We start from the raw sequence: 243,793 nt of genomic DNA on the forward strand, positions 1-243,793 counted from the left end.
TATGACCTGCCACCAGATGCATTCTGATTCTCTCTATTGGCCACAGGAACAGAATTACAAAGCAGTGTCAGCAAGAGGGATTGTGGGTATTTTCTCCCTCTCCTACTGAAGGATTACGAGCTGCTAAGTGCTTTTGTATGAAAGAAAAACATTAGCGCGCAAACAGCAGTGGCTTCCCGGATGCCTGGGTGTGCTTTGATGCTGGTGAGAGGCTCGAGGCCACACAGGGAAGCGCGAAACACAATCAGGCATCTGTTGGAAAAAGACAAGAAGGCCTAACGCCACGCCAGACACAGAAGTCAATTGAGGATTTTAATGCTATTTCAAATACAAGAACAGGATAGTAGTCGAAGTTAGAAACGGGCATTTTGCGCCGCTGTGGGTGTGAACACTTTGCAGACCAATGGAAGCATTTGTTCCATTTGAATTCAGTGTGCAAGAGGTGCATGAGCTTTGATATGGAGCGAGACTTGAAAGTGACTTGCTGGAGCACAAAAGTGAAACTGCACATAAGCTAAAGTTAGCTAGGCTGATCACAGATCACCACATATAGGGCCAGCAAGGGCTGAGCATCTTGCTGCACTGACAAATGTCAGCTGCTTGATCTGAGCATCCAATTTTACGACAATGAAAAGGTGAAACAATGATTACAACAATAGCATGATTGTAAATTCCCATTTCACAGCATTCCAGTAATTGTTTTGTTAGTCTGTAAGTAATATCAGTCAATATAATCAGTGTTCTGTGGCTCTTTTGTCTCATTGTTTCTGCCAGCGCTTCGTATGTGAGCATGCATATTTAAGCAAGGCAGCCAGCTGTGAAAACAGCTTAATTGCCAGTAATCACTTCTGATGGAACATGTTTCCACTATTTGCCTCCATTAAGGATGCCTTCTTTCTCCTTCTCCATCAGCCAACTGCTGCTGCCGCTTGGTGCCAGGTGGAGCTGGTGGGATGATGTGCCGTTGATCAGAATTTTGGTGATGAATACATTTTGTTTGCACTTTACTTTTACACTCGGGCCAGATACTGAAGATAAAAGAGGGCATGGTCATAGGAGCGCCTGGTCTTGACAACTGAGTACAGCAAATTTTTTGGTCTATGTGCATGTAATCCATATACAGTAATGATTTATCTCATGAGGCCACAGCACCAGAATCATTTTCATATTTGATTAATTGTCATGCAAGACACTGAATCCCTAATTGCTTCTGATGAGCTGCTTGGCACCTTTCATGAGAGCTGCCATCAGTGTATTAACACCACTGATTGCTCAGCAATATTGTAAAGCACTTTAGACACACAATGATAAATGAAGTATGCTAAACATGCAATGCATACACTATTTAAATCACTCAAGAACACCATATATGATTTTATGATATTTTGGGGGGAAAGAATTTGTAGCCTCCAACACACAAACATAATTAAATACATGTTTCCACCGAGTTATGTCCGTGCCATATATCGAGGGCGAGACCTCAAGAAGACAACCACTTACAGTCACATACTGGCCTTTTTTTAGACTTTAAGGCAAAGACATTTAAGTCATCGATCCTGAGACACAGAGAGACAGAAAGTTTTAACTGAATTATAAGGGCTGCCTTTAAATCTTTTCTCACAAGTGAAAAGCCTGGGTGCTAGTTTAGACTCTGAGCTCACTTTTATTACACTCATTAAAAACACAACAAAAGGAAGCTTCATTCACTTAAAGATCTTAGAGTCAAACTACTTGCATGCTTTTATGACCAATTAGTGTGATTGTTGCAATATTCTGCTTTCTAGTCTTCTCAAAAACAATATTTCAGGTTTACATTTATTAGAGAATTCAGAGAGCATATGAAATGTCCTTACAAAAACCAAAAGGCCAATTTTAAAAATCAATGCATTGGCTCCCCGTGTATTCAAAACAATTTTTTTATATATTTATATATCATTTATTTAAATTTTCATTTTATTTTCATTGTTTTATTGTTAATGTTATGCTGATGATTATATAGTTTTAGGTCTGTGATGTTTTAAATGAATTTTGTTCAACCTTTTTTAGGTGTTATTTTACTACTTTAAGTCATGTTCCTAACTTGGTTCCTCTGGATGCCAAACACCATCGGTAATTATGTTGTTATTTCTAACCTGTGTGTATGTGTTTGTGTCTGTGCCTTGATTCTAACTCTAAAAAAGCACTTTGAGTTTTGTATGGAAAGTGCATTATAAATAATGTTTGACTAATTAATATTCTTGCTTTAAAAAAACAGTAAAAGAAAATATAACACTCCATATTACTGTATTAGTATGTTTACTGTAAATATCTACTTTAGTTCTCACAGTGGTGCCTGGCGACCTGTAAATATATTCACTATGAAGGCATTTAATTCTCCCTGTTAGTCCACAGTGCGGCCAGAGGTGAGCTTTAATAGGGATCAATGGCACTTTATCTGCGACAGGACCCGAGCCCATGCATGCACATCACAAACAAAACAGCAGTGGATTTAATTAGAAAGAGAACTTCCAGTGACTGGCAGTGGGAATTAAATTAAAGGATTAATGCAAAGGTTCACTGGCCCTTTTTTTGTGTTGCAGTCTCTGTCTGTGTAATGTGCTTTTCATATAAGGAATCAATATTTAATCTGGAGTGAGGGCATGGAGAGGGTGGCTGTAGGATATTGCTGTTATACATTTGGGGTTCCCAAAGCAGGGTCGAATTTCTGCTCATTAGGCACATAGTGTCTTCTTACACTTCTTAAATTATATCCACGCATTAGGTGTATAGCAAGTATTCCCTGCAAAATTCTGCACAGCGGAGTGATCCTCCGTAAAACCACTTACAGGACTCCCCCATCAGCCTGGCAAAAAAAGCTAAAAGGCTGGGAGCCCCTGGTGGAGTCCCAGTGTGCACCCTGAGGGGTGTGTTTTAGCCTAATGAAATGGGATCTCAATAGACAATAATCCTTGTAACAAGATTGAACGGGGACACCCATGTCAATATTAGCAAAAAGGATTTCTGGCTTTGGCTGGCACGCATGCACACGCACGCACGTACGCAAACACACACGCACATGCTGTCTGCATGATCTCATACCTGCATGTCTCCACCCAAGCTTTAAGTGTCTTGGCTTCACCTCAAGGCTCTGGGTGGGGACCCTTAACTTTGTCCCACACCTCATCAAGTAGACATTTAAGCCCCCCTCAATGTTGCTCCCAAGTTTATTTGGGATGAATCCATCACAGATGCGCCAAGAAGGGTCGTTTGAAGACAGAGGTGTAAAAAGGGAAGTTGCTGTGTCAGCAAAATCTATGCATAAACTAAAAAGCCTTTCGAATGACCTCGAAGCATTAGATGCCACAATGCTGCATGTCCACAGTAGTTGTCTAACATACAAGTTAATAAAAATCACTGACCCGCAAACTGCCTTGACTGAGGAATTAAAAGGCCACGACTACTAGCAGATTGCTTAACACGCACACACCCACTAAAAACAAGAATGTTAGCAATATTACACAGGCAAAGAGCCCCAGCAGAGAGAATTAAGAGTGCGATTTTTGAAGTCTCATTTTAAACACTTGACAATTTTCTTAATCAACTAACATCTCTGTAAGGTGTTTGGAAGACTTACTAATTTGGAAGACTTACTGTCCCTTGATGGTGGTAAAGTTAAGTCAGGAGGTGGCAAATCCATATCTAGAGTAAAAACCCTGCAGGTGCTTCTAGATCACTTACCTGCCAATTAAGGAAAATCACAAGTGGCTATAGCCAAACAGTGGTGAGGTTTTCAGTTTCTGGACAGTCAGAGGTTTTAGTTCACCTTCAGTATCCACAGCACACATTTCTGAATTTGAATGAAGCCTAACTCACATGATTACATTTTGACCCTGTCATAGTCCCAGTCACGGATAAACACATAAACTTGTGTTAATTGAGTGGGCCAACGGACTTGGCAGAACTTTGCAAGCGTCGCTGCTGCTGTCCTGCTAACAGCAGTCAGCTTGTGCATACTCCCTCACCTTTCCCTCTCCCCTAATCACCAATTAGGACTCTATTAGTTTGCCCTGGCAGCTCATTTGCTCTGGAGGCAGCTGAGGAAGGTGTGGGACCCCAGCTCATTGTGCTTGCTTCCAGGGAAAGTACCATGACCATGTGTCCCAAACATATTTATTTTTCTGCAACTAGGAAGAAAAAGGGGGTGTTCTACTGTTGAGCAGTCAACACAATTCTGTCAAGATCCTGCTTGCCACTTCATTAAAGCCAGCCCCTTGGTGAAAAGATGATTTGGGATTCCTGCTAGCCAAGCTCAGAGGAATTATTCAAGCTGCCTCTTGTTGTAAGAGTTGCCATGCGCTAAACAGTCCCACAGTAAGGCTGTGAAATGACTCCACCGGCATCCGAGCTGAGAACCAAAGCTCTCAGGAACTTGTTAAAGCCAACAGCTCCCCATGCCCCATTTTCAGGCTAACGTCACACTAGAGAACCTTGGTTAAAAGTTCAGCATGCGAATATGCAACAAAAAAAAAGGGGGGGGAAGTGGAGTGGACACGAGGAGAGCAGGAGAAACATTTATTATTTTATTGTATTAATTCTAATCTGTATTTTTAATCAGTATTAGAATTAGATTTGGAAAACTACTTTTTGAGATATAAATCGCCGTTCTGGGATTTTTATTTTTTATCTGACGTAAAAGCAAAATCTTGAGATACTCTATATAGGAAGCGAACTCAACTAACTTCTTAACAACTAAATGGTTGGAACCATTGTTTTCCAGATTATAAGGTAGACTGCGGTGTTGGTGTCACGGGTTATTGGCTCGTGAACGGTATCAGGGTGTTGCGTTTTATTCCTGCGAGACGTGGGAATCAAAAACCACTTGGGACATCGCAGTGTCCAAAGTCTGCACACTTTCACAAAACCGCCAGAGACCACACACTTTGGGGTAATTTGATAGCGTGACGGCGACAATCGCTTTCAACACAAAGGGGCCAATCAAATATAGCTAATGTATATTTTGGCTTTGTCTTTAGTTTTATTTTGTAATCCCATTTCCAATATGCTGGCATCTGCAGTCTCGGCAATCTCCATGGATCCCAAGAGCATGTACAAGCAATTAAAACAATAGCATCTTTACGCCCCTGCAACCAATAAACAAGCTAATGTCACCGCTCTATAAAGACACTGAGCGTCTGGGGCAATACCCCAGCTGGATTAGAACACAGCTCTGTGCTTTTAATACCCAGCCATAAAGAAGGTTTAAAGAAATGCATGCACTTTATTAAAGAGACTCTAAGGAAATAATATCAAATACATAACCAAGACAACAAACTGAAGTTGGGTGTGAAAGCAGACAGTATTATTTATCAACAACCATTCTACATTGCAAGTGTCTTGGGGAGGAAAAACAATGTTTTTTGTTTTTTTAACCGAATTTTAAATGTAGTGACGCATATTGCTTAATTAGCCATGCATATTTAGGAAGAAGCACAACCTCTTGAGATTCCGTGCGTACACAAAGCCAGCCAGCAGTTTTGGCCCCCTGTGAGAGTAGACGCTGATCTTCATTCGTAACATCCAAGCGCCTAATTTTGACACAACTCAGACTCACTACCAGAAATTATGGAGTCGACGCCGGCACAAAGGGAATCTCCTGTCCAGTCCTCCCAAAGTGAATCAAAAACAGCTGCAGGTACCATCTGGGACACAACCCGAGAATTCTGCTTTGCTAAAGTGCACCACAAAACAAAAAGCAAGGTTTGTGGTGAACTTTAGTCCTTTCTATGAGGGTACACATTTTTCATCCTAAAAATAAGGTACAGGGAGATTTGCGCAAGTGGCGAGGAATTGAGACATTTTGGACCTTTTTGTCTCTGCTTCCAATCAGTACCCATCCAGTACACCTTTTCCTTTTACTCACACTATGCAGAATTTAGTCCTTGTTTTAATTCTGTGTTTTACAAAAAGTCTAACGGGACTTTCGTTTAAATGAGCCATGCAGCTGGGCAAACAGAACCCCAAACCTGCGCCAGGGTCAGTAGAAAATATGGTAAGAGTAGAGCAAAAGATGGTGGGAGGAGGGAAACTAAGTATGTGGGAGAATGTCGGCTGGAGCCCAATATTACTGAAGGTTATTTCATGTCGGTATATGTCGGTAAGGTCAACGTGAGTACAAAACAAATCCCAATTGAAACGCCACAAAAAAGATATTTGGATTAATGTATTTTGATCCAAATGCTTATCCATATACCTCAAATGAAACAAATTGAAATAATGCTCAAGTTTTGTTCATTCCTGCACTACAAACAAGGCCCGTGGAAGACACAAATACTCAAAGGAATCTGTGGCAGTGCCAGAAGGACTGGTTGAGAGCATTAGCATTGCACTGAGATGTTTACTTAGCACATTATGCTTGAGTTCACATCAAACACGCCACACGTTGACTGTTGTCTCCCGACAAACGTTTGACCGTATCCTTTGGTAGGAACGCTCTAACCACACACTCATTGTGCACTTGGCAAACAGATGACAACAACCTCCCTGATGATGTTCACAGAAATTTTCTGAAGGCAAACTACACATTGTTTGTACAGTTATCTATTGACTGCATTCATACACGGTAATTGTATTGGTCTCTCAAGTTGAAGCAAGAAATAATTTATTTTTTGCTCATGTGTATGAACAAACTCACTGGACTAATTACTTCACGATAGAAATAAACATTGTCTACAGTGTGTCAAAAGATTGATAGCGAAGTGAGCGAAGACCAGGCTGGTCCAGGCTGACAGGAAAAATGAAAATCATATTAGTTTGCATGAAGCTATTTATCTGAATACAACCATACATTTTGCCATACTTAGGTTATCAACCTGACGACAAGAACCGTCAAAGGTACAATCGGAGATCTGTGGTTACTTTTGTACAGCGCAAATTGTCAAGCCTCGTCTTTTGCGCCATACATTAGAGAAACAGTAAGTACATTCTGAGCAAAAGCGCCTGCAGCTCAAGAGTTACAGCATGTTCAATCCCTCAATGAAGTCCTTTCCATTCGGATCCAATTAATCTTTATTCCGTCTTACTGCCAAAATCAATCGCACTCTACTCATGATGCCTGGTTAAAATGTCGGCTGGGGATGAGAAAAAAAAAAGGTCAGGCAGGGGACCCAGTTATATGTGAGAGTAACGGTTTGTGTAGAACCAATCCTATGCCACTTATCTATTTTTAATAAACAAGGATCACAATAAAAACATGTGGTTTTTTTGGAGCAAAGCAAAGACATGGCTAAATATAGTCATTGTTAAAATCATCCAGGATTCAGACTGATCCTTTGAACGCTGCTTTTTGCATTTCCTATAGATAAAATTGTCCTTTCCCCTTTCCAAATAAGGTCATCATTAAAATGCTCAATCATCGCAGGCGTAGATGTCACAGAGATCAGTTGGCTCCTCATTTGTAAACGACCTAACTGCACCCCTTGTCATTAAAGAGAATATTGTCTTCTGGTCATCCATCACCTTCAAATGCTCACTCTTGCAATCTATTGTTTAATAGGTCGAGCAGGGGCTCACTACAGTTTTTGAAGTGAATTAAACATGAAACTAATTTAGATTTTGAAGGAAAGAAGTGCTTTTATATAAAGTGATGGAAAGGAAGAGGAAACTATTAGAAGCAGGTTAATAATTGCGATTGCATTAGGCTACTTTGCAGCAACCATTTTGTAAGGCAGATAGAAAATGTGGTCGGCCCAAAGCCAACACAAACATTGCCTTGAATCTATAACGCAGAGTTCTCTGGCAAAACACTTGGTCCCCGGAAAGCAAAAGAAGAGGGTAAGACCGGAAGAAGAGGCTCCCTCAACTTCAAAGACTTTGCTGACACTACAATTATCAAGCGTAAGAGTCATGTAAATCATTCAAGATCTTTAAAAAAAAAAAAATACTATGAGACGCCAAGTGCCCCATACACCAAACTATTTACAGCGAAGGCATACTGATGTTGAACTTTGATTTTCCTTTTCATGAGTCGAAGCTCACACGCTTTGCCTAATCTTTATGCATCGGGGCATTGCAGGTTCACTGACAGCCAGGAATGATGAAAGCAATTGTATAGCTCATGTTGTAAAATTAAATACCTTTCCTGAAATGATAGTTTTCACATCCAGGTTCAGAGGCTCTAATTTGACATTTGCATCAGGACCTGGTAACTAAGAGTCAGAATCTTTTGCCTATGAGCTACAATTGTGTTTGTACAATTGATTTTAAGCTAGGGTCTTGGTTTTACGTTGACTTCCAAGTCCTTTGGCCTTGATGGCATAAATCTTTAAAAGCCAGTTCCTACCCATCCATTACCCAATTAGAGACACTTACTTGAGCAGTGGTGCTAAAAGACCAGAGGAAATGGTTTGGATGTGAAAGAATGGCAGAAAACATCCAGTGACGCCGAGTTCAGCAAAGATAACTGCTGCAATTCTTCGAAACAATCACAGACCTTGGAAAATGTTGACCTTGTGATGACAAAATAATCACTGGTTAACAAATATTATGAAGGAATAATAATTCTGGGTAGACCACAGAGTTCTTTGGATTTGGCCCATCATGTCTTCTAATGTGCACCCCTGTCATAAGAAACCAACAGTTTCCATTGGGTTGAAACAGAGTGTTTATGAGTTTTGAACGTTGTGTCAAAATCAAACACGCAGCCTTTGGCAACAAACTCCTTCTGAGGCCTAACCTGGCTCTCTTTGTGTCCTCACTGGACTGTCTCTTCTCCAGCAGGAAAGACTTAACAAATGGCTTTAATAGGCAGATCTCCGTTAACCAAAAGTCTAGCGGGACACCTCACAACTTTGACCACAGAGCAAATATGAGTAATTTGTATACACATCTGCTGGGAGCCATAACAGCCACAATGGGAGAAATTACTTTATGTAATTACTTGAGAAAATATCCTGGTAAAACACATGAGGATACATCGTACAATGAAAGGGCAAACAGAGGGAAGAGATGATGTGATCTGTTCCTACAGTAGCGCTTCAGGCATTTTGCGGGGAGCTTTTGAGGCAACCCCAAAGACTTCAAAATCATCTATTAGATTTACTCGCACGGAAAATGAAGCCAGCATTCAGTCCCCCTAAAGACTTTAAGATATATGGCTGCTTTTGTAATTATCGCGGGTCACTAGCTAAATTGAGATCTTCATAAACCACCGATTTCAGCCTAAACCTGCCACTGGAAAACTCGCAGTTGCTTGTATGTCTGGCATTTTGTTTAGCATATTCCGATACCTCTATGCGCACATTATGCGTGCACATGTACGCGGTGAAAAATGAGTTTCAGGTGGGATCGAGAGAGCCTCGTCGCCAGCTGCTGGCTGCCATTCACACCTGAGAGGAGCCATGTCCTGATGAGAATTAATGTACTCTGACGTCCTGCGGGACGCTGGCAGCCTCCAGAGGGCCTAATGAAGAAGTACAACCTTGCCAAGAGAGAGGGGGGGCACATCACAAGACGCCCTTTGGCCCCAGGGGAGGGCAGCTAGAGAGGGCATTCATTGGCGAAGGAGGCTTGGAGCAAGGATACCCAGGGGTTAAAACAGAAGGGTCAGGACTCTGTTGCTGTTTATGTAATTTTGAGCATTTAGTCTCAGTTATGACAAGTATTAATGTTGACTGTTCTTAGACACTGATTTATTTATTTATTTATTTACATTTATGGTCATCACAGTCTTCGTTATGTGGTGGTTGACATCACACGTGGCAATGGCAACACATGCAGTGGTATTTTTTCCCAGAGCATTTTTGGTCCGGCTCAACTACATTTTAGAAGCATTCGACTTTAGAGGGTCTACGGTCAGTTCATTACTGCTAAATCATCAAAGCGTGCAGAAATTGTTACTTGCTCGTTAAATCCAAATAATCCATCATACTTTACAGGGCTCTAGAGAATTAATCAAATTACCAGCAGGTTACGTTTTTTGACCTAAAGTAGAGCTTTTGATGAGCGGGTCGTAAAGGTCTTCAAGGTTAGAGGATCAACTTGTTTGTATCATATCTGTCCTGCAAGAGGTCACAGTTATAAAGAACTGGATTCATTCAAGCTATTATGCAAAATCAATTTTGGTCCCAGCTGATCCATCATGCAACCAGAAGAAATGTTTCTCTTTGAGTGTTGGTTGACTAAACCGGCAGCACATACTTTATATACTGCTGCTGATTTGTTGACAAGCCAACTGAAGTGTAATTCAGAATGCTCAAGATCATGTTTCCAGATGCTCAAGAAACCTTTGGTGCTCCCTAACTGGAAAACAAGGCAGACAAACTCAAGGTCAAAACATGAGTCAGGTGGTTTTATCCAGTAATTAGAATCTTTGGACTAGAACCTTCAAGGTGTTCTTGTTGGCTCCGTAACAGAGCCAGACTGAGCCAGCAGCCTCTGGATCTCCTCACAGTGTCGACTAGCCAGCAAAAAACCACCAGGAAGTGGCGGCAAGAGCAGAAACAGATGGAATTCTAAACGTGTGGCCGTGTGACGTCAGAGAAACCAACATGTATCATTAGCGCAACCACAAGCTTTACCCGCAAGTTCGTCTATTCATTTAACAACTTCAGCCGGGGAATGTGACAATGACCAGATTGTCCAAAAGAGTTCATTAGAAGTTCTCTCATCATATTTGGTCAGATGCACTCACTGCCAGAGTATCTGAATTTACTGCAATTACTAATCCTGAATCTTGGAGTGGCGATTTATTGATGAAGAGTCATGCAGACAACTCGGATTGTGTTGGGATGAAAGGCCTAAATGAGATTATAGTGGCTGAATTGATGGCAAAAAATGATGTATGTTTTTTGTTTTGGTGGGGTCATGTGACTGTTTTTTCTGTTGGTTCAATAAAAAATGAAAAAACAATGCAGTTTTCTGCTGCATTACTCCAATATTCCACATAATTTATCAGTAATTTTTAGTCTCATTACGTTTTCTTTCTTTGCATCTTATACTCCATCAAAATGTGTTTTATCCTCTCGTTCATTTCTCAAAGGCTAAACGTGTGAAGGGACAAGGCAGAATACTGTGGAGAAGAAAGTGTGAAGTTAAGTCTTTCTTCTCCAGTTCTGGTGTTTGTATAGAAATTGCTCCCTTCATCCTCCATTAAAATGTCGCACACAGTTGTGTCAAAACAGTCCCTTCAAAGTGGCTGTCAAAGACATATGCAGATGAGAGCCACTCTTCGCCGGCCGTCCTGTGGGCAAACATTACTTCCAGCTGAGCAAACATGCTTCAAGCGAACAAGCTATGTATGACAGACGGCTCGAGTTTCTGGTCAAACATCATCGAGCATAAACACACATACTGTAATAGCAGCCCGCTTCTGAGGATACAGAGCCTCTATAGATGAGAAGAGGTGGACTAATATGTAATGTAGCTTAAAGACACAAAACATCTAAATTATAGTGGGAAAGAGCATATTAGGTACTTAATGAGAGTTAATTAACACGGGCGATAAGTTACTGCTTATGATTTATGTAGTCTTCCCTGTATGGATGTTAATGAAGGAGCATAAAGTTAAGGAGAAAAGAAAAAAATGTCTGCGTCGTTAAAAGAGACACAACAAATCTTAATCAAGGTTGTGTTTTAATTGGCGTGAGTGCAGGTTTATGGAAGACTCAATTGGCCTCTCGACACCAGTTTGATGCGCTCATTTTGCAGCTGCAGCTCAGCTCCACTTTGACCCTTCATCCCGACGTGATCATCATGAGGGCAGACCCTTGGCCTCTCATTATTAAACTCTTTATACAGCTCACATTGGACATCTGATAATATTGTCTGTTGTTCGAGAGAACGTGTCAATATTGTAATTTGAGTTTGGAGGTTTTGGGGCGAAAGAAATCACTCTGTCGTATTTACTGAAATACTCAATATGGCCGAACACTGGTACCGTGGGGCAACTTTTGTTGTAACACATTCATTTTATTAGACAGAAGGCAAGCAAACTTATTGTTTCTCATCCCATTTTTCCAGTTTTTTTTCCCCAAAGAAATGTATCAATCCTCCAGGTTTGTTCAGTCTAAAGGACACAGGTAGTGTGGCGTAGCTCTTGGCAGCATTGAGCGGGTGACAAATAGACTTTCCTAGGCTGAAACAGCCCAGAAGGCTCACTCAGACGTCTTGATGAATGGAGAAGTGAGCCACATCAGCCATGTTTTCTTCTTTTTTCTTTTTAATATTATGGCTGTCACGGCACCTTTGCAATGTCCACTGAGCAAGTATGCAAATGATCTGTTGGCTGACTAATCCTTTTTTCACAATAAATGTCCCCGATTATTTTTAAGAATTCCATTTTCCTTTATTAAAGTCCAAATTATTTACAAGATATTCTGCCTTATAACGTAGACAATTTTGGAGATGTAATAAGCACACAAATTTGACATGCTTTGTCAAAATCCGCTTTACACTCTCAATTTTTACTATGGCACCAATGCCGCAGACGACTCTCGCTACCATGACGACCAGGGCCAGCTCTATTAGTTGGATTGCATTTTTCACTCATGGAGTTGGCACTTCATTAACAAGCTGCCGAATTACACTTGTCAATTAGTGTGTGGATTTGTCTGTATGGAACGTCCAATCCAGTCCTGCTTCAATGGAACAAATGCCATGTGTATAAATACTGGACCTTAAGCACAGCACTGCAGTCTAATGACCCTTTGCATCTCCTGTACATGTCCCCGAGACTAACCAATAAGAGTTTTTGCTGCTTGTGCTCAAAATTGTTTATTTTGTGTCATTTAGCTTTGACTTGGCCATTGATGGTTTAACGCGAGGTTCACGTGGAGTTCAAATGTTGCATCAGGCATTTTTTGAGCCGTCCACGGCAGTGAGGTGTCTGTAAGGAGAGGCCAGGGAGGAATACTTTCAATTAGAGTGATTTATGGGAGACTTTATGGAGCTTATTACATGTGGGTTAAGATTGCGACTTTTCTGCTCTGTTACGGTGGTCATTTGCGTGTTGATTACATGAAGAAGAATTGGACGTGTGGCAAATATCCCCAATGACATCAGATCTCATCGTGGCTGCCATCAATCTGAAGTGACGTGCACCTCATTAGTCTTAATGAACCTCATCTACAAGACTATTTTCTCTTCAGTTGTTCGCAAACAGAAAGTCAAACGACACAAATATTCTACTACCATGCCCCAAGGGATTTGATCTTTGATTTTGAAAATTAGAAGATAAAAACAAGAACAGAACTGTAAGGTTTTTGCATCTATTGTTTCTGTGGTGATCTCAATAATGAAGATATGTCATTAATTAAACCAAAAGTGAAGCACTTCTGTAACATTAAAACAAATTGTCGTTCAAAATGTGTCACATTTGGGCTACACCTGGAGAGAAAAGATGATTTTATTTAAGAAAAAAAAACATTGCTGGCACCTCACTGATGACAAAGAAATTGTGTGTGAAGCTGATATATGATGGAGTTGTGTTCCTTCAGTGGTGATGCAAGACAGAATGTGCCATAGTCTATCACAGGAGTAAAGATATAATTAATTCTGTTTTTAAAGAACTTCTGGACTGCCATAAAAACAGCCATATGCACAGTGTGAATGGAGCTTCTTGTGCCAAACTAGTTCATCACACTCTGACCTCAAAATGTTGTACGTTGTTACTTTCAAACATAATAGAAATAATTGCAAATCAGAATTGAGCTTCTACCTGAGATCATAACCCGAAACGATGTTGCTGAGAGTCAACTTTGCATTGGATAGAACCAGCTAAGTGGGCACGGGATTTAAAAGAAAGCAATCAAATCAGACACTTTTCATTGAGGTTGTCATTCACCGATAGTCTTTCCCCCCTCCCCACAATAGAAACATTGTTTCATTTCCCGTCTACATGGCTGAGCTGCCTAATTTTACGCCAGGCTTTGAAGGCAATTTCACATCGCCTGCGTCCTCAGTGATTTCAACTTGGTATGCATTATTTACACAGACGCGACTGCGTGGGGGGGTGTCGTTGGCCGGGGTCTAGGTCTATCAGAACACTCCTTGCCCCAGGTAATTATCCAGACGTCTTAGTGCGGGCCGTTGATGAAATGTGCGCATGTTTATGCACATGAAGGGGGATTACACGTTCAAACAGTCCAACCACTATTTCACTTCCTCGCTGTGTAATTATAAACGGATTAGGCTGCGTTCAAAATGCAAAGACGCCCCTTCTTTGGAGTCATATCCTGTTCCGAATAATATCATCTATATGAATACACGCCCTTGTCTTATCTTTTATTTGAAAAGTGGGAAAACAAACCAACAAGGTGCTTATGACTTTTGAAAGGGAACGAAATAACAATATCTATTACAAATTCATGGAGCGCCGCAATGTTAAAGTCATAATGGGCTGCAGGCAATGAGAAGGGAAGACACAGTGAATTAATTATGCTGGCAAAGAAAAAAGGGGCATTGCATTGGCCCTTCAGTGGCTTTCTCCTTCTACTAGTCTGCCAACCACATAATCAGCAGGATCACTAATTGAGATATACTAGCTCAAAAATGGGAGTTTGGAGTTTCTGAAATATTTGTCTATTTTTAAGGCTATTTTTTTTTACATCCACACAAGCACACATTCATATTTTTTTTCACACCGTAAAAAAATATCCATTTACTGCTGACACATCCATATACAGTTCAAGGGACACAAAAAGCTTGAGCTAAAAATATGTTTCATGGAAAATTTTATTGTGCATACTCTACATTTTTCCTGTATGATGAATACTCCTATTTGCTTTGTTTGGGGAAAATTATTTCAAAAACCATCGAGGATACATTGTTCTAAGTCCATCAGTTACGCATTTATAGAAACATTCCTGTCTCTCATTTGCCAACAACCCGACTACCAAATGGAAGCAAATCAACGAAGCGACAAAAGAAGCAACTGCTTAAAATGAGGGATAAGTAATTACACAAGCAACTCTTTATTTGCCTTTTCTGTGAGTCAACCACAAAAGATAACATTTATTAAAAAACTAAAAAAACAACATGTAAATTTGAAACCAGACTACAGAGCTTCCACTATAATCTCGAAGTTAGTTCCATTGTCGCCAAGTTTCTTTGTCGGTGCTGCACGTGTGTTCCAGTGCTCCTTTGGCTTTAATCAGGGTGAGCGTTTTTGCTGCACAACGTCTTAATGCCTTCAGAAGGGCAATATTACAGCTGAGGGAGCCTTCTGGCATATTAGCGATGTGGAGGTTGAGAGTGCAGGCCCCAGTCATTCCCACAATAAGGAAGAGTTACACCAGAGACAGAAACAATAACTGCACTTCCTCCACAATGGTGCCCCGTGCGCCTAAATGCAGAAAAATGACAGGAGGCGTTGTTCCCAGCTGCATTACTTTTGAGTTACTGAGAGGATTTGCAATTCAAAGAGCTCGAGGAGTGCTGACCACAACACTAACACATTTGCCCACAGAGGCAAATAAGACCTGGGGCAATTTGCAGCACCTTTTGCAAGGAAACACACTTTTGGACCGAGTCATGTAAAATACAAGTATGATAAATACCAAAGCTAATGAGGCCGAATTTAATTTTCACAAGGAAAGATAAAGGTGTTAACTTTCTGTCAAGGACTTCTTTATTGTTGAAGCAACTTTGATGGAATTGGCCTTGATTATTTTGCAAAGTAGCTTAAACGCTCCACTTGTAAATGAATGTTTAGCATATTTGCTTAACCGATAAAAAAAAGTCTGTCCAATTTATTAGCATTTGTCTGAAGCATTAAAAAACATGAACTTGCGATGAAGCATTCCTGTGACTTAAAAGACATCAGTTACGTAATCTGATACATTTTACTTGTATAATTAATTAATCACAGGAAGCTTCCATATGGTTGAGCAACATATGAAGAGAGCCGGACTTGCTGATTCTTTGTAAGTGCACCCAATTAATCAGCCTCATCAGGTCTGGACTTGCTGTGCTGCTCTCCGGCCTCTGAGAAATACAACTTGACCGTTCCTCTGGACAGTCGTGTCCACTCTTAACACATCTGTGATTAATGATTAAACTTTCAACTACCATAAGGGACTTTGGGGGGGGGGGGGGATTTTTAACCAGTACATTTGTGAGTTTGTGTCTCAAGTCATGACAGGATAATTTTTTTTCTCCATATCACTTTTTTTTTTACTGTATCATAAAGTGTACCAAGCAACTCACTTAAACACTGAAATAAAAATGTGCTTATAATTTGCTGTTGATCAATAAATAGGTGGTGAAGGGTCAAGAAAATTCATACGATAACTATAAAGGATCTTACGCTTTTTCTCTTAATCTAGTATATTCTTGACATTGTGACATTGAATTCACATTTCAAGGCAGGTACATGAACAACAACAAAAATCTCCCCAACTGTAAATATGCAACATTTATTCAAGCACGGTAACTACTGTGAAATCAAGTTATGAGGGGAGAGGCCTATAAACCCAATTGATTGATTGACTGACTGACCTATGTGAGAAGGCAAAAGCCACTTTCTCATGCAAAAACAATCAATTAGTGCTTCAGGTGGGATCCATGGCCGCTAATCAGCGAGCACTGCGCTCAAGGTGAAGAGACGTGAGTGCAGAAACACTTTTTGCCCCAGTGGTAGTATGGAAATATTTGTTACCACAATGACATTGGGGTAGAAAATCGCATCCTGCTTGTTTGCTAATTATTATTTGTATGCATTCCACCAAATGTTGTACATGTCTATAGCATCAAGAATCAATTCAATTGTATTGTATATCTCTAAAGATAAGGAAAATGGCAGGCAAAGCGAGAAAAAAGGCCACTTGACGATGTCTGACAGCCTCCAACAAGCCAGTGAGCCACATAAGTGGAGATAATTATCACACCCTCTATGCCCAACTCAACACTTCATTACAGTCCAGCTTGGATTTAGTTGAAAGTCACTCTGATTGTGTTTGACTTGAGCAATAAGCAAGCCTTTTGGACCGAAGTCGATCTGCATTTGTGTGTAAGTCAAACCAACGGCATCTGGCTTTCACATTACATTTCAGGCTGACTTTTGAGGGAAAGTGCTGGAAGTGAATGAAAACCCTGCCCTCTGCCTGCGCAAATTGGACATTTTCCAAGAATGCATTTCACACACCATGAAGCCTAAAGAATTTTTTTTTTTAAATCTGGGCTTTAAGATGCGATGCCAGGGCTTTGGCATTTTTCCGAGACTGTGAACTTAAACATTTCCAAGAAATAACAAGCTCCTTTGCATTTAAAAGATAGCAGGATGTATTAAAATATGGCTAATTTAAAAATGTTCTTTAACTTGGATTTCACCGCAAAATGCACTCTGTAGCATGAAGATACTTTTAATTCTATACTTATCCATCACGAAATGTATTACCTACAAGTTGCATTGGACAGTTTAGTAAGACGAAATTAGCGGAAATTGACTGTTAAAATTGAGAGGAGTCAGAGGAGGACTGAGAGTGGAAACCCAAAAGTGGGAAATTTTCAATAGAAAAATGTAATGGAGATGATAAACTGTGAAAAAAAAAGAATAAAATAACATTTTTTAAAAATATACAGAAAAATAGTTCACTTGTTTTTTTAAATCAAAATTTTGACTTTATGGCTTTTCCTAGTTGAAGATCGAAAAAATTCAAAGTTCACAATTATTATTATTGCAATTATTATGAAATCTAGCTGTAATATTAATATGTAATGTCATATTGTTCGTAGTTTCCATTCTGTTTATTACTCAATTCATATGATCCCATGACAGGCAAAAGCTTAAATTACAACAGAAACAATGTAAATAAAACCTTAGTAGTACTATGTTCTCAAAGGACACTTTGTCAATGCTGGACCTAAACTTTTGACTACCCCGATTGTATCACAGCATAGTTTAACATGTTACCTCCAACAGGCAGCTGCATATATGTAGTGTGACCTTTCCCAAAATCCTCAAAGCAAACCCTCACTAAGCCCCCAAATCGACATCACACAAGCAGCGTCTGCACAAGAGTTGATTTACTGTCAAACCAATGTCTTGTTAGCAGCTCAAACATAGCGAGGGCACGGAATGGAAATAGATATGATTGTCCAACATTATACAATAACAAATCTTCTTTAAACTAACAGGGGGCACAGAGACTCTATTCAGGATCTCCAACTTTTCTTCTTCTACCCCCCCATATCTAATCCTGTCACACAATAAACAATATGAATTCTTCTAATAACATCACCGCCAGTCAAAATACCTGTTAGAACTGAGTCATGGGGGTAGAGACCGACTCACAAGAAAGGGAAACCTGTGAAGGTCTGTGATGTTTCCTTAACTGTGGATCAGCGCTAATCTCTCTTGGCTCATGTCTGAGTGCTGGGCTGTGGAATCAAACTTGAGGGAGTTTATTCACTTAGTCTGTAGAACATTCCAAGTTTTGGGCTAGGCCAAACAAACTGTCTTGAAAACAAATGACCTCCATCTTTGGTTTTCAATTGGATCATCGATTAGGTATCCAACATGATGCAATTAATGAACGAAATGTGAACTTTTTTCATACTCAAGGCGCAAATACTTCACAAACAAATACGAGGGAAAAAGATGTTCTCGGCTCATATCTTGAGAAGCTCGTAAATCGTGTCATATTTCAACTGTAATCTCATTCGTGCAGGTCATTGTCTTCTTGGGGCCTTTAGTTACTGTAAGAACTGGTCTCACTTCATGTTGGATGGAAAATAAAATCTCCCTGGCTTCTTTCAAGGCTCATTTAGGGGTCTTGATACTTTCACACACACTAATGACGGGGTGGCCATTATATTTGTAAAAGCCAGCGCAAGGAGTGAAAGAATCCTTTCAGAGGTGTAAGTAAACAAGAGCAAGAAAAAAAATCAACTGTAATTTTGTCATTTTGAATTAGAAATTAAAGTACTCCAACAAGGGTCGCACATTACCTTTGAGGCGATTCCCACGAATCAACTTCTGCGTTGTGATAAACGGTCCCATGCCTTGCCGGGACCACCTACCCGGCAGGAAAATCCAGTCATGCACCTGGAAGCAGGTCCGAGCCACAAACTAACAAATGGCGTGAGAGTAAGGGGAGTTATTACACAGGACCTTGGCACACACTGAAGCCAGCAATTTATATTCTATTCTTTGCCGTCTCTTAAAAACAAGCAAAAATCCAACCAAGAGAATTCCCGCTAGACATCTTGAATCTTGCAAACAAAGGCTATTAAAGACTCAGCTTCACCTGCTTCATTGTAAGTCCTCTATTGGAGGAACATTGGTACATGAGTCCCCTTTTCATGTCATGTTATTCTACGAGACGTACATTATGAGGTTTCGACCTGTTCTCATAAGCTTTCTTCCTTGTTTCTACCAATCAGCTCCATCAAGGCCCTCGTGTCTTGCCCAGGTGTGCCTTCTCTCGTCGGTTTGCTTGTATTTAAGTTCCTGGTTTCTTTCAGTCTTTGGCGGTTGATTATTGCTGTCATGTGTTTTTGTTAGGCATGTTAACGATGTTATGTTATGTTTCCTGCAAGTTTGAGTTAATTGCTTGAGTAGCTTTGAAGTTTGCTTTTTGGAGGGGGACTTTTTTGCTATTTTAGCGTTTCAATAATTTCAGGTCCCTTCTTTTTATTTTGAATAAATGCCTTTTTTGTAATGCAGTACTTCTGCTCTGCATTTGGATCCACCTTCCAGATCATGTTTATTTGTCTTATTTTCTATTCTAATTGATATAATTTTGAAAATACCGTAATTTTCGGACTATAAGTCGCGTTTTTTTTCATAGTTTGGGTGGGGGGGCGACTTATACTCAGGAGCGACTTATATACATATATATGGTTTTTTTCACTTTTTTGGGCATTTTATGGCTGGTGCGACTTATACTCCGGTGCGACTTATAGTCCGAAAATTACGGTAGTTATTTTCTTATGTTAATCTTTGTGCAAAAACGTTTTTGAAAAGCATGTCACTTAGACCTTTATTTTTTTTAATGATTTGTTCTGAAAACAAATGTGTAAGATAATGTTGTTGTGATCCACGTATGCTATTTTGGTAGGGGGCTTAATTGGACCTAGAGGGAAAAAAAACATCCTTTCAATTTGGGTGAAATGATCTTCGCTGTGATATGCACTATAAATCAAAAACACAACGTCCTTCTAGAAACCTGTCGTCCACTAACACCTCCCACTGTGACACATTAATTCTAACTTCCCGGATGCAGCCCATCCCAGGCCATGAATACGTAATGCCCCAAAATATGTCATATTCACACTGCATGATGTCCCGTTGTGAATAAATACAACATATCCATCAAAACATTGGCCAGTGAAACGGTAATCCGTTTCTATGGAGGCAGGTTGGAGACTGTTGGCTAACAAAAACATGTGGAAAATATGGAATTTAGAATAGAGTGCAGACAAAGGTTCACCTACGAGCAAACCACATTGTGGAAACAGCTGTTTCTGTAATTAGCAGCATGTGCTTTGCAGATAGGGATCTAAAAGCCTGTTAACTCCTGGTGCTAGATGATAATCAACACACACTACAAGTCAAACTCAAGCATACAAATCACATCGTGCTTGGAGTAAAAGGTGAAATGACAGGAGTGCACTATTTTTCTTTTCGTCAGAATGGGGGAAGTTTGCATCATGAATCAAATGATGATAAGAGTAAATAAATGCGACAAAATGCCAGAGCATAGCATTTGTTAGTAAGTCAGTCCATTTATTAGCATGCCTGTTTCTACATTGATGGATGACAAATGATGTAAAATGGATTACAGGGGACAAGACTCAATCATTATATCAGTATGTGCAAAGGTTCACGATTTAATCTGGATTTGCAGCAAAATGGGTTTTTGCTCTGTATGTGTGTCAAGCCTCAACTAGACACGCTGTGATCATTTGTCTCTTTTTGGCTCCTATTGAGCTCTGATGGCTTCAGGTTGACGAACGGTGCTGGTGACTGATGACAAGCTAATAACCGCTGCTAACATGACGATAAAGTCAACAAATGTGCCCAGTGTTTTGCAGTCATGACAAATGTTGATAACTCTTTGAGGGAAGACTGTCACAAATGAATAAAGGCTACAGGTAGGCCTTTGCACAAAGAGCTTTAGTTGGTCATGGATGCCAAATGCGCTGCTGACCCTACTATTGGAATATGACACTTTATGATGTAATTATAATCCTAAACAATCGAAAGACACCCAATTTCATCCACATATTGGGGTCATCTACAGTCAGAATTTGTAGAGTAATCAAAGTTTTTATTTCTTATTTCTATAACTTTTAAGTGAAAATGCACTATACCTTTTTAAATATAACATAATTTGGGAAAACCCTTTTTTTTTTAAATTCCGTTATATTTTGATAAGTGCCTCAAAGGCTAACATTTGGCAAAGATATACTATTAGATTCCATAAGAGTTCTTGCAAATAGTCTGCAACATGTTTTACCGCAACTACTAAAATGCCCCGGAGAAACCATTGCTGCTCACATCCATCTGTTTGTATCTCTAAAGTGAAGGTGCGTGGAAAGAAATGGGCGACTATCAGACAAAACAGAAGGACTAACAAAAGCTCGAGTCTAAACATTGCCTACCCATCCCTCCTTATTCACGACACACCCTCAGCCCCTCCTTCCACCTGCCCCACCTCCCATTTTGTTATTGCTCCTTCTGCTCCTCATGTCTGTTAAGTCAGCATGACATTTTATGATGCCTGGATATTAAAAAGCAGTTTCTATTATGTGTGAGAGGGAAGTGGAAAGAGCCACGCTCATGCTAGGTAATTAGGGGAAGCAGGCAGGGGGATATTTATGAATGCATGGGGGGGAGACCAGGGGAATTGGTGTGTAATGTCCTGCTGTCAGTAACACTTTCTCTTTAACTCTGTACTGAACAGTATGGCTTCCTAAATGCTTTGGTTCATTTGTCTTTAGCGACGCTGCAGCAAATTGTTGCAGTGATCAAGTTTAGAAAATAAAGCAATGATGGATTTGATTTCACAAATGAACTAGAGATGTATAAGATACTACAGATATAATTACTCTGAACTTCTGTGCAGAATAATGCTGCCTGGAGAAGTTGCTATATCCAGTATAAAGTCTACACATCCCTGGTGCAAATGCCTTTTTTGTGGTTGAAATAAAAAACATGACATAATTAAAAATCATGCCAAAATCTGTTCCACCATTAATATGCCCTTTAACTTGCTTTGAGACACAATTAATAAACAAAAAACAAATAAAAAATAATTAACTTTTTACGAAAATAATTTTATTAACAAAATTGTGGCAAGATTAAATAAAGACCCTCTTGTACTGGTGAAGTCTGCCTACAAGCTGTATGAGGTCAAAGTTGTATAAACAATTTAACCAAACCTTTTTCCCCAACGCAAGAAATGGGAACGCTTGTTTAATTTTTCAATTTGCCCAATGTATTCACATCCATTTGTCATTTGCATATTTGACCTTGTACAATCAGGGATGTGGTTTTTGGCTCAATGCAGCGATATTGCATCTTGCATTTAACATTCAACAATATTTCCAGCTGAGCCTCGCAGGCCCACAAGCTCAATAACACTTTGAGGGTTTGACAGAAGTGAGTGCAGTTGGTTCTGACACCTCTGGGACTTTGGGGCTTGCCTGGATCCGCACACCGGCGCAGGTCACTCTCAAATTTGTTGCTTTTCCTTCTTTCGTCAGCTCAGGGACAGAATGAAGCTTTAACCTCATCGCCTATCCAATGTGTCCCCTGGTAGCACTTCTGGATTTAGAACTGGGAAATTGCACTCGGAACATGAGCGGTGAGAAGGGACAGATGGGATTGTTTCACTTTAGCTATACTGTACGGTTTCATGTTTCATTTAGTTATAATTTATAGTGAGGCTATGTCGGTAAAGATGATGTTCCTTGTGCCAAAAGCAATATACATTTTGACGTTGCTCCGGTTTTCTTCAACAAAGCACAATCTTTTCACTACAAATGGAGTTTTAAATTGTGGGAGGAAATAAAATCAAGTATTTTTCTCCACTCTCAAGCGGCATCAGTCATAATACTACAAGGTGAAAAGGTGAATTGTATTTTGTTGACAAACTAAATGTTTGAGTCACGAAAACGTATTAGCGTAAAGTTCCCGGTGGCTGCAATATATCCCAGTCACGTGAGGCTTTTTTTTACATTGCACGAGGCACTCTAAAAATTCTACCTAAGTCCAAAGCCAAGTCTGACTTATACTGGCTAGCCTGAGTTTCTCCAAGTGCGTGCACTCATGACTGACAATGAGGCGATCTAAAGCAACCAAACCAGTCAACTATATGACGGAAGTATACATTTTTTTGTTTTGTTTATTTGACAGGGACAACGTACATCAATGAACATTTCTGTAGATGCACCAGAATTAGCCAAGAGCTAGCCAAGGTGTGTGAAGTGTCTTGCCCAAAGACACGACAACACATGGCTCGGCCAGAGCTGGCTTTGAACCGCTGATACTCCGGTTTCTCAACGACCCACTCTACTGCCTGAGCAACGGCCAACACCATTTTCAGATGTAGGTATAACTAACTAGCTAAAGACATATCACAGCTGCTCTAGAAAAACTGCTGATGGGAACTTTTATCGTATAATATTATTTTGAAATCATTAAGACATATCTCAGAAATCACTTAACAGGGTCTTTAAATGTATTGGTTTTTTTTGAGTGGCTTGCATTGAAGCGCAAAAGTCTCCAACATGACAGGAGTCTCTCTGCCACCTGTCACGCTGTGGCTCAAAGGCAAATACTCAACGGAGCAGACCCCAGGCCATCTAGTCCTCTGTGTCTACTTCACAATCGGTCCTCTGTTCGCAACTTCGGGTGGGTCCAGCTCCTTCCATCCACATCGCTGTGAAAACAACCAAATCTCAACACACTCTCGCACTGGCTTAGCCATGTGTAAATAGTCCCGTACACATTCTCGGACCTACTTCTAAACCCATCACACACCGCGGCACAGCAGGATCTTTGGGGAACCTAACCCCATTCCTGCCACTTACCATTATGGTACTGCCTGTCTGCTCCATTGGAAACACGTGTGTGCTCCCATGCTCAATGCATTCATGCATGAACATGTGCGGCTGCCAAGGTATTCCCACTGTACCGCTGGGTGTGACTGTGCACACAAAGTCAACAATGTCACCGCGATAAACTGTCATCCCCTCAATCCCTGCCTTGATCTTTGCCAGCCACTCAAATATTAGATTACATCAGCATACATACTAAACTGGAAATTCTTTTGAGGTTAAAAACAAATCTACATTGAGCCGTGGTTTACGAAAATCTCGATCCACATAAAACCTGAGTTTGTGGGCTGTCACTGTTACATGTCAAAATAGCAGATGGTGTTACACTCTGACTGTTTAACCAATAAAATGTTTATAAAACATAATTCCGGAAAAGGCACAATGGCGACTAAAATAGGATTCGGTAGAGTGCAGACATCTTGAACCTTGAGCATGCCTGTCTTACATTTGAAAAAGTTTGACGTGCAGGTTCTGTTCCACTCCAATCAAGTAGGAGGCAGTAATCCACATTAAAATGAAATGAAAAATGTGACTCAAAAACAGATGGTGGAACTACTCCTGAAAATTAAGTTGCCGAAAAAAAAACTGAAATAAATTTTGTCATGCCTGGCATTAAACACCAATGCTAGTGTAACTTGCCTCGGTATTCACACGATAAACAAAGCTGGAGCCAGAGGACAAAATGACTTCAATACATCACTGTTCTTTTAAGTCAAGACCCTTCATCCTACCACCCAACTTAACACTTCAGCCATGATAAATGGCAACAGCTTGTGTGGACCCCACCGCCCCACCCTTTACTCCCATTGTATGCTATGATGCACAGGGAGTCTCCTAATGTGCAATGATGAAAATGTTCTGCCACCGTGACGAGGCAAAGTCTTCAGTTTAAGAGACCCGAGAGCCGACATATGGTTGAGCGTATCGCAGGCGACATTGACGCATGGCTTACCTCAAGAGGAGGTTGGTCCACACCACTCGCAAAGGCTTTCACATCCCGGGAAAAAGGCCCATTCATTCTGAAAGGAAACCAGCGTAAAACATGTTTTGGGTACGAGAGCATTACAGCGTGTGGTACTGAAAATCATACAAACACGCAAGAGTGAGTGTGAGCACGTAGCAGTTGGACCACACACGTGCACATAAAAATTATCATGCGTCACAATCTTAATCTACACTAACATTCACACATGCATAAACACACATTTGCCCACTTAAACATTCAAATAACGCAAAATGACTACCTCAGGCCAAGAAATACAGGCCCACTCTGTTGTTGGATGGACCCTCCAGTGACAGAGCCTCAGTGTTTCCATGACTGGATGGGCTCCTCAGAATTTATGTCTCTTTGATGATCTGTGGTAAGTGATATAATAATCATGCTGCTTCATGGTTGCCAGAACACTTGCCCATATTGGCGTGCCAGCTCTGTGCCCGCGGGGGGAACCTCTGCCAAATAAAAGCTATCCGATTTCTGAAGGCAGGCATCGGTAATGAGGAGCAATGCCCTGCCAGGCACAACCACTAACACTCTCTCTACCACTCATTTAGGGGTTGCTCTAGAGCTATTTGGTACTTAACATCATGTTAAATAATCTATTTTACTTCAACTTAAATTTACATTTTGTCAGGAACCTATCATTTACAAGCAGGCTACATATGCATGGTTGTGTACTTTGTGCATGGATTATTTACAATTTCATGGAAAAGACAGAAAGTGTTCTGAAATGACCCATATCAGCTTCCTGGATATTTGGACCCATTCAAATTATGTACTACAGTACAAACCATCTTTTTAAAAGAGTAATCACTGTGGGCACGATGAGGGCCAAAATCACTGGCTTTGGATGACGGCAAAGTTGACAGTGTTTTGTTACATAGAAGACTACATTATGGAGAGCAAACAGTAGTTCACAGTTGTATGCACTTTATAATGGAGAGCCACTTGTTTTTTACATTATAGAGAGCAAACAGCAGTTCACAGTTGTAAGCACTTTATAATGGAGAGACACCTTTTTTACTCCACGGATCGATAAACCACATCGGAGTCTTTCTGTCTGTTGAGAATGAGAATATCTTGTCAGTCTTGAAGGAAAAGCTCATAGCTGGTTACATGGCACACACTGAATGGCTGTATGTCCCTTGAGCTTTTTAGGTTAAGACAAATGATGAAAAAGGCTGAGGGCTGAGCTAACACTTAATAGCAAACACACAAGACAATACAAGAATTGATCATTTGTGCCATCAGAGATTAAAAGGCTTGGAAATCACCAGAGACCATGATACATCGGCTTCATTTTGAGACAATAAAGTAGATGTCAATTTAGAAAAAAAAAACTACAACCTGTGTTTTTTCATTAGTTTTGTTCCATACCTACTATTTTATAGCTAGACATAACGACTGAAAACAATATCTGACACACACACACGCACACATATACACATGACTTTTTTTTTTAAGTCGCATTTCTCAGATTACGTTATTCCATTTATCATCAAGCTGACAGAAATTCTCAGAAGAAATTAAAACAATGATATTAATGAAGTTAGAAGTCTGTGCTGTGACTGTATAAGGTCGAAAACAAATAAATATGATTTGGCCTATCAGTCTCACAGCTACGACTGTTCCGTCATTCTTATTTCCTGCCTGGTAATAAGCACCTGAATGCATAAGAGATGTTGCTCAAGTTCTTCCTGTCTATATTAATGTTTTATTTAGTGTTTTATATTATCATAATCAAAGTCCCAATAAAAATAGCAAAGCAGAATAAAATATACATATCAAGTGACAGCCTAGTTCCGTAACCTGTCCCACACAGAATCTTGATGTTATGTTAACAAATAAATTAGCATTTAAATAAGTCCTGCATTTTATCCTTCAAGGTTATGTTGTTATAGATATTAAATTAGAGTGGGCCTGCGTGTTTGGATGCTTGTGTTTGTTGGAGCTTGTAGGTGTGAGTCTGTGTGTATTTGTGTGTGCGTGTCTGTGTGTGGTCCGTACGCTGCCAACCGACAAGTCCCCCAGAGAGGTGTTAAAGCAGGTTTATTTTGGGCGGGTTTGGAAGAGAGCCCGATGGATATGTGCATGTTTCAATGTGTGTGGGTTACTGTGACTTCAAGCAAAGCTGACCGGACCTTACTACGGGGTTATAGTTTCTAGAGTTAAGTTGCCTTGTGTTTTCAAAAAGGCAGGTCCGGTGGCTTAGCTTGCTTTGGAAGATTAAGTTGGCTCATCTCCTAAAACGGCTGTCATAACAATTAAAATATGAGCTCTGATTGCACCAGTGCTGCAGTCATTGTTGGAAGAGCAAACAATGACTCAACGCAAACAGCATCCCAAAGGGAACTCAGGTACCTCAGTGGGAAAAATCCAAATAGGGTTTTTGAAATTAAAACAAAGCTTCAGTGCTACCCCAAATGCAGTTGGTGAATATTTTTAAACTAGCACTTGAAATATATGGTCATTACAACAGTAAGATAGTTTGCCAGAATACATTTTACATTTGTGAGGGTCCTCAAGAACTCTATACTGTACGATACTATACTATACTCTTCATTAAAAAAGTACTGAAATTTGGTACAATTGATATGTTATGAACACAACATAAGTTGCAAAAGGTCGGTGATTATCATGTGATTTATTTGGGTAAAAAAAAATCACACAAAGTATTGGTATTGGAATTGGCAAGCATTATTATTGAATCAAATCGATTTTTTTAGGTATCGCCCATCTCTACGATTTGATTCCACTGGGTTGCATTAAAATCTACAAATGTTTTTTTGTTTTTGGCCACAGTTCATTGTAACATTGAGCCCTGGTTCATCGCATTCGTTGTCGTCTTTTCATCAACAAAAGGCCACAAAATAGTTGTATTAAAACTGTAACAGAAGGTCCAACCAACTGATGGCAGGAAATTGGCATAACTTTGTTGTCACACAATGACGTGGCATTTATGTCAGCAGTACACATATTAGATCTATATGTTGCAAACAAACACTTGTTCAGGGCTCACCAAGTTTTAAATGCTAAGGTTCTAGGATTACCTTTAAAACAAGTGTAAACAAACATCCAGACTTTGATTCCAACAATGAGTTTGCTCAGTGCAGGAGGGATTAATGATTGAAGGAATAGATTTGTTCATACACTGATTGCATTTTTTGCATGCAAGGACATAAAGTGACAGCAATAAACCGTGGACCAGATTACTGCTGTCTACATGTATGATATTGTTTTCATCAAAAAAATACATGATATGTGAGCGACCGGGACGCAATGTGCCCCTCCCTACACCCCCAGCCTCATCCTACATGTGTTTGAATCAGCATAAGATAGTCCACAATTAATCTCAGAGGCAAACTAATCTCTCCTTTAATATAATTGATTCATGAACCTGCTCAAACCATGTTGTTTTTAATCTACCCCTCACCGGCTGAGCAGTCATAATAAAATGTGGATTAACTTGTAAACTGGATGTTTTCTCTCTTTCTCTTTCTCTCTCTCTCTCTCTCTCTCTCTCTCTCTCTCTCTCTCTCTCTCTCTCTCTCTCTCTCGAATCTTAAGGCAGATCATGGCTCACGGTCGACAACAATAAATATGTATGCTAATTCACATCCTCATGAAGTATTAAAAAAAACACCCATGATATTACACATGCAAAAAAGCAAACAAACTCATATAAATGCATCCAGAGACATTCACATATAGTGCATACCTCAGGCAGTTTACAAATTTATGTCATGTATAATAGATCCAGACTGGTTTTCAAATTGGAAATTTGCACAAGGCATTTGGTCTGTTTCAATTTATCCCCAATCAAAAGTAATTCCCTTTTGTGAATTAATTGCATTCATTCAAGCTTAAATATCATTTTATGCTAAGAGACTATACAAAGTGCAGCACAGATAACTGAAGAAAAAACCAAACCTTAAAACACAATTTAGAAAACAATTTTCCAAAGAAAAGGAAAAAACATATTTTTAATTCAGTATTGTGCAAGTGTCAAACATAAGGCAGAGGGGGCAGATCTGGCCTAACTAAAAACTAAAAAGGCCAAACTAAAAATAATTTTACCACTAAGTACATTTCGCCATTTTACCAGAAGGCCGAAATGTTATGGAATGGTGATCTTGTTTGATTGAGTATGTTTAGCAAAAATAAAATTCAGTGTCAGTAGTTTGTTTTTATATACAGCCGCTCCTTCTCTCTTCAGTCAGTATATGCTTTGATTTTCTGCATTGTGTTCCATATCACAAGATACAGAATAATTTCATAAGACATAAATAAAATAATCTGGCATCCTTGGTTGAGAAGGACAAGAACAGCATTATATTCACGTGTCTACTACGCGTCATCGCTCCCTCTAGAAAAGACGCTACCTTTGAGATTCTACGAAAAAGTGTAAGTTGAAAAGGTGGATAACATCAACCATGTTATGGTGAACCTCCAACCTTTAAAGTATGGGTGGGGTTGGGTGAACTGATATACTGTAGATTGTGTGGAGCTGCCATGATTGAAGCCATGTGAATGTGGTGGTCTGGCCCATTAATCCATCAGAAATCAGACCACACTTCACATCACCATTTGCACATTCCAACGCTCACTGATCCATCACAGGCAAAGACAACCTGGAAGCACTCAGACCCCAAAGTAAACCATTTCCTGAAGCCCTATACCTCCACCCACGGCCCGAGCCAGACATTTATTTGTTTTGCATCGCTATCCTGCGTAGTTTGGGTCATTGCAAAAACTAACTAGGGAATTTACAGGGCCAGGTTTCAAAGTCTGGGTGCATAGCGGGGCCGTCTGATATGTTCTCGTGGGTTTGGGACAGGAAGTAAAGATTTACAAATGGACTGGAGTTTTCTTGAAGACTTGCCAATGTTAGGTGGGCTGCTGTTATTCCAAAGGAAGAAAAAACCCTTCCCCACCCGACAGACGCATATCCTGTACGTCCATATTCACGACACGTTATGACGGGAAACACTCTGTACAAAAAGTCAGCCTTAAGATCTTTACATCCTCCTGGTACAAAAAAAGGGTGGGCATATATCAAACCATCTCAGCCACATATTTTATTCAGCTACATTGTTGTAGAAGGGAATGGGAGTTGTCTAATCAAATAGAATATCTCTAGTTGGGTTTTTTTGTTTGTTTCCTAACTGAAAAGAATAAATAAATAAAAAAGGAATTTAGGAATTTAGCAAATTCAAAATCTGATTTTAGGGAGCGTAGACAGGCAACAAATGACGATTTTTATTTTCTCAATGTGGAGGACACTTTGCATGATTAGATTAAAAAACATGTATATTTTACATTTCATATTATTGTGACTTTAGACATGTTATTTCCTAGGGATGCAAACGGCAGTGATTTCAAAGAATGGCCCAGAACGTATTTTTGATTCACCATTACTGACACTTCCTTTTGTTGCATTTCAGCGACAAGATATCTTTGCAACAAATGAATATGATACACATATCAAAATGACTCAGCCATGTTTTGGGCATTCAGAATGGGTTACTGTGATATTGTGGCTTTTTTAAGGGTACATTTTTTTAACTTTTTTTACTGCAAAATTACAGAAGAAAATAATTGTAATAATGTTATTCTATAAGTACTGTTTTTAATGCTAATGTAATTGAGGTGAGGAAAAGGGCTGGCCACACTGCTTCCCTTTTGTATTTATATTCACCTCTCTACCGGAATGTTTCCCACTCACTTGAGTCACCCCCCCCTTCGATCCCTCAAGTTCACTCTTACACATACACGTGCACACACACGCACAAAAAGTAAAAGAGGACTTGAAAGACCTGTTTCAGGTGTTTGAACTCTTCATTACCAACTCCAGCCTGGGGATCTGCTCTACTTGACAGTCTTGTTGATAGATTGTAATTGTGCAGTGGCAATTGATTGACTGGCCCTCACTTGGCGTAATATGCATTTATTGGAGGTTACAGGTAAAGGGAACAGCAGTAATGACTTTCCTCCGTGTCCTTTGGCAAATGACCCTGGCGAAACAGCCTTCTTTACAAGCTCTGATGGACACTTTGCAATATTCAACGAGGGGCAGGATATTTTTGCATTTCACTCTGAGATGTAACTGCTGACAAAGCAAGAAAATCTTCAGTTTCCCTTTTAATCAAATTTCAATTATTCCTACGGCAAAGAGGTAACACTCGTTTTGGTTGTCTATGTGTTCGTTATTTTCCTCCAGTAGCTGCAGGTAATTAATCATCCATACGTTTTTAAACATCTCCTCAGTCAGTACTTTGTCACCTGGGTGTGTGAGTGATTACCAGCGAAATAAATAAATTACATATTCCAAAGTGCGGAAAATACACATATGGCGTCTTGTTTGAAAACGTGGCGCATTTGAAGCGGAAGCGGAAAAGAAAAAAGGGATATCATGAATGGAAGTGGAAAAGAAAAAAGGGATATCATGAATGGCGAGTGACTTGGAATGTTTAGGTGCAGCTAACGAAGTTGTAGAAAAAGAAATGTGCGGTAGTGGGTCAACTGTTTATTTTCTTTCTTTGTTTTTTATACCTTTTTTTTTTTAACAAGCCAGGAACATAAAGAGGGGAAAAGACACTTCCTAAGCCAAATTAGTTTGGAACAATTATGAAATAGTGCCTGCGTTGGCATTTTTTTGCGTCGGATATGTGTCTAAGAATATTCGAAGACAAATATAAGTAAAGAGTGAAGGTTTAAAAAATTGTAATCTAAACGAGCGCTAGCCAGCCTGAGTTGGAGGATGTTGAGAGGGCATTAAGGTCACTAGATGAAAAGATCAAACCACAAGTCACATTAAATATCTGGAACACTTGTGGATTATGTTAATACCATATACAAAAAAAACATATCGTGCATATTGTGTGGCGAGGACATTTTCATCATCATTCTTTTGTTACAAGGAGCAAGGGTGCTTAGAGTGAATCTAAATCCAGAAACCAAAAACCTGTGAGTCTGAGATGTTTGTCATACTCTGTATGACACTAAAATGGTTATATTTTATCTTTATGATGAGTTTGAGCAGGATTGACCATGATCCCTGATTAATATTATACTACCACAGGCGTATAAATGGTGTCTGGTTATTGTATTAAGCCTCGGCCTCCTGCTCTCTTTACTGGTCCCAGAGGAGGATGGGCATTGAGTACTAATTGGTTCCACAGTGAACCATAACACGCACCCCACCTAAGAATGCTCGCCTTGATTTTATTTATTTTTTTACAGGACTCTAACGAGTGTTTTGCAAACAAAATAAAGGGGTTGATAAGAGGTCGAGTAGGCAATTGATGCGGTTACTAAGTGGTTAATTTGCATTCTTTGAGAATATTCAACAAGGGGAGATGGTGGGTAAATTGGCCAGTGTTTGGGGGATTATGGTCATAAATGAAAACATAAACTCAGATACACATTTAATGAGGGATAGGCTTAATTTGGCGACTGTTACAGTTGTATAGGCTTTCACTTTAGTCAATTTTCATATATGTCACAATATAGCAAAAAAAAAACCTTCACCATGTTTGTACTTTACATTAGGGTTGCTGGGATACCAAATATTACATAGCAATTTCTAAAAAAGGATATAAATCCCTACCAAAGGAGAGATTTCATAATATTTTTTCACAAGATGAAAAAAATGAAATGAAATGGGGCTCTTTAGATAAAATGAAGATGAAGGTGCTCAATCCCATGAAAACCAAGACCATATCATTCAAGGTTATGAAACTGCTGCCCCTGTTTCATCTGCTTCTCACTACTGTGGTTGTTCTTTGCTCCGTTGTCATTTGAGGAGCCAACTGCTAAAATCCCTGTCAGGAGAGAAATAGTGCTTCCTATTCCAGTCCCCTGTGGCAAATTTCCTAAAACATACATATAAATTGTGAGATCATTTTCATCCGATGTCTCCTTGGGGGGGAATCTGTTATTATAGCTTTCGTCACAAGCATGCAAGTGTGATGAGTCTGGTTTTTAAAACTGTACAGTAAATATGCACAATAAGACAGATTGATACTGGCGTGTGCACCCGTCTTTTTCACTGTCTGACATCAAATATAAAATAAGTCAGTTAAAATTTTCAGCGTGTAAATCTTTGTGAAGGCACACAGGCTTTAACCAGAAATGTAACGTAGCATTGACGAACTTGCCAATAATGCTCGGTTCAGAGTTGCGTGCTTGAACAATCCACCAATTAAAATTAAACTTCCCAACTCGAGGAGGAGCCTGGAGCAAAAAAAAAAAAAAAAAGTTATCCCTTACTGCTACTTTATAAAGAGAACATGGGGACAAGTTACAGCGTAATGGGACATTCCAAGCAAAAGACAAAACAGTCACATTACGATGTACAGTCGAGCCTCCATTCAGCCTCTGAGATTTGGTAATTTTGTAGCCACTTGTGTATTGTTTAATCAGCAGCGTTATCATCACCACTAGTCCTCCTCCCCTTCACAGCAAAAGTGCTGAAGCAGGTGAATTACTAGGCAGAACTTCACAGTCCTCTGGTGCATCTGTCAATTGTGCTGCTCGGCTGAATCCACAACCCCTCGGTAACCTTTTATGACCACCTTGCTCGCAATATTGCCCCTAAAAATACATGTACCTTGCAAACGCAGCTCTACCATCGGTATTTATTTTGGATGCCTCATATATTGAGCCCTAATTCTGAAATTAATTATGTTTATTGCTTTTGCACGGTGATGATGCGAGACCATGTTGGTGGTTGGCGAATCATTCAGGGCAATAGCCTTATCTAATGGGGCTATAATGCCGGCTTGATTGGCTCGATCTGTTGGGGGGAAATGATGGCCCCCTCCACGGCCCCTCCGGCCACAGCGCCTCAGGTTTATATCTGAGAATGTGTTGCATAATTTCCACTTGTTTTACATGGCTGACCTACAGGATGATGTCTTTATTGCAGTTAGATAATCATGAGGCTTCTGATCCTTAAAATCATCCCCTGATTCTAGTAATGGGAAAAAAAATTGACTTGTCATTCTATGCTTGTCACATGTGTATTAGAAAACTACTTGGGCAGACATGATCGGGGAATACGGCAGGAAAATTTCCACTGTGTAAAGTGATGTTCCATCGACAGTGCACTTAACCCTCGAGCAGTGTAGATAAACATGAAATGGCTCCTTTATTCCATTTTGTTTTATTCCTTTATTCGTGCACGCCGCTCTCAGAGGAGCACTGGCATCGATTGCTGATTTAATGAAAGCGGTCCTTCCTCTCCACCATTCCTCACTCTTCCTCCTCCTCCTCCTCCTCCAGGTCTGCTTAAAATGCCTCTGTTAATCAGATTTCTGTTAAAAGCTGTAAATAGAACCAGAGTTGTGGTGGTGAGAGAAACTCTCGCTCACTCCTCTTGACAAAGTCTTCTTTCTGTGATTTGGGTTTATTTTTCCTCTTTGACACTAACAAAAATAAATGGATAGACACTTACAGTATCCTTAAGGGATCATCTCTCAATGTTGTGCATTAGTTTGGTGAATTTTGATTGACACTGTCAAAGAAGTAGAATATTTATGGTAGTGGTATGGATAAATAATTATTTTAATCAAGACATACATTTGCAAAATAATGTCATTTTAATTTATAGATAAGAACATGTTTTCTTACATAAGCAGCTATTCCATTTTTCTTTTTTATAGGACTAATCATCACATCGTTTCTGATGAATAGCCAGGCAAAATGATCACGCACTACATTACAAAAACTCTTAATGAGCAGGCGCTTCCTCAATCAAGCATCTAAATTACATTTGTACAGTCCAGTGATTACTGACCAAGGCGGATTCTTAAGCTGCGTAGAATAGGCGAGGCCAATAAATGGCCCCATCCAATGAGTGACCACTCAGTGAATGAATCATGTCCCAATAATTAAATTGTATGGCATGGTAGAGTGTTAAGTTTAGTGGATGCGCATTGAGCTGCTCTGACTTCTCAATTGGCTTTTAAAGAAATTAAGGGATGGATTTGGACAATAATTACTCTTTTCCGGATCATTTATTCCATCTAACACCACCACTCTTCTTCTTTTGCCTCTCCCAGTTCCTCTACAGACTTTAATCACTTGGAAACACTTACAATGTGTGTCAACCAGTCATTCACTCAATAACTGAAACTTGATAACGTCAGCAACAGCAAATGTCACAAACAAACGTGTGTTTGTTTGTTTGTTTATTGTGTACATATCATCATACTTAAAATATAAAAATAACCTCAAGCAAGGAGTGTATGTTTTCATTGTTTGTTGTTGGCAGGATTGAGCAAAAGCTACTTAATTGATCTCCACAAAACTCTGTACAGGGGTGCGGTGCATGAGCCAAGGAAAGAACATTACATTTTGGTGAGGATCCAAGAGAGTTCTTTGTGACTCATACATTCATCTTAATTATAAAAATTCCAGCATGTGCAGGAGATTTTATATCTGGGAATGTGTAGAATTTGTTGGTGATCAGTCCTTGGCGAAGTCAGTGCTCTACTCAGAGTCAAATAATGTAGTTTTTTTGTTTTGCTGTTCTAACAATAACTGCTTTTTTGTTTTGTATAATTTAAACGGGTTTTCCTGACCAATCAGTAGGATATAAGCCATAAGAATCAGTCAACTCCGAAGAAGAATACAGTCGCAATTTTGTGGTAGAGTTCTCAACACTCTGCAGAAATTACCCATAAAGACATCCTGGAAGGGAAAAAAGAAACAGTTATTTCCACTCCGCAATACAGTAGATATAAAAAAAATCGGCTTCTTGAAGTCAAGTAGCCTTATGATAGACGAGCACTTCTTTGCACGAGGCCGCTGTATTGTGCATGCTGTGAAGTTTATTTTATAGTGTCCATGATAGATGTTGTTTAGAGCGATTTAAGCGGCCCTTATGCTGGTGTCAGCATCTGACCCCTCCGCAGTGATAAAGCTATCAGTAAGAGAGAGCCCAACCAAAAGTGAAATATGGAGGGAGGGACAAGTGTGCCAGATAAACTCCTGCATATTGGGCACCCGCCAATTGCGGGACGGGAAAGCGTTCACTCTTATCTACATAAAACTTGGGAAGTCGGCTAGTCGGGGGATTGGGTGGAGGGAGCAGTTAAATATCTCCCAGAGATGAGTTAAAATGAGGTTTTACAGGTTGTCAAAAAGAAGACTAAGCTTAAACCAAATCTTCATCATAGCTGAAATAAAGTGGTTAATTAAATAATAGCATGTGTCCCATTATAGTATTGTATCAGTCAAAATAAATATATATGTGTGTGTGTGGGGGGGGGTTACCCAGAAAAGACTGTCCATACATGCATCCAACATGGAGCATAATATAGAATGTAACCATTGAGATAATATTACCAACAAAATTGACATTGACACCCAATTAAAACATTTTTTCCAACTGGAAAGCAACATGTGACATCGTCAAATATTAGAAACAAGTCAACTCCTTTAATATTGCAGCATAAAAGTAATTCTGCAGATGCATTTTAAATGGATACCTAACAATCGAGAGTAATCTTGTTGTGACATAATGACTTCTCAAGTGAACATCAAGTTTAACAACTCAGTTTTGCCCAACTAGAGTTGTATTTTTCTCCCAAAATGTGCTGTTATATTTACAGTAGATACAATTTGAGCAAAGGATGTAAACTGTAAAGGCTATAGAGTTCTTACAAACCCAGTGGGACGCAAAGGCTACCGACTCAATCTCTCCTGCAAGCTCTCTAATACAGACACTGCCCCAAATGAGTAGTTGGTGTTGTTGTGTGAAATTGAGACTTATTGGTTGTAATCAGGAAATGCGACAGGCCGGCTTCTCCTCGGGGGGGGGCAGGTCACCTCTAATCCCCAACCCTCTTCCTGTTCTCATACTCTGTTTTATTTCACATTTCTGTCCACACCCTCAAGACTCGTCATCTGTCGACCAAGTGACTCACTGGATACACCGGTCGACTAAATTTCCTGCTACGTGACTTTATTGTGTGTCTTTGTCCCAACCGCCAATACTGCTGGGAAAAATACTGTATCAATACAGTTTACACTTTGTCCACACATCTAGAACACATAATGTCACTGTGGTGGAAGAATGGCAGTTTTGAATACTCATGAGAATACATTGTATGTGTAGCAAAAATATTTTAATTCAATGTGTTTTTAAGCAAGAGTTGCTCGTCCATCTACTATGACTGGTTAAGATTTCCAGAATTTAAAAAAAAATCAACTGACTTTGAACACTAAAATAATCTCAAGTGACTTGAACAATTCAGCAAGTGTGTGTGTTGCTTCCAAAGACCAATTTTAACATGATGGAGGTGTCGGTCTCACCACAGGCCTCCTCAATGTCAGAGGATCACTGCACTGGAGGAAGTCACTGTTGACACACTAATTATAGCTGAATTATTCATTTGGACTTACTTGCACCTTTAAAATGAGCTCAATATGGCAAGTTACTCTTTCCTTTTTTTTTTCTTTTAGTGGACAATAATCACTTATGGCTATTCGGGTCACATTTTCAAAGACAAAGTTGCTGCAATGAGACTGTCAATGTAACAGAATACTGATTAATAACGATAACAATTTGAATTCAACTAAATGGGAAGTGATCAGCATAGAAAGCTCTATTAATTTGCTCTCAAAATGTAGTGTAGTGTTTTTGAGGTTTGGGGGATTTTCATAATATACAGTACTTGTATGCCCTCTACTGGACAGGAACTGACCGATGCACTTGTCGCTTGCTATTTGTAGTGTTTCTCTAGTCTTGATGACTGACTTTGAGTCGCAACCAAATGAAAATGTGGATCTGTCGGAGGGGCCATGCAATCATTTATTTTCTATATGCACCACTGCACCCTGGATGAGGCTAAACAACATAAACATTTTGGATTTCCATTGAACAAGTCTCTGCTGGATATCTCCTTGTTGGTGTACGTGTATTGTGCATGTCAAGTAATAATGATAAGACAACAGTTGTCCCCATTTTATTTTGTCAATACTGGACCATCTTTGAACCGAAACCAGCAGGGCAGGGCAGCTGTGACTCCAGTATTTCATAAGACAATATTGCCATCTAGTGAAACTAACTGTAAATTCCTCTATCATGAGAAAAGACACCGTGAAGAATTTGTGGACAGAATGGCGACTCCAACTGGACAGAAAAAAAAACGCCTGCATGGCACATTCAGTATAGGCCAGGGTTCGGCAACCCAAATTGTTCAGAGCCATATTGGCCCCCCAAAAAAAAAAAAAAAATACCTGTCTAGAGCCGCAAAAATCTAAAAGCCTTTTATAATGCAACATAGACTGTCAATACATAAGTTGTATGCCTACTATTAAAATAATTTAAAGAAAAGAAAAATAGTATCAATTTGATCATTTCTTCTTGCAGCCCATTAGAGTTCACGTACCTGCATAGCAGAGCTGTCCGATGTCTGTCACGTCACACGACTCATCCATCACAGGCAATTGAGAAAGCTGGAGCTGAATCGATGTCCTTGGTCTGCTGATCGGTGACATTGTTTGTGCGGAGAGGCATGTCTTTAATTTTCTGAATGATCCCGGTTTTGTTTTTGAAGTCCGAAAATAGGCACTCTGATATTTTAATGAATGAATCCTTCATGAACTCGCCATCAGTGAATGGTTTTCCGCGCTTTATTATCTCCCGATCTGCAACAAAACTTGCAGCAGTAGTAGAGTTTGGAGATGCAATCCACTTCTTGAAACTGTTTTTCGGTCCTCAAATGTCTCCACCAGCACTGCGATTGCACCTTTCCTCTCAGTTGCAACTGGGTGATCGGCAGCAAATCTAGCATGCTTTAGCTGAAAATGTCGCTCCCAATTCATCTTCTGGTGATTTCACAACTTCTCATTGATAATCAAACATGCAGGCAATGCTTCAGCTTTGGCAATGAAAGCAAAGAGTTCCGTCCATTCTTTCTTAAAGCCTCTGTTCTCATCAGCAATCTTTCTCTTTTTGCCCTTTGAATCAATGGCCCATCACTCACACGCTTGTTTGTTTACAACTCACCGGTGCTGTGTCGCAGGCTATGACGAAATTCTGCTATTTGGCGTCATTCTTAAATTCAGTATTTTTAATATATTTACAACTACATACATTTTAAAGCATAAGAATTATTGTGTCATGATAACCATCTAAAACCATATTTAAAAAACCAACAACAAAAAACTTTTTTTTCCATTTTCACGCATTTTTGCAAAAAACTCCAGGGAGCCGCTAGGGCCCTGCTTAAGAGCCGCATCAGGCTCTGGAGCCGCAGGTTGCCGACCCCTGGCTACAGGCCGATCAGCCTATACAATTTATTAAATATAAATAAAGGTTAACAACTGTGGTCTGGAACACCAACAATTTAAATGAGGAATTACTGTACAGGCAAATGTTTAATGAACTAAAAAAAATGTCGAATGGCATGGTGTTTACAGTTTTCTTGTATTTTCACAAAATTACAACTTCATGTTTGGAAATTTGTCCCACATTACTTATTCTGATTTTTATTGATAATACTGGCCCTGTAATTACTTCATATGGGATCCATGTTTTGTAGTTTGGCCCATGACTAATGTTTAATATCATCAAGGAATTGTACTGCATTTATTTTGTCAGGGGGAATTGTATAGAATGACTTCATTGACATTGTACAATAGGTATACAACGAAGTATTGACTTTGTATCTTTTAGCTCGGAATCACATCAAGTCAGTTTGTTGATTGGTCATATCCCCCAAACTGGCTAGCCTAATTTTTATATACTATATTGGTTATGTCTATTGAGAATATTTGATAAAATAGTACAAACAGTTTTTGATGATTAAAATAGAAATGTATATATGTTTGCATTTTATATCTCAAACAGATATGATTTTGAGTGTTTTATCACAACTGTGTGTAATTTATAGCTGAAAATCACATCAAACATTATTTTGCCAGGCAGAATATATTGTAGTCTTTCTGTATCAATGTTATATTTTATTTAAATATTATATTTTGGCAATGATGACCCCACACACTTCTCGGCGTGCTTTGGAGTGATCGTTCTTTGTAAATAGCTAAAGAGAATCAAGGTAAACGATACTCTTTGTGTGTGTCGTTTCCCATGAGTGTGACTGTCATGTCTTTAAAAATTACACAACTAAAGAAATATCCCATGTGACAGACCAAGAAGGATATAAGCTTAAAGCCTGACTTATGTGAGGCAGTCCATGTGTGAGGTGGTTGGGTGTGAGCTGTGGCCGATAGCAGCTCTTGAATGAATATTTCCCGTGAAGAACCTCAGGTAGTTGGGTCATTCTTACAGGGGTCCGTCCCTCCATCCATTGCTCAGTGCTGCGTAAGTTTGGAATCAGGGATGACTATTAGCTTTTGTGAGTCCATTAATTCTACTTCATTTCTCCACATCAGATGGGATCTTGACTATTTATATGGTCAACAAACAATTTGTATATTTGCTATAACGAGACACAACCTTTCTTATCTGTGTAGAAGAATTTAATCACAAAACCCACAGGATCAAACCGCATAGAGGCAAATTAACCATAAATTGCATTGAAGCGCACCAAAACAGACAAAATGGAAGTCAGGTCGTCTGTGTTTGCCTCATGGATTTTAATTTTTCAAGTTTTGGGAGCTGTCCTCTTCCTAAGGGGGTTTTTCCCAGAACATGTCAACTCTTCACCATTCAAGAGCAACCTCACAGACCTACCCGCAGAGCCACTGCCAGGTAAGTTTACCCGGATTGCTGCCATCGAAAAGCTGCCGAAACTCATGAAATGTGTCACTTGCAATACAGGGGGCTGTCTCAATTCATCTTACATCCCGCAGCCATTGTTCAAAAAGGTGATCATTATGTTAATCGATGCCATGCGGGCGGACTTTGTGTTCGGAGCCAGTGGTCAATTGAACATGCCATACACCACACACCTGATGGAGAGAGGCTCAACACTTAGCTTTGTGGCTAAAGCTAGAACTCCAACTGTCACCGCGCCCAGGCTCAAGGCAAGTAATAGCAGGGTTTCTCAACTGCCGTCAACCCGGGACCAGCATCTTTCTATTGGTGCAAAATCGAAATGCATTTTATAGAATTTGGATACACAAAATGTTGTATTAATATTTGGGTGAAAGGCAATCTCCAAGTTTCCACTTCTGACTGACGCTGGACTGTCAACCACAGAAAACAGTCATGTTTTTTTACCTTGTTTTTCATTGATTGATTGATTGATTGATTGATTGAAACCCTCCCACCTCACCCTAATGATGAGTCCCATTTAGTTTTGTGGTGCAACGTCTGTAAACACTACTATTTATAGAAAATGACAAAAAAATAACATATCCCTCCCCAGGCTCTCACCACTGGCAATATCCCGGTTTACATCGATGTGCTGATGAATCTAAATTCCCCAGCCGTACTTGATGACAATCTTATTTGGCAAGCCAACACAGCAGGGAAAAAAATTATCTTTTATGGAGATTGCACATGGTTGCACCTCTTCCCCGATCAATTCATGGAGTATGATGGTATAGCTGGCCCTGTGTCTGACTTCAGAGAGGTAAGTTTGTCTCTAAAAATATGCAAATGGTTATTTGTCTATGTGTACCCTGTGACTGGCTAGCGACCAGTTCAGGGTGTCCCTCGCCTGCTGCCCAAAGTCTGCTAGGATGAGCTTTTGTTTTTTGTTGTTTTTCAGTTTTTGGTTTTGTTTGTTGGTTTGTTGTATTTTCTTCTTGGAACATGCAGGTTGACAACAATGTCACCCGCCATTTGGATAGCACGCTCAAGAGAGATGACTGGGATATTCTGATCCTCCATTACCTTGGCATTGACCACATTGGTCATAGCTTCGGACCTCACAGTTCTTTCCTTCAAACCAAACTGTCGGAGATGGATGATGTTCTGAAGAAGATCCACAGTGCCCTCAATTCAAAGGTAAATGGGATCAATTTTGATAAAGAATGTAATCAGTGACAAACAAAATTCCGTGGCATGCTCCCCCCTTTCATAAAGCATTCGGAGTTCTCAAGTGCTCTTTTGGATGAATTGATAAAAATGACCAAAGACACCATCCACAATTCTGTTGTCAGAAAAATGGAAGGGAAGACTGACTGATTCACACATTTTCCCATTACTTATTTAATGGTAGAATAGTACCAATAAGGGCGGCTCGGTGGCGCACTGGGTAGCACGTCCGCCTCACAGTTTGGAGGGTGCGGGTTCGATTCCACCTCCGGCCCTCCCTGTGTGGAGTTTGCATGTTCTCCCCGGGCCCGCGTGGGTTTTCTCCGGGCACTCCGGTTTCCTCCCACATCCCAAAAACATGCTTGGTAGGCCGATTGAAGACTCCAAATTGTCCGTAGGTGTGAGTGCGAGTGCAACTGGTTGTTTGTCTCTGTGTGCCCTGCGATCGGCTGGCAACCGGTTCAGGGTGTCCCCCACCTACTGCCCGTTGACGGCTGGGATGGGCTCCAGCACTCCCGCGACCCCCGTGGGGACTAAGCGGTTCAGAAAATGGATGGATGGATAGTACCAATAAGACACGATATGATATATGATATGCCGGACAATGCAATGGATTCGATTAACGTCGTAAGCGTTGCCTCATACATATCAATGAGGCAACACTTAACAGCTTCAAAGATGTTTTCAGGTGAAGAACCATAGTTTGTGTTTTCACTTGGGAATTTGATGAATCCATGAAATTTAGAATTTTTCATCATTTTAGGAGGCAGGAAAATCTTTGCCCTATCTGTTAGTTCTGTGTGGGGACCATGGAATGTCAAACACCGGTAGCCACGGAGGATCCTCGGAAGGTGAAATCAATACGCCCCTGTTGCTCATAAGCCCTGTCTTTAAGAGGAAAGGTAAACAAGTTGGTCTTGGTTTTCATTTAAAGCGCTGATGGGTCCTATTGCTGGATCATGTGCAGCTGTTTTATTTCCCCAAAAAATCAAACAAGAGCGATTATTTGAATGTTTGTCCACTTTTGCTTGTTTTTTTTTAGTGGCGATGAAGAAGCCTGATGAAATTGACCAGGTTGACCTGACTCCCACCTTGGCCTTGTCTCTGGGCCTACCCATCTCTCAAAGCAGCGTAGGTTGTGTCATTCCAGGTGTTTTTGAAGGAGCCTCACTTCGAGACCAGCTGCGTTATCTACAGCTCAATGGTCATCAGCTAAGTTGCCTGCTCAAAGAAAAGTTTCCAGAGTATAGGAAAGGTAAATTAGACATTTCATTTAATATTTAACTAGAACGGGTGATATTGTTGATAAGTCGTTTTTTCATTATTTATATCTTAATTGTGAGCACAAAATCGAGAGTGTATTCAGAACAGAAAGTTTTTGTTATATGATCTGTACCTCTGAGTTGGACAAATATCAATTGGACTTTGATTGAACCAGACTTCAACTAATTCTGTTTGCATACAACTTTAGCCAACAGCATGAATTTCATCTTAAAGCCAATAATTCAGTTTTTCCTCTTAATATGCCAAATTCATAAACAATTTAAAAAATATATATATACTGCCTTTTTTCTAATCCAGATACAAAACTTGAAGAATATCATCTGGCAGAGAAAGCACATGGCAGATGGATGAAACTCTACCTGGAGAGAAACACATCAGAAGCTTTAGCCTACATGGGCAAGAAGGTCATGAAACAATATTTGGAGGCCCTGTCCACCATGAGCTCAGCCCTCAGAATACAGCTGAACAAAGATGACCTGTACTCCATGATTCTTGGATTGGTTTTGGTACTTCAGGTGAGTACCAAGGACATTCTTTCAAACATTCATTCCATGCACAAGCAATTTGTCGTTGATTTTAGCTGTTTCAAGAATGTGAAAAAAAAAACATTTACAACTTTGATGATTAAAAGTAAAAACAACACTTCTGTGGCAGTAAAGTGAATTTTACTCTGTTCTTTCCAAGCCCCTGTTGGCCTTGATATTGGCCATTCCTGAAGCCATGAGTGGCTCAGTAGCTGTGGACCTCGTCACCTCAGCCCTGTTCTCGTTACCTTTTTACCTCCTTTGCCTGCTCCTTGCGTCCACGCATGTGCTGATATGCACATCTGCTGATGTCTCCTGCTATTTTTGCAGTGTCTCCTGGAGTTTCGTGTTTGGTATTATTGCCTTTATTTCAGCATCGACTTGTTTTCTGCTCTCTCTGATGACCAGAAAATTGCCTTTGGGACCAAAGTTGAATGGCACGGTGAGTTGAGTCTTATGAATATCAAGTCAAAGTCAGGTTGAGTATCTTATGAGCAATGGATTTCTTTCTTTTCACAGTCACTGTTGAAGCAGATCAGTAGCAGAAAATGGTCAAAGTTGGACATATTGCTACTGGCAGGCACAGCCAGTCACATACTTAGTTTGGGGTCTGTTAGCTTTATAGAGGAGGAGCATCAAATCTGGTACTTCTTGCTCACCACCCTCTACTTCATAGTCTTCCAGGATGTGTGCGCTAAGTATTTCAGAAAAGAGAATGGCCCAGTTGAAGAAGACGAATATGAACTCCCTTATGAAGAACACCCTAAAGAAGAGATTTACTCTGAGAAGTGGCCAGCTTTGGCCACACCTCTCTTTCTTTTGGTCTGCTGTCGACTGCTGCGCTCCCTCAATCAGACGGGCGTGCAATGGGCTCATCTTCCTGATCTGGCCAAATGGCTTAACAGGTGGGATTGGCCAATATTGAAAAATTAAGTCAAAGGCGACGATGTAACCTCACTACTGTCTCAATTATTCTAATAACAAAACATTCATGTTTTTATCTGTGCATCTTTTTTTATTCCTAGCACTGAACACAAAGTGGTCCTCTCCTTGCTGTCCACTTTCTGTTTGGTTCTCATCTACTTCCTGGTTCAAAGATGGTGCTCGTTGGTGTCCAAGGTTGCTCTTGCACTTGGACTTTTGAGCATCTACTGCTATCGGGCAGCTGTCGGCAGTCTCTTGTTTCCCTGGCAACACTGTGGTCTGAATAAGTCCAAGTAAGTTTTATCACACTGGTTTAGAATGTAAATAGGAGTGGAATAAATTGGATATGCACCCTTAAGAATGACCCCCATCTGTCACTCTTTCTTTCAGGGGCATTTTGGAAGCACGCTTTGTATATGTGTTGGTTTTGAGTATCCTCTTTATGGGCACAAAGAACATGATACAATCCCAAATCAATATAGCTAATGCCAAATCGAAGAACAGGGGGCTATGGGAAATTTACAGTGGCCTGGTCTTATTGTTTTCACTGCTGTTTCGTGCCCACAACTTGCTAGTGTTGTGCTGCTGTCTGCTCATCCAAGCACTTATGGCTCAGTTCATCTGGAAGAAGCTCCACTATGATGCGGTCCAAATTACCATCATTCATTACTGGTTGGGACAGGGCTTCCATTACTTTCAGGTAGGAAAATATACAGTTCTTTCAAGGCCATCAGTGTGGGAGGACTGTGTCATGAGTGGAGGTTGTTGTCCTGGGAAGAACTCAGAGCTTGTTCTTCCTATTTGGTATATTGTGCCTTTTTTATTTTATATCTGTGATCTTGCAGGGTAATTCCAACAGCATTTCAACTATCGACATCTCAATCTGGTCTATTGGTTTTGACACCTATGCAGAAGTTCCAGCCATCATTTTAACAGCCCTTAATACATATGCAGGGCCACTGCTTTGGGCTTGCCACCTTGTCTGTTTCCTCAGCTCGGAGAAAAACAGGTGAGTGTTGAAATTGTGTCATGTAGCATTTTAAAAAAAATTATCTCATAGTGCTTTCGGTTACTTTACGTTCATAACACAATACAATGCAATAATCTTCTCCTCCACAGGAGTCCGGTTGCGGTCGGCCACGGTTGTTACTTTTGGGCTCTGCTCAGGTCGATGACGGCTGTAGCCTATATTGTTGTGGCGACTGGCATGCGCCACCATCCCTGGACATGGTCCGTCTTCTATCCAAAATTACTCTACGAGGCCATGCACCTACTTCTCATCACCGGCGCTAGTCTCATATTCAACGTTGTGTAGTAAAGCCACAAGTCTGCCACATCTTAGGGCAGTTTTTTGGAAAGAAAGAGGGTTTGCACTGATTTCTGAAAAGAAAGTCAAGTTATGAAAATGTTTTTGGAAATCTCTTAAGGGACAAAAACAAGTTTTGCTCCATCAAACTAAGTTGGGCCAGACTCGCCAAATTAAATCCAGGTTCGTACTAGAGCAGAAGTAGATTGGAATCGACTCCCTATTGTTTTTAAGTTTTTAAGTGATGGTGCATCATAATGGATCTTTTTCTTCTCGCCCTCGATTATCATTGTCATTAAAAGGATTGAATGGATTTTGGCAGTTAGCAAAATATTTGTTTTAAATCCCTTAATACATCTGTGTGTGTGTTTTTTTAGTTTCTTGTGCTGTTTTCTTTTGTTCTGAGTAATAATGCTCAGCTGTGACTAAAAAATGTTCATTTACTCCACAGGATCCTCGCAACACCCTGGCTAACAGCAGAACCCAGGGTGTTTCTGATTTGTGACATACTAGCTGAATAATAACCTGTGAGAGTTCATTTATCAAGTTCAAGTTTGCAAACACCCTTTGTTTATTGCTGTAAGTATAACAGCACAACAGAGAAGTAAAAACAGACTGAGATGGAGATAGGCTTCGTTGCCCATTCTGTTTAAAACTGTATTAATTATCACTCTTTAAGGACTTGCGCAAAGAAGTTGAGTGCAAGTTTTCATCATATCCAGGTTGTCTTTGGAAAACCAACGCATTCTGCCAGAAATGCTGCGGAGGTTGAAGAGGTGGGGGAGTCAGCCTGTCAATGCTCAGACCATATGCCGCACATTGCATTAAATTGGTGTGCATGGCAAGAAGGAAGTTGTGAGAAATGAGACGTACAAAATATTTTTCCACCAAAACTAAATATCTTTAATTACAGTTGCCTTTTTATAAGCACAATACATGCTGCATTGTACATCATTATCTTACTGGGTTTTTATCTATACAGACGAGAGTAAAAGAGGAAAGAAAGCTGAGACCATGACAGAAATTCACATTTACAGTATTTAATGATTAGTCTTGCAAGTCATGCAAAAGTTGCACACAGGTCTGTGGACACACCTAAGAATGACCCACCCGAATTGTGTGCATATTAGATGTGATTTCTTTCACTACCAAGAGAAGGAATGCATGCAACATAACCACAGGAATTCAATCTTGTGTCCTGCAGAGAAGTCAGAACATGTGGGAGAAATACCACTGCCCAAGTGTGAAGTCCAGTGACAAGGGGCAAGAAGAGTGTGGGGGAGTGTTAAAACCAGAGAGGGATGGTATTGATGTAAAGTAGGCCAACACACAATCCCAAATTATACTAAATATAGTATATACTAGTGTAACTGGATTTGAAATCCGAACCACAAGTTTTTCCCTTCGCAGTATTCCCCCTGGAGTCTAAAGGACTGCGGGGGAAATTAAAAACCGTCAGGTCAGGTGAGTTGTCAGGTTTTTCCAGCAGGGCAATGTTCTTCCCGGCCAGGAACTGTAGGATGCTCAGGGCAGTGTGAGCAAGCGCATAGTCATGGTGAACCAGTCACAGCTCTTGACTCTACTGGCCAGCAAAAGCAAGTGCCACAGGATCTCTATGCAAACGTGTAGGAACCAAGCACTGCTGCAAATAGCGCCCTGAAATAGTAGCCTACAAAAAACTAAGAAGTTCGTGTATCAATAGTTGAAATCATAAATATGCCAAAAACTGCAATCCCACATACAAGTGCAATTTAAATAGCATAGTAACTTGCGTGTTAAAGTTAAAACAATGTCTATCTCTAACAGTTTTGTTCTAATGCATTCTTTTTTTGATCGTGTAAGTGTATTCAATTAGATTTTATGATCACACACAAAAACATTTGCAGAAGATCATATATGACGATTTCACTTGATCGTAAAGAGCCGTCATTTGGAACGTGTGCTCTTAAATCAGGTCTTGTGAACAGGTGGAGCGGACCTCGACACGGCTCAGCGTCGTCACAAGACACCTCTCTGTCCCTTCGCTGAGGCGAGGAGGAGGTGCACGTTCTTCGCCATCGGCGCCTATTATAAACTCATTTTCGGTGTCGGTTGTTGCGCCGCCCGGTGCTTGTTTGTTTCAAGCGCTTGAGCGATCCATCGCAACGCGCCGGGCTCGATTGACACTGTCTGCTGATCTGCGTGCTGACTGCCCATCGCTCGCAATAACAAGGCTGCTCGCTAATTCCCCCTTCCAAAGAGCCTCCAAAAAAAGCCCACAGGGCAGGCAAGAATAAGGCGTCACGGTGCCAGCAGCCCGCTATGGCTTCGGGAGACCTTTACGAGGTGGGTTAAAGCCACGTCCACTCTATATTCTGTCATTTTGTCGATTATTGGAATTAGGAAGTAAAGGGGAAGGCGCCGCGTACTGTGCCTGTGTGAGGAGAAAAAAGAAAAGAAAAGCGGCGTTCTTTTAAGAAACGAAACTCGACAGTTAGTCGACTTTATGTCGCTCATGACACTGTTTGGGCTGTTTTCTGGTGGTTGTTGCGAGCATGTGAGGTGTATTGAACGGGCCGAAGTGCTTGGGGTGTCGCCGAGTTGGTAAAGTGACAGCGGACATGCTGTGCACGGCTGCTGACTGGAGGGATGGTCGCGGAGGTGCGCGCACATGCCGCGGGTATGAGCTCCTCATCACCGCAGTGACACACAGGCCCTTCGCCGGCTGGTGGTCACACAGCTCCGCATGAGTTTATATTTATCGGGTTGAGGTAGCAAAATACCTCCGGTTGATGATCATACACTTTAATGGGAAAATGCATGATTGTACCATTGGGCGCTTAATTGTCACTAGGGGTGCTGAAATGAAGGATATCGCTATTCTGTTTTTGTTCTCTTCAAACTTGACTTTTTACAACTTGAGAAAACACCTCTACCTATTGGCGAGTGTTTTATATATTATGTAAAAAGTACCGTGGTGCATTGAGATTGGAGTGACCCGACTGAGATATGTGCCATTGTTTTTAGGGTTGGGAAAACTCCACAAACTCGGACAGATGTGTCAACCATAAAATGTAGTTGACACAAAAATGTGTGCTTCAAAACTATAATAATGTTTCACATTATGGGGACTAAGCAAGATGCACTTCTCGTAATGCTCGATTACTTGTGCATGTTTTATTAAATGGCAGTGGTTAAACACACCACAGATGTCAGAAGCAAACTTCTAGAACCAGTTTGCATGCTCAAGTAGATAACGTTTATCTGGCTGCAGCAGTGTCATGCATCAAGTATTGATGAGTCAGAGCCATTTGTTTCACATTTGTTTTTGCAACAGCAGTTGAATTTTTGTATGAGCATGAATGTTATATAGGATGTAAACATTATCAATATCAAAAAGAGCATCAGTCACACATAGGATACTGCCTACCTCCTCTTGACAGTGACGGAATAATTACTTATAAAATGGAAATAGTATCATCCATGGCAAACTGTTAAGATCATATTTTAAGATTTACTCTGGTTTTCCAAGTGTAAAAACAAGTTAAGTACTTTTAACAGTACTATGTTATTGATGAGTTGCTTCATAGATGCATCTCTTAAAAATGGAAAAATAAAACATCTGAAGTGTCTTAAAGTGTGTATGATCATGATGTCATACATGACGGTAGTTAAAACTATGACAGTTTATTTTTTGGGAGGGCAAACCTTTTACGTTTTTCCTTAGAAGTTGATCGAATGCAACATGGAACCAGTCAACCATCTTGTACATCTAGAGAACTTGCACTAAACGTAATTGCTGCTGCTTGATGGTTAACAGTTGCAGTTAATACTGTTAAATTTAAAATGAAGTGGTCCCTGGCTTTCATAAAACATGCCATGACCAGTGATCAATATCTATTGATGTTCAGACAAGATCTTGATTCTTAAAAGATGTTAAAAATAGAAGCTGACACTCCAAGGCAAGTTTCAACAGCAGAGTTTAACTTGTACTGGTTCTGCAGGTTTTTTTATGTCCCAAATTGAGGCAAAGGTACTATCATTCTGACCGTCCATCCATCCATTTTCTGTACCGCTTTGTCCCCACGGGGGTCGCGGGCGTGCTGGAGCTTATCCCAGCGGTCATCAGGCAGTAGGCGGGGGACACCCTGAACCGGTTGCCAGCCAATCACAGGGCACACAGAGACAAACAACCATCCGCACTCACACTCACACCTAGGGGCAATTTGGAGTGCTCAATCGAGTGTTTTTTTTTTTTTTTTTTTTGCAAAATGTGTTTTACTAAAATACACAATGAAAATCCGGATCAATATTTTTAATATTTACTTTTTTAAACCCCCATTTTCTACCATTCTTTTGGGGCTAAATGCATATTCGAGATTTATCAACATTTCCTGAAGAATTGTTTGAGTTAATAACATGTCTTTTTCCTCCAATGCAATTCAGTTATATGCAGATTTTCACTGTTCGTGGGATGGCCTGGTCCCTATCCTCCGCAGATAGCGGGGGTGCATTGTCTTACAATTTTGAATGCAGCTCTACACGTCTGCAGTCTGGACAGGCTTCGTGAACCTTTGGAGCTGCATGGTGCAGGGAGACATGCACAACGCATTTAGCTTTAGAGGTGTAACGCTGAATCGAATAATCGACAACTAATCGATTATCAAATTAATTGATTATTTTTAATAATCAAGGCAAACAGTTGTCTTCTGTGTCCTCAGTGACATTCAAAATATCAAGTGTTGACTTTAATACAATACGCAGAAACATATTGTTTCGCCCAAAAAATGTCCACTCGCTCCTATCTAACAATTTAAAGGGACCGTTGATTGGACTGAACATTGGCAATTAATGTATGATAATATGATATAATGACTTTTATCTTCAGTATTTTGTAAGGGTCCGGTTTCATTGCTTATGAAATTATTTAATGGTATTATAAATTAATCAAATGTTCAAGTTCAACAGGTTTTGATTTTGGTCAAGAATTTAAGATATGTTGATGTGTACGCATGTGTGCGTGCGTGTGTTTCTATTTTTGCATCTGTTTGGTGATAAATTCTGAATACCTGTCACATTTATTGTATCTCAGATGGTGAGAGAACATCCATCCATCCATTTTCTGAACCGCTTAGTCCCCACGGGGGTCGCGGGAGTGCTGGAGCCTATCCCAGCCGTCAACGGGCAGTAGGCGAGGGACACCCTGAACCGGTTGCCAGCCGATCGCAGGGCACACAGAGACAAACAGCCATTTGCACTCGCACTCACACCTAGGGACAATTTGGAGTCTTCAATCGGCCTACCAAGCATGTTTTTGGGATGAGGGAGGAAACCGGAGTGCCCGGAGAAAACCCACGCGGGCCCGGGGAGAACATGCAAACTCCACACAGGGAGGGCCGGAGGTGGAATCGAACCCGCACCCTCCTAACTGTGAGGCGGACGTGCTACCCAGTGCGCCACCGAGCCGCCCGGTGAGAGAACAATGAGCCTCAAAAGAAAGGAAAGACAATTCCAGAAAAAACATATCTTTTCATCATTTATTCTCCTCACAAAGAAGGCAGTGATTTATTACGTTGCCTGAAACGAATCTCGATCACAGTTGGGGTTTGACAGGAACAGCAATTAAAGGAGCTTTGAACTGGGAGCATCAAGGAGTGACAAATAGCAGACCACAGAGTTCGAGTAACCACACTGTGCGTCAACAGGCCGCTTTTATTTTAGAACCCACCGACACAGACTGTGTTTCCTGAACTTCCTGCTTGTCATTCTCATGCTACGAAAGGCTACGGCCATTTCTCAATATGAAGAACACAAGTACAATGCATCTTTGGTTTAGGATGGCTGACAAGAGCAACATCGAGGTATTCCGTTCATTTCAGGAGATCGTAAGGGCGTAAGATCGGACAAGCGTGCTTATTGTGAAATGGCTCCAGACAGCTTTTGTGTCAGTATCTCCCCCTTGGTGGCAACAGAGGTCTTTAATAAAGTAAACCCAAAACAGGATTTTGCCAATATGTCTCATGAGAGTCAATATTGCAAGTGTGTGATTACAAATACATTGAGTCAATGTTCTGGTTAAGGCCCAAATTCTGATTTCAGAAACATTCGTAATATCAAAATATTTAGATGTACGCGAGCCATCAGAGTTACCCCCTGCATTTGAATAACCCAATTAAGGGATGTCATGATGCAAATTGTCATCTTCTGTCTCTTGTTTTCAGGTGGAGCATATTGTAGACAAGAGGCGGAATAAGAAGGGAAAATGGGAGTACCTGATTAGGTGGAAGGGCTATGGAAGTAAAGAAGACACTTGGGAGCCAGAGCACCACCTGCTGCATTGCGAGGAGTTCATTGATCGCTTCAATAGCATGCAGCTACATCAGCACAAACAGCCCAAAATTTCCAAAAGTGCTAACAATGGCCTCCCGGCAGCCACAGACAACCCCAGAGCTCGGTCTGAAGCACAAAAGAAGAAAAAAAACTGTGAGATGGCTGTCGGGGTTCGAGGAGGAACTCTTCTAGGGAGCGGGAGTAGAGGCTCAGGTTATGTTCATAAGCCGGGAAATGGAGGCATTGGGTCCGGCAAGCATCCGGTGCAGGTGAAAATTGGCAAAACCATGACATTCAAAACTCCTCCAATAGGAGCCTCTCGCTTTGTGGCCCAAGCGAGGGAACCTCATAGCGGACTCTTGAATGGCTATGCGGAGCCACACGTTTACAGGAGCACTTCAAGGTCACACAGAGCATCCTCCAACAAAGCTGATGGAGGTCTGGATGAAATAGTAACTACTGAATTGGGTAAGATTTGAAGAAATTCAACAGCATGGATTTTTTTTTTCTAATCCATTGAAAAAACAAAAATCAATAGGTAGCATTGTGTATATGCCAGTGGTAAGTTTGTGTGCCTGCTTGCGTATCTGCGTGGTCAATATGTTGGTCAAATCATATTTGCATGGCAACACCGAAGCTGTAGTCTCATTGGATGAGAAGATAAACAAATAAACTCAACGACAGCTAAGCCATGCTATAAAACGAATAATTTCTTACCATTTCATGTCATTTGTAAAATGTAAGTCTGTGCTTCTAGTATTGTTTGGATAATCAGAGAGGGCTTTAAAAACCCTTGTGTTCTTTTTTTTTTTTTTTGCATCACATAATTGGCATTGGAACAGGCAGTGTGGAGACTTATTAAATCCACTGCATGAAGTTCCTACCATGATTCTTTGCTGCAGTAGCTGATAACACTTTTGCATGTGGTCACAGTCCAGAACCCACACCATCTTGGTTAATCATTGATATACATTTCATAATGTCATCTCCGCTTGACAATTCAAATGCTTAAAATAGATTGCAAACCATTAAATGACGATTCATTCATTTGCACCAGCTAAAGCTGCTTGCTATCTCTGTTATCTCTAATGAGAAGTATCTTTGCTGTTCACCACAGCAGAGGGCTTTACCTTACAACAACATTTATATTCATTATATTAAAATAAGAACATATAAAATATAAATAGTATAAAATAGTGTCCTTGTGTCAATTGATTGCCGTGTGGTGTCCACATGCAACAAGCACCCCAAATAGATGACAATTTTTTTTCAATCCAGTCAACAACATCTTTGATTTTGTTGGTTTAGCGGGCCTCATGTCACCATTCAGGGACATAAGAATACCTTTAGAAATGTAAAATCTAAGGACTGCATCTGCACTGAGCAATTCTGAAATCACATCAGAAATCCACCCGATTAGAAATCTCCAGCTCCAAATTTAAGCTAGTGGCTAGCACACAGGCAGCTATTATTGATGCTAATCTCCTAATCCTTGAAAGACTCCTCTGCTCACCTCACTTAGTTCTCTCAGCGCCATCCATTAGCCCGCTACTCGTGACTGTGCAGGCCAATAAGACGGTCTCGGATTGTGCACACACACTTCCACAATGTCAATCGTGTGAATGCTCAAGTCCGATTGCCTGTGCTTAATATTTTAATTATTTAGTGCAAGCATTTATACTGGCTCTTCAAATTTAATTGAAATATAATTGTATGTTTTCTAGACTAAGTCAGTCTGTTTTGCCCCCCCATCAGACTCACCTCTGGCCAATGGCAAGATGCATTTGCACAGCTCAGTAAAACGCAAACTGGCAGAGGAGAAGTGCTACGTGTTTGACAAGCGGCTCAGGTACAACGTGCGACAGAACGAGAGCAACTGTCGATTTCGGGACATCGTAGTCCGGAAGGAGGACGGGTTCACACATGTTCTCCTCTCCAGCCAAACAACGGATAACAACGCTCTGACGCCAGAGGTAGAAACGACAATGTCTTCCCACACAAGAAATGAGGACCTACATGTTTTTTTTAACTTGTCACTTGTTACATTCAATATGAATGCAGACTTTTGTAAAATAGATCAATATTGTATTGTATTTAGCTCCATAACTCACCTTCCTTCCCTTTGTAGCATTTGCGCTCACTGTTGAGCCAATGCTTATTCTATTTTTTTCTCTTTTATGTGTTTGACAGTGTATTTACCTGTTACAATTTTAAAACAAAATATTGCTCACTGTATATTTTTGTACATCTCCACAAATTACTGATATTTGAAGTAACCATGATTTTCCATTTGATTAAGAGCAGTGCAGTATAAAACTCACTAAACCCTGGGAATACGTTTGCTCTAATTTTGGAAAGTATAGAGGGAGCTGATAAACTTGGCTCAGGCTTAGAAACTCTTTATCCACACACCAATTTTCCGAACTGCTTAAAATATCCTTTTATTAAAAACTCCTCATTTGACAAAGTTGTGAATTGATCCTCCTGGAACATTTAAATTCAAGCAGCAGTTCATTCCATTTCAAAACAAAATCAACATTCGCTTCTTTCCTTCCCCCAAACATTGAGGTTCTCTGGAGGTCGTTGCATAATATTTCCCGTTTACTATTTTTTTGCTGCTTCACTCATGGCAAGGAACATTTGGTCATTATTTGAGCAGGATTTTGAGTCACCTACTTTTGAGGCATAAAATTTCACCCAAAAACAATGACAAATATTAAACAATAATAAAAACAATAAAATATAGAAAGACCTACACATCCAAATATGGCCATTTAGTAATTTCTAGTTCATGATCATAAAAGGGGCGACCCATACTGATACCGAAAGTACCGATACCTTGAAATGAGGCTGGTATCGTCACCGATACCTGGTATTGGTACTTGGCCATCCCTAGTTAAAAATAATCAGGGATTTTACGGAAACTTTGACAGTTATGATATCATTAGTTTTTCTGACATTTCACATGTCCTTGCATTGCTTTTTAGATCATGAAGGAAGTGTGTCGGGCTCTGGGTAATGCAGCTGCCGACGACAGTAAACTGCTATTGCTCAGCTCTGTGGGGACTATCTTCTGTAGCGGGATAGAGCCATCCTACCTGATGGGCCGTCTGTCCACTGACCGCAGGAAGGAGAGCAGTCGCATTGCAGATGCCGTCAGGTAAGTTGGAAGGACTCCCACGGCTGCGGAGATTTCACTTTGTTTGACTCAGGCCAGTTTCAGGATGTCTTTTTATCCTGTTCATTTTATTTTCAATTAAAAAAAGAATTCATTCCTACTGCTTCTACCCATGACGTTATCCTTTCATTCAGTGCTTGAAAATGATCATCATTGATGAGGAGGGCAGGAATGTGGATGGCTAAATCAAAAATTGTTGTTGGGTAAATATTTCCTCAAATTTTACAACTCTGTACCTTATGCAGGGACTTTGTGTTGGCGTACATACGCTTCAAAAAACCCATCGTGGTGGCAATCAATGGGCCAGCCCTGGGCTTGGGGGCTTCCATCCTGCCCCTGTGTGATGTGGTGTGGGCCAGTGAGAGAGCCTGGTTCCAGACTCCTTGTGCGGCCCTCCACCTCACCCCCTCTGGCTGCTCCTCTTACACTTTCCCCCAAATCCTTGGTGTGGCTTTGGTGAGTCCAAGCAGATCCAGTTTACGTTGAAACTTCTCTCACTTTTTTTTTTTTTCTTGGTCAAATGGCAGGCCAATGAGATGCTGTTCTGTGGTCGAAAGCTGACAGCACAAGAAGCGTGCAATCGAGGTTTGGTGTCGCAGGTATTCTGGCCAACCACATTTAATCAGGAAGTGATGCTACGTGTGAAGGAGATGGCGTCGTGCAATGCTGTGGTGCGTACCGAGACAGAGCCACAAGGTCTTTGCTCTGGAAAAAAACCTAACAGACCTCCTTTCATTGCCCAAAAGGTTCTAGAAGAATCCAAATGCCTGGTCAGGAGCATCCTCCTACGTGTCCTGGAGGAAGTCAATGAAAAGGAGTGTCAGATGCTAAAGCAGCTGTGGTGTTCCACCAAAGGACTGGAGGCGCTCTTCAGCTACCTACACAACAAAGCATGTGAGAAATGACCTCAAACTAAAGACGCAGTTTAAATGTAGGCCTTTGTTTCCGTCCATCAGCAGAGAAGAAGCCCGGGATTGATTTTACTTCCAACAAATCCTACTCGATCAGGGTTTTAAAAGACATTATGGACCATTCAGATGATGCGTCCACTTCCAAAAGTGCAGTTTCATATGAACAGGGTCCTGATGGATATAAAGGGGGGAAGGGGTGTGAAATCCAGATTTAGGGGAGTGAAAAAAGATTGTCCGATTGCACTTGAAAAAGTGATGATAATATACATGAATGTGAATATACACACTTGAGTGTAAAAAGAGTTTAGAAAGTTAAGTGCTGTGGATAAATAAGATCTTTATTTTAGTTGCTTGCTGTTTTAAAGTGAAAACCAAAGTCGGCATGAGGACGCGGTTTATATATCCTTAACTTGTCCATTCCTCTCAGGCTACCTAAGATGTTCTTGTTGTTTTAGCAACTACACAAAACATGAGATTTGTCAACAAAATAATCCATTATTGGAAAGTCTGGTCATTGTATGGAATTGACACTGTTGACTCAGAACAACAACATGTCAGATCGTAGATGAAGTACTTCACTGTGACTATTCAGTGAACTAGTTAAGTGAAAGAAATTTTCAAATGGTGATTAAAACAAATATTTGCCAAATGTATTCTTCAATTCACACTCTTTTCAAAGGTTTCACACAAATAATGGTTTTCTTTCATAACTATTTATTTTAAGACACATAAATACTCAGATTTGAACATTAAGTTGGACATTGCATTTTATACACAAAATGTGTTGTTTTGTTCAAAAGAATTTCGATTTTAACCCAAATTGGGTTGGTTTTTAACCCTGCATTTTAAGCCTGGTGTCACCCCCTTCCCCCATTTTTTTTTTTTTTTTTATAATTTATAAAAACGTTTTTTCAGTCATGGATACAAACATGTACTGTACTTGGTACCAAAATATCCATGATTCCCAACTTGAAATTCACCACTAGCACATAAAACGTCAATGTATTTTGCATTAAAAAGGCAATATTTTGAATCTTGAATTTTGTGGCATCCAATTTTCCCTGGCCAGTGGTATTTTTGAAGAGTGAGATTTGAAGAGTACGACATGCTTGTCTCACGTTTTGAACAATTCTCAATCTATGCATTGTAATTAGCTGCGATACAATTTTCACGCTCAACAAAACAAGTCAACTTGATTTCTGCTTTAACATGTTCTTTTGTTTTTGTTCCTTGTTCTTTCCATGGGACAGATATAAAAAAAACACTAAGTGTAGTGAAAGCTTGTGTAAACGTAGTGTCTATAAATAAAATGAGAGTTTTAATGAATACACAGCATGACGTGTAAGTTCAACAATGGAAGGATTTGCACTGGATTCCATCCCTTTCTGCCACAGAAACATGTCCACATTGCTTAGCTTCCAGTTTTAAGTGGAGGTGTGAAACGTATGACGTATGTACAATCATTTTTATTGACAGTCTTTTTTCATTGATTGTCAAGGAATCAAATTGTGGTTCCACTAATTGTCAGTGATCAATGTTGTGTCGTCAAGAATTTCCGTATCAGCACGTGATGAGAAAAGAGAGGTTATATTTCAATGTTCGTCATGATTATTTTGTTTTACCAAAAATATGTGTAGAAGCTATTTTGTTAATTGATAACTAGAGAAAATGCAGTACATAGTACAGTTTTAGAACATGTAGACTGTTTGCATGTGAGATACTGTAAATTCTGTGAATGTGTGGCCTGTCCTTTTCTGGGTAAATTTTGTACCTGCATTGTAAGTAGCATTGGTGGATGTTTATTTTTGTATTTATTCAAGAAAAGGTGTGCTTTGGTTCTGAGACACCCTGACTCAAAGTAACTCTTTATTAATTAATCCTTTAAAATGGAGAAACTATTTAACAGAAAGCATTTGAAAAGTGGCTAGATTATTTACACATCAGGATAGGTCTGACTATAATTACTGAGAGCAAATGCGACTGTACATACAATAATGTAATGTTTACCGTTGAAATGAAGAATCTTTGTGAATTTGTCAAGGCATGTCGAATCATTTCATATATGATGTTTTATTGAAGTTTATTGAGAAAATTAATAATTTATGAGGCCATTGCAGATGAATGATAATGAAAAATAAATAACAGCATACTTCCACATAATAAAGATAAGGTAATACATGATTAGTGACTCATTTGTCTCACTTTTCATATTGAAATGCACCTGACCTTTGTGTTGTTGGTTCGGATGTTTTTGATTTTTACGGTCTTTCACAACCAGAACAGTCCAGTTGTGATTAAAGCTGGTTGTGAAGAAACAAATCCCATTGTCATTCTACTTCCCGTTGTCATCCAAATCACTCACCAAAAATGCTAGAAAGTTTCTTTGAATATGAACACACTTTATTTGAAAGAAATAACATGAATCAATGTGATTCGCCATCCATACATTGAGAGTGGAACAACTGCTTTTCACTGCCTAAATAAACCATCAGCAAAAATATATAGATGCACATTATGAAGAGGTGTTACTAATATTTCCTTCTCACTTAACTAAAGAAGAAAAAGATTAGCAGCAGCTCTCAGTAGGATGCATTGCAGTTTGAGATGACAAACAGGGGTAGTCACACATTTTGTTGTCGATCAAAAATGAGCCTATACACTGTGTGTGTGTGTGTGTGTGTGTGTGTGTGTGTGTGTGTGTGTGTGTGTGTGTGTGTGTGTGTGTGTGTGTGTGTGTGTGTGTGTGTGTGTGTGTGTGTGTGTGTATATGTATATATATATGTATGTATATGTATATATATATATATATATATATATATATATATATATATATATATATGTATATAGTCTAAACACTCATACTTTAATGCCAGGTTATGTAAAGACACCAAAGTTAATTCATTTCAAAATGTTTTCATCATTTATGTGATGCAAAATCTGTGCAACTCAATTTCAAAACAGTTTTCAATCTTTGGAGTTGTACTGATTATTGGTCACATTAATGGTAGGAAAAACTTTGAAATTGTTTTTGTTGGTCTCATTTTCATATACAGCAGGATGTAACATGTTTTTGCATCCACAGTTTGCAAACCCCAAAAACTGCAAGGCATGCTTATTCCCGCATCTCATCTGGACACTTGGATGCAAATCTGGAGTATAAGTGTCTTTCAGATCTGCTCCTTGAGTCCTTCTTTCAACCTCTTTTTCATGGCTTGTGCATGCAGTTTGCTGCGCTCCCGCCTTTCCAGTGCCTGTTAAATGACAACAATGTAATGAGTATGCCACACCTAAATGCTTGCCATTCTTCATACAAGTGAAACCTTCACCTCATTCTTAAGGCAGCGACGCATGGCACGGTCAACATCATTACATGTCCCAAAGAACCTCAGGACGTTATGCTGTGGGCAGAGAAATTTAGTTTCCAAATATGTTTATCAGGAAAAAAAAAAAAGGGGGTGAGTTTCTTACTGACCTCAGAGTGGCACTGCTTCAAGCGCTTTATGAACTCATTACACTCATCTGTGTGTAGGTGGGGTGACAGGTCAGGGTGCATGTCGAATTAAGGTCCTACTGTATAAATACTGTACAGAAAAGCCAGAAACAAAAGTACTCAGTTGAATACTTTGGTCATTAAGAGGAAATGTCACGGTATAACTACAGTACGTCAAACAGGGCCATAAAAATAATTAAATTAATTAATTAAATAATTGTCTAATTTGACATGAAGGATACTCATGCCTCCCCATCCCTCTCCCTCCTGTGATGTCATTGAGATGCTGGACCCTATACACACTTACCTACACACAGACAAGTTAAAAATTAAATCAGTTTTCGATACATGACAACTCGCACTCAAGTCTAACACGAGTCTAGATTAGTTAACCTTTACTAGTAGTGCCAGTAGACACAGTAAGAGTGCTTTTCCACAAGTCGGTCAAACGTTTGGTAAGCTACAACCTAGCAAACGCAACATAAAAACACTTACAAATTTGTGTCGCTTGTATCATCCCCTTTTCTTGTTCTTTATGACTGACACCACGCACTACCACAAATCAACACATTACCAATTTATCACCGTTGTATAAACTCGCAAGCAAATCTACAACTGAAAGACATGACAGGTTTGCGTAACTGAAGGACGGCCGGTTGAATGACAAACGGGAACAACCAATCAGTGAACACTTCCTCATCAGTTCACCAATGGAGTTCGTTCTTTATCGTGGGCGGGACTTAAAAAAAAAGACAGCAAAACGAAGAAAGTTATCTGTTGCTGCGTTAATGAAGTTGATTAAAAACGCTCAACTACGCCAAATACTAAACGCGAAGCTCTGGAAATGTAAATTCGCTTGCACATTTCTTATGTTTGCCTTGCACACTGACTTCCTCTTTCTCCACCAATCACACACGCCACACTCAACACGTGTAATGTGTCTCCAAAGACCCTCGGAATTTATATAAATCAACGTTATCCAAATACGTCAGGCATTCAAGTTTCACGGCTGTAAACCGATTTACAGAAATAGTTTTTTGTATATGAATAATTATAGATGTGTTTATGTATGCAGGATACAGTGTGCAAGTTCAATTGTTGAATTCGAGGAAAACTCATCCTCATTAATTGACCTCCAGTTCAACAGAGGGCGCTAAATCAAGCTCCTTGACTATTTTGCCGTTGTCTGATTGGTCCGTTTGTTTAATTCAAGAAGGCGGTTTGTTTGGAACTTTTAGTTTGCTGGAATAGCGTGACAGAACCTATATTTATTTACATTGGATGCCTCTTTATTTCTTTAGCAGAGTAAGGAGTCGATTACGGTTCGGAGAGAGATGGAGAACCTGATGAAACATTCGTTGCGTCAGCTTGTTCGACGGATACCGACCAAAGTTCTAAAAGTGACGCTGGAGAAGTGGGGTCGTTTGACCTCGGTACAGCTGCAAAACATCGATTTCACTCTATCCAAATGGGCATTGACGGACGAACTAATCACCCTTTGTGAGGTACTCACTTCTGTAAAATGCATTAACCTAACCCTCATTCATCCATTTTCTGTACTGCTTTGTCTCCACGGGGGTCGCGGCCGTGCTGGAGTCGATCCGAGCCGTCATCGGGCAGTAGGCGTGGGACACCCTGAACCGGTTGGCAGCCAATCGCAGGGCACACAAATACGAACAACCATATGCACACGCACTCACACCTACGGGCAATTCGGAGTGCTCAATCAGCCTACCATGCATGCACGGGAGAACATGCAAACTCCACACAGGGAGGGTCGAATCTGGGTGGAATCGAATCGGCACCCTCTGAACTGTGAGGCGGACGTGCAAATCAGTGTTCCACCGTTGCCGCCCGTATTTACCAATTATTTACAAAAATACATTTATACCAACTGTGTCACCACTCCTGCAACCTTTCTGACACAACTTGTATGCCATTAATTCTTTAATTCATTCGATTGAAAGATTATTTCTGGACAGAATAATAATTAGTTCATTCCTCAAAATAATGAACCAGTTTGGACTGATTTCATTCTTATTCCCTTGCAAGAAAATGGAGGGAGAGGTATAAAGCAGCTACTTATATGTTGTGTGGTTTGTGGGTCACGTTCCACTATTTTGTTGCAGGAAAACGGATGCAATGTTCGTCATATAGCAGAGTTAGAGATGATATGTAAGCCACTCTTACATTCACGTTCTTTGCTCTTAATTTCTGTACCACTGCAACCTGAATGTTCTGTTTTATTCATCTTGCAGATGTCATTGACAATCCAAACCAAGGGATGTGGTGTGCGTTCCAACTCATGGACCCTGAGTGTAAGATCTTGGTCTGGTAATCAATATTGCTTAGGTTGAAGATTGATCATTCAAGCACCCTCGCCCAAAATGAAACTCTTTTGAACATTATACTTTATGATTTATTATTTTTGTCATATTAGTTTGATTTGGTGCTGATCCATGTTTTGTCATGTCTCTCTCCATACTATCCAGCTGATGCTGCAGCTGTTGAGTTGATGCAGTTCAAGGAACAATTCAAATGTCACCTCAGTGAGCTTGTAAGAAATGTAAGTCAACTATCACAGATTTTTTTTTGCAAGTCCTCGTGCATTGAATATTGTCACGTAATCTTCACATTTGAAATTCAAGGTGTCTATCAAGATGAAGAAGAATACAGATGATGCGGTTTGGATACGCATTGCATGGGAGGACAACTTCTCTCGACCAAACAGCATGAGACCAACTTATGTCGTTCACTATCTTCAAACTCCTTACGTGTTTGTGACTAGACTGACGTCCAAGCAAAAGCCCCTGTTGTCCCAGGTGGTGAAAAGGAACAAAAGAATTACATTGTATGGGTACCGTGACTTGAGTTTGTCTGAAAATACAACTTTGTTTTTCAGGCTCTGATTATAGCCACCCGACATCAGTCTATTAAGGATGCTAACCTCAGTGGACGAAAACTCTCAGCAATTCGGGACCTGCTGATGCGGCAGTATGAACAGGTATGCACCATATTCCATTTTTACCTTTGAATGCTGTTGATAGACATTAAATAATGAAAGTACTTTGTTTTGTTGCGTAGGTGTTCCCTACAATGTATCCCAGCCCTCTTGTAGAAAGGAATCAAATAGCCTCACGTATGTACAATCATGATCTTCACTCAAAGGCTTTCACACATAATAACGATGTTTTTTTATTTTAGTACAAATTTTAATTTCAGTCAACTAACTTCTGTTCCACAGACCCCCACATAGAGAAAGAACAAGCTAAGACAGAAATAAACCCACGTCAGATGGCATGTGAAGCGTTTGGTGGTGGCAGGTTACCACAGCTAGAATCTGTAGTTTACAAGGTAACATAAATTTTGCTTGTGATCATCATCATCATCATCATCATGTATTGACTTTTTGGGCAGATGGAGACAAAGTACAAAGGCCCAACAAACCAGAGGATGGCAGAACGAGAGACGCCGTTTAAGTGCGTCATCAAGTTTTCAAGCACAAATCTGTTGGAGTCATTCCGGCACGGCGCTTCTTCAGGTAACAGCACTGTTGGCCATACGTACAGATGTCATGAGACAGTGTAGACAAGATTATCTTTGAATGTGACTGAAACCATTTTCTCATTTATACCACTCAAAAAATGTGTCATGTAAATTTAATGTAACACATTACAGTGAGTTCAGACTTTTACATTATTTTTTTATGTTGAATTAGTAGATATAAAGATATTTAATAAAATCAAATCAATATTTCAGTTTATCCACAAGAGGGCGCGCATGAACAAACTAAAGGATCTTTAGGAACGTTTTTGGTTAGATTTTCTATTTTTACAGTGCAGTTTCATTTTCAGTAATGCATATTATGTATTGATATACTTCACAGGAATTGTTTCCACTCCTGTGTCAGTTCTGCTTTCATCCATAACCCGAAAAGGAAGGAATTGTTTTGTCGTCACAGACAAAGTCACAGGACCTTCTGTTAACTGACATTTTTTATACTTGAACGGAATTGAAATAGTAATGTTTTTTTTTTTTTTTAATAATTCCTAAATTTTAAGATGCCATGGTCTGTGGAGTTTTATCTTTAAATAAAATGCAGCTGTAATAAAACTTTGTGTATGTGGCGCAGATACGTAACTCAAACATCAAAACGGAGCTATTTCATTTGTACTGTAAAATAAACTTTCATATTCTATAACTGATTTTAGTGTGTTTTTGTACTTTTTTAGTCGTTGAGATTTATTAGATTATTCAAAAGCTCCTCCAGCTCTTCTGATCAAAACGGCTGTAACCAACATTTGCTTAAATGTAGTATAGTATTTTTTCTTTAGGCTCCTTTGAATCCTGTTTTTCATCTGACCAGTTATCTGCGTTATTCTTCATTTATGTGTATTGTTTCTGAACCACTTATCTGTACATATAGAAAGGTATTGAAATAATCTGTACTTAACACTTTTATTGTAGGTGTGGTCAACTAAATCATGCCTGCGTCCTCGCTTTTTAACACTGTCCGGACAAAACATTCGCTCTGAAACTTCTTTTGTCTCTGTCTAAGCTATATTTAGGTATTTAGTTTTACTTGATTTTGTACTTTTATCCCCCCCACCCTTTTCGCGTTATGCCATTATTATGAAGACCAGAAATCCGGCGCGTCTACCGGAAGTAGCCATAAAGAGCGTCACGGACTCGTCCCTCTATTTGTCGAGCCAACTGTCAGTCAACAATCGAGCGACGTTATGTCACGGCCCATTCAATCGTTGCATTGACACGGGAGTGACTGTCAACACAGAAACATGGCTGCCCCTTCGGCGAGCCACAAGACGAGAAACGGAGATAACACCACCAAAGACAACCCCAGTTGTCATGAAGAGCCCGTGTCGCAGCCTCGGGAGATAATTAAACCTTCCATACTGGAGCTGACCAAAGAAGTGAGGACGAACATCCTGTGCACCGTTGCAGGATGTGGCAAGATCCTCCCGAACACACCTGCATTGAACATGCATCTTGTCAAGTCGCACAGAGTGAAGGTACAATGGCTTACAAACCACCAAAATGTTCTTAGAGTCAACCGATCAATGTGGCTAACCTAGCTTGGAATACTGAAAACGTTGCTAAAAAACGCAAGTCATCCTTACGAACTTCGTCGTGTAGCCAAAATGTAGTGATGCTTCAGAGGTGACGTACTGCTGTTTGGTCACCCACCAGAAGTTCCGACATGCTTTACCAAGCTGCAATTAGCTTGAATGCCAATGCTGGGTTCTTTCATCGAGTGGTGATTTTTGGTTCACATGTTTTTTTTGTTTTTTGGCCGTGTGTTTTCCCCGTCCTCATACTGATTTCTGAGTCCATTCTTCGTCTCTCCAAGTGCGTTTATTCATTCATTGTTAACCAATGTGGAGGAGGCAATGAATGTGGCGACCCACGATCAGAGGTTCATTCGTAGGAGGCAGTGATTCACAGTCTCTTCACTAAGTGGTTTCAGCATGCTGCCTGTTATGCAAAAGGACTGTTTGCACTGACTTGATGAGAATGGGAATTAGGCCTTTTAAAAATTAGAAGGTAGTACACTTGCAGCTCTGGATGAAACACTTTTGAAATGATGCCATTTTCAGTTGACAGCAAGTGGCAAATTGTGTTTTTAAAGGTACTGAATGCACATGAAAAATAATTAAATTATCAAATTGATTATTTTAGGATGAACACCTGGGCTTGCTATGCGACTGTATCTGAATTTTAGACACAACTGTGTTAGTGCAGTATATTTTTTTTCCACAAAGATCACAGAGTCCCATGAGCACAATAATACAATTTGTACTTGCCAAGGACGCCTGACGGTAAAAACAAAAAGATTATCAGTATGTCGACTGGGGACACGGATTGTGTTATTTCTGATCCACCATGAAGTGGCAGTTTTGCAACAACTGTTCTCTGGTTGACATGACCAAGCACTTTTAGATGCGCAAATTACTCTGTTTATGTGCGCATTATTCATGAGGTTCAACAGAGAGAATTTTGTGTTTGCATCCTAACACCTTTGGATCATTGCATAACATCTATGTATCTGCTCGTCTCTACAACGGAACCCTTATTTAACATGACGCTGACTTTTGTATCAGATGGAGGTGACCTTGACCACATTTTGGCCGCAGCATGACGTGTTATGAAGCCTTGATAGTTGTCAATGCACCAGAGTTTATACTTCTTCAATAAGTATCATAATGTTGATCAATTCTTATATTATTACCTTTCAATAAAGACAGGACAACCCGCTTATGTTAGCTTGTGAGCTGGAGACGTTGGGCAGTCTCGGGTCACTCATGCTGCAAGCTAAAGAGGGCATGACTATCCTTGCAAGAGAAGTAAAAATACTTGTCTCATGTGTCCTCTGTCGCCCCAGGATGGTATTGTAAACCCCACAGTCAGAAAGGACATGAAGGCCACAAAAAAGCTTTACTGTTGTCCCATTGAAGGCTGTCCCAGGGGGCCTGGAAGACCTTTCTCCCAATTTTCCCTGGTGAAACAAGTAAGCTCTTGCAAAGTTTAAAGCATGATCGCCAAGTTTACTTTTTTTCGTTTTTGCAATGGAACTGAATCCTTTGTAGACAGCTGCGTTGAAATAATGAATGTTTTCACAGCACTTTATGAAGATGCATGCAGAAAAGAAGCACAAGTGCTCCAAATGCAACAATGGCTACAGCACCGAGTGGGACCTCAAAAGGCACGCAGAGGACTGCGGAAAGACTTACCAGTGTACCTGTGGCTGCCCATATGCCAGCCGGGCTGCACTTTTGTCACATATCTTCAGGACAGGACATGAGATTCCTACAGAGCACAGGCATGCATTCTTTCTGCCGAACTCACTCTTGCTCTTCAAATGGGAGAAGTAGCTGTTATTAATGATCTATGCATTTGTTCTAATTTCAGAATTCCACCTGTAAAAAAGCGGAAGATGGAGAAACTCTCCACGGGTTCTGAAAAGATTAAGATCAACGACTCTGTGATTATCCCTTCCACCCGCGAGCTAATCGAGGATTCGTCATCTTCGGACATCATCCACAGTCCAGACTCTGCCAGTCAGATGTCCAGTGGCCACAAGAGCCTCCAGAAGCAGCTTTTACCCAAACCCAACATGGCATTGGTCAGCGTGCCTGTAATGCAGCTGGCCCACCTCCCCGTTCTGCTTCCATCCACAGAAAGCGGCGCTCTAAGGTCGGTGGTGCTGGCGGTCAACAGCCAAGGCTCTGTTAGCACCCTTCAGCTTCTGCCCCAGGCCTCCGGAGCTGTGGTACCACAGCTGGATGCTAAGAGCTTGGGTTTCCAGGATAGCATGCCTACTTCTCGCTCTTGCCTGGGGCCCATCAGCACAGGGGTACAGGTTGGACTTGACGGTCTGGTTGGCGTCCTGGGAACGCAGCGAGGAAGGAGCACCTCGACCAACATCCAGACCGACAAGTCCTACCTTTCAAAAATGCCTCTGGGTGTCGCGGAGGGCATTGGATTGTGTTCCGTGGGAGAATCCTCCGTGTCATCCTGCTCCCAGACGGACATCAGTGTGAGTGCCCAAGTCCTCCTGCCGGTCAGTGTTCAAACCCAAACGTTTGACAGCAGAGTTCGACCCACCTCCACAATAGGCGCTCAGACCGACTGCCAATCCTTAAACCAAAGCGTTTGCCCGTCCTCTTCCGCATCCGCGCCACCGAGCAAAACTAGGCAGACGCAGACCTCCTTCACAACACCGCAATCGAATGACAAGGCTCAGGATCAAGTCATCATGTGCTCTGACCTTTTCAGCGCTGATGCGCTCAGTGTTTCCACCCAGGTAGACGAATCTCTGACAGCTTCGAGAAGCAGTTTATACGAGGCCGGAAAGGTAGCGGAAGGCATGTGTTTTGGGGTTCAGACCGATTTGCTGAACTCGAGCAACGTGGCGGACAACCAAACCCAAACCATGGCCTTATTAAATGACTTGGAACACATTCTCTCTGATAGCATGTCAGGCCATCAGGTGCTGACCGCTGCCGCAACCGGCTGCGGGTCCAACCTGGGTCCTGTTCAGGAGCAACACGGCGCCATTGACTTTGACTTTGAAGAGTTTCTCAGTTCTGTACACATTCAGACACAGACAGAAGAAAGTCATCTGGAGGGCATGAACAGTGACACGCCCTTGGAGTCTTTAGACATCCAGACCCAGACCGACTTCTTCCTGATGGATGAGCTCGATGAAAGCGAGGGACCAAGTAGAACCCAAGCCAGTGACTTGGAGCTGTTTGATACTCAGACTCAAACCGACCTCAACTTCCTTCTGAGCGCCGGAAGCCACGTGCCCCTGAGCAGCATTCTGCGCCATTCAAGCTTTTCTATGAGCACGGAATCGTCCGACACTGAAACGCAGACTGACCTGCATTCATTGGCTCCCTGCCTCCCCGTTCAAACCCCCGTCGGTCACGGCGAGCAGGCGAGGCTTTTAAACAGCACAGAGACGCAAACCAGCCAGGCGGAAAGCTTCGGACACCTCTTCCTCACGAGCAACGAAACGCAGACCGTCATGGATGACTTTTTGTCGGCCGACTTGCTGTGGAACATGGATTCCCAGTTCAGCTCAGTGGAAACGCAGACATGCCGGGAGCTCTGCGCTCTCTTCCAACAGCCTGAGAAACCAAACAGTTGACGTTATTATTCTTAATGGACGCTGCCTGATCTTTGCAACACGTTGCCTGTGTCTGCCTCTATCATTGGAATGAGCGAAGGATGTCCTCCAGTGGTGCGGCAGTGAAGGTGGGAGAAGTCTGTGAAAATGTCTTTGAATCATTCCACTCGGCTCATCTTGGCAAGAGCGTTTCCGGGTCAATCTCCCGACTGCTTTGTGCACTTTATTAGCTCTGTAGGCAGGATGTTTCCATTCCTGACAGTTTACCTGTTTATTTGCACATACATGTAACATAATGTGTCTTGTCTGAAATGGTGTTTATTTCAGTGTTAGCCAGTGTCCCTTTTTGATGTTTGCCCTGAACCCAGCAGATTCAAACCTAGCACACCAGTTTTACATACCAATGGCTGAATTTAGAGAAGCATCAACTGCATGGGAAAAAAAAAAATACTGGGCTGTAAAGTTAAGCGTGCAGTCACGTTTTGTGTGTTTAAAATGTGCATGAGCCTTCAATTTGTCTTCAGTAAATATTAATTTTGTTTTTATGCATTTGATGGCTGCTTAGCCAATGTGAAGGTTAGCACACAACTGCAGAGCCGTCCAAGTGTTACGGTTTCCATCTGAAGCCGAGACAAAAAAAAAAGATACAGCAGTTTCACAAGGAAAAAAATAAATGTCAGCCATAGCTGTATTTGTCCTTCGATAAAATCCTTGACTTATTCATTTGCCTGATGTCAATGTATACGCTGACAGCATTCGATGGCTGCACCCAAACAGCTGACTAACATTAGCTGCTTTTATGGCACAAAGTTAATAAAATGATCGATTTCATTCTGAATTACTGGTTTTTGGTCATTCAAAGCCATTTTTTTTGTTTATTTTTATTTTCTTTATATAAACCGGGTTGCACTGAGTTACCTCCCATTGTGTCATCTGAAATTGCTGAGGTGCGCCAAGCATTGAAAGCTCTACGTAAGAAACAAAGAGCGATTATTTTAACTTTTTGGTGCCTTAACCGTAAGTGTTTTTTGGGTTTTTTTGGAACTGTGAACTATTTGGAAGACCGACATGAGCTCATGATAGCTGCATGGTTACATATTTTTATTATGGTTGCATGCTGTACCTTGTGATTTGCGTTCAGGCTTAAGCTGTCTCACTTGAAATGTTGTATTTGACTGCAAACGTTTTTTTTTTATCGTTCTGGAAGCTGATAAACAATATGGTCTATTTTCCTATGTTCATAATTCTTGGTAGATTCAATTACAACATTTTATTGAGTACTTAGTTTGCGTTTCGACATAAGCATAAGAACAATTAGACTCATGTTACTACTTTTGTTCTTAACTACAAAGCATTTCCTTGCATGTATTTTCATGGCACAATATGCTTTGTTTAGTATAGAATTGTACATGTTGCCTTGATTACATGTTGCAGCTTAACAACAGAAGTTCCTAATAAACTGCTGGAATGGAATAGTTGTCCTCATTTTAAACTATAAAAATTGCCTTATGTGCTCTTCAGATTAAAACAAATTAAAATAAGCATTTGAAAATTTTGAGTAGACATTCTGAACGCTTTTGAAGAAAAGATGTCCATAATGGTCTCAACGAAGAGACTTGCTGTGATGGGGTGGTCTGACAAGAGCTCATATCCATTTTGATGTTGCGTTCTAATTAAACTGACAAAGCACGGGGGCTTAGCTGTTAACGACAATCCCAAATCAGTCATTATAGTTTATTATGCGTGGGCAGGAAACATTGGTGCTGCTAAGTGACAGTCCAAATCATATTGTAGCTGTTTTTTTAGAGGTGTAAAAAGCTCAGAAACATTGGCATGTGAGTCCTTGTTTAAAAAAAAAAAAAAACTTGCTGACATCTTTGGCTTTATTTCGAAGTCCACATTTCTTATAAATGTTCCTGAGCTATTCATGGCATATAGAGCTGACCTGGTTGGTCCGTCATTTCATTGGAGGTAAAAATGTGAAGTTTGTGATGGGAACAACTTTGCTTTTGGTTTGGCGTTTTATGGGTTTGGATGGCCTGCCCTTGGACATATTTGGGGATAAGTGTTGGAGGTGCAAAGGAATCCCGCTGACGTGCCCCCTCTCTTCATGTAGAAGATGTGACGAGTCTTCTTCTGCGCCATCCAGTGCATGGCATTCTGGGGAATGACTTGACGATGTGGATTTTTTAAAGTAATGAGGGCTTGATTGGGATTCGCTACAATGCTCTCCACTGATGGCTATTGTGTCGCCATGAAATGTCTCCGCGTGCGAGGAGGGCGGGTTGTCTGTTGTCTCCTTACGCAGCTTTGGTTTCTTGTCTTTCTTTTGCGGAAGAATAATGCAGCTAACTGGAGCAACTCTGTCCCAGCCCCGCACCTACCGCAAAACAAAATGTAATGTTTTGATATGACTGTCATCAGAACTACAGTCGCAATTGACTTAATAATTAAAAAGCACTCACGGCCTCTTCCCAACCGCAGTAGCAATGATACTCGTGTGGCTCCAGTTCTTTTAAAAAGGCTTCCTCGCTCATCTCGAGCAAGACGTCGACGTGCATCCTTTGTGCTTTGTAAAGCTGCTCCTCAATGGCATCATCTTGATCAGGGGTTTCTTCATCTGATCCATGCATTGCTGTGGGGTCCTTTATGTGAGACACAAAGGTGATTAAAAAATAAATTAAAATGGTTGCTTACTACATAAATACCTCAGATTTTCAACAATATGTCAAATAAAAATGTGATTACTAAACATTTATGAAGAAGAAAAAACATTTGTGGGATCTGGGGTTGTTTTCTTTACCATTGACTTCCACCCAGCAAGCATATAAAAAAAAATTAACAGTTTGCTTATTTCAATGTATCTTTAAATTCTGATTTCTGTTGACATTGTCAAGATCTAGTGGTTGTCAAAAACATCTAAAATACTTAAATGAACAAATAAAATATATTGCCCATAGCACTTTAAGGTCATTTCAGTTAAAGTAGACATTATAAAACACGTGCAATAAATGAATTGCAGAACTTTTTCTGTACTTTCTATAAAACTTTAACGAATGCATGCACAAATACATAAATTTTAATTTGCAGCTCACGTGAACATCATCAGATGATAAGCGTCTCGAGTCTGTGCAATTACCATTCATGCAGACATGCACCTAGAACATTTACATGCAATTGCAGTCATCATATCCTGTTCACGTTGACAGGAGCCGGTCATACGGTGGATGCATTCATACATACGTCAGAGGGTGATAATGGCCGTGATGACGTATCGTGCTTTAAACGCTACGTTAAAACGTCATGCTTAAATTTCGCCGGGTGTTCGTCGAGCTCAAGTAGCCAAATATGGCGTGACACCGGCAAACAAGGTTGCGTGATAAAACGCTTGCTTTTAAACGTGAGCAAAGAAGCAGTTGTGTTACTTGGTCACTTGCAAATGGATTGTCTTTCGAAAGTTGTCCCACCGCAAATTACATTCGCCTCTAATGTCTGCAAGGTCCATTTGTTTGGATAGCTGCAATAACGCGCGTGGATGTTACGTTTCACACCTTTCACGTATTTGAAGGCGGATTCCACTTTTTCGCATCCTGGTAAGTTTACAAGTTTACAATTTCCTTAGTTTGAATGCAATCTTCTTTTGTGCTTTAGATGATTATTGAAGCATTGGATTCCAACGCTATTAAAAAAAAAAAAAAAGTGTCTTGTTTGGGTGGGTCAACCAGTCCAAACAATTTCCCTTTCTCTGTATTTTAGATCAACGGCACAATTTATCAGCATTTGCTCACAATTTTTATGAAAGAATTGTAATTTGTAAGTGCAGTGCATCCGAACTAAAATGTATTAATTTACCAATGTGTATTTTATTTTGTAGCTGTGCAGGTAAGTGTTTCTCAGTCTTTATTGTGCCAGGGCACCCATGTGACCTTTGAAAAAAAATTCCGTCACACTACCAAACAAAAATAGTCACAAAAAGTATGACTACTGAAATAATGATAGTCTTATCCCAGTTTACATATTAAATCTGGGCCGGTGGAATTGAGCACCAAGACGATTGGCTCGCCATGCCTGTTCGTATGAAGGGCAACAGGTGGATGCACAGATAATATTGCACCTTCTACTGTCTAATATAAGAGCATTTAATTGTTTGCTAGTCATTGTACATAATTTGTCAAGACTGATAAATGAAGATTTATTTTACAACTGATCATTTTTAGACAAATAACATGAACTTAGATAATGATGAGCTCTTGCAGCACATGAATGTAACCTTGAAGTCTTATTTCTTCCGATTGGAGGAAATAAATTCCATATGAAAGTTTTACAAATGGGAGTGTGGATTGTTGCAACTAAACATTTCAATGTGACATGTTTCCCAGGGTTCCCTGAAACAATAAAACACCACTTGGCTAGTATTTAGTTTGAGTGGGAAGGGGGGGGTATTGATAGTGTTTTTTTTTTGTTTTTTTTTATTAATTATAACTATCTCCCTAGTTCTCAGATGTGATCACAGCTGATGTGAAATGTTGAAACCAGGCAGAAGCAGAATTTATTATTTTAAAGCTGTTGGCCAGACAGATCAAGGAAGTTGAGGATGATGGAATGCAAGCAAAATTGTAAGCAGAAGAGGAGGTAAGTGGGTGTCTTGGAAAGCAGGCAAAGTGTAATGTGAAATGTCAAAGAATGGAATAGCACTTATTTCAGAATGATTGTGTGAGAAAAAGGAGCTCAGGTGCAAGCTCAACACTTGAGATAGGCCAATTACAGTTTCTTAAAAAAATAATACAGTCAAGGGGCAAATGTTATACAGGGACTCCACGTTTCTCCCATTTCAAGCACTATTCTAACTGGACAATGTTCGGCCTTACCACTTTCAATGAGGCTGACCCTCTTCCAAATCGTTTTATTGACTGTTCTTACTGAGGCTTTCAATCTTCCTTCTGGCCGAGCACTTTGCCTGTCTGTTTAATGATTCATGTTGTAGAACTTTTCCCACTACCTTAACTGCCACCATAGAGATGTCTCTTTAGAGCCTTTGGCACACTTAGGCCCTACATGAGCAATGCACATGATTTTGATAGCTTTAAATGTATCATGAATGGGCTTACCCACTTCATTAGGTTTTATGATGCTTTGTCATCTTTAGATTTAAGTTAGATCATTTAACCTACCGAGTGTACCGAGGTTCATGTCGTTACTTGACGTAATAAGGTTCCTGTTGGTTGTATATGACCGAAAGAGGTTTTATTTTATTTGCATGTTTCAGCTACTGCCGTCGCCTTCGTCTGATGGCATAAGATGGACAAGATATGTCAAAGTAACCTCGTGGCCCTCTGATGAAGGAAACCGTAGTTGCAGAAACATGTTAGTCAAATAGAAACTTTTTTTCTTTCACATGTACAGACCCTTAAACAGTATTAACCTACAAAATGTCTGAATAACTTTCTTCTGCAACACCTTCAGCATTCTATCCAACTCCAATTGCTGGGTAGGTCCACAAATTTGAGTCTTAGTGAACTTTAAATTGCATGAATTGCTTCATGTTCCCATGAATTAGTAATGTAATACAGGGGACATTCACTGCAATCCAAACGAAAAAGTCCTTTCTCCAATTTCTGTTTGCTCCAATTTCTGCCGTTTGTGTTTGCTCCAATTTCTACCGTCGCTCAACATAAAAGAAAAAGATCTATAAGATAAAGTTAGCGTTGCTGTTTACCTATTATTTCAAACATCCCCCCCCCCCCCCCCCCCCCACCCCTCCTTCATGGACAACAGGTACGAAAGGAAACACGGGGAAGCGCCATTGGAATGTCGCCTTACCAGTCTGCGCAAGTTCACAATCCCCGTGGCATGCAGGTTGCTGTTTCCTTGTCAGACACGCTTGTATAGCCACTACTATAATATAATTTGTATTCACCTCAAACTCGTTCTTGACCGAATGAGTTCCCTTTCAATCCACTGTGTGGCGAAGTGACGGGTTGTCGGTGAGCGACGCGGTCGCCATGGCAACACCCCTTGCAGTCTGTGACGCAACAAAATGGGCGGGGCGGAGGTTTCCCTGCTGCAGCCTGTTCGAGCACGGACGGCGGATTGACAGTTGCTTTATGTTAAATGTCTTTGTAGCGGAGCAGTACGGACGAAAGCCTGAACGCTTTAAGGATAATAGTGTGCTAACGTTAAAGGTACTTAATTGCACGTGAATTGTGGCGTTCTAGCCTCAATTTGAGAACCATCTTATCTCCAGCGATGTAACGTTCAGATCTGCACGTAGACATCACATTTAAACCACGCCACTGTTTACGTCATATAGACAACCCACGCAAGAGGGCGGTCTTTACCCGGTGGAAGTGTTATGAATTTGCAACTATCAAGTGTGAAGCGCCGTTTTCTTACCACCCCCTCTTTATACGTTTAAACTGACAGATTTGATGAAATAATCGGCGCTCAGCAACACCCGCGTCAATTGGTCCCGGACTCAGGAGTCGAAGTGACGCAGCGACGGCGCCAATCCGCGAGTGGGATACTGACACCTGACGGTTTGGTTTCCCCAGTCGCCAGTCTCCACACGACCACCGAGTTCGGCTCTGCAGTGCAGGGGCTGCGCCGTTGTATGGAAGCAGAGCGTGCGCGCCCTACCGTGGACATGCTGCCGCCGAAGACCTGCCTGCCCAGGAACTACAGCTGCATCGCCGGGCTCTTCGGAAGCCTGGCCGCGGCAAACCCTCGTCTCGACGATGGGGACGATTTTGACATCATGAACGGCACCTGCGAGCCTGTCGAGAGCCCCGTAGTGGACGAGAGGCCGCGGGGCCGGGAGACCTTCCTTAAGCCCCCGCAGAGTCCCAGCCTGCGCCGGAGGTGCAAGTCTCTTCCCACTCCCACCGAGAGGGCCAAGTTGGAAATCTCCCGCAGCAGAAGTCCGACAAGTCAGAAAAAGGTGCGCTTCGCGGACTCTTTGGGTCTTGAGCTCATCTCCGTGAAGCACTTCGACGACTCGGACGAGCCGGAGGTGCCGGAGCGCATTTTGGCCAAGTTACCCAAATCCACGGACTTTAACAACCACATGGCTACTACAAAATTCCCCCGACCGCTCGCGCAGTCTGTGTTCATGGAGTTGCAGTTCACCTGCCCGGGCACCCTGCCCGGTTTCGAGCAGAAAGTGCGGGAGGTGAAAGTGATGCTGGAGAGCGTGGAGACGGACGACTTCACCCTGTCGGGGTTTGTGCGCGTCTTGAACCTCGCCTTCGAGAAGAGCGTCTCTTTGCGCTACTCGCTCAACAACTGGATCACCTTTATGGACAGTTTGGCATCCTATGTGCCCCACTCGGGCGACGGTGGCACCGATCGGTTCTCCTTCAAGGTGGTCATGCCTACCTACATGGAGAACGGGGGCACGCTGCAGTTCGCCATAAAATACACGGTCGACGGCGAGGATTTTTGGGATAATAACAACGGGAATAACTACAAAGTGCGGCGTCACCGGTTCAAGATGTCTCCACCGAAGGAATGGGAAAACGGATGGATCCACTTTATATAAGCTCACTTCCAACGCGTGCGTAATTTGTGCGTACATTGAACCCCCGGGTGCCGTTTAAAATCACTAACCGTGTTCATGCGTGGGGGAAATGCCATGAAATGTAGCGTGAGCGTTTGAGGTGCCCGCTGAGGGTAATTTGCCTTGATGTCAGGGCTCTGTTCAGCTCGGTGCCCTTTGGGAGGGCACGTCCACATTATGTAACATGCAAACACGTGACGGAGGGAAACGTGCCGGGCCCTTCCGACCTCGGGCATCATTGCTTTTTTTGCAGGAGATGCCGCAACATTAATTGTTATGGTGAGGTGCCGGTTTGTTCTTGTATTTTTTATTTTATTTTGCACGGCAACAATAATATGGCTTATTAATAGGCAGGAAACGCACAATGTGATGGCACTGCCTTGAAAGTGTAGCTTGCGTGAATGGGCCAGGGTGATAAGAGGTTGTCTACCACTATCTTCCAAAGTTATTAGAATATACTGTAGCTCGTTCATCTATTATGTGTTACCATTAATGCCTTTATAACGCATGGAAGCAGAGCAGTTTAAATTTTGCTAAGCAAATATATTTCCGGTGATTACATTGTTGCAGTACAACTCAAACGGATGGATCCCCAATATCCTAATTTTGGTCATTATATTCATAGACTAGATTGTAACTAAAACACTGAGATGTTATTGTTTATTAACTCATTTCCTTTTGAAATTATTGCAAGAGTAGAGCATAAAATTCCTATCTTTTGAACGTTATTGAAAAGATTGCTATTTTTCAAAACAAATATTTTACCTTTCAAAGCTATTTTTCACTGGTGATGTTCTTTGCAATGTTGTCTATAGAAGTAAGCAAGTATGAAAATCATTGTTTAGAACTGCTATGTCTACTGTCGCTATTGAAGTGCTTTCCAATATTGTCTGCACCGCTAAGATTTTTATCAGGGTGTCCCAAACTTTTCAATTCTCATTCCAAATTACAAATATGGCTCCCCTTTCATCCAAGCTGACTCAAACATATCAGCCTTAGCAAAACAGTGACATGATGCACAAACCCATGACAAAAAAATCATTTTTATTACTACTACAGAGGACTTCCAATCCTCCAAGAAATAGTCCTACTTCTTGATGATCAATATAGTTTCCTTTCTGCATTTTAACTCTGAGTGACCCAATACATTTTGAAGAAGTTTGGCAAACCCTGCTTTTTATAAATGAGTTTTCTATTCACTTGTTAGTTGTCTTCCAAATGAAACTTCTTATCAATAATTGACTTTGCTCTCACACTGTATTGGTTTTGGTGTTGCTCACATTTGGTGTGTTTTTTTTTTTTTTTTGTGTGTGTTGATGCGAGTACTAATCTGAACACTTCTGAATCCTCTCTGGCTGCAATCTGAACATCGCTTTGTTTACATTACAGCAGTCTCAGGAGGGAGCTCTCGATTTAATGATGCAATCCGGCTGATGTCTACACAGACAAAAAGTTTTCCAGTAAGCACTTAGCTTTTGAAGTACTTCCCCTGGAAAGCGCCCAATCAATCTCAGAATCAAAATGTTTGATGGTTCAATGTAGGCCTGCTAAAATAAGAGCTCGGCTATCTGAGTTGACATTTGTCTATGCATAGCGTTAATTTGCTCTGACCTCTGTCTCATTCAAATGTGATGTACATGTCGGGTGATGGTGTTAGTTTTTAGAGACTGCTTAAGTATCCATAAAGGAAAATATCAAGAGTTAAGAACGGATGCATCAGTATAGCAACACAAGCGGTAACATAGTCGAAATAAATTCAACTTTATGCAGTTGTTAGCGGTACTGGGACAATTTTTGTTTCTACAAGGCACCATCCATGTTTGCCAGCTGTTCTTATTGTTGAATCCCTGATGAAGGGCTGTTGTCAGATTCCGATTTTCATTTAACTCTTTATGTAATGCTCTCATCAGAGTTCACTGATAGTGATCGATGTAACAATGTACTGTATTGTAAGTGTCAATGTCTCATATTGAATGTCTTCATTGTAATGTGTGTCTTAAAAGTAGGTTGCAGAGATGCAACTGGTCCAGTTTTTGTCCCGTGATGTTGAAATATAAAAAAAACAATTTGAAAGCACATAATCAGATCTTAAAATATTAAAAAGCAAAACGTGTATTAGGGAAAACGTCACAGAACTGAGATCGTTTGCACTGTTTCAAGTGTGTGCACACCGCCTTAGTTTCAAAGGTTTATCAGGTGGAAGCTCGTAAGTGCTTATTTGTGAAGAAAATGTGATTGGCAATGGTTGGAAACATGTCCGTTGACAATCGTCAAAAGTACGTTGGTATATTGAAACGAGTGTGAGCGACTTGTGATTGTAGCTGCTACTGGGGGAGTTGACTCGGTGCCACTTTATTGCACTTTGACAGAGGAAAGGGAACGAGAGAGTTGACAGGATGTACATGTGGAAATAGTTTTTGTTGCGAAAATAACTTCAGAATTCACTGCTGTGTTCTCTCACTGAGTAATGCCTAGATTCTTTTTGGAGTCAAATATGGAAAACTGTATGCCAGAGATTATTTTCCCATCAAGCATTTTAATGTCATCTGCAATGTCCTTAACCTGTACTGTCCCCTCTGAATGTTAAATCATCTTTGTCTGCATGCACAACTAAAAACCTTTATTTTTCTGTTGATTTAATCATAGGACCACTATTTTATTAAATAAATGCTCAATAAAATTGTTGAAACAAATACTTTTGGCAGTCTTTTTTCACACACATTATGATATTGTGGTACGAGTGGTGAGAGACTGCAGAGCTGCAAATGTGATCCTATCTGGTCATTTGAGCGCCTCATTTTTCAAAGCTGCTGGTCCCCTTCGGCAAAGCCGCACATGCACTGCAGTGTGATGTCGCTCTCGCCATTGCCGACATGGCTGCAGACTTGTCCTTGAAATGACGCCGGACCGGGACTGATGCGCCCCCCCCCCTTTTTTTTTTTTCTTTTTTCTCAGACACAGGAGGTGTCTATGTTTATCAAATCAATACTCCCAATCAGTCAAGCCTGCCAAATGTGTCACATGTGCGAAATAGCGTGATGTATGAAAACATAAAAAGGGGGAGAGGGGGGGGGGTCAAATGTAAGTACGGTGTGTTAGGACAAACGTCACATCTAGGGATTAGAGTTAAGAAAATAGCTACTTCTTCATTATGGATGTTTTAATCCTATACCTTAACGATTCTCATATTGAGTCTAATTGGGTGAGGAAATCTAACAATACAAATGATATATTGTTCACCATTGTTATTTATTGTACATCAATACATAAATAAATAATGCGAAAGATGTTTGTGCAAGTTGCAACTAGTCCCATTAACCTTCTTTTTCAAAATGAAACATTTGTAAGTGTTTCAAGTAGCCCCATTATCACCCTTTCACATTGAATGTTTAGCAAATTTTTCTAGTGCTTCTGCTGTGATATTTTGGAAAAGTTCAGAGCCGAAAAGCACTTATGCATGATGACAGTGCTGTGCAAAAAGTCAAACAAGAGATGGCTCATAACCGGAAAATGTGAAAGTAGGGCAATCGTTAGACAAGATTAGAACATCGATAGGGGTCTGGATGGCTCTTTGTTTACCTAATCGTGCTTTGGCGTTCTGAAGCAAATATTTGGAAAAAGTCTGAAGTAGAAATTTAAGAAGAAAGAGACACACTTTTTTTTTCTGTGCAAACACTAATAATGATGGTCTAAAACTAAACGTTGAGTATTTCATATGAAACACTGGTGGTTTACAACCTTATTTCTCGTGTTTTTTGTCAAATTCAAAACAAGTTTTAGTTCTGTAAAGTACATGATTTGAAATGAATTAAAACTTGAGTGATTTTATACGTATTTTATGTCTGGGGACTTTTTTGAGGCAAAATAGATTACTTAATTATAATACTAGTGGATTCAGACTTGCCACAAAAAGAGGAAAATACTTTTTTCTTTTTAAAATTAATTTCCCAATTATTTTAAAACTTTTTAAATCAAGTCTTTTTATAAACTTTTTTTCTGTAGGTTACTTGAGGATCCTGCATTTGTTTTGTGTTGTAACTGAACAGCTGATCATGACTCCCTCTTATCTGACCTTCACCCTTTCTATTTTTATGCTGGTGAAGGGTCCTATTGAAATAGTCTAATACTTTCCCAGGGTGTTGTTGACCTTTGTCCTTATTCGTCCTTGTGGATAGTAAATGTATGGTCTTGTTGATGAAATTGATCAAGTTGATAGATTAATTTATGTAATATGTGTAGCGAATTAGACACCAAAACAGGACACAGCACTGGTATGTTTTATTCTGAAAAAGTATGTTGTGGTAAGCAGTGCTGCTATGCAGCAGGGTAACAGCTGCATCACCTCTGTGTTTGCCGGACTGTTCACTCCCCGAGGGGTCTGCTGTTACATGCCTGCAAGCAAAAAGATGTTTTGCAGCCCACCTGCACATCCTTTCTGCCTTCATCTTGAATATGTCCATCAATTTTAATGTGGCTCCCAAGTTGGTGCACGCGAGCTTGTCATTCCACTTGAAATGATTCATGTGAGGGATCCAGTGAATTTCCTTTCCTTTCCTTTGCTTTGCCTCGGCAACGGCGGCAGTCTCATTCCCGCTGTGATCACTCGACCTGAATGATTACATTGCAAATGGATCTTTTACAACATTGGAACAGAATTACTCTTTGTTTTCTTACTTTGGTTTCCTTATTTCTTTTTTGCTAGATGATTTTTTGATGTTTTCTAGCTCATTGAGACATCAGGCACGTTGGGCTTCATTGGTTAGACATCTGTATTTTTCATAACGGTTGTAAAATTGTGTCACTCATCACCCTGGGTAAAGTTTGGTAAATTGTAAATTAAAAAGTAACCCTCACAAAACAAATAAATGCTCATTTTCATCATTTCTACTCATGTTTAGTAACATTGTTGTGATAGCTTAATTGTTTTATTGTTGATTTACCTTTGCACTGTTAGGTGACATTCAAAATGATAAAAATCTTAATGACCCTCTTCATTGCTTTTTGTTTTTTTTATACAAAACCAAATTCTCAGTCAGACTCGTTTCTCCTGTTTTTAAGTAAACATTTTAATAGTACATTTTGGAAGACAACCAATTTTTTATTTTTTTCAAGAGACTCCCTTTGTTTCCCAAAACATGCTGTAGAAACTAAAATAGCATTACACTCGCATAGATATTCCTCCTTAACAAAACAATTACGGAAAAAACAGGCGACGTTATTGTTAGGATCATTGCGCCTGTGCTCTGCAAGGGGGGAGGAAATGTAAGTGAAGCTTGTGTTAAGATTGAATGACCTCCTAGCGTCCTTGTATTCTTCAAACACAATGCGCAGGAAGTCAGACAATTTATGAGTTGAGGATACGTGACTTGAAAATTCCTGGACCTTTTTTGGAAGATTTTTTCAGAGGGCCTTCATGACCTTTCCCAATAATACTTTAAAATATCCATCTGTCCGTTTTCATTCACACTTATGGAGAGTTCATAGTTTTCATTTCAACAATATTAATAAAAACAAGCATTTTTAGACAGTCTTTCAGATGCAAACCACAGCTCCATCCCACAATTTTCTGCAATGCTAGCAGAAACCATGAGATAATAAAATTAAGGTGCCTTTACCCGGCAGTCAGTCTGCAGCTTCACTTACAATCACCGTTGCTTATTTTGTATGCCGTTGATATGCTTTGACTTCCCATTTCGGCCGTACACAATAAACCCCCCGAGATTCTGCTTCATATAAGCACAGAATGAGTTATAACTCTACAAAACTTATGAATTAAACAAAAGGTGGAACGTTACATATTCTTCTGTAAATTATTTATGTTATATTATATTTTCCGTGACTTTTTCACCTTCTCCTTATGGCCTCTAATGGTGTGGAATAATTCAAATGTTACTTTTGCCTGTCGTTTACTCTGGCCCCATTCTCGTTTTTGTTTTTTCTTTGTTTACAGCTATGCCTCACTCTTTGTTCAGCCACTTTTCACTCTCTTGAAATGACATTCCGATAAGACAATGAACACTTAATTGCTGAACACATTCTGCACATTTCCACCATAACAACTCCAGAGCAAGAGGATCACTCAGAAAAATGTAATCTACCTCCACCCTATTTTTAATATCCTGCTGCTTTGCCTTACATGGCAAAACAGAGAAAAGGGGAACCTCATAACTTACAAACAGGTGGAAAAACTGTTACGCAATAGGTCATATCCGAGTGCATACACAATTGCACGCAATGACCATGTGGCAAGAGATCATCAGTTTTGCACTCAATGCTTCACTGCTTCTCTTCTTTTTAACCTCTTTGGTGTCTTTGTATTTCTGGCCTTATATTCATTTGTGGGGCCAAATACAAGAATTAAGACTTATGTGCTGACTGAGTTGGCCCTAAGTTGTGTATTTTGGCCTTGTGGATATGGAATCAACAATGTGAGTGTGGCACTGTTGTTTTCCTTCTACAAGGCCACAGAGAACTCAGATATGTTTTGGGGAAACATGGCGTTATGAAGGGATCTTATGGAAGGTGTCCTCAGTCCTCATTAAATAAACTGAAGTTTAATGCTACTTTTGGTTTAGTTTGGATGCCTGGAAAGGTTTGCAGCAGTGTTGTCTTTTGATAATTGTCTTTTGTTCTTGTTTTTCCAAAAATCTACCCCAGGGTGTACCCCAGGGTTCCATGCTAGGACTGCTACTTTTTCCTTTCATATAAATCACACGCGGCTTACCATATGTATGTAACTTACATTTAAGTTACACCTTGGGTTTAAACTAAAGTTCAACTCTTGTTTGTTAGTTTTTTTGAGGGTCTGCCCTTTTCTCTCAATTCACTCTTCAAGTGGAACCAACATTTGCTTTGATTTAGATGGTTGTCCCCAGAGTGTGAACCAAATGTTGAAAAGGGGCAGATAACTATACTTGTCATTTGGCACGGAATGAACTCCAAAAGGAAATCAAATTGACAGGACTAGCCATTATAGGAGAATTTTAAAAGTCTACAAAGCAGTGCTCTCAAACTGTGCGACTTTGATAACTTGCCTGTAATGTGAGCTTGTTAGGATGTTTGTAAGCACTGTTTTATCTTTGTCTTTTGATTCCTTTCTTGCTCTTGTTGGGGTTTTTTAAGGTCAGTGCTCCTCATCTGGTTGACAAAAGGATCTCAAATCAAAATTTAAAATAATGAATGGAATTGCAGGAAGGGAAATTGCCTCGAGGCCAAGCAAGAGAAGCCACTCCTTACTTAAAACCATTTCCTGATGGAGCATTATCCTCCTTATTGACGATGGGAGGAGGAGAATGGGGGGATATTTCAAATTTGGAATTGTACCAAAGCCTGAAATATCTGCTGTACAGCACTAATATTTCCATTAGACTAATACAGACATAGAGAAAAGATGTTGAAGCAAATAACAATGTGCACACAGGAAAATATCTGAAGGGGACCAGAGCCAAGGGGTGTGTCCTCGGGGATGATATAATATTGACTGAACCTTTGCTCAGCCTTTTAAAATATTAGATGTCACTATATATTGAGCTGTTGTGATGAGTTTCTTGAAGGTGAAAGCTCTAAATGCATGGTGGGTCTGACTCTAGTCACCTCAGGCCCAATAAATGATTTAAATACAGTTGCTCCTCTATTGTTGTTACACAATCTCTACCAGGAATCCTATCTAGTTCCGATTCGATTTTGAAATGTTTTCCTACAATAATGAGAGTAGTTTTAAATTTCATCATAAAAAATCCTTTAAGATCCTTGTGAAATGAAAATGTCTTGTAAGTTTGACACATCAGAGTTTTTAACGATGGCAATTTTAATGATGACAAAATTCATGATATAAAACGAAGCAAAGAAACAACAAGGTTCTGTTTTTCAGTTTCTCCCCAGCATGCCTGATACTCACTCTTCTCCTGTCTCATGCTGTGCATCCATCCATGTTAGCCCCCACCCCAACGTGCCTTTCCCCCCTCTTCACCGTCGACGCTCCAGCGGCACCATTGCTAGTTTTTCATAGGGAATGATGTCATTATACCCCCTCCACCCTCATCTCCAAATAAAACCCAGTCTGCTGTTCAGAAACAAGGCTTTGCACGTGCATGATTCAGCAAAACGTGACCGTTGACCACATTTGTCGGCTTGTTTAACGTCTGTGCGCTCCATCAGGCGAGTGTGAAATGAGTCAGGCGCAACAGCACTCATGCGTGCTGATGAGAGTTTGCATGTCAGGGTTTTTTTTTTCATGCAAGATTGATGTTTGGCCCCTCTTGCTTTCTGCGTTATGATATCTTGGCTCCTTTCATCTCTCAAGGCTGTGTCTCCAGAAGGCCTGTTGCCTCTGAGAGCAGACATCTCACAACAGGTCTCATGAAATAATGATGCTGCTGCACTCTCGCACACCTCTCTGTGTATCTGGACTCTATCCCAAAGCACTCTCCTGTTTTTCAGAGTCTTTGCTCTCGACACTGGCTGGTCACATGGAGTGTGTGTGTGTGCGACTGGCTGTGCCGTGGTCTTCTTTTTCTTTCTTTTCTTTTTTTGCAAACCCACTCACTTCATGCATAAGTGTGATCTTATTTTCCTCAATTTCCAGTTATTTATTGAGATATATCACCACAGTTGTTGCTTTATATACATACATGCATGAGAAACTCTTTTTAATGAGCAGGAACTTGTGCACTAGGAGCATATTGCGTTTGGAGAAAGTACTATCTCATTGAGTTAGATAAACAGCATGGCAACATGACACCTGATTCCTGCTCCCTGCCTCCCTTTGTTTACAACTGATTCTCTGCTGCCACCTCCTGACTGAAAGTGCAACATTAAAGTTTTGATTTTGCTGCTTCCAGTCAGTCAGAGGAACATCTCAATGATGCCTCTGAGGGTGAACCTATGACAATCAATGTGTTTTACATTGATACAGTAAGTCTTAGTAGTGTGTTATCATCCAGCACTGGAAATTCATGCACCTCCCATAGAGGAAATGGCACACATTGGTGAGGTGTCTATTGCTAATTATGTTCATTCTTGAGACATTGCTTTGGCATTTCATCTGAAAGCACAACCTTCTAAATGTGTCCAATCTGCTCAGATGCTCCACAGGTTTGCAGATCAAGAAGAACAAAAGCCTCAAAATATGCCTGCTGCCAGAAAGGCACGGCCATTTGGCCCCCGTCTCTTGGGTCCCGTCATCAGGGATGGCATCAGTGCCTCCATCTGGCTGGCTTCTCTTTTAACACTCTAACTATCCATCTGGTCTCTAGTTCAGCCATAAGTAAGCCTGAGGATAAACTGTTGTCAACATTGTCAGTCACTTCAGAGAGAAACCTCAACTCGTTTGTTTCTATAACCAATGTGAGCAAAAGCTTGACCCATCATCAGTGGTAGAATTCCCAATATATGCAGTTACACAATCTTCCCATCACTGAATTAGTTGTAGGTTTGTTTAGTATAGATCAGTTGTATTTAACTTTTTAGAATGTTTGTATTTAATCGGACTGTTTGTTTTCAAACATTAATGTAAGTGCGATTTCAATCTCACTTACATGAAACACATTTTATTTGAATAGTTATATACATGTAGTTTTTTTATTCTCCTATATTAAAGTGCAGTGATAATATTCAATCGGCAGCTTTACAGAGGCTCACAATAATGTAAAATATATTTTTGTAGGAATAAAACGTTTTTGATGAACACAGGCCTATGCTATTTTAATGGTAGTATTTGGAGACTCAAGTATTTTGGTGGTGGGACTTGCCTGGTGTTTGAAAAGCACTGCCGTGGAGAGAATATAAATCGCTGCCACATTGTGATGTAGTTCATAATCATGTACACTTGATGGGAGCAAAGTAGCAAAAATGTCCTGCTGAAGTCAAAGCAACTTCACTCCTCGGCTCTTTAAATCCCCTCATTAAACTTCCTCTCCTCCTTTCCTCCTATTTGCTTTTGTGGAGTGTACGGCTAACTGTTAACGAGGGCTTATGTGTTGAACTAAGGCCAGCTTAGCTCCCAACCTGAAGAATGTGTTGGCATATAGTGCACAAGAGGCGCCACGCCAATGCTACTTTAATTAATTTACACAGAAACCAGGACGTTAATAAAAACTCTTCTGTTAGCAAAGTTTGGGACATAACACTCTCCGTTGTGTACTTGAATTTGTCTTCTCAGGAGACATTTTGCAGCCTAGACACAAACATGTCTTCAGGTAGTGGTTATGACTGTTAAGGTGTAAAAGGGGCTGCAGACGAATCTGCTACTGTGTATTCTGCCAAGTTTCCCCAGTGGACAGTGCTTGTTATAAAAACATAGTCTGTCTGGTAGCAGTGTAGACGCCTCACAATCCGACCGAGGAGGATCCACACCTCACCTCTCATCTCAAAGTCAAAGTCAAAGTCAAAGTCAGCTTTATTGTCAATCCCTTCATACGTCAAGACACACAAAGAAACCGAAATTCCGTTTCCTCCATCCCACGGTGACGAGACATACAAGTAGGCGACACAAAACAAAAACAAGTAGGCACAAACCATAAATAATAAATAATAAATAAAATAAAATGAGCGATGAATAAAAACAGACCAATAACCCATTGAATATGAGGGGCAAAACCGAGCCAGTGAGCACACAGCAAGAACAGGACGCTACGCTGAAAGGGGGAGCGAGTTCAGGATCCTAACAGCCTGGAGTACGAAGCTGTTGGAAAGTCTGGTGGTGCGGGAGCGCAGGCTCCTGTACCGCCTCCCAGAGGGCAGAAGTTCAAACAAAGGGTGAGCGGGGTGACTCACATCACTCACAATCTTGGTCGCCTTGCGGGTGAGATGGGAGGTGTAAATGTCCTTCAAGGAGGGGAGAGAAGCACCAATAGTCTTACTAGCCGTTTTCACAATGCGCTGCAGGGCCTTCAAGTCTTGGTCAGTGCAGCTGCCACCCCAGACAGCAATACAGCTGGAGAGGACGCTCTCAATGGTGCCGCGGTAAAACGTAGTCATGACGGCCGGAGGAGTCCCCGCTCGCCTGAGTTTCCGAAGGAAGTACAGGCGGCGCCGGGCCTTCTTCGCCAGCGACGCGGTGTTGGTGGACCAGGAGAGATCCTCACTGATGATCTCCACTATTCCCCCACTTTTTCTATTTGCTCCTCAGGCTATGTTGAATGGAAGGGAAATGAAAACAATTGCTCTGTCAGCCTCCAGTCTAGCAACAGCTCTGCCAACCTGACAATAAGTCAGAGACAGACCTCGACCACATTATTCCAGACACGGTCCAGTCTGCAGTTTCTCAATGATGGGTTTACATGGTGGTGTACATGATTGAATTTTAATTTGATTTGAAGTCTTAACGCATCTATCTCGTCAGTGATCCCACAGGCCCTTTTGTTAGAGAATATCTGAGAGTAACAAAAGAAAGTCTCGCAACAGAGGATTTTAAATTTGTGATTGGTTCCAATAGTGCAGGTCACCTTTTTCTGAAGAATTTGGGGGGTTTGTAAAAAAAAAAAAAAAAAGCAGAACCCCTTGAGATGGCCACCCTATTGCCGCCCCAAGAAAAAAATCCCAGCTCCGCCAGTGAGTCACAACCACATAAAAGAACAAGACGTACTATAAAGCTACAAAACATTGCATGATTAATAAATAAAATAGTTTTCTGAGCTACAAATCTGATTACAATTGAATTATTTTCTATATTTCTCTCTGAATAAACAAAATTGACATGAAATATACAATGCCATCCTGGAAGGCATCACAGTTTACAGCGCAAACTGTCTTGTCTTGAGAATGAATCTTGCATGTTTTTGCCTGCGTTGGAGATAAGACTTTTAAGAGTTAACATATCAGTGAGTATGAGGAGTGAAAAATCCCCCCCCCTTCCCTTCCCCAAAATGCTCCTGAGATCGAAACTGATCTCGTCTACTTCAGTGCCAAGTTCGCTATTTGTGACAAATATCAAGCGCTGTCAAGGATTAAACTCCCTCCTCGTCTAAATGTCGCATTTTTAATGCTGATCTCCTCCCAATATGCAAATGTGTGTTCTTTAACAGTCTGCTCTCATGCTTCAAATGTCTTTTTAATATATAGTTTGAAACATTAGATGGCCTGTCTTTCAAAAACCAAATTGATGCCTTTCTTAAAAACACAACAACAAACATAGTTGTATAGCTCTGTGAACTCAACAGCCAGCAACCACTTTATCATTTACCAAAAAAAAAAAAAGGAACATATTGCGACAAATAAGTCAATTTTCTCAGCCAGCAGCTGTAATGCATTATTATTTTGGCCCAAAGTTGCATATGGAAGCTTTCCCATGTCTTGGTGAAAAACAAGTAGTGGATGGCCATCCTTGAGGTTGAAAAATGTTTTCCAAAAAGGTCACATGAGTGTTATCTTGCTCTCACCTCCTGACACATCTGCTCCAGTTCCTTCCGTAAATAGCAGCAAATCCAATGCAAATGAATGCCAACGATCTGCTTCTGGAATATGCCTGTCTGCAAATACAATTATTTTTCATATGCCGCACAACTAATTCTTAAGAGCCACTATGGGCCTCATCAAGCTGTTGAATTCATTTTCAAGAACTGCAGTTCCAACTGAATGCATGCAATCAGATATTTATTTTTATTACTGCGAGGGTTTTACTCCTGGATTAGACTGGAATATGAAAGTTCCCTGTGGTTTAGTTGGTCTTCCACTAGACTCGTTTACAGAGCTGCTGTGTGTAACTCATATGCACTTATAATGATGAGGAAATGCTTAAATTTCATAGAACTTGTTCAGCGGATGACATAGTCGAGTAGTCCCATTACATCTAATTAACCAACACTGTTTTTCTTTTACTCTAAGCCACCATATTGAATCACCAAGGAACTGTCAGTACCAATAGTACAGTGTGATGCTGCTTGTAGTGTGCCTTGCCAAAGTCGTATTAAGGCTGCTAAATGTCTCTGGACGACTGAAACACATACACATTCACCATAGTCACCGCTGAACCTAAACCACAGGCACTCATGTCAGATGAGTCTGTGAACAGACCTTTATTCTCGCACTGAGTTGTTCTGAGCAAGTGTGTGCCTCAAACTCTTCCAAATATCACTTTCTGTGACTTAGCCATTCAGTTGCATTGTGCTCTCCTCTGACCAAATGTGTCTCAAAGCTGCAAAATTATTAGTATTGTTATTGTTATTATTATTATTGTCAGCTCCTTGACCTAATAAGGAACTTAACGTTGGGCTTGTTGCCTTCTGAAGCGTTACGTTTGAGCCAGGTACTTCCCCTGCTATCCAGAGGCCCTGGTAATACAGACTTGTCCAGACATTTACACAAAGATCCTTTTACTTTTTCCACTTCCCTAAGTATGAATCCCCAGCGCCCATGTGGGCTTGTATTTACAGTACGTATGCAGGCCTATAGGCTTACGGAGGTAACAAGATGGGGTTAGTGGGAGGTCAGTTTTTCACTTATTTTGTCTGACTGCTTTCAAATGAAATTCTGTTTAAAGTCAATGTGCCTTGGAAGGTTAGGGAAGTAACTTAGTAAAAAAAAAAAGTCCTTCACCTGTTTGACCATGCTTCCATTAACCCCAACGCTCTGTAGTAAATACACCCAAGTGTGCACACATCACTTAAGCCCCCTTCAGCAGCCATCAGTTACCAAGCCAATTCATCTTGGGTAGGTTGTTGGAGAGAAGAGGAAAATTTGAGAAGAACACAGAGAGAGGAAAAGGGAAAGAAAGGGAATAGGAGATGCGGCACCCCTATCACGATGATTGATGAAGGAGGGGGTGTTGATGAATGGCTGCCAAGAGTCTGGAGAGGAGAAAAAAAGAGAAATAGGACACAGGCAACTTGTCATGGCTACTGTTAAAATAAGCCCTTTGTTTTATGTCAATAACAGATACCACCTGTTTGTTATCTTTATTGCTTCCAATGCGATTTTGTGATATGGGCCGCCCTAACACTTAAAAGAACAACAAAAAAGGCTAAATTACTTTTCCTGGTAAGGAATGAGTCAGTGAAACCACCGAATTGTCATATTAGCAGTCCAACAATAGAAGATTGGATAATACTAGCTGATGGACTGCAGGGACAAGCAACAATGTATGACAGGCTTGACGACAACCGAGACATTTGGAGAGAGGAAAAATAGTGCATGAAGGTACCCGAGGCGCTTTGACCGTGGCTTATCATGGACACTGCTGTTATATAAACCTGGAAGCGAGCAACAGTTGGGCAAAGAGGGACAAAGGCAGGAGCGAAGGAAGTGAGGGGGTTGTGCCAAAAGAAGTTTGAAAGAGTGGAAAAAGAGAAGAGGTTGCCCCTGCGGCCTTGTGTGGCTGGCTGTGTGCTCCTGTTATGCTCAGCGGCAGCGGCTGACTAAATAAACAATCCTAATTGGCTGTGGAGCCCCACTAGTCTGGGGTTTCATTCGCTTTCATCCTCGGGAAGCTGTGGGAGAGCCAAGGTGAAGCATCATGACAAACCCACGCTTAACCGCGCACGTATAAAATCTCAGCGTGCATATATGTTCTTGTGTAAAGCTCACATTGGATGGCCGCCCTTTGCCCCAGTCTCTCTCTCTTTTGCTGTCGTCACATAAATGTGATGTATTTGTATGTGACCTGCTAGTGGCCTCCTTTAATGCAAGCTCAACAGAGAGCGGCCTCATGTGGTCGTCTGCTTCATGAATCTGGGAAGGAACATACACCAAGTACAGCACATGCCCTTAAATAATTACTCAGTGCCGAGTTAATACAAGTGGGAGCGAAAAAAACATTATTGTGAAGACGTTTTTTGACTTGACATCCCCCTTAAATGTTCACGTGCACATACACTAACTCACATGGAACTGCACAGATGGGTTAGATGTGGATTATTTGTTTCACAGATTGAATTCAGGTGACTAATGGATTGTCCATGTGCCTCTTTTTTTTTTTTAGCAGATTTTTTTTCTTCTGGCTATGCCCTGTGACTCACTGGCGACCAGATCAGTGTTTACCCTGCCTTGTGCCCAAAGTCAGCTGAGATATCCTTCAGTTCCCTCTCTCTCTCTCGTGTAACGTCAGAGCTCCAACTTGGTGTCGTGGAGCCACGCCAGCATCTCTGGTCCCAGTTCCCTGATACCCTGAACAAGATAAGCGGGACAAAAAAAAAAAAAAAAAAACATGGATGGATAGGTGGTTGCTTTGTTTACATGACTACAGTGTTTTGAATACCAGAGTAAAAACATTTGAAAGCGGCTTCCTTATCATTTCCACCTTGACAATGACTGTTCAGTGAGGTCATGTGTGAATATGTCACAGCAAAAAAAAAAAAAAAAAGACAGCAATGATGGGCGCAGCTACTATGTTCTCATATTTGTCTATCACTTACCATCCATCCAACTAATTCTTTACTAATTCTCAACCAGAGTGCTGTGAGAAATCTTCAGAGGTGCTGTGGGAAATTATCCAATTTTATTTATATCCAATTTGTTTACTGCTACCTGTCCTTTCTCTATACTCTTTTTGGCAGTGGGTCTCTCAGCCCCAAGTTGCCATGGAAACTGCACAAAACATTTTTTCAACTGGGTATTTGCCCACACAACTGTGATAAATTATTTGATTGAGGTTACGGCACATTAAATTATGCAAACTATTTATTGCATATGGACTTTTGTACCTATTAATTGTGAGTAAAATATATGTTGGTCAAACTGTTGGCTCTGCTTTGACGCCATCAAAAGATCTCAGTGTCCCACCATGATTTTTTTTCTTACCATACAAAACTATTGACCAGAGCAAATCCAGTGAAATGAATAACAATAATTTTCGTAATACAGTAATTGAGACCTGTCATCTACGGAGCCTCGAGAAAAAGAAACATTCGTGTGTTCCAGGAAAGAGAAAAAAGGCTCTTCTGCTCTCAAACAGACCCTGGGCCCTATCCAAGAATGGCTTGGGAAAGGGAATTGTGAAAGTGGTTGTCATGGAGGATTGAATGAAAAGAGGATGACTTTCTGTCTTGAGATGTATGTTACTGCTCTCCTTACACACCCGCTAGCGAACAAAAGAAGCTAACGAATTCCGGAGCCGCAGTATATAAACTGTCACGAAAACGGGACTGGATGACGATAATAGATTCAGGCGGAAGCAATCCGAAGTGGCAGTACCCATTATGAGGAGACAGACCAAAATGGCAGTGAGTTGTACTTTGATCGAAAGATGCATGACAGCAGCCACAAAAAAGAAAAGTGCATTTATTTTTAGAAAGGTCAGGTCAGTTGAACATCTGGCATATCTTCAAAAATAAGACAAAATAGTCACAATTTTGCAATAAACACGTAACTCGTTCTATTTATGTGTCTAGCAAAAGCATGCCAAGGTTTACTGTCTCTGAAGGCATCCTCTGAAATTTTTGCATTCTTGGCGGTTTAGTGGTTCTGGCAACGGGAGCAAGTCAAAGGGCTGAATGTAAAGACGGTTCAGACCCGACGGCAGCGGCCCTGCCTGCTTCCACTCTTTGCATCTTTTCCTCTTTTTCTGGATCACTACAGTACACATGGAGTCCATGCAGGCATCCTGGTGATTCCTGATTAGGTGCACATTAAATTCAAGGCTACTTAAGAGTCATCTCAGTATTAGACAGTAGCACTATTCGCTAGTGCAAAGTAGACAGACATGGGCTTATTTTCCCTGACTGGTTTGAATCGGTCAAACACATGGAAATTAGATGGGAAGTTACGTATATGCGGAGACAGGAAAGAAAATGTTGATAACTACAAAAGTCTGATTTGTTTAGCATTGTATAGCTTGAAGTCTCTCTTTTGATGATGGCTCAATATCTGCCAAAGTCCTGTTTGAGACGTGATTTATATTGAGTTCCCTGCTGCCATAGAATGGTCATATATCAAGTCTGCACTCACAAGTTGAAGCAAAAAAAAAACAACCGGTGCCTGTGTCACACATTCACGCTCAATATAGTTGGATATCAACATTCTTGTGTATGAACTGAGCGATATGATCAGAACAAAACTGGGCAGTGACCGTTTTTTTCCAAAGACTTCTCTGAAGATGTCATTTTATGAGCATTTGCCTGGAAGTTCAGTTGAAGCAAAAAAGAGGGAGAGAGAGGGGGGTGAAGGGAAGAGAGGGAGAGGCTGAGGGCGTGCTTCTTCCGAAGGCGGCAGGCGGCCAACAGCAGCCGACTCCAGTAGGTCGGCACAGGAAGGGAGTTCGGGAAGAGGGGGGGGGGGGGGTTAGTGTGGATCTATATGTGTGTGAGAGTGAGTGGGTAGGCTGTTAAAAACTCTCACGCGCGCACCCCGGGCTCTTCAGGAGCGCCGTTTGTTGTTCCCCAGCCACAGGGCTTTCGACTGGACCGGTCCCAGGAGAGTCGTTACTCCACATTCCTTTCCCATTATTCCAGGCATCCCTTTATGAGCAGCAACATCCTCTGATTCGTTTGGCCTTTCCGCTTGCCCCCGATGTTCTGTGTTTTTATCCTCATTACTTTGTGGTTATTAGCTGCTGCTGTTGCTCATGCTGAGGTGTGAGATGGTGATGAATCTCAGAGCTCTGCTCCTTTGATGCATACTCGCGTGTATTCTTTAAACTGGCGATTCGCAACCACTTGGGATGTGGCAGCGTTCAGAATGTACCAATTGCGTTAAAAATCATTTTTAATGGGAATCATGTGCACATCCCGTGATCATCAATGAAGTCACATGTTGTTGGCTGAAAATTTGAGAAAAAAAGCACAATGAGGTCAAATTAGGTCAAATCGTTGCATCTACTAACCAAGAATTGGACAGCAGAGAGAATTCGCCCGCAAACATCTGCTATGAGGAACAGGTGTCGCAGCTGCTCCACTTCCTCATCTGATGACGAGACCACCATGTCTGTCCTTCAATTCTTTTATGTCTTCTGTCAATCTTCCCATTCTCCTTGTGGGTCTCCGCGACCTGAGAAGAGAGGAAAGTTCCCGAGGACTTTTCAAGGTCTGGGTTTTGGGGGGGGGTCAGAGAGGTGCATGGAGCGCTCAGGCACTCCATGTGGCGTCACATTGACTGACACGTACAGGTGAAAGTGAATTGGGTCAGCCTTGTGTCACTGAGAACGCACACAGCTTGTTTTGTTTTAAATACAGTCGCCAAAATATTCTAAAAAAAAAAAAAACTCTATGGTAAATAGTAAACCATTACAAACGATTGCCACAGTAAACTTTTATTGTTTATAGAGTCAGTAAAGAATTTGTATATTTTTAAAAGCTTTTCAATGTAGCTCATATTTTAGCAGGATTGGGCCTGTTGATTTCGAGCCATCAAGGGAAAAATTGTCACGCTTCAGGATTTTTGTTGAAAAAAAAAACACTCAGGGAGAGAATACTGCCAAGAACACACAAACTGGCCTTGTCTTCACGGTTGGAAGTTTTTTCTCCCTTATTGTGAGGAGACGCATACTTCACTCGAACCTCTGACCTTGGAGACAGGCAAGAAATCCTGCAGAAATAATTGGACAAATAAACAAGGAGGAGAAAGTCCAGGCCTCGATACTTAGAGGTTGCATTTTTCTCCCGAGTGTGAAGTGTGCGTGACACACTTCTTTGTTGCTGTGGGCCCAAGATAACCAAACACTTCAACTCCAACTTCAAAGCGGGCCATATTGTAACAATTAATGAGTATCAAAATCTGTTTTTGAAATACTTAAGTCCAACGTGTGAGGGAACTGAACTGCTGATTCTTTGACTTGGTCTACTTTCTGTGTCACCTGACTGGCTGCAACGGCACAAACACCCGCTTCTTCCTGCTTGTCCGGATGCAGAGCTGTGACTGGCAGCAAAGCGTTGCTGTTATTTCTGGCATCAAAAAGTCTCGCTGTCTCTGAGAACACAATGGTGTGCTAAACTCAGCAATATAGACTCAAGGTTATCTCTTTTTTTTTGGGGGGGGGGGGGGAATAACAGTACAATAACAATATTTGTTTTGTTCAGTATGTACAAAAGCCTATTGAAATAACATTTTATCTGCTCCTCCATCCTCAAACTATCCACTAGATGTCGCTAAACTCCCCCGACCTACATTACTCATCGACTCACCTTACGCTGGTTCTCTGGTCTAGTCGTCTGTTCCCAGTCCAAGCCAAAATCTTCCAGAACTGTTATCCTTTCATTGTGGGTCAGATATCCAACTAGCATGTTTACAAAGAGTTCTTCCAGCGTTTGCTTTGTTCAATACGTGAGAAGAAGCAAGCAATGTAGCTGGATGGCTGCATCACCATGACAACACATCTGCTCACAATGCCCCAAAGCATCCGACAAGTCCTGGCTGTGCTGGAGCAACCTTTTGCTCACCTGACTAGTCTGCATTTTTTTTCCTACTTCCTAAGCTCAAGACATAAATAATGATGTAGTTTGGATTTACACCTCTTCACTGCCAATTCTCTCACATCCAACATTACATTAAATTTTCCTCTCTTCGTGATGCTCAGTAGATGTTCCTCCCTAGGAGCATTGAAGTCATTTTTCACAATGATGAAAAAAAATAACATATCCCATATGGCCATGAAAGCGCCATACATACACATGCAAGATGCTATAGGTAATATATATGCACGCAGTGTCTGATATATTCTCCGCTATGGAATCAGGTGTATTTATGAGCTGTTCTCTCCGTTTGAGTCTTTGACAGTCAGAAACAAGCCAAAATCTTATGAGCAAATGTTGCAAAGGGGATCTTTTTGTATGCGCAGGCATGAAAGATACCGATCCCTGAGTTCAGGGATAATATGGTATATTATATCGCCATATGTTGCATGTAAACAAAATTGTTGAACATTTTTTTTAAAGGACTTAAACGATAAACACTGGTTTCCAGATGTATGAGTGTATTTTCAAGCCTGCACTCCCGTCATCACCTGCTGATAAGCCCTACAGTCAATAGGAGCATTTTTCTTGTGTTTCATTCACCCCACCCTTCCCAATTTCTTTTTATCAAGACATCTTTACATGGAGCCCTCAGACCCTCTTCTAGTCTAGGGTCATTATCATATATATCTTATTTCATTTCATATTCACCATATAATCCACCCCCCGTGCAGTTTTTTTAGAGACATAGCTGTAATTGCTCTTGGAGGTGAGATGAATAAAAAGAGCCCTATATCGAGAGAGTATTTAACATGTTTATTCACTGTCATATAATCTTGCCAGTTCAGTAAACATATTAAAGTATTAAACTCCATCATTGGATTGCTCTGTAGGACACATTGCACGAGATAAGCATGAGCTTGACGCTGGGGTGCAGTACCAAGGTCTGACACAGTGAGGTGTTGTTGTTAATATGACAGAATTGTTGTTGTATCATTATGACCACTGTACTGTAATTAAATGCACCGACAGCACCAACCATGATTGATTTGGAAATATTTACATGGGGTTAACGCTATACCCTATCTACTTTTGAATTTGTATTTTTTGTTTTTTCTTCTTAACTTGGAAGTTCCCGACCTTGCCACTTGCGGGGTAACCTTAAGTCTCTTAAGTCATTCTTTATACTGCGAACTTGCATGATGGAGAGAAACTGCGTAAAGTGGGAAAGAATAACCTCAAAGCACGCGTCATTAATAATAATAATAATAAAATTAATAATAATAATATAATTAATAATAATAATTAATGATAATAATAATACATGTTTACTGTTCTCTCAGGTTTCTTTATGATAGCAATATCTCCCACTTAAGATCCACATAAGTCACGGAAAAGCGACTTCCCATTCGAAGTGAATCACGCACGTTCAGTGGAAGTCCCGTGCATGCTGCGTGTGTTGACGCATTTGGGGAGCGTGCTCCGGTGTTTGCGCTCAATCTCCCGAATCATAAATGCGGGGGAGGCTCTCCGAGAGACGGGGGTCGTGTGTGTGTGTCGGGGGGTTTCCTTTGGGGGTGTCATACCGGGTGCCGTGGGTCTGGGATGGCGCTGAGTACAGTGTGAGCGAGTTTGCAGCCAAACTTTGCTGAGCGGAGGCAAGGCTGCAAAAGTTCGCCGGGGAGGCTGAGTCGCAACCCCGCACGGTTCCGCTGTCATGTCCCTCCTGGACCTCCCGTGTGAACAAACATATGGATTAGAAACTTCAAAATGCGTGGATTGTTGTCTCGCTAAAGTGGATTTATCCGTGGGACGTACAAGTTATCGCTTTGCTGCTTTTGCTGCACGCTGTTGCAGTCTCAATGGACTCTTATCTACCGGACTGAAATGCATTGCTTAACTTGGAGATAAGCGAGGAAGCTTGAGGAGGACATATACCATGTAGCCTTGTGTCGGTTTTTTTTTTCTCTCCACGCAATGCATTCCCCCCGTGACAAGGAAGTGGCGCTCTTTTCTCGGAAACACCGACTCATGGCTGCGGCTATGCCCGGCGAGGATAGCCCTTTGCCGGTCAACACTTCCAGGGCTGACCGCAACGGCTTGGGGGGAATAGTGCACTGTTTTATATGTGGCAGCGGAGTCACGGCAGGGAAGGAGCTGAGATTGCAAGTGACATATCAAAAGGAACACTACCCCTTTTTCCCGTTCCTTCAGACCCAGGAGCCAGCTCCGGGTGCGAGCGAGCTGAGCCCGGAGGGTCACGCGCTGGTGTGCGCTGTGTGTCACTGCTTCCTCGCGGAGCAGTGGAACTCCTTTGAGAGGAGCGGGACGCCCATCGAGAAGCGCATGTACTGGCTGAAGCGACCCTATCAGTGCGACTCTCGCCGGGTCCCCCAGGAGTGGAATATCTCCTACGAGCTGGAGCGGAGGATCAGCACCGGTAGCCACAACTACGACGGGGGCGCGGAGTCGGACTTCTCATCCTTCTCTGACAACATGTCAGATCAGGAGATGGATGTGGTGGACAGGGGCGGTGTGAGTAAAGACAAGTGCCCGAGAGCAGCGGCTAAATCGCAGAGAGATGGGAACCGGAAAAGCAGTGTTAGAAACAGCCCAGACTCCCCAAGGACGCTCCCCCGGTATACGGTTGGGGTCTATGGTGCGCAGGGGTCACCCAAACCGGAAAGCTTGACGCCTACGAGACGCGCACCTAAAATGATAAATAATGTGTGTCAGTCATCATATTCTTTGGCCAAGTTTCAGGAGAGTGTCCCTCAGCGGTGCAATGACAACCACCCCCCCAATGCACCTGTGCAGGACAACGGGGTCATTATCCGCCACAGGTCATGGCTGGGCGAGGCCAACGCGAGACACCCTGATCCGTGTCACATCCAGCGAGGACCCGACAACAGCTGCGCCTCACCCGGCTATCCTCATCCCACCTCCATCGTCAACTCTAAATGTAATCGGGATATTCCGAGAGGCAGCAACTCGGATGAGGATGAGATTAACATCACGAGTGATGAAGACAGGGACATGCGAGGTCGTAAAACCGTCAAACATCGTGGTGACCTTTTGACCAGAAAAGTAGCACAATTGCACCGCAATGCAGAGTCAAACGCAGAGGGACGTGCTTGCTTTATCTGCGGCACTGAACTCAGTCCTGGTGGAAGTTATAAAGTCAGCGTTCAAAAGCAAGAAACGGCACAAGGGGAACCTTTCTTTCCTTTCCTGTGGCTGCACAGCCCCCCTCCAGGTGCATCACCCATCAGCCCAGCAGGTGTGACACTGGTGTGCGGCAGTTGTCACGCCTCACTCATGCAGCAATGGCACAACTTCCAACAGGCTGACGTTCCCGTGCTTCAACGCCTTTATGTCGTCCCGCTCAACCCAGCCGCCGCGTCCCAGCAGGACAAAATCATTCAGGCAACGGCGTGCGACACTAGAGGTCCTCGCGAGGCCTGTTTTCTGTGCGGCAATGAGTGCGCCGCCGATAAAGTGGTGCACGCGCAGGCCGGCGTCGGTAAATCTCGCGGGGTGATGTTTTTTCCTTTCATCAACATGCTCCCCTGCCCACCCAATGCCCAGCCGATGAGGAACGGCCGTGTGCGCTGCTGCTCTCAGTGCCTTTTAATCCTGGAGGACATCTGGAGTGCTTATCACCTTTGTCTCAACGAGGACCTCATCAACTCTCTCAGCTCCTTCCTGGTCAGGTATCATTCCGTCATGGCCATTGAAGGGTTTGGAGCTATTCGTTCCCGTACGGGCGTTTCTTCTGAGAGCTCCGTGTCGGTGTGCTACTTGTGTGGATCGGAGTTGTCTCCCGGATGCGAGTTCCAGCTTCATGTCAATCCTCCTGGACGTTGCGGTGAGAAGGAGCCTTTCTTCCCCTTCCTCACAGTGCACCCACCTGCTCCTCGAGCCAAGCCAGTTGATGCCACAGGCCTGGTGTCCGTTTGCGCTCTCTGCTACCACGACCTGCACAGTCAGTGGGCCCAGCATGAGAGCAAAGGCCCGGGCCCCGCCGCGCCCTCTACATCATCCACCTCCGGACCGTCCAGCTCTCCTTGGGCCCGCCAGTACACCTGTGAGGCCTTTGTGTGCTTCTTCTGCAGGCAGGAGCAGCGCAGGCCAGGGCGGATGTGCACGGTCACTGTGGCGCGGCTCCCTGTTTTCCTCTATGCGCCACGCAGCGCTCGCACCCTCCTGGTAGATGATGGGAGGAGGCTGATAGTTGGCTCGTGTATGGATTGTAAGTCCGTGGTCCAGGTGGGCTGGAGCGCACAGCAGGACAGGGAGCGGCCGCGACACGGGGCCTCAGATGGCCAGAGAGAAGAACTGCAATTAACCTCCCCACAGCCTGGACAACAGGTTGGTCATTGTTGCGTATTTCAATTTCATCATGCAATGAAGGCGGCTTGTCTTGTTGAATTCGGCTTTTATGCTTCCTAATTTTCCCACACTGTGTGCACAATGCGTTTATCCTTGTGTGACCTTATGGTTTCACATGGGGATAATGTTGACATCTTGCATAACTGAATTGCTGTCACACTCATGCTGTCATGAAAGTGCTTGTGTTGCCAAACCGAGTAATTATATAGTAAGTTCCTCAACCAAGAATGGTATCACTCTTTAAAACAATAGATGTTAAGATACTGTGGAGAGGCTGCCAATGACAGCCATTTGTGTGCAATCCTCCTCATGAATATTCTATTTAGTTGTAACAATGGTCGAGGAAGCACCTGGAGGCCAAAAGTGGCAATGTTATAATGTCCTGAATGAGGTGAGGGGAATTGTTGCTTGAGCAGTTCAGATGTGCTTCTCAAGAAACAATATTCAATAAATGTGTTCTTAAAAATAATAAATCTATCCTATTTCACTCTGGTGCTCATTCTTACCATGTTTTAATGTCACTCTCCCATCCGTAAAACTTGTAAAATTCCCGTCCTGCTGTTTTAAAACTGAGGGTGGAGAATGCAAATGGGAGCCAGTGGGGCTGTACAAGGGCTTGTGATGTTTTAATGAAGCGCCAAGGAGCCTTCAGACCCGCCAGTTGGCCCCGCGAACCGCTCGCTCATGCAAACAGTTACCGAATGTGCAGCCTCGCAGGACATAAGACAAACATCTGTGGATGCCATTCGCACTCGGCAATCTCAAAATGGAAGCGCGCTCACGCCAGCTGTCGGGAGCTGTCCACCTCATTCGCTATCGGTCCCTGAAGATAGCGGCAGTTTTGCACTTTCTTTGGAGCCGTCCAACAGATAGGGAGCACGTTTCAACAAATAGCCACAACTGGACTCTACTGGTGGTGTAATCACTTGTTTATTTTTGTTGTTGTTGGTCTGGTCATGTTGTCACACGTTATGAGATGAGCTCATAGGGGCTTCTCTTAATATAGAGTCTAATTATGGGACCGGCTTTTGCCCATGAGACTGAGGTGTGGTGGGACAAGTGTCATGGGTGGAAAGGTTTCGGGTGATCATTTTGGACGGAGCTAGCTGCAGGTGGCACAGCTCCTTTTGGCCTGTGACATTGTCTCTTTTGGGAAGTGTGTGCATGAATGTGTGTGCATATGTGTGCGTGTGTTTGTGAGGGCTGCAGGGGACAGGTGCTTTGCTTTGTCTCTTTGTATCATGTTTTGTTACACAAGGTTTTTAACGACTGTTGTAGTGTGTGATGTGATTTAATAAGATTCATATTCAAAATTTTCACTTCACTACATCTATATTTTCTGCCCAATGTCCCCCCGCCCCCACAAAAAAATGTTAGTGGAGTTTTTCCAATTTATTTTTGGAATCAATGAATAAAATTAGTTTTTACTCATTTGTTTTAATTGTTATGGGTCAGAAGACTGTTGTTCAAGCATGCGGTTCTTTGGCATAGGATTTTTAGTGGCATCCATTTTTAGTGGTTCTTTCTAAAACCAAGGTTCGATGGTTCTATACGGCAACAAATTACAAGCAAATTACAAGCTTTTTCACTGACACGACCTACTTTCGTTGTCTCCTAAAAAGTAGTCTCAAATCATCCTTCTGTATACAGCTCAATCAGCTGTCTAAAGAGCCAGTCATGAACCCGTGAACATTTTATTGCCATATGGAACCAGGGGTGCTCTATCACACCTTGATGTACGGCTCTGAATGACTTTTGCTTTCTAGAGCATATGTAAGCAGGATATAATGGATGGCCGAGACCTAACCTGTCACGAAGTATGTGAGTGTGTTGTCACTGCTGGTCTGGTATCCTGTTTCGAGGGTAAAAACATGCCAGCCTTCTCACAGCACCGCCAAGTGAGATTTACAGCGGAGCGGTAAAATGAGGGGGAAGTCAAAATTGCACATGGGATCAGGAAGTGAAGCTGAAATGGGATATAAACAAATTAGCTAGCGTGAACAATTGGAAGTAAAAGAGAAGAGAAAAATTGAGGGCTGCAAGGGGGGATTAAAGGGCTTAAAATTGCATTCAGAGAAATTAATCATACTGTCATTAATTATATTCCTTCTTTTCTTTAATCACTCACTTTCTGTATGCATCCGGCAGTCTATTTGTCCAGATCACATTCAGTTTGAATAAAAAAAAAAAAAAAAGCTCCAATACTACTACACCGATACCACGTGGCAGGTGCCATGGCAGAAAGGCATGTGTGACACTGTTTTAATTGTGAAGTGGGCTGTTGGACAAATTCCCGGATCCACAATTTTATCCTGTTTGGCCAAATGTTTTGTCTTCACCCTTGGCCACACCCCTCTTTCATGTTTTCTGGAAATTCGCTCAGTAGTTTTCGTCTCATTCTACTTATTAATTTGCATGATCATACTAATGAAGTAACTAATGAACGTTTTGCTGTTGATGAGGTAACAGCAGTCAACAATCAGTGTAAATTGCAGAATTCCAATTATTTTAATTAGAGAAGCTGTTTAAGTTGGGCTCGGTGGAGCACTGGGTAGCACGTCCGCCTCACAGTTAGGAGGGTGCGGGTTCGATTCCACCTCCGGCCCTCCCTGTGTGGAGTTTGCATGTTCTCCCCGGGCCCGCGTGGGTTTTCTCCGGGCACTCCGGTTTCCTCCCTCATCCCAAAAACATGCTTGGTAGGCCGATTGAAGACTCCAAATTGTCCCTAGGTGTGAGTGCGAGTGCAAATGGTTGTTTGTCTCTGTGTGACCTGCGATTGGCTGGCAACCGGTTCAGGGTGTCCCCCGCCTACTGCCCGATGACGGCTGGGATAGGCTCCAGCACTCCCGCGACCCCCGTGGGGACTAAGCGGTTCAGAAAATGGATGGATGGATGTTTAAGTTGGAAGTGGAATTACATTTATCATCCTATATTTAAAGAAAATGCAACTTCCTGGAAAGCGTGAGAGATAACGTACTCGAGCGAGATCATTGAGATTGAATGAAGGAAGTCCAACTGAGATGTTTCCTCACTTCCTGTTGCCACAGAAAGGAATGCCATTGAGAGCAAAGACTGAATAAAGAATTAGCATGTCACACTGCTGCTCTTGGCTTGTTGTGTTTTCCCCCTGGCATTAAAAATCATGGCCAGACAATGGCATCAAACTGATGTCCAGGGGCTTGACGTCAAAGCCTTTAGGGCCAGGATGTCAGTTGTATCTGGGAAATATTGACCTTTTGATCCTGTAGCATAGTTATTTTTCCCAAGGGGTCACGTGATAAAGTGGAACAGCTGTTAAGGGCCACACAAAAACCTCAAATGTGTTTGCTATTAATTTAAGCCAGACATTGTTATCGTCATATCAAGTTCACATTAGTACTACAAGGATCAAGAATTAGCGCACATTGTTGACAGCAAATGGCAAAATGGCCGCCCCCTGAGATGGATAAAAATAGGTGAATTTTGCCTGTTTAATTCATATTCCACAAATTAGACAATAATCAGAATACTGTGTTTTGACCAATTGGGCTGCACAGAACATATTAGTACAAAGAAAATTCTGGGGTTGTCTTTTCCTTAAGGTATCGGAACTTGGTGTCGGCGAGTACACAAATGTACAGTAAGAACTTGTACTCATACTTTGTCTAAAAAAAGTGGTATTGGTGCATTCCTCATTTGGATATATTTAGTGTTGCATAGGGAGCCCTGCATGGTGCATTTGGAGGTGTGGTCATGCTTTAACTTAAAGCAGCGCTCCCTCTAAAAGGCATAGTCTGCATTTTACAGTAGTAAACCAGCTTTAACTGGCGTAATTACAGAGAACAGAGTGCAAAGAAACTACAGCTCTTGGTCCTCCTCCAGCTGCGTTCTCGCCACAACACGTACACATGTATGCAAACCTGCCGTGACACACACACACGCGTGCTCGCTCGCACAAGCAAAATATATAATCTTTGATCTGCATCTCAATTCACAACAGCTGCAAGTGTGTTTGTGCACACGTGCGTCTGCCAGGTGGTCGGCAGCGCTGGCAGGTGTTTGCTCTTGTGCTCGCAAATGCAGCTGGATTGTGCCACAGCTGTCAGTGTGTCAGGCCGGTTGTGTGCGTGCACGTGTGTGTATGTGCGTGGTCACACAGTAGCCACTATCACTGCTATTTTTAACATGTAACATATGTTCTAGCTGTTATCACAGCTTTCTATACTCTTCCTCTGGTTTTCCATGTTTTTGTTCAGTTTTTTGCATCACTCGTCCCTTTTTTGTCATTCATGCTTACCAGTGACATCTTAAAATGGATGAAAGAAGATGTCCCCCTGCTGTCAGGATAACTGTAGATGTCAGCTGGAGTCCCAAATAGCACGTAGTGGACTAAATATACTTGGCAGTCAGCGCACTGGCTCCAAGCGACCAGACGTTAGATGTGTTTACTTTCTTTCTGTCAGCCAATCAGAGGACAGATAATTATCTGCAGCGGTCATCTTCAGGGATATTATTTTGGCTCAAGATGTCATTCCTTTCTTGGATGACGCGCTCCATCCATTAGCATCCCTTCTGGCCATGACCTCGCCGCCCCCTCGTACAGACCGACCACCTGGTCTCTGATAGTCTGCTCCAGCAGGCTCCAGGACAGCTGGGAAGTATGACCGACAGAGCAGGGAGTTTTTGGACTGAGCTAGATGTCAGAATGTAGTGTGCGGTTTCAGAAGAGGCCATGACAACTTTTTTTTTTGTTCTTAGTCTGCACACTGTGTGCTTATCGCATTTTCAGAATCATGTCTCATTCACCTTGAAGCATTTTGAATGATCAATCTTGTGATTGTCGTTTTAATATGTTAATGCCGTCAGGGAATAAAGTAATATCATAACCTTTGCTAATGTCAGGTCATCAGGAATCCTCATCTGTTTTGTTTTGTTTGAAATGATAGCTAGCCGACTGTGGAAAACCAGATTATGACGTTACGCTCGGAGCCTTGCATCACATCACGTACGTGCATTTTACCCTGACAGAACCCATCACACAAGGTCAGGCTGCACTCATCAGACCCAATGACCTCTTTCAGAGTCCAGAATAGTCCACAGCAAAATAATTACTGCTAAATAAGTGCTTTCCCCAAGGCTACAAAGCTGTTTAGTCTTTCTTAAGCCGGTCATACGCTGTATAAATTAAGACATTTTAGGCCGTCTCGCTTGACGGAATCGGGGTTGATTCCAAGTTGTATTTCGGGGAATTTCTGACAATGATCTCATGCGATTCAAATTGGGTTACTTAATTTTTCAAACCCAAGGCCTTTTTCAATCACTGGGCCTGCACAAAGGGAATTAAATAGATACCCAAAGACACAGCGTAAAGCGATAAGTTGTCCTTTGAGACTGTGTGATGATTTCAGTTCTTAGGTTTGTGTGGGTTGCATATTAAAAACTGCTCTTTTAAAATCCTAGCGTAGGCCCAGCTTTCGGAGTTCAAACCTCGTGATCAAAAAGCTCTCCACTTAGCTTTGCATACCGCTGCACACCTTTCCGCTTGAAATAAACGGACATGCCATTAATCTGTCCCCCCCAAAAACAAGAAAAATGAACAACCTGATTACTGTTTTATTGTCAGTCTACATGTGTTGCTGCAGTGTTTGTGTGAAACCGCCGTTGCCTAAAGCTTTAAAACGCTGCCACCAAGATTCTATTTGTGCGCCATGCAATGGTGTTTCCAGTTATGTGTTAGCATTACGCCACTATACATCTAAAAAATAATTAAATAGAAGGTTGCGCAGGGACTGTGGAAGAAGCCATCACGTTTCGGAGCAACTCTGGACAAATTACTGCAAATTATTCAAGACTTGTTAACCAAATTTCATTTGTTTGCGTGTACTTGCTTGCAGGTTTTCATTATCTGATTATTCTTGTTATGAGAATTGTTTCCATTGGTGCATGTTTCCCACTGACATGACTGCACAATGAATCAGAACTACACGAATACAGTGTCACCATCTGCGCGACAGATAGTTGCCGCATATGATAGTAAACGATTTTGGTTTTTCGTTCAAGGCCGCTGTAATGCAGCTTGTATAGGAGGACGTGATTTCACATGGTCTTGGGTCAAGTCGACCTTAACATGCATCAGATAAATAGTGGCAGGATCAGCGGTAGATTGTTGACAGGTCAGTGTAAACATGATATAGCAAGAAAAATCAAAGTTTCCCTCCCTAATTGACATCAATTATAAAAGCTCAAGTTGTTTGGGAAGCACAGGCAGGAGGCTTCAATATGTTTTTTTGTTACTCTTCTCTTCCACAGGGCGTCATAAAAATAGCTCTTGGCGCATCACGGCTGCTGTCGGAGGGATTCTCCTCACTCGCTTCTCGCACTTTCCCCCCCACCAGCTCTTTTTTTTTTCGCCTCCTCATCCAATCTTTTGTCCCCTTTTGCCTCTCCCCCCTCTCCCTCCCTCCCTCCCTCCCTCCCTCCCTCCCTCCCTCCCTCCCTGCCTCCCTCCCCCCTTCCGCTTCATCTCTCCCTGTGGTATTAGTGGGGCCACATGTTGCTGGCCTCTCCTGGTGGTGTGAGCCCCATGGCAGGCCCTGGCTCCAGGCTGACGCGTAGTTTGGTGTGAGTGCGTCTGCCCGTGCGTTCGTGTGAAAGTGTGTGTGTGTGCGGCCGCTAACACGGTAACTTGATAGTGGTGTGGCTGAGCGCTACAGAGTGGAGCAGTGCTGTGATTTATCCCGCGGGCCCAGCAGATGGCTGCAACAGGAGTTTGTTTAAGTTTGCTTCAGAGCCGGGCAAGCGGCCAGGAGCATAGCGAGTGCCTGCCAGAAAAATGTTCAGTGACTCTGGATGCCTAACCACACTACTCCCTCTTGTAGCCCCCTCCAACCCCCCTAGTCAACACACACACATCCACACAGGCAATGGCAGACTTGCTGTCGCTATTCTCCTTTTACCCCTCTCTTATTTCTTTTTCCTCCCATCTGTTTCACACACATGCTTGCTTGGGATTGCATACACACTCAGGTACGCGCACGTGCACGCATGCACGCACACACATGCTTGTGTCTGCAGCATCCCTGCTGCTGCTCTCACATCTCATAAGGGGGCATATAAGAGTGATGACGTGGTCAGTCTGGTGGAGGCGCCATAATGTAACACTTTGCAAAGCAGAATAATCACAAACGTGTCGTTTCAAATGCTCACTTTACTCTTTTTTTTTTTCTGACCGCTTATTGATCTCTACAACTTTTCTTTCAAATTAGTTCACGTCACGACATTACCATAACAACAAAACTGCTAAAGTCAAACGTAATCGGACAAAACTTTTCAGGAATCTGTTTTTCCATGATCAAATTGTGTCCATGTCCAAATTCTAGTCCCGAGTCACTAGCACCCGAGTCCCAATCAAGTCTCTAGGTTTTTCTTTATGCCAAGCTGAGTCGCAAGTCATCAAATCGGTGACTTGAGTCGATTCCAGTCAATTCACAATGACTCAAGTCACGATCTCTGACTCACAACTACCTATTTTTCATTTTGTAAAATGTCCTCCTGTACTTTGTAGTCCAGTCCTGTGTTTTCCTAAACAGGATCACCACAATTTAGCAATTATTATTTTTTGGGCAACATTTAAAGTGTTTTTATGTTCCACCTTTTCTAATGCGTTTTTATTTTTCTGGTTAGGCTTTTAAGTGCACTTTACTAAGTTCGGCATCATTGAATATTGTTGGGAACAGAATGGAACAAAAAGCCGCGTGTGTCTGTATTCTGTTGTCAATTGTTACCTGTAGGAGGCGTTTTTGAGTATGTAGCAGTACCAGTGTAACACATGAAAAGTGTGTTTTGTGCTAAACTACTACATTAATCCTTTGTGCAAGTTGCTATAGTAACTGCAGCTAGTCCTCTCATTAATGCAGTCATTGAAATTGCGACCCCAATCAACATGTATTATTCCCGTGATGTTAAAGGAGACCTCTCTTGTATGACATGGCCTCTGTGGCCTCTCGCATATCTTTTTGAAAGCCACTTCAAACGCGCACGAGTGTCTCATCAAACAGAACACAGAGGAGACAGGTGAAGAGAATTCATATCCGCCTGAAGCTCCTGGAGCAGGAAGTGAGGGGTCATAGGTTGGGTAACTTAGCAGCCCGCTGATGAATTCATCTGTCAAGGTCAGACTGTGATCACTTATTGCCTAGACGAGTATGCTCAGTAAGTGAGGACGAGTAAGTGAGGTACACACATGCTGACCATTGGCGTGAATAAGAGAAAATTGCTCAATTTTCTCTTATTCCGATCAAAGTTAAAAAAGGCCTGAGTCTCCAAAAGGTGATCCACCGACTTAGCCCAACTGACCTACTACAAAAACGGAATGATAGCCAGTTAGGGAATTTTATTTCTGCATCTAACAAAAACAGGTTCAACCCCTAAATTAGATGCTTGGTCTAACTTATTTTCAAATATGATAGTCAATATCTTTTTGAGCCCGTCTCCTCTCCATGAAATTAAAGCCAAACTCAAATCATTCACCTGCAGCAAAACAAATATCCCGTCCGTTTCTGTATTCCATTATCATTTTATTACTTGTGGAGTGTGTAGTCAGCTGTGAACTTTGCCTGGTTTATGTGAATTTTGCTGCAAACACTTGATGAAATAAAATTGGGTAGGTTCAACACAGCGTTTTTTTTTCTTCTCCCCCAGTGTAGCAGGTTTTGGCCTCGCCCTCGCTGCACAGCACGATTTATGTACAAGAGTGTTGTGGAGCATTTATATCGATCAGATCAAACATGACTCCCCCTGCTCACACCTTTCGGCAGTTTGTAGACATCGACTTGTTTTTACGGGGTGTTGCTGGGCTGGCAAGTGCTTACCGCTGAGATTACTCAGCTGCGTTCCTGTTGGATCTCCATGATAGCCTGTAAAACCCGACTGACAGCATTGCTTTAGAAGCCGCCGTACGTCCACCCGTGCATCTTCTGAAACTGTGTGTGTGTGTGTATGTATGTATGTATGTATGTATGTATGTGTGTGTGTGTGTGTGTGTGTGTGTGTGTGTGTGTGTGTGTGTGTGTGTGTGTGTGTGTGTGTGTGTGTGTGTGTGTGTGTGTGTGTGTGTGTGTGTGTGTGTGTGTGTGTGTGCGTGCGTGCGTGCGTGCGTGCGTGCGTGCGTGCGTGCGTGCGTGCGTGCGTGCGTGCGTGCGTGCGTGCGTGCGTGCGTGCGTGCGTGCGTGCGTGCGTGCGTGCGTGCGTGCGTGCGTGCGTGCGTGCGTGCGTGCGTGCGTGCGTGCGTGCGTGCGTGTGTGTGAGTGAGCAACATGAGGAGGTCATCTCTGTGCACGTACATGACTGTGATCAGGCCTGCTGACCTTGTGACCTCGGGCTCTCTGTGATGAGGTTGTCTCAAATTACATTGAGCCTCTGTCTGCCAGCATTAGAAGAGGAAGGTCGCTTTTCCCCTTATTTCTCCCACATATTTCGGTACTTGCTGGCAGGTAGGTGAATAAGAGACATAGGTGCGAGCCGTGTGCGTGTTTATGATGGGGCTCTCGTGTGTGTATGATTCTGTGGCCCAAGCTTGAGGTAAATATTTGAGAAGTGCAAGCACCATTAGGCTCTGTTTGATGGGAGAGTGTCGTGTGAGGCAGATGATGACATCAGCTTTTCCCCCACGCTACCTTGGTGAGAACAATGGTTATGCATTTTGCATCTGCAACTATTCAAAATAAGAACGAGATGTTGTTTTTACGATATCAACTCTTCTGTTTTGGCTTGTGTAAACAGACGCTCTCCCGGGCTTTGCTTTTTGACTTTCCTAACTTTGCCTGGTTCTTAATTAGTTCTCTCATTGTCAACTTTAAATCTTCCCCCTCCCCTTCATTCTTTGCCTCTTTTCGTCTCTGTTCCAGTGCGGTGCGAGCCAATCTCACTGGCGCCGGAGCTGCCTTTTTTGTTTCCTCTCTAGAGGAGAACGATTTATTGGTTCTGTTTTTTTTGGGGGGGTTCTTTTTTTGAAACACATTTATTATCAGCTTTTTTGCTCTCATGGAAAACAGTGTCGTAGCTCACCCCCCTTCATGTGTGTGCACTTGCATGTGCGTGTCTATGCGTATGCAAGAAAGTGCACAATCCAGGCACAGATGTTGTCAAAGGCTCCGTGTTTTACGAAGCAGTCCCCCTCTTCTTGCAGAAAAAAAGGAAGTGTCTAATAAAAGGGGTGTGTGTGTGTGTCTGTGTGTGTCGGAATCACACACACACACACACACACACACACACACACACACACACACACACACACACACACGCACACACACATAGAGCCATGAGTTGGCCTCCCTCAGTCTCCCCAGCTTGTAAGAGTCAGAGAAAGCGAGCGAGTGAGTGAGCGAGCGAGCAAGGCAGGAAACAGAAAGGGAGGCTGTGCCAAGCTGGAGCTGAATTCCTGCCAAGAGTCTACTTGTTTGCTCGTCTGGCTGGAGCCAGAGGCTGACCTTATTAGCTCGGAGGGCAGCCGTCTTATTAAAACACATCTGGCGCTCAGGGAGCCCAAATAGTCCTCATATTGTCTTCCTGCTTGCTCCTGACCTTGCGTTACCTAGCAGGAATGCTGACAAGGGCTTCACGCATCTGTTGAGAGTTTCACCAGGGTAGTCCACCTCCCTCCCCCCCAATACCACTCCCCTCCGCCCTTCCACCCGTGCTGTCTTTGCTGGCGCCTGCACGGTAGCTCAGTGGGACCTGTTTTTCTTTCTCGGGCCCCCCTTTTTTCCCTTTTGCCTCCCACCTTTTCCACCCCACCGTGATACGCTCTGTGGTGTAACGTCACCGTACCCCCCACAGGGATCTTTCCCCCCCCCCCCCTTTTCCTTAATCCTGCCAGGTTTGTGTGCCGATACAGTTCTTCCTGTGTAACCTGGCCCTGGTTAAATACCTCATATCAAAGTGACAGCAGGTTCAGCTCCATGCCCTCCTTTATATTAGTCACAATACTCTGATTATGTAAGGTCACTTTACACTGGTCACATCTGGTCGAGTACCTGTAACCAAGTTTGTCAGCTATCTTTTTTTTTTGAGTGAGCCTTGATTCAGATGTAAGGATATCAAAGTTTCTGCTTTTTCAACATTATATACTTGGGGGAATTCGACTATCAAGTGTTAATATAGCCTTGAACCTGCTTTGGGAATTGATTGGGGATCAAACAGTCGCCTAATGTAGCCACACTTCTTTTTGGTTACCCGATCTATCGAACGCGGGCGGCCACAAGGTTTCCAAATGTATTTCTTTTTTTTTTTTGTCTACCTTAGTTGCATTCGGTTGCATTGCTCGGTGTGTGGCAGTTTATGTGAGGACTTTCTGTTTACTTACCATGATATCATTTGTGTTTTGAGTTCCCTCAAGTGTAAAATGCTTAATAGAGAGTAAAATGACAGCTACATGCTTAATAAACACAACACATGACTGATAGTGATCCAGTCCAGTTTTCTCATCGGTGTGTTGATGGAAGACTTGAGCTCACTCTTCCGGGGTGTATCAAGGCTAGCATTTCCAGACTTAACACCTGTACGGACCTGTTAGCTGGTGCAGATGGCTGATAAGTGGTTAGTAGTATTACGCACTACTAGACATGGTCAAAGTTTTTTTTTTTTTTTTCACTTCCTTATTTATTCCCCAGAACAGCATGCTTGGATTTGTTCTGCTGAGTGAGTTGTGTTTTTCTGACTTGCAGCCCCTCTTGGCAACATTGTCAGCTTGTGCACTGCTAAGTTTTTACTGGCACGTGCCCTTTGACCCCGCAGTATGCTCTGGTTTCAGAGCCAAAACTCAGATGCCCTCCTGACCCCCAACCCCCCCTATTACTATTGTGCACACATTTACACTTTCCTCATTCATAATTGTTATAGTTTTCTTTTCTGGAAACAACTTTTTCAAGCTTCTGACTGCTTTGCGATTCTGGGTTAGATGTCATCTATAGCTTAGGGGTGCTCCTAAAAGTCTGCCAACGCAATTCGATGTGGAGGTCACTGTGATAAACCCAGTTCATAGCAACAGCAATGCTACTCTTGAGCAAGGCACTGAAAACTTCCTTATTTCTGTGATGTGTTAAATGCAGAGGACAGGTTTCCTTAACATGCCTGTTAGTACATTGTTACAATAAAGAGGATGATGACTATTCTGAGAAAACAGCACTGAACATCTGTTGTTAAGTCTGCACATAAATATCCCTTATCTCCCTCCATTTCTCCTCTTATCTTCAGATCTTTTCATCTACACAATGTGTGTCAGTGCACATGTTTTCCCCTTGCTTACTTTTTAATGGATTATGTGTTTCTGCTTTCTTGACTCACCCATTGTTTCTCTCCGCAAGCGATGTATGCTAAACAGGATTCACATCATCACTGCTGCTTTACTTGCAGCTCCACCAGGTGCCACTATGACTTGACTTTTGTGCTTTGAGTGTGTGTGTGTTTTTCTGCTTCTGCTGTGTTTCTGGGCAGAGATGTACATGCGCACAGACATACACACATTCACTTCTCTTCGGCTTGTGAGCCGCAGAGAGACATAATAAACAGTGCTATAGTATTGTGGCAGTGTTGCTGAAAATAACGTATATGTATCTATAGCAGCAATGTATAGTGACAAGTCAATCGAGGTCAATAAATGTAGGAAACAACACCACGGTAGATTTATTTTTGTTGTTGCTCAATTAATATGTTCTCTACAGGCCCAGAAATATTGTTGAACCTTTTGTAACTAACCAGTTTCAAAGAGTTAAGAACCCTGAAGCAATATTTCCCACTGGAAGTAATGTAGATCCAATTACACATCCAGAAATATCAACAATATGCAGAGAAAATTTCTAGTTCAACATACAAAAAAAAACAATGTGTAGTAAATGTGAAGGATTAATAAAATTGATTAATGATATTTTTGTACTTTGATACAAGTTCTCTGTTGAACTTCATGGTGTTTCTTGTGTTCTTTATCAAAGCGCTCCCACTTTGTTTGTCCCATTGTGGCTTATTGAACATTAACACGCAATAAACAATCATGAACAATCATGGCTTCTGCTGAACATGCAGGGTGACACTCGCTCAACAAGAAAACCGTTATTAGAATTGTGCATGTAATGCTTTTTGGAGGCTTGTGATTCTTGGAAACGAATGGCTGAGAAACATGGCTGGGAAAACTGAGACAAAATTCCAGTAAAAAACATCACTGATAACCAAATTGTTGGGAAAACCCCCCCACAGACATCAAAGTTTTCTCCTATACGGTCAATGAACGTTCCTATCCCAAATCCCTATAACGCCCGTTCCAGCTGCTGGATTTTCGTTTTGCGTTCTCTTGTGTGGACGACGACCATGACTCAGTGGGAGCTAAAACAATAGTGTGGAAGAAAGGTTTTCGTAGAGCAGACAGACCCTTCATCATCCTCCAGATGAGATTCCTGACATTCTTCTACTTCCCTGCCCACTACAAAGAGACGCCGCCGCACTCCCTTGAGGCCTATCACAGTTCTCTGCCTCGGAACACGCACACACATACACACTAAGAAACCTTCCCCCGTACAGTAATGATTGCAGCTTAACAGCATTGGCCCAAAGTGTGTGCTTGTGCTCTAAAAAGAGGGTCTCTTCCTTCCTTCCTTCCTTCCTTCCTTTGGTGGATAAAATAAATAGCAGCTCTTCCTCCCTTTGCTTTCACATGCTTCCTGTTGTTTCACCTGATGAATGGAGGAAAGGGCACTTCCACACCTCGCCCATTTATCTTTGCGCCATCACTATCTCTATCTTTGCTCCCACTCCCATTCCAGCTCCCCCCCCCCACCCCCATCTGCACTCCCCCACCAACAGAAAACGAAAATAAAAATGTGTGCGTGTGAGCGAGACGACCATCTCCTCAGAATGGGAACAGCTGTTCAGAGCAGCGCTGGCCACACACACACACATGTATCCGATTAGCACTTGGTGACTCCACACAGCCCCCTCTCCCCCTCCCTGCCTTCCCCACTCACCTCCCTCCCCCGTTTTTCAGCGGGGGCCGCGGCACGCTGGCGGCACCAATAATTTTAATGCCGAGTCTGTCTGCCAGAGCGCACACAAACATACACACAAGGACGTGCACACACAGTACAGACTGTTGTCAAGAGGGACCTACTCATTCCTTGATCTGCTCTTTTCCTCTTTCCTCCCCATTTTCTCCCTCCCATCTATCTGAACAAGGTCAAGGGTCACTTGTGAGTGTCCTCATGTGTCGTACTGCTGCAGTCAATTTCCTTGTAAGCTTTTGTACCAACTTGTACCTGCCTTTTAGATACGATACATACAGTACAGTGTGTACCCAGGTTGTTCAAACTGCAGCTAAGGGGCCATTTGCGGCCCCGTTGTGCATTTTTAGTGACACGCGGCATGTACTAAAAATGTTGCATTATATAGTAATATAGCAGAGGTGTGACACCTATTGCAACTTTTAATAATAATAATGATAATAATTTGGTTTTTTTTTTTTCAAAAAGCAAACTGAAAATATTCCCAATGAAAGTAGTAACTACATTTGTTTTAATGACGCTTGGATGACGATATGCATTTCTGTTTCAAATGAAATTAGTATCAGTCATGATTGTTTGCTCAGCTTTCAGCTCCTTGCCCAGTTTGTGAAAGATATCACACCTCTGATTGTAAAACCCTCAAACTAAAGATTTTCAGCTTACTACAATTTGCTCTTGTTTTGGTCTTGAAAGTCAAGAAGTGATTTGCCTGTTGCTAAGTACAGGTGATAATCTTTTACAAGGCCACGGGCTCCCCCGAAATCCTGAAACAGCCCAAAGCCTCCTTACCGCCTTTAACAAAAAGCTCTGACAAAGCTGTTTTAACAGTAGTAGCATAATTACACAGAATTAAAAGTAATGAAACAGTTTTTGTCATACTGCAGCTACTGTGAAAATGCTGCTCTTTCTGATGTGCCAACCCTTGAATTTCTTTGTGTATTTCTGCGATCCTTGGAGAAAAATGTTTTGACACACTGGGTAAATACTATATTATCTATCTATACTCTACTCCGGACACTGCAGCGTAGCATATAGGGAGTTCAACCACCCATGTTTAATATGATCGTAATTCATGAGAGGAATGGTTGAGTTAAAGTGTTTTTGTCCTCAGCGCTTGCGGTTTTGGTCACTTGGATTCTCTTTTCTTCCCTGTCGCTCCATCAGCGTCTCTTTGCCCGTGTGTGTAATTTATGCTGCACTTCCTGTTCAACAGACAGACCAGGAATTGGGAACTTGTGGCTGACGCCACAGATCAAGACCACTGATGTCTGCTGTTTGTTACTCACTTAAATCCAAGTGACGGGAGCTTGGAAAGACTTCAGATTTCTACCCCTGGACATGTTTCCTTTACAAATATATTTGTTTTATTTGTCTATTTATAATGCCATAATTGAAGCAATCTTGCCCTATAAATGAAAGAATGTGTTAGCCATTTGGTACAACGTGGGAATTTTTTTTCAAAAACTCACTACATTGAATGAATGTACAAACTACTTCAAAGTACCGTATTTTCCGCACTATAAGGCGCACCTAAAAACCTTCAATTTTCTCAAAAGCCGACAGTGCGCCTTATAATCAGGTGCGCCTTATATATGGACCAATATTGAGCCACTACAGCAGGCGTGTCCAAAGTCCGGCCCGCGGGCCAAATGTATATATCTTATATATGGACAAAGTTTTAAAATGGGCCATTCATTGAAGGTGCGTCTTATAATCCGGTGCGCCTTATATATGGACAAAGTTTTAAAATGGGCCATTCATTGAAGGTGCGCCTTATAATCCGGTGCGCCTTATAGTGCGGAAAATACGGTAATCGTTATTATTGTGTTGTTTGTTTTATTCACAATCGTAGCCCGTATTGCAATGAAGGTTTCAGGTTACTCAACATACATTGCACACATTGAGCAACATTAAACAAACTTTATATACATACAAGTCATTGTTACCAATATCGCAAGATTTTTCTCTATTCACAGAACAATTAAACATTCGCATCCAATAATAATCTTGTGCCCCTAACCAGATCGAACACAACACGAGTTCGGGACTGAATGTTAAATTTGACTCAACATTCGTTATACGACTAGCCAGAAAAAAAACATCTTAGGAATGTTGCCGCCTACTTTTTCTGCCGTTTGTTCACATCGCATATTGTATTTACTTTTTAATGAACAGTTGCATCAAGTGACGTCCCCATTTATAATATGTATTATTCTTATATGGTTGCTACACAATGCTGCTGCTTATTCTGCTCATTCTATGAATTATTCATCAATTAAAAAATCAATTCAAATAATAAATAACTATTCACTGTGTCATACACAGCCACCTGTCACAAAGCTACCTAACTAAGCATTTTTCGTATTCAGTCCAGCTGTCAAGGTAACCCTCATATCCCCCAATAGTAAACCAAATGGTGCGAATGCACATGTACATATGAGAAATATGTAGTGAAGAACATGGCCACCAGATGGGGCTAGTGGTCCACTCAGGGGAGAGCTAAGATCCAGATGAATGGAGATCAATTACAAAAATGGTGACTCAGGGACCCTCGGAAGGGAATAAGTTTGGCGTGTGTGTGAGAGAGAATGGTGTAACAGTGGAAGACATTGTGTATTGCTGGAAAATGTACGTGTATGTGAGTATGTGTGTGTATGTGTGTGGTTTTGAGGAATTGGGATACAGAGCAGCTGTGAAACTGCTTTGTACAGTAATTGCCCTTACGTGTGTTTAGGAGTGTGTGCATTTGTGTGTTCGCGCGCGGTGTTTAGTGTCATCACCGGGGCTTGTGTTGTGGTAGACTCTCGGCTCCACACAGCAGGCGAGTCTGTAATTAGTCAAGCCAGAGCCCGTACACACTGTAGGCTTGCAGCGTCTGTGGTCCGCTCGCTCCCTCACGCTGTCTAAACTCTTCCTCTGTGATTCCCAGTGTGGTCCCGGCTTTGGTTTGGCCTTGAGACGTGTCTCCTGTGTTTTGGAATGCGTCCGCGTTTCTTGGCCAATCAGCCCTCGTACTCGCACTTGCCTGTGGGCGTGCACACACATAGTCGCAAAGGCCTAACGTGTTGGCTTTTTTGACCAAACTAACAAAGCATACGATTCAATGCATTTTATACACAATGGAAACACATGTTTAGATTGCCCTTTTTCTATGTGTTCTGAGTGCAGCTCTCCAAGCTAGATAGCACACAATCCCATCACAATCGTTATCTCACTAAGCCACGAGAGTTTGCTCACGAAGCGAATGTTGTCATTTCGTCAGAGTTCCTGAAAGGTTGCAAACAGTTGCAAACGTTTTTCCCTGTCATGTTCAAATGTCTTTGCGACAAGAAATACTGTTAGACTATTAAAAGTGCTGGCAAACATCTTTCTCCCCATTTGAGACCTTGAGTGAACCCTGATGAAAAATCAATATCAAGGCCGTTTGCAAACCCTCGCTAACCATTGCCGCGCTGCGAGATACAGGTTTTAGAGGACACACATGACAGTTGAGTGTACTCCCGTATGTGTGTGAAGTCCTTTGTCGTCGTTAGCGGCTGCCGCCATAGGACAAGAGGCTAAGCCACATTTTGAGCCGGTTTGAGAGCCTTCCTATCTCTGCTCACACAGAGTGAACTGTTAGGCACACATACTGTATATACAATTGCATAATCTCACATGAGATTATACTTTCTATTTATGTCTGTGGCAACCTTTGATTTTTTTGTGTGTCTCCCTGCTGTTCACAAACATACATACATGCACTCATCCATGCACATGGATGTGTGTGCAGACACACATCCTCCCAGCATGCCTAAACTAGATTAGAGTGTATAAAGGCTCATAATCCCTGCTGCCTCCCCAGCAGGCGGAGAGGAGCCTGTCCTCCAAATTAGGTTGGCTTTTCTGGGTGATGAGTGGCTGCCAGCGTGGGTCCACTCGATTTATATACAGTACGTGTGTGAATGTGTTTGTGTGTGTGTGTGCGTGCATGTGGACAACTGTGAGCTCCTGCTGTCTTTGACACACACTACAAAATGTGAATGTGATCAATAAATGTGAGTGTGAATGATCGTCTCCCTCCCTTGGCCATATGATTGACTGGCGACCAGTCCGGGGTTTTATCCACTATTCGTTTGAACACAGCTGGGATTGGCTGCGGCTTTGGCACAGCTGTAATGAGGTCAAGCAAGGGCTGCAGAAAATGGGTGGATTAGCTTTGGGATGAACTACAACAGACCTTTGACTTTGCAAAGTGGAGGCTCTTAGAGCTGCAAAGCGGGGACCACTTTCTTATTATTTTGTGTCTTAATACATGTAGCATATTTGAGGATCCCTCAAAGGCTTGAAATACGTGGAAACTATTTGACTTTGATTATTGATGGATCTTGGAATGATTCATTTTTTCCCATGGCATACAAAATGTACAGAAAAATGTGAGCATGTTCCAAAGCAAACTGCAATCCATGTTCTTTATATCATAATAACTCAAAATTCCAACGTGTACCCGTGGGATGCAATTATTACTATTACTTCTTTTGATTTGTGTTTCTGCACATATGGCCGTGTTAATGTAGTTTCATGTACAGTTGTCCTCATTTCTGTAGCCTTTGTTGCACTTCATCATCATTCAGCAAGCTGACTGGCGATATCAGCTATGGGCCAGCAGTCTTTGGGGTCTTTAGTGTACTAATAGTGAAGAGTCCATTGGGAAGCACAGTAATTGGTCTTTATTTATGCTGAGCGAAGGCTATGATTAAACATCACCCCTTTGTGTATACAGTATACGCAAACATGCATATACACACACACACACACACACACACAAAGATCCACTTATATAGCATGTGCAGTGGTGAAATTGAGTGGAGAATTGTGCATTGAGCTAATCCCTGGTGGCAGGCAGGCAGGAAGCTCTGTAATGCCACTGTCAAGCAGTAAAAAGGCACAGTGTAGTTTACACACAGCGCCGGAGTGGATCGCTGGAGGGCTGGTGTAAACAACACAACAACACGCTTTTTGTCACAAATCACAAGCGGCGGGAGCACAATTAGTTCTCCGCTGCCCTTGGTCGGCTAAGGTATGTTTGCATTAGCATGGTAATCAAATTAAAATGTGTGTACGAATGGCGAGGCCCGTGCTGGTGAAATAAATTGCGTTTTTTGTCTCCTCCTTTGCCGCTAATGAGCTGAGGCCACGCTTTTGTCTTTTAAAAAAACAGACGGTGAGCGGGGGAAAGTGGTGTATGTTGGGCTACTTCAGCCTACTAAACTTACACACCAGGGCCCTGTGCATCATTTGGCTTCCAGCACTCCTGTTCTGTCTCTGTAAGCACTGCGCTTCCACGAATATGTGCGGGTATGTGTGAGCTCGTGTACGTTATTGTAGCGGCGTTGTTCTCATGGGCATGCTCCTGGCGTGGAAACTAAATAGCAGGTTCTGTAATCAGAGCTGCAATGTGACGATCACAACAACAGCGTTCCCTGATTATGGCGTCGGTAGATCACCTTTACCTGCTGTGTGTGTGATTATGGGTGCCCCCATGAGGCATAACGAAGCTTTAATCGGGAACTCTATAATATACAATAAATTCATGAAACATTAAATCACAGCGATCCTCAGATATAGAAATAGCCTGTTTGAATACTCCCTACGCATGTTGTTTTAATAGTATTTGTTGTATTTTTAAAGTCATACTTTTAAACACATATCGAGCAAGTCTAATGGATAACACAAAAAGATTGTACAAACAGGATAACAATATGTTTACAGTAAACAAATCCCATTTTTTCCATTTACTGTCTCAGATTGCTTGGTCTTACACCATCTACTGGTCAAGAGTGGAATTACACCTAACATACGTTTCACAAAATAGAAATAGGAGCTCGTGATGCAGGAATGTTTATGGCTCTTAAAGAAGTGCTATGAGCATTTCTAATGACAACAAACTGTGGAACTGTATTTCTGTTTGTTACTCATCAAACCACTATTTGCTCCATGAAAGGAAAGCAACTAATCTATTAGACACCATTGCCTTTTACATCGCACAATGCATTCTGTATAATTATTTCAATTCAATTATGTGAAGTGTTGACAATGATACACATTCTCCTGCTGAAGCTATTGCTTTTGTCATGGGGTGAAATCATTTCTCCTCATTTAGTACAAACCAATTTCGTCTGCTCTCCAAAGATTCGCTTGATTGAATTAGGATAACCTGGCTGTCCTCTATCGTTGTCTTCCCCTTTGTTTCAATAGCATTGCATTATCCCCACCTCCTTAAGCCTCCCTCCCTGCTTTAACGTGGTTCAATAATGAGACAGTGACAGATTACCCACAAGCGTTTTATATAGTACCCCCATACACACATCTCTCCTCTACTTGGTCAAAGTCAGAAAGAGTGCCGAGTCATTTTGACAGCTGGGTGAGAATAAGCAAGCTACGCATGTAGTTGCGGAACCGTATGTTCTAGTGTGATTATTATGTGTACATGACAGGATCATGCGTGAGTTCAACTTTTTATTCATATGTCAAGACCAAATACTGTAGTGCCCTTAAGATATTTGTGAGATATAGATTGAGATATAGTGTAATTCATTCTCTAACCGTAATTCAGAACACTCCTGTCTCAATCTCCTGCCCATAAAATACAGCAAAAATGTATGTTACTTATTATATAAAAATAATAATAGAAAATAATATGAATAATAAAAAAATACAATGCAGACACAAACGAAGAAGAGTTACACAACTACTGTGACTTAAATCAAAGTACCATTGTATATTTGTCACATCTTTGTTGATTGTGTTTAACGTGTGCTTACCAAAACCTCCAAACAACCCTGCCCTCTTCTTATGCTCGAGCTGCACTGTGGTCTGCACCGCCCCTGTCTCAGAGCACACAGTCATTATCTAATCTTCCTCCATGTTTAATTTACAGCCTCGGCTGCTGCTGCCATATGCTCCTTTTGTCTCTGCCTGTGCTCATACACGCACACACGTTCACACGCACACATGCTCGCGCACACACACACACACACACACACACACACACACACACACACACACACACACACACACACACACACACACACACACACACACACACACACACACACACACACACACACACACACACACACGCGCACGTAGCTTTGCATCAACCCTAAGAAAACAAACATGCCATCGAAAGCCTCCGCCCACCTCCCCTCAGGCGTGTGTTGACACAGACAGAGGTGTGTGTTTGCGTGATTATGTCTGTGTGTAAACGGGCTGTGAGGCAGAGGTGTTTTAAGGCGACAGACTGACCCGCTTGAGGTTAGACACCTTCTTTTCCCCCACCTTTATTTTTCCTTCTTAATTCTGTTGCTTCTGCATTTTCCTCCGTGTTTTTGTTTGTGTTGTTGCCGTGGGTGTGTCACGACACAGCGCTTTGCAATGCAATAACCGGACAATGACCTTCTGATGTGTAGCGCTGTGTAGTGTCAATGTGAAATATTCACGGACTACAGATGAGCACTCCCAGGGTCCCCCTTTTGGCAGATTCCCCATCCTTATTCATTTTCATGCCTCTGCAGTCCCGCTGTTGTCAACCACCTATTCCAGCGCCTTGTGGGACACATAATGTACTCTCGTGACAGGAAGTGAAGTACATTAGATTGCACCTTCCTTTGCTTTTTTCAGAATGCACACATTTCTTTGTCCCCTCACTTTGTCCCAGCTGTTGGCAACCTTTTTCTTCCCTGCACAGCTCCCTCCTTCCCATACCCCCCCCCCCCCCCCCCCCCCCCCCATGGTCAGAAACACATGTTCTGAAATGACGTCTTCACACAGCGAGACACTCACAAGGGTGTGTGTGTCTGTGTGCGTGCGTGCGTGCGTGCGTGCGTGCGTGTGTGTGTGTGTGTGTGTGTGAGAGAGAAAGAGAGAGACAGTGAAAAGAGAGGTTTGCGGTTAGTGAGGCTTTCTTTCTGGCTCCAGAGGCCCTGGCCAAGTCAGCGGTGAGGTTTGGCCCATTTCTGGCTGCACACACACAGTCTCTCTTTCACACACACATACTTGCACACACACAATCTATCTGCACTTCTCACTCATGCACTGATGCCCACTCTGACTTGTTACCCCAGGGAGTCAAGAATACAGCTCATTTTAGTTCCCTCAAGATGAGGCTTATTATTTTATATGAGTGTTTATTAGGCAAATGGCTGTGACTATGCTGAGACAGAACGACGTTCACACTTAAGTTACAGCAGAGCCCCTGTCGTTGATTTCCCCTGTGGTAGTGCTAATTGGAGCAAAGAATTTCATCTAGAATGTGCCTCTAAAGTCTCACAAAACTTGACAGCGGTGACCTCCGACGTGCAGACTGCCATTATAAACCTCTGCTTCACTCAGGAGAGCTCAATTCAGCTAGCAATAAATGATTAACAGCGCTTTTTTGGGGTTTTCTTTTGGTCACGATATTAGCCTCAACATGATGTAATAAAAGAATAGGCACGAGAGAAGCAGACTACTCTTTGTTTTGTTTAGTTTCCCAGTCCCTTTCTGTATCGTTGCTGATGCTTCTTAAATTTTCTAGGTTAACAAGCGCTGTTATATAATTTCTTTGGCATTTTGATTTATTAACAAGACCTCCAAGCATTTACGTACAATTACTAAAGACATGACATTCTCCACATTGAAAGGGAAAGAGCTATAAGTGAGAGACAGCTGGAGAAGAGGTGTGATTATAGTCTCTTAATGTGGTCTCAGGGCTGTACTGAGTTGCTATTAATGTGGCTTTAAACGCATTACAACCCTCAGTAGTTCCAGCTGGGGTCACCACCAGGTGGGCTAAAAAAAAAAAAGAGAGCGACGGAGAGAGAGTGAGTGGAATTTGCCAAAGGAGAAAACGAGTGATGAGCTGATCTGAAGAATTGTGTCTTTACTGGAGTCTCTTCCTCATTTCCTTTTTGCATTCTGAAATTCTTCCAGACGGTCACATGGGCTCCCACTGCAACTCATCACTCGTCTGACTGTGAAAGTGGGAGTTGTCGGTGAGCGGAGCCTTTAAAGGAAAGCCGCCGCTTTTTAAGAGCGCCCATAAAAATGCAAGAAGCTGGCGCCATTTAAAAAACCATCACACTTATCAGGCAGGACAGCTTGGAGAGAAACAAAATAAGCAGAGTGGACGGAAGACGATCCAAAAGCCAACCTAATATTTTTGTGGCTTTAAGCCTCAGACATTTTGAATGTTTGACCATTTTCTGACTATGTTGCACTTTTGCCTTAGCAACAAATTATTTTCCCATGGTAATGATAAACATCCCTCCATGCATCTTAGGAAGCAGCAAATACGGTTTGCATTGACATTTCCTCCAAGTAATACTTAAATCTGCAGAGATATGCAAGTCATGCCAACCTCAGAAACAACATCAGTTTATGTACTGCACTACATTACAGCACTGCTTGTATAGTGCACTTGATGTGTTTTCACTTTGTGAGCACCTGTTGTAAGCGGCTCTTGACCTTACGCTAAAGCACTATTTAAATTTGAATAATATGCAGCCAGGCAGGCTGTCCTTTCACTGGGTTAGATTTTGAAGCTGATGCCCACTCACCTCTGAGCTGCCACAGTTGGATGATTTATTTGATCAACATCCTTGTCATCATGCACACAGTGGATATAAACATGTTTTATCAACACCTATTTGTGGCATTTCCACTCATTTGACTAAGTAAAGCTGATTTGAGTCACATATCATGTACAACATTACACCTGTCATTTGTCTCACAGTCAAATAGCCACAGTCTTTGTTGGTGCGTGTGTGTGTTTTATTTTCTAATTATGCCTCCTGATGGCCACGGTCATGTGATGTTGTGTGGCTGTTTGTTAGCTGTCATAATTGGCAGCTTGACATGCCGATGAGTGTTTAAGCATGCATGGGTGTCTGGGATGTATGCGTGCACGTAGACATGTAAATCCCTCACAACTCTCCTAATGCAAAACACACACGCGCGCACATACGCGGTACCCCCCCCAAAAAAAAAAATCCACCATGGCCTGTGTGTCCCTTTCTGCCAGCTGCTCACCACATCGCTACTATCTGCCTTGTTGCTAGGATACACACACAGGAGGAAGTTGTTCAGCCCTTGTCATATATGTTCTGTTTGTGACCCTAAAATAGCAGATATGTAAATAAATTGATGATACATTTTCCACTCATTTACTCTTGGACGTATCCTTTTAAAAAACATTTAATTAATTTGCAGTTTATTGATGATTTCCTTAAATGGTTTTCCGGCATTAACTCCCTGGTCAGGATGGGGCAGGATGGAGGCCACATTGATGTGGAAACAAACCATTAGAGGGCGCTAGCTGTCTATTTACCTCATTGTTGTAATGAGTGAGGGCCGGCAGCGCCTTTCCACACTGTTTCTGCCTCCTTTTTTGTAATCTGCTTCTCCTTATCTCCACCTCCCTGGCTCCTCTCTCCTTGTTTCATGCAGGTACCCCTCCGAGTTCCTGCATGGATTTTCGAATCTTTTTCTGCAAACCCTTCCACTGCTCCAAACATCTTCATTTATGCCTCTTTCTGGGTCTAGTTCCACACATACATCACTCTTGCCCCTCAGGCTTTGTTCTGCCTTAATCGGGAGCTTAAGTGTTGCCTTCTCACTCAGACAATGCCCGCCATTCATTCTGTGGCCGTGTAAATAGGTGTGTGCCCTATTTGTGAGCCAGCGGGCGATCCATGCCAACTTCAACGCGTTCGCAAGGAACAGTCGGGGCCCCTAGCTGCTCCTCACACACGCATATAGATAAGACTTAGCAGGATGTGGCGAGCTGAATGTAGAGCCGCCATGCAATAGCGACGCAAGCTTTCTTACGACCAATTCAAACAGTGTTAAAAAAAGAGGCTTCAAGCTGTTTATTATCACACCACCCAGTTCAAGTTTATTGTCGAACTAAAAATAAAACCAAGAGACCGTGTTTCATTTCATTTTCAGTCCTTCATGCTAATGCTGGGGTGGCCAAGGCGGATGAGCACAATGGCCATTGAGTTAATCGTGTGACATTTGTATTCAATTCTTTTTAATTCCATTTATAATCATAACATTATTGTATGTACTTGTACAATGTTAGGGAGTGCTTTTCCGCCCAGTAAAATACAATTACAATCTTTTTTTGCAGCTTAGTAGCGTTTCCATTCATTTCAATGGGCAAAAAGTACACCAGTAGATTATTTTGCCCGACCTCTTTCGTTTTAGTTTTTACAAGGAAGCCTGACTGCATTTATTTGGCCGAATTGTCTAATAGAATGATAAACTAGCGTCCTGTGACGCAAGCTTGATTACCGACCACCTGGCCGGGTTTTAAGAACTCGCTGCCGGCCTCTTCCCAGCTGGATGATGCTTGCTGTCAGATTGGCATCAAATACAGCCAGGCAGCTTCCTACCAACACCTGACCATCTGTTTCCATCCAAAGCAGCATTCTACTTACACTCACAGAAATCTGGAGACAAACCCTGAGAGTGTACACATGCACACGGACACGCACACACACACCATGTTGAGAAACGTGCACTTAATGTCCAAATTGACAAAATGACAGCAGCCTGGGCTAACATTCTCTCAATGCTATCTGTCCACCTCAGATGGCCATTTGGTCTTGTTAATCTATCGCCTGGCAACAGAGGCAACCTATCAACAACCGCCACGCCCCTACCCACATGCTCATAGAGCCGGGTTGATTTGGATCTTTGAAAATGCATAGATGCCCCCCCCCCCCCACACACACTAAACTCTCTACAAATCCTGGACTGTCATTGCTCTCCATTGTTTGGCTGCGGTTGCTTTCTCCTGGTGTGACTGCCAGCAGATGGCCAGCACGGAGCTGTCAGAGTCGGCCCGGGGCCCACACACACGCACACGTACAGGAGAGTTGCTCACACAAAGAGTGTCTTATTGCACAGAGAACATATGCGCAGTGTCCCTTGAATGGCGCTATTGGCCCTTTAACTGTTTATGTGATACGTTCACTGCGCGGCGTGATACTTTATTCTCGTGCGCACGCATTTATACATGCGGGCTGTGGAGACACTAAGCTACAGGTGCCCCTCATGACCCCGCTCTCTGTAATGACTGTGTAATCTCATAAAAGGGCCACCTCACTACATTAGCATGTGTAAAGGTCTTTTGTATTTGGGCCCGTGTGTGTGTGTGTGTTTGTGCGTGAGTGTGTGTGCAAGTAAGAGTTCTAAATCTTGCTTTGCTCCCCCTTCTATCATGTGCATCTTTGTGTGCGCGTGCGTTCGTATTTCAAAGTGTGTGTAAAAGCAGGTGTCAGACCTAATGGAGTGTGTCGGCCGCGGCACTATAGCAGCTGCCGCAGCCTGGGGTCGACCGGGGTCATCCGAAGGTGTGAGGTCAGGGTCGGGGTGAGGAGTTGTCTGTAGCTACACGACATTCCTCCGCTGGCTAATCATAGCTCTGATGAATGGCTGCAAAGTGGCAGCTGGTAGACAGAAGGCTGCGGCTAAATGTGTGTGTCGGCGTCAGAGGAAGCTACTGGGGGGAGGACGGAGTGCACAGGAGCAAAAGTGTGGGGTAGGGGGTCTTTGAACTCATCACACAAGATTTGATCGTGTCAGGTTGTGATCCGGATGGCAGGTTACATCAGAGAGGACAACAAATGCTTTGGTCTAAAATATAAAACCTGAACTCAAAGGTACACGTACACACGCGCAAGATGTTGGATCTGCAGGAGGCTGCTACTAATGACAGGTTGTGCGTGCGTGTGTGCCCTCTGGACACAATTTACCAAGCCAGCATAAAACAGGCCGTTGTGTTGTGGTCTCTCTGCCTCCCATATTTATGTATGGCTCTCTCTGTCTTTACTGCTCTCCCCCTGGAGGATACGGCTGTTCTGCTGCGCTCTGCTCAATATATTACACACTGTATACATTTTCCTGTGGCCTGGCAACAGATTTATGAGTTGAGCTGTATTTTTTGGCTGACAACAGCCTTTCACGTTGCTTAAATTGTGCTGTAATGCCTCCACAAAAACGCTGGAAAAGATCTTATACTGCACAAAAGTGCACCTTTGGAAAAAGTCCTGGGTTTTTTTGTCCATTAAGAGGTGATGGACAATTGTGTTTATAGGATTGTCCAAATTTCATTTTGTGACTTCTTTTAAATCCTTTCATATTCCCTGGTGTCTTAATCAGGAGAGGCGCGTATAGATCTTTTTGTATTCTTGCAAGCTTTAGCAGCTTTGCATGCAGCATTCAAGTCTGAGTCGCATATTGTGCTCGTGTTGAAGTTTTTTGTCAAACTTAATATATAATCCCAGCTTTGGTATTTAAAACAAGCGCATGACTCTACTTTCACTTGCTCAATGCAAACACAAAGTGCCAAATGCCATAAATGAACAAATGAATCACATTGATAGTCACCGTGTCAACCTTTAACCAACTGACACTTGAACTCACATGGTGGAGCAACACATGAAGAAAGACAAGATACAATACTAGGCATATTTTCTTTATCCTATGCAAAAAACAACTAACACTGCGATTTACTAAGTTGTTTGTAGTTGTTGGGAAAGTCTTCTTTGTTTGTGGCTTCATGACTGCGTTATACTGCCCCCCGATGACCAAGGTGCAAACACCAAAGGACATCATATCACGATGCACTCACTGTATTTTATTACTATAAAGACAATATAGAGTACTATTTCCCTTATTCAAAACAGATTGTAAAAACATATGTTTTTATTGGGAGATGAGTCATGAACACATTAGTGGCATTTCCATTCATTTCAATTGGGAAAGATTATTTGAGTGTTTTGAGCACCACTGTACCACTGCAGCCACTGTATAACGACAAACTATAACACAGTGCATATGAATCTGCGCTTTCTCTCTACAAGTCTGACTTTCCAACAAAATAATCAAATCCTATGTGTGTGTGCGTGTATGTATGTATGTATGTATGTGTGTGTGTGTGTGTGTGTGTGTGTGTGTGTGTGTGTGTGTCTGTGTGTGTGCGTGCGTGGATGCGTGCTCAGCTCAAAAGAAAGCACTCTAATAGTCAGCTTGTTTTTGCTGTGACCACGAGGCCAATCGATAGCACTTACCCTTTTCCTGTTAGACTCCCTAATAGACCTGGGAGAGCGGTGCTGCAGCCCAGCAGTTGTCACCAACTGTGTGTTTTTTGTGTACGTGTGTATATGTATGTGTGTGTGTGTGTGTGTGTGTGTGTGTGTGTGTGTGTGTGTATGTGTGCGTGTTTGTCTACCCACCCGTCTTCACATACTGTATACGTTTTGTGTGTTGTCTGAATTGTGTTCCTTATTTAAACATGCAGGCGCACGCACACACACACACACACACACACACACACACACACACACACACACACACACACACACACACACACACACACGTGTGCCGTAAGCGTATGCGTGAACTCAAGCAGTACATAAACATTTATTTGCTGTACTACCGTGTCAGAGCGTGAGGTTGTTTCTGTTTGTCTTCCTATTCCTTTGGCCTTGACTGACCCCTGCCAGACCTCGGGCCTCCTCATGTCTGTGTTCATATGTGCATATCAGGAATGTATGTGTGTGTGTTCAACATATTGTGGTGAGGTGTAAGCTGAGCCCTGGGCTAGGACAGCACTACTGCAGTGTCCATCCAGGCAGAAAAAGCAACACCGGAGCCGCAGGGCTGATGGAGAGAGATGAGAGCAATGGAGGGACAGTTGAATGAGAGAGAGAGTGATAAAGAGCGAGAGTGAGGGAGCGAGAGAGGGGGAGCACAAAGTGTCGTGAGCCCTTTTCAGTCTAGTTCAGTGGAAGAGAGATGTCATTGTGTGTCAGTTTGCTCCACTAACTAGCCTGTAGCTGGAGAAACAGATCTCTCGCTCACACTTTCTTGTTTTCTTTGCTTCCCACACCATATCCGCTTCCTCCTCTCATATCTTCTGGTCCTCGCTCTTCTGCCTGGGTTGAGGCGTGCAGAAACACTCAACTGCTTGGGGGGGAATAATAACTAAAAGAGTGAGCAGTGAACCAGTCATTTCTAAAAGGCAGGCAGCGTGTAGTGCAGTGGTCGATCTACGGGTGAGTGACATCACCAAAATGGTGTGCGGTAAGGCCTCTCGCGGGCGAAGCGCACCGCCGCCGGCCTCCCTCAGAGTGGTGAGGAGGGCAGTGCGCAACTTCCTCAACACAGAAGGGATCAAATCTTTAAATCCTCTGGAAATGTCAAGCGCGTTTGATGAAATGTCAGCGGAGCTGCACACCAACGCAGCAGCCGCCGCACACGCTGGCACATATGCACAACAGCATGGTGGCATGACATTGTAGGGCAGTCACTTCCTGTGGGTGACATCTGCCTCGAAATCCCGAAGGGAGAGTCACTGTATCCCTATGGAGGAATATATCCCCACTGTTGTTCTAATAGTAATCCATGACATTTTTTTTTTTTTACATGAGCAAGCATCTGCTTTGCTCTTCTCTAATGCCAACAGTCATCCAGCAGGCTTAATCTGATTATTTGCCTTTTCACTGGCCAATAAGAAAAACGTATTATTTTCTTAGTCCATATCAATGCAGCATTTTAATACTTTTGGATAGTTACTACTGGACTGATTTTTTATTTATTTTTTTGCTTTGGGTGACAGCAAATTTCACAAGCAGCAGATAAAGAAAAATTCTTAAAAAAACAAAGAGAGACCGACAGCTTGCTTTCGTCCTTTTAATTGCAATTTCTAGTTTAATCCATCCATCCTTTTTTTTCCTTCACTGCAAATATCGGAAAATGTACTTGACTCTATCATACAGCTCTTGTATTGGCTCACAGTAGTAGGTTTACCTAATAGAGTGTCCGGGGGCAAGTCAAGCGTGAACATTTTGTGTACACCCACAATCTCCTCCTGTGATTCAGCAGCTGACAACTTGACTTGCCATTGATCTCCCCCGCGCCCTTGCTGACAAACTTAACGACTTCCTCGAGTGTATTTCCTGTTTAGACCTTTGACGGTGTGTGTCAATGCCCGCCACCATCACCATCACCACGCACGCTGGTGACACACACAAACACGCATGTCCGTCCCCATCAATTAATGTTGCAGTCGTCGCGTGGCGAATGCTGCACAGCGCTCGGCTATCGATTAGCTCGCCTCTGAAGAAAGTGCTCGTCCCTGGAGTGGACAATGAGGGTGTGCTTATGTCGTGAAGAATCACATCAGTACTTTTTGTGTCAGTAGATGTTATTTACAAAAGCACTTGTCATTTGTTACACTTGTCTATTGTTTTGATTGTGTGCTCACCTGGCTGGGTGGAGTTTGCTCGCGAGCGAAGGATTCTCCAAATACAAAGCTAATCCTGCTCGTTTCAAAGCTGTTTATTTCTTACTCCCACTACAAAGGTGACATGTCATCAGCAAAAGTGGTTCAGATAATGAATGGATGAATTATATTTATTGATACTCAAGCACTAATATTGTCGGCTTCATTGAGGACGGAAAGCTGGCCGCAGACTCCTGTGGTTCAACATCCTCCATTAGCGGCAGAGTCCTCCTTGCCGATTACAGGCGAGACTGTTCAACAGTGGAATTAACCTCAATTAGCAGTGCCTCTGTTGATATTTCTCATTTCACCTCCTGACTCGTGCGCTGCATCTAATGCCCCTATCTTCCACTGCAACTCAACATGAGTGTGCACTCATCAACACTCAATTCAGAATCAGGCCTTTAATGTCCCTTCGTCACTGAAGCTCTTATGTACTTCGTGCCCACAAGACACTCATGTTGTGCAACATGACAGACTGTTAATAACAAGTGTGATGGCCGAAGATGAGTCGCATGAGAGCAACGGTAGCGACATTTTAGCATCAATCTTGGCAACCCTGCTTCATCTTTGCCTTACACAAAATAGTTCTCAGGAGCCCGACACTAAGAAGTACTGATTTTCTTTAAATCCTTCACGCTCATCAAAAGAGAGATTATTTATAATTGGAGAAATTTCACCACTGTTGATACTCCCTAGAAGTGGCACAGCCAAGAATGCTCAATGAGGTGAAGAAAATTCGTACAATGTCAGCTAAAAAATATCTGTCACTTGCAAACATCTCTGGTGCCAAATTTACAAAAGGTCACACATTAAATAAGAATTGATGTCACTGGAGGACAAAATGGAAAAAGCCACTGTTGTTAAAAATAAATTGCTGCATATTTGAACTTTGCAGAGGAGCAAAGCATAACACCATCAAAACATTATCCCAACTGTGAAGTATGATGAAGGGGCAGGGCCTGGACACATTGCTGTCATTGGCAGATTTAAGGAGAAATCCTGGCCATCTCAAAATAATCTTATCCTGTATATATTTATAAGTATGTGTTTCAGAGGGGTTTGAGTCTTCTGAGTCTTCGGGGCATTCCTCTGCTTTGTGGCTCAGTGTGTCTGTCTCCGACTGGGTGATCTGTTCACTTCATAACAGCAGGATGTGTCTTTGTCTCAGCTCGCTCCACACCTACCTTGCTGTCTCTCGTCAATGATATACGCTGAGGCTCCTTTAAAGTTTTTCCATTCTGACAGCCAGCATTTCCGTTTCCCCTCTCCTGCTCATGGTCACATTGCTTCTCTCCTCGAGGCTCATCCCGTGTTCCTCGCAGCTGTAGAGTGGAGCAAAGCAGATCCAAGCAGACTGAAGCTGTCAGAGCTGCTCTTTATGTCTTGGATTGCAGCTGCTTTTTGACTTCTGTAACTTCACAGGAGGCTTCCTGTGCTGCATCGGCCTGTGTTCCTCTCTTCTTGGTCTTTTTATAGTGGGAATGTCAACACCTCAAATAGTTCAAGATGGACGCAATACCAATTATATAATGACTAAGTCTACATAATATGAGATTGCAAAATGGCAATTTTATTTCATCTGGTTTGTTTGTGGTTAGGGATATTTGGTTTGTTATTAATCTGGGCACAGTGGGAGATCCATATCCACCACTCGATTCGGTTGATCATGTGGGAAAGATTTCATATGCAACCTTTTTTTTTTATGCAGTATTTTTTTTTTTTGCTCTATTACCGTTAGAATGTCACAGTTGAAATGGCACTTACTACTTCAAATTAAATCTCCTTATCTTTCAGGCCGACACTGTGACAGAGGAGTCGACGAGAGCCGGCAAGGAGGAAAGCTTAAAGATTTTGCAACCTGCAAGCGACCACGCTCATCACCCAGTGACCTCGGAGCCAGAGATATCCGAGCCAGTCGACCGCCCATGTTCCAGTGAGTCATGCTCTTATGAATGCTGAAGATTTAGAAAATTCTGCTTTGATCTTATACCCACATTTTTTAGTTGTGTTAGAAGTTAGGTCATTTCTGCGCTAGAGGTTGGCAGTTGTAATTACCGTACGCTGCTAATTGTCTACAAAGGTAAATGACTGGAGGATAAGAATTGTGTTTGTCTGCAACCATGCTTTTCTGGTTATTACATTCCGCTAGCTTCTGTCACAATTTAATCTGTTTTATTTGGTTTATGATTAATTAGCTTGATTTGCTCCTTCTGATTTGCTGTTACGAATTTGAAGTTCTTTTAAATTCTAAATAAGAGATGAGAATTTTATGTTCAAGTAGGAGCATGGGCCTAAAAAGAAAGCAATGTGTATGTGAGACCCCCTTTGGAATGCCGTCCGTGGCTTTGTGTGTTTATGTGAAAAGCGTTGCTGTCTCCCTCTTGACGTTTTTATTGACCTTATCGCAGGTCTACTTCACCCCTTCCTTATTTTTATATGTAAATGTAATTATTGCTCCACTCACTTTCCTTTCTTTATCTCGGCATCCCTGCACCCATATTTATCACTTCCTTATCTGCCTCTCCCGATCAGTGTTCCGAGCTACCCAGGTTTCCTCCCTGTTTTTTCTCTCAGGCTATTTTCTGTTTAGCCATGAGGGCCCCCCCGGTCGTTTACAGAAAGCCTTCACATTCACTTTCACCACAGAACACACACACACATTCGCTTTCACCGCAGAACACACACATACACACGCGCACACACAGGTTAACTAAACCACAAGTTGGTCTCTGACACTTGGTTAAAGAGTCGTGACAAAGGCCGCAGCACTAACCCAGACACGCACGTTGGAATCTAGCGCTCGACATGACTCTCAGTGGTCCCGCGGGGCTTGAGAGCTGCGTTTTCATGAGTTATTTAAGTAATCGCCATCATGTCGCTTGTATTGCCGCTCACGCTGTCATGGCACGTCCCGGATCCTCTACTCATGTGGAATAAAAGGACCTGTTCAGTGTTCACACACATGAACAGAGGATGCAGCCTCCTATGGTGTCTTGTTGGGCATTTCATTTCTGGTTACCCCTGCAATTTGCACTCACCAACCACAGTATTTTGTTCACATGCATGCAATACAACAGCTGTACAAAATGGCTTGCACTAATTTAGTGATTCCACTTTAGTCATGTTTGTGTCCTTGACATGTGTTTGTCCCTGCATTACACAAACCGCACATGTAATTGTTATGAGATGAGGCTTTCAGTGTATTGTGATGACAACATCACAGCTGGACTTGGCAGTGTTTCCACTCTGGCTGCCGGCCAGTTCAATACAATTGCAATAACCCACCGTGGCTGTGTGGAGCACCACCAGGTTGGGGGGCGTACTTGAGGATATTTGGCATTTGCTTTTAGGAGGAGGATTCCACTTCCTTTATCAAAAGTTAACACAGTGTGTATTAGTCCTGTTCCATTGAGTCTTTTGGTTGATAGAAAATGATGACTGGACAGGCAACTGGGTGACAAGAAAGGACTGCTTGCTCCCCCACCCCTTCTGCTGCTTTGCTTTTATTCTTGTGGGTGAGAGGGTGAATCTCCCAAGAGACTGTCAAGCTTGTCACAGCTCCCACAAAGCTGGAAAAAAAGTGTGTGTGTACATAGAGACAGTGCCTTGGCAAGATGCCACCTCACTGGAACTCCATAAAAGAACAAAACAATACCCAACACATTAAGTAAAACACAACAATGGATAACCTTTACAGTTCTGTTTTTTCTCTTTCTTTTTTCATTTTCAGATTTTGTTCCTCTCATTTTACAGCTGTTATCGCACACTAAAGAAGTTCTCTCAAGCAATGAACTAGCTGCATTTTACCTCAGGCAACATTGGTACTTAGACCAAACAGTACGTCAACCTTGGCTTTGTAATAAATCGCTGAAAGCATTAATTGCTCCATGTTCCCGGCATATCATTACTGTAGAATGCATAAAGTTGGTGGCGAGTGGAAAAAAGAAAAACATTTGGACAATTGCCAGCATCCTTGTGACTTGAAAAGTGAAAATCAAACGCACATTTCAATCCATTTTCTATTTTGACACAATGAAAGCCTGCATTTTTAGCACTCTTCTTTATGTTTCCATAACATCTTTTCTTCAGGGGACTTGGTCCAGCCACAGACGGCAGGTTTTTTTTTTTTCTCACCATCGTTTTCGACTAATTCAGTAATGATCACAGGATTTTGTTGAGAATCAGAGGCCTGTTCTGCAGAGTGGCGCCACTCTTAGGGGAGGTTTGGTGTGGCGGGAATTAGTCGGGAGACAGTGGGTTTGGCACCGCGCCACAGTTATTAGCCACTCTCAGGGTGGGCATGGGGTTATGGCCTCACTCAATCATTGGCTCTGTGTGTATGTGTGTGTTTAAAGTGTTTGTTTGTCTGCATGTGAGTCAGCCTCCTCCGGTCACACTGACCTCATTGTGCAGTCACTCCTGCTTGATTTGTCCACTCTCCAGCACATTCCTCTCTCCAACCGGCTGAGAAACAGACCCTTCGCCCTCCTTACTTTCAGCGCCCCCCCCCAACCCGCTCACTCTCTCCTTTTTCCTGCGGATGGATTTGATTTAGTGACTGTGGTTTTCCATCCACAGCCTGGGAGCCAGCCGCCGCAGATTTAGGGAGAGACCTATAGATTCACAGCCAGCAGAGCACGTCATTACTTGGCTTGAGCTCATCAGCAAATACATCAGCAGGACAAAGCGCTAATAGATGTGAACAGCCACCATTCAGGATGTAATGAACCTCTCTTCATTTCATCTCCTTAATTATTTCCTCCTCATGGCCTGCATAAATTGCAGCAAACAATGACAGTGAATGAATAAAACAGAACCAAAATTCAGCTGTTTAACTCAATGAGTATATCATATATACACCGCATAGGGATTAGGCGACTATATATATTTGCTCTTTAGCCCTTATTGTGAGGTCAACCCAGTGAGATCAGGTTCTAGCAGAAAGCCTGAGCACTGACCACTTAGTAAAGACCTCGAAAGACTCACCTTTGACCTCACAGGCCCAAGGAAACAGGTGTTCAAGCAGGATTAAACCTGTCTGCCCACACACTCGCACTGCTTTGTTTCTTCAAGTCATCTTATTGACAGCTGCTAAGCGTCTGAGGGAGGATAGAAGGTGCCCATTGATCGTAGAGTCCAAGAATAAAAATATGCTGTATTAAAGGAACAGATAGCATTCTTTACCTCTGCCCAGTTTGAAAAACAAAAAGGGCGCCTTTTATGCAGAGTTCTGCTCTCTTTGAGTGCTATTCAAACATAAGCATGAGCTGCAGGATGAAAACCTTATTTTCTAATGACTTAATCTGAAGCATCCCAAATCTCTCGTCAAATGAAATTAATGTCCTTCCATCATGCTGCTCCTTTTTGTTGCTTTCCTCCATCCCCTCCATTGTCAATTATCCCTTGCACGCATCCTCCCTCCCTCTCTTCCATCCCTCTCTCTCCTCCTCTGTCGGCTGTGGCTAAGTGCTTTTTGCTGTTTCTCTGCAGGTGGCACTGTAATAAAGCCTGTCAGGGGAAGGCACGGGTCGTACTGTCATATGCTCTTGTTAGCTCCCTTCATATCCCCCCACCCTCTCCCCCAATCCTCGCCTACCACAGGCACTACTCCACTCTCATCCTCACCTATCATTTCCCCTTATTTGCTTTTTCTTGCTCTTCAAATCAAAATGGTTGGTTTCAACTCTCACGTCTCCTGCTTCTCTGATTTTCCTAAGAAAGAGCCACAACACAAAAGCCTCCTCTCAAGATCGCATCCTGTCATATGAGTTTGTTACAGTGGACAGCAACAATTTATTAGGTAATTGAGATCAGCATCTTCATTATCTGAATGGTTTGTAATGGGGCGGATAGCGTCTCTGTTGTTGCCACGGTAACCCTGGATCATCCACTTCAATGGTCTTTAATACTGGCACACCAACCAGCACACCTGTCATGTTTTGGGAGCTCAGAGTTGTGTGCAGCGCGAAATGAACATTTTCCCCCAAAAGACAAAATAAAATGAATGAGTTTTGTCAGTTTTTGCAGACATAAATTAGTTAACAGCTACAACTGCATGTGATTGCTGTTGATTGTCATCTAAGTCAGTGGCTTGGACTTAAATTAAACTCTAAGCCAGGCATCTTACAGGATGCATGCATCACCTAGATGGGAGATGTCAGTTTCGCTTTGTCTTCTTAAGCATGCTGACAGTATGTGTGCTCGTGAACACACATGCCGCTGTGGGCATGAATCTTTGTGTGTGTGTGTGTGTGCTGTGCAGCTTGAAACAGAGCACCAGGGTCTTATTTCTAGCAGCCACATGATGGCAACACTGAGCCCTTATTCTTCGCAGTGTACCGTTTGACACACACTCACACACAGGTGAGAGTGTGCTTTAAATAATTCAGTCGTGGTCATGTTAATGGCTGACAGCGAACATGACTTTTCTACCCTGTTGGTAGATCACTGGCAGTTGATTCCTTTTCACTCCCACTTTCTTCCCACATTCTCGTTTTTTATTTTTTCATCGTCAAATTAATCAAGTGCAATCCATAGAATCAGACTGAAAGGTTTATATTTGGAAAAACAGTAGTGCTTTGAGAGAGTAGATAAAATATGTTTTTGCTTTGAGTTGCGAGAAAACGTTTAAGGTAAGATGGCTGTCTTGTGGCAATGAACTCAACTCCACAAAAAGATGCATGCAGTTTGGCAGATATAGAAGAAACTGCAAGTTGTCTATTGCCACTCGCAGGTGATGTTTACTTTCAAACTAATCCTAAAGCAAAGCCTTATACAATGGACATTTAAAACAAGAACAACGTTTTTTGTTCACGTCTTCTCAGTTAATGTAGACAAAGAACAACGTTTTTTGTTCATGTCTGCTCAGTTAATGTAGACAATGCAAAATGTCATCGACTAGCTTACAACTGGCCTTAGTGATTGAATTGGGGAAAGAAAATTGGAGATACAAGTGCTTTTAGTTACAAGCGTGATCAAGGAACAAATTAAACTTGCATCTCATCAGTTAATTTCAAGTTGAAGTTAAAGGAGCTGTCTCGTATGCACTTCAAGCGACAATGTTTTAAAATGAATGAAAAAAAAAAGATGTTGCTGTGTTAAACTTGTGGAAAGAAAAACAATGTTCAGAGGTGTTAAATATGCATCTTTATTACACTTTTTGTATTTTTTGTTCTTCCAGTCACAAGAAAAATATAGATTTCATCTTTTGTGTTTTGTGAGCAGATGTAGTGTATGTTTTAATTTATGTGACATGATTTTGGCCTTCAAATTAATTCCATACCTTTCCGTTTTTTTCCGTATATGTGCTTGTGCTTGAATTCTCTTGCACTTCTGTCACCATTCTCTTCAAAAAACTGTTGAGCAGACTCGGAAAATAAATGTATGTCATTCTGCTTAAGCGCAGTCAAACACTATTATTGCTTAGACTGTGGCACTGAGCTTTGAGAAGTGTGTGTGCGAGCGTGTATGCGTGAGTGTGTGTGTGCGCGTGTGAGATGTGGGTGAAGAATAATATGACCCCAGCACTAATCCAATCACATCCACTAAGCAAATTATGGCTCCAGCGCACCCTTTTCTCGCTCCTCATTTCCCTCTCGCTCAGTTGAGCCAGTTGAGTGTTTCATGTGGTCTGCGTGGTTTTCAGCTTGTTCAGGCTTGCATGTGTTTTTCTAGGCTTTGCTTCACTTCAACAATTCCTCCCGCCTTCCTCCTCGATGATAAAATCAGTTTGAGTGTGTTTGGGGCCACAGGAGCCTGGCGTTGCAATCTGGCCAGGATCAGGCTGGCTCAGGGGCGATTGGAAGTGACGTGTCCGGGGTGTGACGCCCCCTAGTTGAGGCTCTGAACCAGCCTCTCTGGCTCCAGGCAGGCTGCTTGCAGTCCAGCATGGCGCAAAGAGGCGGTTCTCCATCTATCTCCTCTAAGCCCCTCTGCCTCCCCCCCCTTTGTGTCTGTCGCTTCAAAGAGCTCCTCATTTCGACGCTGCTTTTTTTCTTACCTCCGCCGTACGTCGTCGCCACTTTTCTTCCGCCCCTGCTGGATGTTTCTCGCATCTCGCTCTTTTGCACAAAAACTCGCCCCGGCCCTTGAATACGGGGTCACGATCGAGGCGTGCTGTTAATTAGCCGCCAGTGGTTGTTATAGCAATATGATGATAAGGTGTAATTAATTAAGTGGCGTATGCACAGTGGGGGAGAGAAGAGGCAGAGAGCGAGAGAGCGCGAGAGAGAGAGCGCGAGAGAGAGAGCGCGAGAGAGAGAGAGCGAGAGAGAGCGAGAGAGCGAGAGAGAGTGAGCGAGAGCGAGAGAGCAAGAGGGAGAGAGCGAGAGCGAGAGAGCGAGAGCGAGAGAGAGAGTAAAACATGCCTATCAGGCCTGCTTTTATCCACGGAGCTCCTCTAATGAGAAAAATGAGACACTCCCAAGCCAGGAAGAAAGCATTTTGTCCTTTTACATGTTCTCTCTGCCTCTTGTCGGCTTGTCATTCTGTCACCGCCTTGTTTCTATCTCATCCAAGCTCTTGCTCGTGGGCTGCCGCCGCTGAGTGGGACTCATCCTGCATTGTGTTTCCTCCTGGAGCTCGCACACAGCCGCTGGGACTCTCTCTTGCATATGGCGCTGACAGCGATAGTATACAAAGCTCAGACAACATGGTGAAGCTTGTCTTGTGTACCTGAGCTAATCCTGATTTTAATTGCAACCTCTTCCTCGCTGCTTCGTTCAGTAGAATATTTGAGAAGAGGAAAACACAAACACTCTGTTCCATTGATCCTCTCGGCAACTGCTCGACACCTCTGCATGTCAACAACCGTGTATATTTGTGTCAAAGGCTCAACCGCGGTCTGTTTACCACCTCGGCAGAGGATCTCAACTGTTGTCGACCTTTCCACTCTTAACCACATCATGCATATTTAAACGTGCACAAGAAAGATCTCCGCTCTTTGACTAAACTTTGGCTGAACTAGTTTACTACAGCAGCACACATACTTCTACATCTTTTATTTAACTTTATATAATCTCACTGGATGCTTCATTCGACATTTGTACACACATATGATGAGAACCAATGAGACCCAATACTGGGTTGAATTTTTCCACCCGAGGTCCAAAACACCAAACTGCTCATCACCAAAAGAACTTGGTGGTGGCGACATCATGGTTTGGGGCTGGAAAGAAATTATGAACCCGTTAGCACATAACAGCTGAACTTGAATTAATTTGGGTTAATTTGAGCTTCTTAGTACAGTTGATTGCATTAATGATGAAAATAAGTTTGAAAATGAGTGATCGTGCTCTCTTTTTTTAACACAAAAACCTGGTGACTGAACAAGGGAGGTGTATACTTTCACACAACCATACATACACTCCTTACACACAAGCACCCCAAACAGGCCCGTGCAAGATCCGCATCTCCTTTCTTTACAACCCCTTGCTATCTTGTTAACAACTCACTTTTCCTTCTGCCCCTCCGACACACACCTTGACGTGTTCTCATTCACTTCAACTATCATTTAGCTTTTACGAGGTGTGCTAAAAGAAGCCTGTGAGGCGGGCCGCCCCTCCCTTCCTTCGTCCGTCCCTCCCCTTTATGGAGGATATTGATATGGTCCACAAGTCGGACGTGCCTTTCACTGTTTCCTGGAAATTGACGACAGGAGGGGAGCGTGAGGAGTCTGCTGGGTACTTTAAGTCTGCGCATGTATTGGCGTCTGTGTTTGGATAAGACGAGGCCTCTGTGAGTGTGCCTCGCATGCAAACTGGCTCATTAAGGAAAATGAGGGGAGGTGGTTTGGAGAAGCGGCAGGTTAAGCAAAGGAGGAGAGCGCTATGTGGACTCTGTGTATGGCCTCTGTTTGAGACATTGTTAGGATAAACAAGAGGTCAGCTGACGAGTAGCTCTCTGTGAGGTCTTTCTCGCCTAGTGAGTGTGTCGACAAGCCTATGAAATCCTCAGCAGTCTGTGTGTGACTGTGGTTTGTGTTATGTAGATGCACTCAGAGACTTCACACTAGGAGCAGTGTTGTACTTGGTGTTCTGTAATACGGTGGTGCCTTGACTAATGAGTTTGATCCGTTCCGTGACTATGCTTGTTACCCAGAACACAAGTACTTGAAATCATTTTCCATTTTGTAATGACAAGAAGTGCCAATAATCTCTTTCAACCCAACATTGTGCTCCTCGTTATGCGTGAGTTCACCACCAGGGGCCAGTGCAATGCAGACATACAGACACATACGAAAAAGAGTTTCACAAATGAATCGGTAAGATGTAGTAATATTAGTCAATATTCAGACTTCAGTGATGTAAGTGTTCCAGTTTGGCCGTATTTTGTTACAGGTAGATGCAATGTCAAAAGTGTTGCACAGATGATAAGATGGTATGCGTGGTAAATTGACATAATCAAAACAAAATGAAGCTAGTGAACTGTTAGTCAGTGATAGACTGTGGTTTTTTTTCAGGGCCTATACTGCTTATTTGTAATCATGGAGGCCGATAACCGTTACTTAAGAGATTTATTTGCATTAAAAGTGAAAGTATTGTCATCACATTTTGGAGTAATAAAGACTCCCAACACTTGACTTTGTTGACTAAATGTCTTTAAGAATGTATTTATTAACCAGCTTTCAGATTTGCAACACATTTTTTTTTTCAATCTGAGAAGATAAACATGTTTGTTGTGAGGTGCCCACAGAGAAAATTAACATTTAAAAATTGCCCAGTCTTTAATTACTCGCTTACTGACTGTTGGATTTAAAACAAAATGGCTGAAGCTGACATGCTCCAAAATACTGAAGATCACGATTCCGTGTTACAAAGGGGCTTCTGATTAAATGGCAAGTTTGGGGCTGAGCCCAAAGACAATAAGGATCACAAAACAAGTGTACATGTATACATTACCTTTGCATACACTGCTCTGTGTTAAATATAGAATTCGTAAGATAGGAAAACACAAACGACACCCCCCCCACACACACTGATAGTACCACAATGTGGAAAAACTTCATTGACACTCCAACACTTACTTGTGTTTGAGTACATTAGCATAATGTGTGTCACGACTTGGAGGAGGTGAGACTATAATTTCTCTGAAAGAAGTTGTGAAAGTTGAGTCATGCGGGCATGCATCACATATAATTGTCTTCTCGCATTTGTCTTAAGTGGTGTGATTAGTCAACTTGTTTGCTATGTGAATTGTCTGTTTTGCATATTTGTTTGCACGCTCCTGCCGCCGCCTGCCTTTTTTTCCCCTTCTATTCCTGGGGATAAAGAAAAGGTTTGTTTGATTAATTAATGCTGTTAGACGTGAATGTAAATGATCAAAGGAGAGCATTTGCACTTGCTGTTTAATTATTCATGAGCTGCAAACGCTCATGAATTAGGACACCTGTGAGGGTCTTCTCCTCTCCAGCTCATGCACATATGCACCCGGCATCATGGGACGAACCCTGTGTGTTTAACCGGCCCGGGTGTGTGCGCCTGTGTATTTGTGCGGCGATAGGGATGCGGGTCACGGCAGGTTCACATGCGTATTATTGAGTTATGTCACCGCTCTCACCGGGATTCAGTATTGTGATTAGGTTACAGCGTGGCGCTAAGGCTCCGACTGTCACCCCCGAGTGTATGATTCATCTCCATGGAGACGAGGGAAAAGCTCTGATCCAATTAACCCCACTGCTGCCATCTCTCGACCCGAGGGCAGCGCGGGGTCTGTGAATAAGGAGTACCATTGGACGTGAAGATGTTTAAAGCCAGCAAAACGGGCGGCGCCGTGCAAGCAATACGCTCCTGCCAAAAGCAGGTATTTTTCCTCCTTCATCTCCTCCCCGCCCCATCAGCAGCAACATCCGACAGCAGCGCAAATGGGCCCTTGTTGCCATGGATATGAGCAATGGTTCCACACGATGGGGCTCGGTGATAAATAGTGGGATGTGAAGGAAGTTAATAATTTATCCCGTGGAGGGAGTGACTGTTCTGGGGAGCGTTACCTAGCATAATGGGTTAAGTGCAGCGATTTCCGCGTGCCAAGCAGCCCACTCGGAGGAGGCAATATATAAAAAATGAATAAAGGATGAGCTCCCTGCTGGGAAGGAATTGTCAGGGGAGCGTGTTGTTGTGTGCGTGCGATGGGGAGGAAGGCTTTGTCGTTTCTTGAAATGCTGGATCGGCAGGTAAAGAACAGTCGCAAACTAACAGAGTCTCCCCCAGGCATTCGGTAATGCTCCACTTTTACTTGAAAAGCGAAACAGCTCCATCTGCTCGTTCGTTTAAGTTGCTGTGTCACTAAAATGGAGGCCATCATTAATCACTGACACGCACAGGTTTGAGTTTTTATTTTGAAAGCAACCTTTAATTTCCTGTGCGGCTCTTTTGGAGTGCCCTGGAGATGTTTTGCAAAGAGATGTGAGCAAAAAGAGGGGGCAGGGGCTCACCCTCACTGCCAAGATCACGAACACAACACCTGCTTTGTGTCTTCTTAGCAATTCATGAGGTTCCGCACTCCCCGAATGCTCCGCCCTCTATATCCATCTGATGCCGGAGGTCATGTGGGGGTCACCGTATCGTGTTAATCCTCTGGAACATATCAGATCAGCTTGATTTCATTATCATCCCTCTGATGCCCTACACGTTACTCCTGAGGGGGGGGGGCTCGAACCTTCTTGCAATGATCCTCTCAGAGTGATGTGAAGAAATGAGATGAAATGAATGAGTTGTCGCTGACCTTTCATGTCGGACACTCGCCGAGGGAGGATTTGGGACACAGGCACAGCAATGCCACTTTTCTGAAGTGATTTCCAATGCGTACGTCTGACGTAGATGAGTTTGTGCTCCTCGGGCACAATTTTTCTCAGACGTCTGGTTGCTTTTCATTTTGCCTCTTCCTGCTTTTGGCTGATAAGTGATGCAGATAGCCATGATGGATGAATAATGGCCAGCACGCTCACGCCTCGCCGTTTTTTGTGTGGGTGTCAGCACTCTCCTTCAACATCATGTGTGTCCTCCAGTGTTTTGTGACCTCAAGACAGAGGGCCTTCAGGTTACGACCCACCTATCAATCTGGAGGAAGGAAGTTTCTGATACGAGTTTCTCTGCCGGTGTAATAACCTTAAATAAACATCAGTTGCATGATTTGAATTTTAACCAGTTGAATAAATTGTTGTTGCCGAAAGCTTTTGTGGACAAATGGCACATAAGCATCACAGAAATCTTTAATACTGCACAACACAAGTGGCATTGACATGCTGGGCTGCACACATAATACAACTAACTTGATTTATAGTTAAATACCTGCATTAGCATGATTAAAAAGGCTTTTCAATGAACAGTTCATTGACCAGTCATATGCTAAACGATGATTATAAAGCCTAAACATCCTTTATTGCTCTGAGAGTTGAGCATGAGTGGAGCTATACAGCCAACGTCACATGGAGCGAATTGGTGTAATGACCAAAACATGCAGAAACAAGCAATCCCACTTAGCTTCACTTAGCTGGAATGAGTGTACGCACTAAATGCAATTGCGCCATATGCTCGGGATCATTTACGTGGGATCTTTCATCTTTTTTTTATGGGCTCTCATTGTTATCAACAAAGGTACAGCTACAGTGAGGTGTGACATCCTCATGCTCGCAAAACACACACAAACACAACCTGCAGTCACAACCCTTATTTTCTTTTTGTGGCACCCTGAGTGACAACTTAATCAAACCCCCACCCTGTTTTACTCATGTGGACACACACACTGCCACACACACAAACCATGCTCCCCTCCCCAGGTTGCCTTTTGTTCCATGCATCTGTTTCCCTCTGTGATTAATTGCAATTAGCAAGAGGTTTGAAGGCCCGTGGAAGAACACAGTGAGAGGAAAGGCGAGGAGATTAATGAGGGGAGGCATCCGCGAGAGAGAGAGGGAGGGGAGAGAGAGAATAGTGAGGAAAGAGAGAAGTCACACAGATGACATGGTAATAAGGGAGGGGCTGAGAGAGGAGGCAGAGGAGGAGAAGTGAGGGATGCTCAGATGCTAATGACATAAGAGATGGGAAGCGCGCAGGAGCGTGACATGGAGCTAAAGTGGGAGAGGAGAGAGTTGGTTGTCAAAGCACAGGCCACAGAGCGACACCACAGGGGACTGATTAAATATGGAAATTATAATTGCTAATTGACCTTCATTAATCAGAGCAGGGGAATGGGGTGTGTTTCGTGCCTCTTCGTGGGTGAGCACGACACTGCGAGTGTGCTTGAATGAGTGTTGTGCATGTGCCGCGTCTGATCCCCTTGTGCGTCACAAAGCACTCGCTCATGTTTAAATACAGCACGATGTGCGAGGGCAGCTAAAACCCCAAAAAATATGAGCATGGGTATGTTAGAGGGTTAGGCATTAATCGATTAATTGACAACGAATCAATTATCTAATTAATCGCCTTGTATTTTAATAATTGAGAAATCGTTTTTATTTAACTAAAAATTGCCAAAATCTTCCAAATCTTAAAATTAAATATGTATCTGGATTTCATAGCCATGATTCGATTGGTGATTAGATTTTTTTTTAAATAAATTATTATAACTTTAGAAAATAACTTTAGAAAATTGTATTTTCAATGTATTCATTTCATTAATTAATTGTTTAACAATATAATGCATATGTTTGTCAGTGTAGACTTTGTGTCATGGTATGTGTTTTTGTTGACTTTGTTTTGATTAGATTTAGTTTTCTTTCATGTTTTGTCATGTTTTCCTTGTCTCCCTTCTTTGGTTTGTTCATTCTGTCAGGGCTGCAAGTTCCAATGATGAAGTTTGCAAAACGTGAACCGAAATTCAGGGAAGCTGGGCAGCAAGCCTGGATGGAGCTAAAAAAGTACTGTACCTTTTTTTTTCAGAACAAAAAAGGCAAACAAGCATAGTGCAGGAATCTAAGTACTCAATTAACAAAGTCCCAGAAAATCAAGAATCAAAGTAACAACAAAACACCAAGTCAGCTTTCATTTATTTATTTAAGTATTAAGTATTTTTGTTTTTCTGACTCCACTCCAAGATTTATTTTTTCTTGCTGTCAATACAAAGTCACATCTCTAATCACACAAACACATGCACGTCACTCTTGTAGCCAGATCACACAGATTTGATTAGAGAGCTCCTAAATTCATTAGCACAATATGATTTGGCCAGCCGTCATTAGAGGAGCATGTAACCTGATCCGAAGTGGTTTGATTTGGTTTCAGCTTGTTAAATGCAGATTCATGCCCCATGAGTTTGACAGTTTTTATTTTATTTTTATTTAAAGTGATCGCTTTCCAGCACAACCATTAACTAACCTTAGATGTCATTGAAATTTATACCTATCCTTATTATGAACTTCCAGTTCAATCACATTTTTTCATTAAAACGCTCCTGTGTAAACCTCCTCTTACTCTTTAAATCATTCACCCCCCACCGAATCACCCCTTCCCGTTCTGTCAAGGGTCAGCGGGACATGAGGCCTCAAAAGGACAATTGTCGCAGGGTCCAGAGGTGATTGTGAGGTCAAGTATCAGCGGGGATCAGATAGGACACGCAAGCCTGGGAATGTACGTACATATGTAAACATGGAAAAAAAAGTACTCACGGTCACTTGCCCGTATTTCATATGTTTATACCATTTGTGGCTTTTCTGTCCTCACATCAAACACACTAGACTGTAAATTGCAGCCTGTCTGAGATCTTTTCCAGCCATTATTCCTCTTTTGTGTTCTTAGCGAGAAAGCCGTCTCTCCTGGGGGATTGGATCGCTTGTTTTAGGAGTGCAGCACAGCTCATCCGCTTTGAACGTATTGCCAACTTCGTCTGTAGGCAAGGGAGAGCGGCGGAGCAGTGTGTTGTACTTTCTAGCTCCAGCAGAGGGTGCTTAGCATGGGCGAGCGCACCCTTCAGTCCCCTCTGCTCATCTGGAAGAATAATGGCTGAAGTCAACCATAGTAGAATGTTAATAGGCACTTTGAGAAATTAATTAGCTAAGAAAGTTATTCACCAATCAAAATGTCAGTGGTGATAAACTTAGGCTGGTGGTTTGTGTGCGGGGGGCAAGCTGATTTGTTTGGTGTTATCAGTCTGAGTTAGGCTCTGCAGGCTCAAGGATCGCTTCCTCGTTATGTGCTTGCATATGTGCATGTAATCCTGTCGGTGTGTGTGTGTTTACCGTCGGGTAGAGACAGTTTGATTGAGCTCCGGGCTGTGAAGCTGTCTGTTTGCCAGACGCTTTGTCTCCGAGCCAAGAGTCCGCAGCCGAGAAGAATACAATGATTATCCGTCACATGGCGGGAGCATTCGTCATCCGGTCGGCCATGACTGCCCCGTCTGCACCTTGGACCGCAAAGTTTTTCTAGTCCGCCACATTGAAAAATGTTATTGTTCTTTTTGTCCACCCGGTAAAGCGACGTTTATATTGATTTTGAAAGATTTCGGAAGAACGTTCACCTCACTCTTTGTGTGTTTGTGCCGTATGTGCGTGTGTGGGCCTAGTATTAGCGTTAAGCAGTGTGTGAGGAATGTCAACAACCTTTAACCTCTGGGCTCATTAACGCGGGGGCTGTGGGGTGATGATGCGGCGTTGGGATAATTGGTGTGTGTGTGCGTGTCAAGGCAGACTTGATTTATCACACGTTTGTCGGCGAGGGGGAGGAGGATGGGTCTCGCTAACGCCTGAGGTCAAAAGGCCAAGCCAAAGGTCTTGAAGGGTCGGCGTGCTGAGTAGATATCAAAGAGCATCCTGGGACCTAAATATGGCATAGCGGGGCCAGTTAAGCTACTGGGGGTCGCCTGACCAGACAAAAGCACATAAACACGCTCATTATGGAATACGTCACTTGCTGGCTTGCGTAGAGGAGAAGGTCAACACGTCTGTTCGGAGATCAGAGGTCAAAGTACGGCGCCATGAGATGAGACTGCGGATTGCACCCGCGCGTTTTACGGCGTGAAACAACGTGGGTTACCTCTTGACAGCCTGGTGACAAATATGGTGCAAAATATGCATCAAATCCAAGCGTGCTGATGCACCCAAACACACACGCGCACGAGCAGACAAAGCCCCACAAAGGCAGCTAATTTCACGCCGGCTCTGCTGGGGCCCGCTTTGGTCCCGGCTGCGAGGCACAGACACGGAGACAGATGGTACAGGCCTGGCAGGAGGACTTTTTGCTATCCTCGCTGCGCTCGTGAAGCTTCTCTGCCATGCGCACATTTTCAAACATCGTTTTTCTGCCCCCACACTCACCGACGGAGCTCTCTGTGGCCACGTCACTTCCCGACCGCTTCCTGCTGCCAAGTGAGGTGTCAGGCAGGAAACGTTACCCCCGTAGCGACCCGCGCATCTTCAAAGATGGTTTTCAAGCCAGTAGCGCAGTGTTTTGTAAATCGTTTCCCTTCTAAGAGGCCGCTGAGTGGAAGCTACGCATTTTAAACGGAACACTTGTTTGAAGATGAATAGCTGGCAGTGAATGAAACGCAGTCTTGTATCCTTCCTAGAAGTATTGTTTTTACAGAGTTTGTGTGTGTGTGTACTGCTGCTTGAATTGAAATAACTGGCTGCAATGATAGCTTTCCCATCTATAAATCTTGTTAGCATGCTTGGCTTGGCTGAAGATGAGCTTGAGGGTGAAGGAGAGGCAAAAGAGGGAAAGAGAGGAGGGGTGGGGCCACAACCAAATTGGGAGAAAGGAGACACGTAGCGAATGAGCGCAGGCAGAACTTAAGATGGCGAGCGCATGGTGGACACAGGTGGCGCTAGTGAGCTGTTTTAGCAAGCAGCAGGGGCGAGATGCCAGCGAGGCGGGTTAGGGCCGACTGACTAACCGCCGCTTCGGGCCGACAGACGAGCAGACAGCCGGATGGACGGACGGGCTTACAGCCAGCGCTCCAACCAGGCAGACGGGGAGCCGGTGTCATCCCATAGTGAGCGAACAGGCGGAGCAAACGGGGTTCATATTCCCCGGGACAGGTGGCGGGACATGCCACTGCTGCCACCTGGCACTCGGCACCTGCCCTCGTGTTCCCCCCTCGCCTCGCCTTTCTCTTCATCTGGGCCATGATACCGCTATGGGCTCTTGACCTCAGCCTCAACCACAAACCCCTGCTGTGACTTTCCTCTCTTGTGAAGTCTTTGCTCCACTCCACCGGATACAAGCATATTAAGTCACATTTGGAGTGGCAAACCCACATCTGATATGCGTTTCACATGTCTCCGTCAAGTGGTGCAATTTTAGTGAACCACCACTATTTTGAGAGAATGGGAATAGAGAAAACCCATGTGTAATTGATGCACTCCAAAAGGGGTTTATACTAAACACTAATTGCCTGTAGATGCCAAAAAAGAGTGGCAAAAGTCTACTTTTGTGAACCAACCCGCTTTCAACAGTTCCTTAGCAGAGAGATGCCAGCAGGTAGCGCCAGAGTAATACTGTTATTGTTTTTAGCTAATAAAGGAGGATGGGTTACAAAGAAAATCTAAAAATAATAAAACACCTATGCATAAAAAAAATCAAGGTTCTACATATAAACGCAAATAATGGGTGTTAAATAGTACCCCGAAGGTCGTTCCCCCAATGCATACAATCCAAATCCTTTGGTCACCTCTGCACCACCTCCGCAGTAAAGCATAGGTATAGTTGTGACATTGCGTGGAACTGCCAATGGAACTGCTTCCTTTACATTTATTTATGATCTGATGAGTTCTAAAGTGTTTCACCAAATGTTTCAGAACTCATTGGGTGGCGCTTCACAGTGCAGATGGACAATAAACACAAATCATATTGAGAAAGCAACCAAAGAAGTGGAATGTAATTCATTATTCAAGACATGCTCTAATTGACTGCAAAAAAAGATTTACAACCAAGTATCGTAAATACCGATTATTAAATTGTCCCATTACTTTTGCTCCCTTAAAAAGTGGGAGGTATACATACAAACTGGTGTAATTTCCACACTGTTAGAATAAAAATAAATAATAATGAATAAAAGCCGACTTGTTGGTTTCATGTCAAACCCATTGTGGTTGAGTTTAAAGCCCAAAAAGATGAACACTGTGTCTGTGTCCCAGTATTTATGGACCTGACTGCATGTACCCTGTGATCAGCTTTAGAAGAGAATGGAATAGAATACATTACAGTTATTGTTTTTGGAATACACTTGATTGTGGCGTGCAATGAATGTGTCACGACTGATTGCAATCATCTTACTCGAGCGTGGCGATAGCCCTCTGTCCTAATCAGACCTGGCCAAGGTTGTGTATGTGCCGATGTGCGTGTGTGTGTGTGTGTGTTTGTATAATACTTTCTCCCCCAGGTAGCAGAGGCCACCTGCTCCCATTCACCCCTCCTGAGCTCTGTGTGACCACAGTGCCGCCAGCAGCAAGCTGCCTAATTAAACTCAGCGTGCACGGCTCGTCGCCTCTTCCTCCCACTTGCAGAACGAAACTGGCACGCCAGCTCGCATCAAACGTGTGAATTTGTATTTAAATTAATAACACAAATAGACACAAAGAATGTAATCCGCCCACTTGCTCTGTACGGCGGGATGACAAAGTGCGGAATGCAAACATTTTGTAGCGTGGAAACAATTGTGCAGTTTGCAAACACACAAACATGCAAACTCAGGCTTCCCGTTGCCAACAGAATGTCCCGTTTTACAGTAGGAGGCTTCTACTTGGCACGCTGCACCTCTCTTTTATCCCAATGCATCCTTTTTAGTGGTTCCCTGATGGACCGGCAAGGACGTCTGTCGTGTCCCAGTCCATCCCATCAAAAGCATCAAGTCAATTTTTTTGTTTGACGTCATCTTTAGAAGATGTTTCCATGATATCGAGAAATGCCATATTATTTTCTCAAACTATTTCCACCTCCTCCTGTCTTGCTCCTCTGTCATTCTAAAATGACCCATTTTGGGGAGTGAGGCAAGAACGGATCAATTCTATTCATTTCAATGGGAACCGATAATTTGACTTTCCATCTTTTTGACTTTATTTCTTACGACAATCACCGTGTAAGAAGTTTCAAGACTTGAAATGTCATCAGTCCAAATTGTGTTTGAGGGAATATGGAAAAGTGAGGGTTCCCTATATTGATGAAGTTAAGAGTGATTTAAACATTTAGCAAGGATGAACATTTAGTGTTGTATTAAGTATGTTGGTGCATGAAGAAGACTGACATGGGAAGAGGAAAAGTAGGCAACATTGGCAGCAAGGAACTTCTAGTGGTGTGACTGTTCCCTAAACAGATTTAAGGGGTGGCCCTTCCAAACCCCCGCAGCTTCCAAAATGCCATAGGGACTTGTCCCATAATCCCTTGTTCCAGGTAAACAGCTTTCTTCCTCCAAAAGCCTGGTCCCACTCCTCACGCACACGCACGCACGCACACGCACGCACGCACACACACACACACACACACACACACACACGCATGCACGCACGCACACACACACAAACGCACACACACACACTATCAAAAGCGCTCTTTAGCATACGACTTCAAAACCTCCTCCTTGCTTCAAGCTCAAGGCCCCTCATGGCTAATGCAGCTCACCGATGCACAAACGCTGCTCTGTAATTGTTGAGAATCAGCCAGATGCCTACTAAATTGTGGCTGATGGGCTGCTTCCACAAACATTAGAGTGATTGTGTTCATCTCATTGCTTATAACCGATAACGTTTGCATTAGCACTGCAAGCAATGTAAAGTAGAATCATGTTTAGTGGATTATAGACATTTGAAGAGATTATGAGTAGAACCAAAGCATGGCTCAATAAAGTAAATTAGGCTGACTGAAGAAATCTAACAGTGCAACCTCAGTGTTTGGACCTTTTCGAGCAAACACGAAAGAAAAATAAACACTCCAACAAAATTTATTACGTCATTTTGAACGAATAAGAAGTACCCAAAATGTTTACAAATGTCAGATATTTCTGTACTGAATGCAGGATGCACTTTTCTTTTGATCACATTGTCATTTTGTGTAATTGGAACAGTTCTAAAGCTGTCCACAGAACAAAAATGGTATCTCCTTTGATGACCGTATGACCTTTTATCTTCTCATAGCAATTTTCCTCATTGCTCTGGTATTGCAAACAATTGGATAAGCTTGAAGTTTGTTTTTAAAAAAGTATGCATTTTATATATAATGTAATCCTCTCTAATCCCGACGGCTTTGACTGTGCCCTGGTCATAGTCGTGATCATAGTTGATTGACAGTTGATTAGGAAGTGCTATCAGCTCATTCACTTGTAGTGTTTGAGAGCGCGACATGATTTTTTATTATTTTGAATTTTCATTCTATATTCAAATTTGCCATGGTTGTTAACAAATACTCTTCACTGTGGCATATCAAAATTAACAGCCATTTATTTTCACGTCTCATTTTAAATGCCAACTATAACAATCTACCGTGTTTATGGAGTTGGTTGTGGCAGGACCCTATTGTGTGCCATCGGGCACATGTTCATTAACGCACGGCCGTGGCTATGTTAGCCTTACAAATGTTTTGTGTCATTTAGCACAGCTGCATGATGTGCAAAGCTGTGTTCTCTCCTCCTCCTGTGTTGTTGTTTGACAAAGCCTTTCTGTAACGCGGCAGAGAAACTCCTCTGTTTACACTCCATCACAGCCACTTAAACACTACTGCCTTCCATCCTTCCTTTAATCTGTCCCTCCTCTTTCTTTTCTTTTCTCTCTCCACTCCATTTAGTCATTAGGTCGCCCCTCATCTGCATAAGCTTGCTGTTGTGCAGCTCGATTGCGCTGGGCTCTAGCTCATGTTTATTAAATACGGCTTCTTGTTGTGTCAGCCCCGCAGCTTTCTGCCTTGCCCTGCTATTGCCTGGCATTGCCGCTCTCCATCCCTCAACCCCCCCCCCCCCCTTCCTTCCCCCTCGTTGCGCTCAACTGTGGGGACATTCAAGACTGGCTCTGCTGGCCGTCACTCTTCATAAGTGGTGTCTTGCTCAATGTGTTCGCCTCGTTCCCTGTGCGAGTGCACCTCAATGCCCTAGTGCGCGTTGTCTCTACAGGCCCCACTCAGAATGGAAATGAAGGGAGTCTGTAATGAGTTCCACTCAGCCAGGGTCCCCGACCCCATCGCCATCAGCCAGCTTAGAGGAGAGAATCAGAGAGACGAGAGAGGGCAGCGAGACGGGGGTCAGGGATGGAGGGGAGAAGAGGCTCGAGGGAAAACAGTGCTTTTTTTTTAACCCCCCCCTCTCCTTAGTGCCTGGTTGCCAAGCTGCTACAATGTTAAGCTGGCCTTTCTTTGGGTCTATAGGGAACAGTGTGGGACTGTCAAAGTGGGAAGGGAAGGAGCGACAAAGCTTGTTGAGAAGGGCGTTTGGAAAGGGGGAAGGGGAGAGATGACTCTACACACGACAGTAGAGATTAAACAAGTACCACAAAAGGATGTACAGTAGTCTGAAGGTATGGGAGATGCAGTATAGAAGACCATGAGGACAATAACTGACACGGTCCTTCCTCCTGCATGCTCGCCGCACTGTGAAACACACTTTGCTCTCATCCGGGCAGGACGCCGCATTGAGCTTAATTGGTTTTAAGCCTTGGAGGCTTAATAGCCATCATTTATGGCCATACGCGTTAACCCTGAAACCCAACAAGCCATGTCATCCTAATTGTTGGCTTGCAAGCATGGAAAGAAGATGGATTTAGAGACTCCGTGGCAGGTGCGATATAAAGTAAATGAAAGAAAAAGTCTTGGGGTTATCATTTCCATGCACTGCAACTTTGAAAGCTTATTTTCGGCCCTTTACAAGTGCAGGTTTTTTTTGCAATGCATAATGTGAGCTAAAGCAGCTTATTTGGTTTCTGCCCACAATTGTTACCTATCCAGTATATTAGATCCAGTACAATAGCTCTCCAAGTACCACCATCCTGACCAACATGAAAACACAGTAACAGCTCTAAGTGTTCATCGAAACAAGGCAGAGGTTTTATTCCTAAAAAATATACCAGATTTTTACTATTGTAGGAACTGGGGCATTATGCACAGTTTAAACATGAACACAAAACAGAAATATAGCAAAAGAAAAAAAAAAACTTTCATTCTTAATACTTTAATAATGGATTTTATATAACTTAAATAAAGTGTACTTACTTAATGATCATAATAATTTACTGTTTAAGTATTGTGCTTTATGTAAAGAAAACAAATTTTACCCTATTGTATTGAGAAAGAAGTTTGAACAGACTCTGCATACTTCACCCTTACCGTATTTATCTTAATATCACATTTAATTATGTAATTAATTCACAAATACATTCATGTACCAAGAGACACAGCGTGCCTACTCCTACAGTGGTACTCATGCCACACTTTGGGAATCATTAGTGTAGACTTAAATCTAAATCACATCAAAACTACCCCATCAAGTATTTTGCCCTTTTAATGGACTACAGTCTATACTAACAGTCGATTTAGTTTTAACAGCGCCTGCATGTAGACGCTTTCCATGTGTATTGCGCACTTTCAATGACCCGAGAGCTGTTTGCAAAGAACTCAGCCGGTCACACATTAAAAAGGACTGCGAGGAACTGTTGCAAACTGATCTTGATTTAATGCACGCATAAGATTCCTTTGGAAGTGGGTGAGTTATATTAGACGTTATTTACACAAGGTATATCCCACCAAGGCAGTCCGAGGGAGAAGCTGGAGCCGTGTCAACACCAACGGAAATGGCCTCAAGAGAGGAGTGTGTGTGTGTGTGTGTGTGTGTGTGCGTGCGTGTTTATTTGTGCGTGTGCATGCGTGTGTGAGTGTAAAGTGAGAGTTGTGTCTGAAAGGCTGTGATAGATGAGAGACAGCTGCTAAGACGACCTGGGGTGGAAGCAGTCAAACATTGCAGAGATACAGAGGGTCTTGGCCTTTCCTATTTATCCCTTGTGTGTGTGGAGGGGGTGGATTTGGATAATCTGACATTTTTTTTAATACCTTCTGATGCATCCTTCGATTCTTGGGTAGGATTTCAGTTAAGGGTTGAAGACAGTTATTGGATGCGTTTGTTAGAGCATTTAGTTGCCGCACGAGAGTCGAAGAAAAAGCAGAAATGTGCGTCTGCTTGTGTGTGTAGAGCCCGTAATAGGTGCGTGTCTTAGTAAAAGAGGGTAATGGCTGACTCCACACGGCCCCTGACCTTGCTGGTCTGCGTAAGTCCTCCTCTGTTTCTCCTCACGCTGATGAAAGGGTCAGCGCGCCGTCTCTCACACGTGCACACGCGCGTGCACACAGCGTGCCTCTTCTGACTGTGCTGTCAGCACAATAGAGAAGGAGAATGAGGACGTTCAGCATTGGTGAGACAGAGAGGGGGGGCACAGAAGAGAGCAGCGGCGGATTGACAAAGATAATAGAGAAACATGGATATCAGGATGTAGGTCTGCATGGAGAAGGCATATCTGCTCAAAGATAAAAGCTTATAGTATCTACCTGCTTATTAAAAGCAAGGGAAGGTTGGATGGAGTTCAAATAATGGAGGAATGAAGCTGTGGGCGATGATGTTTTTTTTTTTTTACTCAATGTGGAATTTTCTTTCTTTCTTTACCTTAAATTCTTTGGGTATTTCTAATTGATTTTTTGCATTTACACCACCTGCCTGTCTTGATGCCTCATATTGGGCCTCTCCCTGCCAGCAGGTTGTTTAGCAGAGAAGTGCGCACTTCTTAAGAAAACAATGCGTGAGAGCTAGTGCATGTGTGTGTGTGCTTGTGTGTGTGTCTGTGCGTCAGACTGACAGGATTTATCCCTCGTGGCAGCTTTCTTGGCATTTGACTAAAGGCTCGGGTGTCTGCAGGCCATGTTTTGTATGCATGCATGTATCCCATTGCGCAGTTTTGTGTGTGTTTGTACGTGTGTTGTGTGTGTGTTGTATGTAACCTCAATCCCCCGTAGCCCCGCATTTTGGCACCTTTTCCTCATCTGTATAATTGCATCGCCAGCTCTTCACACAGGCCGTGCTACCTCCAGCTACCCTTGCTTTTTGGACAGAAAATGTCATTTGTTTCGTGAACTGTTCCAGGGAGGAGCAGCCAGGGTCTTCCACCTGTTAGACACCGATAGCATGGCTGCACACTGCATACGCACTTGATCTAGTTTCCCTAGAGTCCCCGAGTACTGCATATTATCCAGACGATGTTTCTCTCTCTCTTTCTCTTTCTCTCTCTCTCTCTCTCTCTCTCTCTCTCTCTCTCTCTCTCTCTCTCTCTCTCTCTCTCTCTCTCTCTCTCTCTCTTGCTCTCTCTCTCTCTCTCTCTTTCTCTCTCGCTCTCTTTCTCTGTCTCTCTGTCATTCTGTCTATCTCGCTCTCTCGCTTTCTTTCTCTCTCTCTCACTCTATATCTTGCTCTACCTCTCTCTCTCTTTCTCGCCAACTGCACAATGAGATTCATTACAAGAGGGGAAAAAAGGGTACAATATTCACCCTGTTTATGGGATGTTTCTTCAGGACTTGATTTGATATGATGATATCATTCTGAATGTGTGAAAACATGTTTGGAAGATTTAAGTGTATGTGTGCTGGGGCATCGTGGAATGCAAGTCTGAGGGGAATGTTTGGTGTGTGTGAGTACGTTCCTTTGTGTGCACACGCGCTCACTTTTTTGCACCTAGGAGGCTGAACCACTTGAAGCGTCGCCATGGTACGGTAATTAGCGAGCAGGGGTGAAAGGTCGGCCACAATTCTGCTGGCCCGGGACAGGACCTCTCTCTCAAGAGCAAAGAAGAAGTGCCGGGAGTTGAATAGGAGGGCTGGAGTGAGGAAGGTGGGGGGGCGACGCGACCAGCTGGAGGAGGCTCCTGACTGAAGCGAGAGAGAACAGAAGCCATTAAGCTGTGTTAGTTTAGCAGCGGTTAGCATCCCCACTCTGTCTGTGTTAGCATATGTCAACATGCTTACTGACGAACAGTCTGTGTGTACGTGTCTGTGTGTGTGTGTGTGTGTGTGTGTGTGTGTGTGTGTGTGTGTGTGTGTGTGTGTGTGTGTGTGTGTGTGTGTGTGTGTGTGTGTGTGTGTGTGTGTGTGTGTGTGTGTGTGTGTGTGTGTGTGTGTGCGTGTGTGTGTGTGTGTGATCGGCAGGTAGGCACAACTTGTTAAAAAAAATGGCATTGTCATTTTACGTGCCTGACCTTTGCAGAACAGCACATTTGTCGCGAGGATCAACTTACACCGCTGCAATTTAAACTGTTTAACAAAACAGAGGTAAATAATTTGTCCGTCAACTTGTCTATCTGTCCGTTCCGCTGTCTGCCTCTCCTTTGCAGCACATTACTGTGAGTCCAACAGAATATGTCTATTACTACAACAGACTCACTCTGCTATCAGCAAGTATGAATTAATAAAGAGACAAAACAAGAGTCCTCCATCTCTTAAAACCGCTGGTAGATGTCCTGTCACATCCACAACTGTTGAAGAGCAGTATTATGACATGTTCCATGCCTCTTCTGCACAGGAAAAGCGCCATCTTTATGTCCCGAGAGGGGGTGGGCGACAGTTGTTCATTGTCACTTTGTCATTTTGACTTGACTGCAAAAGTAGGCCTGTTTTTAATTCGAGGATTCTTGCACCTTCTATTGTATTTCATCACATGCAAACTCATACAGCTCATGCAATCCTATCAAAACTAGATACAGACAGCAGAGCAATACCACAGTTACAAGTCCTGTTCATTTTTACCACAGCTCATTTTGCACAGGGGGGGGCATTGCAATATCACTCAAGAACTCAACACAATAATAAACATTCTTTTGATTCATTCTAATTAATTGATACTTCTCTGGCGATATCAGACAGTTCTCTTGGGCCTAATGAAGTGCATGATGAGTACACGGCGCTCTTCTTTACAAGAGGCGATGTGTGGGTGTCTGCAGAAACAGCTTTTCTTTCATTCTCTTCTAATTGTCAAGTGGAGATGAACACAAAATCTGCTTGTGGCATATGTGAGAGGATATGCCTGACTCTGTGAATGGGACATGTTGGGTAGAACCATTTTCTGATCAGTCAACCAAATTGGAATTAGCACTGTATTTCATCCAGCCCAGTTGGGGAATTTAATTTTGGATGTGACATTTCAGAGACAATGTGTCAGCGGCCAGCTATTTGGAGAGGCCAGTGAAGCAAAATAGCGTTGACATGAGTTGCTTTCAGTACTCATAGTCATTCAGTTCATTCAAGTAAAAATGAAATTGTTGTGAAAATTTAACTGTGTTTTTATAATGTATTACATGCCTGCAATAGCAAATGAAAAAAAAAAAACACTAACCGACTGCAGTAACACGCCTGTTTTTACAGGTGTAAAGTTTCTCTTCCTTGATAGTTAATAAATATACTGTCAAGTTTATCACACCTCTTTGCTTTTATAGTACATATATGCTCACTAGGAAAATTGGTATGACTATGATATATCTGCACTACTGTGTACTAATAGTATTTGGTCTGTATTATCATTTTTTATGTTGGCCTGTCATATGAAATGAATAAGGGAAGGAAATTACATTCATAGATTCAGATATTTGAAAGAGTAGAGCGACTGACAGTGAGTAAATGATTCCTTGCAGGAGCGTGATTGAAAGTTGTCTTCCGGACATATAATTTAAAATGATGCTGCCTGACACGATATATCATTTCTTATCTTTGCATATATGCGTGCATTTAAGGATGCACATATGAATCGCTTGTGAAAGTGAATATCTATGAATAACTAATATGATATAGTATAATTATTTTTATTCCAGCTTGAGTAGTCGTGCAGTGTATTTGGTCCAGTACTGGGCTCGTTGTGGGTTCAACCATGAGGTTAACATAAAGGATTAGCAAGCATGGATGAAAGGTCCCCGTGAATAGATGAATTATGTGTGTGTGTGTAGGTGTACTTGCTATCTCTGCTTGTGTGCTCTGTGCTCCACATTGAGGGAGTGTGCCGGTTAACCAGGCCAACTGGCACGCAGCCCCCTTGGCAGTAGGGCTGGCATTCGGATGCCCATTCAGCTTCCACCACCTGTCTGGTCCCTGGAAGAGTCACCGGGCCCCCGCGGAGAGGGTCTCCTCTGCGGTGGGGAGTGGAGTGCATCCATGTGGGTTGTGTGCACTTTGTGTGTGAGATCAAAGTCAAAGTCAAAGTCAAAGTCAGCTTTATTGTCAATCCCTTCATACGTCAAGACACACAAAGAAACCGAAATTCCGTTTCCTCCATCCCACGGTGACGAGACATACAAGTAGGCGACACAAAACAAAAACAAGTAGGCACAAACCATAAATAATAAATAATAAATAAAATAAAATGAGCGATGAATAAAAACAGACCAATAACCCATTGAATATGAGGGGCAAAACCGAGCCAGTGAGCATACAGCAAGAACAGGACGCTACGCTGAAAGGGGGAGCGAGTTCAGGATCCTAACAGCCTGGAGTACGAAGCTGTTGGAAAGTCTGGTGGTGCGGGAGCGCAGGCTCCTGTACCGCCTCCCAGAGGGCAGAAGTTCAAACAAAGGGTGAGCGGGGTGACTCACATCACTCACAATCTTGGTCGCCTTGCGGGTGAGATGGGAGGTGTAAATGTCCTTCAAGGAGGGGAGAGAAGCACCAATAGTCTTACTAGCCGTTTTCACAATGCGCTGCAGGGCCTTCAAGTCTTGGTCAGTGCAGCTGCCACCCCAGACAGCAATACAGCTGGAGAGGACGCTCTCAATGGTGCCGCGGTAAAACGTAGTCATGACGGCCGGAGGAGTCCCCGCTCGCCTGAGTTTCCGAAGGAAGTACAGGCGGCGCCGGGCCTTCTTCGCCAGCGACGCGGTGTTGGTGGACCAGGAGAGATCCTCACTGATGTGAGTTGGGCGGCATTTGTAGCCTTTGAGGAGGAGGCGGGCAAGTAAGGGCAATTGGAGCTTCTGGATCTCCAGATCTCCACAACGGGAAGAAACAGTCAGAGTGGGACAACCGTGGGGCTAATGTGTCTCTCTTTCCCTCAGTCCATCTGTTTGCCTGTCCATCTGGATTCTCAATTATTATATTTTAACTGCCTATTTGCCTTCAGGAGTTCACATTACTAATGTACTGTATGCTGTTTATTACGGCCGGGCGGACTGATGGATAGACAGATGGAAGGATGGATACAATAGATGTTTACAATTGATGGATAAATTCAATGGATAAATTTGATGGATGCAATCGATGGATAGACAAATTAATAGACAAATGGATAGATAGATATTCAGTGTGTGCGCCACTGGCCTCAGAGTGTTTTGCTTGAGAGACCCTCTAGTCCAGAAATGCTGCATGTTTAACACATTAGTTCATTAACCTCCCCATTTAGCGTTCTATATTCGTACCTTCAATAAAGTGAAGGGAAGGCTGGCCGTTTTCAGGAGTCGTGGCTTTTCTGAAAACCCCGGTGCTCCCTTTTGACGAGGGATTGTGTGAACATTAAGGATTAATAATTTAGCAACTGCAAAGAGTGCTTCTGATTAAATAATGAAAAAGCTCAGCGCTGATGATCAAGCTTGGGCGAACAAGTGAGCGTATATGCGCTTGCATGACAAGAGGTTTTATCCAGTCACATGCCCGCTTGCACTGCGATGGCACCCCACCACATGACTCCAATCAAGGGCGAGCTCCAGCACCGAGGCATGACAAGAAAAGAGTCATTATAAAGGCAGAGAGAGCTGCCGTGTCCTTGTGCACTTGCTGGGAACACCAAGATGCAATCAACAAGGACAATCAGGCAAGTGAGAGAAACCACTTTTCATAAGTGTTTTATTTCTGGCTCAAACATCAAATCTGATTGCTCATTCCTCAGTCTATCTATCTATCTATCTATCTATCTATCTATCTATCTATCTATCTATCTATCTATCTATCTATCTATCTATCTATCTATCTATCTATCTATCTATCTATCTATCTATCTATCTATCTATCTATCTATCTATCTCTCTCTCTATCTCTCTATCTCTCTATCTCTCTCTCTCTCTCTCTCTCTCTATCTCTCTATCTCTCTATCTCTCTATCTCTCTATCTCTCTATCTCTCTATCTCTCTCTCTATCTCTATATCTCGCTCTATATCTCTCTCTCGCTCAGTCACTCTGTTGCTCAGTCCGTCCGTCCGTCCCTTTATCTGTCCGTCCGTCCGTCCCTTTATCTGTCCGTCCATCTGTCTGTCTGTCTGTCTGTCTGTCTGTCTGTCTGTCTGTCTGTCTGTCTGTCTGTCTGTCTGTCTGTCTGTCTGTCTGTCTGTCTGTCTGTCTGTCTGTCTGCGATGACAACCTGATACAGAGCATGTGGGAAAACATCAATGGTTGGAGAGAGCTGAGCAGTAACATACTCCAAGCGATCGCAGGCCAAATTCTTAGATTGTTGTAGCTTTTATTACACCGGTCCTAAAATTTTATGGCACACCTCATTGAAGGCCCATTTGCAGTCCTAAATTGCTTATGTCAGTCATGGTTCAGGTGCATGGCAGAATTTCCTCAATAGAAGGGTGAAGGGCCAAAGGTCATTCAAGCCTGTTGCTGTCTGTAGGTCGTCAATGTTACTAGTGGCAGCAGTCTTTGAGCCTCTAGCTTGACCTTTGAACGGCACCTCTGAGGTCATAGCTGGAAGCGGCAGGCAGTCACCCCAGCGAGACCTTCGATGCCACCCGGTCAACATGAGGTTAAAAGTCAAAGGTCTCTATCTGCTCATGTTTTTTTGATTAGCTAGAAATCACTGACATTATTGCGCATCACTCAGCACCTCCTCTCTGAATGTAGCAGCACAGTCAAATGTTATTGTAATAAAGAATGGGTTTGTTTGTGTTGGGAGCCAAAGGAGTGTATTGTGGTCTGGGCCTTCTTCCTATCATGCAAACCATTCTTTATTTTTCATCCGAGACTCCTAATATCTGAAAGCACTGCTCTCTACTATTTGTTATACATGGCCAAGACCTTGAGCACTCATCAATAACCCCCTGCCCAACTACACATGTTTGTGTGTATTGAAAATGTCATTGTACTCAACGCCTCTCGAAGATTTTCTATCAATACCTCACTCAAGTACTATACCCATATGTAGTTGGCATGGTAACACTATTTGAAATGACCCTAATATTGTATTCATTGCAACGCAAAGGTTCAAAGGCTCAAGTAACATTCGAACTCTCAAAGGGCTGCTATCTGGGAATTGTGGGAGACTCTTAAACCACATTTTAGGTCAACTATCAGCAGTATGGCAGCCTAATAACAATTTGAATAAATAGCAATTTGAGCAATACAATTTCAAAAAGAAAGAAAGAAAAAAACTGCTTTCATGACAAAATAGCTTTATGTAACTGTTGCATTTTAGTCGCATTTGTTACTCGATGTGGGTAATTCCTGCTGGTCCAGGATGAAATAATAAAGCCAAAAATAATTATCTGTGTCAAAAAGCCCTTGTGCTGACTGACTAACACATCATATGCACTCCATGTGCAAATGGATTGGGTATCATGTAACGCGGGTAGCAAAGAGAAAGTAATAAGTCGTCCCTTTCTGTTCTGATAATAAGGTGACAGTTTGTACAGGATAATTTCTGGATGAGAGCCTTTTTTGCAGCTATCCTACACACGTTATTTTGCCTGCTCAATCTCAGTGTGTATGTGGTGGGTATCATTTGCAATCAAATTTCTTTCTGTACATTGGAATACTGTATTAATTTCTACTCCAACCAAATTAAGTTAGTCAGACTCTTGGAACAGATTGTGTTCTATTCCAAAGGACCACTATAGTTGGCTGCTTTTGCTTTGTCCCCACCACTATCTCCCTTTGTCTAGCATCCATGTGTATATCTTGGTTGCCTTTCTGGCCTGTGGCTTGTCTTCCCGCTTCGTCTCCTCTTTCATTTTCTCCCAACAAGCCCCCTGCCCTCTGTCGCTGCAGCTCAGACAAGATTATCCCGCCGTTATTCCACCTTAACGTTCTGCCTCGCACTTACGGCGGCCCTCAGGCGTGACCCCGAAGGCGACAAGAAATGGGCATTTGCAACCCTCACTCCTCTTCATCTCCCACGTTCCCTGCGTGCGTCGCTGCTCCCTACAAGCGGGAGCACTTAGGACAGGTCACAGATCATTTGGAGCACCTTGAGTGTACTGACGCAATTATTCTTCCCTCCGCTCACCTCCAGTGCCCCCTACTCTCCGATCTCTGCTTTGAGTGAAAGCCCCTCTGCACGATCGAGCCGGCTCACCTCACACGGAGGCAGTCGCTGGCGGTGTCGAGCCTGCAGCACTCATCTCATCTCTCCGTCTGCCGTGTGACAGCCTCGGGATCATCCGTGTCTGGCTTATCTGCAACGTGGCCATCAGCTGCATCAGGGTTCCACCGTGTTTGTTATCTATCCAAACAGAGAAAGCGGGAAGCCAGCTCACGTTGGCTCCTGGAATAAGGCGATCCATCCGTCATCCATCTCCCTGTTATGTTCCCTTCATTGCAGTCCCTCTTGTCCTCGCTGTAGGCCCGACACACACAAATACCCATTGGTGTGTGTGTGTATGATTTATGGCAACTATACAGTCTTCAGCAGGCACTATTAATCCATTTAGTGATGTCACAGAAAGGAGTGCGAATCAAAGAGTTGTGGCACTGAATCATGACTGCCATCCAGTGTGATATTTTATCACACACATGTGCATGATAGCCTCGCATCGTAATTGAGGATGCAATCAATACGTGTGGTGTAAATCCTGCCAATGTAGTCACCCCTAAAAGTGTGCTTCTCTCGCCCATCGATTCCTCTGTTTTGTTTACTTTGACAGGGAATCTATCGCTCACACTCACACGTGAACACAAATCACCTGCCTCACGCAGTGAGATGGCACCACAGCGCACATTAGACCCACTTCAGAGGTTGCCAGTAATAGTCTGTGAGATTGATGAGGCTAATTTTTGTTCTAAAATCATCCCAAAACAGACGAGACTCCATTTTATCGTATTTCGCTCTTAGCCCACGAGCATCTCAAGGTGCTATGGTGCTATCTTGAGTCCCTCCCCCCAAAAAGCATTTTGCAAATCAAGCATGCATTTCAAACATCATCTAAATTCATAACAAAAAGGACAAAACTGGCAAAATGTGAAAGTATATCTGTTCCTAATACAGGAATAAAATGAAGGCTATGTATTCTATTATTGAGATCACTGTCGATTTAAGATACTAGTACAGAAATAGGCTTTCCTAGTAATGTTCCTCCCTTTCTTCTTTCCTTCAAGATCCAGGTCAGCTTCCCTGAAATGGTCACATGCCATTACGTTTGACATTTTCAACACCAAACGTTTATCGGAAGAAGCAAATGTGAACTATGAAGATAATTGTGTCTCTCTGTGAGCTTTTTGTCAGGCTGATATCAAACAACTAACCACTGTGTTTAAATATCCTTCTAGCTTTTACACAATTTATCCATTTTGGTAGACAGCCGCATTTGTGCTCGGCGTAATAACTGGCGCAGCTGCATTTTCGTGTCAGACCTGCATTGGGCCTCACTGGACGTTTCAGCAGCACCGAGGTTGTTTTTCATTACACTTTCTCGATTCATCTGACAATTTGTTGACACAAAGTAGACTAGAAATTAGACCAGCTAAAGCTACTCTAACCACATGCAGACACACAATTGTGATTTCACAACCATGTTTTATACCACTTGCCCTCATTTGGGTCGTGGGTGAGCTGGGCCAGTTCCCACAGTGAGCAGGTTCTAACTGAACCATTGTTGCAGCACCCTTTGAAGTCATCCCAGTTTCCCAACAGCCCTTTGCTCTTCTTCCTCCATTCATCCTGTCCTCACACCATCGGGCCAAGGCCAGAGCCCCTTTGGCCTCGCTCGCATCCAAATGATCCAGACACATGTAGCATCACAAACTGGACAATGCCCACGTTCAAAAGCATACATTAGCATTCCTGCCTGAAATAAATGTCTGCACACTAAGCTGATTTTAAGATGGAATGTTGTGTTTGATGTGTCGAATCTCAGGAAGAGGTTTATTCACGTTTTGTGTTATACTGAAATGATGCAAATCGAGCGTTTATCCACAGTGAGCTCAGAATTATACGGCTGCTGAACAGATTTATGTGTGGAAAAAGCAGAGAAAAAGGAAGGATTCTTGAAAGGCACTTTAGTCTTTGTGCCGGAGGACTGAGACACTCTGTACGATGAATAGTCGTGATGTCAGGTGATTTCAACGGGGGGGAAACGTAAATAACCATAACTGTAGCAATTTGTGCCTTTAAACCACTCTGAGATCTTGTGAGTAAGTTGTGACACTTTAAAGCACCTGGAAGACATGATTTTTTTTTTTTTTACGTCATCACTAACCCTTTCATTTTTCAAGTGTCCTTTACTTTAAAGTTACTGTGCTAAATACTCAGCAATGAGAATTGTATTGTATTGTTTTCAAACAAACAAAAAATGTGAGCAAAAAAAAGGAGTTCAGGATTTCATTAAATGTTTTGTGCTAAAAGTCAGTAAACTTACACCAAGGTTCTGATGTACAGTATGATATCAGATTTGCTAAATTCTCTTCAATGGCCATCTCTGGCACAACATCACCATATTTTTGTATCTTTTCTTTTACATTTTAGAGTTTTTAACATCTATTTAAACTCGCGTGGCAGTTAAAATGATATTCACAAATACATCAACGCTGCCTGTGCATACGGTTATCAAAGGTTCTATGATGGTCTTAATTTACCCATAGATGAGTGAACGAGGAAAAACAGGGACCCCCAAAAAAAATCCCTTTCTTCATTTTCTTACTGCACGTATAATTGAAATTCACATCAACTGTTGTTGGTCTATATCAAGATGGCTCGTCTTTTCCGACCTTGCCCCCACCGCTCGCCCTTCTCCGCTCCCTTAGCATTCCAAACACAGGCACATCACGCAACGAGGAAATAACTTTCACGCCACAGTAATTTGCTTTTATCTCTACAGCGGCAGATGCGGAATGAGGAAATAATACATTCAAAAATCTATTCTCAACTAGCTTGTGTGTGTGGATGTGCAGGTCTGCTTGTGCGAATCTTGAGCATATATGTAAAGTAGCCGCGTTCTTCTTTGGAAAAATATCACTCAGTTTCAATAACCTACCTAAATCTAAATCACACTCACATTAACACCTGTGGACTATTTTGAGTCCTTCTTTTATCTGCATTGAATGTTTTTGGAATGTGTGAAGAATCCAGAGTTCCTGTCCCAAACACCGTTTCACCAAAGGCTATTCATAAGGCCAGGATCCCAAGAAAGGTCATTTTCAAAGTCTAAATTTGTGTTTTGTTATTTAGCAACGTATTCTTCGGCCAAGCAGGTGAAAAACGCATTATGTCACCACGAGAGAAGGAGAAGAGTATGAAAATGAGTAAAAAAAAAAAAGCAAGAGGATTTGGAAAGGAAACTGGAGAAGCATATTTTAGTTTTATCGATAGGCATTGTTCTAAAATGGCTGCCATTGCCCACTCCAGGCTTTTGGCTGCAGCTAGACTAAAATTTAGCAAGCTAAACCCGGAATAATGCAATGGCCAGGCCAATGTGGAGAAGAAGAGTATTACCAGCAGATTAGCACCAGCAAAAGGATTCATTCGTACAAATACACTGGGCATGTTACAGAGAGAAAGTCGCCTATTGGATTGCAAGGATTATGGATTGATCCCACGTGATGTGTGCGCGTCGCTCGCACTGCTCGAGTACTGCCGGCAGTTGTGAATTTGTGTGCATTCATTCAGAAGACTATTTCAGAGGTCAGAGGTCAATTGTGTTGTTTAACAATCTGTGTTACAGACTCAAAGGTCAGGATGAAGGCGCAATGATTTTTCCACTCCAATCTCTTCACACCATACCTTGTTGGGCCTTGCTCTGAGCACTAGAAAATAGCCATTTCTTCCTCCCATCTTCACTTGAATATATTCTCGAATATCCAATCTTATCTGGCTCTCGCTGGCTCGCTTCTTCCTGGCGCCCTTCCTCCACACAGAATTTGCTAAGATGACAGGAAGGTGTTTTTCCTTTGTTGGCAAGCTGCTTGCATATTCTCCCCTCTGTTGACAGGTAAAAGACATGAAAGACACTAAAAGAGCGAGCATGATGGAATCCTCTGGAGGAAGGGGAGGCAGCGCAAGGGGGGAGGATAAAGATAAGGTGCTAAAGGTAAAGCATTCAGTGATAGTGAGGGGGATGGGTTGAGTCACGGGGGGGTGGGGGGTATTCGACAGTCCGTGACCTCGGTTAAGTCTCTTGGACGGCGTGCTGATGCGTGAAACCTGAGCACACGCAGCATCAGCACGCCTCACTTACTGAACACAGCAGAAGCCTGACAGAGGGCAAAGCACATACACACACACACGCACGAGTCTTGCACTTCTCCTGGCATGTTTACTCCCTTTGACACACACACGCAACTTGGTCAAGCTCGCCACCGAGCAGAGAAGGTCAGATCGGGCCTTGCAGCGTGGCCTCGGGTCCTGGCGCTCGACGACCCCTGAGCTGCTCTTCGCCGCCTTTGTATGTGCGTGAGTGCGTGCGTGCGGCGCAGCGTGTGCATTCGATTGGCACCCGGCCAGGACAGCGCTTGGTTTGCTGCCTCGCGCGGTCGTATGATTCACAACACGCCTCGGGCAGGTCAGACTATAATCCAACGCGCTCGCTTGCTCTCTCTCGCCTCCTCCCGCTGCTTGTGTGTGAGTGGACGGCGCAAACCACCTCTGTCCAATCAGCGGAGTTAATTGAGACAAACGAGCCAATGAGGGAATGTCACGGAGTCAAGTGGAAAACATTGCCAGCAGCTCTTTGTGTGCTACACTACACAGGGTTTATGCAAGGATTCAGCAAATTAAATATTAAGATACTGTTCTTGTGTTGGTGCGCGCGTGCGTGTGTGTAAGTGCCTGCCTCTTGGTGAGTCGTGGCTGTAAAGCAGGATTCTCCCGGTGCGTCTCGTCTGCACGTTTGCATGTATTCACCTGCACCTTCGAGCGAGCGCACACACACACACATGCACGCGTGCACACACATTTATTAATCAAATAAGCAGTGCTTTTAATGAGGCCCTCCCTCCCACTTTGCGCTCTCTGTGCTCGACCTCTGTGCATTCGTGCACTTGTCTCCTAACAACGGGGCTCGGCGAGAGGCGGCAAATCTTGCGCGTTTTGATACGGCGACGGATGAAGGGTTAGGAGATGCAGGTAAGAGAGCTGAGTGACTATAAAAAGCCTCATCAGAGCCAAGAAGTGTGGCGTTGATGTGTTCCCTCGGCTCGAGAGTGGCGATGCTTGTGTTGTCAATGCTTGAAAGCAGGTGCGCCACGAGGCATTCGGGGAGGGTTGTTATTTGACGGCACATCAGTTTGTCAGCTCTGGCCAGCCCCCCCCCCCCTACTTGGAAGTGTGTGTGCGCACGTGTGTGTCAGCCACAATAACGTCTCACAGACATTTAAAAGGGAAATCCATTCTGAATCAGGTGTGACAGCAGTGGAGCGAGCAGGCGGGGAGGGGAGAGTGCAGGCTTGATTCGTGAATATTAAAACCGTGACTCAAAGCACAACATGCGGCTCCTGAAGATGCCATTAAGAGAAACTCGGTGGAATATTTTCACACTTCAGACCTCATCAATTTTAATGAGTTTATGGACATAGATGTCTGTCAGTTTCAATGTGTCAGCAAGTACGAGGCAGAATGCAATACCTGTAGCTTCCAAAACTGACTCATAATCACGAGAGGGGATGTGTGTGTGCGTGTGTGTGTGTGTGTGTGTGCGTGTGTGTGCCCGTGTGTGCGTGTGATCAGCGTGAGGAGCATGTCTGATATGCTTTAAATAAGTGTGACTGCTTGAAGAAAATAATTACAAAGAGGTGTGTGAAGCCGTAATGTCACTACGGGACGATAATGGCGAGAAGAGCAGGTGGTTGGCTTCCTGTCAGTGATGAAACGTTTTGTGTCACACTCACCCTGATGTGACCTTTTCTTTTAAATAGAAGGAGGGGCCTCCGGAATTCCTAAAGCTAATTAATTTACTGAGTACACACCTAGGTTTGTTTTGGAAGTGAAGCAGGCTCGCCCTACGCTAAGTGCCATTGTGAAGCTCCAGAATTAGTAAGTAAATCTGAAAATGGTGGCCTTAATAAGATGGTCATTTTAGTTTTAGTCCACCACTGAAATATTTCTGTACCGTATATTTCTACACATATGGTATAACATGGAATCTCCCGGCTTCTTTTCTTTGCTATCCTCCTCCACATGGCTGTTGCTCATTTCACTTCACAGATGCGTGTTCGAATGGACACACACATTGCTACGATACTGATGATGGCGTGCGGTGCAAAGTGAGGCCACGCTTTTGGATGATGTTGCAAAGAAATATGAAAGTAGATGTGGATTGCATGAGGTGCCGAGTGCATTGTGTACAGGATGAATATGAATATAAAGCATTTGGGTTTTTTTTGTGGTAAAGCTTAATTTTATATTCCACAGAGCATGTTGGTATCATTTGCCATGTTGGAAACAGGAGTGTGCATGTATGCATGTGCCAACTTGTGCACGGTGCTCAGCTGGTCGGGCAAAAGTAGTGTAATTGCAGTGCTATTGCTGCCGTGCCTGATGGGTAATGGCACATTTGCAAATTAATTCTCAGTGCTGGGCTGTGATTAGCATACGGATGGAAACCTCACACAAACACGCACATGCACAAATTCTTCACCTTCCTTGTGTGAGGTCAGATTTGATGAAACACTAAAGCAGGTGTGAGTCTTGACCAACAAAGTTATTATTTCTTGTCACATTTTTTGTCATGTTTTATTAACTACAAAATAGCACAATGTGATGGAGAATCAAATGATTGTTAGTGTGGTTGTTGGTTGCAGTGCTATATTTTAAACATTATTATTATTATTAGAACATTATCCCATCAAGTAAAATAGGGGAGTATGCAGACACTATGATTTCTGAGGAATGTTTGACTCTGTGTTTTGTTAATCTGACACGCGTCTCTCTGTTTTTGGCTGACTCTTCTCTCTGTTTGCCCTTTTTTTCTACTCTTCTCTGTCCTCTCCCTGTTGTTTTCTGATTATAGTGTTTTCAGATACACAGCCTCTGCTTTGGTCCTCCGGGAGCTTTTATAGTCTCTGAGAGAGAGAGAGAGAGGGAGAAAGAGAGGGAGGGAGATTCAATGTGCATGTCTGTGTGCATAGAAATCCTTCTGTATTTCTTTACCTGCATATTGATAACAAGGGATTTGCTAAGAACAAGAAAATTATGCATGTCCACTCCTATCACTGGTTATTTAGACAGGGGGAAATAAATAAGCATCATTAGTAAAGGTAATGAAGTTAAAAAGCAACAGAAGGCAAAAAAGTCACCAATCCAAAATTTCTAATTATGTTTTAAAGTGGATAACCATGTATCATAATGAGAAACCTGCCCTAATTTTTCCCCTTGAGCAGAGCCATGCTCGATTCTACAAAGCGGCACATACAACTCAAACCATCTTCACAAGGGAAATTCCTGGAATGGTCTAAGACTGCAAAACCCCAGGAGACAGTCAAGTGATCCAACAGCAGTCATAAAATTTGGCTTTTAATGGCATGACATTTACATGTAGTGAGATAGGCAGGAAGGCAGGCAGATGGCAAATATGAACCCTGACAGTTGTTGGATTCTCATTTTGTGGCCGTTTATCGGGTGTTTTTATTTAGTGAATGTAGAGCCATTATTCGTTTTTTCTTTGCTGAAGTCACAAGGCCAGGGTCTCAAGAAAAGCATATCAGAGTTTTAACTGAGCCACAATGTTTTTCTTTTCTAAACCTCAACAAGTTTATTTTGGTCATATACAGATATTGTATGAATTTTACGCCAATACTGAGTGTGACACTAGTTTCATATAGTATGTGCTTTTTGTGTCCGGCTTGAAAGCCCCAAGGACACATTGGATTCATAATTGTGCATCACTTGAGAGTTTTTGAGTGCATATGATTTTCTAGCTGGGTTGACTGAGCTGACACATCTCCTGACTACGGCCATGTACTTGTCTTAATTAAACAGCTATTGATTTCCTGTCTTTGTATTAATAAAAGGGCTGTGTTCCCAGAAAGTACACCACCCACCTCCCTTTGTTTAATCTATACATGGCTTCCTTCAAGCAGCACCCCCCCCCAAAAAAAACACACCACCCACTACCACCATGAGAGACTTCTTGTCTTTTGCCTTCCGTGTGCGCACTAATTCTCGCTCCGATTGTTACATGGCGTGCTTTCGTGCCATTCGGATCTTCCTAAAGGCATAGGACCCCCTTAGTCCACCTCCCCTCCTCCACCCCTTCCTTGTCTTTCTCCCCCACGAAGCGTTTCATCGAGTGGGCTTGAGAGCAAATCAACCCCAGGGCAAATTGTCCTTGGAGACCATCTCCTTGCACTGCCCTCCATTTTTCCCCTCTCCTTCCCTTTTCTTCTTTTTTTTTTTTTTGCCCTTCCTGCTGATTTGGAGTTTGGCATAGCAGATAGTAACTAACTCCTCACTTTTGGGTCACACCATTCCAGTCAGGACAGAACATAATACCTGCATATTTCACTCAAAGTGTGTGAGTTGCCTATGTTAAAGAGAGAAGAAAAAGAGGGTAAAAGGAGTCGGGGCGATGAACAGTCTGTGCAACACGAGCCAAGTCTCCTGGACTGACACATAAGTGCACCCACACACTCTTGGACCACGAAAGACAGAGGCGGAGATCTTCTCTTTGCCATTTTCGAACATATCTGCTTCATTGTGCGCTTGGTGTTGGATGCCGCTTTCCTGCACTGTCTGTTACAGTGCGAACAGATGCTCCCTTGATAGTCGGCGCCCCCTCGCTGTCACCGGGGCTGTCCAATCAGTCGTCACCCAGACTCCGAGCCGAACTGTGAGCACACACACACACGTTCTTCGGGTGGTGCATCAGCAATGGGCAGCGGTTCCCTCTCATCTGTACCCGCACCTCATGTATCTCGTCTCGGTTTAGCCATTTCACCCCCCCAACCTCCTTTTTTTTTTCTTACACGCACACACACACGCAGTCACTCACACACTCCCCACGCTATCTGGCTGTGTTGTAGCCTGGAGGGAGTTCACTCTGCCCTCCGCTCCTCCACCTCCTTCTCTCCAAATCAGCAGGGAAAGAGAGGGAGGGTGAAAAGAGAGAGAGAGAGGGAGAGGGAGAGGAACAGGGAAAGGAAGCAGAGCATTCTCTTCTCTGATCATCTTTCTTGGATAGCAGGATAAAAGACAGTCCCGTTGGAATCTGCCGTCGCTCCCGTCTGCAGGATTTACCCAATCTGTATTTTATACTCCCTCCTGCCTCTTTTGCGGCTCAATTTGGCACAGGACTGCTAGCTTTTAAAAAGAAAAAATCTGTGGTTGTCCCGTCTGTGCGTTTGTGTAAGTGTGTGCATGCATGTGTGTAAGATAGAGGACTGTGCAAAGCGCATTTCCTGCTGCTACTCTGGGCGCAAACAGACAGCAAGTGTGTGACCCTTCGCCCCCGGGGAGTGAGAGCGAGAGAGGTCGAGAGCAGGAGTTGCCCTTTGCTCTGCTTTGTGTGCATCCGTCTGTGTGATTGTGTGTGTCTGTCTGCGTGTCTGTCTGTCTTGGCTGGCTGGGCGGTCCCAGCCTCATGCTTGGTTAGCGAGGACCAGAAAGCGGGGATGACAGGCTGAGTACCACCCCGGTGCGCCCCACACACAGAGCCTTGTTTCTGGGTGACTGCCGTGGGCACGGTCCCCCCCGCCCCTCTTCAACTCAAGTCATCCAGGACGGGACAACCGCTTTACAAAGCGACCATGTTTGGACTAAAAGCGCCACTTTACTACTTGCCAGGTAAGGTAATGACCAATGTTGTCTTGCAAATATTCTCCCGCATTGTTGGATGGCAACGTGCTCGTGCAAAGGGAGGTTGGCAGCGGACTCCATTTGAGGAGACACTTGTCTTTTGTGATGCTGCTCCCGAGGTTGCAACCTGAGACGCGAGCGGGGTAATGCCGTGTGACAGCAGCTCTCACCGCGCCTTGTTAAGCCCTCAGACCTTTTAAGAGCACGCCAGTCAGCAGGTAAATCGGACACTTAAGTGGCAGCGGCGGTGGCTCTATTTGACAAATGGAAAAGCTTTGTTAGTATCTGTTTGCAAGGACGTGCTTGTGGCTCCAAGCGTGTAAGCGCGCGCGCGTGTGACTTTGCGTGTGGCGGCGGCCGGCCGGGGTAGTGCGGAGATGAACGAGGACTCGGGTGGCGTGAGGTTACCGCCGGTCGACGCTTAAGTGCGTCTCACGGCTCACTGAGCACTGATTGTGGAGAGGATAACCGGGAGAGACAAGAGGGGCGGGGGCGTGATTGGGGGAGTGAACTTTAAGGCCATGTTTGCTTCTTTCAAAGATTCGTTTTCATCACACCGTGCTTGCACTTTCACCCTTAATGCAACATGGGTCAGAATTGTTCTTAGACAATGTTTGTCTCAGCATGCGTGTGATGTGATGCGTCCTCCAAAAATGCTTTGGTTAGAGTGTTTTGATAAGCTAAGGCTGCTCTCTATTGAAGTGGCCATGCTTGACTGGCTCTCAGGAAAGATGAATTATGAATGCAATTCAGTCAGCAGGTAGACTTTGCAATTAGATCAGAACTGCTCGACTTTGGTATCGTTACAACCTGTGGTCACTTCATCTGAAGCACAGATTAATTGGCATGTGACTATGGAAATATTGTAATGCCACGTTGGTATTAAAATGATTTCTTTGTTACCTTGCTTGCAAAAAAAACCAAATGACAATCAGAGGGCAGGCTGAAGTTAAATAAGTCTAATTTGGATCAGCATCAATAGTTTTTGGTTTGTTTTTTTCATAGGAAGAATCAAGACTGTCGTACATGTAGTAGCCACTGTGGTGCTCGCTACAACACGCTAAGCAATGCTTAGAGCAATGCAGTTCTTAATTTGCAAGTTCCCTACACAACATGTTTTTTAAATAACCTCTAACAAATATTCTAAATAACCTCCAATGCTAACTTAATATTCAAGCACAAGTGGTTTCTTCCTTGACCCCTGTTCCCCAGCTTGACCGAGGCAGCAATTCACATTCTATAATGTTTGCATCAATGTTTGCGTAGCTTTTTGACTAGTATATAGATAAAGACATGCACACTAGTCCCACAATCCTTTCAGGCTTCTCCTGAATCTCGCTTGCATGCCGTGTTGAGAAGGAGGGTTTTGTGATGGAGATGGGCTGCTAAAAGGCAGCCGAGCTCCTGTGGTGTGAGAAATGAAGACAGAAAGGCTCGGATAGAGTGTATTTGTATCAAGGGGTGGTGTTAGAGGAGGGAGGAGGCGCTCTTCTACATGTGTCACACTCTTTGGGAGTTCGTGCTCTCTTTCAACCCGAGGTGATGGATGGGTCGGGTTGACAAGAAACGGAGAAGGATGGGAATCAAATGGCAATTAATAGAGGAAAAGCATAAAGGATGATGGAGATGCCTTTGCTCCAATCTTGGCAGTATGCATTTTTGTGTGTGCCCCCAGAGATGTCAAATCCTTGCCTCTAGCAGAAGAGCCACTCAGAAGTGACTTGGACACAAGAAAAAAGGTCTCGTCTCCAAGAGCGGCCACTGGGCAACACTGGAAAAGTGTGCACCTTCCACCTCTCTTATTTTCTGTGTGTGCGCGCACTCCAAACTGCAGGTTGCTTCTTCCCCCTCCCCCCTCGCTCATTCAGCCACTGAATGAGCCCCAGCCTGCCTTGCCGTCTTAACTGCCGTTGCCTTGGAGACCATGTCAGACACATGCTAGTTCCCCATGATTATTTGACAGGAACAGCAAAAAAAGTGGGGTTAAATAAAGACTAATGGGCCCGGGGTTGGGAGTGCCGGGTTGAAGAGGTAGCGGAAAAGAGAGAGAAATTAAGAGCGTATAACAGAAAGCAACGTGGAGATGATGGCTGCGAGAGGAAGCACTTGAACTTTCTATCCCAGCAAAGGTGCAGGGAGCAGCCACTTCAAAATGGAGGATGGCTCATGGTCACTCCCTCTCTGTGTGCTTCCTCTTCACTCTTCTACTCTTCTTTCAGATCCTCACTGTGCTGCTATTATTGCCTGGCTCCTCTTCCTCCCTTTATTCATCTTCCTCCCTTCATTCATCTTCCCTCTGAAGGTGTGATTTCATAAAAAAAAAAATCGAATGTGGCCTTTGTTTTGTATGTGAGGCTAATAGTGATGGAAAATCTTGTTTATTATGTTGGTTGTTTGGTGTGGTGTATTGCATAAAACAGAAAGATGTTTTTAATATTGACTTACTTTGAAGAGTATCAAAATATCCGAAACAGATCTCGGTGATTATAATCCAGTTACAGACAACCACAATAATAGTTTTCCTGCAAAGTCAAGCCGCTCTAGACACACCACAACATTCTGTTGAATAGATAAATTAGTGACTTACTCTGCGGTGTTTGCCTGCAACAATACAGGCAGGCGGGAAAACGTCCCATTTTACCATTTACCAACGTCCATTTTGAATCAGATCAAGTACTGCTAGGTGCTCTAGATTTCTAAAATATCTGTGGTATGTTTGATATTGGTTGATTGTTGCCATGGTACTAACATACTGACATGTCAGAAATGCAGAATGCTTTGACTGGAACATTTTAGCTCTGATCTTCGCATATCTAAGCAGATTTAAATTCTTATAACATTAGACTTAATCAAAAATAAACTAACAAAAACAAACCTGAGTCGGTCTACGAGGCTTTCCATTTCAAACCTAGCTTGACTTGTAGACCTTTACAGTGCCTATAAATAATTTTTCAGGGTGTAGATCTCTCAAAGAATACATGAATCCAAGGGGTTGACACTTTTAAGAGCCCCTAAGCGACAGTGGCCCTAGAAAATGATACATTCAGTTTGTGGCACGAGAGTGGATTCCTTCGGGGCCCAAAATCCCTGGTGGCAACCCTAATTACGTGAGTTCAATTTAATGTTCCGGTGAGCTGATAATTTCTGGAATGTGTTTATCAATAGTTTCACTTGACATCTATTGTATAGTTAATAATACAGTATTTAATTGATCATCATTATTTAATTGTTAAAATAATAATATCAGAAAATTAACAGATTCTGGTCCACTCTTCTGAAAAAAATCTGTATGAAAAAAAAAAATGCAGTATGATTTTGAAGAGAGACTAAGTCTGCTTATTGTCGTGGTATTTTTTTTCCTGAAAGCAACGCAGCCACATTCACACACAACGAGCTGATCCAGATGTTGCACGGAGGTTGAGCTCCGCATTAGTGCAGACTAATTGTGATTATTGAGAGCTTGTTAGGAGGGGTTGAAGGATAATGCATGTCAAGGATTTTGAAATTGGCAACCATGTCGCGCCTGTCAATTCATTGACAGGAACAGCCGAGTCCATACTGCGTTAGGAAAGATTATCTCTGCAGTGTTGTAATGATTATGAAGCACAATCTCTTTCCTCCTACTTATGGGCTGAAGCCGGATCAATCCTGAAAATCTCTCCGGGTGTGTACGTCATATATATGTGTGAACGTGTCATGCACTCGCCACCCTTGTCTCGCCGTCTTTCTCCTCCCCTCTCGATGCTTTTATCCCGCTGTTGACGCTATCATTGTATCCATTTATATATTTTACTCCCCTTCCCGTCTGCAACCCCGCTGTCCATGCCGCCATTCCTTCCACTCCATGCGCCCTGACAGCTTTGTCATTAGATGGCAGTAGTGGCAGTAAAGCAGTCACAATGATGGACTACTGGCTCACTCACCTACTCTCTCGCTCTTCCTCTATAAAAGCTCTGACCCGAGTTGCGTGTGGCATCTGTTCCACGCCGGTCCGCAGGTGGCACCTCTCCGGTCACGGCCGTAAAGGTTGTAGGTGGCGCGTCTCACCGGCTGCCCCCGTTAGCCACCTCGTAAACCCAGAGCTGTTAAACCCTGACCTGCACACCTGCGGCCTGCGCTCTCGCCTGGATGCGAGCCATCGGCCATGTCGGGGGAGTCCCAGTGACACGCACGCACACACGCATCGTCTCTTTCTCTCCCACACACACACATGCTCGAATCAAGCATCTCACGTGACAATCTGTAAGATTAATCAAATATTTTTGATGTTTTGAATTATGGTTTAATTTTCAACTGGGTTTTTTTTTTGGTTGTTGACAAAACCCACAGTACATAGTCAATATATACGACAAAAATGTTTATTACATTTGGCAAGACCAAATGTACAGACTTAGACTTAGACTTAGACAGAACTTTATTGTCATTTTGTCAACACTAGGTGTGTACAAAACGAAACGTACAGTAGCAATAATTAAAGAAAATTCGAACTGAGCATGTAATATAGCATGACAAAGTGCAGTATTTCTAGATTTAAATGCAAGTTTTATATCCAGAATGTTTTTTTTTCAGCTTTACTGTTAGAAAGATATTTTATTGTGTATTACCTCAATTGAGGCATTTTGATATTAGTGACTAACATGAATTTGCAACATATGTATTCACAAATGGCATGGCTGTTTTAACAGTTGACTACTGCTACAATTCAGATCAGCCAATGTTTGAGTGTTATTTTACATGTGTCCAAGCTTGCAATAATCGTAGCGTGTCATTTTGGACATCCACTCTTGCTCTTTTCCATTAAATGGCTGTAAACGTACGTAAACCTCATTTGAAATGCAAGGGTGCAGATTCGAGTGTGTGTATGTGTTTGTGTCCGTTTATGCCCGTTGTCACCTCTCGCCTGATATATTGTTCCAACAGAAGAAAGATGCTCGGCTGTAATTGCCTTCATCTTTTATTGTCTCCACTAATAAAATTAGACGAAGGAGAATTCTAATTAAACCCCGTCTGCATCTGATGGCTCCAAGTTCTCATACATTTACATTCATGTTCTGTTCTGGATCATGCTGCATTTATGTGCATAGAGATGAATTGCGGTTTAACATTTGGATGGGCAGAGGTTTTTAAGCATACCTGTACAATAATTGTAGCGTTAAGCAAATCAGAGTAACAGCCACACTTACTGTACAGGTTGTATTGGCGTAATGCTGTGATGTCATTATTAACAGGCTTCTTTCAACTAGGTATGATCATTTGACCAACTAAGCTCAACCAACTAAGATGGAACACAGTCAGTTGCTTTCACCGTCTTTCCGCAAAATTCGTACATCAGGGTCATAACAGCAGAGACATTTATTTCCCTGTGCTTTTCAAGTTCCCCAAAGAAAGATTGTTCACGCGCTGTGCAGCTTCAAGCGACCAGATAATAAAATGTGTGTTGACGTCGGCGCAGGCATCTGAATAATAATCAATGAAAGACAAGGGGTGTGGGCAATGTGTTCTTGGTTTTGAACTTTGTGAATTCTGTGTGATAGCTTTCATGCTAGCAGTGTTCTACCTCTGATACACTTCTAATGCTATGTTGGAAGGAAGCAAATTTGCTGGTGGACTTTAGGACCCATTCCGCATCTAATAAGGAAAAAGCTGACTTTGATAGTTGGGAAAGGGGTTATCATGTTGAAATAATTCTGCAAAAACTGCAGCACCAGAGCGCTCTGGTGCTTTACTGCAAAGTGAGTATTTATTGAAATATATAAAAATAAAAAAAAAAGAAGGAAGGGCGAGTATCACATCCACAGTGCACACAACAGTTTGTTAATGAACAATTCTAATAGATTTACAACGTCAATCATATGCACACTTAAAAAACACCACTTTTGAACGTCAGTGCTTTTTTTCCCCCCATTTTATGACCAGATAAATGGACAGAGAAATGAGCACACAAAAAAGATAGATGAGGTTAGCCGTGGAAGCTCAGTAATCCTCCCTCATTTCTTGGGGTAATTAAGAGACAAAGATTTATGAGGAAGAGGAGGGCAAAAAGAGATGTACCACCCAATGAGAGGGTATTAGGGATTTGGAGACGGCATGCTCCCCCACCCCCTTCTTCTTCTTTTTTTTTTCATTCGGCAATTCTGGAGAAGAGCGTTGAATATTTGTGTGTTTGTTGTGTGTGTGGTGGGTGGGGAAGGCCTTTTAAGCCGACAGCCTTCCAATCATTAGTCATTGGGATTTTGGAGTTTAGCCATCCTAGATTAAAACAAGAAATGTTTTGCATCTTCACTTAAATTTTCTTATCATACGTGCGGTTTGTCATGCGTTAATGCCGCATGTGGAGTGGCGCCCCCCCCACTCGCCGTCTCCCACCCTATTAGTCATCTCTCGGGTTCACAGAAGCAAAGAGAGTGCCGCAAATGAGGTTGTAAATACCTGTGCCGCCACGGTGCTTCTGTCAGCTGACTGTGTGGGTGTTGAAGAGGTTAAGAATGAAAGGCAGACGACTTCTCGGTGTCAGCAGGAAGTGCAAACGGTCAGTGGGGCAGCAGATTCCTGGATGGCGTGTTATATTTAACGCACAGTACAAGCGAGCCGGGTCAGAGGCTGCATTCTGACTGTTGAATTAATCATATCCGTCTTTTTTTCACGTCAAGGCTTTTGCTTTGTGTGTGCGTATATGCATGTGTGCGTGTTTGTTTGTAATCCCTCTGTGGGGCCGGTCGGCGCCTTGCTGCACGCAAGATATGGAAATTAATCATTGGAGACAGATTAATGGAATGGCGAGAGCCCATCACATCCTCTTAAAGAATAGGAAGAGAGCCAAAGAAACATCTCCATGCTTCTCACTCTCCCTTTTTAACACCTGACATAAATCTTCCGACTGACCGCACCTCTTCTGGATTGCCATGTGATCAGTGATGGCCTCAAAACACAGTGTTAAAAAAAGGCCTTGTACAGTTTAGATGTGTGAAGCGAGGAGCTGTGATGGATGATAGATGATGGCTCACTGGGGCCTGAATAGATGGCTCCGAGTCGGTCAGATGACTTCCTCAGGAGGAGGAGGAGTAATGAGAAGACAGCACAGGATTACAGATCCATCATTCTCTGTGTAGAAGCCCTACCGTGACACTAAACAAATAGCATCGGAGTCATAGTGCTATATAAATCTCATCCCAAAGTGTTTGTCTTTGTGTACGTTGACGGGGACTTTTTTTTTTCGCTGCAGAAAAAGCCAATAGGGCAGAGGTTTTGATGCTAACCCTCCTCTCGTGCTCATAACTCTGAATGTGACAAGCGCGATGTGCTTTCATTTATGTGTTTATCTTGCCAAAGTGTGTTTGCCTGTTTGTCTGCAACACAAATCAGAACTAGACACAACGCATAGTATCGTTTTTCAGGGCAAAATTTTCACATGTCAAAATATCAAATGTAAGTCAATGGTCAAGGTCAGAGAATTGCCTAATACAACACACGTGCACAATAGATTGACCTTGACCGAAAAGAGCTGGGCTAAGGGTCAAAGTTCAGTAATACAGCAGTCTAAATCCAATTTACAAGAACCCACAAAATTCTATACGTCAAATTAAAGGTTTCTAGAGTCTTTGGCTCCAGTGCGTTTTTACAGTTCAAAGCTTCAAGGTAAAAGTCACAATGAGGTCAAACATCAACTACAACATTTTATGCCACAATTACTCAGCTGATTATTACTGTTGGTGATTATCAAGAGTCAGTTTACTGGTAATGGTAACAACAAAGCATATCTGCTCTTACTGCATTTGTTTTGCTTTTCTGTGTCACGTCTTTGTAGATTTTAATACTGGTATAGCATCCCTTGTGAAATGTTTGAGCTGTTGAGCAAGGCACCAAGTCAAATAGTCTCTTTTTACCGCTTTGTGTCAACCTTGATTAGGAGTTTCCAGGCCCCTGTGGGGAGAACTTAAGACTGAACAGTCTGACAAGGTTGTATCAGTAACCTTAAGTGAGTGGACAAACACGCACTTTTTCCCTCCTCACACACGACATGACTGCCCTGAGCCTGGAGACAAGAGCTTGTGGGGAAAACATGCCCCCACCCACCCACCACACGTAGCGAGGTCTCCTATAAATCCCATTGTACAACCAGTTGAAGGATGATGCATTGATCTGACACGCAGTCATGCTGCACTCTGCTGCTGATTGATGTGGCCTGGCTCCTGGCTCTGTGAATGTCTGCTCCTCTCTCTCTGCATCATGTCAAGGGAGGTCTAAGAACAGGACTGGCGGACACTTCAGACGACAGAAAACAGCAGTTGAAGGTCAGAGGACTGTGAATGAAGCGCACAAGAAAGCGGATGTGTTTTACGCTGAATTCGATAACAATCACATGAAGGATGAAGCCAGGATGGGGAAAGCGGCTGATGAGTGAGGGAGAAATAGATAGGTGGGAGACAGGAGCACATTTGGGGAGGACTGGCCAGCTGAATCCTGTTAGAGAGTTGCTGTCAGGGGTACCCCGGCAACGCAGACGTGGGCATAGGAAAGCCAGGTTGATATTTTGGCTGCCACTGGACAGGGGGAGATTCTGCCAAAGAGAAGGAAGGAGTGAGGAGTGAGGTTGGGAAGTGATACACAACAGCGATGCAGAGTCTCGTCTTCGGGAAACACACCCCAGTGATGAACTGTATGATATTAATGAGGAATCTAATTGCACCAGACAACTGTGTATGCGCTACATATGCCTGTGTACAGGTATAATTGTGCTCACCCATCTCTCAACTGTCATGCATGCACACCTATGCACCAGCAACCAGCTCAGAATGAAAACATACTTGCTTTCTTTGTGCACACCTAGCTGCCGATCACACCAATTATGTGTTTAGAGAAACAAATAAACCGCCTCAAAAGCAGGCTAGTATGTAAACACCCCCACTTTATGCAGCACATCTTCTAATTGGACCCAACTGTTGTGTTGCTAACTAGCCTCTAATTAGTTCAAAGTACTCTTTCAAGCTGCCACAAACCTTTTCTGAGTACCACGCTTTTCGTGCGTTGTGGTGTTCCATGCGCATAATAAACTTTATTTGGTGCAGGTACTACATGTTCTTCACATATATTTTAGCGTTTTCTAATGAGCCTGTTTAGGTCTTGTTGGCTGCTCGACACAGTGCGAGCAGATGCGGGAGCCAAAAGCTAGTGGCCTCGTTAGGTAGCTGTCAGATAGAATTTGTAACAACACGCTGGAGCTCAAACACACATAAAACATGTATGTGTAACACGCATACCAACATAAAAACATTGTGTCTTGTTACAAACAAATACATTTTGGTATTTTATAGATGTTCGTTTATTGGTTGGTGTTCTTGGTATAAAGTTGTAATTCATTTCCAAGCAGCAGCGAATGAGTCTTCTGCGTTTTTCTTTGTTGATATATAAATATCGGTGGTGGCAGCAAACTTAATTCACTTTAGAATAAACATCAGTTTGGCAAATGCTTAAATATTCTTCTGAAACAGACCATAAGTTGTTGATAACGGTCTGCACTTGAAGTTCGTTGTAAAAAAACAAACGTAAAACAGAGGGTTACACAATGTGCATTTGAAACAACAGCAACTTTGAATATCTCCTAGTTTAATGCTAAAACACAATTTAAAATGCCACAGATTAATGATGAACAACTGCTGCAATGAAGCATGTAGATAAACACTAAGCTATTACAATACTCACATATATTCTTTATCCTCTGCAAAAAAACAACTCATGTGAGTATTTTTGCAGCTTACTGAGTCATTTAGTTGTGAAAGTCTTCTTCGTTTATGTTCGTCTGACTGTATCGTATTCCCCCGGTAGCCGAGGTGACACAAAGACTGGCACAAATTAATGCCATTTCTATTCATTTCAATGGGCAAAGGTGCTTTGAGTAAAGAATGCTTTGAGTAACAAACGTGGTCACAAAACTTGTAAACAAGAATACCACACATACAGGACCTAGGACATTAATTAATAAAACAATTATTTGTGTCCTTAGTTAGTTAGAGCAAGACACAGGCATTTGGCAGCTGTCCAGGACTCTTGTAGTGTAGGTGAAGTGTAAAGGGCAGCTCCTGTGCCTCCCGTGTTAGCCTTGACTCAGGATGCAAGTCTTTTGGCTGCCTTGTACTTCTCTGATCTGGCTCCCCCCTTTCATAATGAGCACCAGTGAGGGCAAGATAGGGGGATACGGAGCGCTTTCAAGGCTGGCAGCGGCATCGTAGCCTTGAGGTGTTATCGCTGCTCCTCACTGTGGAGCAAAGAGTGTTGCAGCGTTGCACAATGAGAGCCTACCAGTAAGGGACTATGGCAGTAATTGCCGCACAGCCTTACTTTTTTTTTTTAATCTGCTACCCATGCAGAGCAGGATGGTTAGCAGATGGTCTTGTTACCAGCAAAATGAAAATGAAGGCAGTAAAATTTACTTGTGTTAATTTTCACGTCCCCCCCAGGTGAGACCTTGAGCATCTATTCACACATGCCACCGATAAGAACGCATGCACACACACATTATTGACATGCACAGTGCTGGCCTGCTGGCTTTGAACATGCACCATCTGCATGCAGGCAAAGTGTGTCGGAGGAGTGAGAAGTGTGTTCTTGGCTTCGGAATGTGTTTCTAATGTTCATAGCCATAGCTTATGTTGCTTTGGAATGTAAAGAGTGTTACCAAACACCTAATGTATCATGCCTCAGCTGTCCAAAGAAAGTGTTTTCGGGGGAGGCTGACAAAGCTATAAAAGGAGGGATGAGTTGGCAGTTCGAGGCAAAGAGAAGCTAACAAGGAGAATAGAAGATCTTTGTGTTTCTCTTGTTTCTTCTTTGAAATCCACCACTTTTCTATACACATCTCAACGGGTACTCTCTAGGATTCATGTATGTGTGCGCACTGCAAGGTTAGAAGCCCCTTAGCTACTCATGTATCGTCTCTAAGCTGGCAACTTAATCGGGTGAGAGCCTTCACTCATTATTGTGCCAGAATGATTGATGTCACAGCATAGTTCCCCGTATCTTTTTTTAGAGCACAATAGTTGATGACATCACAGTCGGTAATCACAGCACTTTTTCATCATCCGCATTCTTCCAGTATTTCACAAGCAGATTTAATGAATGGCTGTATTTGGGTGAGATGTTGTTCAAATTACAGTTTCCATACCCCCAATATTCAATCAAACAAATTAAAGATGTGCAAGGTTAAGTGAGCAGACTGATCCCCCCCCCCCCCCCCCCCCATGAGCCATTCTGATAGAAAGAGCACACTTCAATGGGATATTGAATGGAGTTAATCAGTAAAAATCGTTTTGCATCAATGTCGGTGGTCTTACAATTTCTTAGTGCTCTTGAGTACAGAATGCTTCCCTGTGTCACCAATGCTGACATACTCTACTCAACATCACAACGCATTTAATTGAATTCTGTGTCCATGCTCAAACTCAAAACACTACTTGGACTCTGTTTATAATGTAGAATTCTAATTAGGTAAATACAACTCTATACAAATATATATAAAAATAATAACATCAGGAAATAGAATGCAAAAAATCCAACAATTTGCCAGTTGGTTCATGGCTCCTTCTATTGTGTGCAACTCGGCCATAGTACATAAGAATGAAAGAGTTTCACAACTGTTGTTAGTGACTTTCTTAGTTCCAGTCATATTTGTCATTTTTCACAGAGGATAAAGAATCTGCTGATGGATGCTTTGTATTTGTTAAAACTTGCGAGTCACGTAAATTATATCTCGGGACACTTCTGTATCCCCCGGTGGAGTTTCCTAAAGTTTTACAATATGTAATTTAATAGAGTCCTCCGATACTATACGAGCAATGTACAGCACTGTGTTTTGAATGAACTCCAACGGCATATGTTCCATTCAAACTCGGTGTGACGCACACTTGCACATGCGTCTACTCTGTAGTGTTAATAGCAAGCCACAATACCACCCACACAGTGCTTCAATGAAAATGCAATGAGTCATACATAATGTGGTGATGAGCTTCACAAATGTATAGCATATATGGACAAAAGTATTGAAACACTTTGTACAGTCATGCTTGGTCGATTCCTTGATGCGTACAGAGTAGCGATGAAGGTCCTGATGAAATGTGTCTGTGTTCTGGATGTGACCACCACATTAATGTAGCACTAATGCAACATTCTGCCACCTGCATGCTAAGCACCGCACTCCCTTTCACTAATATAGTCTGTTGTTGTGATGTGACACATGAGGAGCGCAGGTAAAAATAAAAAACTTGTAATGTGAATTCAATTTAACCTGTTAATTATTTTAATCTTCACTTCTTATACAATGTACGCTCAGGTGGGTAATTTTATATATGTAACATAGCAAATGCAGTGCCATTTCTGTCCATCCTGTTCAGTGGTGAGTCTGTGTGTAAAATGAATCTTCTTCCTGATATTTGCTGTGACTAAATGCAGCTATAAATATAAACTAAGATTACACAATACAAAATTGTTTTTCACAAGCGATGACTTTCTTTGACAATTGTTGCAGCTACCCTTCACCTTCACAACCACCACCTGCAAGAGTAGCGCTGGCTCATCACGGCCACTTCAAACAGCCTCAGAGTCTCTGCCAACAGGCCTGATAAAAGTTGAGGGAGTGTGATACTAGAAACAATCGGAGACGTGTACGCTTGACTGTAATGATTGGACAAATTATGCATGTGATTTGTCAGTTGTGGAAAGGGTGTGTGTGGATAGAGGGTACGAGATAATTGTTTAGTTGCATGTCACAGCTTGAAAAAAAAAAATGAGCTGAGGAAGGCCTTGTTCATTCGGTTAACTGCTGTAAATAACATCAGAGGGTGCCGCTAAATGGAAATCAATGCAATTAGCCTATTAGCATGGGCTTGAACTCACACCGGCTCATCAACGCACACCCTTTCCGCTCTGTCTGCTTGTTACTGCATATTTCCCGCACACATGCTATGTTGCAGCGTGGCAAAATAGAGAGGCCGTGCACGGTTGCATGCTCGTAATTTTCATCGAGGATCAGTCGAGCGGGCACACGAGGAGGTCCCATTTTCAAAACGATTTTGTTTTGATTTGCATAACTCCCACTCATCAGCTCAATTTGAAGTGTGTAGGGAGACTTTCCTTTGCTGTTAATTCATAATTAGAACAGTAATTAGTTTAGATATTGTCATCTTTTTGCCTGATGAAAAGGTTTGTGTAATTTTCGGATCAGTCCCATCTATTTTATTAATATATATAAAATTGCATGGCTTCATTACTTGAACCGCCCTTCATTATGAATGCCGACGCGCTTCACATATTTTGTTCACATATTAAGAGTCACTTATTAAATGGGGTACATCTGCAAAAATATCAACAGCTGAGAGAAACTGATGACTTTAAAAGAAACAAGAAATCACATCTGCTGTGTTGATTGACGTGCATCCACTTCTCCATCTGGTTCTCCCCATCTCTCACATCATCTATCAATCCTCCTTTACCTGTACCCTCCTTCTGTTTGTGTCACCCTTCATTTCCTGCATCTGACTGAAAATAACTTACTGTCTAAACTCAAGCAGTCTGTAAGTGTGTGATCATTGCTGTTATGTGCGCACGGGCAAGACACCGGGAAGGTCAAAAGGCTGCCGCTGAGCTCAGAACATTCACACTGACAGCTAACAATTAGCCGCCACCCACAGAGCTAATAGAAGAGTGCACGATGTTAATTTTGTCACAGCAATGAGGCTGTAATGAGGGATACATTTGAATAATTAGAAAATGCTCCAACAATGTATTATTTAAACGTCCCTCTCTGCTTTTTGTATGTGGAATCACGAGGGTTGGTCTCATCCATGGACATAAAGCAATAGATGTATGCTCATCTTCTATCGCTCTCACACACACGCACGCAAGAAAGCACTCACACACACAGACACACACAGACACATGTGCACACACACACACCAATACTGAAAGGCGGAGGGTGTGTGGTGCTCGTGTGCCTGTTTTTCCAGATCAATGACGTGCGGCTGGGTGATCGATGTGAGGGCTTAACGGAGTGGAGAGAGCTAATGGGCAGGTCAGTGGCTCAGACACATCCTGGCTCCCCCCAGCCTATTACCACCATGTCTGTGAATAGGCCTCAGCACACTCCCCCTATTGCGCCCGCACACATGGGCAGACAGGAGGGAACAGAGCCAAACACGTTCAATCCATACATCTCCTCCCCACTCCTTTCCTTTAGTCTCATCCCATCGACAGGGCTCCCTTTTATTTCCCTGCTCTGCTTTCTTTCACCTTCCGCCATGTGTTCCTACATCTTTATGTATTTACATAGGTGGGAGAAGGCAGAGAAGAAGCATATTTCTGTTGATGTCAAGTAGATTCAAGGCCGATTATGGCATTCGACTCCAATAAATTCCTGATATTCGTGTACACTGGAGCCCAAAGACAGCCTTTCATTGCGGCGGTATACATCAATAGAAGGCTTTCCATTCTATAGTCATGTCCTTACTTAACCTGTCACTCTGCCTAGCTCCCCTCCTGCCGTTGGTTCGACTTCTCATCAGCATGTTAATTACCTCTATTAGCTGCCATGGATGAGTGTGGAGCACACACTGTGGCCCAGCCAGTCACCCAGCCATAGCCGAGCAAATATACATTTACATATAAAAACATAAAAGCAACAGGTTGTATCAGGAACTCTGCCTTTATTGGATAAAGACATGACTGTTAAGATTGACGGTGTCTGCATGCCATGTATTAATATTAAAATGTTTATTATGGTGGTTGTAGTATAATATGGACCTGCGCTGAATCATAATGAAAAGACCAGCATTCTCATAATCTCATAATATAACCACGATATTAAAAACATCTTTCAGAAAGATGCAGTGCAATTCAACAGCAAACTACAACAACAATAATAAAAGCGGTTACAAGTATATCTCCATGGCAGTGCTAAAGTTATTATTATCCTTTAAAAAAAAAAACGCCTTTTGTAATTGATGTGATTGTTGTGCACATCCCACCCAATGGGAGTGTCTGAAAATCTTGCTCTCTGATTTTGATATAGAATAGAAGCCTGCATCCACAGGTGGTGGTGAGCGTGACTTTTTTTTTTTTTTTACACACACCATAGTAGTGTCTATCCTTTTTTTTTTTAGTCAGACTCCCCGTGGTGAAGGCTCAAAGAGCTGCCACTTGTCATCCACATAATGGAGGTGGGGAGGCAGCTCAATGAGGTGAAGGACCCCCCCAAACCACCACCCCCCGGGCGTGTGAGGAGGTGGGGATGACTATTTTCAGTCAGGATAAATGGGTGTAAATGTAATAATTAACACCATTTTTTTCAGCCTCCACTCTTCCACTGGCTCTTCCATGCTGTCTCCGTCTCCAGTGGCTGATAGATTGTAATGAATGTAACAGCAGTCAGATCCTTCAAAAGCCTCTCAGAAGCTTAAGTCCTTTTATTAAATTAAGCAAACGATGCCTTAGGCCAGGTCTGGTGCTGGGGGGGAGAGGGGTAGGGGAGTCAGGGCAGGGGGGGTTGGAGGGGGGTAAAGGCTACAGAGATAAAGAGGAATGTTAGCAGCATGGATAGCAAGTAATCATATTAGGGGCCTATAACAGAGAGTAGAGTAGACAATGATGGACGAAGATGTCTCAAGAATTAGGTACAGCAGCAAAATCGAATGAGATTCAAAAGAATACTTTTGGAAAGAGTGCAGTTTTGTGAGAGAAACATAAATCTAGCAAGAGTGTAAATGAGTAACCTATCACCAACAGCGAAGACTAATTACCAAAATTGAATCAATGCTAAAAGCTCATTGGTGGTAAATGGGAGGGTGGTGTAAAATAAATTCCACAAAAGACATTTGAACACAAGCCAATGTGACTAAATCAACAGACGGGAGCTCTATCAGTAACGGAAAAGCTGTAGGTAGCGTGTGCACAGGCGCGCGAGGCAAATCAGAGACGTGGGTCTCTGTGCCGTACCATACCTGTTTCCCTCTCACTGGCGGCTAGGTCAAATAGAGGTGAGGGACATACTAGCACTTGGATGAAAGACAAGACCCGCGGTCATTACCACCCGCGGTCATTACCACACACTGCACAAGTGCATTCATACACACATTCCCGAGTAAGGTCGTGACATCTAAAGCAGTAACATTAGGTAAGATCAGTGGTGGCAAGAATGCTAGCTTTTTGTTCTTCTCAGTTTCAGCACTATGACATTGAGTAGGGTGTCGTTGCGCAGGTTGTGGCAGGAGTGAATTAATCCAATGCAATTAGGAATGTCTCATCCTACCTCCTTCTCAAGCATTGCCGATCTAATCCAAATATCCATCCTTGGCTTCAGAAGAACAGTCTGTCTTTACCGCTTACAAGAGTGGCTTTGATTGTGCAATCTGTGTAGCCGGTGCTATCTAATCCACAGTAAGACCATTGATGAACCAGTAAGGGCTTGCTTGATTTTAGGAGGCTTGTCGTCTGAGACTTCACTGTGTGCACTTGGTCAGTGGCTGTCCCCTTGTGGACAATTATTGAATTGCCTCTTTTTCTTTCTGTGAGCTCATTGAATTGTCATGTGCAGCATGATTAATTATGCGGCACAATTAATTAACAAAACAAAAGGGTTGTTTTCCTTACACCTGTGCTTACTTGGAATAAAAACGTGATTTCCATCTTAATTCTTATCTCACATAGGCCCCAGTCATTCCACTTATCTAAGTGTCTTCAATGATTTTAAAGCTCCAAAAGATAACAATTAAATTTCACAAGTTTCTTTCAATCCGGGTCAACATTATTCTTGAAAAATAGGGATGCATTTTGCTATTGGTTAAGGCGACAGTTATAGTCTGCCTACAATAAATTAATAAGTATAGTCACAGGGTTTTTTTTTTTACTTTCATGGAGGTATTAACGAATTTAATTAGTCTATTCAGTTCATTTTTGTGCCCTTGTGATTGACATGACTACTCCCAATGTAATCGTGCATAATATTCATCATTATCATCATCATGATCGTATATGCATGTATCTAAGTATATGGCATCATTCAAGGCAACTGTTTAGGCAGTCATTACAGTTAGTGTTGATTGTTTTGATTTGTTTTTTCCGTCATTATAACTGTAAAAATATCAAATGTCGTGATTCTACATTTCAAATCTCTGAAGTACGTTGTGACACCTCTCTATGACAAGTATCATAAATAAAACCGACTAATTTACCAAAAGACACAATGTGTTTCTAATGAAGTATATTGGATCAATCAATCATCCAGATTTGCTGCCAAAATGAAAAGAGGAAAGATGAAGTTACATGGTGACACTTGGTGGCCACAACACGTAATATTGTGGGCCGTACCTGGCTCCTGGGCATAGATTTCATACTATTGCAGTGAATCATAAGGCATATCTGTATATAAATGTGTGAGTTGATTCTGTATTGGTCCCTGAACTGAGTTGGATGCTGGATTAAGTGACTCCATTGATAATGGTTGAGGATGGTCTCTTTACTCCATCAGAGAAGGGTAGAGGTGAAGGGGGGTGTCAGTCCTTCGGGTACTGGAGGCGTGGCTGAGGGGAGGGGGAGCAGGTGCTTATGCCCCCACCCCCTCTGGCTTGTCTGTCAGTCTGTCCGGCCCCCACCCGCGAGGAAGCCCCACCTCCCGGCTCCCGGCTCGCTGCAGCCGGCCACCTTCTCTTCGGTTCTCCTCTAAGCTCCGCGCCGGAGCTTCCTGTGTGACAACAAAAGCCGGAGTGCTCGACGGATGGATCTATCCGCGTTCCCTCCAGCGATGACTGCAGGAAGTTATTAATTTATTAAGCCTTGCATTCGCCTTTTCTTGCTGTTTGCGGTGAGTGTAAACCTTGTGGTGTTTGGAAGCTTTTATTATGGGGAGAGGGCTGTTTGTGTTAAGCGAGTATACGACGAGGGCTTGTGTAGGAAGTCCTTGAGGATATCGAGCCAACGGCGGCTGTCTTTTCGCCGCCTTCAGTCGCTGTTCAAGCATAGAAGTGCGGAAGGGGAAGCAAAAGCGGAGGTACAGTAGCAGCGATTGAAGCGTTTTGCGCTTGTGCTATTTGGGTCCCAGACAATTGCCTTATAAAAAGCAGATTAGCCTGAAGGCTTGAACCCCCTGCAAGCACACCCACCTAAATTAACTTCAAGTTTCTGTCGCGCTGTTGTGATTATCATGCAAAACACAAGCCCGAGGCTCGTTTTACTGACACTTCATCTTAATTATAAACTGTACAGTAGGTTTTCCTCAACGCACGCTAATGTCGAGGCTCTTTTAAATAAACCCCTGTACTGTCTCGCGTCTGTTGACGCATGCAGCGCGCGCGCGCGCGCCATTTGGTGCCCTGGAGTGAAGGATGTGACCCTGTTTGTTGACTTGTGTTTTATGCACACACGTATGTGTGCGCGTGGCAGGTGAACCGCGTTGAATCACTTCCCACGCGCGCGCCTTCACTTCACTTGAGGCGCGGGCACGCTCAACAGCTGCTGCTCGAGGCGCGCACATGCCACTCATCGCCCTCTCGCGCACACGCACAAACGCTCAAACACACACGCCCCCCCCCATCCAGCAAGTTCAGTCGGCCACTAAATAAGGTACAAATGCACTGCGTTTGCTTCACTTAAAATGCGCAAAACTTGTTGTTGTTGTTTTCATCCATGAAATTATAAATATAAGGCATATAAGGTGTCAAACTCAAGTCCCGGGGGCCTGATACGGCCCGCCACATCATTTTATGTGGCCCGCGAAGACAAATTGTGCATCAAATTCGTGTCATTACTAGAATTGCAAATTGTCTTCACTTTTAATATCTTTTTTTTTAAATATTTTGATTGATTGATTGATTGATATCTTTATTTCGAAGATCCAAAACAAATATTTGACCAGTGTTTACTCATATGATATGAAAACGAGTTATTTGTCAGTTTCTTTTGTAGCTTTTACTGTATATAATATGAGGTGCTCATACATTTATTTGGGTTGACAGTCATAATGGCACTCCGAAAGGAGCTATGACTACAATGCGGCCAGCGAACAAAATGAGTTTGACACCCCTGAAAGATGTGTCAGAAATCTTCCGGAACTGGGGTCACAAAAGACATTATTTCAAACCCACTACAGGTTTTCCCCCATTCACTTTGGTTCAGACCATCAACCAGCATGTCTACAGAGATCATCCGTTTGCGTTCAGTCTGTGAGAAGAGGCGGGAATTGTATCAGGAACACTTGTGGTTGATTCATCCTGGCAATGCGCCTGCTCATATGCAGATTTCATGTACCCTGGGATGTATTACCTTATTGGTTCAAAACCACCCATCCAGCGTCAATGTGTGAGCTCCAATATTTCATCAGTTTATTGTGTAGTACATGGCAGAAGAGTTTGGTTTCCAATCAGATGCTCTCGTAACAATGGTGATCCTGGATCGTCCAGCCACACCGAGGCCTTGGTCGTGCACCATCACAACAACCAATTGGGAGTCGAGCGTGCTGAGCGTTGTGCTAAAAGACCGGGCTGCTAACTTAGCAACCGGCACCCTCTTTTAAAAATTCTGAAGAGTGAGGTTTGACTAATGTGATGAAAGCTACCAATCCATTACATATAAAGCCCATTAGACAGGATATGACCAGTCTGCAAGTACTGATGAAAGGTCAGTCAGTCTGTCAATGGTGAATTCCTGTTTTACTGATGGAAACACTGATTGAATAAGCCCAAATGGAAGAAAATTTTCACCTGAACTGTCACTAAACCGAAAAGCAAAGATGAGCTTTGACAAATCGTGTTTTTCGGCACACGAAGCGAGGGACTGCTAATGTGGGAAAGGGGCGCTCAAATGGCCCTCATGAGTCATGACACTGACGATGGTTTCAATAGTTACTTATTTAGTGCATTTAAATGCATCGATTGACAGAAGGAAACATAACGGAGTTCAGTGACTTGTCGAAGATTTATCCTCCCTTGTAACAGACTTGAAAAGAACGTCTGATAGTTGAGCACAGAACGAGACTGTAAGATGATGTATGAAAAGTTGGATCAGAATTGACGTTTTTGAAGAGAAGTCGTTGAGCACTTTCCTCGGTAATCATGGTTGAGATTTTTTTTTTTTTGCAGTTTGTGGCCTAGCGCTAGCTTGCAATGCGGTAAGCGTCTGGCGGCAAGACGGCAGCTGTGTTCAGGAGAGTGTCGGTGACAGTTCGTCTGCGGTGAAGGCACCTGGCGCTGTTTGGAGAGTGATTAGCACAGTCCCAAGCAGCTCCCTGTACTGTTTACACAAGAAGCCATGGAGTTAAAGGTGACCCGTTTTGCATTTCCTTATCAGCAGCATTCATTGATTGCTTTGAATAGCACTGACTGTAGAGGGAGAGCGGACTTTTGCATGAGTTTGCATAGTTCCTCAATAGAGAATATTTGACTGGAAAAGGCTTAGATTTGACTTGCATTACAAAGCAATATCCTGAGATGGTATGCACGCAGTGGTGCATGCTAACGGCTCTCTTCGCATGTCAGGGTAGGGTTGCTATGTGGTCTGCTTGTGTGATGGTGGAGAAACCGCTATAGGATGTTCAGGAAATGAAGGTTTTACTTGGCCAGCACACACAACTTTTTTTCTCTCTCGCTCTCGTGTCGCCACTTTTTTTTGGCCTCTCTGTATTTCTCTGTCTGGGATTTTGGGGCATTTTGGAGGTATGCTGGGTTTTGTATTACAGATTTAGGGGTGTTAGAAATGTTAGGTTAGTTAGGATATTTGAACAATCAAGTCACATGTTAGTGAAATAGTTTGGAGACAGAAATGTTAGTAAGATCTGCTTTATTTCTGTCCCCCATGAACCTTTGTATAAGCATGATTTCTGGTATTGACTTGGAAGTGGCATTTTGCTGACGTGCTCACAGACATTTACATTTCAGCACCCTCAGGAATGAGGCACAACCTAATTGCCCACCAAAAAGTAAAGTAAAACACTAAACCTGTTCCTGCTGTACTTTTTTGTACATGAAGGCGTGCTGGTTTGTTTTCATCGTTTTTCTGGTTTCTGATTACATGTTTCGCTGAGTGCTCACTTGCCGTTGTGCGCCGTCTCTATTGGTCCTCTGTCACACTGTGATGTGTCCTTGTGTCACCCCACCTAACCAAACTCACACATCCCTATGTGGGTAAGGCGTGGCTCATACATGTTTGCAACTCAGTTTAGTGTCACTTTAATTTGCTTGTCACACACGGTATTGCTATAAAATCCCTGGCAAGTGATGGAATGTAGTTGTACTCAAACATTTATTTAGCTCCAACTATTCCAAGTAATTCTATAAAGTAACATGTATCTTTCTTCTATACACTTTAGTTAACTTCGTTTCTGACTTTCGACATTTGCATAGTTGCACGTAATTATAGACTACATTTCCTCACCACAAAACAAGTTTGACTCACTGTCATCAAATCATATTAAGGGAACAGGCGCATGGAATCATTTTCATTTGCTTGAGTGTCTCTTGCCCCATTCACAACAGCGAACCCTTAGATACCTGTAGATATTGCGTTTTCGTTTTGTGTTAGCCGGCATCTGCCGCTGCCGTTGTCGTCGAGGCTGATAAGCAGCGGCTAAACAAACAGGGCAGGCAACATGAGCACACCAGATAAGGGAATCATACACACTCAGCACTGACCGTGCTTGACTACTTGTCCTCGCCTCTTTCTCATTCACCGTTATTAATGTGAGCGTGCTCTGCATTTTCCATTTGTGTGTGTATGCGTCTTGTCTGTCAGTCTTGTTTGTTTCCGTTGGTGTTACCCAACATTGCACTACAGGCTATTCTTTAGCAAAGGCCTTTTCTGCTGTTATCACACCATCATCACTCCTTCCCCTCTATCTGTGTCTGCCTCTATCTCGCTTCAACATAGCGTCTCTGTTTGTCACTTGAAACACACACTTAAACACGTACACACACACCCCTTCTTCTGACATCATCGCCATCAGCTGATTGTCATATTGTGTGTTTTGCTCAACTCTTGCACAGAGCTCTCTGTGTTGTCCGTGTTGCCTACTTGTGTTATCTGGCTGCTGTTTGCGCAGGTAGATCTGTTTTTGTATTTACCAGGACCTCTCTTCATATTTAAGCTGAAGACTGGCCATAAAGTGGCCCTTAATTCCATTTCTCAATGATGCAATTGCATATCTATACATGAAAGTCATATTATTGAAAAAAACATATGGTTCTATAGAAATATATTTACTGTCAAATATTTGCTGTGCTTTTTTCACACTTTTAGTTTTGCAAGAAATTAGTGACAAGGGGAATTTATGAGCTGGATGAATGAGCATGAGGCTCTGATGGTAGTTTTAACTAGATTCATTTTGGTAGTTGAATAAGTACTTAGTATTGAATAATTAATCATTTGTTTTAATAATTTTGATTTCAATATCAAACAAAATAATTGTGATTTCTTTTTCATATCTCCCAGGCTTATTCTGAATATGTGGATGTAGAAATGGAAAATATATATTTTTTTAAAAAAAACTCTAAATAAAGGGGAATTTGGGTGTAGTGGCAAGTGCATCTTGCAGCTGTTTGTAGCGCTTAAAGTTGAAGAGCATCACAGGTGCTTAAAGAATGACGTAGGAGTGCTTCTGTTTACTTGTTTGCTTTCGTTGGTGCTTTTGAGCTCTCATGCACGACATCTGTCATGTCTTGCCGCGCTGCCACCTTCCCCTGGCTCATTGCCGCAGTTGCTTCAGAGGCAAGGTTAGCGAAGCGACGATGGCGATGGCGAGGAAGGTTGAGTCAAAAGTGGACTCCCTGCCTCCTCTCAGCCAAACAGCTGGGCTGGTGCTGAAGCTGGACCCCTCATTAGGGGAGCAGGGGGGGTGAGTCTCCCCTTCAGTAAGAAGCTGCTGAGAGAGCGCAGCCACATAGATAGCAGTTTGACTCCTGGGGCATGGACCCTGTGAGCCAGAGAAGACAGAAGGCTTTAGTGTGTGTGTGTGAGTGTGTGTGTGTGTGTGTGTGTGTGTGTGTGTGTGTGTGTGTGTGTGTGTGTGTGTGTGTGTGTGTGTGTGTGTGTGTGTGTGTGTGTGTGTGTGTGTGTGTGTGTGTGTGTGTGTGTGTGTGTGTGTGTGTGTGTGTGTGTGTGTGTGTGTGTGTGTGTGCGTGTGTGTGTGCGCGTGTGTGTGTGTGTGTGTGTGTGCGTGTGCGTGTGCGTGTGCGTGTGCGTGTGCGCGTGCGTGCGTGCGCGCGTGCGCGCGTGCGGGCGGGCGCGCGCGCGTGCGCATGTAATGTGTGTGTGCGCATGTATTGTGTGTGTGTGTGTGTGTGTGTGTGTGTGTGTGTGTGTGTGTGTGTGTGTGTGCGTGTGTGTGTGTGTGCATGTGTGTGTGTGTGCATGTGTGCGTGCGTGCGTCTACTCTGCATATGTGTGCTTGCACCCTAACCAGTGTTGTCAAGCGTGACCAGACTGTGCTGTCACGCGCCCACGCTGGTGTCTCCGAGAACACAGCCATATACTCCTCAGATGATATGCACGCAGACAAACGCACGCACGCACACACACATCACACACACGCACACACACAGCAACCTCCACCATGGCCAGCATGTAATTAACAGACAGAGGAAATGGCGCTGTTGCGGACGTAGAGAGGAGGAGAGAAAATCATCCGAGCTCGTGCTTCCCCTCAAGTCACAGACTCTCTGTGGATGCACGTTTCTCCGAATAAAGGGAGAGGAGGGAGACGAGAGGGAAGCGCTGCCAGTTCGTCTTTTGAAATTTTTGTTTTAGTTGCAAGCTACTGCCACGCGGGTTGAGGTGATGCCTCTGGTTGTGTGTAGTGTGGCTAGGAGTAGTGCAAGAGAAGGAGTAGGTGCACACACACTTACTGTAAAGCTTTGTGTGTATTGCCTTTGCGCTGTGTGTGTATGTGGGTAGGTTTGTGTGTGTGCACGCTCGTAATAAAGACAGTGAGGTCAGAGGGAAATGTACTCTGTTCTTCGCTGTAGCTGCATAATGGAGGCCTGCTGTATAATGACAGCCCTCACGCAGGCAATGCTGGCTGGCTGCCTTCCGGATTCTTCACTCCTCCCTTCCTTTTTTTTTCTCACCCCGACTCTTTGTCTTCCTTCTCGCGCTTCAGCTCGGTAGCCACAAAGCTACGATTGCAGGATTTCCTTGATATGATTCCTTGGCCTGTGCCACGAGGCAAATGAGGTGAGGTGGCGTGCACGTGCTCAGATATACGCTTGTAGGTGTGTGCATATTTGCAAACACACAAACAGGCGCATCCGTTCTTTCTCGCTCAAGGGTAGATTGCCCTGACATCTCTGGCTTTGAAGTCAAACAAACCTGGAACCAACCACTGGAGCAGGTTTATCCTGCTGTGCGGTGCTGTGTTGGGCTGGGCTGGGCTGTGTTGGGCTATGTTGGACTGGGCTGTGAGTGAGTGAGTGAGTGAGTGAGTGAGTGAGTGAGTGAGTGAGTGAGTGAGTGAGTGAGTGAGTGAGTGAGTGAGTGAGTGAGTGAGTGAGTGAGAACATGCATCACCTACTTGTAACCTTTTAAGTGCTTTGTGCAATTCAGACGGCCGTGGCCTTTATACATGCTACTGTTAGATTAGGTGAACCATATCACTTGTGTTTCTCCATGGCTTTTATAGTAAGAGGGCTTTGACATGCCCACCCCCATGGACAGCCTTGTCAGCACAGCTAACAAGACTGTCAGCCATAGCGGATGACATGTTCTCATCACACTAACTCCAAAATCCCTCCCGTATGAGCAGCTGAGCTACTTAACACTGGGTAATTTCACCATGACAAGGAGTTGAACTGGCCCTCAAATGGAAGTTGTCTTTCTTCCCGGCGACCCCTTTATTTTTTATTTTATTTATTTTTTTTTTAATATATAATTGCTATCAGATACTATCATATGATTTTTTTTTCATCTCAAAATGAACACTGGCCTCACACGCACACACACACACACACACACACACACACACACACACACACACACGCACAATAAACACATGAGTCAGTGTGTTATTAGCATTCTACTCATGTCGTTAAAGCTCATTTGCAAACTGTAAGTTGCTGATAGTCAAACCCCTCAAGCAGGTTTCTGGAAGAACCAGTACAGTGCACTTAGTGTATTTGTTCTGCTAGTACTGTACAGTGGGAAATGTCAACGAATAGTAGGATTGTTAAATCTCCCGGAATTGGATTTGAATATGCGTTTAGCTAACTTCCTCACCAAATGTGACATGTCAGTGAATTACAGCCACAGTTCTGTGACCAGCATGAGGAGGATGCTAAAATCAAAGTGTGACCAGCTTGTTTTGAAGAGAAAAAAAAAGGCGTCTTCTTTCTCTTGAATTGATGATCAATGCTTCTGGAGTTGTTATAGGCGATCGTCTCCAAGCCTGCTTTGTTCAACTTGACGGAGACGAGCTGGTAGGTGGATCAGTCCAATGGGCTGCTACTACTAGTTTTAACAAGCTTAGGCAAATCCCTTCCTGGTTAAAGATTAACCACTCGCCAAAGCTGCCACTGCATTATCTCTCCACTGGCCGGGGCACACGGGAGCCACGAGGATTTATTTTGTGTGTGTGGCTGAGGGAGATGGAATGAGAGCGAGAAGAGAGAAAAAGAGACAGAGAAAAGAGAGAAAGAGGGAGAGAGAGAGATCTGAAATCAAACCACTGAAACTGTGAAACCTGTGTGTTTATTTGTTGATGTGGGGTTAGTGATCAGCTTTACTCTGTTGGGTGTTAAGTGTGTGTGTTTACTGTATGCCATTTAGCAGTCAATCTGTTCTGACTGTCTGTGTGTGTTTGTGGTTTGCTGCAGTCTACATTCCATTTTTCAGACCTTTTGTTGTATTTTCCCCAAGGGCGAAACAGCACCAGGAAGCTCAGTGCGTATAACAGATCGCTTTTAACAACTTGCCAGTGCAACTGTTGAACTATCTTGCCTTTGCCAGAACATATTGTTTCTTCACCTCTCCTTATGGTTACAAGCGAGAGAGAACTATCAGTTAGATCAGTTGCTGCCCTTTTGTCTTGTCTTGCACGTCTTTGGATTTAAAAGACTAGGCCCCGGACCTGTGCTGGTTTACCAGTTAACTGGGTGATGACGCCATCTACTGGATGGTTCTCCAGCCACCACTTGTCTTGTACAGTATTACCGACTTGGGAGTCTGGCTGGCTCACTGCTGTTAGTCATCATCGTCTGAGTACCATAATCGCCTCCGGTGTAAATGTTTTTTTTCCGCACGTATTGTTCTCTTGTTAAACAAAACTCTTGTAGCAGGGCAGACTGAGTCAAAGTGATTTTTATCATTTTTGTCCATGGTGTCACACTGAAATGATTTTGCTTTCGTTATACAATTTTGGCCGCACCGGACTCAATCTGTCATCGATCTCTGATGTCGGTTGCCTTGTGATAAGAACAAGCCGAGGTGTGTTATGATGGGGGGATAGAGCAAGAGCATGTCCTGAAGAACAGAACAGTGCTTTGTCAAAAGGTGGCCTTTGGCTCCGTGCTCGCGAGCGTGAAGCTGTGCCCCAAAGGTAATCCCTTTTCTCTGTCATCTCCCCGGTCTGCCTGCTCCCTTGCTCTTCTGAGAAAAGAGGAGAAGTGGCAGCAGGAAGCCACTAAAATATGACCCATTTGCACCCCTGCAGTGAGAGCAGCACAGACAGGACAGAAGCCGCGCTTGTAGTTAGCCAATACACTCCACTAGTCTCACCTTGGGCTCACGTAAATGCACCATTGACAGTTTGGTGTGGGGAAGTTCCTCTCTTTGTCTGTTTTCCATTGTTGCAAATGTCAAAATAGCGATGACAGACAAAGTATGGCTATAAAGTAAATTGAGCTGAGCTCATTGTGGGCAATGTTCCTAACACCGTGGTTCCTCGGTGCTCGAGGGCTCGTCACAAGCTGCAACTTGTCTTTCCTTCTCTCTGAGAAGGGGAATTTACCAAATCTTAGTGTTTACAATTGCATCAATTTGTGCACACACACATTTATTGAGCTCAGGCACACACGCCAAAGGGGTCAGGCGTGGCGAACGGCTGTGCATCTTCCCTCTCTCCCCCTCCCCCAGCTCGCCTTGGCAAGCCATGCATGCCTGTGTCTGGTATCTACAAATGGTTAAGGAATTATAGGTTGAGAGGGGTGGAGGAGGGAGAGTGTGAAGGAGGGAGGTTTATGGGTGGGTGGTGTGGGGTGGCGGCAGGGGGGATGGGGTCATGTGACATCGCAGCAGCTGCTAGGCTAAGAATTTCTGTTTTCTCACTCAGAGGGAGAGAGCGAGAACACGGAGGGGAGAGATAGGCAGCGCGTGTGGTGTGTTGCTTTGTTAGATAAGCTCCAAACGGTCTTTGTGAGAGGCAGCGCCAGAGACGGGAAAGCAAGCGGGGAGGGAGAGCAGGGGGACAGGCAGGCAGGCAGGCGAGAGGAGATAGATAGACGCGAGGGAGCAACAAAGGCGAGCAGGAAGATGGTGCGCGTCCTCTCCGTGGCCGCCGGTGCGCGCTGGTGCGGGCTGAATGTGAAGATGCAGACATGGGGGATCCAGGCGCTTCCACTCCTTTGTGCAGTAAGGAGCTACAACCACACAGTCTGTTTGGGGGGCGGGGGGGGGGGAGACAGGAACCGGGGCCAGACCTCCGGATGTGTGGCTCTGTGTTTGTTTGTCAAGCTTTCTGCTCGTCTGTCTCCTTTCACCATGTGGCTTGATGTGTGCCCCCCCAGCCTTCTGTCTTGATCGCATCTATTTACGTGCATTTACTAAATGCTCAGTCAGCCTTCCGTTTACACTCTTAGTTGACTTCTCCCGCCTTTATGGAATTTCTCTGCCAGAAAGGGGCTTCACTAAGTAGTATTACCGGGCAGGGCAGTCTGTGTGATTGCTGCTTTGCCACTCTCCCAAAGGCGCAGTGTGTATTGTTCAGCCAGTAGTCATTGTTGACTCCATTATTAATTGTGTACCGGGTTCATATGGAGTGCACCGGGTAACTGGGGGGTTACAGCCAGGACTATCTGTGAGCTGTTGGGAATGTTTGTCTCTCTCGCTCGCTCTCCCTCATCTATGAATCCACTGCTGAGTGTGTGTATGTGCTAGACACATGCAGGGTGCCGTGCTGTTCGGCTCCGGGGGGGACACAATCTATTTATAGCCCGCTCAGCCTCCAGAGTAATACATCTGATATAAATCCCCTTTGTACAATTGAGTTATTGATATATATATATTTTTTTTCCATGTCAGTGGGTCATTTTTTGGGCTAGCTTTATAAGTACACTTGTATGAACTGCCCTTCGTGTGTGTGCATGCGTGCGTGTGGGTGTGTGTGTTGTTGGAGCATGTAAGGCTATCACACGCCCTTCTGGCATTTAGGGATTCCACTGACTGAGAGGCTGTCAACGCGGTGTCACCTTTCAACACACGCACGCACGCACGCACACACACACACACACACACACACACACACACACACACACACACATATGAGCGCAGGAAGGAAAGGAACTGCCTCCCACTCGTTCTTCCCTTCCAACTATCCTACATGAGAAATCAGCTTTTTCTGTTGTGCTATTGGAGGAAGTCTCATAAATGCGTGAACTGTGATAACATGCATAGTTAACACGGTCGCATTGATTGTGTTGGCGCACACGCAGCTCTGACGTTGTGTATTATCTCAACTTTGACCTCAAGCAGACATACAGCCAGACTTTTAGTTCTTGGCTGTGGAAGGTCGACCTGCCCTCGTAACCTCCGACCTTTGACCTTAAGCTATACAATGAATGGCCCGCTGCCCCTCACACCACCAATTCCCCTCCGCTGCAGCTGTCGCAGAAACTCAGCTCCAGACTCAAGCGGCTTTTTGTGTTGTTCTTTTTTTTTTTCCCCATCCATTTTGTCTTGCTCATTTGTAAAGTCGTCGTTCAACTGTATGTCTAATTTTTGCTCATGTGAGAACCTGTGAATGGTTAAATTTCACTCCTCGTGTTCTCGGCAAGTTTGTCATAAATTCTTCTTTGGATATTAAAATCGTTCTGTCCCTTCTGTTTGTTTGCAGGCATGAGCCATGAGCCAAAGTCACCATCCCTAGGAATGATCTCCACGGCAACCCGTACAACGGCGACGGTCAGCCCTCTCACCCCGTCACCTCTTAACGGCTCCATCGTAGCCAATGGAAGCCCAGCTGCCCAGTCGGCTCACTCTGGATTCGCTGCAGCCCTCCGAAAACTGGCAAAACAGGCAGAAGAACCACGAGGTAAAGTCGCCACGCCATCAAATCAGAGCATCCATCACGACAGTTTTGTTGTTGCCGTGTTTTGTTTGAGATCCTTTACATGGGCTGTTTGTGCAGCTGAGTGCAATACTATTATTTGCAGGCAAGGGATTGGCTTGATTGATGACCCTTAAAAACCTGCGATGCAGAGGAAACACTGTCGCTCATCCACTTAACACACTCCCTGTGTGTCCAAATACGTTTCTGTTAACGAACTAATTCCTTTATTTTTGCTGTAGACCGAAATCTTTTCGGTTTGCCATCAAAATACAAGAGAACAGATATTCACATCTCAATTAGGTGCAAAATTTGTGAAATTGGATTAATTGTCACAAAACACCAAATTCTCAAAGAAGAAATATTGGAAATAATGTACTTCAAATAGATTAAAAATAATAAGACTTAATATTTTAATTGCAGCTAATCTATGTAGTGAAACTATGCCATGAGCAATTACAATTATGCTACAATAAATTGTGAAATCATTATTTTGTCCCAAACTTATTGCTAACCACAGCCCATTCCAACTTACTTTGCAGTGTGACCACTTGGTGACGTTCTTGTTTCCTATCTGGAGTTTATAGAGGGCTGTATATGTTTGTGTGCGCTCATATCTACCTTTTGTAGAGATGCAGCTCACACTGTTGTCCACCCTTGCGCTGGCTCTTAAATCAGCATCCTGGCTATCCCCAGACACGTTGCTCCCCTGCAGATGATTTATTAAGTGCAGATAGCGCGAGGACGCGGCTCTCATCACCGCCCTCGTGATCCTTCTCCCCTTCATCTCGCTTCACGCCCTCAGCCCTGTATGCACGCTCTATTACTTTCTACTTCTGTCTCTCTCCTTAAGAAAAATTCCCCTGCAGAAGCCATTCTTGCTGCCTTTTTTTTTTTTTTTTGGTCTGCAGCACACCTTATATGATTTTTCTTCTTATCGCTCTGTTTTGCTTTTTAATATCTTCCCCATCCTGCTGCAAAATTGGAATATGTGAATGCCAAGTCAAAGACGTTCTGTTCTTTGTCTTTGTTGTACAAAAGGCCACCAGATAATTGCTGATAAATCCCAAGCACCTTTTTTTATTAAACGCCAGTTTGCTATTTTGGGGGCCTTGCTGACTGTGCTGTCTGGCTGGTCTAGGATGTGATGAGCATGTGCGTCAGCCGTTGGGGCATCTGGGGCAACTCCGCTTAGCTATGACCTCTGGGGTGGGTAGAGGCACGACACCCGTGGAACTGCAGCCACGTCAAGCCTGTATTTATAGGCAACACCACCACCACACATGCAATAGTTGTCTTTGCCATCTGACTCAATCTCTCACGTCGTGGTTAGATGAGTTGTGCAGCATATTGTATATGGGATAGCATGACTCATCGTCCCATGGCCTGGACGACTTTGCTTGGCGCAATCACCGCCGGCAGCTACTCATTTAAGTATTCGAGCACTATCGCTGTTCGTATGCGCAAGTGCAAACACAAATTTTCACTTGTCTGTTGCAAGTATAATGAATAGTTGGGTGTTCTGAGTGCTGTGCTGAAGAGGGGAGGTGATGGATAATGAGCTTCAGAGTGGCACAAAACACACACGCGCACACACACACACACAAAGCGCTGATAACATGCTGCCTCAAAAAGCCCAGCCCGCTGATATGTGATTAATTAGGCAGATCTGGGTTTAATCCTCGCAGTTGTTTCCTCTCGCACGCTTGTAGACACATCATCAGAATTTCATCACTGGCTTCCTACCAACTGTTGTACCCTGCTTGGAAATAAAGTGACTACAGAGGGAACGAGAGAACAAAGGTGCATAAGATAGCAAAGTACATTGGCAAGACAAGAAAGATTTGAAAGTAATTAGCAGATTTGTGAAAACCTGAGCTCTTAGTCAGATTGTGTGCAAGATGCGTGCATGTTTGCGCGCTCGTGTCCGGAGGCCCTCCTTGTTTCTCGGAGCATGCTGGGACAGTGAGGCAGTGTGTCTGTGACCTCTCCATCTGGAACCTGCCTGAAGCTTGTGCTGCCTGGCTGTGCTGTGCATGTATCTTCAAGGCAAAAGCCTCCAGGCTGTGACTGGCGCCGACACACTCACAAACAAGCTTCGTTTGACACTGCACCACCACCCAGCCTCCTCCATATAAGATAACCGGATTTCTTGCGCAACCCTCATCAGTTGCTGCATTTAAGCGCTCATGTACAGTGTGTCGAGTCAGCAGAAGTCAGAATGCCCCATTTTCTTCTGTATTTTCATTTGTCATCTTTTCACTCCTTGGCACAGCATGCCCGACCGAATCTTTTTTTTTTTTATTAGATGAGATCACTGAATGAAGGAACAGACTTCAGCCTATGACATCAGCTTGGTCTGTTGTTTGTCGTAAATATGTGTGCGCATGTGTGGCTTTGCTTGAGCGGTCAAGTGAGGGAGCAGCTCGGCAGAGTGGAGGCTTATAATAGAGGACACGATCCAGAAAGAAGCCCCACATAAATCAAACAGCCTCAGCCTCCATGCTCTGCCTTACTTCCTCTCTTTTTAAAATTGATTTTTTTTATATTGATTTTATAGATCCAAAGTACTTAGGAGGGTGTGTTTTCCAAAATAGATAAACATTTTCATGTTTAATGCCGCATGAAACTCAATCAAGTACCTATTGCTTGCACTCCTTTTTTGAAGGGGAAGTCTAGTCAAAAAAATATTTACAAGAATATGCTATATGCACCTCTACTAGCCTAAACATGGCATTCTGATTAATATTTTGCTTTTGCTATATGAATTAAACAGCAAAATCCAGCCTAAACATGGCGTTCTGATTAATATTTCGCTTTTGATGTATGGATTAAGCAGCAAAATCCACCTGCATGTAGTTACGTCATTGCCTTGCCATGTTATTGTACAGCTAGCCACATTCACTGTTGGTGTAGATGAAAGAGGAGATATATATTTTAGCCATGACAGGATAATAGAGGGCTCCTCCGGCAGCCCTTCGCTCTGACTTGGACATCCACTTTTTTTTCATTGATTTTCATATTATGTATTATTTGTGCCCTCTCTGCATCCATTTCAACCTGGTGATCCTGAAAGGGGGATCCTTCCATCTGTGGTCCCTTCTCAAGGTTTCTCATTTTCCCCTGGCAGGGGTTTTTGAGTTTTTCCTTGCCCTTTTGGGAGCTTAAGATCAGGGGATGCTTATAGAATAATTGTCAATTTTTGTCTATGTGAAGCCCTTTGAGACTGCTTGTGATTTAGGGCTATACAAATAAACTTGACTTGACTTGACTTGACTTGACTTGACTTGACTTGACACCCATTCAGTAGGATTTTTATATTTCAAACAGTGGTCTAGTTGTTGTTTTTGAAATAGAACAGAGGTGTGAGGTGTTGAGAAAAGGTTGTTGGATATCTGGTCGGTTGTTAAAGGAATTGCATTGAGATCTGTTCATATTTTAGTTGTTATCCGGCTCTCATTTCCCCGCTCACCTGTTGTGCTCCTCTTCCTGTTCACTAAATTATTTAGGCTGCTCTGCATCTTTTCAGCTTTTAACACAGAAAAGGAGGAGGAAACAGAGGAGATGAGAGGAGGGCTCAAGGGGGGAGTCGGGTGGAGGAAATAAATGGAATGGAGGTCTGTTGCTTAGCAGTACAGTATCACTGTGATCACCGCTCCCCTCCACTCATCTCTGCCTCGTCCCTCCTTCCAGCTTCGTGTTCCCCCATCTTTGTTGGGCATTGTGTGTATGTGTGTGTAGGTGGTGAGCGAATAGGCGGCGACACAAGAGCTGTATTAAGTGTACCTCCGTTCCCCAGGCTGAGTGGGCAGCTATTGATTGGTCAAGTCTTGCAGGGGAAAGTAATGGCTCTCTGAGGTGAGAGGGGAGGATTAGGCTACTAATTGCCTTTGTGTAGACAAGATATGCCCCCACACACACACGCACACAATACGCAGTTTTCTTTTCTGCTCCACCTCTTGCCTCACCTCACACCTCCTTTGCACTCCCACTCTATTTTCTAACCCCCAGTCACCACCTATCTCATTTTTCATTTTTATGTCTCGCCTCACGGTGCTTGCCAGCTACCCACCCCGGCCGGCCCCACCGTGCTTTCTAGCATAGATTTTTTGTTTTCTGGACCGTAGTCTTACTGCCATTATTGATTCCTTCCATTATTCAGTGGTATTAGTCAGAAGGATTAAAATCAGGCAATGATTTGACCACACCCACAATGAGAGGATGTTGTCTGTTCAGTTACCACGGTAACCGTCGCTAGGAAGAAACGGTAACGTGAATGAGACCTGTGGTTTTTGTTCTGATGGTGGGAAAGGTGGGGAGGAAGTAGACCTGAAACTGAAAAAGAGTCGGCGGTTTCAACAGCTTTCGTATGTGCGGCTGCGTGCGAGATTGTAGACGGTCTAACTACCTGCTCGCAGAATGCAGATGCTCTTTTGTCTCCCGCTCGTGCTTCCACACGCGTGTGTCCCATTGAAATGGTTGTGACCCAGTTTGACTGTGTAATGCTGCGTTTTGGATGAGCCGAGGAGACCCGCTGGACAAGATTATGGAAGAAAGAGTAAGGCTTATCGGGCACCCTGGTGAGGAATCAGAGTTATCGGCATACAGACAGATACAGTCAATACGTGTGGTCTCGAAACGGAAACTGCTGTCAAGTGTGAATGTGAGCATACGATTTGGGTGCATTGGGACTAGAAAGAGAGAGAGTGAGGAGTGAGCAAAGCGAGGCATGCGACCAGACTGTGACCCTCCGCTCCAGGCAGTCCCTGGAGGGTTTTGTTAATGTGACACAAGCCTCGGCACAGCAGAGAAGCTCATTGGGCCAGCTTCTTGCCACCTGTTCTATGTGTGTGCGTACATGCAGCGGAATTACAAATCTAGCGGTATGTGGAACTGTGTACGTTCGCTATGAGTGCTTGACTCTCAAGCAACCTTTCCGGTGTGTTGAGATTGTGGCTCTCGCAACGCTGTGCATCCTAATTACTGTCACTTTATAATTGTGGCCTACGGCCATACATCTGGCCTTTTATCTGTTGCTGTTGTATTACTACAATCGCCGTTTTGTATTTAGTGTGCAATGGCCGTTTGAATAAATTGTCTTGATCTATGAATCTAGAAAAGACGTGATGAATTTTATTTTATTTTTTTCCTAAAAGACAGTTATGAGAAAGTCTTGTTTTTTCTCACAGAGATATATTGACCTACATCTTTGCTCCAAGAAATTAAAATTCACTTGAAAAGTAGAGACATCAAAAAAATAGTAAACCGCAGCCCACGCTAAAGTACTTCACAGAACCACTACAGACCTTGTACTTCCCGTTTATTTGATTTTTGATTTTATTTATTTATTTATTGATGCAGGTCCAATCAACAAATGAGTTGGGCCGGAATTAATTGCACCCTCCGCTGGTTGGATAATCCATGATTAATGGCTTCTCTGCTTAACTACACACATCCATTGCGTGTTGCTAAGAACTGTTGATGAATCAAATGCTACATGGGCTCTGGAATCTTTGACAATCCAAATTTTATTGTGTCCTTTGTATGTAAAAGGCTTTTACATAAGACATTACTGATCAATTCTCCTTGTGTGGAACAGCATAAAAGCATCCTTAACACATTAATTTCTCTTCCCTATCATTCCTTAGCTGCCTCCTCCATCAGCAGTGAATCCTCACCAGTGTCGTCGCCAGCCACCAACCACAGCTCTCCGGTCAGTACGCCCAAGAGGGGCCCTCTCGGTCCAGGGCCTGTCCTGGTTCCGCCGACAGGCCACAGCGTGCCAAACACTCCACCCGTCGTCACCATTGCTCCAACCAAGACTAGCAACGGACTCTGGAGGAGCGAGGGACGCCAGGTAAACAAAAAGATCAAATAAAGAGCTTTTGCGAAAGCTGTTCTATTTTTAGCCCTTCTATTTGCTTGTGTGTCATCTAAGCGGCGATGGAGTGTTTATTCTTCAGCTTGCCAGTTAGCACAAGCGTGCGCATCTTCAGGCTTACGAGGGATTAATGGATTTTTTTTTCTTTCCGCTGACCTGTTCCCCAAGATATTTGTGCTTTTGACATACCTAATGGAGCAAGGAATATTTGCTCGAGTTCACTATCATGGCACTACTTTGCCACCTTTCGCGCCCACTTTGAGCCAGTGACTGTAACACTGCGAGCTGCCCTCTGGTCATCAAGGTGACATCCTCCCTACTTAACCCTCTTGGCCTTGGCGCAGCTCCTGTGAAGTCCACAGCCCTAAGGCTCCGCCATCCTCCTCCAAGTACAAGTAGTTCCACCTTCCTCACCCACGTAGTCAAGCGCATCCTCTACCTCGTGAGTCCTGATGCAAGGTTGCTGTTATGTAGTGGGGCATTAGAAAGAGGCAGAGAGGGAGCGCTGCTTGCTTTGATAAGGAGTGGATTATGGATTATGGCCTTGCTTTAAGCCTTCTTATCGCAGATCAGGGCTAATGGTGGAGGCCAAGCACACAGTTATGGACAGCACTTGCCCGGCACCATGCACAAACTGCCCTGGACACTTTGTTTAATGGATTCGAAGGGCTAAGGAGAGAGGAAGGGGATCGGGGGCATAGCAAACACCCATTGAGAAGGTCATGCATTTTGAAATATGCAAGTGCATTCAGGCCATTGTCCTCTCGCCTGTGGACACGCCGCTTAGATCCCTCTCTCAGCTTAGCGATGGCTTTTTTTACAAAATAACGCTTGCGGGGTTCAAAGGTTGAACACGGATTGAAGGGGAGGGAGTGTCTTTTGGCGTTCGAGTGTGTCACCATTTCAAGACGGTGAAAGCGAAAGCACCCTTTCTTCATGAAAATAGTCTTGTTTGTTAGCGTACATGTTTATGCGCCTGTGCATGAAAGAGGTCAAGCGAGAATGGAAAAGGTCATGTCACCAGGTTTGTGGGGCCTCTGGCAGCTTTGTGGAGCAGAAGAATGACGATGCTGAGGCAATTGATGTGGACAAGGGAGCTGGGGTGGGCGAGTGTGTACGCGTATTCGAAAAGATAGAGTACGAGCACTATCTGGCTGTGATGCCGCCACTTAAGAGTGCTCAAAGACTCTTGTGGTCAAAGACTCTTGTGGTCATACAGAGCCGCAAGGCCAGAGAGGTCACACAATTCAAAGAAAACGCTTTGCATGAAGGCCGTGGTGTTATCTCTAAATCCCTTTACAGTCTCTAATAAAAGCTTGTTTGTTGCTGTGTTAACATACAATATGAGTGCTGCTTTCTATTTAGCGTCCCTTAGATGAGGCAGTCTATCATGGGGGAAAGGGTGGGGGTAATTGCCAAAGCAGTGATGGAAGGAGCGTTTGGTGCGTTGGCATTTTGCTTTAATGACTGCAGGATTCTGCTCCCGCTGCGGCCAGTAATTGCTTTTTAATTGGCAATTTCGAGTCAGGGCTTCATCTGAGAGGCGAAAATGAGCACGCTACAATGTGTTGGGTCTGGCAGACGCCGAAGGTTACGGGGCCTGACTCGCTCCGAGGAAGATGGCTGTAAATGGTGTCTTCAAGACTGCGCACTTTCACGAGTGCGTGCATGCATGACAAGCCGCTCTTAAAGACAAGTCGGAGGTCAAAGTGTAATGTCTGCAAAGGTGTATGAGTGCCTGGGTGAATGAAGGTGTCTTTCTAATAGGGAATAGAATTTTTCTCTCTTGTATAGCCGCTTGTAACTTTGTATAGGAGTAATTGTCCTTTTGCAAACATACAATAATTTTCATAGGGCTGGTTAGCTCATTTCCATTTATACTTCTATGTTCATGCTTTTGTTGTTTCGTTGAAACATGATAAGAATGTGCAGTGACAGTGCGAAGGCAATCGCAAAATTGCAGCAGCACGGCCGAGCTTTGTTGCATCCTCTTACGAGGGGATTTCTGTAAAACTGGGTGGAAAGGAACAGTTGATTCTGCTGGTCATCTTAATCTGGGCATAGCACCAACCAACAGTTACTGAGTCACACTCTCTGTAATATGCAGAATATTGGTTGATGCAGTTTTCCCTTTAAATTGACCAAGAATCCAGATTCATCATAGAATTATTCGTCTCTGAATATATATATATACTTGTGCAGTTGCATAACATTTGGAAAGTTCCAGCTTTAATGGGTTCACGTGACTGATATATAACATATATGAACCTTTCTACTTGGCCTTTTTTGGGATGCAATATCCTTGTTGTTAAAAAGCATTTGAGAGAGTGAAGCAGCATTGTGTTTAGTGAAGCCCATCAAACAAGGAGCTTACCGTGGAAAAGTGGATTCAAGAGACAAAGAACAGTATGGGGAGTGAGCATTTGCGGATGGATGTTGCACATTTGTGTCAGCTTGGGTCACCGATTGCGGAAATACAACGCAGAGGGTAATGCCTCACTAAATGGGATTTGTTTTATCAGTTGTGGAGTGCTGTTGCAAGGTTTATTTCTTATCCTGCCCAGACCAAAGGTTAATTTAGTGGGGGCAAGAAACTATCTTCTCTCCTGCCTTCATTACCGTCCACCCCGCCACCCCTCCCTTGCTTGTAGTTTCATTTTTGGGGAGGGAGAGCTGTTCCTCCTCCACTCACTATTTCCCCCATAAACAGTTTCCTTGTACAATTTACAAAGGTTGCAAGAATCTCTGTTCTGCAATTGCATTTTTTGCCAAAGAGAAACCAAAGCTTTCAGAAAGCGCACACCCACTCCCACAGCGGGATGCCTTTGTAGCTCTGAAATGGTGCGCGTGCGTACGTGTGTGCGTACGTGCATGTGGGTGCCTACCAGCCTGTGTGTGTATGCGTGCGTGCGTGTTGTGGAATTGGATAAGTGAGTCCAAGCTTGCTGCCAAAGGCAGAGAGGGAGGTGACAGAGATGTAGGATTGACAAGAAACACAGGCAGCGAGATGTTTCGCTTTGGATGTTGCCTTCTCTCTGGAGGTTTTTGTGTGGACGCCGCACACACATACTATTTAGGAATTTATTGTTCATGTGTTGGTGATGTATATCACCACATTCTTATCGATCATAGTAATGACATTTTTTTTGCTTAGATGTTGTTGTTGTGACTTTCAGTTTGTCCCATTTGGGGTCGCCTTTGTTCTTCATGCTTTCATTCAACAGCGTATATCCTCAGAGAAATAGTGGAGGCTTATTTGCAAGGAAATACTGCATGTGGTTGAGGTGTAAGCAGAGCCTGCTGAATCCTAAACAGTCCCCTTTTCCCCTCACAGGATGGGCTCCATCAACACTGACAAGCGTGTCGGTCACATGTCTGCTCAAACAATGAATAAGACTCTCTGGTTGCATCTCTCCCCCAGGCTGATTCCGGGCCTCGTGGGGCCAGCAGGGAACGGCTGGGTGCGGAAGGGACCCTCCCCCAGGAAAAGGGCCCCTCAGTCCCCGCCCACCTGCTGGGAAACCCTTATGCCTTCGGTCTCCCCCCTGGCGCTGTGATGCAGGATTCACGTTTCCAGCCGCTCAAGTGCGTATCTCCCTGCATGGGATAATTGTGGTATTTTGGAATGTGATGTTCAACCGATATGCTATTTGTATTTGTACAACCGACTTGAGAGAATTCCAATTTCCCCTGAAGTTCAACTCCCTCCTTTTGATTGTGTTAACAGCCTCCCCAGACAGTTGCCTAATGCCGTGCCGCCTGGTCCTGTACCCGAAGAGTACCTCCGTGGTTTCAGGCCCTATGCCACTACTGAGGATGCCCTCCGCATGCCCTCTTTGCCATTGGGTCTGGACCCCGCCACCGCAGCTGCCGCCGCTGCATATTACCATCCCAGCTACTTGCCCCACCCCTCCTTCACCCCGTACAGGTGGGTCTCGTCATACAAACGTTTTGGACACTGGACACATATATGCCTTTAGAATAAAATATGCAAGCTTATCTTTTTGACTAAAAAAAGAGTAAACATATTTACAAAAAAGACTAAAGGAAACTAAACCTTCAGAGCTTTGCCGTTTAACTTCTTCGTCCTGACGTTTTCTCAGTCTGCTGTTTCAACATTAGTTGTTGTTCTCCACAGAGGGCTACAAATATATGTGTATTGTTATATTTCCTGTTAACGTGTGTTGCTACACCATTTGTGTTCAAATATACATTGCAAAACTCAGTTGGATGACTGCTAAGTCAAGGCACCACTGTTCTAGTATTAGAATGAAGGGCAACAATTATTCTGAAGTACACTTATCGGCCCATTTATGAGGTTTCTATTCAGCTGTATTGAGGAAAAAAACATGTACAAATTTATTAACACTATCGGATACTCTCGATCTTAATTATTGTCGTTGTTGTTTACATTCGTGTCGAACTCCACCGCATCAAACTGAGAGGTGTATCGAATGTTTTGCTCCTGTCATGTTGTTAAAGGTAGCCTAATCCTAACCCTCACCAAAACAAATAAACACTGGTGAATTATTACAATATTTTCCTTTTACGAATCTAGATATCTTTAAAGTTCTCATGTAGTGTAGACCTTTCCAAGAGCACTTAGTGGTCACTCGAAAAATACCAGCAGCAGAATTTCTTTTCCCAAATGGGATCATTTTGATGCTACATTATGTATGACTGTGTGCTAGCAGTGTGTGTGCGTGTGTATGTTGAAGGGCCCTCCTTGCTTCAGGCCTTCACATAAACTGCGTTCCCCCCTTCCTCCTGTCAGCCTTGCAACATCAGAGAAGTGCAGCAGCCATCACATACTGCACTGTAATGGGTTTAATGAGGGGTTGAGCTGTGGATGTCACCGATATACACAAGCGACACACAGTTGTAACATAACACAGACTCTGACAGCTGCTGTGCAGTGATTGAGGCTAGCTGACAGCGCTGCTTTCTTGAGCGATGAAAGACACGCTGGTTCTTCTTTTGAGGAGACAGAAGGACAAAGGTTAATGACAGTGAGTGGTGTGCTCTTCCAAGGCGAGACTGACGCTATTTTTTTTTTTTGTCTTGTCCTGCATTGCTCATCTCCCAGGATGGATGACCCATTCTGCCTCGCCGCTTTGAGGTCACCTTTCTATCCGCTACCAGCAGGGGGCGCTTTACCCCCCATCCATCCATCTGCAGTCCATATGCACTTATCAGGGGTCCGCTACCCTGGAGACTTCACACACCCGTCACTCTCAGCACTGCAGTCTGAAAGGTAAAATTCAATTGACTTAGGGATTTATTTTTTTCTTTCCCTCAAAGCATCCTATTTATTTTACATATGGGCGCATGTCTACTTTTCTCTCAAGGCTTCAGCTGGAGGATGAGCTGCGGCAGCGCGAGAGGGAGCGGGAACGCGAGCGCGAAAAAGAGCGGGAGCGAGAGGCCGAGAGAGAGAAAGAACGGGAGCGCGAAAGGGAGCGGGAGCTGGAACGAGAGCGAGAACGGGAGCGAGAGAGGGAACGAGAGCGGGAACGGGAAAGAGAGAGAGAAAGAGAGAGGGAGAAGGAGAGAGAAAGAGAAAAGGAACTGGAAAAGCAAAAGGAGAAAGCGCTGAGAGAAAAAGAGCTTCAAGCCTCTAAGGCTATGGAGAGCCACTACCTGGCTGAGCTTCATGCCATGAGAGGGCAGGAGGACCGAAGTAAGCCAGAAAGACTCACCCCTAATCGGGCTGGTATGTGTCACCGCTGCCACTGCTGAGCCGCCATTTTCTTCCTCAACACCTTTCCATATAAGCAATGATCTTTCTGTTCCTAAACAGATAAAACCAAAGAGCCCCCTCTGCCCGCTCCAAAACCGGTCCCGCCAGGACTCCACTCTGCAATGGTACAATCGCATCACCCGGTCCCTGGTCTAATCTCAGGCCACAGCCTCTTCATGGGGCCCAGTGCTGTGGGGACAGGTCTCCCAACATCCATAATCGCTCCCAGGAACAATGAGGAGGAGAGGTGGTTGGCAAGGCAACGCAAGATACGGCAAGAGAAAGCGGATCGCCAATACCAGGTGTCGGAATTCCGCCAGCAGGTTCTGGAACAGCACCTGGACTTAGGCCGGAACCCTGATGCACCGGAACATAGGACAGACTTGCACAGGTAAGGATGGAACACCGGTCCTTTCCATGTCGGTGCTAACTTTGCGCAATTCATGCAGACACTACATATTTGTTTATCAATGTACCAATGCAAAGTTTCGGGGGGATGGGTGATTTGAAGCAATAAAGTCACCAATTTCACTGCTACTGCTGCAATTAGCTGCTGTGTGTGTTTCGGGCCTCGGAAGGGACAGTGGTGGTTTGAAGCCTCCAAGACTGACGAGCTTTAGAGGGTTGTTTTCAGAAAGGACTGGAAAAAAAGATCAACCCTGTCAGAAGAATCACATTGACTCTATTTCTGTCCACGCCAGCTTGTGCATCCAACACAGAGACAAGACTGACAGCTATGTTTAGGCGATGATGCAGAGTGCAAAGTGGGGTCCTGATAACTGCTGTTTCATGAGTTGTGGTTGGGAGGGTTTCAGACAGGCAGCTGGTGGGACGGCTAAGCTTCACAAAGGCGCAGTCTTGACTAATCCTGTCAACCTTGCCTGTGCAATAGCAAAAGCATAAGCCTCCTACTTGCTCTTCTTTGTTGCATGCCTGTGTTGGTTGTGTACCTGACAAGAAGCTGGGTTGTGGTTAATGCAATGGGGCTAATCACTCGACCACATCATAGATTGCAGATAATGCACATTTAGATTCACAGAAACGTAAACAAATAGCTCTAATGTGGCGCCTCTTGTACTATGTTCTGCTTTTGTAAGTGTATGTACAAAATTCAGCAAATATCTTGTCAGTACTGCTAGTTTTCACAAATTGTGCGAAGTGTGGGCTTGTATTTGAAAATGCAACAACAATTATGGAGGATATTTACTCATACATGTCTGCCTCATCTCCAAAGAATGTCTCAGGCTGCGGTACACATCGTTCCTTAACTTTGCCATTTTGAGCAAATTCCTACTAAGAAAATGGAAGCCTTATTGTCATGCTGTAATCCTTTTCTGTCATTTCTTTTTCTGCTTCCCTAAAGAATATCTCCTTGACTTCTAAAAATCTGGTCCACCTCGTGCGCATTAGATCAGAAATGACCATTTACTTTATCTCGAGGACATAGTGTGCCTTAGCCATAGCTCATTTCTGCTCCGGGCTACTGTGCTTAAGAACACATGTGCACGCACGCACACACACACACACACGTACACACATCTGGTGATGTGTGTTGAATGCATATCATTTATACTTAAGTTTTTTTTTTTCAATGCTTTAAGCATGTTGCATTCTGTGTTCACAGACCAAATAATCAAGAAGCGGGAAGCCGAGACCCCCATTCCCATTTAGGTGCCCCTCCACCTCTCATCTCTCCCAAGCCCTCCCAGCCACCACGTGAACATCATCCTCCACCTCCCACAACTTTGTGGAACCCAGCATCTCTAATAGAGACACCCTCAGAGTCCCGACGCACCCATGATCCCTCGGGGATGGGACATTACGATCTCAGTCGGCTACAGCCCGGCCCCTCCAAGTATGAGGATGGGGGCAGGAGAAGAGACAGTGGGGCAATGGAGAAGTATTTGCAACCCAGAGGGCCGCCCTGCCTGCCGGAGCCCGGTACATTCCTTGCCGATCTAGAGAAATCCACCCACTCTTTCTTCAACCAGCATCGGGCTTCCATGTCCCTGACCACCCAGTATGAAATGGAAGGAGCTGTCAAAAGCAGCGCTGGACTGAAGAGCCTCCAAGGCCACGGCCGTCACGGACAAGCGATGGGCACGGTGTCTGGGTCAGGTGTAGGACAGTTAGCCCCACTGGAAATGGCGCCAGACACGATGCTGATCTATGACGAGCTTCTTCAGCAGCACAGAAGGCCGGTCAGTAAACTGGACTTGGAGGAGAAGAGGAAGAGGGAAGCCAAGGAGAAAGGTACTCTCACACTGAGTGTTGCAGAACACTTTGTGATGACATGCTCCACTTAGGAGCTCACTTCAACTCAACATACTACTTGAGAGCATCAAAGTAGTGAGATGATATTTTTAAGTACTCTGATGACCCAGGCAGGGTCTGGCGCAGTTGGTAACAAATGGTAGACATTTCTGAGTGTGTTTTGTGATTGGATTAGAGAGTCAAGGGCCGGGCCGTGTCAGCGATGAAGGCTGGAGCAAAAACTTGACTTGAATGTTTTTCTCTGTTTGTTTTTTCCTTTTTACGGCTGAGTCAGGCTAGCTGGAGCCGTTCATTTTCACTGACCGCTAATTGTCCTCGTTTCATCTTCAACGCTGTAACCAGGACAGATTTCGGTGACCTGCGTGTTCTCTGCAGGTTACTACTATGAGCTGGATGACTCATATGATGAAAGCGATGAGGAGGAGGTGAGGGCACATCTCAGAAGGGTAGCAGAGCAGCCTCCACTCAAACTTGACGACTCCACCGAGGTAAAGCACCCACCGACACAGAATCTTTGACTTGACAAAAAACAAACAAACATGATTTCTGTGCAGAAATTGGACTTTCTAGGAATGTTCAGCCTGACCACTGTGGGCCGGCGGGAGGAGCTGATGCAGCAGAAGAGAAGAAAGCGACGGAGGATGCTCAGGGAGCGCAGCCCCTCGCCAGCTGCCTCGCAGTCCAAACGCACGCCTCCTCCCCCGCAACTCAGCACGCGCTTCACCCCTGAGGAGATGGACCGAGCACCGGAGCTGGAGGAAAAGAAGCGCTTCCTCACGATGTTCAGACTTTCCCATGTCACCCTTCAGCAGAGAAAAGGCAAGAGACTTTCACGTCTGTAGATATTTTTTTTTCATGCCATCTGTTGGTATTTTGCATCCACTCCCCACGCGTGTTACAGTAGTGAATCAGTCAAAGCATCGACCCGACGCCCTTTACGCGGCCTGCTGACATCATCATTGACTCATCTCAGCATTACGTCTAATTCCAGCAGAGCAAAGCAGAAGCATCGCGTGCTCATTAGCACTCCGGGCATTGTAGTCGTTCTCAGCGGGGCTCCACAGATCGCTGACGATTCACTTCAGTTGAGCGCAGTCCGCTTCAAATGCAGCCGCCTCTCATTAGCACGTTGACTCCAGATGCCACCATCTCACCCTCAATTTCCTGTATCATTAAGAGCGTATTTAAGTTGCATACATAATGCAGTTTTACCTTTGTTTGAGTGTGGAGGACTGTATTAAGTGAAACTGGAACGTTCTCACACACGCACATACATTAGACCCTTATTTTGATGAAATTAAAATGCTGCCAATGCCGCCACAAAATATGCATGGGATAAGGAAACTCGAGGCCTGTGAAATTCACTCGTTTAATATTTTTCCTTTTTTTTTTTTTTTTACATCTTGTAGATACTGAAAGGGCAGCGGAGCTGCTCCAGGCAATTAAAGAGAAGAGCATAACCTTGGATACCATCAGACATGCCCCTCATCCGCTGTGCAAAAGCCCCACAGTACAGCTCTCTGGTGAGACACATAAAGCACTTCCTCATTCTTAAAGTGTCGCAATAGGGAGTTTATTCACCTAATAAAGTATTCTTTCAAAGAAACAATATGTACATGCATATATTTCTGCTCAAAATCAAATCTCTGTCAGGAAGACAATCACAAAGAAATATGATGAGAAAGAAATACTCGTGCCAAAGAGACAACATCCAAACACAGTAAATGTAGATTGTTTGACTGAAGCCCAAGAGTCCAGTTTCAGAAACCCTAAAACTAAAATGGCAACCGGTTCTGTGTGTGCCCTGGCTCTCGCTCGGTCAGCTGGGATAGACTCCAGCTCGCCAGAAAAATAATGGATGGAAGAAACTCAAAATAATAATTTGTGTTACAGATTCGGCATGTTCCCAGCCCACCTCAGAATCAGAAGACCACCACGGTGTCAGGACACATAGCCCCGCCTCACATTGCCCCTTGTCCCCGTCCCCTAATGGCAATCCAAAACCCCTTGGGGACACGCTAAGACCAAAGGATCCTCCTTCTCCAGCTGTCTACCCAGACAAGGCCCGGGGGCCTACCGAGGGGCCAATCTCCAGGAGGAGTTCCAGCCTGCTGAACAGCTTGCGGCCCCCGCTCCCTCTACAGGCTAAGGAGGGTGTCCACAGCATGAATGGACGCACCAAACCTTGGGACAGCTTCACCCCGGAGGAATTTGCTCAGCAGTTCCATGAATCTGTGCTGCAGTCCACTCAGAAAGCGCTGCAGAAACACAAAGGTAAAACTGTCAAGGGTGGGTGCAAAATTGGTTGCTATGATTTTTGGCCTGGGTTCCTGTTAGCTCAATGTTCCTATGAAGTCGCGAGGCTATTTTATTACTACTAATAATAATAATAGTATTTCTGGGAAAAAAAAAATCATCATGGGGAGTGATAGGAAACAACTGACCGTCCTAGTTTTTATGCCCTATTATGAAATGTAATTGGCACTTTCATATCTTTCTTGGGGCTACAATCATCTGATTCAGTGTCTGAATGGATTTTGTTTGCTCATTCAGTGAACGTGTCTTCAGAGAGCATTCCTTTTATAGACTCCTATCATGATTTCTCAGAGTTCTTTTTCTGACAATCACTTCAATGTGGATAAGTCTCCTTTGGCTGTGGGACATTATGACCGCTATTCCTTCCATTTTATCTTTTACAGAATATTAGACACTTTCTTGATAAAGTTAATGACAATCATGAGGGTCTCATATTCATCAGTCCATCCACTCCTTTTGAAGACCCCATTATTGTGTTTTCAGGCGGGGGTGCCGGGATGTCGGAAACGTCTCCCCTGCAGGAGTCCTCAGTTCATTACAACATTCCCGAGCTGCAGAGCGCCCCCGGCAGGCCGCTTCCGCCGCATTCCCAGTCACACGCCAGCACGCACCAATCGGCTCTCGCACTTGCGCACGCTCACCCTCAGCCCAACGGGCAGCACTTCTCCGCGTCGCTCCATCGCGACGCTTCAGGGACGAGGGAGGACCTGTCTGCCTCAGAGGATGACGACGACGAAGAGGAGGAGGGGGAGGAAGAGGCGGCGCCAGCTTCCAAGTGGCAAGGGATTGAATCCGTATTTGAAGCTTATCAGGAATATGTTGAAGGTAAGTTTTATTCATTTAGTTAACCCATAACATTTAATTCCTGATTTTCAATGTGCATGATCTGACTATAAATAAGTTGTTGTGCATCTTGGTCACTAGATGGGGGTGTGATTTTTTTTTTCTTTCTCTAAACTTCTATTGTTTGTGGTTTGCCCCAGAACAAAGTCTGGAGCGGCAAGTATTGCAGAGCCATTGTCGACGGCTGGAAGCTCAAAACTACAACCTCAGTCTCACTGCTGAACAGCTCTCACACACCATGGGGGTAAGACGCATGCGCACGATTGGTGCCAATTGGTGATAGGTTCAGATATAATTTTTCCACTTATATAATGCTTTTAATGTACTTTGTCGTTAAAATCATGGATGAATCTTTGTAATTTCCACTTACAACCCAGGCTAAACTCGGCACCTCCACAAAAGACTATCCTATCCTCCATTATTCATAAACAGTACTTTGGGTCCATATAGTTACATTTATTTTGCGTGTCAATGAACTGTTGAAGTGAGTTGCCGAGATTCATTTAGACAAAAGTTTGACAAAAATTGCCGTCATCTTGTAGCATCTGTAGTCTATTCATCATAGTGTAAACAGACTCGCAGATTTTTACTATGTATTGGCATTGAGCCTTGCTACAAAAGGTTGTACATCCTTAACACCAATTGTGTTTTCTCACTGCTTTGTGGTCCTGCAGGAGCTGATGTCCCAGAGGCAGAAGCTGGCCATAGAAAGAGAGAAGCTGCAATCAGAGCTGGAGCACTTCAGGAAGTGTTTGACTCTGCCACAGACGCACTGGCCCAGAGGCGGACATTACAAGGGCTACCCTCCCAGGTGACACCCCCTGGCCACCTAAAACTAAAAGACATCTAATGCCCCACCCCCCTTCCCAGATACTTTTCTTCTCAGACTAATAGCAGATTATCCCAATCTACGGGGCTCCATGGTGGAGAAGCAGGTTAATATAACAGTCAAAGAAGGGTAGTCGGGGCCACAAGCCAAGGTGTGCCAACATAGCCACGAAAGGAGATCAGCAAAGGGGGCGGGACAAGATGCTTCTCACACACAAACACACACACACACGCACTCCTCTTCTTCACCACCGCCACCCAAACACAGACAATCCTGCCAACGGGGGGGAAGAGACACTCCGAAAGTCCAAAGGAACGCTTGCGGCCAGTCAGGAAGTGACGTCATTGCGGCGGCAGTGCGAGCGTTCCAACTGGACATGCACTTAAGAATAATAGCTGAAGAACTACCTGGTGGTACTGTGTTACAACAAAGACATATTTGAATTTGGACAGAATGTTGAAATGCACATTTTTGGGGAAATAATTAACAAAATGTTTTATTTCAAAATAGGACAATTTGAGAATAAGAATTTTAAAAGGTGCTTCAGCCTTATATTGTATATAATATGAAGACTTAAAAGAATTTTTGTAAGTTTATTATTTTAATCATTGTTCTTTTCAAAGAAAAAAAGCCTGCCATTTTTTTAATTTGTTTATGCTTTTGGGTTTGCAAAAGACAGCCTTGCTTTTAGTGTTTGTATTGCTGCTGGACAGAACAGCTTATTCTGACAACACGTTGAAGAGAAGAGGAGAGAAAACACAGGATCGGATCTTCAGCGGCTGCGAGCCGCCATGAGGTGCCGACGCGCGTGCCCTTTTGCCACCTTTTTATTCATAGCGCTGCGTGACGTCCATTTCAGTTACTCTGCTTACTTAACAAAATGTTTGCCTCCCACTGGAGTGTGCACACAAACCAGTTTTTGTTACTTGACTGGCTTTGACTTGATTTTTTTTATTTTATATATATATAAAAATGAAGTAAAGGGGCCAGATGATGTTGCTGGTTCCTGAAGACTCCTCCTCACACGCATCAAATAGCATCAAGTGACAAGCCTTTGCCAGATCCAAGCATTTTATCCACAAACACGAGGGGCCGAGTGCCAAACAATACATTTTAAATTCAAATGATTTAGCCAAAAGAAATAAAACCATCCAGGATGGAAATAAGCTAAAAAGCCTACAAATCTTATCCCTCATGCGATGTCCAAGGATCATCCCTAATAATCCGATCCGATGCCAACGTGTAACAAACTGAAAATAACAAACTGATCTGTTTACAGCGTCGTCCGTGGCTCTACCTAGAGACGTGTAGCAACCTGCAGCGATTTTAAATTTCACTCAAGTCTGCCTGGAAAATATGCAAAAGGCAATTCATCAAAATGGAAGCACAACACCCTCATTAGCAGCAAATGAATAAGTGCCTCAATTATTTTGGACCGTCTTTGATCAAACTGTAGCTCAAACCTTTCACATCCACCCAAACTAAAAGTGGGGAGCATCACAGCCTGTTTGTTTGAGGGCTGGGTGAGCGCGACAGGGTGGCACAGTACACAGCGTAAGCCCCGCCTCATCTCTCACCACGCACGGCCACGCCACGCCACGGCGCCATTTACTCAGCGGAGGATGTCTAGATGCTGTGAAATCCTGTTTTCAAAAGAATTGTTCGTTTGAATCCATTGTAATGTAATATATTCTTTGTTGAATGTAGTAATTAGGTATTTATGAATATATGGCTGTGATTTCAGACAAAAAAAGAAAATAAAATATTTCAAAAATGCTCATATACTTTTGTCTCTCTGTCAAACTGAAGCTGGTATGGAAATTGTTACTATTGAGGCAAGACTCAATACTAGTAATGTGCTTCTCTGTAGTTGTGCCACACTGGTGGAAGATAATTAATTCAATGCTTGACTAGCTTTACATGAAACAAAACTAAGAGGGGGAAAAAAATAAAATCACTCATCACATTTCAGCACACTACACATTGTATTTAATTCATGTACAGTATAGGGTCCTAAAATGGGCTAGCACAAGTGGAATAGATATCACCAAAGACATTTTGAGAGTGATCATTATGGTTAAAAACAGGCCCAACACTGCCGCCTCAATGATGCTTAATTCCTTATAGATTGGAGCACCGAGGAGTGTCCTTCAATAATCTGCAATCTGTCCCTTATTGGATCCCGCCTGCAGATTAGAGCGTAGTTTGTACATGCAGTTGAGCGAATCGAGGAGGAACCCTCGGATGGTGTTGATCTCCATCAGAGTCAGGTTGTCCAGCTGTGAAAGAGGAAAAGCAGACTGAGCTTCGTTCTTGCCAGGGACCCCTGCCTCAAAATGCAAGTTATGTGCTGACCTTGGCATGAGCTTCCTGCTGACTGATGAAGCTGTCTGCAGACAGGCGAAGTTTCGCAATGCGTGTGTCCCAGATATCTTTAACTAGCGTACGGATCTCATCTGCTTTAGGGATGTTGTCCGACGCACTGTGAATATCAGACAAACAAAAACACAATTGTGTTTGGAAGACTGCTACGAATCACCTGAAACATATATGTTGGCTGAATAAAATGGGTGGGGATGATTGTTTTCTGACTCACTGGTTGAGCAGCAATCTGGTCAGCTCCATGTAGTATGGACTGGGAACAGGTGTGAAGGCAGCCTCTTTCCTTTCAAGCTCTCTCATCGCCTCAAGTTTCTCTGCAATGTCAACCCATCATGGGAACGGCACATATACATTTACTGTGACAACATAGCAGGTGAGACTCAATCATTTAAACTAGGGACAAACTGAACAATTAAAAATAAAATGTATTCAACTCCATGGACGTATTTAAATGTTTTAAGAATACAGACGTTCATTCCCAGGCTTGTGTGTATTTTTCATTTTAAAATGGCTGGCACCGAATGAATTTTTAATACCCATGGAACAGAATAATAGCTTTGACTTGAATTATAAAGGCCCACGGCAATATTTCATCTTACCAACATCCATCCATTCTGGAGGAACGACTCTGCATTTTTGTCTCTGTTTGAGGTTTAGAGCCAGCCACACGGGGACATCCAGCGGCAAACCGGGATTAAAAGGTCCCAGGTCCCCCTGCGAGCATCAACGCACTGCCATTGTTTTGACTAGTAATATCTAACAAGATGATCGTTAAGGTAACCGTACTCACCCCGATCAAATATAATTTGTCTAGATTAAAATTTGGTATTATCTTCACCAACTCCTTCTCGGCGAGGAACTCGACCTCTGAAGGGTCCATAGTTGTCTACGTAGAGAAGAACAGCATCCGAAAACTTTGCTAGCTTGTCATTGCTAGCATCAACTTTCCCGCGCTGGCCGGAGACCGTCAACAAAAACATGGAGATGAAGAGCGGTGATTGGCTAAACGTTGCCATACGTATAGTAGTGACAAACATAATTTCTAGATAGCGCCTCTTAAGGTTATTTGTACGTAGTTACCGCCGCCATATTGGATTTGGCAAACCAGCGCACTAAGGTTTGAATCGAATCTCATAGAATTATCTAACCTTTTTTTGTATTGTATTACTTAAATAATCGACTGCCCTTGTAGTTTATACTGCAATAACTTACCGAATAAAATGAATCGAAATATCACAAATTCGTTCAAGCCCCCCTAAAAATCATCCCATTTTTTTCTTGTATTAAACTAGAAAATAATGTCACTTGTATTATTTAAAAGTTAAACTGATGCGCATGCATTGAAGAAAAAAAAACATCAGTGACAGTTAAATATAAACAATTGCCGCTTTTAATTCAGGAAAATCAACATTACACTTAGTTTGGTTATTATAGACACGGAGTAGATATTTAATAATGATATTCTAATACAATATTTGTCTTCACAGTCATCCTGATGCAGATGTGACACATCCAATGTGGCAGATAAGATGACGTACCTACAAGCCTCTGGTCAGACATGAGAAGACACCACCAGATGTCAGTGTTGTGCAAGCTATGGCAAAGTAAGAGACAGGCCAAGGTAAGCTCGTTTATTTTGGGGAAATGGTTGGGCAGATTTTCACCACAGCCCACCCGTAGACATGCCTACGTTTATTAGTATTTCTTGGCTGTTTGAAACAAATTGTATTCCTTGGGGTGGTGTTTATACTTAAAACTCGAGTATTTTTTAAATACTGTTTGATGAACTCAGTAGCAAGTCACTTACCAATCCATATTTAATCATCCAAAATATTAAATGTGAAATGAACTCTTTATTTTAAGCAACACAAATCAAAGCAAAACACATTCATTCCTACTAATAATTTTTAGAAGGAAGAATTAAGAGGGGTCTATTAAGCAACTATACATTAAGTAATAGGTAAGATAAAGCAAACAAAAGTTATATATTTCTATGATCTTGAGAAGAGTACGTAATAATTTTAAATATATCAGTGTAATTGCTGGTACTTGTATAAAAGAAAACAGTACAGTCATCACTTTAAAACATGTTTTAGAGGTGTAAAGACAACACAAAAAAATGGTAATCATGTCAGTAGTAGTAATTTCCCACCAATCATTTCAATCAAATCATTTGCAATGGGTCCTTGAGACCCGACATAGGAGTTTTTACAAGCCATCAGTTAGCCACCTTTTCTGACTTGCAACTACAATATGGTGTGGCAGTGAATTTAATTGCTTGACAGCAAGCAAATACTCAGTATCTTCAAAAAAACGTCTTCAAGATGATTGACATTGAATTGTAGTTAGTTGACCATCAAACTAAACAGAAAACTACATGTTTACGGAGCCAAACCACATTATTTTTGCCTCACTAAATCCTGTGAGCTTAATGCTAACACGTAATGCAAAAACAACAGGGTAACAAATAGCATGTTATAACCCTTCGGCAACAGCTACTATATTTGAATAACAAATGTAGACAAACAATATAACAATACACACTCATCTATTCTTTTCACTATGCAAAAAAAGACTAATATTACTGCATCTTCCTTATTCATCAGTGAAACTCTTCTGTGTGTCTTTATCTGTATTATAATGTCTTCATGTGCCCAAGAGGTGCAGAAGTTCAAGCACAATGTCTACTGAATTGATGCAAAAAAGTGCCCAAAACAGTTTCATTCTTTACAATCCATTTAATTATCTCACGGTTGTTTATTTTATAAAGTAAATTATTGAGTTGCTATTTTTCTTGTTTAAAAGACCTTCTTTTCTGAAATAGATTAGTAATAACATTTACATTCATTTCAATAGTTAAAGATGATTTGAGTACAAATGTTTTGCGTCACCGAACAAATGAAATTCGTATGTTGAGGCACCGCTGTATTAGGGGTTTTACCTCAGTATGGCTACTTCAGAAGAACAAACTCGATCAAATATTTTCTAAGTTTAATTAATAATTTTAGCACTATGAATAAAGACACATCATTCTCATTCTACAAAAAATGCATTGAGCCACATTATGTCTGCAATGCCTGCGCAAAGTGCACAATCAGGTGCTTGCCCTTGAGATCGGTTGGCCTAATAAAAGGTCGGTCTTCCACATATTCTGGACAGTACCAAAACCTCAAGTGGAACCGGGACTGGGTTGAGCATCGTGTGCTCCTGTGCCACAAGTAGCAATGGCAGCCATCTCCATGCGCTTGTTAAGCCTGCACGGCCGACGGTCTCAACACAAGTCCAGGACAGACTTGTTAATGACCGGGTTGGTCCAGTCGTTCCTGAGGTCGTCCAAATGATTGTCAAAGTCAATCAAGTTCTCGTAGGCCCTTCCCTCTAGAAGAGCTGACGTGATCTTTTGCGCTTCGCTCCAGTCCTCGAAGGAGTCGCTGGAAAAGTGAGCAAACAGGGTTAGTTATCATTTGAAGCATTATTTGATTTGAATGCCGAATGAATGAAGTACAGGAGACACTTACATATTGACATCCCTACTTTTCCACTTATTTTCATGAAGATCATAAATGAGCACAATGGGCTCACGGCAGCTCATTTTTAATCTGCTGCTGTCCACCTGAGAATAAACACCAAAGTTGCAGTGGATTTAAAAATTTTACACATCCCTGTTCAACTGCCAGCTTTATCTGATATTAAAAGATGTAACCTAAGTAAGTTGTTTTAAAAAAAATCCATTATTGATGTGATCTATAACCTGTACAACTCAATTAAGAAAAAAAAATATATATTATATTATATATTCATTTACCATAACAATTGCAGCTTCACTGAAGCATTCCGAAATCCTTGCTGCCACTTTTTCCGCAACTTGGTTGGGTCTGCAAAGGAGAAGATGAAAAACTATAAAAGTAGTGCATGTGTTTTACGTAGATATTAAAAAGAAGGGGTTCAATACCTTGAATCCTTTGTGCGTTCATTTGCTTGATAGTATCCGACGATGACATAATTGTTTTCTTTACACCAAGTGTCAATCTGAGAAGAACAGACATCGAGGGGTTGGTTAACAAGAATAATATAACTTTTTTTTTTTTTGCTTTCCAGAAGCATGTGTGACGTCTTGTGAAATGTCCTATAGCATTAATCCTCAAATCTTAAAATCATTGGGTGGCATATTGTGGTAGGCAAAAGAATCACTGAATTAAATGTTCAAACTGTGCATGTTACAGTGGCTTCATCCATCCATCCATCATCTACCACTTCGGGGGTCAGCAAGAAAGCCCAAAGTTCCCTCTCTCCAGCCACTTCTTCCAGCGCTTCCCAGGCTAGCCGGGAGACATAGTCTCGTCAGTGTAAACTGCCCATGGGTCTCCTGCCGATGAAACATGCCCGGAACACCTTACAAGGGAAGGCGCCTCATCAGATGCCCGAGCCACCTCATCTGGCTCATCTCAAGGCGGAGGAGCAGTGGCTCAAATATTCATTTAGGACAGGCGTCAAAAAGACAAGTACCTGGGTGTAGAGTGACAGGAAAAAAAGGACTCACCAGTGTTAAAGCAACTTCTAGCATTGGTGCAAGAGCCAGAGTGCCATGGAAGAGTGGCACGCAGTCCACACACAAGACTGGATCTTGGCAACTGTCTTTCTTTCTCTCTTTGTCTTTTTCTGCAACCAACAACCCGTTGACGGCGCTGTGCGGATACTTGGCGGCGTGCAGTAGCATTTTACAGTAAGCTTGACTAGTCAGCTGAATAGGCATGATCGTGGAGGAATTGGACAGGCTCTCGTACTAAAAGACGTAAAAATACTTCTGACAAGTTAGCTAATTATATCGCATAGTAGAAAAGTAGCACACCATACGGTTAAGTTTCTATATAAGCGTAACATTTAAATTCTGCCAAAACAAAGGGATGCCGTTTATATCAATCGGAAATGATTCAGTTTGAAACAAGGTAGACAAGTAAGCTAAGAGTACACTTGATCTTATGATACGTCCTCCGAGCACACTGCTGGTTGTCAAAAACCGGTGCGGCCGTTAACCAAAACGATGTACCGTAAAACGACGTTATCGTCGTAAACGGCGAAATGCTTTTTGACCAACTAACTACTTCCGGTCGATTGCACTTCCTTTGAGGAGATCGGTGCGCGGCTGCAAGGATAGTCCCGTAAGAATTTTATTCACATCTTTCTTGTTTCTTGCCTGTTCATGTTCACTTTTTAAAACGTTTCATTTAATCAATGTTCATTTTTTAAATGTACAGACTGTGCTTACTTGTGTTGCCACTTTTGGCTGCTCTTGGCAACAGCACACGGGTGACTTTGTCAAAGCCCGTTGAAGCTAGCGCGAGCTGTTAGCATTTAGCAGCGACGTTTGACGTGGTGCAACCGTCCTGTTTTCAGGTTTTACCCCCATTGCCTCGTGCGAAGACACTTTCTACCAAGGAATTGAGTTCCGCATCATACATTATGTTGTATTACACAATCAATTGCAAAACCAATGTTATTCAAAGAAGCCGCGGCGCTTTGACCTTGCCTGTGCGGCTAATGCTAACGTTAGCCAGACATCACGGCTATAACCTAAATATTTAAAATCAGCATTTGGTTGTTATTGTCACCAAATTTGTATTTAAAGGTTGAGTTAGAATATCGGCGAGATACCATAATGATACGATTGCCACTTTTTTAATGCACTTGAGGTAATCCTGCTGTTTACATGGAGGCGTCACTTCAAAGGGTACAACTGAGACATTTATTTGAAGTCGTCTCTAACAATTTGTATAATTATGATCAGCCGAATGAAAACTATTGTGTTTCTCTAGTATTTTTCTTAAAACTCATATTTCATCTACGAGTTGTTTTGTTGCAGAGTGGGTGTCAATCAAGGACATCATTACTTTGTCAATATTCATGTCTTGATTTCATATTATTGCGAGTGCACTTAATGTGGAGGTTGCGTTTAAGTGTTTGCCCCTGAAGTGTCTTAATATTTACATGTTGTTTACATAATGTTTGCATATCAACCATGACATGTATGAGTAATGTACGTTGTATTTCTATTCCGCAGAATGCTGGCAACCAGAGCCCTGAGTCTTGTTGGCAAACGTGCCATTTCTACATCTGTTTGCTTACGCGGCAGTCATGGTGATTATCGCATATGATATTGTATATCACTTATTGTTAGCCAATAGTGTATTTGAACATTTGGCAAAAACAAGTGACAACAAATACAAACGGCAAGAATGGTCAAGTTGTTTCAACCTTTAATATGCTGTGAATGACTGACAATCATCACAAAGGAAAAACCAAGAGTATTAGCAAACATGTTGATACATTTTCATTCTGACAGTAAGTTAAACGTGTGGTATTATGCTAGCGTTAGATCTGTGTCGTTTAAAATAACAAATTTAATCATCTAAATCATCTCTCATTTTGAGTTAATTCATACAATTTCATTTCATTGTGACCTGTGCGGTAGAGTATTTGATGCACTATGAGCACACCTTCCAATAAACACTGCCTTAATTGCTGGGGGTTTTTGTCCACTTGGGGAAAAAAACAAGTAAATACTACATCTCTTTTGGTAAAGTTTTTATTGCGACATTAAACACATTTTTGATTGGAGGTGTCTAAACAGAAATTTACAGAAGATGTTTTATTATACAGTCCATTTCTTAAATCTCCATGACTTTAAGGATTTTGTGTTCATTCCAGCAGGTGTCGCAAAAGTGGAGAGCTACACTCTCCCTGCCTACTTTGACACGCGGGAGAACCCCCTTCCCGATGTCAACTATGTGCAGGAACTGAGCACAGAGCAGCAGTCGCTCAAGGAGAAGGAGAAAGGCTTATGGACCGACCTCTCCAATGAGGAGAAGATCGGATGTAAGATTTTGCATCACCGTTTATACCTTGGCCTGACACACTTGAAACCAATCAAATGTTGCGTTCATGCATATTAATATTTCATTCAATTGCTCCCCATTCAGTGTATCGCATAAGCTTCAAGCAGAGCTTTGCTGAGATGAACCAGGCATCGTCTCAGTGGAAGACTGTGGTTGGTGGGATCTTTTTCTTCTTTGGCCTCACTGGGCTTGTGGTGTTCTGGCAGAGGAAGCATGGTAAGTGGTAAACATTCTAACTAGAATAATACAGTGTTGTGTTTTCTAAAATTCAAAGAATATACAGTAGAACCTCGGTTAACGGTAAGTTTTCATGTTTAAATGTTTTTTTTTTTTTTTTTTTTTTTTTTTAGTTTTTATGTGTATTTGATGCAATTTGTACTGTATTATAACTGTTCTCATCTATTTTCTAATTTTATTTCAATTTCAATTTCCTTTATTATTTCCTATGGGGACCATTGTTTTTCAGATAGGGACCGACTTGACGGAACGGATTGTGTTTGTTAACCGAGGTGCCACTGTAATATTGATAATTACACAGTTGTTTATAAGTCACTTTTTGTGTGTTTTCAGTGTATGGACCAGTTCCTCACACATTTGAGCTTGAGTTCAAGGAGAAAGAGCTGCAAAGGATGCTGGACATGAGAATGAACCCTGTGGAAGGCTTGTCATCAAAGTGGGACTACGAAAACAACCAGTGGAAGAAGTAAAGAGCAACCAGACCATGTCTCACATTCGAAATCAAAAGCAGACCAATGGAAAGATCCACTAATGCCTGCATTACTGTATTGATTATCCATCCACATTACCTCAGTGTGTGGTCATTGTGGAAGACCTCTTCCTCCTATGTTCATTGTATAGTACAGAAATAAAATAAATCTAAAAATATGAATCCACATTGTATGTGTCTGGGGGGGTTATGGACAAAGCATTTTGTGAAAACATACAATCGTAAATCTCAGTGCATTTTCGGCTATCTTTGCCAAATCTTTGTTGTATACTGCAAAAACGTGCCCATGTGCACCAAAGCTGGCCTGCTATGCAATATTAATTTTGAGTATTTTTCTTACATCACATTCATAACCAGTCAGTAATACCTTACAATTGGAAGTAGAACCCACGCAAATAACACCGTTCTATTAACTCGCTTGTTTTAAACGTACGGCTGTTCCTTCCTGTGACGTCACTTACCGGATGGACTACTTAGTTCACGTCAAAACAATCCCGGAAGTCGACGTTTCACATTGTAAGGCAAGAGTGCAAGCTTATTTCTCCTTCAGCTTTTGTAACTTATTTGCTTCGTTTACCCGTAAATGCATGTAATTTAATAATTCGAAAATTTACCCAGCCTTGTATTTTAGAGCCACAGTCCGATCGTGCCACTTTCGGATAATCACCATACACAAGGACTAGCCGCCATGGGCAATGGAATGAATAAGGTACTAAAGTGTTTGTCATGCTTTGCTCTTGCGGGCGAAGTGTTAAATTTGTCTTCCATTTCGTGTTGACGATTGAGAGATTATATGTTCGAGCGCAAGGTTGACTTGTTACACATGCTAAGTACTGCAATGTGATGCATTTATGGTACATCCGTTAAGGTTGCAGAGTGCAAAAATACGCGTGACAAGTCACCAAAACTTTTCATTCGAGATTCAAGTGTAGAGATTAGCGAATGCTAATGGTTTTGCTATTGGTTTCATTGCTATACGCAACAAGATAAGCAAAAACACCCTGTGCATGAGTCAGGTTTGCCTTACATTTCATTCGCACAAGAGCAATTTGAAAAGCAATTCCAGTTTAGGTTGCTAGTTTAAATGAAGAAATTAAGTAAATCACTGACATGTTTGGTATATGCAGAATCAGATCAACTTTGTTTTCACTCAATTTCACTTAGGTTAACATGCTGTGGCCACCATCTGACCTCTGACTCTTGAATGATGACTCAAATGGGGGTCAAATCAATATTAGACATCTGTTTTCTGTGAACCTGCTGATTTTACTTTAATTTGTATTGATAGTATTTTATTTCATCCATTGCGGTACATTTATCATGCACAGATCTGTTGTGTTTAACTTTGAATTGCATTATTTTTTCTTTTGACCATTATGTACCTGGAGAGGTAATTATTTTTTGAGGTGGTACTTGTAAAAAGTTTGAACACCATTGTTTTGGAGTCTGTCCAGTGTCTTTGCCTCTCATCACTCCTTGAGGATGACACTTCAGCGCTTCAGGCCTTGTATGTCCCTGGGGGGGTAGTTGCCTTTCCTGTGCTTGGTTCTTAAGCTTTAAGCCTCAAATCCAATCAGGCTCAGCTTGGAACGTTTGTTCCTTTTTAGGGGAACCATTTGAAGCCTGACTATCATGCAGAGACTAAGAAGAGTACAACATGTCTGTGACTTGTGCTTCACAGGTTGTTGATGGCCTGTACCTTGGGAATATAAGAGGTAAGAAAGACGTCCTTGTCTTGTCATTTATTTTGTCCTTTTGCGGGATTTAACTTTATTTCTTTTATAAATGTGAAGAATAATATGAACGTTTTTGCAATGTTTTCTACTAATGAACATTTTATTCAGTTTGCACAAGTTATTCTCAATTCATAGACCCAATTTTAACATGAAATGTTGTGAGGGTGGTTTCTGCTGGAAACAAAAAAAGCAGCAGTACCAAGATGAATATAATTTGGATTCCTTTGTTTGAGAGCGGAAAATGTGTATTTAATTGTTCCTTATGTTCGTGGCTTATTCAATAAGAAGGATTTCCATTGAAAGTCAGGTGTTGTGACTCAATCATGGTGTGAGCAACTCCCTTCCCCTGTATTTGATCTAGATGCAGAAAACCGCCAAAGCCTATCACAGAATGGCATCACCCACATCCTCTCTGTGTACAACAATGCCCGGCCCGTATTTGAGGTTAGTGAAATACAAGTATCATCATCTCCAAAACACTTGCTGAACCAAATACATTCAACACAATACAACTTCCAAAAGTCTGAGGTTTCTTTAACCAGCAGAGGGAAGTGTTGAGCTGTAGATGGTGCAAGAGTGTACTCATAGTGCATATGTGCACAGCTAATATGTTATTGTATGTCATCATATATTGATATAACATAGTCAATCCATCATTTAAATTTCTTTTACATTTGACTTTTTGTTGACACTATTAGATGGGTGTCGTTTAACAGTGATGATTATTTTGTTGGCGTGGAACTGTATTGCATATTACTGAAAGCCGTTTGTAATAATTTGGTTATTTCGCAAAAGCAGAATTTCTTGCGCAACCTTTTGTATGACGTTCAGGTGGTGAGTGTACCTAAGAAACTAAAAGTAATAGACAACCACAATATAGCTCAGACACAGACTTGGTTTGCTTATTTCATCTGAGAAAGTTCATTTTTGACAAATAAATCTTTAAAACAGAAGTAGAACATAACATTTCTGGCCTATATTGTGAGCTTGGGTGTCATCTATGAAGATGTCTTGCGCGAAGGTATTAACCTTTGAAAACAAAAAAATTTTCAGCCTACCATATGAATAAGATGTCTTCTCAGAAAATGCATTACTTTTATGGTTCCTATTCATCTACGGTAGGTTATGTTGGACAAGGTTTGATATGTTGTCATAATAATAATAGTACATTTAATCATACAATAACACACATACGCAACAGGCAGTATTTGTTTTACAAAAACTTGTTCTGGGTGTTACAACTGCACTGACGTGTAACGTATTTTTCTCATGGTGATGATTTGCAGGACAAGACTTACCTTTGTATTCACGCAGCAGATGCCTCTAGCCAGAATCTGTGAGTAGAAAGCACGCACAATCAACTCTTCTTCTAACGTTTTCCTCATATTTAAAAGTACCTTAGATGGATAGGTTAGGCAAAGAGGTTTGATTTTATTTATTCTCATTTAATTGTTTAATTTTATTTATTTTTTAAAGTATTTTATTTTTTCCTTACTTAATAACTTGCCTATTGTCAACAAATCATTCTATGAGTTGGCCAAATCTGATTACATAAAAAAAGTACTCCTGTTATTCACCACTGTATTTTTTTTTTTGTGATTGTCTACCAATGTTTCGAACAGAGCTTGATGGTGTAATTCCATTTGTCACTTTATTCATGTCGAAAGCATCATGAGCTGGCCCTCCACCCTTGCAGTAGTCCCATGAGTCACCGTGTTTATATTCATCTCCACGTAGGTTCTGTTAATGCAACTCTCACTTGACTCATGTTGGACCGAACGCACAGCACAAGCCCCGCCTTCCAGTTTGCTTTGAACTCCGGGCTCAACTGATCGACCCGATTTTGCAGACCTCAGAGCCCAACTGGGTTTATATTCCAGTAGCATTTCTAAAGCAGCCTCACCAGTGCCAAGGCTCTGTCCACTTGTTGGCTGTCACGGCAGACTTTCAAAATGTTTTCCCTTGCTCTTCTATTTCAATTTCTTTAAACGTAATGGAACTTCTGCCTCAGAGCTCGACTGCAAGTAGATAAGAAATGGAGCTTTGTGGCTTGGATGGATGTTGCCGAAGGGCCCGGAGAGCTCTGACCTCCAGTGTTGCAATCGGGCACCTTCCCTCAGGCAGCAGAGGAAGGAAACCTCAGTGACATCTGGCTGTTGCCTTTGACCACCCTTTACGCTTTAATGAGCCCCACTCTGTCACAATCTCCATTCTGCTTAATCCGAGCCGGGAGGCCAACTGTCTCCCCGCCGTGCTCGCCACTGGTGAGGAGGCCCCTCCCATTGCATAAGCTCCTAGCTACTGTTCGTTTAGTGCTTCGTGCAGCTCCAACGTCGATAATGTGGTATGGATGTCAAGTCAACCCTGATTTCAGTTCCTTTTTTCTCTCCCTATTAAATTGATATTGACACGAACATGGCTATGTGTCGCCCTTTATAGGGAACGGAGCCATATTTGGTAACTTAACTCGCAATGGGCGTGAAAGGCTGACTCTAAGGCAATGGAAGACGGTTCATGAAAAAATTCTTAAAGGAAAAATGTAACCCTCTATCTCGTGACATAAAATGTTATTTTATTGTTTTGTTAACTTTTAATGAAGTGTGATAATCACGACTCGAGTAACTTCACTTTCGCTATCAGTCACTTCCACTTTTCCTCAATTTGACTGAAATATTGTTGTCGTTTTGTTAATTGATTGAGTGGCTCAATTCTTTTTATGGCCATATTAACAGCATTCAAGTATATTTTTTAAATTCATATCTATCAGTGTGTATATTTATATATATTTTTTTTAAAACATTACTTTTGTGGGCACATCGCCCCTTAGAAGGAAAATTAAGAATTAATTTAAACTATAATTGAACTATTCTAAACTAAAATTGCAATATTGTGGTAATAATTTTTTTACTTGCCTTTATAAAGCCATTATTTTCAACCATGCTAATACAAATTTTGATTTTTGAAAAAGGGGTTTTGGCGATTGAAAACGTGTGCCAAGCACGTTTTCTCAAACAACCAAAAGACGTATTGACACAAAATGCTGTCTGTCTCTATTTATTGATATCATACCGTTGTGCTTGCTTGAGATGAGATGTTACATTTTAGTTCTGAGGGAATAAACAAAGACGGCAATTGATTGTACAGTACAGGAGAATGATCCAGAATGAAGACAGTACTTCAATACGACTGCCTTTTGCCATGATATTCCAATTCTGCAGCATCGTGAGAACGAGCGCCTTTTGTTGCTTTTTTTTACCAGATTCAGCTAGTTAAAATGTAAATACTCTTTCACATGGTGAATTTCTGCGTATTTAACAAGACGAGCGGAAGCATCAGTGCTGGGAAGACAGAGCAAAGTGCTGAGGAGACAAATTCTGAAGTGGACTTTGGGTCTCAGGAAGAAGTGTCTATTTTCACCGCCGACTGTTACTTTGTCTGCTGTTGAGTAACCAGCAGCTGGTCCCGGGAGTCTGCCAGGTCAGCCTTCTGCTTCTTGATTATGTGAAACGCTATCAGTGTTTCCCAACTGTCTGCAAGGAGGATTGTCAAACACAACAAATGTCTGCGGCGGGCCTTTTCTTACATTCATTGCTTTTCTGGATTGTTTGAGACTTCATTTTTGTTCACGTGCTTAAAACATGAATTATTTTAGAGACCTGCTGTTTTTCCTCTTCTTCGTCGTCACACTATAGAATCAAAAGAGGGCTCTTTCCTTGTTTGTCGTTGGCGCTCACAAAGCCTCTGTTGGAGCAGCCGTTCTGCAGCCAAGTCGTCGCATCCATTTAAGCAAATTAGATTGTCCATTGATTGGAATCCTCAACCGGTATCATAAACCAGTTCTGCAACACACAAAGTCAGGGCCTCATTCATGTAGTTTCATTTCAAGATGCCATTTCTCAATTCCTATAATGCAATCCTATTTTTAGCTGTGCAATACTGTATGCTTTGAACTGCAGCCCATCGCTTCCTGATTTGATGTGAAACGGTGTGCATTTTAAGTGTTTTCATCAATTTCTCAGGTTGCAACATTTTAAAGAATGCATCCGCTTCATCCATGAGTGTCGCCTGAATGGCGGGGCGTGTCTCGTTCACTGGTAAGTGACAAGTAACATAATGTTCACTTATGAGTGAGTCGGAAGTGCCTCTATATTACCGCAATCTAGTCATTAACAAACATAAACATCCATCCGACAAAATATTATCGGAAGCTTGAAGCAAAGTGTACCTAATATTTTGACTGGTCAGTTTAGCGTATACGTCAAATGCGTGTTTGTCGTTCAGCCTCGCAGGTGTCTCCCGAAGCACGACAATGGTGGTGGCCTACCTGATGACTGTCACCCATTACAGCTGGGAGGAATGTCTCACCGCCGTCAAGGCCGTTCGCTCTTTTGTTGGGCCCAATTGCGGCTTCCAGGAGCAGCTGCAGGAGTACCAAACCACGCAAGTCTCAGAGGTACCGTATATACCGTTCAAGCAGCTCGCAAAAGTGACCACTTCTTTTTCTGTATAATACATTTCAATTAATGGAGTGCATGAAAATGTTCCCTTGCAGTAGCAATGACCAAGCATTGAGTTGCATTGAGAACGGGAACCGCGGAGTTGGGGGATGTTGCTGCGATTGCGATAGCTGGGCCACTGCTTATCACGTGCTTTGCATCACCGTCAGCATCTTGCATGCAATGATTTTGAGGAATACAGGGGAAATGACTTTACAATGTGAGTCGTACAAATGAGAGAATCTGCATTGTAACGGCAAATTTCACAGTATGGTTGTATATAAGGAACTCCTGAGACCAGTGATTCTGAAAGTGGGGTGGTATTCAGGCAAGTGGTACTTGAAAGAATCACTTCCAAAGTACAAGTTTCACTTCAGTTATATTTAGCCTTTAAACTTAATGTATTTACATGTCGAAATTTAGAAAGGTTTGTTTTTAAAAAAAAAAAAAAAAAAAAAAACTAGATGCCATTCAAGTACAGTGTTAATCCCGTGCCTGCACAAAGTTACAGTGGCTCCAATGATCCTAAAAGTTCATTCCAAAGTGATATCCAAAGAAATGCATAGTATACTGAAATTATGGTAAGTCACCTGACATGTGAATACTGTATTTTTATTATTCTGCAGGTTGTCGTTGGAAAACTGTATTGAACTGCACTCCATTATTTGAGACCCTTTTCTAATCGTTTGTCACGTAACCAAATTATTAGAAACATCTCTGCATTTGACACCTTGTATTTTTTTTTCCTTTTAGTCACCTGTGTCGTTCATTGTTTCATTGTATGTGATACTTTAGAAAGGTGCAGTAACCGCATTGAAAATAAACTCCACTGGATTTTAGGATACCTGTTAGATAAGACAGATTCTTCCTGCTAACTCCTACTTGTATCAGGATAAATGTCATCTGCCGTTACATGTCATAAAATGTGATGTTCCTTAGGCTGCAATAACCAAGGTTCATCATATAAAAGTTTGAAAGCATCTGTAAATTACTTGAGCCACAATAAACAACTGGCTCGTGCAAATCTTTGTCCCTAGTTACAATTATATCAAGGACTGGAGGCATTTTTAGTTTCAATACACTGTAATGGAATCATAACAGTTGGACACACTGCTATAGACTAGAATTTGGAAACTATGTGACCACAGAAAGCAATGGAAATACAAAATCTTTATTTGCTGTGTTTTGATGATCAAGTGTTTTGATCTGAGTCCGGTCATTTATCACACTGATAACAACAATGCTTAACTGAGCATTGATTGTATTCATACCGATCTATCCACAGTATCGAGCGTGGCTTGAGTCCAGTTTCCAAGCCAGTCCGTTTAAGGACCAGGAGCAAGTGGGCGCCCTGCTGATCCAATACACGGAGCAACAGGAGAACCAGAGACAAGCCAGAGACCAGCGCTGGATAAAACAGGACGTGGACGCGTGCTCCCTTCCGCCCACTCCGGCTCATCCCGAAGGCAGCAGCTGAAACACTAGGCCCGCCACTAAATCACCCGACAAAATACTTAATTTATGCATCACGCTAACCTTTTTAGCACCGGGTTGATTTTGCTGCGGGCTATGCGTACCTCACCCCTAGTACCTCCTTGTTTCCTTCACCGAGCCCATCAGTGCTCAGACGCCTTACTCTAAAAGCCTCAGCACCTTAATCATGATGACATCACCTATGCTTCCATGTGATCCTCCCGACCTGTTGCAATATGCTCAGCATTTGCCTCCGATTACACGGGATGTCGACCACCCGCTTTGGTGAACTACTGCTTATTAATTTTGTGTAAATCAGTCAATTCCAAAAAATGGAGGTAATCCTAAAGGTGGAAAATGAACGAACGTATGTTGATTTGTGTGTTTCATACAAGGCTATGTTGACAGTACAATGTTTAGTTTTAATGAAGGATCTTGGAAGTACAAACACTACCATCTTCCTGATTTTTAGTGAAGCTCTGATTTATCATTGTAGTGTTTGTAGATTGTCTTGTGGTTTTCTTGGTAAAAGTATTGCACACTACTGTTTTTGTTTTGTAAAAAAAATAAACGGATTAAAAAGAAAAAAGAAACGGTTGTCTGTACAATAGAATGAATGTGATTGTTTTGACTTTACAAAGTACTTGTTACATATTAATCTAGTACCACTAATACTAATGATAATGTCTATGACAGAAAAGTTGCAAGATTGTCAAAAGATGCATTTCCAACCCAAACTGTGAGTTGTCCCCTGTGGCAGGACAACATGTGGCTGCAGAGCATTCTCTGATCTTCTGACAGTTCCTGGCCAAGAATGTCACTTTGTTGGAGCAAACTCCCCACTCACCTGACCAGGCTCTGTGGAATATGGCCCCAAAGCTCGGAATGTGGGACACTAGTCCTGGAATTTTCCTGTCAGTTATTCAGTTTAGGGTTCCTAGGATTTTTATAAAAATGAATGAACGCCATGAAATAATCACACCTTGGCCAAATGTCAAATTACCAAGATTTACCGACTTGCAATTCAAGATTTTGTGTTCTCAGAGCAGAGTGGGTGAATGACAAAGGAGGGGTCCACACAAAAATTCCCCATGCCACAAGCTTACTTGTGACTGATTGTTTTGGCGTGGGCAGCAACTTGTGTCAGACCGTTTCTTGTAAATGCCCACACTTTAAAGAACTACAATGTCGTAGTAGGCGGGGTCGACCTGTTGTGACTTCGGTGGCAGTGATTGGTCAGAACACCAGTGACGTCACGCATACTCACTACCATCCAAAACAATAAACCTGACAGAGATGCATGGGGAGCAATCATTCATTACCATCTGACAGCTCAACAACTTCTCATTGTAAGTGCTTTTACTTTCACTTTAGGAATTCCTTTGATACTTTGCAATTCTAACATGAGTAACTTCTTGGTGTAGGTGACACAAACGCGATGTCGAATCCTGGAGGTCGTAGGCTGAAGCAGTGGCTTATTGAGCAGATCCAGAGTGGACAATACTCTGGGCTCATGTGGGAAGATGGAAGCCGAATCATGTTCCGAATTCCGTGGAAACACGCAGGGAAACAGGATTACAACCAAGAAATAGACGCATCTATTTTTAAGGTAGGTACATTCAGTTTGAACACTTAATTGCCTCAAAATGGGGCATTTTATATTATTAGGATTACCTTTGTTTAACTGTTTGTTTTTATCCTATATTTTCTTTTAGGTTCAAATTAATGTGAAAAAAAAACATTAATTAATTGTTTTATAGGTGCAGATGGTATTAGGGATTTTTTTTACAGGGTGGGGTTTGCAGCCAGGGTGATTTGGCCGTGCAGTGCCTGTTTAAGATTTTCAAAAGGGGGGTAATGAATAAAATGTATATAATCGCACTGTTTTCTCTAAAACAATCACAAAATGTAAATAGACTAGCTAAATATAAAATGGGGATTTTGCGCTTGAGCTGTGCACATTGATCGTTAAACCTCACTTCCTGTACTATATACATGGTATTTTTGTTTTCCTAAAAAAAAAAAAATATATATATATATATATATATATATATATATATATATATATACTATTTATGGTATTTTTTTTTTACTAAAAAGCCTTACTGTACATGGTCGTTTTGTTTCGGTTAGAGTCAAGTATCAAAGGTATGGGGTGAAAGGTCAGGAGTCGAAGATTAAGGGTCAAGGTGCATGGATCAAAGATCAGGGCTCAACGGTCACATTTGATCATTAAAAAAAAGTCTTACTATACATGATTATTTAAAAAAAAAAAAAAAAAAAAAAAACTTTCTATACATGGTCAGCGGTGTTGTACCTGAACACGTTCAATGAATAAAAGTTAATGAGCTTGTTCATATTTTACCCGAACATGAATTCAACGTAGCACTGTGAATGTTTTTGTCCATGTGCTCATTCTGGGTCCAATGTTTTCTCTTCTTAGACTTCAAAATAAAACCCTACTAAACAAACAAGGCTTAAACAGGTGGGAGAAAAAGGATTTGGCAACCCCGGCCACAAACTCTTACAGCACACTCATCTCAAGTGGATACATTTCTGTACCTTCGGTCATTTATTAGAAGAGCATTTAATTGTTCTGCCTGTTACTCTACGCCGTTGGCAAGCACAAATATTTTTTGTAGTAAATAAATGAATTTTCGTCCAAACTGGATAAATGACTGTGGAATACCCGATGACCTCTCTGAGCACACTCGTGCCTCGGCACACTAGTTGGCAATCACTGTTTTAAACTACCCTGGTCAAATAGATATTCAACTCATCAACTCACTTAAGCTTAGTATAAATATAATTGTTTCTTGAGTTATTGTAGACACTAAAAAGCAGGTTTTAATACGAGTGTGAGTTAGGGTTAGGATGGATGGATGGATTGATGGATATTCTTACCTTACATAGTAACTAAATTTAAAATACTAAGCGTATTTTATGAACCTTGTGAAAATATAATATGATAACATATGGCTGTCTATGCAGGCATGGGCTGTGTTTAAAGGCAAATTCAAGGAAGGCGACAAGGCAGAACCTGCAACTTGGAAGACCAGACTGCGCTGTGCGCTTAATAAAAGCCCTGACTTTGAAGAGGCGACAGAAAGATCTCAGCTGGACATCTCGGAGCCTTATAAAGTCTACCGAATCGTACCAGAAGATGAGCAGAAACGTGAGCTTGTGATTTTGATCTTGTGAAGCTAAAGCTCTATGTTGTATGGTCAGTGCGTGACCATAGAATATTTTCTTCCATGATTGCGCCACAGATGGAAGGAGCTCAGTGATGGCGGTAGCTGCTTCCAACAGCTCTGGCGACATGACCGACATGGACTGCAGCCCTCCTGACATCGAGGGCCTCATCAAAGAGGTAAAGCTTCTTCTTCTCATTCTCCTTGTCTTGTACTCCTTTCTTGACACGTTATTGTTCGGTGTGTACAGGAAGAAGGCTGCAGGATGCAGGCCAGTCCAGAGTATTGGCCGCAGACTAGTGCTAGTGGTAAGGAAAAAACTGACAATATACCTCAAAGTGAAACACGAGATTTGCTGTTGTCTGCCCTCAGTCAAACTCTCCAATGGAAGAATTGACTAACATCCTGTTGAACTTTGCTGACGAGGATGATTAAGTTGTTGTTGTATAAATATTTCTGATGATGAGGCAAAATAATGACACAAGTCCGTGTTGAGAACTGATTGGTGTGTACAGCCTTAAATCTTCTCTTTTTAATTCGCAGCCTTTTCACTGCATCACGACCCCTTACCGACTGGCACGCTCAGCTCAGGTAATTATTTTGTGTCTTATGTCCACACGTAAAATTTTTGGCAGGAACTTTAAATCATATTTTCAAAAGCATTTTCAAACCTAATATATACAGAAAAACAAAGTTATCGGGGAGCGCGAGTGATCATTTTGAGGGTTAATGACTAACTGCCTCTAGAAGCCCTGCCTATTTGTGTTTCGCCATTGTCAAAATCAACTTTAATTTTTTTTCCCCACTGTGGGACCCATCCGGAGTTTGGGTTGTTGGTGAAAGTGAAAGCAAACTAACAGAAAATCATCATATTGCATGTGAATTACTTTCATCAATTTGTATTGGAAGTAAGAAGCTAAATACTTTGATGTACTTTGTGTCCTCCAGCTTTCTCTCAAATGATGGTCTTATTCTACTATGGAGGAAAGCTGATGGACAACACACTGGTGAATCACCCCGAGGGCTGTCGCCTCTCCCCGGCCCAGCATCACCCGGGTCGCGGCACCCCATACAGCTCCGACAGCATGCAGAGAGTTTACTTCCCCCCGGCTGAACTCATCGAGTTTGAACGGCAACGGCAAGTCACCCACAAGTTGCTGGGCCACTTGGAGCGAGGGCTCCTGCTGCGGGCCAATCAGGAGGGTATATTCATCAAGAGGCTATGCCAGAGCAGAGTCTTCTGGAGTGGACTGGCCGATGTGGGCTTGCATTATAGCCCCGTGCCTTGTAAGCTGGAGAGGGATGCAGTGGTGAAGATTTTTGATACTGGCAAGTTCCTTCACGGTGAGGCCTTGTTTGTAAGCTCCACAAATAGTTCGAGGAGAAACTCTAACCAGCTGCTCTGTGTCCTGTCGTAGCTCTGCAGCTGCACCAGGAAGGTCAGATTCCAGCTCCCGATCCAACTGTGACTTTGTGTTTCGGAGAGGAGCTTCATGATCTCAGCACTGCCAAGAATAGGCTGATAATTGTGCAGGTAAGGGGAAAAAAAAGTGTCATGCTTTTCCTCTTAAACCCTTCTCTAATTTGATGATTTCGTGTTTGCTCCTCCGCCTCTTCTGTGTCAGATCACGATGGTGAAGTGTCAGCAACTGCTAGAGGCGGTGAATTTACGCCGCTCGCAGCCGTTTTGCACCAACATGGAGCAGTACGACGACATCTCAGCAGAGCAGATGGCCAACATCTATCAGGACTTGTGCAGCTACAGTGGACCTCAGAGGTCCGCCTGCTACAGGGAGAATATGCCCATCACTGCCTGAGGAGGCTGTGCCAGAGCGCTCTTTTTTTTTGGATCATATTCTCAGACCGAGCTTTCTTCTCAATGCCAAGAATGTCCATATTTTTGTATTATATACAAGAAATGTTGTGAAGACTTAATATGCCAACCCTCCTCTTCATTATTCCACAATAGAGTGAGAGAAGAACATGTAAACTGGCACTCACTGACCGTAGAATTTGATACACCTTTTTCAATCTAATGAGACACAAGAGATCATAACTTTTTCTTTTAACTCAACTCAACTGGAGCACTTAAAAACAACCTGCTGCAAAATAAGCAAATAAAATCAAGCACACATGAAAATAATCATAATAATTATTTTAATGTAAGGAGCAATAATAAAATGTTCACTTTCAATTGTAATTGACATTATTTCTTTATGCTAAGATTTAAATGGTTGTTTCTTTAGGTCTTTTAATTTTCTCCACGAATATTTTTCTCACATATCCACAAAAAACTGGGTAAAGAACAAACGTGTTCTTTACTCAGTGAAGAAATTTCCGGGTACCTGTCACGCACCGAATGTAAATAGGAAATTTCTTGACTGACCGAATATCTGCTTTTTCTTTTTTGTCTAATTTTATTACTTTGATTTCGGTATGGATGGCATATTAGAGATAGGTTTTACTATCGTCATGTGCTTGTATCCCCTTTTTATGATGTCGTTTTTTTATTAAAATCATATTTTCAATTAACCACAATCTCTTTTGTATTAATATATCATGACCATTTGAACTTTGATATGCTTGACTTTGATATATATGTATTTCTTTGAAAAAAAAAAATGACTACAGTAGTATTTCAGTCAAAGGGGAAGCAAATCTGCATGTTTTATGTTTCCAATGCTTGATAAGCGGATATGAGGCTTGATTTGTGTGCGTGTGTGTGTGTCTGTGCGTGCGCTCGTGTGTACCCGTGGTCACATCTGTATTACAGAGGAGTTTGCGTTCAATTCTACCGAACAGGAACACCTATCGGATGTTGTCACAGGAAGCAAAAAACAAAAAACCCCAAAAACCACCGCCCACATAGCACATGTGAGACTGCCTTCATTCAGTGTACACCCAAGTGCAGTCATTCTGTACTGCAGACACTATTCACCAAAACTTCAGCATGAAAGCACTCAATAGTATGTCCTTTCTGTCCTTTCCTTTGTGCATGGTAAATATGAATTATTCATGTTGTGTCACTGGTGTGCCGTGAGAGATGTTCAGCTGTGCCGTGGGAAATTGTCCAACATTAAATACCGAGCGCATTGTAAACAGGATCGCCAAACCACAGGTCAGTTAGCGCAAGGCCTGGTCAGCCACTTGCTAATCGTGCACGCGTGGCAAATCGGAGAATCTTGAGATTTCATGTTGTGGAGTGAACGATTCATTCAAAAGAACTATTTTCTTTCAGTGAACGAGAGTGAACGAATCACTTCCTAAAGTGAAAAGTTTTAGCTCCTGTAGAACGTGAAAATGACCAATGTATTGTAAGATGGGGTTTTTTGTTAAAAAAATGACCAAGTGTAGTGAGACCTTTTTTTTTTTATGACAATGTATAGTCAGGCTTTTTTTTAACATTATATCTTCTTTCTCTCTGCTTTGTATAAAGCCGCTAGAGTAGCTTCTCCCTCTTGTGTTTAATAAGCAGATCAAACTATTTAGGGTATTTTGGGATACAGTTTGTTTCCGTGTCACAGCAGAACTGTTTGGACAAGTCTGATCACTTTGATTACGTGCTCCTCAACTTGGAATAAATCGACTGAAACTTGAGGTGTTGAAAGTTTATTTGTGACTTTGCATTTCCAGGTTAAAAGTGCGTATTTATACACAAGCGTGTTTGTGCAGAGCTCAGGGAAATGCAGGTGTGTACGTTGCCTCTG

At 42.8% G+C, this 243,793-nt stretch overlaps 13 protein-coding genes across 25 annotated transcripts; 9 read left to right on the forward strand and 4 right to left on the reverse strand.

Annotated features, from left to right (window-relative positions):
- The first annotated feature begins 40,504 nt into the window (after positions 1–40,504).
- Positions 40,505–46,082, forward strand: LOC119120555 (GPI ethanolamine phosphate transferase 2-like). Of its 3 annotated transcripts, none has more exons than XM_037247552.1 (13): positions 40,505–40,763; positions 40,833–41,038; positions 41,383–41,589; positions 41,778–41,966; positions 42,760–42,898; positions 43,039–43,251; positions 43,578–43,795; positions 43,965–44,246; positions 44,324–44,709; positions 44,830–45,021; positions 45,119–45,428; positions 45,574–45,737; positions 45,848–46,082. In XM_037247552.1, exons 1-13 carry the CDS (start codon positions 40,613–40,615, stop codon positions 46,041–46,043), a joined length of 2,853 nt encoding a protein of 950 aa, XP_037103447.1. In that variant the 5' UTR covers positions 40,505–40,612; the 3' UTR covers positions 46,044–46,082. The 3 variants fall into 3 exon arrangements, with proteins under 3 accessions (XP_037103447.1, XP_037103448.1, XP_037103449.1); XM_037247553.1 differs by having other exon boundaries at positions 44,336–44,709; XM_037247554.1 differs by lacking the exon at positions 40,505–40,763 and having other exon boundaries at positions 40,889–41,038; positions 43,965–44,233; positions 44,347–44,709; positions 45,851–46,082.
- Positions 46,083–48,031: 1,949 nt separating this feature from the next.
- On the forward strand, positions 48,032–58,613 carry LOC119120677 (chromodomain Y-like protein 2). Its single transcript, XM_037247777.1, has 7 exons — positions 48,032–48,359; positions 52,235–52,811; positions 54,099–54,316; positions 55,331–55,503; positions 55,767–55,977; positions 56,049–56,192; positions 56,268–58,613. Exons 1-7 carry the CDS (start codon positions 48,336–48,338, stop codon positions 56,424–56,426), a joined length of 1,506 nt encoding a protein of 501 aa, XP_037103672.1. The 5' UTR covers positions 48,032–48,335; the 3' UTR covers positions 56,427–58,613.
- Positions 58,614–59,333: 720 nt separating this feature from the next.
- On the reverse strand, positions 59,334–60,627 carry cmc2 (C-x(9)-C motif containing 2). 2 transcript variants are annotated; one of them, XM_037247778.1, is made up of 5 exons: positions 60,418–60,627; positions 60,165–60,224; positions 59,905–59,975; positions 59,759–59,830; positions 59,334–59,683 (listed from the first exon to the last, which is right to left on the reverse strand). In XM_037247778.1, the coding sequence occupies exons 1-5, from the start codon at positions 60,437–60,439 to the stop codon at positions 59,600–59,602; spliced, it is 309 nt and encodes a 102-aa protein (XP_037103673.1). In that variant the 5' UTR covers positions 60,440–60,627; the 3' UTR covers positions 59,334–59,599. The 2 variants fall into 2 exon arrangements, with proteins under 2 accessions (XP_037103673.1, XP_037103674.1); XM_037247779.1 differs by lacking the exon at positions 60,165–60,224 and having other exon boundaries at positions 59,905–60,013.
- A 489-nt stretch (positions 60,628–61,116) lies between these two features.
- Positions 61,117–64,127, forward strand: cenpn (centromere protein N). 2 transcript variants are annotated; one of them, XM_037248293.1, is made up of 10 exons: positions 61,117–61,427; positions 62,052–62,097; positions 62,181–62,240; positions 62,415–62,488; positions 62,571–62,744; positions 62,825–62,926; positions 63,007–63,061; positions 63,167–63,276; positions 63,340–63,463; positions 63,809–64,127. In XM_037248293.1, the coding sequence occupies exons 1-10, from the start codon at positions 61,257–61,259 to the stop codon at positions 63,910–63,912; spliced, it is 1,020 nt and encodes a 339-aa protein (XP_037104188.1). In that variant the 5' UTR covers positions 61,117–61,256; the 3' UTR covers positions 63,913–64,127. The 2 variants fall into 2 exon arrangements, with proteins under 2 accessions (XP_037104188.1, XP_037104189.1); XM_037248294.1 differs by having other exon boundaries at positions 61,339–61,427; positions 62,181–62,256.
- A 542-nt stretch (positions 64,128–64,669) lies between these two features.
- Positions 64,670–69,637, forward strand: atmin (ATM interactor). The gene is made up of 4 exons (XM_037247389.1): positions 64,670–64,952; positions 66,323–66,448; positions 66,561–66,760; positions 66,850–69,637. Exons 1-4 carry the CDS (start codon positions 64,719–64,721, stop codon positions 68,591–68,593), a joined length of 2,304 nt encoding a protein of 767 aa, XP_037103284.1. The 5' UTR covers positions 64,670–64,718; the 3' UTR covers positions 68,594–69,637.
- A 190-nt stretch (positions 69,638–69,827) lies between these two features.
- Positions 69,828–75,336, reverse strand: LOC119120480. 5 transcript variants are annotated; one of them, XR_005097530.1, is made up of 4 exons: positions 74,490–74,628; positions 73,744–73,905; positions 71,038–71,217; positions 69,828–70,952 (listed from the first exon to the last, which is right to left on the reverse strand). XR_005097530.1 is itself a non-coding variant. In XM_037247392.1 (3 exons), exons 1-3 carry the CDS (start codon positions 75,215–75,217, stop codon positions 70,530–70,532), a joined length of 612 nt encoding a protein of 203 aa, XP_037103287.1. In that variant the 5' UTR covers positions 75,218–75,336; the 3' UTR covers positions 69,828–70,529. The 5 variants fall into 5 exon arrangements, 1 of the variants encoding a protein (XP_037103287.1); XR_005097528.1 differs by having other exon boundaries at positions 74,393–74,628; XR_005097529.1 differs by lacking the exon at positions 73,744–73,905.
- Positions 74,623–78,822, forward strand: LOC119120479 (protein phosphatase 1 regulatory subunit 3E). Its single transcript, XM_037247391.1, has 2 exons — positions 74,623–74,754; positions 74,996–78,822. Exon 2 carries the CDS (start codon positions 75,183–75,185, stop codon positions 76,107–76,109), a length of 927 nt encoding a protein of 308 aa, XP_037103286.1. The 5' UTR covers positions 74,623–74,754; positions 74,996–75,182; the 3' UTR covers positions 76,110–78,822.
- Positions 78,823–96,959: 18,137 nt separating this feature from the next.
- On the forward strand, positions 96,960–220,970 carry gse1 (Gse1 coiled-coil protein). The gene is made up of 17 exons (XM_037247877.1): positions 96,960–99,814; positions 131,972–132,110; positions 201,093–201,290; positions 206,954–207,162; positions 210,608–210,771; positions 210,914–211,114; positions 212,273–212,440; positions 212,535–212,899; positions 212,987–213,317; positions 214,551–215,179; positions 215,576–215,688; positions 215,755–216,019; positions 216,610–216,723; positions 217,094–217,474; positions 218,000–218,341; positions 218,500–218,603; positions 219,034–220,970. Exons 1-17 carry the CDS (start codon positions 97,421–97,423, stop codon positions 219,172–219,174), a joined length of 6,258 nt encoding a protein of 2,085 aa, XP_037103772.1. The 5' UTR covers positions 96,960–97,420; the 3' UTR covers positions 219,175–220,970.
- Positions 220,971–221,154: 184 nt separating this feature from the next.
- On the reverse strand, positions 221,155–222,552 carry gins2 (GINS complex subunit 2). The gene is made up of 5 exons (XM_037247884.1): positions 222,361–222,552; positions 222,170–222,284; positions 221,785–221,884; positions 221,544–221,670; positions 221,155–221,467 (listed from the first exon to the last, which is right to left on the reverse strand). The coding sequence occupies exons 1-5, from the start codon at positions 222,448–222,450 to the stop codon at positions 221,339–221,341; spliced, it is 561 nt and encodes a 186-aa protein (XP_037103779.1). The 5' UTR covers positions 222,451–222,552; the 3' UTR covers positions 221,155–221,338.
- Positions 222,553–223,403: 851 nt separating this feature from the next.
- On the reverse strand, positions 223,404–226,599 carry emc8 (ER membrane protein complex subunit 8). Its single transcript, XM_037247882.1, has 5 exons — positions 226,111–226,599; positions 225,523–225,599; positions 225,376–225,445; positions 225,089–225,183; positions 223,404–225,001 (listed from the first exon to the last, which is right to left on the reverse strand). Exons 1-5 carry the CDS (start codon positions 226,321–226,323, stop codon positions 224,842–224,844), a joined length of 615 nt encoding a protein of 204 aa, XP_037103777.1. The 5' UTR covers positions 226,324–226,599; the 3' UTR covers positions 223,404–224,841.
- A 43-nt stretch (positions 226,600–226,642) lies between these two features.
- Positions 226,643–229,352, forward strand: LOC119120726. 2 transcript variants are annotated; one of them, XM_037247885.1, is made up of 5 exons: positions 226,643–226,729; positions 227,629–227,705; positions 228,276–228,443; positions 228,548–228,679; positions 229,034–229,352. In XM_037247885.1, the coding sequence occupies exons 2-5, from the start codon at positions 227,630–227,632 to the stop codon at positions 229,168–229,170; spliced, it is 513 nt and encodes a 170-aa protein (XP_037103780.1). In that variant the 5' UTR covers positions 226,643–226,729; position 227,629; the 3' UTR covers positions 229,171–229,352. The 2 variants fall into 2 exon arrangements, with proteins under 2 accessions (XP_037103780.1, XP_037103781.1); XM_037247886.1 differs by having other exon boundaries at positions 228,279–228,443.
- A 308-nt stretch (positions 229,353–229,660) lies between these two features.
- On the forward strand, positions 229,661–237,472 carry dusp22a (dual specificity phosphatase 22a). Of its 4 annotated transcripts, none has more exons than XM_037247880.1 (8): positions 229,668–229,706; positions 229,822–229,899; positions 230,872–230,905; positions 231,288–231,370; positions 232,213–232,262; positions 234,946–235,020; positions 235,208–235,379; positions 236,708–237,472. In XM_037247880.1, the coding sequence occupies exons 2-8, from the start codon at positions 229,879–229,881 to the stop codon at positions 236,897–236,899; spliced, it is 627 nt and encodes a 208-aa protein (XP_037103775.1). In that variant the 5' UTR covers positions 229,668–229,706; positions 229,822–229,878; the 3' UTR covers positions 236,900–237,472. The 4 variants fall into 4 exon arrangements, with proteins under 4 accessions (XP_037103773.1, XP_037103774.1, XP_037103775.1 ...); XM_037247881.1 differs by having other exon boundaries at positions 229,693–229,711; XM_037247878.1 differs by having other exon boundaries at positions 229,661–229,899; positions 230,798–230,905.
- Positions 237,473–238,136: 664 nt separating this feature from the next.
- irf8 (interferon regulatory factor 8) lies at positions 238,137–242,618 on the forward strand. The gene is made up of 9 exons (XM_037248095.1): positions 238,137–238,244; positions 238,320–238,504; positions 239,887–240,070; positions 240,165–240,265; positions 240,337–240,394; positions 240,630–240,677; positions 241,035–241,430; positions 241,505–241,620; positions 241,712–242,618. Exons 1-9 carry the CDS (start codon positions 238,196–238,198, stop codon positions 241,901–241,903), a joined length of 1,329 nt encoding a protein of 442 aa, XP_037103990.1. The 5' UTR covers positions 238,137–238,195; the 3' UTR covers positions 241,904–242,618.
- The last annotated feature ends 1,175 nt before the right edge of the window (positions 242,619–243,793 follow it).

This window comes from Syngnathus acus, chromosome 3 (genome assembly GCF_901709675.1).
Source record: "Syngnathus acus chromosome 3, fSynAcu1.2, whole genome shotgun sequence".
NCBI classification, from domain to species: domain Eukaryota; kingdom Metazoa; phylum Chordata; class Actinopteri; order Syngnathiformes; family Syngnathidae; genus Syngnathus; species Syngnathus acus.

Coding starts and splice junctions, on each gene's coding strand:
- LOC119120555 (XM_037247552.1), top strand. CDS start 40,613: ATGGAAGTCAGGTCGTCTGTGTTTGCCTCATGGATTTTAATTTTTCAA. Junction 44,710..44,829: donor CTGGCCAAATGGCTTAACAG/GTGGGATTGGCC, acceptor TTTTATTCCTAG/CACTGAACACAAAGTGGTCC. Junction 45,429..45,573: donor AGGGCTTCCATTACTTTCAG/GTAGGAAAATAT, acceptor GTGATCTTGCAG/GGTAATTCCAACAGCATTTC.
- LOC119120677 (XM_037247777.1), top strand. CDS start 48,336: ATGGCTTCGGGAGACCTTTACGAG. Junction 48,360..52,234: donor CTTCGGGAGACCTTTACGAG/GTGGGTTAAAGC, acceptor TCTTGTTTTCAG/GTGGAGCATATTGTAGACAA. Junction 54,317..55,330: donor ACAACGCTCTGACGCCAGAG/GTAGAAACGACA, acceptor ATTGCTTTTTAG/ATCATGAAGGAAGTGTGTCG.
- cmc2 (XM_037247778.1), bottom strand. CDS start 60,439: ATGATACAAGCGACACAAATTT. Junction 59,831..59,904: donor TGAAGCAGTGCCACTCTGAG/GTCAGTAAGAAA, acceptor CTCTGCCCACAG/CATAACGTCCTGAGGTTCTT. Junction 59,684..59,758: donor GTCGCTGCCTTAAGAATGAG/GTGAAGGTTTCA, acceptor GTCATTTAACAG/GCACTGGAAAGGCGGGAGCG.
- cenpn (XM_037248293.1), top strand. CDS start 61,257: ATGGAGAACCTGATGAAACATTCGTTGCGTCAGCTTGTTCGACGGATA. Junction 62,489..62,570: donor TCAGTGAGCTTGTAAGAAAT/GTAAGTCAACTA, acceptor TTGAAATTCAAG/GTGTCTATCAAGATGAAGAA. Junction 62,927..63,006: donor TGATGCGGCAGTATGAACAG/GTATGCACCATA, acceptor TTTGTTGCGTAG/GTGTTCCCTACAATGTATCC.
- atmin (XM_037247389.1), top strand. CDS start 64,719: ATGGCTGCCCCTTCGGCGAGCCACAAGACGAGAAACGGAGATAACACC. Junction 66,449..66,560: donor AATTTTCCCTGGTGAAACAA/GTAAGCTCTTGC, acceptor ATGTTTTCACAG/CACTTTATGAAGATGCATGC. Junction 66,761..66,849: donor GAGATTCCTACAGAGCACAG/GCATGCATTCTT, acceptor TTCTAATTTCAG/AATTCCACCTGTAAAAAAGC.
- LOC119120479 (XM_037247391.1), top strand. CDS start 75,183: ATGGAAGCAGAGCGTGCGCGCCCTACCGTGGACATGCTGCCGCCGAAG.
- LOC119120480 (XM_037247392.1), bottom strand. Junction 70,953..71,037: donor ACTGCGGTTGGGAAGAGGCC/GTGAGTGCTTTT, acceptor GTTTTGCGGTAG/GTGCGGGGCTGGGACAGAGT.
- gse1 (XM_037247877.1), top strand. CDS start 97,421: ATGCATTCCCCCCGTGACAAGGAAGTGGCGCTCTTTTCTCGGAAACAC. Junction 99,815..131,971: donor CCCCACAGCCTGGACAACAG/GTTGGTCATTGT, acceptor CTTATCTTTCAG/GCCGACACTGTGACAGAGGA. Junction 207,163..210,607: donor GGAGGAGCGAGGGACGCCAG/GTAAACAAAAAG, acceptor TCTCTCCCCCAG/GCTGATTCCGGGCCTCGTGG.
- gins2 (XM_037247884.1), bottom strand. CDS start 222,450: ATGGACCCTTCAGAGGTCGAGTTCCTCGCCGAGAAGGAGTTGGTGAAG. Junction 222,285..222,360: donor ACAAATTATATTTGATCGGG/GTGAGTACGGTT, acceptor TGATGCTCGCAG/GGGGACCTGGGACCTTTTAA. Junction 221,671..221,784: donor ACCAGATTGCTGCTCAACCA/GTGAGTCAGAAA, acceptor TGATATTCACAG/TGCGTCGGACAACATCCCTA.
- emc8 (XM_037247882.1), bottom strand. CDS start 226,323: ATGCCTATTCAGCTGACTAGTCAAGCTTACTGTAAAATGCTACTGCAC. Junction 225,600..226,110: donor TAGAAGTTGCTTTAACACTG/GTGAGTCCTTTT, acceptor TGTTCTTCTCAG/ATTGACACTTGGTGTAAAGA. Junction 225,446..225,522: donor GAACGCACAAAGGATTCAAG/GTATTGAACCCC, acceptor TCTCCTTTGCAG/ACCCAACCAAGTTGCGGAAA.
- LOC119120726 (XM_037247885.1), top strand. CDS start 227,630: ATGCTGGCAACCAGAGCCCTGAGTCTTGTTGGCAAACGTGCCATTTCT. Junction 227,706..228,275: donor TTGCTTACGCGGCAGTCATG/GTGATTATCGCA, acceptor TGTTCATTCCAG/CAGGTGTCGCAAAAGTGGAG. Junction 228,444..228,547: donor CAATGAGGAGAAGATCGGAT/GTAAGATTTTGC, acceptor CTCCCCATTCAG/TGTATCGCATAAGCTTCAAG.
- dusp22a (XM_037247878.1), top strand. CDS start 230,848: ATGTCTGTGACTTGTGCTTCACAGGTTGTTGATGGCCTGTACCTTGGG. Junction 231,371..232,212: donor ATGCCCGGCCCGTATTTGAG/GTTAGTGAAATA, acceptor GATGATTTGCAG/GACAAGACTTACCTTTGTAT. Junction 235,021..235,207: donor GGGGCGTGTCTCGTTCACTG/GTAAGTGACAAG, acceptor TTTGTCGTTCAG/CCTCGCAGGTGTCTCCCGAA.
- irf8 (XM_037248095.1), top strand. CDS start 238,196: ATGGGGAGCAATCATTCATTACCATCTGACAGCTCAACAACTTCTCAT. Junction 240,266..240,336: donor TCGAGGGCCTCATCAAAGAG/GTAAAGCTTCTT, acceptor CGGTGTGTACAG/GAAGAAGGCTGCAGGATGCA. Junction 240,678..241,034: donor GACTGGCACGCTCAGCTCAG/GTAATTATTTTG, acceptor TGTGTCCTCCAG/CTTTCTCTCAAATGATGGTC.